General features: G+C 39.2%; 1 protein-coding gene and 2 long non-coding RNA genes across 3 annotated transcripts; 1 reads left to right on the top strand and 2 right to left on the bottom strand.

The window, feature by feature from the left end:
• The first annotated feature begins 107,892 nt into the window (after positions 1 to 107,892).
• LOC119911022 (leucine-rich repeat and fibronectin type-III domain-containing protein 2) lies at positions 107,893 to 252,218 on the top strand. The gene is made up of 6 exons (XM_038729920.1): positions 107,893 to 108,592; positions 159,613 to 159,734; positions 182,239 to 182,367; positions 205,701 to 205,788; positions 243,283 to 244,679; positions 248,448 to 252,218. Exons 5-6 carry the CDS (start codon positions 243,304 to 243,306, stop codon positions 249,433 to 249,435), a joined length of 2,364 nt encoding a protein of 787 aa, XP_038585848.1. The 5' UTR covers positions 107,893 to 108,592; positions 159,613 to 159,734; positions 182,239 to 182,367; positions 205,701 to 205,788; positions 243,283 to 243,303; the 3' UTR covers positions 249,436 to 252,218.
• On the bottom strand, positions 186,224 to 187,081 carry LOC119911023. Its single transcript, XR_005445737.1, has 2 exons — positions 186,470 to 187,081; positions 186,224 to 186,385 (listed from the first exon to the last, which is right to left on the bottom strand). It is a non-coding gene; the product is annotated as an uncharacterized LOC119911023 (long non-coding RNA).
• LOC119911024 lies at positions 227,765 to 228,141 on the bottom strand. The gene is made up of 2 exons (XR_005445738.1): positions 228,072 to 228,141; positions 227,765 to 227,966 (listed from the first exon to the last, which is right to left on the bottom strand). It is a non-coding gene; the product is annotated as an uncharacterized LOC119911024 (long non-coding RNA).
• Positions 252,219 to 288,358: the final 36,140 nt, after the last annotated feature.

Raw genomic sequence — 288,358 nt, 5'->3', positions numbered from 1 at the left:
GTTTTATGAAGATGTCAACAGCCATCCAAGTAATCATTTACTACTGAGTGTCTGCACACCTCCTCCTCCTCCTCGCTGGAAGACAAGGGATTCAGAAATGGAGTCATTAGAAGATAAAGAGCTTGCCTTTCCAGGGGTGACAGGATAGCCTTTGAGGGGACAGTCCCATCCGTCATTGTTCACGTCCAAAATATTGTAACCTCAAACAGGTGTCATGGACAGAAACAGTAGCAGCCTGCTTTACAACGTATCTGTCAGTGTTCTCACGAACTGTCTGCATAACATGCTTTCATTTGACATTCATTTCTAACATTGTAAATTCCCTGTGATGCATGTTGCTCGTTTTACTCCTTTTAGCTTTTCATCCTCTGTTCAGCCGCTTGATGTCTAGTCCTGTTCTGATTCAACACATCGTGCGCTTCATTGTTAAAAAATATATATTTTGGCAGCAACTGCACAAAAGAGCTGTAGCCTTGAGACTTGATTGCTGTAAATCTCGACTCCCTAAAGACTTGACTTGAGACTTGAAAGCAAAACTATTTAAGTTTCAAGTTTTGAAATCCCAGGACAATAAAAAAACAACCTACTGAGACAAACAGGGCAGGTATAGCCACACATCTTGAATAATTGATTTAGTTGGTTTTCATGAAAGACTGGTTTGTCCGCTCTCAGATGCTCAGGGATGACGGTAAACCGAAATGTGAAAGAGAAATATTCTAATTACATGCCACCATTCAGGAACTTGAAAGACAAGTTAAACTGAAATTTTCTTATTAAGACTTACTCTAACAGACTTGAGACTTGATTTGGATTGATCGTGGATACATTGAGATTTGACTTGGATTCTTCTTGAGTGACTTGATACTAGATTGGCTTCACAACTCCTCCTACATGCAACCCTGATAAAAATGCACACCTGCCTACAAGACCTCCACTACTCTGTAACAAAAATGATTACTCTTTGTACCCCCCTCCTACCTCATATATAATTTTCATGTTTACTCAGTTGTCAATTATAATATATTTTCCGTACATGTACATAGTACTGTGTTTGTATTGTTATTGAAATATTCCAAAAATGAATGCTTTATCAAAAAATAAATACTGCAATCAATTAAAATAAATATATTTCTATCTTCAACTTATTTAATTTTGTTGTTTTGTTCTCAAAAGTTATGAAATAACAAGGCTTGCTGGGAATTAGGAATTCTGTTTGTCCAATGTTCTTTTCCCTGTCCTGCACCATAATGTGCTTGGATATCCTCACGTCATCTAACCTTGTTAGAAAAAGTCCCGTAGAGTGAACTTCTGATGGGTGAGTTTCAGGTTGCTTTCTGTTTAGAGTAGGATCAGCCATATAAGTTGCAATTGTTGCCTCTCGCATGTTGGAAAATGCGTGTTTACTTGAACCGGTCTGTGTAATGTATCTGTCTGCTTTGCCGCTGTGTTGACAAATGATAAAAAGACCTCTTAGCGATAGTGTGGTCATACCTGTAGACCTATGAGCTGCTGTGCTTGTCTTGATGGCTATAGTTCTATGTTTACCGTCATAGTGTCTCTCTGTGTTTTGATTTGTTAGTGTAAGCTGGAAAACATATTTTGGGGGAATTCTGTGGCTGTAGCTTTGATTAATCTGGCGTTTAGGCAGCCGCTGTCTATGGTTTTGATCAAAGGCTGGTTTGTGCGGGCCCAAGGAAAATATTTGCAACGGGGCCCAGCATAACTTTCTTAATGCTGCTGCTTGGGTTTATCTTGAACGACTTGAGACTTGACTTTGGACTTATCTCTAATGACTTGAGACTTGACTTGGACTGACCTCAAAAAACTTCCGCCATTAAATATCAGTGTAGCATGGTTCAGATATACACTTCAAAGCGGATAGATACTGTCAGACTAGCTGACAGAAGCTGCTATGAATTTACACTCAGACATTAGGAATAAGTAAATCCTAGCAACTGCATGAGAACCAGACACTCTCTTCAATATACTCTACCATAATGTCTAATTGTGTGGTTAAGTTAATAAGTATTCTACTAAAGTATTATTAGTCAATTTAAAGTGCTCAAACTGTCATTGTTTGACTTGATATCTCAATTACTAGACTGAATTACTGCCACCATTCCCTCTGAACTATAACTAACTGCAAAACCTCATTCCTATGCTGGAGAAGATATGCACTCTGCCATTATAATTAATTCAATCATGAGTGCTTGCCGATTTCTTTTAACTTCTGAACATATTGCACCTAAAAAAGATTTCCTTTGCTCTTAATTTTATTTTTTTTAATCCTTTCTGCTACTTTGCAGAAAAAAGAGTTACAATCTTTGTAACGAAAAGACAATTTCGGTGTTTTGAAAATTATTTTTTGACAGATTAAAAAAAAGGTTTTTTGCACAAAAATAGAAATATTGCAAAGATGAATGTTTCAGCTTTAAACTAGTTTAAAAATGTGCTTTACACCTTTATTTTGAAATCTTTAAACCTCAGAAAATACCGTACATCATATTTTGCTAATATTTAAAATCTTAACTCTAATAAATCTTTATTGGATGTCACAGTTGACTTGTTGTACTTACATACAGAAAACTGAACAACTTCTTTAAGATAAACTCATTATTATATAACTACATTCTCAATTACTCTGGTATTAAAGGCATTACTGTACTATGGAAACATATGCAGTTTAAACAAACATTTTTATTCATATTATGTATTTCAATGTGGCTGAAATTCAGTGACTATCTGAACAGGTCACATTCCTTCAGTGACCTGCATGTGAACTATACTGTACCAATGAAATAATATTTAGGATTATCATGAGGAAGTATACAGATAGAATAGAAGCCTGAACCATTACCACAATCCTCCATTAAAATCTGGGTGTCAGCTCTGGTGGATCATGTTTTTCTCATAAAATATGTTCTACACATCTATACAAGTTATTAACTGCTTTTACGTTTTTGAAGTCAGTCTTAAGGCTCTTAACCTTGCATTCATATTGCTTGTAGATTCTCCTGTGGCTACCTCTTAATACAATTTCAAACACATACTGAATATGAGTTTTGCTCACACTGAAGTAAAATTCTTCACATATTTTAAGTGGTGCAACTGTCTTGGATCTTCTCTCAACTGGCTGGAGTCACAACATGAATCCCATATAACTGCTTAGACTGTGTCAGATTTAAATGTGGCCAACATCTGAAATGAGATCGTCACATTCAGTGTGATTTTATTTGTTCAACATGTCATTGCTGGTCGGAGTCACATTTTAAAGGTTCAGTGACATCAATCAGTGATCAAGGCTCCTCTCCACACGGTCTTGTTATCTTAAGTGTTTTCCACCGGGGCAGTAGAATGTGAAGTTTAGCAGGCTCATTGGACCTTCCAGCTGTAAGTTACAGTTTTATTGCCAATTAATCAGCTGATTATCTCAGGAACGTAACCATTACATTTATGTCGACAGCAAAGCCAAAACACACACTGAAGAATAATGTTAATTAAATTACAATCTAACTATATATTTCATAACACTGACAGAGGAAACACGTCACTTCTCTCTGGGATTATAGCATTAGCTACCGGCATCTAAACTGCTGGAATTATACAAGCAGAAGAACAACAACCAAATCTGTAGAGCTGTTTGTCTGTTTTCAGCTATTGTAGACCCAAGGCGATGCAACATCCATGGAAGGGGGGACCCACGGTTATGCTGATATAAATGTGTCCTTCTAAGGTAATAGACACATAATGGTTCATTATGTAAGGTGATTATACACCACTGAAAGCATAGTTATAGATCTTATATTGCATTTCTGTCAATAAATCCTCAGAAATATTACACACAGAACCTTTAAGGGTTGTAAAACATCTTGCCAAAGGACTGCAGTTGAAAATTAGCCAGCTGGCTAACACTGGCACATTTACAAAAATGTTGATTAATGTGCTTTGTCCTTAAATAAATAACCTAAATGAAATGAAATGAACATGTGAAAGACAGAAATGTGATTTGGACTCCCTTCCCCTACCATGTGAACATAGCCATAGAGAGGCTGGCATTTTGTTATACTGCATGTGATTAGGCATTTAAGGGGCCATGATATAAATTGCAACTTTCAATGACCTCTATTGATGACCAGTGAGTTGTATGTCTGTGACATAACTTACAGTGGCCCATTATTGACACACTCAATAAATTAACAATGGAGAGGCTTATTATAACAGAGGGCCAGAAGGAGTATGGGCTGAAACACAAGCTTCTGAGGGCAGATAATTTACCACCTGACTCAATAATTGGTGAATCCACACAGATGTGTTATGATTTTATTTCATTCTTGAGAAAAAGGGACATACCTAATATAAGCTGAGTAGAAGTGTCTAAATGTCTAATGCAGTTCCTTGTCCTTAGAGGTATCTTGATGATGACCCAAGAAGAATCACACAATTAACACATTCCCTCAAGCTTCAAGCCAATTAGTGTGGTGCTGCCCCTGCACAGAACCTGTTGAAAGTTAATGTCATCATCAAAGATCCGGGACAGGACACGTCCTTTAGGAAAAAATTGCTATGCAATGGGCAGATATGTGAGTGTGAGTCAGTGTGAGGAGATCACATATATTAAGAGAAAAATACAAAGCTCACTTATCTCACTCGTGTTTGTAAATGAGTGGCAAGAGTCGATGGCCTATGGTTCCAAATTTGTAATTCAAATCTTGTATTTCAAGCTCACCTAACTTAAAATATGCTGCTGTTAAAGGTTCAGTGTGTAGGTTTTAGTGGCACTTAGTGGTGAGGGTTGCGAATAGCAACCAGTGACTCTAGGTGCTCCTCAGACACTACGCACTGGAGTCTGAAATGGGCCACATTGAGACAATAATGTGAACTGTCATACAAAACAATCGGATCTGGGAAAAAGGCCTGCAATCTGAACCTAGCCATAGTGATGCTGATAGGTTACAGAAGTAAAGGCTGGACTACAATCGAGCTGTTTTCAGACAATTCAGTAGCAGTGATTTCTTTGGGAGATGGGAACTCCCTTTGGTGCGGACTTTGGGCTTTTTCACATTGCAAAGCTATTACATGCACAAATAGATATATAACAGAATAAAGAAAAAAGCCAAAAAGTATAATATGACCTCTTTAAGTAAAATGTCTCATGAACATAACCTTAAGGCACTGCTTCTTCTTTTAAAGAGATAGTTTGGGATTTTCAAAGTGGGGCTGTATGAAGAATTTTAAATCTGTCCCGAGAAATGCTGAACTCTTTCACAGGAGCCTCAACTATCCCATGACGGTAGCAAGATCCAGGAGGTCACTAAGGAGATCAATTATTCACACCGTATTCAATGTATTTATTAATGGCTATCATTCATTTCGTTTTAATGCATTTTATGATTGTATTGATAAATTTTTATTCTTAGTAGTCATAAGTTATGTGTGTATTTTGTAGTTATTGTGTGTCTAGTATGTAGTTTAATAAACCTTTAATTTAACCTTTCAAGAACTTTATACATGGTTTACATAGTTTGCGTGTGTGGAATAGCAGCCTATACGTCATGGAACACCAAGTCAAGAACTCTGTAGCAACCTTCATTTATTTTTTAATTTTGATTTGAATTACTATATAATTAATTGGTAAGCAATTAATCTATATAATTAATTGGCAAGCAATTAGTGAGTGCGAATACGCTACTTCCTCTTACCAAATTAAGGTAATTTGCTACGATAATTGTAATGCCTTTAAGATATATCTCTCGCTACAAAGGTGCTAACCTATGGTCATTGTATTACCTCAAGTCCACACTTTGGAGAAGCAGAGAGTTCTACTGGTAGGGAGCAAGATGTATTTTAGCCACCTGAAAGAAAGAAAAAAGGAAAAGAAAGGGAAAAAATCAATATCAGTTTAAGTGTACTCTATGTGTTTAATATTTTCAGTGCTTTACCTTGCCATCAGACAGCCATTACCTTTGGAACTACATTTTCTCACCCGTATAACTTCAATATTCATACGCCTAAGCGCAATTTGGCAGCACACTGTATGGTGTAAACTTGAAATGAGATTAATTTTTTTGATGGATGCATTGCTGCCGAACCTATCCACAGTAGTACATTGTAGTAGTACTTGCTTAGCCTGTACAACTCCCTTTAGCTCTGAACTGGGGACGCTGCAGGTAATACACTGACTATGGATAGTGCCACTTCAAAAACCAAAAACTATTCCTTTAAACTTAGTAGAAATATTAAGTTTTTTATTTTTTTATTTTTACAATTGATGTTATGTTTTGCTTTATTGTCAAGTCAAATCACTCATAATAGCTCCTTGGCCACATTAGCCCCTGGTCATCACTGTATGAATGTGTGTGAATAGGGTGAATGTGTTGTAGGGCCCTATTTTGTACCTGGCGCAAAACGGTGCAAGGTGATGCAAAGCGCAGCGCAAGTGTCAGTGCTAGTTTCCAATCAACGAACCGAATAGCAAATGCATTCATGCCCATCTGTGCGCCCATGGGAGTGCTGGTCTTAAAATGAGGTGTGGTCAGGCAAATTGTTGCCACATTGCTATCTTGAGGCAGCAGAAAGTGACAAAACAGGTCTAAAGTCAATGATGCAGTATTTCAAAGCAGTTTTTTGTTATTTTAGGGGCACCTTACTGTGAAACTGCGCATTTACGCACGAGGCACATCTAATTTTTATTCACGTTCTGTGTTTTTCTACAAATCCAAAAGCTTTTACACACAGTCTAGGTCCTATTTGGAGTAAAGGAGCCATCCTTCTGATCTATTCTCCATCAGAGCGTCTAAATTATTTTAAAAGTTGGATTTTGTTTCCACTGGAGAGTTTCCTCTGTTCTGTCACGTCACGTATATAACTACAGGTTTTGTTTGTTTTTTTTACTGACTAAATGCCGCACAATATTTGCTGTGACTTGCGCACATGAAACGTTAAAAATGACTGACAGCAGCCTCTAAAATAATGGAAGTAAATGGTTAAAGCAAACACTCATATAGCAATAAAACACAAAATAAAGAAACCAGTGTAGAGAAAAGATATGACCCAAGATCAGTTTATCATACAGTAGTTTGTAATAACCCAGCGCAGTGAGGACCCAAACGTTACATAGAGGAGACAGCATCTGTCTGTCTGAAGTCTGCAGTGGAGCTCAGACACTTCACTGATAAACCACAGAGGTGCAGAGTAACATTAAGCTTCATGTTCAGAGACAGTTTCTATATCACGTCTACACTTCTGCCCATATCCCCCTCTCTGCTGTGAGTCTGCCATTCAATATGTCAATTGATGGTTTTGATAATGCAGCATTCATCCGCCATTAAAATAGCAATGCATCAAGGTACAAGCGCACCTGGCTTTTAAACGGAATGTGAGATGACACGCTGATTGTTGGATTGCATGTTACATCCAAAACACACCCATGACTAATTCACAGACTAGTACAACCCTTTTGAACCTCGCCCCTGGTGCACTGACCATTTTTTCCGCCGTTAAACTAGCAAAATTGGAATTGGACTCGCCCCAAAAGCAACTGTGATTCACGCCATGTGCTTAGATCATTAAAATAGGGCCTGTAGTGTAAAGCGCTTAGAGTGGTCAAAAAGACTACAAACGCGGCAGACAAATAGAGACCATTTGTCATATCTGCTCATTTGTTTGCTTGCCTGTCAACCTGCCAGAGGCTTCAAACTCTAATTCTCTCTGCCTCCAGAATCTATGGTCTCCACTCCAGCCAGCCAGCCAAGCCTGCCAGCCAGCTCATGTCCTCTAAAATCCGTCTGCCAAGCCTCGTCCCAGATATCTCCCTTTCACCTCAGCTAGAAGCCAACTAGACATCTTCTCACCACCCCTGCCTGTTTTTACAATTATAGACTTAATTTTCTGCGAATGTGTCCAGCCTCCAAAATCACTTATACTCGCTTCAGTTACGATTCAACTCCTCCGACTACTGAAGGCTCGGACCCAGCTTCTTTGTCTGACCAGGAACTGTGGGTTTCTGCACCGGAACAGTGCGATGAAAATCTGGGATTATGTTGCATTCGTAATCCAGAGTGACCTTGTGTTTGAACATTAGCCTCAGTCCTATTCCACTGATAAAGATAGGATCACTTATATCATGGGTCCAAGGAAAAGCACTGGAATGAGCATCAGCAGTGTAGAAGAAGCAGTCCCAGATTTTCGGGTCATACTCAGCCTTCACCACTGAGGTGCATAAGGTAAGGGTTCCCAGAGTCTTTAAAAAATGAATCACCTTAGCCAGTGTAGATCATCTCCTCCGTAAACGGAGAAGAGAGAGGTGCTTTTCCAGTGACCTTTCCCACTGTTGCTCCCCGAGCCTCGGTGAGGAGTGAGTCGTCACCAGAGGCTGAACATATGCATTTAAGCCGCTATAACCTCAAAAGCCCTGAAAAGTCAGTACTAGGGCTGTCCCCAACTAAAGATTTGCTAAGTCGAATCAGAATCGTCAAGTCCTGCCTAAAGTTGACTCGTGTGTTTTTTTGCACTTCGATTGCGAGCCGAAGACCATTTTCTCTCTCTCGCGCGCCTGCCATTCCTGGGTCTTGTGCAGAGTTTTCGCCATGTTGCCGACAACTAAATGCACATTGCGGTTCCTCGCGGGTCTATTTCAAGTAGCGGCTGTTTAAAAACGATAAAATATTCTTTGTGTGGTTCATCAACGGTGATAAATTATCCGGAAGTCCTGCGAGGTGCAGACAACTCAGCACAACACCAGTTGGGGCTCCATCTTTCCTGCCACTACACACATACATGCTACGCATACACATGCGCACTGACGACCCAGGGTTAGGGTTACAATTTTCGATAAATTCACGCACCTTAAAAACATTTCTTGAAAGTTTTATTCTTTTTACATGTTTATTTACAGCATTAAACGTTGAAATGTATATTGCAATAGGCTGTATATTAACTTATTGGGAGAATACTGGTAGTTCTATGTAAAATCAGATGTTGAGCACCCCCATATCACCAAAATGGCATGATCCTTGTTTCGCTGCGAAGCTTCGACTGTGAGATTGACAGTTGAATCAGGCTCCGCCCATCGAAGCATCGAATCTTCAACTATTTGGGGTCAGTACACTTTTACTTTAACTTTTTTAGCCTTAATTGACCCTGGAGCTGATGGTTTTTTGGATGCTGTTTTGGTGAAGCAGTTAGGTCTTCCCACTGAAAGACTGGATGAGCCATTGGATAGATTTGAGTCTAGATGCCTCCTAGCCAAAGTCACTACTAAAACCACTCCTATTGTCTGGTAACCATCAAGAGAAAGTAAGTTTCTTTGCTATGTACCACTTTCTTGGTCATACATGGCTAATTAAACATAAACCTTTGATTGACTGGGTCTCTGCCAAGATTGTGAGTTGGAGCTGCTTTCAATACACCCCTGGGCCTTTTCAAATATCTTTTGATGCTTCGGCAGTATTCCAAAATCTGGTAAACGACGTCCTTAGAGACAAACTGGATGGCTTTGTGTTTGTTTATTAAAAGATATCCTTATCTATTCCAGCAATCTCTCTGAACATATTCAGCAAGTACGCCAAGTCCTCCAATGGCTCCTGGAGAACCGGTTGTGTCAGGTTTGGCTAAGTGCAGACACAGAACAAAACAGGTACAGTTTATGGTGTTTAATAGCAAGTGGTGACTGTCAAATAGTGAGACAGGCCATCCAAAACAACAACAAGGCAAGGCAAATTAATCCAAAATGCAGCAGGCAATAATCCAGAATCTAAATAATCCAACAGAAAAGCAAGATAACACCAAGAACAGAGGAACACAGGAGAAGGCCGTGGACGATTGATGGGAGACGAAGAATACAATTGCAATGGGAATAAGAAGGCAGATATGGTGAAAGAAGCTCTGCTCAAAGAGATGGAGGAGTTAAAGATGCAGAATGACAGACTCCGCTATCAGAACAAAAAAAAAGTAGAACACCTAGGAACCCTTTTGCAGCAGCTGCAATCACCAATTCTAAAGCACAAGCCCATGCGGGGTAAGCTAAGCCTCTTTCACTGACAATATAAAAGAGATGATTAAGACACAGGTAAAACCAGTCAGGGTGGGGTAAAGAATTAGACAGGTGGGAAAAGCAGTGTAGGAAGCAAAGTGACCAGTGAAAGTAAAACAGGACAAACACAAGGACAAAACAACAAAGAGAAGAAAAAAAACACAGAGAAGGCAGTGAAGTAAACAGACACGAGAAGAAGGGTTTAACAAAATAAAACAGGAAATAACACTTAACCCAAAACCCTGACTGGTTGTAAAAGCTAGTTCCATGTTTCATCTGTATCCTTCCTTGGTTACATTATTGCCAAAGGAAAGGTAAAGATGAACTATCCAAGGTAAGTGCGGTCCTAGAATGCCCAGCCCAGAAAACAGGAAGCAACATCAAAAAATCCTTGATTTTCCAAATTTCTGGGAGATTTTGCAACTACAGCCATGTTGTGGACCTGCTAACAGCTCTTACCGCCATCTTGCTGGTTTTGGTGGCCATCCATGGAGGAGGACACTGGGCAGGTTTACACCCACCTCGTGTAGTTGGGTTGAACTGAACCCTGGAGCGTTTACAGTGTTAACCCCTTATGTGGTTTGTTTGAGTTGGTGTAAATGCCAGAATCGAACTCTGGTGGCAACCAAACAATAGCACCCTGGTCAGCCTTGAAAGGGTGGTCTCAGACTGCTGTCAAGTGAACTTTAGAGCACTGGTGTGAACACTATTTAAACCAATCACAGGAAGCTACCATTGTACTATTTATTGTATCCTTCATATGTATTCTTCATATTTATCAGAAGACGTTTTATTACCAAGTAGGTTTTCACTGTTTGCCAATTTGCCTTGGTGTTTGGTACATACAATAAAGACATTAAGAGGAAATAAAAACAAAGACAAAGTACTGCAACAGTCAAGAAGAGAAGGTGGAGAGTTTGACTGGGGTGGTACACCTGTCAAATGATATGGCGAGCTCAGGGAGGACAGAAAACCTCCTGTGGAACAGAAGGTCAAATGCTTGCTTGATCTTGATTTTATATATATAGTATACTATAAAAATATAATGACAACAAATACGCAAAATATAGAATATTAATAATTGGCTAATTATTATAATGTGTCATAGCTTTGATGAAAGGTCTGCACCTTCTGATATATTGATCTTAGGTATGTAGCATGTAGGAATATATGCATTAATTTTTTACACACACATGGATTCTGTAAACACAAGCTACTTTTTGCAGGGACCAACTTTTTTTTGCATGTTTGCAATGCAAGTGTGGCCCACTTATTTTACAGGTCCACTTTCTGTGATGACCATCTGATGCACAGTTTGTTGCTCGAAATGGCTGCATTTGTATATTATTTAATTCCCGCTTACAAGACATTCATATGTGTTATCCTCTAAAATTTGCTGTTAATGTGCTTCAGACCAAGACCAACATAAATCTGCTTACTGCATGACCAACAGCTGAATGACATTTCCAACACATGGCTTTTGTTTACAATTTCTGGACTATTTAGAAGAGAACTTGCATTAAGTTATGTCTCTGCTTGCCCTTTCTGTGCCCGGAATAAATGCTCCAGCCCCTTTCTATTGCGCACTCTGCCCATTCCTCGCTTCTTCTCTGGTTTGTCTGCCTCAGATAGTTAGACTGTAATTCTCACCATTGTTCTTGGAAAGACTTCTGCTCTGCCCTCAGTGCCACCATAGGTCTTTCCTCTGGCTTCCATCCTCAAACCAATGGCCAAGCTGAAAGGGCGAATCACAAATTTGAGACCACTCTCCACTGCCTCCTGTCTGCCTATCTCTCCAGCTTGGCCTCTCAACTTCCCTGGGTGGAAGTCCCTGCCCATAACACAAGTATGTCACCTTTCCAGCGCCTTCATGATTATCAGCTTCCACTCTTTCCATCCCAGGAAAAGGAAATCCATGTACCCTCAGTCCAAGCCCACATCTGTCTTGTCTGCCACAAGATCTTGCATCAAGCCCATTCTGCCCTTTGAGAGCCTCTGGTTGTTACCAGTGTACTGCACTGTCACAACCTCTCCTCTGTGACTCCTGCCTGTTATGGGAGTTGAGTGAGATTTAGTTATTTCAGTCATTTGGATGGATGTGGTGTGCTTGGTGCATACATACATTTCATGTATGGGGTTGATTGTTGGGGTTCAACAGTGTTTGTGTAAAAAAAAAAAAAAAATGAAGAAATATTAAAAATTAAAATAAAATAAAATGGTAAGCGTGTGTGTGTGTATGCATGTTAAAAAAATAAAAATATATTAAAATAAAATAAATAAATAAAACAGTAACGTGTGTGTGTGTGTGTATATTAATAGACAAAAAAAAAATGAATTCATTAAAAAATATATATAAATAAAACAATCAGTGTCAAATGTAAAAACAAAACAATTACTAAAATATCAAACGATCAAAATAATAATAATTTGAAAATCTGTACAATTATTTATCAGTCTGACATTCCACTGGTTGTCCTCACTTCATGGCATGAGGAGACATATTTTGCAGCAATTATTTCACATTTGGGCATTTCTCCCAGTAAATAGGGGAATTTCTGTGTGTCTGATATGAATTCGAATTCGGGGGAAATTTGGGAAATGTTTGCAAAGTGTTTTTGTCTTAGTGTTTTATATTTGGGGCATGAGGTTAGAAAGTGCAGCTCTGTCTCTACCCTGTCACACTGGGAGCAGAGTCTCTCTTCTTGTGGTAGCCAGCTCTGTCTGTGGCGACCCTTTTCTATGGCCAGGCTGTGTTCACTCAGTCTGTATGTTGTCAACATTTTTCTTCGTTTGGGACATTTTATTGTACTCAGGTAATTTGCCAGTGTGAGTTCTCTTTTTAGGGACAGATAACATTGTAATTTACTTTGTGCTTTGGTCGTTTCTTTCCAGTATTCAATATATTTTTCTTTCTGCTTGCTGATAATTTGGTTTGGTCTGCTTGAGTTGGTATTGCTGTCCTGAGGCTGTTGGGGACTTGTTACTGCAGAGAGCCTCAGGACCAGCTGGCTGAGGGGACTCTTCTCTGGTTTCAGCTCCTGGTATTTTAGGGCTTTGTGATGATATGTCTGGGGGTTAACTGATTTTAAGTGAATATAAAATTTAAGTGATCTTTTCTGTATTTTTAGTAGGAGGGGGTATTGGCCGAACTCAGTGGCCGAGTTATTTGGTGTTTTTCTCTGCACCTGCAGGATGCTCTTACAGAACTCAGTATGGAAAGATTCTATGATTGTTTTGTCCCATTTGTCAAATTCATTATTAAGTTTTGGCCACCAGATTTCGCTACCATAAAGAATTATTGGTTCTAGTACAAATTGGAAAATTTTAAGCCAGATTTCAATTGGAATATATATTTTAATGTTTCTTTTTATTGCATAGAAAGCTCTCCTTGCTTTGTCCCTCAGATCTTTCACGGCCATGTTGAAGTTCCCCCCTGTGTATGTAATCTTGAGGCCAAGGTAAGTGTAGTTTTTTGTGTGTTGTAATTTAGTAGTGTCTAAATAGAAATTGTTTGTAACCTGATGTCTATGAAGATTCTCAGTCATCCAGGTCATAGTTATCCAACAAAGGTTAAAATCAAGGGCAACTGGACTTGGTTGAAGATACTGGAAGACGTTTCGTCCCTCATCCAAAGGACTTCTTCAGTTCTGACTGACTGTTTGTAACCTGATTTCTGTATTGTTTCTGAAAGATCATTATCTTAGTCTTGGCTGTGTTTACTGTCAGTGCCCAGGTCTGACAGAATCTCTGCAGGAAGGTGCTGCTGCAAACCTTCTTTAATAGGTGAGAGCAACACTAAGTCATCTGCATACAGCAGACCTCTGATCTCTGTGTCGTTCAGGAGGAGGCCAGTTGCCGTGGAACTCTCTAATTGGTTTGCTAATTCATTGATATATATAGATTGAAGAGAATTGGACTGAGATTGCATCCCTGCCTCACTCCCCGGCCCTGGGAGAAGAACGCTGTTTGTTTGTTTCCAATCTTTATGGCACATTCACTTTTTGTATACATGTTCTTAATCAAATCATATGTTTTCCCTCCAATGGCACTTTGAAGTAGCCTATAGAAAAGGCCCTCGTGCCAGATGGAATCAAAGGCTTTTTGGAAGTCAACAAAACAGGCATATACCTTTCTTTTCTTAATGTTTAATTCTTGATCAATTAGAGTCTGGAGGGTAAATATATGGTCCGTTGTGCGGCAATTTAGCAATAAAACAATTTGGCATGTATGCAGAATTCTCTCTCTCTCTCTCTCTCTCTCTCTCTCTGTGGTGGTGGGCAGTCACCACCACAGCCTGTTTTTACAATAAAATACATATTTTTCTACTCAACTGTCTGCTCTTGGGTTCAGCCTTTGATCTTTGACAGATCACACACACACACACACACACACACACACACACTAAAATCCACTGTTAATTAGTTTTTATTTAATATATTTTGTATTTATTATTTTGGTAAACATGCACCTATGATTTCAATGCACAGTTAATTAGTTTGTATATTTTCTTTTGTTAAACTTATTATTTTTAAATCCACTGTAGTGAGTTACTTTGCATATATTATACATTTTAAACACTGTGCTCCAATTTTAACTGGTTTGGATATGTACAGAACAGGTGGTTTGCACCCAAGTAGAATAGGGGCCCAAATGCTTTCTACAAACACAAGTAAATGTTGCTAGTCCCCTGTTGTAAATGCCCACAACATTTGAGCAAATTTTGAGGGCCAGCTAGTGCAAAACTGTAAGGATAAAAAATCCAGCTTGGTCCAAAGATGTTCCGCACCAAATGTGATGACAATTGCTCAACAATTATAAGAGCAGCGAAAAAACTTGAATGCACTGGATTCACTTGATTTGAATTTTGACAAAATTCAAAATGTTGGAAAATCAATCGATCTAGACAGAAATAGGGGTGCTTTATGGAAGGAAACAACAATTTTGTTTCTGAGACTTGCAAAAGTCTCCTCTTCTGTGGCCTGTCTGACCTTTAGTTTTCCCCAAGGCTCCATCCCTGGCTCCCTATTGTTCTGTGTACAGATGCTGCCACTGGTACATATCATACTTAAACACAATAATAAGTACTACTGTAATGCAGATATCACGCATTTATGTCCCATTAAAAACCAGGGAAGAAGGCAATTCTCATCAGTTTCATCTGAAATAAAGTGCTGGATGTCCATAAACTTTCTCCAGCTAAATGAAAACAAATCTGAAATACTAATTTGTGTTCCTCCAATGTGTTGCTCAGTTTTACAAAAACATGACTACAAATGTCAAACCCGCGGCCAGGAACCTGTGTGTAATATTTCGAAGTGAACCTTCATTTGAAAAACAAGATACAAAAGTTGTTCAGTTATGTTTTTATCAGTTATATCATCTCAGTTAGCTATTGTAATTTATTGTCTTCAGGATTAAGCCAAAAAAGCCTACAGGCAGTACAAAATGCAGCTGGTTATTTATACTCCTTTGATACAAGCTGAATATATAAATAAAGTTATTATTATTATTATTATTTTTATTACAATGTCTAAGGAATTCAGCTCATAATTTGAAGGTTTAGGGCCTAAAGCTGTTCAGTTAAGCCTACATTAAATGTCCTATTATGTTACAGGTGACAAGTTCAACCTGTGCATGCATGTGACATGGAAAAAATATAGTGTTTAAAGCAATACACTGGGTATTCAGAAAGACTGAAACTGAAGCTCCTTTAACAGAGGAAAACACTCGACCTAAATCTCAAGGTAAAATAAATGTGTCATGAGTAAAAACAAGCTGTTAAAAATGATCATTGGAGTGCTTTAAATAGCACAAAATTTATGAATCAGCTGACACTGATCCTACAGGGACTGTACTGTACTTGAACACGTGGCAGTCTCCTGATTAATATTTTAGCAAGATGAAAAAGAACACAATTCATGCACATATGAAATACATATCAATATTTATTCGTACAAGGCTGAATGTTGCCAAACCTTCACAGCCTTGTGCTGTCCTTTTACCTACATTAGGCATAACTAATAATGGAGAATAGACTGAATTGGACAATTGTACTTTCACATGATTTACTGAAACACATAAAGCCCAAGTTGCATAGAGGCCACATTGCTCTTGGCTTTCAGACCTTGGATTTAGTGTTCAAGGAGAGAAGGGGTCTAGAGGGGCCTCAGCTCACATTGTAGGGGAGGAGGGATAGAAGAAATAGTGAGCTCTCATTTCCATAGATGATTTGTCTGCTAATGGATTTGGTGGGAGCTGATAGTGACAGCAGGTCATTTCTGATCATTCAGGGATCCCCGAGATAAAAAAAGAGGACTTGTTTTACACAAAAACCCACATATGTGCTCTAGAATGAAGAGGTCAAAGATCTATCAGGACAGGAGGAAAATAGATAAAGCATGTCATATAACACTGTGGTCAGGCCATTCTGCACATAAGTGTAAACCAGGGAATCCTCTGCCGTCTCTCCTCACTTTGTTTCCCATAGATTTATGCTCACTAATCAAAACAAATCAGGGTAGCATCCTTCATGTTGACAGCACATAGCACTCAGGAGAGTTGTGTCATTTGATCTGGATGGCTGGCTCTCCCTTGCCTCTGCCTGTTGCTTGTTGCAAGGGGCTCACAGATCTCATTCTATTAACACTATTTCGGCTGAGAGAGGGGATTTAGGCCTCAGAGCAGTACCCACTGTTGACATGGTGCATCGTATAAAGTGTTTGGGCTTGTAGTAGTTTCCCTTGGAGACATGATAGTCTGCTGGGAGGAAACAGTGTAAATGACTGTGACTGGCGATATGTCAACTATATATGCTATATGATGCATTTAAAGCTTGCAATATATGAGTATAAAAAAGGAGAGCACCCATGATGGAAATGCAGTAAATATGGTGAACAGAGAACTAAACCCAACTCTTTAATGGTTTCCTCACCCATTTGGTGGAGACATTTAGAGTTGGGATATCTGTAGCACATGGAATGTTTATGGTGAAGTTTTAGATTATAACTTTTTTAATGTAGTCTTGTTTCACATGACCTATGGAAAAAGATATATATACACAGGTGCTGGTTATATAATTAGAATATCATCAAAAAGTTGATTTATTTCAGTAATTCCATTCAAAAAATGAAACTTGTATAATGTATACATTCATTCCACACATTCATAGCAATCACATGGCAGCAACTCAATGCAAGATGACAGTAAATCAATGTAGATTGTTGAAAGTTCACTTCTCCTGAAATGGTGATCAGACAATGAAACACATAATACATCAAAAAGGGTGCAAGGTTTGTTTCTATATAATTTATTCATTTCACATACAGTATGTCTAGTCTAATTTGTAGTTTGAATTAAATAATTTGCAGAAATGACGGTGTTTAATTAGTTCAATCATCTGTGGATACTGTAAGTAAAAATGACAGACTCTTTCAGCCTTGAATGTTATCTTAAGGTGTGCATCCACGTTTCAGACTTCATAGAAAACACACATTGATTGCTAATGTTAGCTCTTTGTGGTCTGCTTTACAAATAACAGGAAACAGCTCTATGAACGTTCCACACAGCTGAGTGCTCGGAAAAATGATTTCCATGAATTAATGATTACTGGATGCTAAAAATGTCAAATGAGCTACATCAAAGCAAACATATCGATCTTAAATTCAGATGATGTGCATCAATTTTCTGCATCAGTGTGAAAGGTGGAGGCGAAAACACAGCCTGAACACATCAAAGTCAAACGACCTTTAAAGCTAATTAATTTGTCCTTTCTGAATGGATTAATGTTTAGGTGGTTTCCTACTCGGATTATTTTTAACTGCTACTGGCTTACTCCAGTAGCACACAAGTCTAAATCCTATTGTGTACCAAACATCGTAATTAACTGTTGAAATGACATACATGCTCAGAGTTTTACTGAAATAATAATGAATAGAATGAGGTAGATAATTCCATTAGATTAGATTAGATTAGATTTTTACCCTGTATTCCAAAATAACCACAAGTGTAATTTTTCTTTATTCACCTGTGAAATCATGCACTGCAAACAAAAAGATAAAATATCAGAATTATTATGTTGATCAACATGGCAAGTGGGGGTCATGAGGATCCAATTAAAGCTCATGTTTTTGCAGCTGAGCCTTGTTCAGACTCTCAGAAGTCCATATTAAATTCTTGTGATGATCCCAAAGTTTCTGAAGATTCAAAATGTGTCAGGATGAATCGCATGCAAATGGGTATAACATGATGAATAAGACATCTTTCCCACATTAATTGTGCAGCTGTCAAAACATGAAGTTTGAACATTCCATGTATGTGTGATCACACTTCCACACTGGAACAGGAAGAACACACTGTATATAACAATGTTGAATAGTATGGAAAATGACATATATAATATATATATATACATATAATGACTTACCATAAATTTGAAGAAACTATATACTACTACAGAGCTGGAAGGAAAACTCACATAGAACATTATTATGATGGAATATATCCATACTGGTCAGAATCATTGCCTTGCATGTTTGTTGCATTAATTTCTAGCAGTTTAACTGACTTGTGCATAATTAAACTTTGTTGGTGTCTTCTTGAATCTTGAAATGTCATCATCTAGTCGCAGGAAAATAGTATGTGAACTCTTTGGAATTACCTGGATTTCTGCGTAAATTGGTCATAAGATGTGATCTGATATTTATCTGAGTTAAAACAATAGACAAACACAGTCTGCTTAAACTAATACCACACAAACAATTATATGTTTTCATGTTTGTATTAAACATTCACAGTGCATGGTGTAAAAAGTATGTGAACCCTTGGATTTAATAACTGGTTGACCCTCCTTTGGCAGCGATAACCACAACCAAACGTTTCCTGAAGTTGCAGATTCAACCTGAACCACGGCCATTTTGAACATTCTTCTTTACAAAACTGTTTCAGTTCAGCAATATTCTTGGGATGTCTGTTGTGAATCGCTCTCTTGAGGTCATGCCACAGCATCTCAATCGGGTTGAGGTTAGGACTCTGACTGGGCCACTCCAGAAGGCATATTTTCTAATGCTGAAGTAATTCTGTTGTTGTTTTATATCTGTGTAAATTTGGGTCATTGTCATGTTGCATCACCCTCCTTCTGTTGAGCTTCAATTAGCGGACAGATGGCATTACATTCTCCTGTAATATTTCTTGGTAAATTTTGGAAATCTTTTGTCCATCAATGACAGCAACCCTTTTAGGCCCTGAGGCAGCGAAGCAGCCCTGTTAAAGAATATTCTTAGGGGTCTTAACTGATGTAACATGGAAAGGTAACATAGGTCAAGTCATTAGCTGACCCCATAAGTGTTCACTGACCTTCCAGCTCTAATTATTTCTCACATGTAACTGTCCTTTTTAAGGAGACAACAGTTAGATAGATAAGGTAGAGATAGTAGCTCAGGCGTCAGGCTTGCAGATATCTGTGTTCTCTGGGAATCTTACAAGGTTGAGTCTTACAAGAATGTTTACAAGAACTCAATGGCTCCACTTCCATCAATTAAGACCCTAAGAATGTTCTTTAACAAGCCCCAAACCATGATTCCCCCTCCACCATACTTCACAGTTGGGGTGAGATTTTGATTTTGGTGTGCTGTGCCTTTTTCCTCCACACATAGGGTTGTTTGTTCCTTCCAAACAACTCAACTTTGGTTTCATCTGTCCACAGAATATTTTGCCAATAGTGCTGTGGAACATCCAGACGCTCTTTAGTAAACTTCAGACGTGCAGCAATGTTTTACTTTGGACAGTAGTGGCTTCCTCCGTGGTGTCTTCCCATTAACTCCATTCTTGTTCAGTGTTTGATATATCATATACTTGTCGACAGGGATGTTGGCATGTTTCAGAGATTTCTTTAAGACTTGCTGACTCTGTAGGATCCTTCTTAACCACTCTGAGCATTCTGCGCTGTGCTCGAGCAGAAGCAGAGCAGTCATCTTTGCAGGACTTATGACTTAGATGAAGATCAGATCAGATTTTATGACCAGTGTATGCAGAAATCCAAGTAAATCCAAAGAGTTCACATACTTTTTCCTGTGACTGTATATGTTCTCACACCTTTCTTTCAAATGCTGCCAATTGCCCTCAATTGTCATTCGGAATTTTTAAATTTGCAAAATGCAAAATTAAGCTAAAGCTGAGCATCATGTCTTTGAGAACACAATGACTGTGGGATGACAGAGCACATTATTTTCATGCTGTTACATACTGTAGCACATGGTAGAGACACAAAATTACTATTTTAACAACCTACTTGCCACATTTCCTCAGATTAAAAGTAGTCTGTCTGAATTTCTTTAACTTTAATTATTTTCTGATATAACCTTCAGAATATCTGCAGAGGAAAACGACATGAAATAAGAAACAACACAGTAAAGGTATTTTGCTGCTCTTCCACCCAGTACATTTTTTAAAAAATGCTTCCCAACTCCACTGCATATACAATAATCTATGATTGTCCCTCACTCAGTTAAAAGGTATTAGCTGGTTTTGCTAGTTCTTTAACACAACAGACTATCAGACGCAAACTCTGGCAGAGCAGGTTTTGTCTTTGAATATGCCTAAGAATCTACGGGCCTGCTAGAGGCTCTGTGATGCTATGCAAGCGAAATGCTAACGTCAGTATGCTGCTGTGCTTACAATAAGAATGTTAATGCTGATTTTTATCTGGTATAATGTTTGCACGTTCACTTTAGTGTGTTAGTGTGCTAACATTAGCTAATTGGCTCTATAGACAAGCTGAAACTGATGGGAATGTTTTTGCAGATATGATCCTACATGAAATGTCAACAGAAAGTTGACAGTAGATTTGTTCATTGTTGTTTTAGAGCATATTCTACGTCCTTCAGTGAGAATTTTACAATTTAAAATGTTTCTAATTTGGCCAAGATACTCTTTAAAAATTAAGTTATTTACACATAAGGTGCAGAATGCACAATCTTAAATGACATTTTGAGGGCCACAGTAAAGCTGTATCTGAGTTAGTGGCTTTATTCTGCACTACTTCTTCTAAGGATCGCATGCCCAAATCACTACTGTCCATCAGCTTCTAATTCTGTTGAACAGAAATTTTTGCACAGACACAGTAGAATGTAATGACATCTCACAGATAATAACATAGGCTACTATCATTCAGAAATGTCTTACCTCTTAAGGCACTACATGAGAACAAGATGATGATGAATAGATTGGACAAAAACCTTATGGGCCCCAGCTCATATCTCCTCTTTGATTTGACTTTCATAGCTTTTGAACTGTGCTGAAAGGGGGCTGAGAGTTGAGCTTCTCTTTCTGCACACTTTATAATCACATTGCTGATGTGATGTGAGGCGAGCAGCCAAACCCTGCATAGAGCTCAAGTATTCCACTACAGGGAAGTTTAGTCTGGCTTCTGTCCTGACTGGCAAAGAGGCCAAGTGATGGAGAAATTAGAAAATAAGTACCTGGAGCGAGAGAGTCAGGCAGAGGATGTGATAGAGATTGAGAGAAACTATGAAGGTGGAGTGGGAAGAACTAATTTCCCACCTTGTCACTTCCCTCAAGCTGGGTGGTGGGAGCCGGTCCCAGCGTTGTTGTTGGTGTGACAGCAACTGTGCACTGACCACTCACAGCTTTAGGTTAGCACACAAGCTCAATCAGAAACTAAAATATTTCATGGATGTGGGCTATTATTCATTGTCACTGTATCAATAGAATAGTCTCCTGATCTTTTGTCGGTCTTTGTCGTTTCTAACATATCAGACCTGTGTGATGACCATAACTCTGTTTCAACAATTCACTGCCCCCAGGAGCATACTCTGCCCTTGCTCTTGCACAGCAGACCGGCTGGCATTGTCAATCCATCTATCCATCGTCAACCTCTTATCCTGCGTACAGGGTTGTGGGGGGCTGGAGCCAATCCCAGTTTACATCGGGCGAAAGGCGGGGTACACCCTGGACAGGTCGCCAGTCCATCGATTTTGTGTTGTAGTTTATTTTTATTATTAAGTTTAATATTTCTGGATGTGTTGGGTGTCCAGATTGCACCAAATTCAACACTGCACTCCCTTCGGTCCGCAGCAACACCTCCATCATGTGTGAGGTCGATTGGATGGATGAGATTCCTGTCTTTAATAGAGAGATGTTCAACATTTTGGGAAATACATTGCAACGCATTTGGTGTTTTTTTCACTTAATTTTTTGTCCTTTTTAAACAAATGAGATACAACATGATATAACAATTAATTAGCTAGTCCTGGTTTTTGAGTTTATTTACATTTGGACAGAGCCAGGTGAGCTGTTTCCCCGTTTCCAGTCTTTGCACTATAGTCTAACCTTCTCCTGGCTGTGGTATCAATCATCTCATTTAACTTTCAGCAAGAAAATCCATCCATCCATCCATCCATCCATCCATCCATCCATCCATCGTCAACCGCTTATCCTGCGTACAGGGTCTCGGGGCAGCAAGAAAATAAATAAGTATATTTCCCAAAACTATTGCTTTAAGCTATTATTTAAGCTTTATTGCTAGAAGCTGGTCCTGTGCAGATAAAAGAATTCGGAAGTAATTTCAAACTGTAATAGCTCAGGAGGCAACCTTGCCCAGTTTACATAGCAATGCCCAGCTCTAAAGGTGACACCCAGCAGCTGATTAATAACACTGTTTTCACAGATACAGTTTCCTGCCAAAGGAATGTCTGGTAGCTTCTAAAAATCACCAAATGTTTCCCTCAGTTGTGATTTCCCTTCAGCGGAGCAGAAGCACAGGGTTAGTGCTGCTGAGAAGAGGGCTTGGCCAAATGATGAAGGTTATACGGGAGCCGACATAATAGCAATGGCCGGTCTATTTAGTAATGCTGGGGGTTTTCAGTGTACAGCACTCCTGGGAAAGATGATTTTCCATTGTGTATGAAACACAGTGCCAAGCCTGGCAACAGACAATGCACTGCAGAGATGTGATATGTATAATAATGGAAGCAAATCAAGCCTGGACTCTTTTTTTAAATTCCTCAGCTGTGAAAACACTGTTATTAACAGGAATCCCTCTCTACTCCAAGGTCAACAGTTTTGTTACAAAGTTCCAATAAAGATGTAGACTAAAAAGTTTTGACATGGTTACATGGAAGCATATTTGGGGGAAAAAGGAGAAAGTTTTCTGTCAATTTATCTGTGTCGTCTGATGATACAAGTGAGCTTATGTAACTGCATCTCTTTGAAAAACAAGTTTTTTGCACCGCATATGAGATGAAGGCCCCTCTGATCATTCATTCGCTTTCACTGCATCACTTCACTTAATGAAATTATCTCTATAGGTTTTCCTCTTCTTCCTTGAACGCCTTCCATATTCAATTCGCATATCTATTTGGGCATGTAATGAAATCAAGTTATTACTGCTATCAAATAAGTTCAGCGATGTAATGAGAGCAAAAATTATCTCAATTTGCGTTGTGATTCACCAATTTGAATTAATCATTGTGACAAAAAAAAAATGGACAGGAGCGCTGCACTGTATTTACATACAGATGAGTCACATTGTAGCACTGTCTTCATAGGGGTTCACAGGTGAAATGTGTTTCATTGATGTGTCTATAATCTGATCTTGTGGGGTACTTAAGGTTGCCCAAACATAATTTATTTTATCTTCAAGACGAATGAAATGCCAGAAAGTAATTTTGAGCATAATGGGAAGCTGTGGCAATGAAGGCAGTGTAATATGCCACCTTGACACAAGACAACAGACTTACACATCTAGATATAACCTTCATGTCACATAAAGAAGTGCAGTCTGACATTTCAGGCTCTAAAGTCTATATAATTTTTGCCCATTAATTTGTAAAATGAATTGTATAGTTAATACAAGCCTAACTAAGCAAAAAATCTTCACTTGTGTGAACAGTTTACCCTTAGAAGAAATAGGAGCTAAAATGTTTCCATGGATACAGTAAGTTAGACTGTGGGCCCCATTTTATATTTAATTTGAAATTTGGAACATTTGCAAAATTACTAAAACTAATAAAAGTTCATGTTTTGGCTGTGTATCGTTGTACTGTTGTACTGACAACTACCACTGAATTAAACTGATTTGAAAAAATCTTAAAAACCGGAGGATTCTGAGGCAATTTCTGAAGCATCCCCATTCCTGTCCCGGTACATGCGTATAGTGAGTTACACTGTGTACTGCAAATTGAGCCTCATTTTTATTTCCCAAAATGCTAGAAAAACTCTTACATTGATGTTAGTACCATCCTCGCCCAAGTGTATTTGCTACACAGTTATCAAGACAGAAAAAAAGTCAACTATTTCCTGGATACACAAATCAGACATGGATATCAAAATCAAATTCAGTCCGTGACCCATTTTTTAAACTCCTATTTTTGACTTGAGCCTAATTTCGAAAGTATGAAAAACAAGCCGTTATTTGTTTATGGGTTAATTATTAATTTCTTTCATGTTGATCGGGGCCCTTTGGAGGGCAGGGCCTGTTTCGATTCAAACAATTCGATTGGGTAAGACATAGCTAAGGTCACCAATGCACTGAACTAATATCTTAATAGATGTAAGCTAAATTGGTTAAGTTTTCTAAGAGAACAGATTCGTATTTAAGAAGTTGATTTTTCTCTAAGGGACTGGTTTGGAAAAAAAGGCTGCATGGGAGGACCTCAACAACAATCATCTATACTTTTGACAATACTATGATTAATATGGAAACAATTACATGCCTCGAGTTTAATTCATGGAAAATAAATGGAATTTTAAATGCAAAAGCAATGTTGGTCACAATAATCACATATAGATATTTTCCTTTAAATTGTTCTGCCCAGTATTGCTCCCACTCAGTCACTTTCGTATTTTTTTTCAATCAGAACGTTCTGTTGAAAGTTGTGATCAATCACATCAGTCGATGGACCCCTCAGCTGGAATAATATTGTAATCAGTAGTACTGTTTGTGCCCCTCCATGTCAAAGTGTGGGCAGTACAGCAATACTCTTTTGAAAGTCCTGTAGTTTGCTTATACTTTTAGAGTAAATCATTTTTCAAGTTCTTTACATATCCAGTACTTTGTGTAATGTTAACATATGGCTTAACCACACAAGTGTTTCACTTACATCATGTGAGTATGTGCTCTTCATGTTTGATTGACATTTCCATCACTACTGTTAGTTTTGTAATGGCTGTTAGGGTGCAACTTACACATTTGTCATTTGTAATTCGCTGCATAGCTTTGCCCCACCTCAGCATGAGCAGAGGTTTAATCAGCCGTGTGAAGTGATAACACCTGTGCGGATGTGCCGGGCCCTTAAATTAAAACAAAATTGAGCAGGCCAATGGGGAAAATTCTTCATGACAACAATCACAAATACAAAGTAGTGTTGAAACAGTATTAAAGTTATAGCAAGACTAAAAGGAAGTAAATTAATTCATATTGTTTATTAATCTAGACATTTTGTCTGAGATTTCTAATGTAAAAGCTGGGTAGATGGCTCCTTACAAGCTTTCCACCATGGATAATAAGACCCTTCCAAATATGGTTGTGTCCCTTTGTAGCCAAGAGTTCAAAATCATTTACCATTTATTAGTAGTTTTTTCTTTCTCTCTTATTTCTCTAGACCTGGTGACAGTTATGTCTAAGTATTTGACTTCACATTTCACATTGCAACGTTCTGCAACGGGCTTCAAGGTTTGCTCCCGTTTGGTGGGCGTGTCTCAGGTGTTACTCAATCAGCTGCAACAAGTTTGTAAACACAACGGCGTTAAAAGGAAAATGCTACTCATCGTACATCGCTACTGGATACAGGTATGCTGGAAGCTGCAGTGGTGTTGAGAGTTGCGTGTCCTTTCTTTCTGATGCATCAAAATCTGACAGGATGCAATAAACTCACTATTGATGCACCCTATTTTTCCATGATTATGCCAATGTTACATTGTGAACAACAAGTCTGTGTTGAAATCATAGAAAACTGGTCGTTGGTGTCTTTGACACATCTAGTCTAGTTAATGTAAAGTTAATTTTGATTATTTGACGATTCATGTGTTAAGAAGAGGAGACAGCATAAGAGCAGGTAATTGTAGGATAAGCTGAATAAGCAGTGTCATCAAGTCTGTCATCAAGAAAATAATCAGTAGATCTCTGCAATCTTAATCTTATTAAGTAACTTTAGTAAGATTCACAATTACATACCCTCAGGTACATTTTGCCACAGTTTTGAGAAATAAATGTCCACTGGGGGTGCTGAAGAGACGGACAGTAATGGAACACAACGATCACATTAGAGATGGGCTGTAGTTGACTTCTTTATTTTAATTATTAAAAAGTCTGAAACCTCAATTTTTATATAAATATACTATTTTACAGTAGTGAACATGTGTATGTATTGTCACAGCCCAGCTCTTGGACTGTAACAAAAACAGGAGACACACAGGTAAACTAAATAACAAACTGATTCATTTATTGCAAAACCAATGGTGTAGGGAGTGGATCCAGATAGATAGATAAATAAATCAGTCAGCATGTTCCTGTGGTTTGTCTAACTACAAAGGTCAAGTTGTTATGGCCTTTTTGCAGTGAAAAAAGTCCATATTTTGCTTGGTTAAGGTACTGTGACAGCCCCCTCTGCAGGGGTTCATGTGCTTTCTGTCTCCAAGGCTGCAGACCTGATTGGCAGGGTAATCAGCAGCATGGGACACACCTGGGCCTGGTGTGCCCCATGCATATAAGCCAGAGCGCCAATTAGTCTTGGTTGGACCTCCTCGTCTCAATGCTGGATATGTTGTGTTTGGTTTCTTGTCTTTGTTTTTACAGCACAACATCCATGCAGCACATGTTCACCCATCCACTCCCTCCACCATTGGTTTTGCTTATTTTTCTTAACAATAAATCAGTTTGTTATTTAATTTATCTGTGTGTTTCCTGTTTTTGTTACAGTCCAAGAGCTGGGCTGTGACAGTACATACACATGTTCTTTTTAATAATGAAAATAAAGAAGTCAACTACAGCCCATCTCTAATGTGATCGTAGTGTTCCAGTACAGTGCCTCACTTTAGCAGTGGACATTTGTTTCTCAAAACTGTGGCAAAATGTACCTGAGGGTACGTAATTGTAGAGCTGCAAAAATGTAGTCAGAGGACCCATGAGACCAGGTTGGATATTTTTTTTGTCGCTCTCATGATAATGAGGGAAATCATAAGACTTCTCCTGTGTGCCTCCTCCTACCCAAAGTGTAATTCCCCCAGTAAAATGTGACCATTTCCTTCATTGGTCACGTGATATTCTTCATTTGACACAAGCGAGCGTTAGTAGATCACACGTCCATCCATCCATCGTCAACCGCTTATCCTGCATACAGGATCACGGGGAGAACACACCTTAAATGATAATATAACAACTATGACCATTCCATTTGTTTTTATTTGCTCTCTTGCATGTCACATGCAAAAATTTAATGTAAATGAATTTCCACTAGATGTTGTGAATTCTGAGTATATTCTATTTCCTCACTTGGAGAAAAAAGTGCAATCATTCTGGTGCACTCCAGCAGCACTACACCTATGCTTGTGAACCGCAGCTTTGAAACGCAGAGGAAAAAAACAAATAAAACATGGCAGGTGTTTTGGGGCTCAGTGAACTGCGTTCAGACAGAGTGAGCAAGTCAATCAGGGAGAGAATTTACATTTGTACATGTATGATGGAAAGATTGGCTGTGCGCATACAGTTTGGTGATGTGTGTGTGTGTGTGTGTGTGTGTGTGTGTGTGTGTGTGTGTGTGTGTGTGTGTACCTGTATATGCGTGCCAGCCTTCTGCTAGTGAGACAGATGTGATGCAACATTTGCGAAACCTTTTTCCAGACTTCTTCAAACAAGCCAGTGTGGGTTTTCTCCCTCTAATGCACCAGTCAAGGGTATTTGATTTGTAGCCCGCCCCCCTCCCCTTGATATGACTGACTCCAGCTCTGATGACACTCAATGAAACGTCTGCGCTGTTGCTGTGTTTTCACTTCCTGACAATGTCGAATGTCTCAATACTATTTCCCATGAGTGCTTGTCTTCACTTTATTGCACTGATTTTGTTGTTTCATGCTGTATTGCTGATTTAATATTAACCTATTATAACCTTATTTCCACTGTGTTTTGGAATGTAATAATAAAATATATTTGGAAATATACTTATTTGTTTTCTGAAATGAGAAGATCAACATCAATATCATGTCTTTGTGTTAAATACAGAGCTAGAGTAAGACACCACAAGCAGAAGGACATTGTATCTCATTTATCAGTTTAACCCATACATGAAGACAATAAATACACTCGCAATTAGTGATATATACAATTTGTCATTTTAGAAGTAGTTGCATATTAAAAAGAGAGCGCTGTGGACAGCTTGCAGGATTAGCCCCTTAGAGTCCGGTGCTACGCTCACTTCTGACAACTGTTAAAGGTTATCAGAGTGTCAGGCTATATGTTGCTGTGCACTCTATACATCTTTCTGTTGCTACCTGTAATGTCAATTGACAATCTCATTGGTAAGTATAGAAATAGTTGCCTAATTTAAGCAGCAATAATGTCTCAAACCTAATTTAGAGCCCACACACAATATGGTTTCTGGCTGTGCTACTGCTGCACAGAGACCAAAACCAAAATCTGCACTCACTGACTGTATCTGGTAACCTGTACTATAGTCAAAGACGCTGCACAGAGGTCTTAGGTTGATTGACAACACATAACACATTTTTACTTTTCAGCTCATGTATGGGATAAACTAACAACATTCATTTTTATAATTTGGTGAGCTTGAGAGGTGAATAAGTTGGACAGAGCCAGGATAGCTGTTTCCTGCCTGTATTCTGTATGCTAAGCTAAACAAGTCCTGACTCCAGCTCTGCATTTAAAGGTACCCTAAGACGTTTTGACCATCAGTAGCATTTTGATAAATGGCTCGCTGCTCTGTTATGCATGTGCAAAAACACGTAGGTGGTGTGATTCTTATCCTGCAATTGGTTTGATGCTATTCCACTAACTGACTGTTGGTGGTGGTAACTCACAAAAAAAATTTAACAATGCTCCAACAAAGGTGCATAATAGGACAAGCAAGTACACATGCATGTGAACAAAGTAGGATTTGAAATGTTTTAATAACTGGGCTTTTCATATGTTATGTGGAAGGAAATGCACTCAACACGATTGTTAGACCTCATGTGCACACAATGTGTTTTGGTGCGTAACACTTACTAATAATTTACTGCATTTCCAGTCCTATATTGTAGTTCTGTGACTCCTGTATGGCAGCTTTGCATGATTTAAAGTTCAAAAAAATAATTTTCTGTCTCATACTGGCTCTTCATGTAGGCCTTCATTTCAGACTCTGTCTGAAACAAGCTGTAGATGCTCCTGTCTCTTTAAGCCTCTCCCTTCTCAAAGCCCACTGTCTTCTGATTGGCCAAGACCTGAAGCATGTTACCAGGCTGTTGTTGCCAGTGAGTGTTACAGACAAACAATGTAGATCATAAAGTCATAAAATATGGAAAAGCAGGCTCCTTTAACACACCATTTGTTAACAAGTAAACTCCATAACATACTTTTAACACAGTGACATGACATTGGTATCAATCCTCTGTATTTCTGTGTATTTCATATCATGACCTCTGGCCCCGTTACCCTGTGTAATCACCTTTACTGATCTACCCCCCCTCACAAATGAATTAGTTCTATTTGCTATGTATTGTGAGCACACACATCTTTGACATTAAAATGCAATACACGTTATCCATAACAACAGCATAAAAGACTTTAGCAAACATTTTGTTGCACTGCAGAGAGAAAACTATTTTAAAGAGTCATGTTTTACAAATTTTTCCAGTCTTTAGGAAACATGGGTTCATCATGCTGCCATTTAATTTACCAGGATGAAAATATCTGGAGGAAATATTTAATAGAGTTTGGCTGATTAAGATAACTTACATCCCCTCTCTCATAATCGTGGATGCATATTACATGTATTGACTTGGGAAATAACATTAGGCTACTATATAACTGTAGCCCTCACATTTTCTCTTGTTCCTCCACATCTTCAAACTGTTAAATTGAGATTTGTTCGGCATTCCATTGTTCATTATCTCCCAAATGAGCATTTATATCACTAATTGTGAGTGTAGGAAAGTAGAGCATTTGGTCCTGTCATTTAATAAGCAAATATTTATGATGAACATTTTTATATTAATTAATTTACATTGTGAGCAGAATGCCTGATTAGATAACTCTCCATGCGGTTGAGTTTTTTTTTTTTTTAAATGTACAATTACTTAATTGAACCACTAACAATCTACTCCTGAATATAAGGGTATATAAAAGTTTCATTTTTATGAATTTTTTTTTCTTTTAGATGTCAAACTAAACCACAATCTGTATTAAAAGTACTTTGTGCTTCCTCATACCCCTGAGAGACTGTGACCCATGGCAACCTGACCCTGAGATTACCTTGTCCCCTATAGACAGAATAAAACAGAATAAAAGCCTGTGAGAAAGACCGCTTGCAGGATGAAGCTTGTTATTTTTGAACTCACACTGAGAACTAGAAGAGCTTTGAGGAGCTCAATCAACCTCAGAAACAGAGCTTTTAAAAATTTGAGAGACCTTTGTGAGCATCTTGAACTTTCCTCTGTCTGGAATGCTTTCCTTTTCCTCGCCACACAGGAGCAGCAGTGAAATGTCAATGATCATGTGAAGCATAGCTTGTATCTTTTGCTGTGTGCACACCATAGTTAGTTTTTTTTGTCATAGCCCAGACAATAACAAATGGCCACCAGCTGCTGCAGCTGATAGAGGATAAGAAGCCTCCTGTGCAGGAATTTGTTCACAAGTATCCTAAAAGCTGAATGTCTGTGCAGGAATATAGATATCTACTTTACTGCAATTGATGATTTAATGTTGTTTTTAAACTGAGGCACTTTAGTATTCCTGAATGTACTTTACAGTAGCTGAAAGCAAAATTCACAGCCATGAAAAAGATTGAAGTCTTTAAAATGTTGCCTCTCAAGCATGTAAAAACATGGGTGTGACTGAAATAATGAGCATACAGTGAGACTTCATGGGACTCGCAATAACAGAAGGAGAGGAAGCAGACACACAGAAAATGGCTTTTTTTGTCTTTCTTTTTTTTTAATCTTAGCAAAGTTTCTCTTATTGATGTGACTGCTTGAAAAGGCAAACACTGCACTGGATATTCAAGACACTGACTTGGTAATCAATATTTCTCATTCCTTTGACAAATGGGCTCAAGTGGCACATTAGTGTATGTGTGTATGTGTGTGTGTATATATATATATACACACACACATACACTAATGTGCCACTTGAGCCAATTGCTCAAACTAAGACGGTAGCCTATAATATATGAAATGGAACCCCAAAACAAAAAGTAAATTATGTATATGAATACATTACCAAACAATAGCCTTCTGTTAATTTTATTTAACATTAAGTATTCAAATGTAGTGTAAACAGTGTAACCTTTAGCTGTTTACTGGTAGCTTAAGTATTTTACAGAAACTGGCAAGCAAGACACAGTCAGCAACAAATCTTTATCTTTAAGTTCTGTTTCTTGTCTTCATCACAGACACAATGGTCTTGGACTTCATCTTTAATGTATCATCCTTGATATTTTGTTAACGTGTGATTTAATGTCTCTTTTCTCTTAATGTCAAACAAAATAAGTGTTTGCTGTTTTTCTTATATCTTGCCAGCTAAATTACTTTACCTAGCCTACTGTTACAAGATTTTATACTATATATAATGGCACATGTATAATTGGCATTATGCACTTGCTGCTGTAGTTAGCTGTGAGGTATGTTATTAGCTGAAAAGGCTGGTGCTGCTTATGGGTTTAGCTACCAGTGTTTTCAGCTACACTAGCCTACGTTTGAGTTCTTCTGCATCCATCACATTATCATATAAAGAAGTCTGGGAGCTGATGGAATACTGGCAAATCTTAAAGGTTAGCTCACATTTTCCCCACATAGAAAATATATAATGGCACTTTACACACTGCAGCTGTCGGAAACTGAGTTTATTTATTTCAGCCTAATTCCTTCAGTCATGTCCTGTGTGTGCAGTGTGTGTGTGTGCATTGTTATCATTCTGCTGCATTAGGGTTACATGTGTATTTTTTTCCTGCAAATATTTGCCCTTTGAAATAATAAAAAAGACAGGACTAAGCTTAACAAGTCACCTGTAAAATATGGCATTATCTCATATTACCCAACTGTCTGGTATTTGCTGCTAAAGGGTGCTAATTAAAACAGAATAACAGAAGACATAGTGTGTAACATGATGAGTCCTGTAGTGACTTGAAAAAGCCAAAGAGGACCAAACCATTTTTCTTGATCAAAGTCTGTATCCACAGCTGATTTGAAATTCTCAGAAGCTGATTTAACAAAATTCTCAGGTTAGTCTGACTATTTTTCTTCTCACCATAGACTAAAATGTAAAATTTGGGAAACTCAGATAAAGAGATTTTGGCTCAGAACACAGCTGAACTTGCACAGATAAATGTTCTATATTTTCTCTTACTGTCAACTAACGTCATAAAAAGACAGAAACCAACAATGTATACTACTAACCAGTATTGTGTGTGTGTGTATCCAAAGACAGATACTTCTTATTCGTCTGTGCCACAGAGTTCCATAGTTGTCAAAGAACTACTAAAAACAAATCAATGATCCATACCGTTGCAGCTGGGCATATGTAAGTATTCAGATCTGTAAAGAGAAAGTAACAATACCATCCATCCATCGTCAACCTCTTATCCTGCATACAGGGTTGCGGGGGGCTGGGGCCAATCCCAGCTGACATCGGGCAAAAGGCGGGGTACATCCTGCACAGGTCACCAGTCCATCGCAGAGTAACATTACCACAGTGTAGAAATACTATGTTACAAGTTAGTCTAGTAAAGTATTAGCATCAAATTAAAGTACCAAAAGGAAAGAACTCATTATGCTGAATGGCTCATTTCATGGATTACATACATTATATTGACGCAATAATGTGTAACCATTACTAATGTTGCAGCTGGTAAAGGTGGAGCTCTTTTTTTAACAACTTTACTGCCAGGTAACTTCTATAATAATCTATTAACTGCATCTTAATTTATTAATTAATTATTGACAAAGAGCTGTCAAATAAACACAAAATGGAAATACACTAGTAACGTAAAAAAATGTACTTCAAAATTTTACTTTACTTAGCTTTTTTCAACACTTGTTCCAACACTACACTGTGTGACCAAATCCCACATTGCTGCCATAAATACTCACTAGTGGAACAAATGTGTACAAATTTGCAACTAAAAATAATACCCAATAAATGCACTGGTTACTCCTGCTTGGGTAATGTTTGCTAAAAACTTGTAATCGTAAGATTTACGTAATTTTTATATATTTATATTTTTGGACTTATTATATAAAGCTCTTAAAAACTTCTACCTAAAAATCTCAAATCTGTTTTGATTTATTCTCACCAGCACCATGTCAAGCTATAATTTTACCCACTGTACTGTTCCTGCACAGCACCTAACAGTGGCAGGCAAAGCAACTAGATAGTGAACAGTGGATCATTTAGCAGCTACAACAGAGTGAAAAGGAGAGGGAATATTCAACACATTCTCTGTATGGCGTCGTTTTTCAACTTGTAGGGTTTGGGGTCAAGTTAGCAAGAATCAAAACGTCCGGTTAGACGTTCAAAATAAAACTAGTTAACGCTGTGAAGTGGTGCTAATTATGCAGAGTTTCAGGAGCGGGACCACACATCTAGCACGTCATCGCCAGCATTTCCATAAATACCCACACGTCCTAAGTCCTCCCCTTCGCCCTCGTATCCTGCATCCCTCCCTCCCACCCCTTTTCTCTGTCCTGCCTCCTGATCTTCTTCCTCCTCTCCATAGGTTTATAAGGGGTCCGTCGTGCCCGAGTGCTACGGCGGATTTCCCTATCGTAGCTTCCCCACAACGCTTTCCAACGTCTATTCAGCTACTGCAAGCTTCATACATCTTCTGTTCGTTACTCAATAAATCATTTAATCATACCTGTTGATTGTGGTCCTCGCTAGTGAAACGGCACATAATCTTGCTTTGGAAAAATGGACCCTATGTACAACCTTAAAGTGAATCAGTGCAAGACGTACACAAGATGACAAAGTACTTAGTCTATCAACAACTTGAAAGTCCAGTTTCTGACCAACCCATCCACTACAACCACCTCCTTACTTGGTCTTTTGTGGTTATATATAACAGTACTTCTAGAGTTGAACAAGTAAGCTAAAAGGGCTTTCCCTAGTGCGGTGAACTGTGATGCTTAAGGAGTGCCATGCATGTTGGTATGTGACAAAGTGCGTGACACCCTGGGAATGAGAAAGGATATATTAATTGGATGGATAATGGATGCTTCAAAACCCATCATCAACACTGACAAAGAAACACCTCCTAGCTCAGTGTTCTAACATCCACAAACGGCAACTGCTATCACAACTAGATGACGTACAACAAATACGCTATGGCAAGGGGGTGCCAGGACGACAGGTCAGTGGGGAGATGTTATCATCATCATCCCCACTCTCAGAGATTGGGACCCAAGCCCCAATAACAACAAGCCCTTACGGCACAGAATCCCTCAACATAAGGGCTAAGTGACAAAGTACCCTATGAAAGTCTGCTAGAACATGTGAATGCAGCACTACATACAACCCCTACTAAAGCCATAACTGAGACCAATGAGCTGATGTACGCCACAGCAACAGTGATCCTAGAGATGCTTGGCTATAAGATGAACACCACAAGCCACAAAGAGCCACAAGAGGGCTGTGACCCCCAAACTGGGAGAGTGGCTACATCAGATTCCAGGTAAAACATCAGAGGTCTCTGTCCAGAAGAGTGCAGTCCTAGGAAGAGCTAAGATACTGCGCAGAACCCTAAACTCCCAGGACACATGACACATACCACCCCGCAAGGGGTGAGAGGGGGATTTTTTTCTATATATATATATATATATATATATATCCTTAGATATTATATATTAAGGATTTGCTGCCGGACTATGTGGGTGGGGTTTAATCAGATATGATTGATAATGCTCTGGTAACATAGTAATAATAGCAGATTTGACTTTATATTTTGATTCAAATATTGCTCAAAACTGATAGGTGCACAAATGTATGTGACATTATCTTTTTTCAACCCATATCAAACCACCAAAACTCATTATACATACATCTCACAACACTTTGGCTGCAAATTTTGCATGATGTAAAACCCCATCACACATTGTAAGAATATGAATGAGAAAATACGTTGTTTTTATTTTTTTTTAAATGCACACCTTCACTGGGATTCAATGTGCATGGGGCTGGGGAGTAACGAGACAGATCACCATATTGTTTTGTTAATTTCAAGGGTTTTATTGACAATAGGAAAATTGTGAAATAATGACATTTTAGATGTCAAATATGTGATATAAATACAGATAATTTGGCTCAGAAAATCACTGCACTTTAATGCCTTGAAGTACAATTCACATACAATATATATAACCAGCCATATACAGTACTGTAGATAGCTGTAGCATTTCCATAGGAATTCTTTGCACGGATTATGGAAATGGTGATAAATCATGGCACCCATCTGTCTCCTGTTAGGGATCACCTTTTAGTTAGTGTCATCTCCAGTTTGCCATCCCGGTGCAGGTACTTCCCACACACCTTTGAATGGCACCTGCTAACAGATCCTGCTGTTATCTGCAAAGCGATAACACTGTGAGAGAAGTGACAATGCCCTCAAACTCACCTGTCAACTTCAGAAACATCAAAGGTCCTGACACCCATCTCCGGCTCTCTAGCCGTTACAGAACGCAATGCTGTGGGAAAGGAGGAGGCTGAGATTCAGTGAGGATTGAAATAAGATCACAGGTGTATTATGATTTACATGTAATAAAAGGAGATGAAAACCAATTATCATCTTCAGTATTTTATTATTGAGTGGATTTCACATCTAAATAACTTCTACATTATCACATTTAAGTAGTTAAACATTTTGAACTTTAATTTTTCATAGGAAAATGATAAAATGTACGGTGAGAGTGAGTAGATCCAGGTCTTAAAAGAAAACCCATTGTGTTATTTCTATTATTTGTTGGACAAAAAGGATCTGTGGAACAAAAGTACTTTGGAAGCTTGTCAAGTTCACCTGTGTTGCGCGAACCACTCCTGCTGTGACAGACAGAAAGCTGTAAATTGAGGGCAATATTTTACTTTGCACAGCCCCAGGAAATAGTGATGCTGTCTTTTATTGTGACCTGCAACGTGTAGACGACTGGGTTGGATGGTTGTGTGCACACAGACACAATGCATGGCAGGGAATGTGTTTAAATTATTCCAAACTGCATGTGCCTGTGTTTATATTGTGAGACAGAGAGATAATTATAGAGGTAATATCACGGTGATTAGCAGCTTTTTATAAAAACAGCTTGATCCTAGTCTATTAGAGTCAATCAACGCTCAAGTGAAATTAATGATGGTATTCAAAATATGTGTCTGGTCTATTCTGAAGTTTTAATATCAAAATAATAAACATGTTTTCAAAAACAATTTAATAATAATCAGCCTTGTAATCCAAGATGAGCTTCATGACTGTGGGTAATGTGAAAGGGGTTGTGATGCACTCACACCACAGAGAAGGAATGTCCATGGTGCCCCCGGACCTTTCCTCCAGTACCACCATCAAGTCCACTTGCACACATGAACACATGTAGAGGCACCATAACATGATTGCCATACCCAAAGGACTTCTTCAGTTCTGACTGACTGGCAGGGAAACTCAGTTATTTAACCTCAGTGGGGTCGTTAGCCCGGGTCATCGATACCGCTGGTTCGTTAGTGTTCCTTGGTGTTGTGACGACAGTCGTTACAATCGTTGAGACTACCTGTGGCCAAGACTGAACGACCATCGTTGGTATCTTCACCTGAGGCCAATGGGTTACGTTTGTTGAGTTTCCTGGGAAGTGATGAAAGGACAGCATTGTAAGTGGGGGATAAGTGGTGGCGTAGACCCCCTCCCGTGTTCAATGATGGCTTCTCAACCCTGGTGTAGATGGCTTCCTTGACACCTCTTTCAAACCATCCATCTTCTCTGTCTAAAATGTGCACCTGGTGGTCCTCAAACGAGTGTCCTCTGTCCTTCAGATGTAAGTAGACTGCAGAGTCTTGACCTGAGGAGTTGGCCCTTCTGTGTTGAGCCATGCGTTTGTGTAGTGGTTGTTTAGTCTCCCCAATATACAGGTCTGTGCATTCCTCACTGCATTGGACCGCATACACTAGATTGCTTTTCTTGTGTTTGGGTGTGCGGTCTTTGGGGTGGACCAGCATCTGTCTTAGTGTGTTCTTGGGTTTAAAAAACACAGGGATGTTATGTTTGTTAAAAATCCTCCTGAGTTTCTCTGATACTCCAGACACGTATGGAATCACAATGTTGTTGCGTTTGACCTTCTTTTCCTCCTCCCCTGTAGTTTTGTTCTTCTTGGATCTTGTGGCTGTTTTCACAAAGGTCCATTTAGGGTATCCACAGGCTGTAAGTGCCCCCTTCAGGTGGTTCTGTTCCTTCTCTCTGGCTTGGGCGCTTGTTGGTATGTTTTCCACTCTGTGGTGCAGTGTTCTCATGACCCCTAGCTTGTGCTCCAGTGGGTGGTGTGAATCGAAGAGTAGGTATTGGTCTGTGTGTGTGGGTTTTCTGTAAACACCAATCTGCAGGCTCCTGTCCTCTTCAATGTGAACAGCGCAGTCCAGGAAGGCCAAACTGTTGTTGTGAACATCTTCTCGTGTGAACTTGATGTTACTGTCTACAGAGTTGATGTGTTCTGTGAAGGCTTGCACTTCCTGGCTTTTGATTTTGACCCAGGTGTCGTCCACATATCTGTACCAGTGGCTCGGTGCTATTCCTCTGAAGGAGTTGAGGGCTTTACTCTCCACTTCTTCCATGTAGATGTTGGCCACAATCGGGGATACCGGTGAGCCCATGGCACAGCCATGCTTCTGTCTGTAGAATCCACCGTTGTACTGGAAGTAGGTGGTGTTTAGGCAGAGGTCGAGTAATTTGCAGATTTGGTCAGGGCTGAGGCTAGTTCTGTTGTCCAGGGTGTTGTCTTGTGTTAGCCGTTTCCTAACGGTTTCTACTGCCTCTATGGTGGGGATGCAGGTGAACAAAGAAGTCACGTCATAGGATACCATGGTTTCATCTGGATCCAGTTTTAGTCCTCGAACTTTGTTTACAAAGTCAATAGAGTTTTGAATGTGGTGAGGCGTGTTTCCCACCAACGAACCAGCGGTATCGATGACCCGGGCCAACGACCCCACTGAGGTTAAATAACTGAGTTTCCCTGCCAGTCAGTCAGAACTGAAGAAGTCCTTTGGATAAGGGACGAAACGTCTTCCAGTATCTTCAACCAAGTCCAGTTGCCCTTCATTTTAACCTTCGTTGGATAACTATGACCTGGATGACTGAGAATCTTCATAGACATGATTGCCATACATTTTTCTGAGCACATTACCACCCAGAGGATTAAACCTTTCCATTTGGAGAGTACCACTGATGTCTTTGCACATAAGATATTTTATAATCTAATTAGTTAATGCTTACTTACTACATTCATGCTCCTTCCTTTTAGTTACCTTTTAACTGTTCTGATAGCATCACCCTCAAGATAAAATTGACATTTTAGTCCTACTAAAAGCCCCAGGAATATTTACCAGCAGCTGTCTGCTCCACACAATAATTTTATATTAGTGGTGATTTTTATACAGCCTCAAGAAGTCATTAGCGAGGCTTTAATTCATATTCACCGACACAGTGGTATTACTAACCTAATCATGAGTTAATATCAGTCAATTAATTCTTTAAAATAAAATAAAAATATGTGCAGCATATTGTCCACAGATGAGTTTCTTATGTTTGATTTTAATGTAAAGTGTAGTGACATTGCATTCTTCCCAAAATATATTAAATAAGCTTAAGGAGTAGGGCAACTTTAAATAGTATGTATGGCCATTAGTTCATGATAGTGGCCAAACAAGGAATGCAGCATGGGAAGTCTATTCAGTCAAGAATATCCTTTTCACATTAATGTCAGATGCATTACTTTAGAAACCATTGAACAGCTTTGACAGCAGAGTGCCAGGCCTATCATGATAAGCAGGAGCTGTCTAGTCTGCTCTCATAACTGTCCTTTTGGTTTTTACATCACCTGTCTTACCAGCTCCTGCAGAAATGAAGGAGAATTGATACTGCAGTGTAAGTAATTACTCATCCACACCAACAATTACTCCATGGGATGGACATTGGTGAATATAAAATTGAGGTGAAAAACTTTTTATTTAAGCCTCTTGAATGCACCAGTAACCAACACTGTGCAATACTATTTACTGTACATTGTTTAATGGCTCTTGGGTTTTGTGAATAAAATTCACTCATTTGTTTTTCTGCCATTGGTTTCCACACATAACTAGGCTTTAAAACATGCCAGTGTATAATGGTATAGCACTTATACTACTATAGGCTGTGGATAGATAACATTTTTTGCAATGAGATATGATTAATTCATTGAAACTGACTCTGGACACCTCCCACAAAAAAGGATTTAACAGGCTTTGGGGTGATGGAAAGAACAAATACAATCATCCATCCATCCATCCATCGTCAACCGCTTATCCTGCGTACAGGGTCACAGGCAAATACAATCAATCGGTGATAATTTGTTAATGAGTCTACATGTGGCAGAAAGAATAATTCTGTGCAGTTACAAATGTGAAATCATAATTCCAAAAAGAAGATCCTCCTAGGGGCACTTGACCAATAATAACATGGTTTTGGTTGTGTTATTTCCTGTTTTAATTTGAAATCATCCTTCCTCATGTGCCTTGTGTTACTTTACTTCATGCCTTTGTCCACCTGTTTGTCTCCCCTGCCCTGATTAGTTTCACATGTTCCTCGTTATCCTCACATCTCTCATGTACTTAAGTCAGTGTGTTCCCCTTGTTTGTTTCAAGTTCGTCTTTGTCTTAATATCAAGTGTTCCAGCCCATTTCTTGTGTTTCCCTGTAAGCTTTTGACATTCTGCCTGTGTGTTGTGCCTGTGCCTGCTGTTAGCAGCCGTTGTATTTCGTTACTATTCTATACTGGAAAACTATGTGTGTTTCCAGTATGCTAAGAAGGCTGTGCAACCCCCGGCTGAGGATTGGTTGGTGTTGGTGAGGACCTGTCTACTCCCGCCTACATCCATGTTGATTAGAGCAGCCCTACGACCGTCCACCAATCTGCGAGCTGTGTTTGGAGCCTGCTGCTTTAAAAGCCTTTATACTGCCATGCAAATTGGGCTGTCTGTCATGTCGTGTTGCGTTTCCACATTAAATGACTCGGGCACTGAAGAAGTGGTCTTTCCACCTCACTTTAATTTATTTAACACACTCAAAACTGTTCCAAATATTGTTCTAAATGAACTTCATATAGCAATGAAATGAAAAATCCATTCATGCCATAAAATGTGCTCAAATAGTGGTTGAAAGACTGAATCTCAACATTTAAGCTACTGAAAACTCACATCGCAAAAGGTGGGGAGGTAGGCTACATGACCAGTCTCTGTAGTGGGCCTATAAGAAAGCTACTGACATAAACTAAATAGCCTACGTTCATATTAAAATGTAGTATTTCAATATCCCTACCAAACTGCTCATAATATTCATATTCATTCCAAACATGAGAAAATTTAAACCCATTTATTTTAACGGCTGTGACAGGCTGTGTGAAATGGACTGGGAGCAAATAAAAAATATTAAACACATTTCAAAGTAGTAAGTAGGCTTACTGTAAAAACATGTAGGCAACAATAGCCTAAGGCTTTTAATCAGTCGATGTAGGATGATGTCACTTTAGCCTACAAGAGTTTCTCTGTATCACCGCTGCAAACATAAAGCAGCCTATAAAACAGTCTGTGGGATCTCCTACAGATGGTGATGTCATTTTCCAAGAGAGCTGATTGGTCATAGAGTTGATCTCTTATCTGGAGCATAATAGTTAGCCATTCAGCATAAGTTACCATGGCGATCTACCCTGGTAAGAAGTGAACCACCTTCATGGTACTGAAAACCCAGGGTTAACCCCGAGGTTACCTGGATAAGCTCAAATCCTGCATCGTGGTACAGGCCCCAGGTTTAGGGGTGCTGCGCTCCCTGTGTTTTGTTTGTGAGACACCCTAAATAGAGAGGTTTTGTTTTCATTTTGGTTTTCTGAGTTAGTTAGTAATCCCGGTTTTGGAGGGATCTCCTTTTGTTATCTTGTGTTTACGTTTTCGCAGCACCCACTTGCCCAAATTTAGTTGTTTAAACCTTGTAAACTCTCTTGTGCAAATAAATAACTTTTCCACCATACCAACTACATCTGGTTTATGCGTACGTCCCCTTTCCCCTAATGAGCTGGGACATAACACTGTGTTACTGGACTTCGCTGGACTTTTTTGTTTTTGAATGATTGCCTGTGCCCTATTAGTTTTGCTTGATTTCTTTGTATCTGGACTGCTTGCCTGGTTTGTAAGTAGAAATACACAATAAACGCCTGTCTATATGTGTGTCTTTAGTTGTTTTTCGACCCTTGCCTGCTTCCAGTTGGTTTGAGCTGTAAGTTAGCTTCCTGTTTAATTAATAAAAACTTCTGCCTCAGCGTCTAAGTCCTCCCCCTGGTTTCCGTGTCCTGCTTGACAATTTGCGACCGAACGCACTGGCCAGCGGCACCCAGCAAACACAAATTCTGATTATTGTGTAACATGATTTGTGACCTGATTTGCATTAGACAAAAGGAATGCCCTTTGAAATGAGTCCAAACAGGCAGCACTGGCTATGGCACACAAAGAGGTGTCCTCAAAGAGTTGGCTGAGGAGTTTTTTTACCTTGGTGGGCAAAAAATTCCTCAACAAGGATGATATTACATGAGAATAGTTGGTCACAAAGCAATACAGAATGCCTTATATTCTGTTACAGTTTCAGATTTTTAATTGTCATATGCAAACTGAATTTTGTGTTTCACTTAATGTAAATAAAAACATTTCCACCATAAATTGGTGCAGAAAATTCACCAGAATGCAGGAAATTAAGTGTTTAATGCTCAAAATTTTCATATAATTCTGCATTGAATATTTCATGCATAAGTCTGCAGATGAGGCCAAGAGGTTATAAATATTGTTAGCTGGTGGTCCAAAGTGGTGGACAGACTGGCATTGTCAGCCCTAGAGCAATGCCACTGGAATGGCTACTCGCCTAGTTATTTGCTGAGATCTGAGGGTGTGGTGACATTTTAGAGCAGGTAAACAGACAAGTTTGACACTAACTCAAACAATCAAAACGATGTACTACTCTTTATGCAGATTTAGTCTTACCAAAAGCTAATATATGCTTTTTTTCACCTGCACCTACAAGAAATCTAACAAGTTCCCTAACATATATGTGGGCATATTAGAAATAGAGCAAACATTATTCATCATATTGAAGACAAATGAACACCTCAGCCAAAACCCATAATAGCTGACAAGTTACTGAACTCTAACCCAAACTCTATGAAACATAAAGGGAAAAAGAAATTGTGATAAATGATCAGATGGAATTTATTTACAGTTCACCAATTTGGCAAAATATGCGCTAATGATAATCTAGCTATGGGCAGCATAGTACTTTCTCACTTACTCTGCTTGCTGCATAAATTAGAATGCGTGGAAATTATTTTCTGGCTGATGGGTGTTCTACCACAAATGAAAAAGGGCAGAAACAAAGACCAATTGTTGTATGGGAAGTAAACTATAACTATCACTCACATAGATTCATCACAACCTTATGACAGACTAATTTGAGGACAAATGACTTGGTGTGAACACCTGTGAACTGCAATGTTTTGCTGTATTAGTCTGTCACTGCAGCAAATGGCTCACAGTACACTGGCTCTCTTTCTTCTTACAAATGGCTTTTTCCTTTTTGTTTTGGCTTTTAAAATGTCATGCTGGTGTGTGTTGATGGTCCTGAAATAGAACAGGAACAGAACAGTTGGAAACACCTAAGATCAGAGGCGGGAGTTATTCACACATGTCCAGGTCTCATGCAAGTCCCAAGTTACTGTGATGAAAGTCAAGCAAGTCAAGTCAAGTTATTTGAAATTCTTACGAATTCAGGTTAAGAGAGTTGGCAATTCAACTGTATGATCATTTTGTTTCTGTTCTAACTATACTGAACTATGCCCACAGGTTTTTCTATTATTTAGTCTACTATTAGCTTCACTGATTATTGAAATGGGGTAGAAAAATAGTAGAGTAGTAGAAACATGTGTCAGTAACGGTAACCTCTTACCAATCCTGTAAAATGCGCTCAAAACACCTATTCAAGACATATCCAAAGTCAAAGGCAGTTCTTTACCAGTTTGGAGTAAATGGTTTTGGGGCTTCTCTGAAAGATAACACTCTGAACTATCAGAATCACTGTAAGTGTTACTAGAATTGATTAATATAAGTTTAAACACACTAAAAGTAATATATTTTTCGTTTCCACTTGAAAAAGTTTGCTAACAATTGCATGCAGACAACTATAGCTGGGACTTACTAACTGGAAAACACGCATGTAAGTAACAAATTATTATCAAAATGAAAAAAGCCAGATTACCTGTCCAGCAGAAATTAAGCGATCACAGTGCAACTTTTCAGCCCCTTGGGGTACCTCAGTTTTCACCATCGTTGAAAAGCCCCATAGAGATTACCTCTGGTCTAACCGTTTTGCTTGTCAGGTCCAAGAGAGCTGACCGGGTGCGAGCATGTGGGCAGCTCCTGTTGCCATGGCAGCAAGAGAGAATGATGTCACCCAGCCAATCATTGCATTCGGTGCGAATGGAACAAGTGGCTTTGTTTACCTCAGCCCTGAGAGGACTATAGAAACAGATTGCTTTTGTCAAGTTAGCTAAGTCAAGTCTCAGGTAATGAATACCAAGTCAAAGTCAGGTTGAGTCTTTTGTTTCTTTTAGTCAAGCAAGTCTCAAATCTTTTGCAATTCAAGTCTGTCTCGAGTCAAGTCATGTGACTCGAGTCCCCCACCTCTGCCCAGGATACTTTGAAAATTACATTAAAAAATATCTGAACATTTGAAAACTTATGTTGATACTTATTTCTGACTTGAGTCTCTGTCAGTTGTTCCTTTATGGTCTTTATATACTATGCCGTTATATGCTCTTTAGCAAATTACCTGATGTTACTGTTAAACGTTAGTCTAGAAATTTTGGGAATATTTAGTTTCTTGCCGAGAGTGAGATGAGAAGCTTGATACAACTGTCATGAAAGTGAATATGAAGCTACCACCAGCAGCCGGTTAGCACAAAGTACAAAGACGGGAAACAGCTAGCCTGCTCTGTCCAAAGAAAAAAAATCCAGTTAGTCTACACTGCCAAAAATTAGATTTTAGAGGTGTATTACCTTTTGAAAGAGCCAGGCTATCTGTTTAAAGTCTTTGTGCTAAACTAAGCTAACTAATAATAATAATCTTTATTTGTAGAGAACAAAAACAAGTTACAAAGTGCTTTAACATGTGTAAAGACAATAATACCCAAGAGACAATAATACAAAAACAATACAAGATAAAAGCATGAAAACATTGAAAAGACTAAAATACATATTAAATTAGTAAAATACAATAAAATAAAAGGGATAAAATAAAGTCAAATAAGATCGGGAAAGGCTCTCCTATAAAAGTATGTTTTAAGAAGGGACTTAAAAGAGTTCACTGACTCAGCCGACCTGATTTCCTCGGGCAGGCTGTTCCAGAGCCTCGGGGCCCTGACAGCAAACGCTTTGTCCCCTTTAGTTTTTAGTCGAGACTCTGGAACAGATAGCAGACCTCTGCCCGAGGATCTCAAGGTACATGCTGGTGTGTATGGGACTAAAAGTTCAGAAATATAACAAGGTGAGAGGCCATGAAGAGCTTTAAAAGTGATCAATATAATTTTAAAGTAAAATTCTAAAACATACTGGGAGCCAGTGTAATGAAGCTAAAATAGGAGTAATGTGGTCATATTTCTTTGTTCTGGTTTAATGCCTGGCAGCTGAGTTCTGGACAGTCTGGAGTAGATAGATAGATAGATAGATGGATTGATTTTTGGGTTAAACAGGTGAAAAGGCTGTTGCAATAATCCAGGCGTGATGAGATGAAGGTGTGTAAAATGGTCTCAGTGTCCTTAAAAGTTAACATAGGTCGAATTTTTGCTATATTTCTAAGTTGATAAAAACATGATTGAACAAGCTTTGTGGTGTGCTGCTCGAAATTTAAATTACTATCAAACCAAACACCAAGGTTCTTTGCCACATGCTTAATGTAATTTACTAGGGAACCAGCAGATGGCAGTATTTGATTTGACATCCATTTTTAACTTCAGGCAGTTGTTAAGTGAACTCAGCATTCCAGGGTCTGTGGATCTGACGGGCAAGTATATTTGTGTGTCATCAGCATAAATATGAAAAGAAATGCCATGTTTATGGATAATATGTCTAAGGGGAAGCAGATACAAGGAAAACAAAATGGGTCCTAAGACCGACCCCTGAGGCACACCATATTTAACTGGACAGAACGAAGAGACATAGTTGTTTACAGACACGCAAAACTTCCTATTTGACAGGTAGGATGAAAACCATTCTAGGACAATACCAGAGATCCCCACCCAGTGCCTCAGTCTGTTTAACATGATGTTGTGATCAATGGTGTCAAAAGCAGCGCTAAGGTCCAGGTGTACCAGGACTGAGCACATGCCTTCATCAGCAGACATTAAAAGGTCATTGGTGATTTTAAGCAGGGCAGTCTCAGTGCTGTGGTACTTCCTGAAACCAGATTGAAACTTTTCAAATATTTTGTTATTTTCCGGTACAGTGAGCAGCTGTTTGGACACAATTCTTTCTAGAATCTTTGCAATAAAAGGCAGTTTTGAAATTGGTCTAAAATTATGTGGGAGGGAGGGATCTAAACCAGGTTTCTTTAAAAGTGGGTTAACGCAAGCTGTTTCAAAATAATCAGGGACACAAACAGTAGATACGGAGCTGTTGAAAATAGAGATCAAATGGGGCCCAACAGAATCACATTACTTTCAGTAAAACGTTGTAAAACTGATGTAACTAGGTATTAAATCAAGTGGGCTGGAGGACACTCTCATTTGTGATACTGTTTTTAAAAGCTCAGACAAGTCGATGGGATAAAACTACTTAAAACTCTCTTGTTGCTGTTGAGGAACCTCTGAGTAAGAGGCCGTGGGGGTAATAGAGGCCTTGATTGACACCACCTTATTTGTAAAATAAGTCACATTCATCATTACTTCCAGCTGAGGCACAAGGAGGGTTTGGGTTTACCAGCTGATCCACAGTCTTAAACAGAAACCTGGGATTGTGTTTATGTGTAGTAATGAGTTCAGAAAAATAGTGTGTTCTTGCATCCTTAACCATGTTATTGTAGTTAATTAATAAATCCTTCAGACTGAGGTAATGGACTTGGAGACAGGATTTTTTCCACATGCGCTCTGCTTTCCTGCATTCCCTTTTGAGGCTGCGAATGCTGTCATTTATCCAGGGTTGCTTACTAGCTTTAGACGTAGGCCTAACCTTTAGAGGAGCTGCTGCTGATAGAAGATGGTCGTATTTACTATACAGACAAGAGTATATACCTTGTCATTTAACCTTCATCAAGAAAGCAAATAAATATATTATTTACCAAAATGTCAAACTTTAGTAATGGTCCAATGCTCGTTTTAGATTGGGGTTATTACAGTTTAGACAATAGCCACTAGCTCATGAGTTTAATTAGTCCTGAGACTGCCCTCGTATTGAACCCTGAACAGTCTCTAGATACATGAGATTTCAATGGTATCTGGGACAGAAAATGTTCTGAATACTCCAACTTTTGCATCAGGTTTTTCAAAACCTGTTCAGAATGTGTTCATGTTCCCTCAAATCAACATAGGCCTCCCTGTCTAACACCTGTATGCATTTCCCAAGGGTATTTTGAGGGTTTATGCTTGGGAATAAAAGCATCCAGCATTTGAAAGGTTTAGGATGTCAGTCTCTCAGTGGCTAAGAATCTTCTCATTCAGCAAAGGTACAGCTTTAGAAAGAATGCATTTTTGCAACAGTTCAAAGTGAGTGCAAAATAAAGTTCCGACAAAGGGAAGTGACTTTTTTTCCTTTGTGGAATTGTGTAGCTGCAAATCATGTTGCATTCAGAAGAGATAAGACAATGTCTACCAAGGTCAAGGAACAGTGGTTTAATATATTTTGTAATCTTCATGGCATCCTTTTATAGTATCTGCTCAATTTAGGGTAAGGGGCAGTCTTTGACAGATCTGGCATGTAGTAACTTCATTGTCTTTCACTTTTTGTGTCCAAACCTTGGACATTTTTTAACAAAAGAAAAATAATCTCCCATTTGTAGGCTAAAAGTTGTGCAATATTTCAACTGTGGTAACAAAGTGACTGCGCTTTGTAATGGAAATGAGGCATAAAAACCCCCAGCAAGTCTTCAAAGTTTCTGTTTACAAGTCAGTGTCCTTGTCCTTTTCTGGAAATAGAGAATTTTAATCTATGGGAAGCTTAGATCAGCAATTACATTTGTGTTCTCTTACCTTTGAAAGCAGGACTGGCTTTACAGCAGTGAGGCAGAGTGAACGCTGAAATATAAAAGCTACGCTTTGCAGCGTCATCAAATCAGCTCAGTTTAGTGTCTCATCAGTGGGGTCCAGGGACAGCAGCATCATCAGTATTCATGAATACAAATGTGGTGGCCATGATGCAGATGTGTTCACCCTGATATTCCATGGCATGATTTTCCATGATTGTGCCCCTCGATTCAGTTAGTCTTTAATCTGGCAATGGGTCAGGAGGTAGAGAGGATAGTCCAGTAATCACGGAGTTAGTGGATCAATTGACTTTTCTGGTTCTCATGTTGAAGTGGTCTTGAGCAAGAACCTAGAATCTAGTTTGATTCTTTTGGATCTTTGACTTGAAATCAGCAGCAAGTGCAGCCCTGTGCTGCTCAAGTCAGTCATGTCTGTTGTTGTTTCCCTGCCCTAGTACTCACTGTTTGCACATGTATATCATTATTCAATGGGCACAGTCTGGAACGTGTTGGAAACAGCAAGTTTGACGACTACAGACACCCAGAACTGGTACCAGAACAGGCCTACCTTCTCACTGTAAAATAATCTCAGTTCAAAGGACCTCACAAGCCCCCAGCTGAGCGCCGCTACGTTGGAGTTCCCTCCGGTGAAGGAGAGGGTCACCTCCCTACGCCTTCGTGTAGTGGTTGGGGTGGGGGGGGACTCTGACTAATGTTTGTTCATATGCACCAAACAGCAGTTCAGAGTATTCAGCCTTCTTGGAGACCCTGAATGGAGATCTGTATGGGGCTCCTGTTGGGGACTCCATAGTTCTGCTGGGAGACATCAACGCGCATGTGGGTAATGATGGAGATATCTAGAAAGGTATGATCGGGAGGAAAGGACCCCCTGATCTGAACCCGAGTGGGTGTTTGCTGTTAGACTGTGCCAGTCATGGATTATCTATAATGAACACCATGTTCGAACATAAGGATGCCCATAAGTGTATGTGGTACCAGAGCACCCTAGGACGAAGGTCGATGATCGATTTTGCGGAGCTTTTCTGTGGAGGTTGGGGACATTGAACATTGCCCACTGATGTTCAAAGCTTCTATTGCTGAAGCCGCAGCGGTGGACACCGGTGGTCACGGAAGCCGTCCGACTGAAGAAGGAGGCCTTCCGGGATTTGTTGTCTCAGAGGACTCTGGAGGCGGTTGCAAAGTACCGACAGGCCCGAAGTTCTGCAGCCTCTGCTGTGGCAGATGCAAAGCAGCGGGTGTGGGAGAAGTTTGGAGAAGACATGGAGAAGGACTTTCGGTCGGCAAAGTGCTGCTGGGGAACTGTCCGCCACCTCAGGAGGGGGAAGTGGGGAACTGTCCAAGCTGTGTACAGTAAGGATGGGACCCTGTGCCAATTACAGGGGTATCACACTTCTCAGCCTCCCCGGTAAAGGCTACTCCAAGGTGCTGGAACAGAGGGTTCAGCTGATAGTCGAACCTTGGATCGAAGAGGAACAATACGTTTTTTGTCCTGGTCGTGGAACAACGGACCAGCTCTTTACTATCATAAAAATCATCGGTCCATGACCTCCAGCTTTCACTGGATCGGTTCGCAGCGTGAAGCGGTTGGGATGAGGATTAGCACCTCTAAATCTGTGGCCATGGTTCTCAGCAGGAAACCGGTGGAGTGCCAACTCCAGGTAGGGAATGAGTCCTTACCCCAAGTGAAGGAGTTCAAGTACCTCGGGGTCTTGTTCACGAGTGAGGGGAGATTGGAGCAGGAGATGGGCCAGAGAATCGGAGCAGCTGGGGCAGTATTGCACTTGCTTTACTGCACCGTTGTGACGTAAACAGAGCTGAGCCGTAAGGCAAAGCTCTCGATCTACTGGTCAATTTTCATGAAGGCTGGGTCATGACCGAAAGAACGAGATCGCGGGTACAAGCCACCGAAAAGGGTTTCCTCAGGTGGGTGGCTGGTGTCTTCCTTAGAGATAGAGTGAGAAGCTCGGCCATCCGCAAGGAGATCAGATGCCTCCCTAGGCACGTCCAGCTGGGAGGAGGCCTCGGGGAAGACCCAGGACTAGGTGGAGAGATTATATCTCCACACTGGCCTGGGAACGCCTCGGGATCCCCCATTCAGAGCTGGTTAATGTGGCTCGGGAAAGAGAAGTTTTGGGGTCCCCTGCTGGAGCTGCTGCCCCCGCGACCCGACCCCGGGTTAAGCGGATGAAGACGGATGGATGTGCCCCAAGCCCCAATTATAACAGTAAAACTTGTGTAGGTAACAAAAATAGTTTCACTGCTAGTTCATAATTAATTTGGACAAACACACCTGTTGCTGAGCTCCATAAAATACCAATAATGGCTGCTGAATATAAATATCCCATTTCATTCCCATCCATTCCTCACTCGGAATAAGTTCTCTGCCTGTTTTATGTGAAAAAAAATCCTCCTCCAATTTACCCTTTGCTAAGCCTCGCCCCAAACACGCGGCTGGCATTTACTCTAATGTAAAAGGACTTGTTTTCTATCTTGTTTTTTTTTTTTGCTGTATTTTTCCAAGATATGGTCAAACGCTGTTCCTGGGGCACTTAGGTAATAGTTACAGTAGCTACCCAGAGAGGTTAAAAGGAGAAGTACGATTTATTCCCTTTCCAAAATCTAAAACAAATCCAGAAACATTTCGGCTGTGGATTGTTCCTAATGTAATGTTAGTTAGCTAACGCAAGCTAACTTCCTACTGAATGTAACATTATAAAGCCCTGCTGTTTTGCTTGTTAATGATTGTAATAGTGAACAGAGACCAACCCAGCTGTACAGAAACAGTGTTGATCCTTAGTATCGTTGTCCTCTTTCTTAATCGTCAGGTGATAGTGGTTCACTTTTACTCTGTGATCAGTAGGCTTTAGCTTTTGTCTTTATTTTTTTCACTTCAGTTTGACAGTGGCTGAATACAACCTTCAAATGCACAATCTTTTTGAGATAGTTTTTTACAAAAAATTGACAATATTTCTCCAGGGAGTGCAGTAATAAATAGTGATTGTAGCACGATCGACTTTTTATGCAGGACAACAGCCACCTTAGACATGTAATGAATTTTTAATTTTTTGTTAATCGTGAACTTTCTCTAAACTTAACCAAGTGTGAAGTTGCCGTTGCCTAATCTTAACCATACTGTAACTTTGTCATAATCTTTACCTACATATAACCAAAGTGTAGTTGCCAGGCACAGATATCGTGGAAAGCAAGAATTGAAAAAAACAACAAATTTGGTATTGGATGTAAAAACAAAATTGAATTAATAATAATTGTTTTCCTGGACATTAATGAACATGAACACTTATATCATGCAAATGTGGCAGATTTACCCATACAGGCTAATTTTCATCTGCAGTCCCTGGCACGTTGATTGCATACAAAAAAAGTGTTATTATTATTATGATAAAGTATTATTACATTATTAATAAAATGTTACAGAATGTTGATATTGCTGTCTGTCAGTTACAATGGATTTGCATAAAATCTTGTGGGAAAAAAATCTTTTGGTGGAGATCCAACACCTGGAAATGGCTTTCTGAACTTAGGGCTAAGACTTCAGCATCTCTGTACTCATCACAGGTGTTTCACCACTTCTTGTAGAAAATAAATGAGAGGCAGTGTTTCTGCATACCATGCCGTATCCATAGAGAATGTTGGATATCCCCACATGAAACCTGAGGTTAATTAATCCCCACTCCAGGGCAGGCTTGTTCATCAAAAAATACAACTCACAAGGAAAAGCTAATGCTATAGGCTTTCTGTTGCTTTGGGTCAAAGTCTCACTCCAGGGTCAAGTCCAAATGTGAAAAGCCCTACAGACACTGTTACCTTTGCTACTCTCTCTTCTTTCTACTGAACGCTCACACCAGTTGAGCTCTACGATGAGTAAGTAAGTATAATTTCACCCCAGTTATTGGTCTGTCAAGAATGCTGATTTAGCATATTTTAGTGTTAAGTGCACGGAACCATTTAACACTGACAGACCACTGCAATTGAACTGACTTACTGTGTGGTATTAAAAGATAATGACTGTTGGGTTAGCATTAGCAACAGAAGAAACAGGATTGTGAGAAGGCATTAGTGTGTGTATCTTATGTGCTGCTAACCACTTAAATTAATTTAGCCAGATAAGAGACAAATACCTCAGTATCATTCCGCAATCACCATGGAATTCATTGTTTAGCTCTCTGCATTAAAATAAATGTGTTGTTATTTTATCACATTGATGCTTAATGGGAAAATCAAGCAATGTATAATTTGTTCAGTTAAATTTGAATTAAGCAGTATAGATGTTTTCTCTAGTCATTTTGCATCTCTGTGGTCATTTTGTCTACTGTTTTGTGTTTCATTGTTTCTTTGTAGTTTCTCTGTAATGCACATAGTATTTCAATACAGACTGAAATTCTCGTTTAATTTGGCAAGATAGTCTTAAAACTTATAGGAAGGCCCTCGGTAATGTCAGGGCAGCGTACTACTCGTCATTGATAGAGGAAAATAGGAACAACCCCAGGTTTCTTTTCAGCACTGTAGCCAGGCTGACAGAGAGTCACAGCTCTATTGAGCCAAGTATTCCCATGGGTCTCAGTAGTTACGACTTCATGAGCTTCTTTAATGATAAAATTCTAACTATTAGAAACAAAATTCACCAAGACCTGCCCTTAACTGGCATCGACTTATCTCTTAACTCAGGAACCTTAGAAACAGCTGTAGAACCAGATAAATGTTTTGACTGTTTTGCTTCCCTCAATCTTTACCAACTCACTTCAATAATTTCCTCATCTAAACCATCAACCTGCCTCTTAGACCCCATCCCGACTAGGCTGCTTAAAGAAGTTTTACCCTTAGTCAGCACTTCTATACTAGATATGATCAATCTATCTCTATCAACAGGCTATGTACCACAGTACTTTAAAGTAGCTGTAATTAAACCTCTTCTGAAAAAACCCAAACTTGAAAGCAGTTGCTAAACAGCTGTGTGACATTCTACAGAGCAATAGTTTATTTGAGGATTTTCAGTCAGGATTTAGAGCTCATCATAGCACAGAGACAGCACTGGTGAAAATTACTAATGACCTCCTAATTGCATCAGACAAAGGACTTATCTCTGTACTGGTTTTATAAGATCTTTTTGCTGCATTTGATACCATTGACCATCAGATCCTATTGCAGAGACTGGAACATTTCATTGGCATTAAAGGAACCGCTCTAAGCTGGTTTAAGTCCTATTTATCAGATCGATTTCAGTTTGTACATGTTAACGATGAGTCCTACATGCATGCCAAAGTTCCTCAAGGATCTGTCCTCAGACCAATCCTCTTCACTTTATATATGATTCCTTTAGGCAATATTATCAGGAAATGTTCCATAAACTTTCATTGTTATGCAGATGATACTCAGTTATATCTATCGATCAAACCAGATGAAACTCATCAGTTAGCTAAACTTCAAATGTGCCTTCAGGATGTTAAAACCTGGATGACCTGTAATTTTCTAATGTTAAACTCAGATAAAACTGAAGTTATTGTTCTGGGGCCTAAGCACCTCCGTGACGCATTATCTAAAGATATAGTTTCCCTTGATGGCATCGCCCTGGACTCCAGCACCACTGTGAGGAATCTTGGAGTTGTCTTTGATCAGGACATGTCGTGTAACTCTCACATTAAGCAAATTTCAAGGACTGCCTTTTTTCACCCACGTAATATTGCAAAAATCAGGAACGAATGTAGAAAAACTGGTCCATGCATTTGTTACTTCTAGGCTGGATTACTGCAATTCTTTATTATCAGGCTGCTCGTAAAAGTCCATTAAGACTCTTCAGCTGATCCAGAATGCTGCAGCACATGTTCTGACAGGAACCAGGAAAAGAGATCACATTTCTCTTGTCTTAGCTTCTCTGCATTGATTTCCAGTAAAATCCAGAATAGAATTTAAAATCATTCTTCTTACCTACAAAGCTCTTAATGGTCAGGCTACATCTTATCTTAAAAAGCTCATAGCACCTGTCAAATAGGTTGAGATCCCAGCGCTCTATGATAACCAAGCAATGGCTCACTACAGCCATGGGACTATAAGGTACTTTCCAACTGAATAACACAAATGAGTATAATAACCAAAAGATTCTCAGGTACTTTCCAACTGATTGTGTAGAAGTACCATGTGAAGTGTATTGATATAACAACCATAATGTAATCGACTAAGAAATGAAAAGAATATGATTAACTACAAAAAAGAAATGAAGATGTTCATGATTTTATTAGTATTTGATTAAAATGTGTGTGTGAAAAGAATAACATGTTGAGACATGTTGAGTTGACTGTGTGTGGGGTACGCTCTTATGACTATGAGTCATTGGGAGAGAATGGTCAGCAAGGGGAAAGGAATGGCCAAGGAAGGACATCTCCGGCCTAACTGAATTGAAGAATGAACAGAAAGAGGGTGGTGGCTGATTTGACAAAGAAACTCAGCTACGGAGTAGGATGTATAAAGAGGAACCAGAGAGAGATCGGGATTATTCCTCGGCAGATCTCAAGAGGCATCGGACATCACCACACCGGACCAAGAGCCCAAGAGCCCAAGACAAGAGACGGGGATTTGAGCAGCAAACAACTAGAAAAAAACTTCGGAGATTTCTTCAGGGGACTTCAAGAGATCGCGCCTCAGAGGGTAACCACAATATCCAAACCAACTGAAGAATCATTGGACTCTGAAGATTATCTCTCACTCAAGTGCAACGAAGACTGAAGACTTTTGAAGACAATTTGAGGGCTTTGGACAAAGCCTCAAGTTTCCACCAGAGTCATCAGCCCAGCAGAAGAGGAAAAGAAGTCCTTGGCCAGGACAACTCCTTCCTCTCCCTCTTTCTCCGAAAAGAAGACATCAAAAATACCCTAGCTCAGCTATCACAATCAGGTTTTGAATTTTAGAGATTTTTATCAGTTTATTCAAGTTTTAATCAGTTTTAAGTTGTATGCTTGCCCTTGCTTAATTTTGCAATAAAATATATAATCACTGCATTTAAAGTACAAGTAGTAGACATTGAATTTATTTATTCACTAAGGTAGTAATTCATTAGGTACAGTGTGTTTAACATCTTTAAGGTTCTTATAGGTTGCTCTAGCCAACTTATCCTTCGGGCCTATTTTCCTGGCCACTAAACACAATCCTAGCAACTATACCAAGTGCACTGATCAATGAGAAGAGAGCTGTCGTTAACGGGCGTGGCTGGGGTGGTATTTGGCTCTAGGGCTATTCAGTCAGGTGCCATTTCAGAGTAAGCAGGGTAGGCGTTCGGAAGAAGACAGTTAGAAGCTAGGTGAATCTCTTCGACACCAGTTTAAACAGTCCTCAGTTATACCTAATAGGGTAATACCCATAGGCCTAGAGGATCGGACCCTTTACGATGGAGAGCTGGTCCAGTACCTCCTGAACAAGGGTAACTCAGGATATAACATACCTTACTACCCTACCAGAGCACTGCGCTCCCAGAATGCAGGGTTATTTGTGGTTCCTAGAGTCTCCAAAAGTAGACTTGTAGCCAGAGAGTTCAGCTATCAAGCTCCTCTCCTGTGGAACCAGGTTCCAGTTTGGGTTCAGGAGGCAGACACCATCTCCACATTTAAGAGTAGGCTTAAGACTTTCCTCTTTGATAAAGCTTATAGTTAGGGCTGGCTCAGGTGAGTCCTGAACCATCCCTTAGTTATGCTGCTATAGGCCTAGACTGCCGGGGGATTTCCCATGATGCACTGAGCTCCTCTCTCCTCTACTTTCTCTCCCTCTGTATGCAACCTCATCCCATTATTGCATGTTACTAACACAACTTCTCCCCTTTCCGGTAGTCTTGTGCTTTCTCGTCCCTCTCCTCTCTCCTCCTATCACTTCCTGCAGGTGTTTCTGGCTCTGGAGCTGTGGAGTCTGGATCTGTGGCTGCGGGTCACCTGCTGCCCCCGTGTTCCTGCTCGACACCCTCTGCTACAACTATTGTTACTAGTCCTATTGTTATTATTGTTAATATAATCATTAACATTATGATTGTTTTCATTAACACTACTATAAATATCTGTACCATTTTTCATTTAGTCTATAGCAACATCACCTTTACTGTCTGTACCTCTGTGTGTGTATATTGTGTAGGCTGCCTCCCTCCCCTCTCTCTCTCCTTCCATCCCTCTCTTTTTCTCTCTATTCCTCTCTTGCCCTCTCTCTCTCTGTCTCTCTCTCTCTCTCCTTCCTTCACCCCCAACCGGTTGAGGCAGATGGCCGCCCACCCTGAGCCATGGTTCTCCTCGAGGTTTCTGCCTCTTAAAAGGAAGTTTTTCCTTGCCTCTGTCACCTAGTGCTGCTCTTGGTGGGAATTGTTGGGCTTCTGTAAATAACATCATAGAGTATGGTCAAGACATGCTCTTTTATGAAAAGCACTGTGAGATAACTGTTGTAAATAAAATTGAATTGAATAGTCATACTCATAACATGCTTACTAAAAGTATATTAAAGATATATTCTCCTGAGCTTTAACATACTTCTCAAAAGTATACTTTGAATAAATTGGTAATAAATATATACTTTTATTAAATATGATTAAATAAAAGCATAATTTTCACAACATTTTAGTCTTAAAATACGTACTCATTAAAAATATATTTATTTAACTCTTAGTAAATACTATTTAGGTGTACTCTGTGGAAGTACATTGTTAAACAATTACACTTTTAGTGGATTACAAATATATTTATGCCAAACATGCTTCATTGTGTAGGGGGCTGCAAAATATTGTAATTATTTATGTAACTGCCACATGTTTCGGCCTGATTTCCTGAAGCATGATTTTTAAAACATATTTTTTAACATTAAAATATATTTTTCAAAAGCATATCATTTCTTATATTTTTTTAATCAGGTAAATAGCTAGTTGATCAGAGTTCTCTTTCATAAAGGTAACCTGGCCTAGAAGGAAGCGGCACATGTTGTTTACATAACGAACAAACAACAACATATAGTAATAAGCATACTTTCAATCTTAATGTAGTTATACTTGTTACTGTTTGTGAACAGTAAACACATGTGTACGGAGTGGTGAAATGTGCCCTCCCACCCAGCGCACTAGCACAGTGCAGGGCCGTTAAATAAGAGAGTTACGACACTCCCATTGACTTCTGTTGGAACTGTGGAATGCGGAAGTAACGCGCCTCATGGGGCAGCATCTAGTTCCAAACACTGAATAGTTCCAGCGCTGAGCCCCGTTCATTTCAGTGTTTCTGAAGTACTCTGCCTGGTAAGTTGATGAAATTACTGCATTTGTTGACATTTTAACTCATTAGCTGTTGTTTCATGAATCTAGTCAATAGTGGTATTTTATGTCGCCAGCTTCAGTCAAGGTTTATCGGAAGATATTAACTGTTAGATTATATAATTGCAGCTAGCTAACTTTAACGTGAGTAACGTTAACACTTGACCAGCTAACGTTACCATACCAAGATGTCAGTTTGCCAATATTTACCTCAAATGTAAAGTTATTAGTTAGTTAGCATACATCGTTTATCTTTGGTTATTCTCAGTATAGCAGCACTTAGTTGCCACTGTAGTAGTAACGTTACACGTGAATACAATGAATGGTAAGTTAGCTATCTCAGCTAGATAACTTGGCTAGCTTGTATCTAGCGAGGTTGTTCCTTGGTTAATTCAGTCATTACACACAGTGTTTGTTAGACGGTGCATCGGTGACGGGTGATAAGATCAGTGGCATATGTTGACCGAGGTAATATTTTGGACATCTGTTAGACAGAATACAATGATTTATTTTGCACACAACTCCTCATGTTAATGGCTCCCTGTGACTAATAAAGGTACTGTAGGGATTCAGAATTATGTTGAAAGTAGCACATTTACACTGCTGGTGACACATTGAACTTTAAACCAGCAGTCCCTTGTGTGTAAAGGAATTTATGAATAGGCGTTTGTTTCAGGTGTATGAACACCTGATATATCTATACCTAGATAAAGTAACAGACAAATTGACTGCTGTGAAATGACATGTAGACAGCACAGTTGTTAAGCAAGTCTGAATGTTTTATTTGTTGTACCTGTTTAATAACCTTTTATCATATCCAGCTCCTTGGCTGAATGTACAGTAGTGTTTATGTAATGTTTTTGATCATGTTGTAATGGAAGAACTGAGCATTAACTGGGAGGGGTCCCTTGTGGAATACCATTTCACCTGAACCTAAACGGTTAGCACTATCAGAACAGCTAGACATGATGTCATATTGTGTCCCAGCAACTTAAAACAAAATAAAAAAATACACAGTGGTAGTAAGTTAATTAGAGGTAATATTGCTTTGATATAGACAAAATATTTCGTTTTCCTTTCCACAGATGCTGTGTGATAAAGCAGTTTCCAAATCCCATAGAGTCTGCAGTCGCAGAAAATGCAACGAGTCCTACTCAAAGATACCGACCCTCCACTCCAAGGATAAGGATTGTGACATTTTTCAGTTTCAGTTTGGTTCCACCATTTGTACTGTATGCTTGTGACAAAGTACCTTCACTACAGTTGAGTAAGCGCTTGGACTGCCATACCAACGAGCCTGGTTCTTTGGCGTTGCTGTGAAAGTTGTATGTTTGGTACTCTGTAGACCTGTATTTGAATCTGGGCAGGGTGACGCATATGGCGTCAGAAGTCGGATTGCTTGCCGGGAGGTCATCTGAGCCATGCCCAGTGTCCAAACTGCATGAAGGACCCCCATGGGTAACATTAATGATTGGGTGTGTATAGTGTACTTTTCAGTAATACTGGTCATATGTCATCATTTTACTGATTTTATTTTATTTGATTATTTTGCTCAAGATGTGATACATGCTGCTGTACCTTTTAATGTACAGGAATTTATTTTTTGTAATGTACACAAAATTAAAGTTTTTTAGTTGTCTGTATGTGTGTGTGTGTTGTAAAATAATAATTAACTGATTTTTATTAAAAGGGGCATTTTGCAAGGTATTGTTAATGCATTAATAATTAATTATTCTTATACTGAATGGTTTCATGAAGTAGCTTCCCAAGATATTAATAGTGGCTCTTGGAGTATACTAGCAATAAATTACTAATTCACTGAAATCATAATAAAAATGTTCAGGGAACACATTTAAAATATATTTAAACTGTTCTTCAAGTATAGCACAAAAGGCTATTTTAAGTATATTTATATTACAGTAAAGGTACTTAAAGTGGGTCCATTTTAACACAACTAAGTATGTTAAAATATATTGCAATTATCTTAAAGTTGACTTTAAGTATTTCTAAAACGACACTTAACATACTTTAAGTTGTTCCAAAATAACACATTTAATATACACTTAATATAGTACAATGGGGTGGTGATGGTGCATAGATAAGATACTTGCCTTTGGTGTGGGAAACCTGGGTTCAATTCCCACTGTGAAACATTTACCATTGTGTCCCTGAGCAAGACACTTAACCCCTAATTGCTCCAGAGGTGTGCGACCTCGGACATGCATAGCAATTGTAAGTTGCTTTAGATAAAAGCGTCAGCTAAATGTAATGTTCTGTGAAATCATTTTGTAACAATTAAAATGTAATAAGTGCATCCAAAAAAAAGTGCTACTTAAGTATATTTCTTTTTCACCTGGGGTGATTCCATTGTTTTGACTGTTGAGTTCATCTTGGTCACCTAAGGTCCCATTACTATTAAAGGAAAGCAAATACTGTACTTTCTAGTCACTCTTGTGTGATTTTGTTTCAAACATGTCTAAGATTTGGGTCAAAATTTACTTAAATCAGCTGCACACAGCACAGTGAGATATAACTGTTTTTTAAGAAAGGGAAAGGTTGAATCAAAAAAGGACAAGCGAGCCTATTTTTACATACTAGCCCATAGTCATGCATTTTAAGTACTCAGTGGCAGATAGCAGCAATTTCTACAGGTCTGGGGCTTCATTTATAAATGGTGCGTACATACAAAACAGGGCTGTTAGGTTGTGATCTATAAAAAACAAACTTGCGGGGAGAATGTGCGGTCCTCCACGCAAACTCTGAGGCATATGCACATAAACTGGAGAAATGAGAAATAGCAACTGGCCGATGGATGAAATGTTTGAAATGGATTCTTTCGTGTAAAATATATCGAAATATTACCTCTGAGTAGTATAGGCTTAAAGCCTTTCTGAATAAACAGTCATTTCATTGATTTTCCGTGGGGAAAAAAACATAATTTAAGATAATTTGCAGTGCAGACAAAAGACAGAATTTGCCTCCTTTTCTTCATGCAGTCAGTACGTACTAATAAATTAATTAGTTTCACTGACCATTTATGTGCAACTATGGGCATTTAAAGGGTGAGACAAGGAGCTCGCTCACATATGGCACATTTCACGTTGATTGTGATTTATAAAGGGAAATCGGAATAGGACATGCGTGTGCACTATTTTGTAATCAGAATATACTTGTGCACACACACTTCCTGTGTTTTGTACAGTATGTACAGTTTTATAAATGAGGCCCCTGGTGTTGTGCACATTGACAGGGGGTTGAACCAGTTGGAGAAACAATCAACCAATCAGAGCTTTGTAGATGGGATTAAGAATGTCTTCCTCCATGTATTGCCACCTAGATACATCCATCAATATAGCGACAGAACGATAACTTGGCAACAAGCGTGCACAGCTGTACACACTGATGTAAGTTCAGATACAGAAATAGGAACTTTGAAACTCTATTTACTTGATTGTCCTGAAGAGCATGTTCACTCACAACTGTTAACGCAACTTCCGTGCCCACTGAAAATCAGACTGATTGAAATCTGACGGCTAAAATCACTTTGTTCTAACTAACTTCATTGCAGTTATTTTTATTTCCATTTTTACTTTTGCTTCTACCGAACAGTATCAGTTGTAGCGTAACCCGTGGAAGTCAAGACAGATGCAGTCAGATTTGTGATCTGGCAAATGGAGACACATAGCTTTGTGACTAGGTGTAGACAAAAGTAAATCAAACTATATGTGTTATATATATGTATTTTAACTGGTGACACACACCAAAGTTAACTTTAAAAGAAAGGGGTTAAAACCCTCCATTTGGAGTACACATATTATACTCAAGGGTAGTAAAAACATAACATAGTAAACCAGAAATGTACTATTCACTACTCCTATCCTGGAATCTGATCATGACTTTATGTCTACTGATTATTTGGTATTAGACAATAACATACTGCTGCTACAGTGCTACTACTACTACTACTATTACTACTACTCATAATAATCATAATAATGAAGTTACAAAGTGCCCACTAACTCCACAGCTGAATTTGATTTCCACTGATGTTAGTAGAACTGGCGAGCAGTTTGACTGCAGCAGCATCTGATAAATGATTCAAATTATCCCACGCATCAGAATATGTTCTCTTCTGGTTTTTTATGGACACAGTAATTATAACAAATGAAGTCCGGACAGAGTCAGATTCTTTGCTATTCTTCAACAAATGGAGAACAATTAATTTCTAGTGAAGGGTTCAATTCGAAGACAAACGACTCGACTTTACTTTCATGTACACATAATGCTAATCTTTGCCAAAGAATTAATGTGATGCAAAGAGCTACTGACTGCAGGGTATTTATCTCTGCAGCACAATGTTGAACATAATTTGATTTTGCTCTGTACTTCATGCTATTGTTTCTAATAAAATGTGATCTTATCTGACAGTAAACAAACAGGGACATGCTAACAAAGTATCCATATCACAGTAATCTAAGCCATTTACTCTTTGTCAATGAAGATCATGAAAATCTGGTTATGTGCAAATAATCTCAGTTATCTGTCATGTTACTGGGGACGTTAACTCGAGTGTAATTAATATTGATCTAAAAATCCACACACTTTATAGAATGTTAACACTCAATTTCATGAGATCAAAGCAGAGTTGACTAACAGCTCCAAGAGTTTAGAATAATATGATGGTCTACAGTATGTCCCTGTTTTAAATTTGAACACATATGGATTCTGAAAAACCAGGAGTACAGAAGTTATGTGGTTTTTCACTTACTAATCAATTAGTTTACATACGATGCAGTATTTAAATGTCACATGAAGACAACAAAAATGCTTCTGGTACTGTGGAAAATGGCCACATAGAGACCGCAGAGTAACTTCTAGTTATGCTAAATGTGTAGGTATAAAAACTATCTTGCTTGGACAGTCTTTAGCATGTTAATATGGTCATTATAGCATTCAGATAATGCACACTTAATAACTCAATAAATTAGGCTTAGTCTAAAAGCATATAGAGGACAAACTTGATGAAAAAGTAACAGTTTGCCATACTAGTGGTGAGTGTTTAATTACAGCAAAGGTTTCCCACCATTTTCCTTTCTCCAACAATCTTGTTTTCTGTAAAATGAGCATTAGAAGTTCTCAATCGCTGGTATGGTCGGAGACTTTAAAGGGAACTGTTCACAGATCTTGGGGAGTAATACCATCCATCCATCATACAGAAAGAAACCCGCGACCTTTGTGCTGTGAGTGCCACAGCGCTATCCACTGAACCACCGTGCTGCCGAGGAGTACTGCCAATTACCAATAATTATTAATGTTGTATAAAGCTTTTTTTGGCTTCAGGGTATGCTGCTCGCGGCAGTGTATGTGGCTTGTAGCGAGTTTGCCACAGACTTGCTTCCTGTGGATCTTTTGACAGATTAGAATCATCTAGGAACGCCAAGGCTATACAACTGTCTCTTCCCTGTCCACTGACTATCTACATGCCATAACAGGCATAGCTGATATAGTTGATTGGCTCAACTTAATTGAGAAACGAGGGTCAACAGGCTTAAACTTGCATTGCAGTATTGTAGATGTCAATACTAAAGTCAACATTTTTCCAGCGCATGTTTTACAAAGAGTGAATCAGTGCAACATAAAGCAGTGGCTTTATGTTGCACTGATTCTATTAATGTCATTCAGTGTAACTGCTCAGCTGAGGGTGACTAGATATAAACACTTAAAGGCAAGACAGCTTTTGAAATCACAAGTCTACCTTGATCTCCACACAGCACTTACACTCAAAAGGATTAACAAAGATGGCACATTGCAACCCGGATGTTATATTTACATTGTATGTACTCACACCAGCCTAGTGTGTGTGTGTGTAGACTCATGATACAACTTCAGTGCTTCTGATGCTGGTGGAGAGCAAAGAAATATTCAACACTGTATCAAAGGGATCCTGTTTTTATATCCTGTCGAGATGTTTTCTCTGTGGCATGTTTTTCATAATATGATTGCCTTTACTGCTAACTATGACATAATAGCATATGCACTACATATTGCCTCAAGCAGTATCACTTGAATTATTAAAATGTATATTGAGACAGGGTTCATTATTAGAGAGTTATTTTCTCGTTCATATTCCCATCCACTTGTAACACTTTGTCTCTAATAAGGAGACACTTGTGATTCAAAGGGCTTCCTATGTGCTGGAGGACATCATGATGTCCGTGTTTTTCATCCAGATGTCAGAAACTGAACATCCAGGACTTCACCAGGTCATTCAGTATCAGTCTGTGCTGCTGCTGCTTTCTCTTCTGTCAAATTATCTTCCTCTCACTACTCCCTGTCGTAGACAGACATGTTAGGGCTTCTTTCAAAAACAAGTTGCTACTCTGAAGAATTTGACACTGCTTAGCTTTTACTCTTTTCATCATGCCTGTGATCTGCAGTGTAGCTCAACGGATCTTGGAATTATTGGAAAAACATATACTGCTCTAATTACTGAGATCCGTAATGTCTCCAGACAGTTCTCTCAAAGGGATGCTATTTCGCAGAGGGGCTGCATCATGTCCCAGCACCACAATGTTAAAACGTAAGAAATACATTAAGGAATAACCTCTTATGTGCACGTAAATACTTTTATGATGAATCGTAAGGAAATTCTTAAAGGTTTTTTTAAAGGTGTGTTCAGAGAGAAAACAACACTTATTTAAGCTAATTTGACCGCTGGATCATTAGTGCAGTCCATGTTGATTCCCCTCGAACAGCAGATGTTAGCTGCGAGCTAGCATCGACCGTGTGTGTCTGGGAGTGCACCTTTGTGTGTGTTTCTCTGGCAGCTCAGCCTCTCACTGAACTCAGAACTCAACATTACAGAGCCATTTAGTTATGACAATTTACTACTTCTTTTTATCTCAAAGTGCTCTGACGAGTTTTGGATTTTGAACTCAACTGTATGAGTTTTTGAACTTTAAAAATGCATTAATTCATTGTACTTAGTATTGGAGACTTCTGTCAGGTGTGTATGTGTTGATTGAACTTGCGTAAGTAAGTTATCAGTTGAAAAACAAGGCGAGTGTGTGGGGATTGGAGCAAGAGAAAAAAATTGCCAAGTACCTACATCTTTTGAGTTTGAGAGAAACATACACTAATTATTAGCGCTGAGCGAATACAGATACTTTGTAAAAGTATCATCAGAGGAAAATGTTTCAATTTCTGTTTTCTAATAAACTATGAATAACAATTCTCTTGTAATCAGAAACAATGCTTTTAAGATCAATTCTGACTCTGACTGACCCATACCAAATTCAGACTAGTGGTGTACTTGCTCATCCCAACTAATTATGCACTGCAGATAAATTATATATTCAAATTCCACCCAAACTATAGACACTATTGTGGTAAACGAAAAGACCAGCAGAAGTGGAAAGATTTCCAGACAATTTTCAGAAAGGAGGGGATGTGCGCTGTGCTTCTATAAAATTTGGACCGCGGTCAACTTTATGAACTTGAATTTGTGAGTTGAAACAAAGACAATTGTCAAGCTGAGTTAACTTGCATTTTGAAGGCAGCAAGTGAACTTTTATGTCCAAGTTAATCTAACTTGACTTAAAAATGTGAGTTGAATAGGTTTGTCTGACAAGAGAAAGCATGTTTCCTTGCATGGACATTGTAATCGATAGTTGTATTAACTCACATTAACAGTTAATGATCATTAATTAAACAACTTGAATAACATAACATCATGAGTTGAAACAAAGCTTTTCTTAAAGTTTAGTGTACTCACATTTTTAAGGCAGCAATTGAACTTAAGTTTTTAAGTTGAACGGCTTCATGAAAATGAACATCATTTTTACATTGTATGTTTTAGGTCGAGTCATAACATTTTTAACTCGTGTGGATGCTTCTTTATCTGCACCAACCCAGACGAATTATTAAACGTCCTCCCAACAAGAAGGGTTGTGGGTTCAAACCCCCATAATATTTACCGCATAATAATTCTGGCCCAATGATATTACATACTGTAGATGTTCTTAACTATCAACAGAAAGTGATGTTGGAGTGAAATGTGTCCTTACCTCAGTTCTTCCTCTGTGAGCATTCTTTTCTGATTCTGATTTAATTGAACGTAAGTCATAATGAAGAAGAAGTGTTTAGGGGATATAAAGGCAGGATAGAGTGAGGTGGAGGTGGATGTTGGGGAATGGGGAGTCAGGTTTTCATTCAAGCCACACATGGGTGGCCAGTTGAAAGCAATTAATTTGCTGGTAGGAGAGAAAACCAACAATAGTCTGGATTTCGAAAGATTCAGAAATCCTGCTTTAAGGAACCTAAGTGTGTGTCACCGTTCCATTCAGCTGCTTCATTTTCAAGGTCCTGCTATTATACATGCTGTGCAATGAAAAGAGACCTAGCAAATAAATCATGATCTACATGAAGCATGTGACTTAAAGGTCAACTAACGATTCAGAGGATACCAAAAAATCACGGCGGACAAAAACATTAGACATGTATCAAGATTTCTGTGTTGTTTTCCACCAGTAGAGATTTGACTAGTGCTCTTTTAGTTACATTCTCACTGGCAACATCTTTTCATGAAATGGTTTACACCTGACTGAAGCATTACCACCACCAGCTGTTTATCTTCAGGCACTTAATATTTGCATTGCAGTAGTGGATGGAACCGTGGATTCATTCACATTATCTTTTGTCGATTTGCTTATTTAAAGTTGAGAGAGAAAAAATTATCACACTTGTTACTGTATGCAAACAGCAAGTTTGCTTGACTTCAAGTCATTCAGTGATGGAAGGTGGATACAAATCCTTTACTTAAGTAAAAGTACAAATACCACAATGTAAAAAGTCTCCAATTCAAGTAAAAATCCTTCATTCAAAGTATCATCAGCAAAATAGTACTCATGCGGAGTGGTCCTTATATCTGATATTACTGTATACTACATTAGTGTGCATACTTGTGTGTTCAGACAGAAAGCGAGTGAATTTGGCCACTGGACAATTTGTATTTAGCCGAGGAAGTGTGCCTGTGTGTGTGTTCAGCTCAACCTCTGAGGTTGAAACTCAACGATTGCCTTGGCTTAACTCATGTACGGTAAGAAGGGAACCCCCCCCCCCACTACAGGCTTGCCACAGCACTACCTCTCCTCCTTCCTCCTTCCTCCTTCTAGACGCGTCTCAAGTCATTAAAACCACCTCCTACCTGGCACCTATTTCTAGGAAAAAACGCCTAAAATAACATATCCAAAATATATCAGTAATATCTCCTCAACCATTAGGCCTAGATGTATAATTCTGGTCTCCTTAGAAAGGTCAGAAGCTAAGGAATATAAATCCATTGTAGATTAACATATTTATTTTACCATTACAGACTACATGGATATGAAATACAGAAAAAAATATAATATTTTCGTCCTCGCCTGGTAAAAAAAGCTTTATTTTGATGCAATAAACCATCAAAACCATCCTAAGGTAGACTATAATGCACCTGAATATCTTCTAATACACCTACAATACAACTGTAACTATAAATTTGATGAAAAGAAACTGATATACAGTTAAAAGTTATTACACAATCTTTCAAAAATATACCAGGCGAATGTCCATGTTTTGGCCATATTTACTGTTTATATGTTCACTTTTATTGGTAGTTATCTTCAAAACATTATTTCTCTCCATACAACCACGTTCCAAATAACATAAAGCTTCCAAAAAAAGTCAATATAAATGACCAAAAGCACTCCCATGCTTTACAGGCTCACAGCTTGAGAACAGAACATCCTACAGGGCTGTTTTGTTCGTCTCGATGAGACGATTTCAGGCATATCCTGCATGTCTGTGTAGCTCCTACGGTTCGCCAGTTAAAGGCTTAAACTTAAAGTTCGCCACCGCCAAAATACACTCTTCTTCGGCTCTCATACCTCGTGACACAAACGAAACTAAAGACCGCAGCCGACCTCACCAAGATGGCGGCCCGCCAGACGATCTCTGACACAAAGCGCCGCAGTTTTTGGACGGGAAACAGCTAGAACAGCGAAAATCGATTACGTCCTCTGTACCGGGTCAATCCGTTCCCATTGCGTTAAGTTGGTTACTAGAGCCAAGATCTCCACCTGTTCACTGGACACCAAGCCTACTATCTTGGTCAAGGCATGCCTCCCTACCCTCTGTCCTCTGTCCCATCATGGTGGACATCATAAACACTTCTTTGGTATCTGGCTTGGTGCCCTCCTGCTTCAAAACAGCTGCCGTTACCCATATTCTTAAAAAACCCAGTTTAGACCCGGATGACCTCGACATCTACCGTCCAATCTCCAACCTTCCCTTCCTGAGCTAAATCCTGGAAAGAGCAGTCGCTGCCCAACTTCATCAGCACATGTCCCACTATGATCTCTATGAACCCCTTCAATCTGGCTTCAGAGTGCACCACAGCACTGAGCCCGCCCTCATCTAAATCACTAATGACCCCCTCATCGCTGCTGATTCTGGACACATCAGCATCCTCATTCTTCTAGATCTCTCAGCAGCCTTCGACACAGTTTCCCATACCATCCTTCTCAACCGTCTATCTGAATGTGTTGGCCTCACCGGTTCAGCACTCTCCTGGTTCCAGTCATACCGCTCTGACAGGGAACAGTTCGTCACCTTTAGAGACTCCAGCCCCCCCCCCCCGGCCCCAGTCAAACAAGGTGTGCCTCAAGGCTCTGTGCATAGATCCCTCCTTTTCACCATTTACATGCTCCTCCTTGGCCAGATAATACGCCTTCCATGATCTCAGCTTCCACTGTTATGCTGATGACACACAGCTGTATCTTACCACCAAACCATCAACTCAGCTTCCCCCTCTGTCACTTGTTAACTGTCTGAATGAAATAAAAACCTGGATGTCATCTAACCTACTGAAACTAAACAGCTAATGGAAGTGGCTCCCAAGCCGCTGCTCCTGAAGGTAGAGGATCTACTCCTCAAAGTGTATGGTTTCTCCAAGAAGTCCGCAACCTTGGTGTCATTTTGGACTCCACCCTTTCCTTCAAGTCCCATGTCAAACTCATTACCAAAGCTGCCTTCTACCACCTCAAAAACATCTCAAGACTTAGACCTTCACTCTCAGACTCTGTGGCAGAGTCACTCATCCATGCCTTCATCACCTCCCGCTTGCAATGGTGTCCTGTGTGGAGTACACAGCAGGGTCGTGGACAGGCTACAATATGTCCAAAACTCGGCTGCCGGGGTTCTCACTCACACTAGGACGTGGCAGCACGTCACACCAATCCTCACTCAGCTTCATTAGCTCCCGGTCAAATTCCGCATCACCTACAAAATCCTACTCTACACCTATAAATCTCTCCATGCCACTGCACCCCAGTACCTACTGGACGTTCTCCACCCCTACACCCCCCCGCGAAACCTGCGGTCCACCGATAAGGGCTTGCTCTCTGTCCTCCACACCAGACTGCAGACTTTTGGGGACAGATCCTTCAGCGTTGCTGCCCCCACCCTCTGGAACTCCGTCCGCACAGAGATCCGAAATGCTCCCTCTCTGGACATCTTCAAAAACCTTCTAAAAACCCACCTCTTTACAAAGACATTCAACCCTGAATGACTTTTATTGTTCTGTCTCTGCAGTTACGTGTAAAGCGTCCTTGGGTCCTGTGAAAGGCGCTATAAAAATATAAGTTATTATTATTATTATTACTTCTTAATCAAAGTTAAGTTCTCTTAAAGGTTCAGTGTGTAAGATTTAGTGGCATCTAGTGGTGAGGATTGTCAATTGTAGCAAGTGTTGCATTTGACCTTTTTCTTCTCATCCCCTGTAGTGTTGGTCTTCTTCCTGGATTTTGCCTAAACACCACCTATTTCCAATACGACGAAGGATTCTTCAGACAAAAGCATGGCTGTGCCATGGGCTCACCAGTGTCACCTATTGTGACTAACATCTACATGGAAGAAGTGGAGGGTAAAGCCCTTAACTCCTTCAGAGGAACAGCACCAATTTGTTGATGACACTTGGGTCAAAATTAAAACCCAAGAAGTACAAGCCTTCACAGAACACATCAACTCCGTGGACAATTTACACACCTGGACTGTGCTGTACACATTGAAGAGGACAGAAGCCTGCAAATTGGGGTGTACAGGAAACCCACACACGGATCAATCAATACTTACTTTTTGATTCCCCCCACCACCACCCCACCATGGGGCAGCTGTGGCTCAGGAGTTGGCCGTTAATCAGAAGATCAGCAGTTCAATCCTTGGCTCCCCCAGGGTGTATGTCGAAGTGTCCTCGGGCAAGTTACAGAACCCCTGAATTGCCTCTGGTGGCTGTTCTGCCAGTGTATGAATGTGTGTGAATGTGAAGGCGCTATATTAATAGGGAGCATTTACATTCACCCACTGGAACACAAGCTAGGGGTCATCAGAATCTTGCACCACAGAGCGGACAACATACAAACAACAGAGAGAAAGAACAGAACCACTTACACAGGGTTCTTGCACAATTTTAAAAGTCAAATTTAATGCTTTTTAAGACGTTTTAAGACCTCAACAAATATAAATTTAAGACCTCAAATCTAAAAAAATAAAAAAGAGATGCGCGTTTGATCTCTTAATGAACGACGCAATGCCACATTTGGCAGTTTTATTTTCACCACATGTAAAAGACTTTGCATATTCCGAATCAGGGAACATAGTGGCTGTTTACACCTGGCATTAAAATGTACCACATGAAAGTACAGGTGTAAATGCACCTGAGACGCATTGAGGACAGATTGTGATCCAATCAGCAAAACGACCTCTGGAGGTGGTCAGGGACACCATGACTACATGGATGTAAATGTCTTGATAACCACAAAAACAGCAACTACTTGGGTGGAAATATGTATCGGCCGCAGTCTTCTGCAAATAAAATCCAAAAGTTTAACAGTGCAGACAGGAGCCTAGACAGTGTGTCCATTCAGTGTTGTGCATAAATGTGCTCAAACAGTGCCAATTATTGTTCATGCTCAGGTTTTTGGTGAACTGATCGTGTCCGTTTCTGAACGTTAACTAGGGCTGGGCAATAAAACAGTAATGGTAATTATCATGATACAATCTTCCTCGATAACAAATGTCCAATAAATATTTGATTTAATTTATTTGAATCACAAACGAATTAGCACTTTCTTTTCTATTAGGATATTTATTGTGTTGAGGAAAAGGGACTGAAAAAAGATTTTACTTTATTTTTCTCATGCATATAGTGTTTGTTGTTTTGAATGTTTTACCTCAGCTTTGTGAAGTGATTCACTGTTTGATACCAGGCTGCTGTTTGTCATCAAGTGTTTGTCATGTTCTGACCTTAAAGAAAAGTTTAAAAGCACAATTAACCATCTGGTTTCTTCAGGAGCAAAAAATCAACCTTTAAACTTATAATAATCAAAATAACGATTAAATAAAGATTTTACTATTTTTGTCTATATCGCCCTGCCCTGCTGTGTTAAATGCAATATAAACTACTAAAAGAAAAGAAAAGAGGAACTTATACATTATAAAGAAAGGTAGCAAGAACGATCAAATCTTCCTCCAACCACTTTAACTTGAGTCTCCCAATCTTGCAGCCACGACTGACGATAATATGACAGGCAGTCAGACATCAACATCTGCAGCTAATGTAAACGTAACGTGAGTTATATTAATGGCGGTGTCTCACATTGTCAATTACTTAAAGAAAATCATTCAAATACATGCTAATTAGGCGTTTTAGGCGACTATGCATGACAATTTTACCACTGGCCTTAAACGCACCATCAGCGAATTTAATACCTATAGCAGATTTAAGGTAAATGTAAGACAATCTAAGACCTTATTTTCCATGATTTTATTTTAAGACCTTTTAAGACTTTTTAAGGAGCCGCGTGAAACCTGTTACAGCCTGTGGTTATCCTAAATGGACCTTTGTGAAAACAGCCACAAAATCCAGGAAGAAGACCAACGTCAAGAACCAAGAAGGTCAAACGCAACAACATTGTGATTCCATATGTGTCTGGAGTATCAGAGAAACTCAGGAGGATTTTCAATAAACACCACATCCCTGTGTTTTTTAAACTCAAGAATATACTAAGACAGATACTGGTACACCCGAAAGACCGCACACCCAAACACAAGAAAAGCAATCTAGTGCATGCGGTCCAATGCAGTGAGGAATGCGCAGAACTGTACATTGGGGAAACTAAACAAATGCTACACAAACGCATGGCTCAACGCAGAAGGGCCAACTCCTCAGGTCAAGACTCTGCAGTTTATTTACATCTGAAGGTTAATGGACACTCGTTTGAGGATCACTAGGTGCACATTTTAGACAGAGAAGATGGATGGTTTGAAAGAGGTGTCAGGGAAGCCATTTACACCTGGATCGAGAAGCCGTCATTGAACAGAGGAGGGGGTCCACGCCACCACTTGTCCCCCACTTACAATGCTGACCTTTCATCACTTCCCAGGAAACTAAACAAGCATTTCCTCTTGGCCTCAGGTGAAGATGCCAACAATGGTCGTTCAGACTTGGCCATGGGTGGCTCAGACGACCATGATGACTGTCGTTACCACAGCCAGGAGCACTAACAAACCAGCGGTATCGCCGATCCTAGCTAACGATCCCAGAGGTTAAATAGCTGAGTTTCCCTACCAGTCAGTCAGAACTGAAGAAGTGTCTTGGATGAGGGACGAAACGTCTTCTAGTATCTTCTTCAACAAAGTCCAGTTACCCTTGACCTCAACCTTCATTGGATAACTAGAACCTGGATGACTGAGAACCTTCACAGACATCTATCCAGTCTACCACTGCCCCCTACCCTTTCAAAAAGCATAGGAGAGCTACAGTGGCTGACACAGCACAAAAGGTGTCTCTTCTGAGACAGCAGAGAGTGGCCAGTCAAGGAATGAGGTTTCTTTAGGTATATTTATTAAGAAATTATATTTACTTAATTATTCAGTAAAACCATATGTTATTGTGACTTGACCACTGACAGATAACATGGAAAATGTAAGCCAAGAGTGTGTAACATTGTCACTCTTTCTGCACCATAGTCCATTATAAACCACACATTAGATAAAGTTGATACAAACATTTACAAGGGAAATGCATTATCTGGCCCGCGGTCAGATAATGGTGCTTTGATAGTGGCAAAAAATAAAAATAAATAAATACTTCATGCCAGCAATAGTTAGACTGCAGGCCAATGTGACCCAAATCTTTTTATGACAGTGTGAACAGGCCAAGTTACATAGAATCTGATCTTTTCATAGAGACGGAGTGAGTTGTGGGGCAGATGCGTTGTACAGCACCAGAAACCATAAAAAAAAGAACAGAAAGTTGTGAACACTTATCATAATTCAGGAGAAATGTGACCCGTGAGAGGACACTGAAAAACGTGAGTCTCCCGTGAGCTAATTGGAGCTAACCTCTGTTGCTCCTTGTTTACTTCTGTAGCCTACAACAGCGTGCTGCGTGTGATGTCATATTATTCTTCTGCGCATGCAGGTCAAAGCATCAGCGGGTTGATGGATGCACATCAAACACCGAAACAAAAACAGTGCAGCACATGCTGTTGTCCCAAAGTGGAATCAAACTCAACTCTTGAGTTCTCCTGTGCCTTACCAACTAAGCTAACCGAACAACATGTAAATGAGAGTCAACATTATGGCTGAATTTATGGTTGAAAATATTGCTCTGATGCAAAACTTATTTGCCTACCCCTGTTGTATATTATTACTACTTATTTTTCTAATGTACGTATTCAACATAGTGATGAGTGTCTACACTGTCTGAAGTCTACCAGAAGTAGAACAAGAAGAAAGTTGTGACGAAACGCGCTCTGTAGAGCTGTTTGTCCGTTTTCAGCTACTGTAGAAACGTGACAATGCAACGTGGCGACGTCCATGGAAGGGGGGACACGCGGTTATGGAGACATTATTGGCTCATTCTACGGTTATAAAAACATAATGGTTTATTGTGTAAGGTCTTTACACACCACTGAAAACATAGTTATGGATCTTATATTGCATTTCTGTTGGTAGATCCTCAGAAATTTTACACACTGAACCTTTAAACACATAGTTGTTACTTGAGCCTCATCAAAACCACGTTTTCACAAATTCACCTCAATGAGCAATGAGTTCTTTTTCTCCAATAGCAATGGTAACCTACATCACCAACAGAAAGCTTACATGTGTTGCCTTTTACAAAATATCATGCTTACATCAACATGAATGAAATCAAATGATTATATGCTGACTTTGAATAAATTATAACAAATTAACTTATTCAATAAAATCACTTATTTATTTCAATTCACATATTACACATTATTACATATTTATCAAAGCAAAACTTGACTTGAAGAGTGAAGTTACCCTGTCCCTACCAAAACCTACAGTTAGTTATCCTAAATCTATGTGCTTTTAAATACCAAACTATTATAAATTATATAAATTTCACACACCTAACCTTTGAGTGTTACATTCCCTACTCTCACTGTGAAGCAAGACTCAGCATTTAGAAAGCATGAAGTAATCTATGTCTATTGAAAAAAACACTGTGCTTGATTATAAATCCAGACTCATTATTTCATACTCTTCATCTATGATGAGTCATATAGTTTGCATTTTATTGCCGTTGCCTTGTCCCTACTTGTAGACGATTCATTTTTGTAACCTGGTAACTGCCAAAAACACAAGAACCATAGGAACACAAACTATATGCATCATTATGGGATGAAGCAAAACGGACTGTGTCTGAGCCGCTAGTGGTTCCCCTTGAATATCATTGTGTGTTTCCTTGGCAACCGCATACTGTGCCAAGGACCTGGAATGTTTTTTCTCCAGTATTGTTTACTGTTTTCCTCATTCTCACATCCTGGCTCATCAGAGATCTTAGACAGCCCTGGAGTTATCTCATCTCCACGCTTGACACTTGGCAGAGGAGCCAAGCACTCTTGGAAGAAATTGGACCCTTTTCTGACTGGGGTGCTGGTTGGTGATTTGAGTGCACTCTCTATCTCTAGTGCCTTAGTCATTTCACTTCTGGGCCTGTATGTAAGCACCAAATCACCTCCCCATGCCATTTGGTGGAGTTCATCTGACATGGGGTACTAATGTAATGACTCAGCTTTAAGAGTGGGTAGTGATGGGGTTGAAAGCTTCACATATTAGCTTTAAGGGCCCTATTTATGCCAGTATATCTGGATAACAGTATTTCACATCCCCTTTCTGATGAAGAGTGGTGCATATGTGTATCATGGAGTGAATTTCATATTTCTGGTGTAATCCAAAAAGGGAGATGAAGTTTCTATGAGGTCTCAAATGGGCTCAAAGGGAGAGATATTACTGTAGTAAATTTAATAATGCTACAGTTTTACTAGTGTTTGTAATTGGAGTAGTATCCCTGCATGATTCTGAAATAATCATCAGGCATAGATGAATGAAAGCTGATTTCATTTGAATCTTGGAAAAGCAACAAATCATTTACATTTGTCAGGTCAGAACATTAGTGGCCACATGCTGCTGGCTGACTGAAAAATGTATCTGTCAATTCATAAATGCATGAGGGAGGGACCAGAATAGTGAAGGGAATCTTATGCATCAAAACAAAGTTGATGGCAAACATTCATTCAAACAGAGATGCAAAATATTTCTCACGACTTCTGGACCTTTTTACCCTTTGATGCTTCTGTTTACTGGCAAACATCCCTGAAGCTCTAAATTTAGAGCACAGTCACAGGGGAGCACCCCAATCTCAGTGCAGTCAAAATGTATTACAAAATGTACAAATGTGTTTAGTTATCTTGACACCACTGTGAACATCGCCTTTATGGGCCAGCTGTACTGTGAAAGCTCCAGGAGTGCTTTATGTACAGTAAATCTACACTCCATCAACTGAAGTGGAAAATTACCAGCGCACCTGATGTTTCAATAATATTCAAAGCATTGAAGGCCAACCAGGTGGTGTCTATAAATGTACCTGTTTTGAGCTGCAATCACTTGGCATTATTCCTACTGAATGCCCCATATTTTCGAAATTTTTGGAAATTCCATTGGTGTTAGTTGTAATTCCATAATCAGCTGCCATACCTCGTCTGTATGGATGACAGGTATGGCAGACTACAAAGTCAGTAAGACAGTTATTTTTAGCACATCAGTAGCTCACATAAAAATCTGCAGAGCAGCCTAGAGTGTATGTCAGCAGAGGGTGGATTGTTACTTTTATAGCTGGTTCACACTGTCATAGGCACTGGGACCTAAAAAACACACACTTTTTGTTTTTTCATTGTCAGGCTACATAGAGCCTAACAGCCACTATTACCACTAAAATTAATGTTTACATTGAGGATTACTCACAAAATCAGTAGCCACAAGTCCAGTTTTTGCCTGCATCCGTCCTCGGTTAGCTGGATATAGGAGATGTGTCGGAGGAAGACTCTCTGCCTGCACCACAAGCAAGCAAAATGTGTGCACGTTGTACATGTCATAGTAGGAATACTTTACACACTTCTCAAAAGCCTGCTGACATGACTTGCAATCTTGTCTTCTGTTGCTCACAGTAATCGTCTTTGGTAATATTGCTATCATATCAGTAACCATTTATTGAGAATGAGCCATTCATTTTATTTTTCTATTTACATATTATCATTTTATTCTAAGTTATTTATTTATTTTAAGGGATGTATTCAGGTAATTGTAGATTTCGGATGGATTTAACAGCGGTCAGCCAGATTAGCGTTAAAAAAAAACAAAAATACAATTCCTTTTTTTCCCACGATATACAGTATACACGCATAGTTACTGTGTTAGGGATAGAGAAATATCATGGCTTAGAAAATACTAACATCAAGTGTTGGATAGTGACAGTGTGCAAAAACTGTCCTGCATGAAAGTTGGATGCACCACAGGTCATCCACCACCCTGACCTCCACATATTTACATTCTGCTGGGCGTTGGCTCTGAAAGACAATTATACATGTCTTTCTTACCTCACACTTGGACTACTGTGGACTACTGCAATGGGGTCCTGTCTGGTGCACCCCACAAAGTCCGGGACTGGCTCCAATATAGAACTCAGCTGCCAAGATTCTCATCTCAATATCACCTCAATCCTTGCTCACATTCACTGGCTCCAGGTCAGCACCACATCACTTACAGTCCTCCTCCTTACCTATAAATTCCTTCATGTTATTGCCTTCCTGTACCTACTGGACCTTCTCCATCCCTACTATACACCCGTGCCACTTCATTGTGCCACTCAACCCGTTGGCTGAGGAGTTGGTTGTATATAGTTAGTTAGTTGTATGTAAACCCATACAAATGGGAGTACAGTCAGTTAACTGTGTATACTGATGGTTCTTTCATCAATTGGAATTTGATGAGTCATTTTTGGATAAAACCTGTCTCCACTGCATTGTACAGTTGCTCTTATTGCCATTAAATCATTTTGCCTGTTTTGTTATTTGGTACAAGATTGAGTGTAATGTTCAGTGAAAAAGTTTTGCTGCGATTTCTTTGTGATTTTGTATTATACATTGTACCTTATCTTCAATGTGAATAGTGTCTGTTAACCAGAGCGCTTTCAACAGCTCTGGTGTCAACCGTAGGCTACAAGCCAATCACACTACAGTAAGGAAAGACTCATAGCTAGCATTCAATCACAAGGAGGAATGCAAGTGACGAGTACCAGCCAATCAGAAAACAGGAGGGTGGGAAAAAAAATTACGTGTCGCAACCCCCACCTTCAGGAAAAAATGATAAAAACTCACCTATTTACCCAGGCCTATAGCCCTTATTTACCTTTATTTTGTGTGTGTATGGCTTTTTTAATGTGTTATGGATAAAGAGTCCTTGGGTCTCTTGAAAGGTGCTGTAAAAATATAAGTTTATAATATTAGTATTAATATTCATATTATTATTATTGAAAGTTTGCATTGGACCAAAGTTGTGTGCTGCAGATTTTTCCAATATGAACAGAATTCCTGGGCTGTGAAACACACATCGAAGTCCAAGTTTTGTGAAGATCATTTCAGTAAAAATATAAATGTGGAATCCTCTGTGTTCGTCAAATCACTGGTGCCTTGGTAAGGTGCTTAAGTTGTCGTCTTGCCACCTGCTGCACATGCCAGACTATTGTGTCTTTAATCCTTTGCAGTAAACTTGGAAAATTCCATTTGCAAATTGGAAAGAAATGTTGAAGACTTCATGTGTTAAAGCAATAAATATTTCACATATTCACAGACAGGTGGTAAAGTGTTCCATTAACAAATGTTCTCTAAAATCTGATATTAGGTGATGTGACGGTGGCATAAAACCTATAACCACTGAAAAAGCATTATGTCAGGAGTACATACAGTTTTTATATGGATAATTCTATAAGCAATGTATATATGTATCTGGTTGTTGCTGTGGGCTGTCTCGCTAATCTGTGTGATATCCTCATACACACAGCACTTGACACCCTTAGCAAAAGTTACTTTTCATTTAACAGTGTGACACATTAATCAGCCACACTGTTTGAATATTCATTTCCCCTCAATGTTTTAAAATAGGATCTGATGATTGCCTGTTGATAAGCTCTCACTCATTACAGGTTCTCAGGGTGTACCAACACTCAAGGTAATTTCTCACTCACTAAAACTAAACTGAGTGGGAGAACACTTGACAGTGCTTCAGTCTGACTTTCGTTGACTTTTGAACTCTTTTATTTTCAGTGACTTTTCAATGACTGTCCCAGCAGATGTTCGCCCTCACTGTCTTTTTAACTGTGACATGCTGAATGCTGACACACTTTTATGCACAATAATTAACTATTCCCCTCCACAATGACCACAAATAGCAGAGCGCCTTGGCAGAAAGCTGAATGACACACATTAGATTAAAACAGACTGAGCGCCTGCATCCGTCCTCCTGCAATAACTTTAGTTTACAGAGCGGGACTTTCACTGGTGTGTTTACTCACAACATGAAGGTTTCTCCGAGATGGAACGCCGCTCTCACTCGTAGTTGTTCTCTTGTTTCACATCTTTGTTGCTCCTTTCAGTCTCTCTATCTTTTTCTGTTTCCAATGTTCAAGAATATCCCCCCTATATGTGGCTTCCAAGTTTAGCTCTGCCAGACTCATTTGAAAGTCAAATGTTAGCCTTCACTTCCTACCACACTTCAAGCACGGCACTGTGGCTGAAAACACTTAATCAAGCCTCTGCCACAGTGCAGCAATCAGAGATAACAGGGCAGGAATATGGGTCATCCCATGCTCTGCACTGAGCTTACCATGTGCCACCAGATGCACACTAATGAGGGGGACCCCACATTCACTGTTGTTGACTTTGTTGTCCCTGTTAGGTCTCTTGACTGGTGTTATCAGACATCATGAAAAGTGTAAAATAATTACTAGAGTAGCATGGGGGGTGAAAAGATGTAATATTTAATGTTCGTTTACTGCATGTTATGACATTAAAATGGACAACAATTTATCTGTTTATTTATTTTTATATATACACATTATGTCCATGCAGACAAGGAATTATATGTTAATGGTACCTATATTAAATCAGAACGATATCGATAAACATGTTTTTTCATTGTCTAGTTGTTGTAGTCATGATCTGGATAAAGACTGGCACTAAGCAGTCATTTTTTCATTTCTTCAAAGCTGCCATATCATCAGTGTATGAGTTTGATATGGCGAACGTTTTTTTTTGACACCAAACAGACACAAAATAACATTTCAGTCAGGACAACTTTCCTCAAAGGAACTGATATTTGTGCCACAGTAAGTTATGTTTGGCGGCATGGTACGGTTCTGGGACCACACCTCCCTACACATCCATGAGCTTACATGAAAAGCCAGAGGCAGAGAGCAGCAGTAAAGACAACCCAGGGTACAGAACAGGGCAGGCATCAGATACAGCCTGAAAAGGAGGAACTGGGGTGGCGGTGGGTTACAAGGTGCTTGCAGAGGAAGCAGAAAGGGCAGGCAAGCAATAGCAGCTTAGGCACCTTGTATGGAATTTACCAATGAATGCTTAGAGAGGAATCACTTGAGCTGTCAGCTGATGTGGCTGGCTTTTTGATGGCTGCTATCAGCTGATGTGCTGGGATTGGGAGCTGAGCTGACTTCATTGCCTGCCTGACCTAACGCTATGTTTGATCAATATTCATTTGGAGTTCTTGCCCACCCAACAAATCTAATATTCTAATCGTGACTCTGTTTTGGTATCCACCAATTCCTGAGAAAAATATCTTATACTTCAGCTTGCTAAATGCCCCACTGTCTTCACCAGTTAGCTATCTTACACTTACTGTATGTGGTTGAAATTAGCCGCATGCTCCTGCAGCTGGGAATAAGATTGATGAAAGTGGTAAACTAAACCATAAAGTTGTAGGCGATAATGAATGAAATGACGCTAAAATGCTTCATAGAGCTGGGGGGAACTGAAGAGTTTGGTTATGACTGTCTGTGGATTTTTCACTATGAGCAACACCTTTCCATTAAAATGTAGTAATTTAAGGTATTGTTAGTATAAAAATATTGGTTAGTGCAGCTTTAAAGGTGTAAAAGTGTGTGTAAGATTTAGTGTCATCTAGCAGTGAGGTTGCAATTTGCAACTAACTGTCTAGTCTACCCAGAAGTCCACCCCTCCACCTCCCTTCAAATAGCATAGGATAGCTACGGTGGCTGACAAAGGACAAAGAGTGGGGTCTTCTGAGACAGCAGAGAGTAGCCAGTCAAGAAATTAGGTTTATTTAGATAGATATATTAAGAAATTATACAGTATTTACTTAATTATTCAGTAAAACCGTATGCTATTGTGACGTGGCCACTGACAGATAACATGGAAAATTTAAGCCAAGAGTGTGAGACATTGTCACTGTTTCTGCACCACAGTCCATTATAAACCACATAATAAAGTTTATACAAAGGCATTTATTAACATGGGAAACATGATAATTCTCTCTGCGATTATGGACCTTTTCCAAAACTGCCCGCCAGCAATAATATCTGGCCTGCAGTGCTTTGATAGCGGCAAAAAAAACAACCAACTTCCTCTTTAGTGGTTTTGCCTGCAAAATAAAAGCTCGAGAACATGTTTTTTTTAGTAATGCTTTATTTCAATTTAATTGAGAGCTTTTACTTTGGAAAATTCTGAACAACATTAAAAGAGTCTGTTGCCTGCTTGACACACCTCTGGAAGAGCCGTCAGAAAACGTGATTCCCCTATATGTCCTCTGCCTGGAGATACTGGGGAAATGAGAAAGCCTCTGTAGGTTGATGGATGCAGGTCAAACACTGGAACACACACACTGCATCACATGCTTTATTGTGAGCATGTGAAACAGTCGATTCATAATCAATTTAGAGGGAGGGGAAAAATATTGTCCCAAGATAAGATTGAACACACAACCTTCTTGTCCTGCACTTTACCAACTGAGCTAACTGAACACCTTAACATTTAAGTCAAATATTATGGCTTATATTCTGACCCACCATCTAATAGATAAAAAAAAAATTTGAAAAACTTATTTGCCAACCCCTGCTGTATATTCTTCTTCTTTGAACAGACGTATTCAACGTAGTGATGAGTCCATGGAAAGGGGGACCTGCGGTTATGTAGATAGAAATTGCTCATTCTAAAGTAATAAAAACATAATGGGTAATTATGTAAGGTCTTTATACATCACTGAAAACATTGTTATGGATCATATATGCATTTATGGTAATAGATGCTTAAAACTGTTATAAAATGAAATTTAAAATACCGTATCAACATTCAGACAAACTGCATGTTTTCTTCTTTATGTTATCCAGACCACGTCCACATATTAATATAGCATTACCATAGAGTAACATCTGTGAAAGTGAGTTATTAGTGTTAATAAAGTGATCTGTCTTCTTGGGTTTTTCTGTCATGGTGTAATGTTTAGGTTAATTCTCTGCCTGTTCTGTGTTATTTAGTTTTGATCTGTTATGTGTCTATTCTTTTGTTTGCTTGGTGTGTCCTGTGCTTTAGTGTCGTTTCTGTTGGTTTAATGTCTTGTTGAGTTCTGGTCTCTGCTGGTATTAGTTTTGCCTTGTCTGCTAAGTGTTAGTTTGGGTGTCTGCTCTGTTTTGTTAGTTTTGTGCGTTGTCTGTTCTGTGTTGTGAGATCCACTGCAGTTTGATTCTTGTCTTGTGTTCTGCAACCTGTCTGCCTGGTGTTAGTTATTTACCTCTCCTTGTTTGGTTGTTTTATGTCAGTTTGTTCTGTGATTCTAGTTTCAGTCTGTTTCCATGTTTTATTTGGTTTTGATCTGTCTGCTTGTTTTCGTGATTGTTTGGGTGTATTCTTTGTTCTGTTCTGTTCATTTGTCTTATCTTGCTTTGGTCTGTTGTGCCCTGTACAGTATATCTGTTTATATGTATTCATGTTTCTCTTGGGATCTCTCTGTGGTTTTGTTAGTAGTTCTGTTAGTTTGGGCCTGTATGGTATCTGTCTGTGTTTCTGTCAGTTCACCACCCTGCCTGCCTGTTACTATCTGCTGTCATTATTAGTATCACATGTTTGTGCGCCCGCCTTCCTCGTTAGCCTGTGCTTAAATGTGTGTCCCTTCTGTTCAGCTGTTGCTGGTTTGTTGTATTTTCATCTACTGTCATGTGTCTTGCTTGCTTGCCTGCCTGCCTGCCTGCCTGTTTAACTGCCAAGTTTATGGATTGATCTTTCGTTCTGTCAACCCATGGATTATTCACTGTTACGGACTGTGTTTTTGCTGCTCTGCAGACAACCTTGGTTATGGATTTCCTTTGTTGAATTTTGGACTCTGCTGAAAGTTTGGTTCCTCCTTTAGTTTAATAAATTCTAAGAGACTTTATCTGTCACGCCTACTTGTCCTCATTTTGGGTCCTAAAACCTGTTCCCGCCTGCACACACGACAAACTTTGACATAAAGGAAACACAAGTTTGAATTTTCAGGGCCAAGCAAAAATAATACAGTAAGTTTGCTGTGTTAAATTCAACTTAAATAAATTTCACTCTTTTGATGAGAGAAAACACCCTTGAATGTTGAAGGCAGCAGTTTGGTTTCCACTCTTTAGAAGTGACAGTCTCATGTTCAGCATTAATTTCAGATGCAAACAAAAATGTGACACATCTTCAGCCTGGAATGAAACTGAGTGGCATTCAGAGTCTTGACCAGGGCTTTGCTTCATTCTAGTGAACTCGTTGGATCTCGTTGCTTTGACTTTACAGGTTCAGGACCACCAATACAGGCTTCTTAACATCTTTGCATCTCGGACAAACAGTGGTTAATTGCTCTGAGTCTCTTGGAAGTATGACTTCCTTACTTATGATAGTGGACATATTAATACTCGTCACTGGAAATAAGTCTCAGACGATTACCCCTAGTGATGTAATTAATGATTTAATAGAGAAAAAAGAGGAGAAAAAGAAGTGCTGTGGTTTTGCCTTTGTCTTGGAGTCTAAAGTTTCTTTCACAGAAAGACTGCGGGTGTTTGACAGGGTCCATGAGAATCTGATGAAAACACTCTCTTGGTTGCATTGCAGGAAATGTAGCATTCATTGTTTTTGTCCCTCAGCTTTACAACACTGCAGTATTTTCTGTTTGTTTGCTGGTGATAATTGAAAGTTATTTTTCCGGATGTGTTTACAAACTTTACCAGAAACAAAATGAGTGACATTGTAGTTGTTGCCCAGAATCTGCCTGTATATTTAATCTATTAACAGCTAAATCTAATCTTGTGCTTTAACTTTCGGTAGTGAGTGAACCTTTTATTTAGATTAAGGATTTCGCCTTTACAAACACCTACACTATATAAAAATGAGAGGAATGATAGGATATATGCTACTGCATATCAAATCACTATGACTATACGAAGAATTGTTAATGCACAGCATTGTGTAACATTATCAACAGTGAGACAGCTCTATTTACAGAATGTGATTTTCAATAAATTACTGTGAAGCTATTTTAATTTAAATAGCGCCTTTCATATACAGAGGCTATTCAAAGTGCTTCACATAATGCATAAAAACATCAAATAGGAGAAAGTGCATAACACACTGAAATACAAATGAAGAGGAGAGAAAGTAATTTAAAAAAAAGATAAAGCCAGAGAAACAAATATAAGGTACGTGTGAGCTGGATGCTCAAGTTTTGGTCACAGACAGTGGAGAATAGAAAAGTTTTTAAGCCGAATTTGAAGATAGTTAACTTTGGAGCAAGTCTTCTATCTTCTGAAAGTATTGAATATACTTTCACAGTTGCAGGAAGGGGTGTGCGGAAATGCCAAGAACAATGGACTCAAACACAAAGAGCTACCAGCCAATGCATCTGAATAGGTTCCTGTGATTTTCCTTTCTAGCGCTGTTCAAGGAGGAATGGTTCTCTGTTCCAGCATAGCATCCCTCCACGCTTCTTTCCATGCTTGTTAAACACCACAGGATATCCATTAGGGTGTGCAGGCCCGTAGAGATGCTTTGGATCTGAATTCAAGGTCTACGCGAGCAACAATATCTGCTTCAGGAGGAGCAGTGGGTGCTGTCCCCTGCTTCCTCTTTGAGGCATGTCCCAGGGGGCTGCTCTGCTCTGAGGGAAGCAGACAAGTATAATGGACGAAAAGCATTTTACACCGTCACCTCCATTGTTCACGTAAAAGCTTTGGTGTGTGTTATCTTTGACAGTGGTTGGGTTCTTAATTTTCTTACCACTTGACATTTTCCCCGGTCTTATGATATCTGTTCATTTTTGTCACATAACATATGACCCATTCCTCTACAGGCTTTGTAAAATGTAAGACCCTAATTTCAATGCAAACACATAAGCTAACTAGATTTGATCGCATTTTGTCTTTGTTGGTGAATTACAAGAACCCAGGTGTGACATGCCTGTCTTCAGAGCAAAAGGGAGAGCAATTTCTATACGTATCTCTACATACAGTATGGTCATTGTAATAAAGTACTTTTATCTGAAGTCCGTCTGGTTTTAATTTTCTTTAATTTTTTATCCAAATCCTGGCTGTAAAGCATAATAAAGATCTTCACAAAAAGATCGAATTCAAAGGACAACTGACACTTAATAACAAGTTAATTAAAAATAAAATACTTTTAGAGCACATGTCTTCCTTACAGACAGTCAACCATGTTAAGTGTGACAGAAGCACAGTATAACACAAATAGCCTTGAAAGGTGGATTGTGAGGGTGAGCTAGAAAAGAGGGAAAGGGAAACAGGATTACCAACGGCCAAGGCTTTACTTGAGTTTCCAGGTAAGGATCTGTAGGGATTATACATTTATTTGGAGATGTTTACACTATGTTCAAACACAAGATGGTGGATTTATGACTCCCACTAGCAGCTCATTCGAACATGGTAGGTGCAAACAATATGTGGAAAATTAGATCTGTTCCTTGGGGAAGGTAGACCTTTAGTGTTGTCTTGCTTCCCAATTAACTTTTAGGGTTGTGGTTTCTATTGTTGATCTCCACTGTCAAGACCATGATCGTAGTGTTATGAATTTCCAGACTACTGCATGAGTGCCCACAACTACCACAACGATTTAGAGAGTGAGTTCCTACATTTACATTTACTCATTTGGCATGACGCTTTTATCCAAAGTGACTTACATTTGAGGAACAATTTGCAAGCATCAATAATGCAATAAAAAAATCATCTATAAAGTAGGAGATCTACAAGCGACAATAGATACTAGTAAGAGCTATTAGCGTGAATTGCATCACTGGGGTAAGCAAAAAAGTAAGATTTAACGAATAGTGCAATTTCTTATATTAATTGCACTATTTGTTAACTCTTACTTCCTACATAGTTTACTAGCTACTTAGATGGGTCCAATAAAAAATAGGGACAGAAAAAGGGCCACAAAAAGGGCGACAAGCATTGATGGGACTAACCTGTTCTCAAATTGGCACATTTCTTTGATCCTTAATTTAATTGACTGTTTCTAGTACTGCTGATTTATTGACACTGATGAAAGATAGATGTATCACTTACCACTATTTGGTTAAGGCAAAATAATGCAAACCAAAACAGAAATGGGCTAAAATGAGCACACTGTCAATGTGAATGAATGAAGAAAAACACAATGCTAGATTAATTCTGTTTTTTGTTTTTTTAACAAACTTTAAGAAAGCTCTCGGGTAGCTATCAGAGATGGAAAGCATGAATCACTTTGCTTATTCAAATTGTATTGTTCAATTCAAAGATCATTAGTCACTGCCATTGCAGTTCGTTCCCTATACGTATGTCCTAAGCCAAGCGGTCGCTTCACCGTTGCACTTCAGTAAGTACGTAAGTAACTGAACACTTCACCGTTGCACAGTAAGTGAACACTTCACCGTTCAAATGCACTTCAGTAAGTGAAGGGAACACCGTTCACACGGCCAACATGTTCAGTGCTGATTCTGACTGCCTACAGTTCAGTAGTACATTCTGTCTGGTCAAGCTGTCATTGTCAGGTCAATACAAAACTAGCCGAAGCAATCACTGCAATCAGGTTAACTGCTCAGCAGCCTATCATTTAGAACAGAGTGATCAGTACGCCAAGTAAAAAAAATTTGAAAATCAATATGTGGCGGTCAATTATCCCACTGATTTATTTGTGGGCCGCCACAAATAAATCAATGTATGGAAAGCACTGCTTTCACTACCACTGTTTTTCTGCACATGTATTTATAAGAGCAGTATTCAGTATTTTTACAAACGTTACATTAACACCACTCTCTACCGAATTCTTTGATAAATTAAGAAGTAGAATTGTTCACGTTTGAAAGCATTTTGCTGGTCGCTCAGAGTTTACACTAGACGACAATGTCCTTTGCATCTTAGGTTGTGACACAATAATGGCAGTAGCTACTTACAGCTGTGGAAAGAACGCCTCTCTCCCTCGTTCTCCTTTCTTCCTTTAGTTTTTGGCTAGCAGACATGAACAACAAAGTCCAGTGCTGCTGACCTGCCGCACAGTCGCACATTCACATCAAGGACGGTGCGTTCAGTAACGCAGTAAAGCAGCGTTACTTGGATTAGTAACTGTAATAAAATTACTGTTTTGGAAAAGTAATCCGTTACACTACTAGTTACTGGGAAAATTAATAATATTACAGTAATGCGTTACTGAGTAACGCAACACTGGTCTTGTAGCTGAGCTGACAACAGTGCTCTCAGTCAGGGGGGGTCAACTCGTAAAAGCTACAAATTCAGTCAGTGACTATGATGATTCAGTAATGTTAGTTCCGTTTAAAGATTTGTTGTTAACAATTCCTTCTTAAATGTACTAAAGAACTTTTGTAACTATCCATCTGAATCCACCTCTTTACGTTGACTTGAGGAGTCAGGAAGAGGACATGTTTCACTCTTACAAAGCCAAATCCTGTAGCTTCCTGTAGCATCAAGCCACATGGTGTCTGCATCAAAATTGTGGTTTATTTTAATCAGGGACACTACTTTAGTAGTGTCTGGGCCTGGATCAGTCCAGGTCGCAGAGCTCTCTAGATAACTTTGAGGTGTTTTTAGGCACGGTTCTTTTATTGGTCTGTTTGACCTTTCAGTTGACCTCATCATGTTGTTTGTACCATTATTTTTTTGTGATTGCTGCTGCGTACAACAGAGCAGCTGTCCAAGGGCCAAACCTGGCTCCACCAACACAACTTGATTGAGATAAACACAGGAAATTCCCCCAGGGATACAGCCAGTGGGTAATTAACCTGTTGAAGCTAAGTTGACTGGTTTGAGTGGCACCTGTTTTAGCTGGGGCTTTGCATCACCACCATAATGAGGACAAAATGAGGCGCAGCATGATTTACATTTACATATACATTTTTTTCATTTAGCTGACGCTGACTTACAACTGCAATATATGTCAGAGGTTGCACACCCCTGGAGCAACTAGGGGTTAAGTGTCTTGCTCAGGGACACATTGGTCTTTCACAGTGGATTCGAACCTGGGACTCTCACACCAAAGGAATGTGTGTCCACTGTTCCATCACCCCCTTGATACTAGATAGATCCCTAATTCTTTGGCAAGCAATGTATTTTTTGAATTAGGGGAACTTTACAGTGTATTAGTCTACACTTATGGTACACTTGGATATTTTTTTCCCACTTTGTTGTTTGCTCTTTGATTTTTGTTCATTTCTGAGTCGGACCTAACTGTGACCTTGCACAGCTTTGGCTTTGTTGCACTGTGCTACTATACAAAACATCATACAGAGAGAAAGAGAGAGATCCCCTTTGCATGTTTTGCCTAAGTCATAAATATTGTTAAATCATTTTGAAAGGTTATTTAGTGATTTTCACATCAGCATTGGGTGAAAATGGGAAAGGTTGACATTTTTGAGATGGTCTAATGAGTACTCACAGAAACTCTCCCAAACAGGCAAGCAAATTATGCTGTGTACATCATTACACAGTAATGCAGAAAATATTTGTGAGAAAAGAGGTTAGTTTTGCCTCTTGTCTCTAAAAGGTTGAGATTTGCATATAAATTGACTATTTTATTTATCCCACTGCAGCCCTTGTAGCCTTTATTTAATTTGTGGTCATGTTAATGAGTTCTGCAGCACGGCACAATGTTTGAGTACTTACTGTGTACTGTATATTTGAATGTAGATTGTCAGTTTGGGAAATGGCCTCATTTTTTGATTAGACTAGTGTGTTCAAACTGTAGCAGGTTTTGTCAAATTGTTTTTTGTGAAGTGTGACAGGATGGTTCAGGACTCACCTGAGCTAGCGCTAACTACAAGCTTTATCAAAGAGGAGAGTCTTAAGCCTATTCGGAAATGTAGAGATGGTGTCTGCCTCACTCAAACCAGTTTCGTGGTTCCACAGGAGAGGAGTTTTATAGCCGAAGGCTCTGGCTCCCATTCTACTTTTGGAGATTCTAGGAACCACAAGTAACCCTGCATCCTGGGAGAGCCATGTTCTCGTGGTGTAATAACACACTGTAGGTTCTTTAAGATATGATGGTGCCTGACCATTAAGGGCTTTTTAGGTGTGCAGAAGGATTTTAAATATATTTATATTTTCTGGATTCTATAGGGAGCCAGTGCAGAGAAGCTAATGTGGGAATAATATGATTTCTTTTCCCAGTTCTTGTCACAACACGTGCTGCAGCACTCTGGATCAGCTGAAGAGTCTTAAAGGATTTAATCGGGAAGCCTGAAAATAAGAAATTGCAATAATCCAGCCTAGAAGAAACAAATGCATGGAATAATTGAAAAAAGGTGGCAGTTTGTTTAATGTGGGAGTTAAAGGACATATCCTGATCAAAGATAACTGAGATTCCTCATGGTGGTGTTGGAGGCCAGGGTGATGCCAACCAACTAGGAACCTGCAACACTGTACAACCCACACAACACAGCATCACAACACATACGAGCTCCGACAGAGGCCATCACAAAATCTTTGAATCGAAGTGACAAAAAATGTTTTCTCTACTCCGCCTTCACGTGCAGCTATAAATACTTTTTCCTAGCTAGACCTAGACCCTGAGGTAGGACCAAAACACACTGGAAGGATTACATATCCCATCTGGTCTGGGAATGCCTTAGGATGTTGAGAAGGACGTCTGCCTTGCTACCTTGCTTACCTGCTGGCACTGCAACTCTGACCCAGATATGTGGAAGACGATGGATGGATGGATGGATGGATGGATGGACTGTACAATTTCTACAGTAAACATATAGCTAGCTCAACTCAAAAAACCTGCAGGAGAAGAATAACCACAAAAGCTGTTCCCCTGGTAAATACCAGCCACACTGGGAGGTGTTATGTGTTTTTAGGTCAATGTGTTACCTTTGCATCAATTATTGAAGGAGAAAATAAACTAATGTGTTCAGAATTAAAACATTTAATTAAGTATCAAACAGGCACCACAGGCTGATGAGTGAACACAACAGATACCACTATCCAACAGAGACACGGGGAATTTTTTTGTCAATCCTCATGAAATACTGGATAAGGTGACTAATGGAATAGAACTCAATGTAGCCCTGTAAACCTTTGATCCCAGTCTGAGAAACATACAATCAAAGAACAAATGAGGCTGTGCACTGCCACACTGGACACTTCTTTCAAATCCACTGACCTCATTTCAACACATTACAAAAAAAACCCACCCAAAACTGTTTGTGCATGCCGGGCACATCCACTTGTTTTCCATGGTCACACTAAGAGCAGCAGCATAACAGAATGAGTTGTTTCTGCTCTTGGAAGGCCTCTCAAAACAATTATGCAGCATACAATGTTGGTATAATGAGCAATCCATAATTTACTCTCAGTATAAACATGTAACCTTGAATGAAAGTGAACGCCCCTGAGACACAAAATGGAACAAACTGAGCTGGTGCACTTACAGCGGCTGGCGAGAAATTCCTTTTGGGCTTGTGCAATTATTTTCTTGGGTTTCTGTCATGGTCTTCCTCTACGCTCACAGCTCAACAGCCCAACAGCCCGTCTGTGATAAACTATTATTACAATGTCTTCATTCATGCTGTTAACATTATTCATGAAGCACTCAAGAGCAGTCTGCTGGTCAACCATAAGGTTTGGATCCCAAAGAAAAGTCATCAATTTCAAGTACACATCATGGAGAAAAAGGCGATTCATCAGTGTTTCATTGAAAAACATGTCTATATAGCATTATTTATTCAAATCACTCCAACTTCAATATTTATACTTACAAATGTGATAGCAAGAAAAGATGTAGAAAAGTTGTATTGTTTACATAGTGTCATTAATTGAAACATAATGAGTGCATTGACTCACAGCATCAGTTCTCACGTCATGTTTTCTTTCTATGGTGCATCTCTGCTGAGACTCTTGATACTGCAGGGGCTTCATTTATAAAAATGTTCTTAGATTTTTACTTGGACTTAGGATCTTAAGATCATTTCTGACGGTGTGCTTACATTCGATTCATAAAAGACACAAAAAACAGCTTCTGAGAAGCACACTTGTAACGTGCGCACCTGTGATCTAAAAATCTTAAAAGAACTTTAAGACAGCACCTGTTTTACAATCAATCAAAATCAGGAACAGTCTCTGTCAAGCTTGCTTCGCATGAGCAATGCAGTACTGTAATAAATGGTTCTTCAAATTGCGAAGAGAAGCATGATGTGTATTTCATCTTACCACGGCATTTACGGTCTTCAGCATTGCCCGTTTCTTTGCGCTTCTTCAAAAGAACTTGGACAGCACATCTGGAAACCGGTCTGCCTTGAAATGTCTGTGTGGGAGAGACCTTGCTGATGCAGTATAACTACCTTGTGTCTTGTTGCTGTGCTCAGTCGTGCCACGGTGCTTGACTTTTGACAGTAGACTGTCTTCAGCGACCTCACTTTGCAAGCTGAGTTTGGCCTCACCCAGTTGTATTCCTCCTACACAACTGTTTCTGTTTCAGTTATTGATTGTGTTTTAACCTACATATGGAATTGGTGATCATAAACACCTGTTTAATATAATTGTTTAAGCATACACCTGACGATATGCCTTGAGGCTTATCATTAGCTATGCAGGTATTTGGATATAAACCAAAATATTGACTTTTAAATTTAGGCTCGGTGGTGGCACTCAGTCTGGACTAAAGTAGTGGCTCTAGAGAGTGACATAGTCATCTCTAGAGCCACGCCAGGTTAGCTAAAAACATTGCAACTTTGAATTTTGTTAGTCTTTTTATTTACACTCATTTATGTACACTCATATTTGTTTCACAGTGACTGAGATCACACAGTATGGCTTTGTAAATATCTAGTTGTTAAGCAGCTGGCCCCAGAATTAGCCTTTTTAGCTTTAGGTCATTTCTCACTGTTCACTGAGAAAGTGGGGCTATTAAGCAATTTGGCTGTTGATTCATTGTACAAGTATTTGATTTAGGACTTGATGGTGCTCCGATGATAATTAGCCACGAGAAGAAGAGCATTTTCAAAGCTTCAAAGATCCCAGAGTAAAACAGTAATCAAAGTGAGTTATCTTTGCAAACAGAGCTATTAAAAATACATTTTAGAAAAACGTATCCAATGGACATACTACAAAGCATTAACATTGGTGTTTATTAATTAAAATATAATTATATTAATATAATTTTACTCAGAGAAGGATCTTGAAAATCCTTGAAACTTTGTGGAGACAAACAAAATGTTGCTGTGGCCTTGTTTAATTTCTTTTATCCAAAATTAGCACCCAAATTCTTCTTTGCCTCTCTACTGTAGCATCAGCACTTCACATCCTGAGGAAAACATTGCGATTAACCCTAAGTTTAGGATCTTAGGAGATTTGGTTTTTGGTATCATTGTACCAAAAATCATAAGAATTTTAATCATTTATTTTGATGTCTATGTGGTGTGGTAACATGTTTTATATGCTGTTATGCTCATTGCACAACTCTACGCACTCTAAATTCATCATACTGCACTCTAAGAACATACATTTGTCACGTTTTCACTAGTAATACAGCTTAAAACCTACAGTAAAACCTCCCAAAGACTGCAAACCTCATTACTGTGTAACAGAATTACTTGAATGACTTGAAACAAGGGATTCATCCACACAGTCAGGGCTTTATACCCTGTTTAAAACAATCATAGCCATTCATTGTTTGTAACAGTCACACAGTTATATTATTTATTAATTTTTGTTGCAGGAATCCTTCATGTCAGCATAGTTAGCACGGTGGACAGCTCCCTCATCCCTGAGATTTTGTCTAATGGAGACACTACAGGAAATGGGCGGACCAAAAACATTAGGATTCATCCTAGGGGATCATGAATTTATTTATCAGTTTAATGGACAATACTGATGAACATGGTTACATAGGGAAAAGCAATGCAGCATATGTAATGTATAGGTCTTCTAGCTGAAGCTAATTTGTTGTCCCCGTCCCTTGTGAGGCTTTTAGTTTAAGTTAAAACAACTAAACAAACCGGTAGCACTTGATAACTACACACTATAAAGCATTAGTTAAGCATTAGTAAATAAGGAATTCATCATTTATAAAGCATTGTTCTTACGTTAATACACATTAGTAAGTCATTTATAAACATAGTTATACATGTTGTATTCTTTATTAATAAGCTCATCTATAATGTGCTTAATAATTGTATTTTCATACTTTATACATGATCAGTTCAAGTATTATTTTAATGACAAACCATTTATATATGAGTTGTTAATGGTTCATAAGATCATTTGGAAAGTTTAAAAAAAAAAAATGACATAGGTTAACTGCCTGTTTTTTGATACTTTCCCTAGAAAGAATATAAACAATCTCAGCATAACTCGTAAATCTACTTCCTGGTAGTCTCACTAGCATCCTTTGGGCTTTGCCACTGGTAGATTTACGAGTTGTGCTGAGATTGTTTATATTCTTTCTCGGGAAAGTATCAACAAACAGGCAGTTATGTAATCATTTTCTTAAACTTTCCAAATGATCTTATGAACCATTAATAACTCATACATAAATGGTGAACCGATCATATATGAAGTAAGAAAATACAATTATTAAGCATATTATAGATGAGCTTATAGGTATCAAGATCCTTTTACCTAGAGTGGCAATAATGAGATGTACCCCATTGTGACTTAAATGTACAAATGTAAAAATGAAGAGTCTCACAATTGACTGACCAAACTGATTAATCTCTTTGTCTGTCACTACCTTACAGAAAAGTTAATTTCCCAAACTGTCATTTGTATCATAATAATATTTCTCTGTAGGAAGACAGGATAGGGAAATCGATACGTCTCGGTGGTGCGGATTGGATTGAGACATCTAAGTGAAATGTGACAGAGGCAGATGGAGCTAAAAAGCAGCGTCTTTGAAGCGTTCAGCCTTGCAGCATTGAAATAAGCAAAAAGATGTATCATGTCAAAGCCGTACGTGTCAAAGAAGTTGTCATAAGACTTCCAGGGTCACAGATTGTTTGATTTAATGGTTCTGCAGAATATGTGGTTTGTATTGGTTTCATGGTCACGGTCACAGATTGTGGAGACAGATGAGATTCATTCAAATCAGTTATACAGAAGTATTCTGGTAATATCTTTTTTTATACATGAAAAGAAAGAGCATCACACTTTAGTGGAAGCAGGACTCTGAAGACGGAACAGGAAGATCGGGGTTTGTCTTACTACAACACTACCGTGTCGCTTTCATTCCTCATGTTGAGTGAGACATGGCACACACTATTAAACTTCATTTCTGACAATGTTTTTGAAGTTCATGTTGTGGTATAGCTATTATAACATTGATTCCTGCAAAACTACAGGTGTTGCTGTTGTAGTTTTATGGAGGCTGTTGCTTGTTGGAATATTTTGGAACATTTTATAATTTGCTTCTCAATGACTTTTAAAAAGTCGGCAACTTTTTGACCAATTATTTTGTGTGATAGATATAAAGAAGAATTGTCAAAACCAGAGCAGCAGAGGCAGAGATAGCCAGATCTTTTGGTCCTTATTATGGGTTAAGCTCCAAAAACACATTTCCCATACTACAACTCACTAATATCTGTTTATTAGAGCCTCTGTGACTGGTAAATACACATTTTTTTAAACATTTGGTTAATAAGATTAAGAGTCTATAGCCATGCTAGTTGCTCTAAGCATAGGCACAGTGGTGCTTTGAAGCTACATGCTAACATTAGCATGCTAACATCCTCACAAGGGCTAAAATGCTACTGTTAGGCACATAATGGTAATTAGCACTAAAAACAAAGTACAACTGAGGCTGAATGTCATTAGTTTTGCAGGTATTCAAATCACAATTCTGACCTAATGATGGCGCTAGTGAAAAAGTGAAAGTGTAAATTTAGATGGCAACCCATCTATTAGTTGTTGAGACATTCCACTCAACATCACAAAATTTGCTGCTGGTTGGTATGACCAAAGTCATGAGGATTCATCCCCTGAAGACAATGAATGTATGTTTAATAGGAAGTTTAATAAGATGTTTAAGGAAGGAGAAGGAAGGAAAGTTTCAAAGAACTAAAGAGATCACAAGCAGTCGGAGATGATTTCCGTCTAGCGGGAAGCTGACTGGCAGTTCCACTAGCAGGCCCCATGTAACAAGATGGTGTGTGTCTGTGTGTGTGGAGCGCACAGCAGATACAGCACAACAGATTTGTCTATACCACTATTTTGGTGGCATAGACAAATCTGGTAATGATGGTAAACAAATTCAACATCCTCGGTGGGTCTGCAATATGTGATGTACACATTTTTACACAGATAGCTATTTTTATCTGGTAAAATTGGTGACCAGATTAGTATTAAGCCAGTCACAGTGTCAAACTTTTCCTGGTTTTGGTTTCCAGGCTGGAATGATGCTTCACAAAATGTCTTAAACATTCTTTTTGCATGGCACATTGTAAGTATGGATTTTGGATGCTTTCTCTTTTGAAGCAGTGTTATTTGGTGGAAAAGCAGAGACCTGTCGGTAGGAACAAAGCCACAGTGTGTGTGTGTGTGTGTGTGTGAGGTTCACACAACAGCAGCTTTGTTGCATTATGTTATTGATATGTTATTCTCTCTGTTCCAGGGATTATAAGATTCAGCTGCGTAGCTATCGGGCTTGAGCCCTCATTAATTCACTTCCCAGATCCACGCTGCGGCCCTGTTGGGAATGCTTTGACAAGATACAAATCTCAGCGGCAAAGACAAAGGCAGTGAGAAATCGATTCCACGAATGACTGACATGATTGTGGGAATTATTATAGTAATAAAGAATGACACCTCCCTATTAAATCAATTCAGTTGATGCACTTTAAACACCCAGGTGACCCTGCAATGATCTGTACAGTTAACAGAAATGTAATGTGGACATTGTAGATGGCTTCTTTTTCTACTCTTTTTCAATCATCATTCTTCATATTTTTCCATCACAGTACATCTTTGACTACAAGTAATTAAAACATGACAACTGGGATGTTTGTCTGTGTGAAAACCAATATGGCTGCAAACATTATTGAAACTGCTTTCAATAATATTTACTTATCACTGTATGCAGACTTTCCACCCACGCCAATTTGGAACAAATGCCTGTGTTTGTTTCTGTCTCAGCTAACAAGAGTAATGCACCAAGTCAAAGTCTGAGCTTGACCTTGACACAATGTCACATGGGTTCACACGTCAAACTTTGTTTGGCAGTACTTGGGAATCTGTATTATTCTCTCTGTTCTTTCCATCACACTGGCTGGGTGCACTTTAGCCACATTCTTCAGTCATCGGTCTGATGTTTGTCTGGTGGACACTGTCTTTTTACGCTTGGGGTCCTTCAGAGCAGGTCTGACCAGCAGGAGAGTAGGACGCGGATGCTGAAAGGTAAACAAATGCACACTCAGGAGTGTATAGAGACTGTGTCAGAGGCACAACAGTATTGAACACTATTTTTTATAATATCAAGCGGGGAACTTTTAACATTTTAAAGTCAATTTAGTAGACCACATCTTACTCTGTAACAGACAGAAAGAAGTCGTAAAATGTTTTCACAGGTTTCATAGAATGAAAATAACCCCTGATGTTGGGAGACAGCTGCTGTGTCAGTACTAAATTGTAATTCTAAGCAGGATTTGAGGATTTGTATGTTCATGCTGACAAGTGACAAAATTAGAAAGGTATAGAAAAGACTTATAAAAGTCAGTTTGCTATCCTAAAAAAAGTGTTTTTTAATTTACACTTTTGCTGTAAAATGTAATGCAAAAAGGACATAGTGGGGTAACTCGCAGCTGTAAAAAATATATAAAATCCGAATTGTAGGTGAGACAATTCCAGCAATATCTTTTTGATCTTTACAAAAACATCAAACAACATTGTCTCTTAAATTAGCATTGTTATACCAATGCTGTCTCATGCCTGATAATGCATTGCCTGTCTGTATAAAACAGTAAAGTATGTTGGTATCTTCTATACTAATTGTAAAAACAGTGTGCTATTATACATTATACTAATATTAGGATATAGTAAATACTGTAGTCAGTTAGCATGTAGCATGGACTTGAAACACACTGTACAAATGTATATAAACAAAAAGTCTGTGTTAAAACCTGTGGATGTGGAGTTTGATAGATGTGGGTATTTACCAGGCCATTAGGGTACCATACAAATGTTATCAAGTTGCATTATGGGAGGTTGAGGATCCAGTGTTGGACATGCTAGAGACTAAAAGTGAGGTTGTCTTTGCCTCTGCTGCCTTCTTGTCCCCTAAGTCCCCTAATTTTGGTAAAGTGTAGTATGAAACTGACCCCTTTAATGTGTTTCTATATGATACCCGGAATACAGTATAGCAATTGAATGTTATAAAGCTTTAACATATGGTTGTATCTTTAGATGCTTTTTAGCCATAAACCTTGGTTTTGGAATTCTTTGTAATGACTTGATTAAGTCCAAACAGCTACAGTACTAGACCTTATACAGCCACGTTAAAGCCTACAGAGGTTGAATGTTTCATTGAAAACAGTTCCTTCTCCTCTGTTTGGTTAGTGTGTTAACACATTAATGGAAAAAGTAGCACAAGGTAAAATCGGTGCTCAGTTTAAAAGCCACATCCTCCGTCCCCAAAGACCTTCCTCATCATCACACCATCATAAACCAATTTCAGGGCCCAGACAAAGTCATTCCCAAAAGCAGCTGAAGGTTGGAGGAAAGAAAATTGATAATCATGTCAGGTTAACAAGGATTTGTTGATCATTTTATTTAGGTATTATAAATTACTTATTGGATTGGATTGATTCTGGAGTAGTGTAACATCAGAAATAATGTGGAAATTAAACAACAATAAACAGAATCCTTTTTTTTCACACTTTTTCACAATTTAACCCTTCCCTTTGAACCAACATGATTACAAATGTTTTAGTCTGCATTAGTATTTTATTTGTGGGAGTAAAAAGCAAAACCTCCTGCATGAATGTAACAAAAGTGGGACTGTTTGGGATTTAAGCCTCACTCTACACCTCGTCTGACGAATTCTCTCTAATCTTTTGTACAAAGGACTGTCATATTGTGAAACATGCATTTTGCTGGATTCGGTTGGAGTTACAAATTGTATTTTATGAACAGAATGACTGTGTGCTGTAAATAAAAACCACAGCACTGCTAAATAATGGTCTCACAACATAGTAAGAGGCTGGTAGTGCAGCCTGCTGAGCCATCATCATGTCCCCACCTGCATGACTAGGCTAATGTGATCATAATTGACTTAGAGTTTTCCTCTCCAGCCACTACACATAAAGCATGCTTATTGTATGCTTTTTTTTTTTTTTTAAAGAAAAATGTATCCACAGTGTGAATGGGTAATTAAATTGCCGGTAATTATTTATTGATCTGCAGCTTAAATGTCGTCAAAGGTTGGGCGTTTTAATCGCCAGGGATTGTCCGTCACTTGCGCTGTTTATGAGGGGGAAAAGGCTGGGGAGGGGGGAGGAAAGGCAGAAAATGAGGCCACAAAGAGAGTGAGAGGGAGACAAAGAGGCTAGATAAAAAGGGAGAAGGAGACAGCACGAGAGTAATTGCTCCAATCACGGTCATTTTCAAGTATTTCTTTCCTCTAATCATTTTTTGCTCCATTCAGGACAACAACCCCACTTTTGCCATAGTCTTTTTTTTGTCAGAGCTTCTATATGTGCTCCAGTTTTCTCAAACAATCCTGACACATGCAGTACAGGTGAACTATACTCTAAATAACCTTAGGGGAAATTTGTTTGCCTGTTTGTTAGCCCTGTGTGAAAACGGCCAACCTGTCACTGGTGTTTTCCATCCATGGTGTATTCCCTGCCTTTTGCTCAGTGTGTGCTGAGGATAGACTCTGGACCTCTCAATGACCCTGAACAGGAATAAGCAGGTGGAGAAAATGGATGAATGGAGAGGTACAGCAGTGCTACAACTGCACGTCTCCAATTAGTAAGTGTTATGTTTTCTCACCCGTTGTCACATTCAACATGTCTAAACGCCCTCACAGGGGCAATTGCAGCCCTTGTTAGTTTTGACATCCGCTGTATGTGTTTTGCTGAAATTCCCTCGTTTAACATAAGAATTGTACAACAGGATACATGCTTAGTTGTGAATGTAGAATGTGTCATTATTGGCAGGAGATAAATCTCGCCATCTTGGTAAAGCTTATTCTGTGACTTAAAATGATGGTGGGCCTTCCTTGGTAATTATCTCAACTCTACAGCCATATTTAATTCACAGTGATTTATTATATAGTGGCTACAGATTTTATGGCAGTGATCATATCCTTACATTCTTAGTCTTCTGCTTTATTTCTTTAGGGATGAGCTAATGAATGCTAATAAATAATGGACACCATAGACTGTGGAATAACTGTACTGTATATGAATATGTAATAAAAGCAGACTTTCCTCACAAGAAAAAATGTCACTTTCTAAATTGCCTAATATTACCTACATTTATGCTGTGGGTTTACCTAACTAAAGGAGGTCCAATGTGAATTGTGACTCCTGTCTGTCAGGTTAACAGTAGTATGACACTGTTATTAACGCTGCAAGATCCACGGAAATCCGGGAAAAATAAGGGGAGGTTGAGGTGGATGCATCTGACACAGGAGGCCACAGCTCATTTATGGTTTACTTGATTTGATAGAAAACAAAGGGAGAAATTGTTTCAAAGGTAACATAGTGAACCCCTTTTGTTCATTACTAAATATCAAAGTCTCAGAAGGCATCTCCAAAAACATTGCCACATATTACAAAGAGATGAATTCATAAAAAAAACCCTGTTCTATTCTATCTAAGAGGAAATAATGTAAGGGGCTGGTTTGTGAATATGTCTCCCCAAAACAAAAACAAAACTCTTTATAAATTGATGATTCCTGATAAATGCACAACACATGTATGTAACAACACAACTAGATAAAGTTGGTTCAGCCGCCCACATACAGGAAAAAAATATATCAGAAGAGTAGACATAAGATGTAAAAATGTATAAAGAGATGTATCCAGTTACAGCACATTTTATGGAAATGAATCATCTTCTATAAAATATTGTCTGGGAATTTATGGGATATGGGAAGGTATGTTTGTCAAAGAAAAGGGGGATTTGGAGAAGTTTCTCCTTAAGAATGAGGCATTCTGGATTTCTAAACTGGATACTTTAAGCCCAAGAGGGTTAAATGAGGAATTAGACTATTTCTGTTGAGTCTTCAGGATTTCAGTTCAGAAACACTTGGAAGTGTAGACCTTCAATGAATGTATTAAGTTCAAATGTAGATGAATTCTGACTTTAGCGAGGTTTATTCATATGTGTTATGGTTTAAATACATTGTCTATTGAAATAGGTAATCTGAATAATTAGGTTGAAAGAATCCAGAAATGATTTACTTGTATTGAGAAATTGACATTCAAAAGGTGTGTTTGTTAGGAACTTGTGTAAAAAGTAACTGTAACTGTAATGTTATACTCTGAATTTGCGGTTATAGATATCTGTTTTAAAGGTTTTTATATGAATTAAGGATACAGATATAAATAGTATGTTTAAAGAAAAAGATGACTGTACATTTTTCTATCGATGAAAGATCTCTGTGTTGTACATAGAAAAATCCGAAACAGCCTCTGGCACCACCCTGATAATGGCATGATAGTGGAAACCATTTGGTAAATAAAGCAGAGTGCTGTACTGAAGAAGGGTTGTTTGATGTGTTTTACTTTTGATGGACTTGCATTGAAGCTCACACTGTTCAGCACCTCTTTGTGTGTGCGCTTTCAAAGTAAGAAATTGTTGCATTTATAGTTTACTACCAACCATCAACATTTTTTTTTTCTTTTACCCATGACCTCAATTTTCCCCTAAGCTTAACGCTGCACTAATACATGTTTTTATATTACAAAATAATCAAATGCCCATGTGTAATTTGAAGGGGGTTGCTCATAGTGACAAAACCAAAGAGAGAGAGACCAACCGACCGCTGGTTTGGTTTTACAGGCTGGTTCAGTCAAAACTTTACTGTTTTGACAGCAGAAAACAAAGCAACTAGGGGATGAACATCAACGTCAGCCAGCCAGGTATTTTTTTGTCAAGGGGTGATAGAGACCAAAACAGAACTAAAAGCAGAGTAAATATTGAACTCAGGTAGACAGAAAAAATTTTATTTTTAAATGTTTGCAAATTCCTGTGCCTGCTTGTTGTGTTAATAGGCTTGCTGCTGTTTTCCCACTTTATATGGTGATAATAAGTCTATGTTGTGTTTGCTTGTTCCTCAGAACATTAATAAATGGTGCTTTAATCAGGTACCCCCCCCCCCCGCAAACATACATGTTTTTTTCTAATTTTAAACAAGTCATTTTTGTGCCAAAACCTAATTTTCCCCACCTTAAACCATGCAGTGTATGTCTTAAACGCAACTGCTGTGTGTTTCCTGTTTTCATTCTGACAGTCAGCATTGTTCCATCCAGACCTCTATTTTGTCAAATGAATCTTTTTTGTAAGGGCCACATATACTGGTTTTGAAAAGCACTGACAAACAATGTTGCTCTTTCTAAACAGGGGCACCAAATCAGAGAATGCTCCCATGTGTCACTTTGGAAGGCAATGACAAACGCAATACATTGTCGTTGTAGTTTTGAGGACTTGTTGAGTGGCAGCCAGGTGACATGATGTGCACCATAATTGAATGGTGTTAATAAAACAATGTATGAACAGTTGATGGATGTTTGTTTATGGTCATGTGTTTGTATGGATGATAAGAGACACAATAATTCCACCTGCCACTATAACTGCTGAGGGTCTTAAATGTAAATTATGACACAGTCTCTCATATTTCTGGATCTGGGGAGCACATATGTGTTGATGAAATGGTTTGCTGGTTTTCCACAGTACACCTGCATTTCCTTAATGAGGTTAATGTCTCCTGCACCACAGCTGTTCATTGGCTGTTATATTTCCTACATTCCCCAATACCATATTTCATTTACAAGGATTTACAGTATTTGCCACTTACAGTACAGCTCCTCCACAATGCCTTGTCAGCATTCAGACCTGAGGAGGTAATTGCAAACGGCAAGAAGCAAATTGCCCAAAAGATGCTGAAAACATTCTATTGTACTTCCCTGCAAATCAGGAATGCTATAGAAAATCTGCTTATGTGGACAAATGTCGAAGTGATAATCTGACAGCAGCTTGAAAAGTAGATTTCATAGAGGCAGCATAAAAAAGAACATTACAGAAACTTTCCTTTCAAATAACATCACCAAGCTTTGCCTAAGGGGTAAAGTTAACTGTGTTGCTCTGTCTCAACATTCTTACACGCAATGATCCACTATAAGACATAATGATAAAATAATATTACTTAATTTTCAGCATGAATACCAAAATCCTTGAAAATCCTTGATTTTCATCCTAAAACTGGAATATGCAATGTTTGCTTTGAAAACAAAAACTGGTATGTTAGTGCCTGAAATGACAGCATACATTTTTAATTGCACACACTTTCATTTCAGAACAGTGGTTAACTTAAGTTCAAACTGGTATTACGGTTATTTCTTTACACTGCTCTCATTGCACATTGTTGTCTTAAACCACAGAGGTAATTACACAGAACAGTTTTTTCTGAAGCGTCCAGGAATTATGAAGTGGTTATGAAGATCCTGCAACTTCAAAGTTTTGCCATGCTTTGGCATCTGTGGTCAAGTTAGGTTTAGGTAGATATTCATGTAAATAGTTTGGGTCAACTATTTACATGACTTAATTGACGTAGCTTATGTAACCTGCATAACTTAACAAAAAACAATCAATGTTGACGTTTTGTTTCACACTAGAAACAAACACTGGTCTCCTAAGTAAAAGTCTGGTTTCCCCACACACCTCCTTTCTTGGACGTTGCTGTTATTTATATCCTACACCTGCTTTTAGAATTTATAGATGATGCTACAGGGCTTCACCCAGTGTGTTGAACTAAGGGGCTTCCCAGTGCGTTACACACTGACGCCGAGCAAACTTGACCATGCGTCCATAAGTGACGACTTGGGAGTGAGAATGTGTTGATTCCTCCCATCCATGGATTTTGTTGGTTTTGCTTATTTTGTTGGTCTTTTTGTAGCCTCCATTGCTTCCACACTTTCAGAGAACAGATGGGAGGGCAACTGAAATCTGAATCTGAAAGTTCAGAACAACAGCTGGGACAGATATGTGCCAGCCAACAGATGGACTCCACATTTGTAAATCACCGTTTCCTAGCTGCCATTCAGCACACACTGAGAAACACACAATATTTAATTTCTATTTGATCGATCTGTTGTACAAACTAATAACTCTGCCACGATGCTGATCTGATTCCTCAACTGACTTGGCTCATAGTGGATGATGACTTGCTCTGAGATTTTTTTCGCTTCCCGCCTTTTCATGAAGCTCAGTAACGAGGTGACTCCAGGTAAAGGTTACTATCTTGTACTGATTTCCCTTATTACATCTGCAGCAATCACAAAGGAGAACATTTAGAGAGAAAGACAGTGAGAGATCCAGATACTATCAGTGGATGCACCTCGCAGGCTTTTAGAATAACTAAACTCCAAACAGGAAACCCCCAGAAATACTTCACGGACCTTTATTGTTTCTTCATACTCTCATTTGCATGCCACAGTGGGTCTCTGTCTCTCGCCCAAATGAAAGCAAATGAACACATTTTCCCTGGGAAACCCTGTGGTCAGTGATCGGTAAATAAATCAACTGTCATGAGAAGACAGATGTCTCTGTCTCCCCCGGTGTGGCACATGGACTGACTGACTGATTTAGGCACTGGCTGTCATCTGGTCAGTTAGTTCATAAGTTTGTGTCAATGACACTGACTTCATTGCTTAAGTAATTGCTCGTATGGATGAAAGAGCATGTGTGAGTGATTTATCATTGTCATAAGATAACAAAACTGATGAGGTGAGTTCCTTAGAGAGAAAATTAAGGGGATGCTTTCATTGGCCTGACAAAAATCGCAGGTTACCTGTTGACACTGATGGGTGACCCCTAGCAATTAGGATTTTATATTTATACTTGTTTTATATGATATGTCTTGACAACGGCTGGATAGATTCCCCTGAGCTTCAAAAACATTGCTTAAGTAAAATTTTAAACGCTGGACTTTTAGTGTTTTTATAGTTAATTTTACTTAAGTAAAAGATCTTAATATGTTTTCCACCGCTGCTAATAAATTAATTAGGAGAGGATGTACAATGTGATCAGTCATCCACTGAGCTGACTCGCAGTTCAAACAATCACCTCACTCATTAAAAATGTGAGCACATGTTGTGCAGTGCAGGGCCACTGCTTGGGTTCTCTGAAGTTTAAATGTGTAAGATATGGCCAGAATTGTAGTTTAAAACATTTCTTTTTAAAAATGGTATAAAATAATCAGCAGAATGTGAAGAATTTGTCAGCTGTGTCTGAACAGAGTGACAGAGACGAGGAGCAGACACACACAGGCAGGAGAGAAGCCCCTCCCCACAGATCCTCACACAAGGCGATGGGCCGTTTAACTTAATTGTTGCAGAAGAAGCGACGCCCTGCTAATCCAGGAAGACATAAAAAGCTCCATTTATGAGGTTACTATAAAAATAAAGTCTAACGTTACACGTGATTAGAAAAGAGCAGAAGGGCAGAATCGCTTTCAGAGTAGCCCGGCTGGGGGGGGGGGGGGGGGGAATGCTACACACGTGTACATCCATGTTTAGTTGCAAAGTGTAATGGCAAGCTAGTAAGCAATGGTGAAAGAAACAATCATGGCTCAAAACTTCAACTATTAGGAAGAGTTGTGAGGGTCATGAGGAGAATGTTTTAAGGAGCTCTGTTGAAATCGAAATAGACGACAGTAAACTCAAGGGCTAGTGGTTACTGTCAGTGAAGTCTCCACAGCATCTGCTACCAGCACACGGCACAAAAGAGTAAGAACATATGACTTGAGTTACATCACAATTTGCTTTGCTTTGGCGAAAAAAGCTGGAGTTGTTCGAAATCAAAGTCAGGCCATGTGATATTCCAGCTTTCCCCGCTAGGGACAGTTTTCTGCCTGACAAGGACCTGATCCTGGAGGATAGGGGAAGGGATGTTGCGCACCTCAGACAACAGTTCATTTCCAGCATTTCCAGGTGACAGTCAGAGCGAATAACTGGGTGAGAAACACGTTCAGCAAAGAAACCAATGAAATGCTCAAGAATTTCACTGTTGCTGAGCAGAAGAGTTTTAATGATACAATAAAACTGACCAATTTAGCCTAGACAGTTAAAAGTAAATCTATTTATTAGGGAAGAACCTATGTGGACTGTCTGTAGCTGAATAGGGTATGGGCTAGGCTATTGTATTTTAATGTTGGTCACAATGTTGGTACTTGGAGAGGTTAATACTTTCTGAGGTGGTAAACGATGTAGAAGGGTCTAGAATCTAGAAGTTTGTTTGATGCTCTACATAATTAGAAGTATGAACGTCACAAAGATAACTATTACATCAACTTCCCATCATTCATTGCCATGTGATCGAACGTCATTGGCAGCTAATTTTACATCCGCGATGAAGGGTCATCTGACTGACTGTAGGGGTAACAAGACTATCTATGGTGACCATACAATTATTCATGGCTTTAATTCAGTGAGGTTTTTTTTCAGTAACATTGTCGTTAAGTGGTTTATTCAGTTACATCTTCCCCACAGAGGCCAGACACTGATACCCTGACAGCAAAGCGACTGAAGACATGACACTGAAACTGAAAACTGCCCGCTTCACCTTTGATGGATTGCAAGAGAGTAACAGAGGCTCAGAGTAATGCATTTCACCATAACATTGTCAGGTTGCTGTACAAACACAGGACAAAAACTGGAAAAAATGTCTCCATTTTCTACAGACAAGCAGTGGGAATTGAGATGCAAATGATCAGGTGTATGGCGCTTTACTGTGGCAACTGACACAAACCTCCCATTTTTCCCCATGAGAGTAGTAGATAGCAGCTGGTTTTTTGAGTATTCAGCATTTTTAACCTCTGGGTTCACATTCTATTTTCCTCTTCCACAAGCAATTCTATTTGATCTTCATCATCTGTATTATTATTAGTAAGTTCTGATCTATAACACAAATGGCCATAAGAACAAATAAATTGTAAACCAACGGGAGATGAAGGACAGTGACTAAAAGATCATTGTATACAGTGAAAGGAAGTCTATAAAAGTAACTTTTAAAAAGTGAACTAAAAGGTTTCAATGCAGGTACTTTGCTATTCTTATAGAGTACAAAATCCCAAAAGTTCAAGGATGGGAAAGGTCAGTGTCTTTAAATTCCCTCACCGCATGTACCTGTACTGAACATACACAGGGAAAAAATTAACAGCGAGACACTGAAGATAGTTACTTAAATCTTTCTAAATGGCATTTCTGAAATCAAAGTTGTTTCTTCTTACTAAAAGACTAAATCTTTAAAAACTGCACAAGTATATGTGGTTTAATTATTTTTTTTTTGGACAACTTGCTAGTAGGATCAATTCTTTTTTGGTTTTGGTCTTTCCATAGCATTTGATGACAGTAAGCAAAAAGTGTACCATCGTAATCCTCTACCTTTTGAAGTGGTAATTTAGCATGGTTGTTTATTCTCCAGTAAGCTACCTTGACAATAACGTGACTTCAAGCATACACAAAGGACATGTTTTAAGGTCAGCGAGTGCTGTAAAGAGTGTATCAAACAGCCCCAGTCTCTCAGAGCTATTTCAATGGATTTCTCCTCCTGGCCTCCATTTGTATCCTACTCATCCTACTGAAAACCATAATCACTGGTGTGTCAGCTGCCCACTTACTGAAACTGCATTTCTCTATCTTATTACCCCTTCTTTTTCATTTTCCTGGCTCTATTCTCATGGCTTTTCCGAGTGTGCTGTTGTCATAGAGTAGAGACGTACTGTGTTTTGTTCACTGTTTGGTTTTGTCACAACTTGTTTCTATGTCCTTTACCATCACAACACATTTCTGTTTATTTTGATCCACTATCTGTGCAAATAGTATTTTAGGAGTTTGGTCATGAAATGTGGTTTAACTAAATGAAACAGCCCTCGGCTCCAGTTCCAGTCACACATGGACACTTCCAGCACTTTTACTGTAATTTAACTGAAGCTAAAAGCCTTGCGTGGAATCGCCAACGTAATGACTTCTCTTTTGCTCAGAGGCTATACACAAGAATCACAACCACAGCTGTCACAATGAAATAAAAGACTTGTGTGGTTTATTAGCCTTTTCACCCATCTCATGAAGAATTGTGAAATGAGCAGAAAGTTTGAAATACAGCCTGTTGCTCTGTCACCTATGATTTAAGGTTTAGGATGCAGTGCAGTGCATAATGTTGAGGTTCTCTGACACACCTGTGGTGGACGATTGCAGTTTGTAAAAGACAGCTAAGCTAGTCAGATGAACTGGACAACTAAAACAACTTGCCAGCAGCAGTATTTGTACTACCTGTGCACTCTTAGCTGAGGTCTGTATGCAGAGCTGTAGCTTTTACACAGTGCGTAACACTTCTATTTTGCTTTCTTTGTAAAATCTCTAATATTTTCTTCAGGAGTATTTGAACAATTGAAATAATCCAACGTTTTAGGCCCGTTGTGTTGTTGTTGAATGTTTCTTTAAGTGGATTTGAAAAGAGGATCTCAACACAGATCAATGGCACAGTGGGCAAGAGAGCCACAGCAGCCGAGTCTCCTACCGTCTGCATCGATAACAAACAGAGGGAAGCAAAGAAAAGGAAGGACAGGGGGGAGGGAGAGACTTCCACTCCACCTACAGAGTTCAACAACTACAAGACAGCTGCCAAGGATCCATTCGGCTCAGGAACACTAGAGGACAAAAATGCTGCCTGATGTCCAACTACTGAAGACAGATCAATGTATTAACTTTGACTGGAGTCAACAGAAATCAGAATCACCAACAAATAAGAAGAAAACCTCTTAATAAGTCCCTTTTCCTCATCTCACTGAGTGAAAAATGCCTGGGTCACCTCTGATAGTCATGGTAATAAGTAATAATGTAAACTTGCATTCAAAAGCAACAGTCTTGTCTCTTAGAAAATATGTTTCTATTTTACCAATTTGTTTTGCTGATAACACTTTGATGGGAAAAATAATTGCTAACATAATTGGATTTTGTTCCCTGGCAAGGTTTTATTGAGGATTAAGTAACAAAAGCACTTCAGTTAAGGTAGAATCATATTATATTAAATTATACAGAATAGTGTTGGGCAGTTCAATCTATAATAGTGCATCATATCTTGGAAACCAATCAGATGTGTTGCATGTAGACATCTAAAAATTAACTAGTAACTATAGCTCTTAAATAAAATTGTATTTAGTCTACATAAGTAAGTACAGCACAAATGTACTTATTTACATACACAACATTGATTAACTTGATGACCGACATAGTCCCCAGTTCTGTTATTGTCTACTTGTAAAATATGAATTAATGATCAGTTAGTTCCAAATTCGTTGTTGTTGTTCCTTAATCGGTTTACTACTCAGGAGTTGTATCCCTCACTGTGTCAGTGAACCAACACGGAAGTGAGTTCCCGTGATATTTGAAGGTCAAACAGGACGCGCCCGGCAGTTTTGGTATTAAACAACAAAGCTTCTATAGATCGATTTTTACGGAACAGGACCAGTAATATGAGATTTAAGTTGCCCACTGTCATTATAGGCTACTTTGTTGCTGTGAACGCTCAACACCTCTAAGCACACACTAATCTGTGGTCTGCCCTTAATCTCCTGCAGACAACACGGTACGGTGTGTGCGGACCGTGCCAAAGGGGCTCTTTACGCATATTCATCGCCACAGTCTCGCTGCAGTGTCTGTTTGTGTAAAGGTACTGTAGTTCTAGCGGGCCTGCCGGCCTCTGCCCCTCTCTGCCTCTCCGCCCGGTGGGCTCTGTGATACTTCATGGTGTTTGTGCCATCTAGGGTTATCCGCCGCTCCATTGCAGTCTTTCTGGCGCAGAGACTTCGCACCGAGGGTCGCACCTCTCCATCTCGCTCAAACAATATATCTCCTTAATTATTGTAAACAAACAAACAAAAAACTTTCTTTTGGATGTGCTATGTTCACCTTTTCTTTAACTTTTCATCTTGGATGCGCTTTTAGGAGCCAAAGAGAAGCAAACAATTACAAGGACATGTTGTGATTTTACTGTCAAGTAGCCTAACCATACAACCCGCGGGGAGGAATAGAAGAACGCCTGTGCCATGTAGCAACCCTCTGGAAATAGCCTACATAGAGGAGCCCACACAGCAGCGAGCTGGTTATTTTTACTTGAAGGGGAAACTACAAATATGCTGTGAAGCTCTTCGTCGCAGCTTGGCTCCCGGCAAAAGCGCAGGTTTCCAGAGCATCTGCTGGTGGGAAACCCAGTCAAGGAGAGGAGTGCGAGAGAAGAAGCGACATGCGGCTGACTGTGCTGCTGGTTTTGCAGTTCGTCTCCTGGAATTAGTGGATGAATGGGAAGGGAGCGGCTGTAGCCTCGAACCAGAGAAACAGAATATACTGTGTAGAGCGTGCGGTGGCACACAATGGATACTTTCCCTCTCTGAAGGTAAGAAATCACCTCACATTATCTGATACGTGGAAGAGTTCTGACTGCCACGCACTCCTCCCAGGTTAGATGAGCAGTTAGTAGTTGATTAGCCTACACTGCATTTTAAATCTAAATGTGATAGATTTTTTTGGTTACAGTTCACGTCTAACCGTCCTGCCTGCAAAATTGTCACCGCTTGCAATATATTGTTTCTGAGGTCATCACTAATGTTTCACAAGCTCTGGAATTGTATTGCCTAAAATGAGAGCCAGTGTTTTAACGAAGTGAGGCTCGCAATCTCGGGCAATTACAGTTATACCCAGAAAGTAACCCGATCGGTGGGAATCTATTCAGTGCCGTGGGGCTACATGCGATTGACGTTTTCATTTACAGCTGTTTCATTTTGTAATGTTACATACGTGCGAAAGGTTGCAGCCTTGCATGGATACAAAAAAAAACAACAACCGAGAGGTTGGATAGTTGTGCCCGACGCATACCAATCCCGGGTGTGTATAAAAGTGTGCGTATTGTGGGTCTGCCAATGGGTGTGTTGTTTTGTGTGTGTGTGTGTGTGTGTGTGTTTGAGAGAGAGAGAGAGAGAGAGAGAGAGAGAGAGAGAGAGAGAGAGAGAGAGAGAGAGAGATTAGCCTACTCTTTTCCAAAATGTTCCCTTGTGATTACAGTAGGTTACAACGTTTATTAAACTCCCTTTAAGTTGCAGGAATGGGTTGCTGTGTGCGCGCGTGTTTTTTATGTGCTAATTAGGCTATTTTATTAAACTAGCAGTCACTTCACGTCTTGAGAAAAATGTGGGTTGTGCGTGCGTGTGCGCATACGCGCGTGTGTGTCTGGTTAAGGGATAGATGGCCGCCGTGGGGCACCATGGGCAGCAGTGTAACGTCACCACCCACTGTAATCACCACCCTCTTGTGGATTACAAGTGGTAGCATGGCGTTTGCTGATCTCAATAAGAAATCCGAGTGTGGAGGTAGAAAGTGCCGCTCGGCCAGATAAGGCTGTTCAGCACCATGGACAGCGCAGAGAAGTATGGGACTGCAGTAGGAGGGAACGTTTTAACTCCCACAGTGGGGCATTTATCGACATTTGAATGGCTGGTATTCTCCTAAAAATCACACTATAAAGGATTTGTCTAAAGAATGCAGAGTGTGGAGGTTTTCCTGAGCAAAGCCCGTTAGTTTACTGGAGGGATTCAACTGTGTTTTATTCATGAAAACAGAATTTTTCTGACACAAAATGACTCACTGACTGAAGTGCATTCTATATCCAAGCCTTGCTATTTATTGCCATAGCCACTGTAATTGATTGCGGTCAATCACACTGTCCAAGTCTACCATGAAAGTCTGTGGGTAGACCAAAAACAGCTTCTAAAAGAAGAAGAAAGAGCCTTAATCTTCATTTTTTTTTTCAGTTCAGTGCACAATTTCAACACAACAAGTATCTGAAAACTAGACTATTTCTTCACATATCACCTCCATGCAATAACTGATACTGTCATCTCATATCATCGTTTCATGGTGAACTTGTTAACAGTTGCTTATTTAGAAAAAAGTTACAGAGCAACATTACCATTCATTTGGAGTTGTGTTTGTGTCCGCCTGATGAATGTAAGTCCAATATTCCCTCTTTTTAGCTCTGTTTTTGGTCTCTACAAGCTCCTGGGGTGTTATCTGTATCTGGGGCTCCTCTTTCGCTGCTAAATGCTCCACTGTGCCAGCTAGTCTCTAATTTTTAAGCATGCTCAGGTGAGCTGCAGATGATAATTCTTTGAAAGTGTCTCATGGTTTTCACATTGTAATTTGATAGATTATTATTGTAAAATGTCATGGCAGCTAAACATACAACAATTAAATAAAGTTGTTGGTTTTCATAATTTTTCATAGTTTAACATTCAAAACCTCAGCTAATCTGCTTCATCGGGGCTGTATGGGTGTGGTTTGAACAGATGAAACCAACCAAACAACCCCTAACTGTCATCAGAGTCTGCATCACAGTCTTCAAATGTTGCAAAATCCTGATTGGTGCACAGGAGTACATGACGTCACATTTTCTAACCGACTCCTTCCTTCATCCAGTAAGAAGAGCTGAGACAAACACACAAATGCAGAAATCTTCCATATGAAATAACCAAAACAACTCCAACTTGAAATAAAACGTTTTGTCCATGTATGATCCAATCACTCATAGTAAGATCCTCATAAACAAAATGTGTTTTCAGGGACTTTAAAATTAATAATATGCTGATTTGTTTTTTTCAAACTTACATATACTGCTTATTATGAAACGTACTATACACTGCTGACACTGGAGGGGTATAGACAATAACATAAAATGAGGATAGTCAAACTACAGACTTCCTAAATAACTGCTGGGAACATTGGTGTCTGTACTGCAGAACAAACAGCCTATATTTTACTGTGTATGTTGTAAAGTAGGCCTCCTTATGGGGTAAAACTTTGTACTTATAAGGGACTTGAGAAGCCTAGAGTGGTACTGGTTTATGTGAAATGACACTTACACAGGGTGTTCACTTTTGTACAGTAAGTAGAAAAGCTTTTTATGATGAGGGTTTTCTGCAGTAAAACCAGCAGTGTTCATCTAAAGGGAAAGGCAGTTGTCGAAGATGATTGATTTTATGTCCTGTCACAGCACACCTGTCATGAACAGTAAAGAACACAAACCCTATACAGTCATAGAAAAACATTATTGAGGGTCATTGCACTCAATCAAAATTCTATAAGGTCTATAATGTCCTAGCCCCACAGGCAGTTATTCTCTACTGAACGATGGTATTGGGTTGCATTACGGGATCCAGTTATATAGGAGCTTGAGCTATACTAAAAGTCAGGATCTAGGCATCTGTTCCCTAAATTCGTTTTGTAATGTCTCCCTTTTTGTCCCCCAAATATTTGGATGTACAATACTTAGTTGCTGTTCCCCTTTAAAATCAGTTCCCCATATACTAAAATATCTCCTTTAATGTAATACATACATACTGATTTTTCAAATGAAATTTTCTTTCTGTGCTTATCATCACCTGATAAGAACAACCATCGCAAAATGATCTTTTTTGCTCTATGCCTAACTCACAAAGATTTTAAATGTTATTACCTCTTGGCTACATAGCAGCCCAATTAGATTCACCTATTCCCTTTTTAGCTTCTGGCTTGCTGAATGCAGTTTATTGCCCTTTTAATCTAAATAATCCCGCTATTCTAGCCAAACAACAACAAGAGCAGGAACTGTTCAATTCATTTTTATTCCGTTTGTATTCATTATTATTCAGATCCTTAGTTTCTCATTGTGAACAGTCACAACAACCGTCAACAGAGCATCTGATATGTTGATATCACTAGCAGTTATTGTCTGTCAGTGCTTGGTGCCGAATGCTGGGGGGTTAATTCCTTCTGTTGAGAGTGCTCTGGGAAATTGATAGGGGTGCTTTGACAGATGAGATAACCTGTAATCGCAGGCCAATGCAATTTATGGGTGCGGCAGATGGATGCTGAGGATGCACTCAGAAGTAGGCCAGTTTTACCTTGGGGAAAAGCTCGACATGCACAGAAGACTCCCAGAGAATGTTAGAAAGTTGCTTTTTTTTGAGAGGGAAATTATGAGAGAGAGGTGGGAGGAACGGGTAACGGGAGGACTACTCTGTTTCACACCTAGTGAAAAAACAGAGAGGGGATCAATTCCTGCTCAGTTCTGGTTCAGATGGAATAGCCTGGACAGAAGGCAATTGAAGTAAAAAAATGAATTGGGAAATAACTTGATAATTTAGCCTTAAACCCTCTCGCAACCAGCTGTCTCAGCACAACAATCTCTCCAAGTCTGCTGTGAGGAGAAAACTAGAGCTTGGTTCCTTTCCAGAAAACTCTCCCTTATGGCTTCATTCGCTCACCTATGCCAGCAGAACAAGCAGGGTGCACAGAAAACTCAACAAATAAATAAAAAAATCCAGAAGAGAAGCTTGGAGGAGCCTATATGCAGACGGTCAGATGCGTTTGATCTCATGTATATTCTTACATACACAATAAAGCACTCATTGGGAACCGAGCGTAGCGGCGGGACATGGTCATGTGCTTATTCACCTCAAATTGCCATGCATTAGAGGGAGACATATCCCTAATGGATTTAATCAACGCTCCTTTTGTCACTGAGTTGGTCCTTTGTTTACATCCATGCCTGGTGACTACAGCTCAGCTGCTGTCACAAAGCATATTTGCAGAGCGACGCTGACACATCATGCAGCGTTTAGAGAAATCAACTGTTTGGACGGAGCTGATACATTTGCAGCAATGGACAAAATGCGGTTTTGTTGGTCATTGAGAGTTGTGGATCTAGAGAGCTGCTTTTTCCTTTGTAACCTTACCCTTAAGAAATCCTCAGCTCTGGGGGCCTTGGATAGCTCACTTGCACGAGCACGTGCACCATGTACCAGGGCTGTAAGTCCCTACCACAGCGGCCCGGGTTCAAATTTGACCCGCAGCTCGGTTGCTCTCTGCCTTCCCATCTCTCTCTCCCGCATCTTCAGCTGTACTATCCTCACTAAGACAAAAATCCCTAAAAAGAAATCCTCATCCTCCCACCCATGTCACAGATTCCTTTAAAAGTTCTTGAGATAGTTGATGCATCACATCATTCAAAAATTTCTCTGTGAAACTTTGACGTGGTGCTACTGTCTTGCGGGTGACGCATTGAGTGCCTTAATACTACAGAAGTAGCTGGAGTTTTGACCCTTTAAGCAAGGTTGAAATTACACCCTGGCTTTCGGGGAACGCTATTTATGGGGTGGGAGGGTACGGTACACATGTTTAAGTACAAAAACATAGGCTACTATCAATAAATTTCAGTTCAAATAGAAAATATGAAGCACGGGACAATAAATAAAAAGAAAAAGTATTCACCCTTAAAGTGTGTTTTTAATACTTCTCCTTCAAGAAACAAATAAAATCCTAACTTATAGTGGACAGTCAATGGTTTGCTGTACAAATTACTTTGCAAAGTGCTTTAATATTAGCCTATTATTTATTTTAGGAACCTAAATATACAGGAAGATATACTAGACAATTTCCCTTCTCTGTGCATGGTGGACCCACTCACACACAGTAGGTGGTAAAAAGTGATAAACAGGGTACTACAGATTGATAATAAACCATGTTATTGCATAAGCTCTCATAGTTTAGAAATGACTGATGATAGTTTAGAAATGACTCTCTAAGTAAACGCCAAAAACGATTGATGAAACAGCAAATAAGAATACACTTTCTTAGGTCCCTTGCCTTGGGGTAGCAGCTATCTTACAAAGGCTGGTGTTAGTTCACCTGCCTGTGCTGCACTGCCACGCTGCCCCGGCTGTGCTGTGACGTGGCTTTTCCCAGTAGCCTCAGCAGGAAGCACTTGACTCTTTGAGTATATCAAAGTGAGCCGCAGACTTTGAGGGCAGGGCCGCTGTGGAGCAATGGAGAGAACCTCGGGGAGTTTGCATAGGCGACGGCTCTCTTCCTTTGTGAAACACTAGTCGGAACATTAAGATGTCACTGCTGACTGACCAATATCACCATGGGGACGCAGTGATACAGCTGCAGCTATGGATGTGAGACTTCAGAGCACTTCAAGTCAGTGGGAAGACGTTTTCTGGTGCAATAATTACGGAGCCAGTATGGGCGACAGTGTGTCTGAGGCATGACTCAAACTCTAAGCACTTTAAATACATTAAAAAAAATTATACCATGAGTCAGATTACAAAGGCTAACCCCCCCCCCCCATCATGTTTCACATTCTTTCTTTTGTTTTATTTAGAGATTCAATAGGCCTGTGAGCGTGGAGAGCTGACATTCTAATTTTACTGTCACCACTTTCTCCTCTCCCACATGAATTCTCTGATATTGTTGTTGTTGTTGCACTTTTGAGTACACTGTCATTTAATGGCGGGTTCATTCATCACAGTCAGCAGCTCCAGCCCACTCAAGCTACTGTATTCCAACAAACCTTTACATTTTAAATGCCTCCGAGTTTAGGCTTTCGCTGCTCACAGAGCGTTCAGTGTAGCTGAAAAGAGAGAGCACAGGGCAGTTGTGTGATGTTCAGTATATCATACAGGACAAAAATATGCTTTATGGGGGGTCATGACAAGTACATGTGAGGAATATAACAAATGTTCAGAGTCCAAGGCTTTAATTTACAAAGGTGATACCATTTGTGTGATGAATAATTTGATCAAAAATTGGATATAAGATTCCTGAAACTAATAAAAAGGTGAGTTTCAAATGCCTGTCCCTCAGTGCATTATACTCAAATCACACACCCTAGTTGGCTGTGACATGGCTTTCCATCAACAAACTTGTGTTGTAATGTACCCCAACCTGTTACAGTAATTTACTGCTCAGAGGCTCCATGGTTCACAGCCTCTGAGGAGAGAAGTGACATGTCATCATGTCAGGGTCTGGCAACATGCTAACTGGCAGCGATTAGCCCTGATACAGGACACAATTTCTGATAGTAACAGCTGCTTGCCTTCTCGTTACTTGTTTTCTTTGATTCCATACTACCTGGTATTTAAACACCTTCACAGCTTGTCAAAACAATCCCAACTCAAGGTCCACTAAGTAGCAGATCAGCTCACTCAGAAGATTAGTAGGAAAAATTTTAAACGAGGCTGAAAAGTAATGTTTCAAACCCAGAGTCACTCGCGAGTATCATTGGGTATTGTAATAGGTGTGCTCTGTTGCAACTGTAAACATGCCGAACAGTGATGTGACGGCGTCCTGACACATCCTGAAGTATGCTGCAGTGAAGTGAGAAGTTAAACCACTGGATTTTCAGATGGTGTTGAGTTTTACTTGTGAGTGGAAGTTTGACAAAATTCTATTGCAAATTTTATTAGCTGCCACTGTGTTATTTTAGTCTTGTGTTGCATCAATGGTGTCATTTCTGGGTCAAAGGGTGTCCAGACCCAGGTGAAACCTGGGCTAAATTTGGTTGACCTGTAAAAGGGTTTTGGACCTTTACGTCGTTTGACCATTGTTTGTCTAATGCTGTTAAAACAACAGCATTAGACAAACAATGGTCAAACGTCGTGTGAAACAGGTTCTAAGCTAGACATTTAAAATGAAATCCCCTCTCAACTTAATTTAACTCAGTTTAGAGATACAGTACATAAATGATCACACCTTGAAATATAGATTTGTTTTAATCTGCAGATGCTTTTATGCTTACTATGCAGCATGGCCTCCTGTTTGAATCAACACAACTGGAAATAATGTATATATCCAGTGCTGCACAGACACAGAACCATCTGGATGACACTGAACTGTCTTTATGTTCCGTTGGGTTGCGAGAAACTGGCGTGACCATTAATATACTCGGGCAGATATTGCACATGTGGGTAACACATATTGTAGTTCTGTTACTTGACACACTGCAGTCATTTATGCACACATACACACATTTGGACACTTACTTATCCATGTTTACAGTATTTTAATGTCATGCATTAATGTGACTTCTATATTTATGTACAGTTGGCGGGTACTCTTAATTTTCCAAACATAATCTAATGCTCCCACATAACCACCCGCACCTTTTCCCACTGCTGAAGTTATCACTGAGAGCATGACAGCAGCTCTGATAGGCTGCCTCTTCTTACTCGCTGATGTGCGGTGGGCCCCAAGGTTAGCAACAAAAACTGTTTAGCCGCAGAGATCTAAAATGGAGAGCTCCTCGTGCCGCTGTGGAGTGATAACATTCAAGCTCGGCTGGGGATGTCGCCACTGTGAAGAAGCTGTAATTTAGAGCGGGGCTGGAAAAGCTTATCTTCCTAAGCCCCTTAGCAAAATAAAGAAATAGTGGCGAAAAAAAAACCCACAAGACAGAAGCAATGAGTCACTGTCGATGGCAAACAGGAGTAAAACACACTGTCTGGATGAAGGTTCTGTGATCAAAAAACTGAGCAGTCCGGCTTATTATTCATGGAATTTTTATGTTAAGACAGCGAGAGTCTTTTGGGTCCAAAAGGTCAATAGCCACTACATCCAGGTGACTGTCTTTGTTCTGCTGCAGGGGTTGTCGCAGCGGGAAATGAAAAAGGTAGAAATGAAATGATGTCTTGCTATGACAAAGCTGTTGAGCTCACTGGATGCTGAAAACCCTGACTGTGCTGGAAAAGCAACATTATTCTTTCCATGTTAGCCTTCTGCCTTGGTTTGATTCTCACCGTTTCAAATCCACCTTAAACCCCGTTTGACATGCGCTACGCCATGTGCTCCTCGGGTTAGGCTGTGGATTTCAGTGGTTCTTTCTGACCGGAATTCTCCTGCCGATATTGACATATTTCGGTGCAGAATCGCTAGCACCATCAACAAGTAAAATTCTCAAGGGTACAGTTTTAAGTGCTCATTATAACTGGCTCTCAAGATTTCAATTTCCGAGTTGTCCATGCTTCGTTATAAATTGCAGTCATTAGGCAGAAAATGTCCCGATTCTGCTTCAGACTTGAAGTTTCCTCTCAGCAGCGTCTTTGATAAATTGATAGCAGGTCTTTTAATCTCACGCTGCTTCTTTGGGGTCCTCCCTGATGATTGCTCTGTTGATGGGCTCTTTGCAAAGCGCTGTCCTTATCTCACAGCACTGAGTTTACATCTCCTTGTCAGCATGCGCCTACTGTATGCACACAGTGTTCCCTCTGCATTACATTTAAACAGCAACCTTTCCTTTTGCTTGCTTATTGGTCATTCAATTGAGAGAAATTTCACAGGGATCAGACTGAGATGTTTTCCACTGTGGAACTCTCTGTGGTAGTTAAAGCACATGGACACACACACCAACGCAGTTAGATGTTTTGAATGTGGTTGAAAGTTAAGTTTAAAGATACACGGTTTACATTGTTAAGGGAACCAACATACAACTTGCATCTGTATGATTTGCATCATTTGCATCAGTAGACTACAACATGTTACTCTACTTTTCACATGTCTGTAACTCTTTATCTAAATGCTAAAATCCTCACATTCTTCTAGAATGGTTGAAGGACTATAACACTGCCACGTACATCTCTTCACACAGTGCTATCACAACAAGATAAATCCTGTTGATGTCGGTTACCACAGACGTTCAATCTGACAAAAGACTCTGGCCAATTATTACATCTACTTTATCACAAATGCTAACGATCCACAAAACTTTAGACGTCAACTTTTAGCAGTTTCACACTGGTTTTGTTCACAATGACAAATAGAGCTTCAATAAGCTGGGCTCTGTTTTGCGACCAAACTACGACCCGTGTAAGCAGTGCTCCAACAGTTTGGTATTTTCCCCACGTTGTATTTCACTGACCATGTCTGTCAGGTAATTTTGAGCCCAGCAACACTCAAGTGAGACTGTGGCTGTGACCCAAATCCATGTATTGATTGCAAGAAGGTTTAATGTGTAATGTGTTCACACTAGACAAAATAAAGTATACTGAAAGCAGATTTATTTATGAAGATTCCCATTAGCTGTAGCCGAAGCAACAGCTATACTTTTTTGATTATGAAGTGTGCTGTTAGTGGACAATATTCATCAATTAAAATATAAAATATATTAACAGAAAATAAAAATACATATTAAATCTTAGAAAAATAATGTTGCTGTCTGTTTTTGAAGTTTAATTGGCGGGAACATTCCAAAGCTGCTATTTGATGGACACCTCACTTTATCAATTCCTGTTAATAAAAAGCAAGTGTATTGATATTTTTGTATTAGCAACTGCTAAAACCCTGTGCTATGATAATTAGTATGTATACATACTGTGTATAAGATTAGAGTGTAGTACAGATTTGGGGCACAGCTAGTGTCTTAGTCTCAGAAGTTGTACAGACGTCTCTGTACCAGTCCTGTTTTGGACTTAAAGTCTCTCTGCTTAGAATTTGTTCATCTATCTATGATGTGTGATACAGTACAATTAAGACTGAATTAATGTTGGACTGATGCTGTCATATTAATGGCTTCAGCAAACTATTATTGCTTTTATTATTTAATTATAGGTAATTATTCAGTAATTAACTGAAAAACACCATCTGGCACCTTTGGCTGCAGACAATATAATTTCCTGGAGAAGCTCCCTTCCTTTGTTGCGCTATCGTTGTCTTGCATCAATGTGATAGGCTCAGCTGTTTCTGGGTAGGAATTAGTCCATATAGTTCCTTTAGTGTGAATACAGTCATTATGTCGGTGCCCTTCCCTTTAACTGTAACACTGCGTGGCCCGTGTTCCACATGATTACATGAAGTGGTGTAATTGTGCTGTAATTAGCTATAATAAGCTGCTGGCAAGCATATCCTGGGATGCAGGGAAAACTGCCAAAAATAGAAAATATAGGTGAGAGCTAAAAAGGGTAGTGATGTGTGCCTCAGATGATCATTTTGTGAACCTGCAAATTCCAACACAAAACAGCAGGTATCACTGACACTGTAACTACAAAATCAACCCCCAGCAAAAACCATTCAGTGCCTGAGTGGAATGCGCGACAGTGAATGCCCACTGTACCCCTGCTAATCCCATTTGATGAACACTATGCGGTGATGGCTGTGAATTGTTACTGTGAATTGAGATGTTGAGTTGTGCTCCCAAGAGACAATCGCTGCCAGAAAAAAAAAATCAAAAAATCTTAGTTTCATGTTTTGCTGGTGAAGCAAACACAGTAAAAAAAGAAAGACAAAAAATGCCACACAGCCTCAGGCATTGAGCCCATATAATCCCACAGCACGCTATCCTTTAGATGTCAACAGTGGCAACAAAGCCTCAATTTGTTGCTCGTATGAAGTGGGTGCTGAATGGAGGCACGATGAGACAGACAGGGCCTCTCACACACTGATGACGAGAAAGATAATATAAACAAATTGTTTTGACAAAGAGTCACCTTATGAATATTTAACAATGGAAGCTATGGACTCTTCTTTACAGTTTTTCTCACCCACTTTGGTGCATTTTTCAAATCACCCTAACATTTGCAAAACAGTAAGTGCATCGAAACAGATCAAACAAACAGCCCAACATAGTGGATTACCTGCAAACACGGCTGGATTGGTAATCTTTATTTATATAACTGTTTTTTAAAGAGGTGGTATTATGCTTTTTGGCTTTTCCACTCTCCTTTATTGAGTTATATATATTTTTTGTGCATGTAACAGGTTTACAAAGTGAAAAAGCCCAAAGTCCAGCCCAAAGGGAGTTCCCATCTCCCGCAGAAAGCTCTGCTCTGAACCGCCTGAACAGCTGGGTTGTAGTCCAGCCCTTCACTTCCTTTACTTGTGACGTCACAATGAAAACACGTCACAAAGCTTGCCAAGCAGCTAGCGGGGTCAGGCACGCCCTCAAACCAAGCTAGTCTGAGCGGACGCCCTTTGGCTCGACTCACCTTTGATTGGGTTTCCATTGTAGAAATGTTGCACCTGTACCTGCTTCCAGGTACTTTTTTTCGTATCACCTCCGTCGAGGTTCAAAGCGAGCTGAGGGATACTAAAATGTAAAGTGAAAACACAACAGACTGCTGATTGGTCAGAGAGAATATTCACTATTCACTGCATCATCATTGCGTGCGCCAGACAGAGGACAGCAACAGAAAGTTTTACAGTTTTCGTATGGAATTTCATCACTAAATCCACTTCTGAGAAGTTTTGAGGTGAAATCAGCTGTGTAGATTTCGAATATTGACAGTGTTACGAGAAGTGATGGCGAAAAAAAATGCTTGAATATTTTCAGAATTGAGGAGCTCCGCAAGTGGCGGCGGGGGAAGCCTGTGCCAACACGTGGGAGTAGCGTGTGAGGCCGGCCAGCCGCCCGCTCACAGAGCCCTCTGCTCCCGCCGTCACACAGACCGCTGCAGCAACAACGGCAGAGGAAAACACAGCTGGAAGGTTTTCATACCGCTTATCCTCATTCTGAGGAATGTGGAAACGTTTTAACTTAAAAAAGAGAAAGCTGTGTGGATCGCTGGTGTGTGTGGAGCATTGAACATTACCGTTGCGGCAGCTGTGTGTGGCGTCGCTATGACGACAAGCTACGTGCAGTATGATAAAAATATGGTGTTTTTTGAAAACTAAACCATGTAAACCTGTTCTGGTCCAAACCCTAATTAAGATTTGAACCTGAAAATGAGCACAATACCACCTCTTTAAAAAATGGGCCAACGAGCATTGGGTAATTTTCTGTACTGACACTGATCACATCACATCTCTTACTAGCCCCCACCCCCTCAAAATAAATCTTCAGACAGAGGCCGCCAAATACGCGAAAACAACAGCTATGTTTGCTACCGGGGCTGCAGTAGCTTCAGCATCAGCTGCAGTACCCTGTGTAGAGCAGGCACAGGCACCTGAAGGAGTAAAGGAGAGCTGTGGCCGCTGACAGGCAGAGAAGGAGGCTGTATTAGCAAGTGACTAAGTGAGAGAGAGAGCAGGAGGAGAGTGGAGGTGAAGCCGTAAGCATGAGTAGCTCAACCTGTAGGGAGGGAGCAGGGAGGTGGGGTGATTTACACTGGGGACGCTGGGGACAGCGTTGTCACGTCATTTTTCCGTGGATTTAGACCAGAATGTTTTGACAGTAGCCCCAAATGTAACTCAGCAACAACATAAAAAATATTTTCCAGCCTGTCTCGCAGCTCTTCTAAGTGCTACTCGCAATACTACTACTTTTAGAGAGAGAGAGCGCATTGCTCACAGCTTCAGGGCTTGTCAACTACTACTAATTTGTCCCGAGCAAAATTGTAATCAAAACATTTAAATATAAATTTTGGCGATCAGCGTCTAGTCAATGTACTTGCTACACAAACGGTTAACAGTCGCCACAAAGTAGTGAGAGAATAACAGGACACACCTGACCGCGACACAGACACCTGTCGCTCTCTCTGCTGTCTCTGTCCCCCTCCTCAGAGACACTTTGCTCTGTTTGACTGTCTGTCTTCTCCAGGATGCTTAATTCCCTCTGAAGCGGCTGTGAGATGAACTTTATCAGAGGTGCGGAAGTGAACACTTGTGTGGATGTGTGGTGATATTTCTGTCTGATCACAAGTGTTTTCAGTTTCGGTTTTCTACCTCTGATGAACAGCATTGAGCTCGTCTCATCCAGTACAGTCCCAGACGGGCTCTGTGTCTGTCAGACGGTCTAAAGTGGGTAGCAGCCTACTACCATATCAGCAGAGCAATAACGCAGGGTAATGCACAGCGGAGGGGCAGGTAGATTTTGTTAAAATATAATGACTTCATTCTCATTAGATCTCATAATATTACATCTCAAATTGTTATTCTGCAAATGTCAGAGAACGCAGATATGTGGGAGAGACAGTCAGGGCGGAAGGGGGCGGAAGGGGGCTGCAGTGGCTCAGTCTGTAAGGATTAGGCTGCAAACTGGAGGTTCGCCGGTTTGAATCCAGCTTGGACCAGAGTAGCGGAGCGTAGACTGGTAGGTGCCGAAGGAGGCCTTGAGCAAGCCCCTGAACCCCCTTACTTGCTCGGGGGAAGGGGGTTCAGGGAGAAGATACTAACATAACAGAGTGAAAACATTGAGTTGTCTCAGTCGTTGAGATGCGGTGGTTCACTTGTACTGTGTACGGTAGGCTTTATCCAACAAAATTGACAATATTTCTCCACGTGCTGTTCGAAACGGCTCAAACGATCTCTTCCTGTCTCCTGAGATGCCTTCAAGCTGCCCCAGTAATGGCCAGTTTTGAAGGCAGTATCAGTGCTGACTTTATAATGACTATTACCCATAAAGCAGCGCGGGTGCAGCCGCTGGAGCTTTCGAAAACTGGTCAAGATGGCAGACAAACGAATTTGTACACAAATATACATTTTTAAATGTTTTTAGTAGTTTTCTCGCTTCGATTTTTGAAATCTAGCAAGAAACACTGAACTGTAATATTACTATAACCAACCAAGTTTGTTCAGTATGATTTCTGAGGCGTTTGTTAGCCGTTTGGCTTTACAATAGCTAGTAAGCTGATGCTAAGGCTATCGGCTCTTCTGACAGCCAGAAGAGACGCAAGACAGCGTGCTGACGTCACACGTTACCGTAAGTGCTGCCCTAGAAGGCTGTTCGAAACTAATGTAGACAGAGCTGCCTTCATTTGAAGGTGATGCCTTCTGAGGCAGCTGTCTATTACGGTATCGAGGCAGCGAGGCAACTGCCTTCCGTTTCGAACATACCCTCCGCGCGGAGCAACACCACAGAGCGACACCGCTGGGCCAGGCGACTACTGGAGTGTCGCTTCCAGTGTGGAAAGACCTTTTTTAATATATATATTGGCATATATATTATATATTGACTGCTCACTGTGTATTGTTACTGTTCACTGTGTTGGATGAGGGCTGTGCTGCTACTGTAGTATGTTGTGATTTGTTGTTGTCTATTCTTATTTTGTCTATGCACCATACTAAACAAGCTGTATACTTGAATGCGAAGAAAAACGATAAAATTTGACTTTATGTAACTTTGATTTTGACAACATGTTCAGCCATTTTGCATGTAGTGACTTATACAATAAACTATTGCCTAGATGTTTTGGGGTGTAAGACTATTTAACAGAGAATGGGTAAAATACATTGTGATCAGCATGACATAAGCACTTGATAATGTAGGAAACAGCAGACAATTGTACATATTCCTTTGCTTCAATGTGTCAAAGCATTTGCAGTTTGTTCAAAACAACGAGAAATTGCTTTATGATGCGCACAAGTGATGATGTGGGGGTTGTAGTTTTGAGAATTTCAATTCTGATCTGAGAAATGCACTAAAGCGACTGAGAAAAACTGTAAATGCAACAGTTTAGAAGTGGTCAGACTTCTATGTAACAACTGACATGTTGTGGCCACAGACAGTCAATATCTGCGATCTGAGATCCTTTCTGTGATGTACGGCAACATCTCTGGTGCTACATGCTCAGCAGTGAGGTGTTTGGTAGCACTTCTTAAGGGCCGCTTCTCAGTTGGAGCGGACTGATCATTTCATTGCTGCTGGGATCCAGTTTAATGAAAATGTCAGTGCTTGAAGTGGGGCAGGACGCACTGGTACGCAGTACTGACACCTCGACATTTTACTCTTTGGTGTGCCGGGACTTTTTCTTGTGTACAGGCACTTCTCACAGGCTGCCGGTACTCTCCTCTGCCCTCTCCATATCAGGTTCTCTGGGCACTATGCGTAGCGCTCACCTGTTCACGTTCACGCCTGCCTGCTAATGTCTGTCGGTGGAGAGAGACGAGGGAGAAGAGAAGCTCGGGTGCCTTTCAAGCAGCTACAAAAAGTAGCTTGTCAATGTCAGTTTTGATGAACCGACCAATCACAGGCTGGATGGGGCGGGACATTTAAAATGATTGACAGATAGGTGTCATTTTCACTGGGGATGCGGGGGACAGATCAGAATCAGAATGTCTCCATCACTTTTTGAAAGGTTTTGTTAAAAATGTTCTGAACACCAGCAACAAGAAATGTTAAATAACAAATGAACGAATGCACAATAAAAAAAAAATTGCAATGCAGTTGAAGTATAGAAGAAACAAATCTGCATTGTCCAAAAAAGTATCTTAAGCTAAAACAACAAGCTGCTGATTACTTAATATTATATTTTGAATTGTCTCCTGCCACATTAATTTTGTTTCCCTTCATATAAATAAAGACATTTCCACCATAAATTGGTGCAGAAATTAAATGTTTAATTCTCAAAGTCTTCTGGGGGACGAACCAGACCCATATATTTCAGCAGTGAATACTTGTTCAAAATACTGTTAAAATATGTTCTCATCTTATTCTCATGACCCAAATGTCGTCACAACCCTAATCTGAGCCCTTATGTCCCCGCCACTACAACACAAAGTGACGTCCCAATCAGGAAACCTTTAAAACGTTGAACTTATTGTTCTGTATGAATGGTTATGATTATGACAAGTTAGTACTTGGCATTAACAAATTTTTCTTGCACAATAATTTAATGACTGAATCGGCTGTTTTGTCCAAATGGAATTTATATTGTAGCCTACTAGTGGTAAACTATATTAGTAGTCTATAACCTACCGCACTGCTCAGCACTTCCTGTGAGAACTGCAGTTACTGGGCCTGGGTTCTCCCGCTACATACTGCCTTACGACGGTTGTTGGAGCCACCCATCACCCCACCAACATCGTCACCCCTTCTAAAAGCAAACCTACTCCCTAGTTCAAAGTGTTGAGTCATCATTTTGTCGACTTCATCCGTAAATGTAACCACTCTTTGAAAACTCAAAATGAAACGGAGTTGAACTGACAGCTACTCGTAATCTAAACAAAAACCTCACAAACTCAAAATAGGCCTGCAAGCTAACAATAGCTTGCCAGTGCGAGGGTTGACTCAGCCACCTCCATCAGTCATGTGACTGTTATCTTCTGTCTCCATGTTAGTAAATTTAAAATGCAAATGAAGACCGTCTCAACAGCCCGGTAGGGTCCCCTGCTAGTTTTCTTTTGTTTTCCTCACCTATACCTGTCTCCCTCTTTATTTTGAACAAGGTACTGAGCTGCTAAAGGGCGTAAAAAACATTGCAAAACGTCGTTTTTAAGAATTTCCAAGGAATTTCTTGTTGTTTTTGTAATGGAGTTCCCACTTTTAATACATGTGTGTATTGTATGTATGTTTGTGTACTTCAATTATTTATGTGCCCGTTGAGAAACCAGTAGAGAGCTGCTTGGAAAAATCTGCTGTGTTGAAATAACAACTTGGTTGCTGCACTGCCTTGCTCCTGAGCCTGAACGTTTGGGCTGGGAATTGAGGTAATACAGTGGGACACTATGAGATTTTTGTGAATCATATAAGCTAGTTTTTGTGTGAGGATGATTGTACGCTAGGTACCATGATTCAGCTGTTACACACACCTGAGCAATAACATCATCTATCATACTGCTCATTTGGAATAACTGTCTCCTCATACTTCCCATGATTCATTTGACATGATTTTTTTAAACAGCCTAGAGCACTGTATAGTACTGAGCTCTTCTCCATGAAATGACCCTATGAACATACCAGTAATAATCAGTGAACAATACCCTGCCGAACCCGAGCCGAGCTCTGCTTTGTCCGCATGATTCAGCCTCACTAAAAGGCAAATTATCCCAGACTGTTGCTCCATTCTTCTGCTTGAGTAAATTGGTTCTTCTCTCAGTAGCAACAATAGCTGTCTTACTGACAGAGACTCAGCATCCAGGAAAAACAACGGGTGAAAAAAATGTGTCACTCAATGTTCCTCCTTCATCCATCATGCAGCTCATTTTAGGAGAACTAGGCTGTTTTTTCATGTGGCGCAGCCCTCTGGTATCAACTACTCCTTGCAAACAAAGCACCCGCCAGTTTTGGTCAAGCCCAGCCTGTGTAGTTAGTCTTTCATCCACCAGTGAGGCTGAAGAGCCCCCCCATGCATCAGTCACCATGGTGTGCAGAGCTGTCTCAGACTGATAGGGAGAGGGAAAGCAACAATGGCATGCTAGGTGATCAAATAAAGTTCCTCTCCAGTTATCCCGGCAGCACTTCTTTTACGTCATTGAATAGAAAAATAGGAGTTTTACTGGGAAAGGTGAAAGCAAGTGTGTTAGTGTGTAGTCCGAGGTGTGCTCTGTTGTGTTTGGTGATGTCACGGTGTACTGACACACCCTGGAGTACACTTCTACATCACTGAAGCAAGATGAGAAGTAAAACCACTAGATGTCAACAAACACAGGACTTTCAGCTCTTAAGTTTGTCTTTGAGAGGTTTTTTATGATACAGACTGGGGGTGTGGAGATTGAAAGACATAGGCATTTACTAGAAAGGAAGGGTGTGAATAAAAGATGCTAATTGGTTGCAGTATGGGAAGTGTAGGATCCAGCACTTTTGGAGATTGACCAATACTATGGATCCAAAAATCTGGAAAATTAGTATTTAAATCTGTCTTAGTGCAGGACTAAATCACTGCGGTGCCCCTTTAAAGACCCTGAAAACCTTTTTTAGAAAAGCTACTGTCCATAAAATCACATCAAACCACACCCACACAAAGTCTTAATACAACAATATCTGAGGATGTTTTTTTCTCTTCTTCTTTCTTTTTTTCTCTACAGCTTAGTGACAGCTAGTTTTCAGTCATTAGGAATGTTTTTCTTCTGTGGCAGTAAAACATGACAGACAGACAGACAGACAGACAGACAGACAGACAGATAGATAGATAGATAGATAGATAGATAGATAGATAGATAGATGCATTTTCAGTATCAGTTTCACTGCTGAAGAAAATTATGATGGCCTGCACTGTTATCTTTCTCTGGGGTTTTAAAGTCATTAGAAGAGCCTTTCTCAAAGAGCAGTGTTTTTCTGAAGCCACAATAGACCCATAAGGGCAAATGTTGCTCAAAGCGTTGAACGGACTCAGACAGCACCATGGATGACAGTGACACGGTTGGAGATTGCTAGCAATAAAGCTGTGGATGTACTTTCATGGCCGTGGCACTGGCAGCCTAAGCCTGATACCGCCGCTTCATCCTCTGTGTCTCTCGCCCCTGACAAGATTGCAAAGAGAGCTGTTACTGACTAATAAACATTACATAGTGCCAGCTCTGCCTGACCAGGCAAACACACAGCATCTTTGTGCCCAGGCCTGAATTGATAGCTGTGGTAGTCTGGCTTCTGACAAGGCTGATGTTCAGCTATCTCAGTGGCCCCCTTCTTTCACTGCCTCTCCCCCAGCGACTGCTCTGACACCCTTTAATGTGCTTAATACCCCTGGCATTTATGAATGCTTAGAATGGCCTTTTAGATTGGTTTAAAAGTGTTACGTTATGTTTATTAAGTGGCAGAAAATGTTCATAGGGGGTGAAAAAATATGTAAAGGTTATTTGATTTTTAACAGCTCTTGAAGGGGCAGGAAACAGTTTATACATTAAAAAAATACTACCCTTGCGCTGGATGTGAGACTGTATTATCATAGCCTGATTGCTTTACATAAATGTTAACGGCATAGAATCAGGCGACAGATGTTACATCAACAGGCAAGTACATTTTCTCTCAATTAGTCTGAAGTGCTTGTGTAAACATTGTCTCCGTGTGATTATTTAAAGATAGGAGAAACAGGCCTGGTGTGTTCTTTATAATGGCTGCGGTAATGGCTGTACGCTTTGTAAAAAAAAAACAGAAAAGAAAAAATAGAAAGTCGTTTTTCTCCCATTCAAGTGAACGAGTCCAGCGGTGGTAGTGCAACAAAGAGAATCCACAGATATTGTGCCGCATCAAATGATGACTCAGATTATGATTATAAGTCAAATGAGTTTTCACAGAGGCAGAATGAGCTCAATTACCAGCATTAATGGAACTTAGTGGTGACGGTGGAAATGGAAAGGGGATGGATTAAACTTGGCCTTTGGCAGGTGCGCAGCAAATTATCTCATTCAAGGGTAGTGCCCAAATCATGGATCACTTTGTCCTGTTTGGGTAAATGAGGAGAAGCAAAAAAAAAAAGAGTTGCGTATTCAAGAGTTGTTTGTGTATGAGATAAATGCAGTTAGGTAGGTGGGTGCACATCACTGTGTGTATCTTCTGCATTTGTTGTGTAGCTGTATTCATATTTGGATTTTTGCATGATTTAGATTTCCCTTTTAAGTATGAGTAGGTGAGAAATACAAAAAATCAAAGGCATATATGTTGTGCACACATTAGAGCTGCTTGGAAACAAAAATGATTTCAGTGTGTGGGTTTAATTTCAATAAATAGAGCCACATAACCAGTCTTTCTGAGTGCAGCGAACTATCTGGCTACCATGAAAGTAGGGCCCAACGAATTATTATTTGTATTAAAATTGCAGTGTTAAAGAGGTCACATTCTGCTTTTTGCTTTTTTTGTGTGTGGATGTAATAGGTTTGCAAAGTTAAAAAGCCCAAGTCAAAGGGAGTTCCCATCTTCCAGAGAAAACACAGCTCCTGAACTGCCTGAAAACAGCTCGTTTGTAGTCCAGCTTTTACTTCCGAAATCTATCTGTGCCACTAACACGCTCAACAATGCTCAACTAGCAGCTAGTCAGGCAAGCCCTTAAAAAACACTGGTGGAGAAACGCACTGAGCTGAAGCACACACAGCCACAAGGCGTCCATCTGTTGCTTCCTCTTACCTCCACCTTCACTTCCGAACATTAGCCAGTCAATGGCAATGAAGTTAATGTTGAGGCAGTGCACAGTTAAAATGATACGTATGAAAGATAAATTTCTTACAAATGAAAACCTTAGGCAGAGGAAATTCTTCTCATTCAGGGGAATCCATTTAACATTACACATTTCCTGACAGCTATTTCAGAACCTTTGAAATAGCCGTCAGGAAAAGTGTGATTGGATTCCCCTGAATCACTTTTGTTGAAGAGGATAATAAAAAACAAAAGACTAAAAAAAAAAGTTGTTGAGAGCAGGAGTCAGACTTGCAATCCTGTGCTCTATCAACTGAGCTAACCATTAACACTGCAACGTAATCTGAAATTATCCTAAAGAAACTCACTGGCCAACCCTTGTATTCAGCTTTGGATTTGTTATCTTGAGATCACAAGAAAATGATCCTGTTATCACGGGAAAACAACAGTCATTATCTCACTTTCACTGCTCTTATTGCATTGTTTTCAGCTTCAGTAGGAAGCTGCTTTCAATGAAAAACCCCTAAAAACCCACTGTACACTACCTGCTCAGTACCAAACGGCAGGCTGCTATGGGATCAATATCAAGCTCCATAAAGCTGTGGGGAACTGCAGATTTAGGTGATAATTATCTGTTCACTATACCATTTTCTCATTGTCACATTGTTTTGACATTGTCATTTGATAAGTTGTCATATTAAATATTGATTATAGCCACTTCAAGCTTCATAGGGCACAGTTTCAAAGTTCCTCACCAATGGCTGTACCCAAAATAACTTGACTATGACTTCTATAAGTTGGTCAAACAACAACTCTCTTTTACTACTGAGATGTGTCAAAATGTCTTATATAAAAAAGCCCTATATAGTAGGCTAGTCAACTAGGGTTAGTATGGCATTGGTTTGATGATAACCTACCAAGACTTTAAGGATTACACTGCTGGAAGTTTGACTTCTCCTCTGCATTAGAAGATCTCAGCAAACACAGAATGATTCAGGAAGCTCATAGGTGGACAGTAGCCATGAAACATGCCAGAATTTATTTTGTCAGAGCTGTTGTTAAGCTTCTCCAACTGGGCCTGGGGTTTATAGGGGCACGCCTTGATCTCAGCTTATACCTTACTCAACACTTCCCTGCCATTCATAAACAACACTTTTTTGCTAGTATAGTGTTGACCATTAAGAAGAGTTTAAACCACAATTAACCATCAGGTTTCTTTAACTTTCACTCTGGAGGAAAAATCTGCCTTTAAACTCGGAAGACATAACGATTTGATACTTAACGTGATAATTATTGATATCCAGAGATATGAAACTTTTCGTTGTGATAACATTTTTGGCCATATCTTCCAGCCCTAATCACAGGATAATAGGCCACCATAAGCTAGTTGTCACACCACCAAGTAAGGCTGTAGCAGCAAAACCCCTGAGTGTATTAAATTGAATAACAGTGCTTTTTATAGCTAATGAGCCCAACTTTTATTTCGTCAGAGGAGGAATTTGCTATCTGTTCCTTTAAAAGTTACATAGTCTTGACTTTAAATGATACAAAATGTATTTAGTTCACCTGTGCTGTGCAAAAATGAAAAGCCTTGTTGAAGGAGAATGAAGACTGTAATTGAAAACAGACAATAATCATTCATCTAGCTTTGCAACGGTGATTTCACCCAGGGTTAATATTTTGATGCAAAAACTAATTAAAATGATTTACTCTATTACTAAGACTATGCTTGACAATATTTGCAAATTTCTTTTTCCTATTTTGTATGTTTCATGAGCATGTATTACAGAATCTATGACTGGCTGCATCGACTCAGCTATAACTCTCCTGATTCTAGTCTGCCACTCTAACAACTTTGTCACATACTTTTTTACGTGTCAACAATTTAAATACAAAGTATCCAAAGATTTGCCATTGTTACTATATGACGGTTCTCAAAATTTTTTGGGGCCAGCGTCCCCCTATCCTTCATCCAGGTCCTTTATCACCCCCATCAAATAAGATGTAGGCCTATTGCCCTGAATCTTACTATTATTATTATGAAAACACTGTGTCCTGTACTCACTACACTCCAGGAGGACAGCAGTTGTACAGCTTGGAGAGCTGCCAGGTCACTACAGGAGCCCCGATCACGCAACCCTTCACTGTGTGTCAGATACAGATCCCATCCACGGCTATTTGTAACTGTGCTCCACGCAAGAGCATAAAAAAGTATGACTCTGTTTCTTAGTAATATTGCACTACAAACAGACACCATTTGCATTTCTCATCTTATGAGCACTGTTGAAAACACACATTTACAATTAACACTTTTTAGGGGGGAAGGGTTACGCTTTTCTTTTTCTTTAGTAGTAGTCTAACATTTATGAGAGGGCTCTCTTTCAACAATTATTTATGGTGGGTTGGTTGAGACATATAGATATTCCTGATTTGTAATATCATTACCATCTTAATTTAATTGTAGACTGGCAAAAGCCCAATTGAATTTGAAACACATTCTCACTCCCAACTCTTCAAATATGGCAGCTTGGTCAGCGGCCTTGCACTTCAAACTGTGATGCTCTATGCACCCCTAAAGCGTCAGTTTTGCATGTGCAGGGCTCCGTGGTTAACTCTCTTCATGCTACACCACCTGACTTCAGTGGCACATTATGCTAAAGGGATACCTACGGCGTCATAGTTTTAAATATACGGTCACTGACCAAGCTGCCGCATTTAACAGTTTGGGAGTGAGGATGAGTTGGAATATGTTATATATATGAATATTTTCAAAATGCAGTGGTAATGACAGATGAGGGCATGGATTCAGTATATTCAGCCTTCAAAAACAGGTTAACTGCCTGCAAAAGTACCAGCACTTTTGATTAGCAGCTAAAGTAAACACAACCCTGCTAACTGGACTCATTAAATGTCAGTCAGCTTAGCCCCACTACTTCGGAGACTGCTGCAGCGTGTGAGCACTGTGCAGAGCAGCATGCCCACTCAGAAGGGAAAACATTGATTTTTTTTTCCCTTGGATAACAAGGCTTGACCGACTTGGGTGCTTGCCTGAGTTCGATTGCTTCCTCTCTCTGCTGGTTGTCTATACAGATCTGAGACGTACGCATCAAAATTCTAAATGTCTTCAAGCAGCTTTGAATGTCATTAGAGAGAGGTGACCGCACAGCCTTTGACTGACTGATGCCATTTAACACAAGTCTTCATACAGGTTGATTAATAACAAAGTGTCTGATGTTCAGTCAGGGAGACTGGACAGGACTGGAGTGAAAACTGGGAGACAAATTTCTGCTGGAATCAGCAGGCGCTTAGATTGATTAAATGCAGCATTTCTACAACCAGACTGGATGTTGGAAGTTTTTGACAGTTCCACATTTAGAAAGGCAGTGGCAGCTGGGAATACTTCATTACAACATCTCAAGAGAGGAATTTCAAATCTGTGTGACATGCAGTCATGTAGCTGGAGGGTCCAGTATTTCACTCATTGGATTTTCTATGCTGAAACAAAAATCATACAATGAAAAATGGGGCCAGTTTCATTACATTTTATTCACAAAACAGAATTTTGCGTTATTTTTCTTAGAGCTTATTCAAGTTTACACATGAAGGTTAGTGTACTGTCTAATAAAGGGAGCTTTTCAAAGTCAGAAAAACCCTGTCGTGTCATCTAGGTTATTTCAATTTTGGCTTGAGAGGCCAAATTTATTACAGACAGCCTGTGTTATGCACTGGGGTGTGGAGTTTGGAAGATGATTGCCATTATTAGGCAGGAATGTTCTAAATAAAGACACTATTGGTTTGCATTATGGGAGGTGTAGGCTCCAGGGTTATGGGGGTGTGACTCAGCATCTGCTGCTTTGATTTTGATCATTCTTTTCTCTCACTAGCCTCCAAACTGTACTAAATTACTGGAGCACCTTTTTTAAGTGCACCAAAAACAATGGTGGAACCACACTGTTTTGGCTGTACCAAGTTAACATCATGTCATTACACAGGGCTCATAACCTGCTCTGATTCTTTGAAAGTTATTTTATTCTTTTATGAGCGCTGGCAAGAGTTTTTTTACATTGGCTATCTGTGAGGAGATCTTTCTAAAGTTGTGAATTGACAGGATTGACTGGAAGCTTTTGTCAAAAAGTGCTTGATATCCCAACAAAAGGGTCAGCTTACAAACATGCAACTTTTATGATTGAAGCCCGAGTCTGAATAGGAAAGATACAGTTCAGAGTTCACTTCAAGTTAAGAGACAACCTTTTTATTTAACCCAGGTTGTGATTATATTATAAAATAGGGTAGAATCCACATAGTGATGGATTTATGTGATTGTAACAGGGCTTCCGGTTCCCTCTGGGTTACCTGGCTTCAATGAGGTTATCAAGGATCACAAATGTGGTTATCAACTGTTAAAGCAGAGTTTTCCAATAAGTTATCAGCACATTCACTTGAAAGAGGCAGTTTTTAATGAAGTCACATATTTCAATATAAAGATTGGAATATTTAATATGAGATTAGACTGAACTGTTACTGTTCAGCATAATAAAAACACATAATATGATTTCACTACTAAAAGAAAAAGAACAGTACTAATGATGCCCAAACACTAAAAGTAAGGCTAGTATAAAGTGTGCTAAACTGGAGTGGCTATGTCTAGGGTCCATCAGCCACGTTTCTACGGTCCTATTTTTGGTCCTATGACAATATAATAAATAAAATATAATGTCATAGGACCAAAAAATACAAGAGCTTCCATAGACACATTTTCCATTCCTATCGGCACAAGTTCTGTGTGTTTTTAATTGATTACAGCTCAGCCCAAACTTGAAAACTGCTTTTCTCTCTGAAGAACGCAAAGGACAACTCAATCTTTTCACTTCTTGATTCTTTATTTTCTTTGAGATGGTTTGATAGACCAGTGATGGAATAATATGGTATAGTTTCTTGAATGTGACTTGATAGATCAGTGTGGGGCAGTAGGTATAGGTTGATAACCTTTCAAATGCACAAACCAAAACATGAATTAGTTACAGATAAGTCATGAATCAGTCACACATAAATCACAATACCACTTTCTCACAGAAGTAATAAATAAATGCTATTGAACCTTCAAACCAAACTAAACACGATCCTTAAGTCTAACCTAGGATTTTAACATATGATATAATTTAATTTCATGAAATCATGTGCTTTTTTGTGTTTTAGTTTTAGAATAGAAAATCACATGAACTTGGAGTCAGAGATTGTAATCTGAGTTAATGTTTGGTGACCTTAATGGCCCTTAAACCTTAAAACTCTTATGAGCGCTTCTGTTTTTTAATCTACACTTTCTGTATGAACTGACACAATACTTGCATAGTTGCATCTTATTGACTATGATGTTCAGTGGTGCAAACAACCATGGAAAAACCATGGTTACTTTACTCATTTGGCAGACACTTTTATCCAAAGCGACTTACATTTGAGGAACAACATACAAGCAACCGTAAAGTAAGACCACCAAGTAACAATAGATACTAGTAAGAACAGCAATAAATACTAGTAAGAGCTAATAACGCATGTGCCATCAATGGGATCAATACCAAGGGGAAGCAATGGGAGTTAACAAACAGTGCAATCAAGGCAAGATAATTATAAGGAGATAGAAGAAGAGCACAAGAAGTGTATATTGGAGGTTGGGGGTTAGAGTTGTTATAAGAGGAAGTGTTCTTGGAAGAAATGAGTTTTCAAGAGCTTCTTGACGTTAGGGGGGTAGGCCCTGCTCTAATGGCATGTGGTAGCTTGTTCCACCATTGTTGTGTCACAAATGGACTGCATGATGGTTGAAGAGCCAGTTTTTAGTTTGATGTTATGGTGGATAGATTATTCGGCAGGGATGACCAAGAGTTCAGCCTTGAAAGGTTTAGTTGAAGGAAGCCTTTATCCATGCGAATATGTTCAAGGGACAATCCGTGATCCGCACCGAGACGGTGGGGGTCATCTGGTGGGAAGGACAGGTAGAGTTGCATAGATATAGACACAGAAATTTCAAACACACACACATATATATATATTTCTGTCGTGAGGAAGGAAAAAGGGAGGCAAGGTCAAGGTGATAGTCAAGCTGAAGTCCAATACACACAAATGCATTATACTTATAAACCAGACTGCTGACTGTCTCTCAGCACTCAGTCCTTCCCCAGTAGAGAGACCAAGCATGTCAACAGTATAACATGCAGTGGATTGCTTGACAACAACAGCAGTGTGTCATCTGTCTTTTTCCCAGCATGCCCGGCACTCAAATCCACTGCCAGTTTCTGCTGCCTGCATGTAGGCTGTTATAAATAATAGAAAGTCCTGTGGATTGGGAATATGTGCACCAAAAACAATGGTGGAACCACACTGTTTTGGCTGTACCAAGTTAACATCATGTCGTTACACAGGGCTCATAACCTGCTCTGATTCTTTGAAAGTTATTTTATTCTTTTATGAGCGCTGGCAAGAGTTTTTTTACATTGGCTATCTGTGAGGAGATCTTTCTAAAGTTGTGAATTGACAGGATTGACTGGAAGCTTTTGTCAAAAAGTGCTTGATATCCCAACAAAAGGGTCAGCTTACAAACATGCAACTTTTATGATTGAAGCCCGAGTCTGAATAGGAAAGATACAGTTCAGAGTTCACTTCAAGTTAAGAGACAACCTTTTTATTTAACCCAGGTTGTGATTATATTATAAAATAGGGTAGAATCCACATAGTGATGGATTTATGTGATTGTAACAGGGCTTCTCATATGTCAGTCTTATTAGGTGACCTAAAAATACCATACTGATACCATACTGTTGGAGCTCAATGTTTCAGCAATTGTAGGCATATTAAGAACCCTCTTTCACAGCAGGCTTGTAAAAATGTTAGCACTGTTTACATCACAGAAGGTCTTGCTTGTTTGTCCAATGAGGCATTGTTAAAAAAATAATACTGACTTCAGGAACATAGTTCATGCATCATAAATTAGCCACCTCTGCTTTGCCCCGTCATTACGTACTCATTATAAAGCTAACTGCCCAGTGTTTTCTGTAAGTGGGACTGTCTCGGCTCTTAGTGCTTGTACTTTGCACAAATGCAGGCCTTTTCCCCTACATACTGTATGAGATAGCAATTAAAATGTAGAAAATAGTGCCTACTATGTGATCATATACAAATGTAAGCAAAAGTAATATATGAGGATCTTTTTCCCAGATGTAAGACAGAAAGCACAGATGAATGGTGACATCCTGCTTTTTTTGTACAATGTGAAAGTTCATTCTTGATCTTGGAAATAGTTGTTTGCAAAAACAAAATTTATTATTATAAGTTATTTTCTTCCTGAGCTTTCAAACACATCTCACAGCCTTTTGAAATGACTGAATATGGACAAAACTCCTTATGGCCTATATATCTGAGAGCATGGAAATTAGTAGTCTCAACCTTCATAAACCCTTTATTTATGTGTACTTTTGTGCATTGACACACATACAGTGTGTGACCCTTGCTAACAAAGTACGACAGTGACAATCTATCAGAGATGGATCGATTAAACTATGTATGATTTATTTATTTATTTTGCAGTTTATGTAAAAAGAAAAACATTACAAATCATTACAATCATTACAAATTATTCTCAATGTCATCAATTAATGCATTTATAATGTTGGCATTTGGTACTTACAGGGCCTTACTAAACATAGAATCAAATATAAATACAATACAAAACTATTTACTAATCACTAAGACAATTAATATATTAATTTGATACTGAGATAAAACCACCATTACCCTCACTTACCCACCTATTTACCCCACATTGTAACTATATAACAAAAACATGATGCAAAAAGGTTACTGTTAATTTAAACATTTTGATAATTATTTTTTATTACCCCAAGAGTACATATATGACTGTTAGTGTAGCTAGATGACAGGCCTTTGCACACCAAGTCCAGGATTTTTTTCTGTGTTTCGGGGTCGGTGTAAACGTCATTTACACAGCATGGGTTCATATTTATATTAAATGTACGACAATATTGAAAAATATGGACAGTGTGCAAAGGCCTTTCCAGCTGGAAAGCAAGCACCCAAGAAGTTCCAAGTGGCCAAACTGTGGAATTACAGCTTTCGAGCCCTCATGTGATGCACACTGGCCCCAAAATTACCATTGACTTACACTGAGAAAGAAGTGGCTGTAAAACAGTGGATAAATGTTTTTTAGCATCTGCGGAATGACTCATTTTGATGCAGTCAGAATTTGTACCATTTGGTCTGATAACATTTGTAAAGTCTAGAAGAGTCACATGAAGAAATCATTTATCCCCGTTCAAGTTAGCAGAGGGCTAAACCAGAGCTGCTGTGCACTAGTGTGCATGAAGCCACGCCTCCAACGCTGTATGCAGTTCCCTTTATACATCCATGCTGGAAAGCTGATTCAACTGTAACTAGTTTTCTTGTGCTGCATGACATCAACCATCTCAGAAATCCCGGCTGAACTGAGACTGACAGGTGACAGCATACATTGTACTGCTGCAGTCTTTTTACCTTTTTACCTTAAGTCTGCCTTAAACCAACGCGTTGCCTGGTTTTATTGAAAAATATGTGACATTAAACAACATAAGCTGACAACTTTGTCAATCTGGTAAACAAAGAGCGGTCTGTTGTTGTGGCGTTGTCCCAGGAGAAACCACAAAGTGAAAGCATGCCACTTATAAATATGAGAGGAAAATGGTCTTTGCTGGAATGGATGGTCTCTTATGAGTGTTTCTGTTACCTCTTGATGTCACAGTCTATGATAATGGAGTGTCATTGCCTAAAGACAGTCTATTCACCAGAACTAGATAAGAACAGAATAGAAGCATGAAGACAATCATCCAAAAACATTACAGCATTTAAATTCTGCATAAATATAATCTTAACTTGATAAAAGACACCAATTGTTCTGCATGTACTATATTTTCTCCCAGAAACCTATTGAGCGTTGTGTTTGTAGATAGGGATTTGCTAAAGCAATGTGCCAGACGATGTACAGAACAGTACATCTACAAATGATGATATTTCATTCTGTTCTTTTACATCACTGTGAATAAATCAACCAGAACAACAGTCCCTAATAATCTATTTTAAATCTGCACAATGAAAGGCTCTCATTTTCCTTGTGGGTTTGGTGGTTTTGTTCCACTATTGAGTTCTGGGTCTCGCAATGGATTAATTTTGTGTAACTGCCCTGTAGTCATACAGTTTGACTGCACAGACATTGTGGTTAGCCTACTCCATGCTAAAATTTAGCTTAAATTCCTTTCACCATGCATTGGTATAAATCACTGCCACAAAGTATGTCTGTCCCCATTCTTACCCACATGTTAAATTCACACTGCAGGCTTTTGTCTCTGCATGAATCAGGCTTCGGTCTCAGAGTTTGACTTGCTGTGTCTTCTCCTGCTCTGTCAGACTGTTTGCAGCAAAATCACGGTCAAGAGAGCTTAGACATTTGATCAGCAACCAGAAAGGTACCACGTGTTAGCCTTTCACTAGACATGGACCTCAGGTGTTTGCTCTGTGCTCATCTTGACATACAAATGAAAGTTATTTCATTTCCTTTTAATACATGTTCCTTTCTTTTCAGCGCTGTGGTCATTTGTGCTCTGTGACAAAGCCTCAATCATTTCTTTTCATACAGATTTTGGAAAATATTCCAGCAAAGAAAAGGCGTTTTTAGCAGAAGGACTTTGTATGAGTTCATTTTTCTGGGCCTATTATTTGCTCTGTACATCCCACATCTTTCTGTGTAAGATTTCAATGAATTTAATTTTAACTGATCATATATGCAACAGATCAGCGTAAATGGTTTATAGCTGGTAGATCAAGTTTTCACAACAATATCAGTTTCATATTAGTTCTTTTGGTTGACAATTTATATGGAATCACCAATTATAATAACTGCTTACGAACAGGAAAAGATCAGAACGAGCAATCTTTTCATCCATAGACATTTTTTTCCTAGTGCCATACATGATGCCATATCCTTAATCCACCAACCTAAAGATGCCTTATTTCTACTTATCCAATTAAGAGCGATCATCCTCTTTACTTTACTTTTAAAATACACATATCGATAACTGCACACTCTCACTGTTTATTGTTCAGATCCAAAGGGTAAAGAGTCATAATTAATATTATAAGTTCTAAGAGAAGGTGAAACCAGCTGTCTGATTGTATGATGTACTGTATGTCTTTCAAGAAATTCCATGCCAGCCTACTTTTCCATCCCCATCCCATTGCCCATTTAGGCAATGAAACAGTCAAACAGCGTCTCTTTGGCTATATTACATTTACATCTGGGATATCATTAGCCAATTGTATAGTATTAACTTCAGGTGAGCATTTATAGTAGACCTTGTCCTTACATCTTTTCTTTCAGTCTTTTTCTTTTTTAAGTGTTCATTAAGATTCTTTCTTCATACATGTAGAGTTCTGCTTGAGGACACCTGATATCCTTTGACCCATACCGCATTTACCAAAGTTAGTGGCGTGACTCTATGGATGGCAATTTTGATTAATTGGGTCGGTCCACCACTTTTGGCCAGGCTGAGAAATCTCAACAGCTATTGAATAGAATGCCATGAAATGTTGTACAGACATTTCGTCATCCCCAGAGGATGAATACTCATTTTTCACGATATTTATGTTCCCCTGAGGATCAACTGTAATAGCCTTCACATCATCTGGCTTTTCATCTAGCACCAACCTCAGGTCAAAATTGATTTTGTCAAATACTTACACCTGCACATTTAATGACATTCCTACAGCTGTGCCGAGGTTAAACTAACCCATTGATTCCATGGGGCATGGCTGTGCACAAAAAAAGAAACTCTTTAACTACGTGATCTGAGCAAGTCAGCAATGTCAGGCTGTGGTGTATGAAGTCGTGCAGAGGATGGATAAAAAAAAACACGTTGCAGACTCAACATTATAGAGTTATCCACCGAATTGAGGCAATACACTTAGTTTAGAGTGTTAGTATGCTAACATTTGCAAACAACAAAACTGTAAACTAAGATGGTAACCATTGTAAACATTATATCTGCTTAACATTAGCACGTTTGTTCAGCGTTTTCATTGTAAGCATGCTGACATAAGCATTTAGCTCAACTCACCAGTGTGAGCTGCTAGCATGGAGGTAGCTTTTCTTCAAAAGACAGAACAATAGCATTCAAAATCTATATTCACACTATTTTTCCTTTTCATTGCTAGGAATTTATAACCACTGTCCAGTTCCTGGGTACCCTTACTATTTATAGTGAACATTTATCATTATTATAATAACAGCTTGTGGTTTAACAACCAACACTTATAAAAATCTGAAATTGGTGTTTCATATATTTCATATGTTTACTGGGGAAGATTTGGTACATTCTTTAATTTCAGTTCAGTTCAACAGTTTAACATTCAGAGATAAAGGTACAGAAGCATCTATATCCAAATCTGTTCAAGGCACTATGGGCCTTTAATAGAGGTTAATTAAAAGGAATTGGAGCGGAGACAAAGGGATTGAATTTGAGCCCAGTCAGAGTCTTAACTGCTGCAAAACTTCACAATCAGAGGTAGCTGCAATTTTAAACAAAGTTTGGTTTGGTTATTGTTTGCCTACAGGCAATAAGATAGAAGGGCTTCAGCTTGCATCACTCATGTACAAGGGACAGTAAAAATAGTCTCTATAACTGTTCTTGAAAAGGCTCCGTGTAGCCACATCCACGGGTGAATAAGAGCAGCTTTTTATTTTTCATTGTTCCAGAGTGAATGTGAGACCTCAAGGGCAGATACGCATTTTATTCAACTATCGTAGACAATCTGGCTCGTTTAGAATCGTTTATATGCTTTCTTATAGTCAGCAGATGTCTAATTGAGGTTAAAGGAATTATGGTTGAATAAACTAAGCCTTGAGGGAAAACACACATCTCTGGACTGGGATTTGTCTGCTAGGCGTAGCCTGTTGGATCTCTGCAAGAGCTCACTGGTGTATGTTTAATTCAAGAGTGATCACACATGCTTGCTGAATGCAAGTGAGGAGTAAAAGAAAAGCTTTCGGCTTTCTTCTGCCAGTTTATTCCAGTGTGGAGGTCAAGTCAAGGATTCACAGTCCCACAATAGGCTGGGCAGGATTAGAGATGTGTTTATTTTTGCAACAAAGGAATGAACTCGTAAGCTAACAGTGTTACTGAGTGATTGTGAATAAGACTTGCTAATAATTTAATTGCACTCTGTTCAGTGTTCATTGTTTACATTCAGTGTTTCACGCCAAAATGATCTCTCTGTAACCTTACAAACATTTCTTACATCATAAATAGTGCTTGCGCTTCCTTAACGCATGCTTCCTATGGAACACGGGAGCATTATGGGGACCCTGCCATCAGGACAATGCTTTACAGTACCACCAGTAGTCAAAAACTCCACTTTTAAAGTCAAACTGAAATTTGACATCTGCTGTCTTTTTGTGTAAGAAAATATAGTATAACTGTAGCAATTTTATTTGGATACTTTTCCATTTTTCAGAAGAGGATAAAACTGTTTTTGGGCATATTCGTGGAAACAGAGTGTTCAAGCCTCTGGGTGGATGGTTCCCATGGCAGCATTTGACTGACATTCGAGAGCTAGACTATGAAGGTAGACACAAGGCACAGAGGAATAACTGGAAAGCAATGGCTTATCAAGAAAGCAATGGCACAATGTTGTCCCCTCAACTGGTTAAATGCTGCTGTTGTCTGTGTGGCCACTGAAACTGTATTTTAAGTGCCCACCCACACAATTATTCCACCAATAAAATTACCAGCACCAGCCTTGTGAGTCCGGAAAAAACATCCATGTTCACTGCAGAAAAAGAAACAAAAATAAAGTGAATAATTTTTAGGAATTCTAATTGATTTTTTGGGGGCATTTTTAGCCTTTATTTGGAGAGGACAGAGGAGAAGTAGGAAATGAGGGAGAGAGAGACAACAACATTCTGCAAAGGGCACTGGGCTGGAATCAAACCCTGGGGCCGCAGCTATAAGGACTAAGCCTTGCACGTGGGGCAGGTACTTCACCAACTGGGCCACGTGCACTTTTGACAAAATAAGTACACATTAGTAAACACCAAACGCATATATACTGATTTCTTAGAAAAGTTAATTCTAATTTCAGTTTGACTTTAAGCCAACATGCCAATGCGATGCGAGTTGTTTTTTAGGTTGTATTTGTCTTTTAGCACACACCTAAAAGAGAAACTGAGACTCTCCTGCTTTAATTGTGGCAGCAGGGGCCACACACAAACACATAATATGCTTCTATCTGATTTTACATTAGCTACTGTAATTGACTATATTGTATGTGTAATGTATAATGTATATTTTTCATAATAGTTCATGGCCAAAGAAATTAACAACTGCGTAGCCAGAAAGCTGTTTTTGACCGTTTTGGTGTGCCCCATCTGGCCACCACTGTAAGAGATTTCTGAAGGTGCCACAGTCTGCCCTTTATGGACCCTCTGTGATAGACAGCTGTGTGTTGTGGAGACTCAGCTAATGAGATACAATCTGACATTTCATATGGATGAATTTAGAAAAGAGAGACCAAAACAACGAAATTAATTCTTTAGAGTTTGAGAACCGAAACTAAACTTTGGAGCTTTACAAATAGGTTTTCAAAAGTAATTGTTTGTGAATTAAAGGGTCACTTCACAGATTTCACACTTGAAGACATCATAGTGTATGTATGTTGTATGTATGTTACAAAACACATGGCACGGAGGTTGAACGGCGTGGGTGTTTACCACAGTTATATTATGCCAAGCCAGCAGATCTCTGTCTTTGCTGTTTTGATTTAGACTATTCTTTCTTTGGTCTTTCTCTTACAAGTTTCCAAATATTCAGGGAAGTCCAATACAAAATCAATGGAGCACTCCCCTAGGACTCATAAGTAGCATCAGGTCTGTTCATCCAACCACCAGCTCGACATACACTCTCAGTTGAATCAGGAAATGAGAGGTTCAAAGTTTTAGCAGCTGACAGATGATGTTGCTGGACACTAAAGGCCTCTCATACAGCAGCTTCATTTTCACTGTAAAGGTCACTGTGCAATGTCCAGAACAACCTTCTCTACTCAAAGAATACTGTTAGACTGTGCACAGTACAGTTTTCTTCATGTTTAAAACAAGTGAGGGGGAATATGATAGTAGTTTGATATTATTCAGAATGACATTATTTACATTTATTTATTTGTTGTTTTTTTTGGGTCATCATGAGGTTATAACACAGAAAGATATTACTATATATGCAAGGTAATATAAGCATTAAAAAGTCATTTAAAACATTAGTAAAAACAAGTCAATAAAAAGATGTTTTCATTGGGGTGGTACAAAGACATTTAGTTAATTGGATACTGTGAATTGCCTGACTTTGAGTGTGAATTTAAGTCTATGGTATGCTCTGCCTCTTGCTCAGCGTGAGACTCTTGAACCTGCACAGGATAACCGGGCTCAGATGGAAGGGTGTTTTCAAGAGTGATTTAAAAGAAGCAAGTGTAGAAGCAGGCTTGATCTCCTCAGGCATCTGGCTTGACTGATACATTGAAATCTAATCAATCTTCCTTGTCAGGCTGAATTTACAAACTGCACCCTGCCAGAGGATGTCAGGCTATAATTAGGCTCATAAAGGATTAAAAGGTCAGAGATGATGAGCTTGATGATAGTCCAGCAAAAGCCAACGCTGGTTAATTCAATTGTAAAAGGTAAACAAACCACCATAGAGAAGCTAAACACTGAAGGGCTAAATAAAACACATATATTGTTGGGCATGTACTGCATATATAAGTACTCTTGGGACTCGAAAACCAAACTGAAATTTGTGAAAATTGCTTTAGTACACAATCCAGTTTCTCAAACACTCAATTAACAGCAAGAGAATCTGAGCTGGGTTTCTTTAAAATCAGCAGAATCACAGCAAATTAATTCAGGACTGTGTCACTCTATATACAGGTTTATACATCTGTGGTCTAAACAACCACAGTACTATATGGTATATCATATTTTACCAATATTCTCCTCAAACCCACATGGATAATTTTTACTCACAGCTGCTTACAGTAGGTAGCAGCTCTAGCTGTTCCCACAGGGGATATGCCACAGCCATTATACACCATGATTTCTTATAATGCATTTGAAACTTAAGCACATTAGATTTCATACACTTTAAGATTTATAAGGGCACACAAAAGTAAAGGCCAACTTCCCTCAAATTTAATCCCAGAACTACACAAATGTCAAGGCTACAGCTATGAGTCGGCAGGGCTGGAAAATATCCAGAAGCAGAATGAAAAATATCTCGGCATTTCTAATGAGTTTGGATGATAAATTTGGGGAGACAAATTGTAAATAGAGGCCAACTGTGGTTTTCATCCACATTTTTCATCACATATTGCACCAGTTAACACATTTTATGCTGCATTGTGTTGTTTGCAAGGGATCGTTTTTATATGTACTTTGGAAATAAGGATGGTGCTCATCGCTGAATTAATAAATGTTTGGGCCACTTGGGGTAGCTCGACAAGCTGTAAATACAACATTGACACATTGTCACATTACATTCATTTGGAGTTCTTTTTCAGTCTTCTCTCTTCTCAGGCTTTTTAGCTGCTAAATGATCCAGCATGTTCACCGGCAAGTCGCTAACTTCTTTTTGGGCTGGGTCAGTTTATGAGTTTATGTTTTTCTTTGAACAGCTGCCTGCTGTGGCTGGACATGAGGTCGATAAGAGTGCAGAGAGTGAACCAAAACAGTACAGCTGTGTTAAAACCAAAACAATTAGCTAAAAGATTAGAGAAAGTTAAGGGACTGCGGAGTTGGGGCATATTGCTTTGTGGGTTTGTCACAACAAGCAACATCTTTCACATTATACATAGCGATTTGACCCATTGTTAATATAAACTATCAGTTTAATTTAGGCTTATAGATATCAAAGCTCTGTCCAGGGTGTACCCCACCTTTCGCCCAATGTAAGATGGGATTGGCTCCAGCCCCCCATGACTCTGTACGCAGGATAAGCGGTTGACGATGGAAGCATGGATATCAAAGCTGTACATCTCCAGAACATGCTATTCATAATCCTGTACTTTGTTTAGATACCAAGAGTATTTTAATCTGTGAAGAAACATTTGAAAACTAATTATAAAGACAAAATGGGTATACTGGTTATTTCTAGAAAAAAGGATTTTATATTAGGCCGTCAACTGATGTTCTTGGTTGCCAGTAACTGGTATATAATACTGTTATATCAATCCTGACTATAACTGTCTATTAGGGATGGTTCTCCTGTGCTTCAAATTGATATTTAAACCTTTTTCGAGCGCTTTCCAAAGGGAAAAAAAGTCAGTCATTGATCAGTCATTTACTTTAAGTGAATCCAAGAACGATATAGATTAAATTAAATTCCTGTAGCCCCGGGATGTCTGGTGAAGCTGAACAGTGTGACTGTGGGGAATGTAGCCACTGATGCTGTTCATGTGGTGCACATATGGTGGTGTACATATGGTTTACCAAATAATCTAACACCTTACCCGGTGAGAAGTAAGACAAAGCATTGTGTCGAGTGGGTTTTTATAGCAACTGTAAGCAAGGAATATATTGGTGCTTATGAGTATTTCTGAGTGTGTTTAGGGCTTTAGGAAATGATGGATATTGATGAGTCTTGACTGCGCTGTTCATAATTTGACTGTTTGGGGAGATTTTTTGCTGTGTGTCTTTTCTTAGAGGCAGCAGCATTTGTATTCTGCTTGAGAGTTATTTCTCGAGACAAAATAAATAAAGCTGCTAAGAAATAAGACAGAACATTAAGAGGCCCACCAAGCAGATGTGCATCAATTTCCTGGAGTATAAGGCTCCATACTGTTAAATATTTCCCAGAGCAAAGCAGCTATTGAAGTGTCCAGCCTGTCAAGCACATACATAAGCAATGGCTCCTGTGCTGACAAAAGGTCAGAAGATACAAGGAATCAGTCTGCAGGAGTCTGATTTAAAGGGCACTCACTGGGGTGGGTCTCACTTGGTTTTGGCTGCCTTTCAAAGAAAACTGTCAAAGGAAAAAACTGACAATACAGCCAAGATTTGTTCCTCAAATCAGATCTTTAAGACAGACTGTTCGTTATTTACAAGTGATCAGATGTCAAGTCGTTGTGCAGAACTCCTCTGTCGTACCAGACAATGGAGACGATGGAGGAGTTCTGCAACGCGACTTGACAGTGCTCAGCATGGATTCTGCTCAGCCACTCTGATGCACTTCTGTTTTTCTGGATTTGACATTGTCATTGTCTGTAGTGTTGCGAGTGACGCAAGAGACAATCCGATTTGAGAGGCCATAGAATCCAGACCGAAATGCATCTGTGAAAATCACTTTTCAAACCACATTGAGATATGGCTTGGATCCGATTTGACAATATTGTGTTTTTTTGTTGTCCAGACTTTTTTAAAGTGAATCTGGATACGATCTGGATATGCCAAAGACATGACATGATATGAGAAACAGAGCAGGAAATGTAAAACAAAAAGCATCACTAATGACCAGTTGGAGTTGTGACTGTCAGACTCTGGTGTGTGCTATTTTATCTCCTTTTGTGTGCATGAGAAGGTGGATGTTTAAAGAGCGTTAAGTAATTGTACAGTGATTAGTAAGAGACAAAAGGAGGTGGGATTGTGTTGCCTGCTGTTGTCCTTCAATTAAGCGTCATGTGTTAAGTCTGACAGGCTGACAGACTTGATGCTGCTGCTTCCAAAAACATGTTCTCCTACTATTCTCTGCTCTGCTGCTCTCATGCTGTCTCCTCTCCAGCTCTGCTCTCCTCTGCTGTCCAACAACAACAATAAACACATTATGTGATATGAACTATGAGCTCTTACTAGTATGTATTGTCAGTTCTGTATTTGATGCTCTGTTGATGCTTGTATGTTGTTCCTCAAATGTAAGTTGCTTTGGATAAAAGCCAAATGAGTAAATGTAAATGTATATGAATCATCAAATATTCAAGATTAACGTTACATTTAACTAGAAATAAATCTAAACAGGATTAGAATGGAATATTTTAAATATACTGTAATGCTGTTTCTAGAGCAGCAACAGCAGTGTTTACAAAGCAAAGTCACTCAATCAAGCTTAATATCTTCAGCTCACGACTTCAGAAGTTTTAGTGTTACAGGGCTCCTACTTGTGGGTTTGGTGGGTGAGGCTTAGCAGAGTGACACGGAGAAAGAAGTTTTGCATTTTAGGCTCCACCACACTGCAAAAAGTGAGCTCTCAAAAACAAGGCAAAGCATTAAAATGGGGGAAATATTACTTATAATAAGCAAAATTATCTGCCAGCACAACAAGAATATTTCACTTGCTACTTAAGGACAAAAAAACCTGAATCAAGTGAAATTCTCTAACATAAAAGCCGCCTGGTAAGAAGAAATATCTTGTCAGACAAAAAACAAGTATATATTTGCCTTCAGTTAAGATAATTAATCTTACATAGATTTAAGTTTTTGCAGTGCAGGGATGTACTGGCACTGAAATTCAGCCCAGGACTTTAAGACGGAGAGGCCTTTTTTTATAGTTTTGTTCTTGTATACAGTCAGTTTCATTATGATAAAGACCTTCAAGAAACTTTTGTGACTCCCGCCTCTTAAGTTTGTATAAGCAAGGCACCACTGCACTGAAGAAGAGAGTCAAAATGCTAAAACTAGTTAAATATAATCAAAAATTACAATGCAGTCCCATAAAATAGAGCAGTGTGTATGTGTGTGCTTAAAAACCAAATCCCTCAGCTTCAGCTCTGAGTAGGCCTCTCCCTGGCTCAGCTCCCCTGTGCTGGACCCTGACTCTGCTTGTACTGACTGTGCAGCTACATACGAATATTAAGAACATCCGTAATAAATATAACTAACAATAATCCATTTTCTTATTCTATCTATGGATCATGATATATAGAAATATATAATACATGCCTATATGCCTATACATAAATGCGTATATAAATAAACTCAGGTTATAATAAATGCATTATTTATCAGTGCCTCATCTGCCTCTGCCACACCTCCTTACCACCAAGGAACAGGTCGGTTAATTTGGTGCATTTAGCTGCCTCTTGTGTCGACATTTCTTTCTTCTACAGTAAATTCTTATTTTTTCGGCACCACACATTTCTTTTTCTTCTTTCTTTCTTTTCGACTTTCTTTTCTCTGTTGTGCTTCTCACACAACCCTGGCCTGAGTTCAGCCCCGACAAAACGTTTTGAGATTGAACTTGTCGCAGATGGAAAGAAAACTCCTCTGATCGGCGCCGTTGAGCCAATCAGATTTCAGCAACAAAATATGAGGATCGTTCCAAGTTGGGAGGGGCCGCCAATATTTTTACTTAAAAAGGATTTATTGCACTTACAGTACAGTAGCTGATTTCAACACGGGTTTGTTCTTCACAATGTATTGTTAGCATAGTCACTATTAAAATTAGGAGCATCAATTGTGGGTTTTTGTGTCCATTTCGGATTTTAATGTATATCAGCAATCAACATCACTGCAGCTTGATGACATCTCTGACACAGAAAGGCTACTGTGGGGTTAGGGTTATTAAATTTATTTCATGAAAATGCTTTAGAAACTGTGAAAAACAGCTATAAGTAAGGAACTCCTGACTGTTACTCCCAGATCCGTGTCTTCACCACAATTCTCAGCACATTACACATGTATAAACTTAGGTTCACCATATTTTGGTTTTCAAAAAAGAGAACAGTTGGGGCAGGAGGCAGACGGACACCCGCAGTGGGTGGAAGGTTCTACATTTGTCAACTGCATAGACTCAATCCACCTGGAAGAGTAACTATTAGTACAATATCGTGACAATAAATATAAAGGAAATTCATGAGAAGTGACTGCACACACTTGGATAAAACCAATCTTGTTCCTACTCTGTCTCCACCAGTGGAGAGGGCAGGAAAGAGAACAGGCAGCTTGTGAGACGTCCTAGTGTGCCAAAAAGTAAAATGTAATTGTGCCGGTAGCAAACTGATCAAAGCAATGCAAAAACTCAGATGAATGGCGACTGTAGAAAGCAACAGCCAAACACCGGACATTTTGGGCCATGTAGAAATCCTGGCCGGAGGCATTTTATGGTACCTGTACGGTCACCCTAATTACCTGAAATGGAAATTGTTGTTGTTTTGGATTTATAGTCAGTAGACAGAAGAGGCCACTATCTTTGGAGACATGCCACCTCACATGCAGGTTAGGGTGGCACTGACATATACTTGAGCTGCTTAGTGTTTAGGGAAGTGAATTAACTGCCACTGGTAAGGCCAACAAGCATTGTATGCATACTAAGAAGGCATGGAGCGTGGGACTTAGTTTAGGTTATACCTCGAGAGGTTGGAGGAATTAACAAATATAGCTTACAATGCAGGGAAAACAAGTGGCATAGGCCACAAACTAATGTAAGAAAATCCATGGAATGCATTACTCTCCAATGGAAGTTCATTCATTTCAAATGAGAGAATCCATTACGGTTGCGTGTGTCATTGTAAATGCATTGATTCAGGGTGACAGTGTTGCATGTGCACTGTAATGAGAGTGCCACTGGGCTTATACTAAAGGAAGTGTATGTGGAAAAATATTTTGTCTGTAAATCAGCTATAAAAGTTTATTCATTAGCAAGGACCACATCATCAACAAATGCGTCTAAATGATTTATTGATAAAACAAAACGGTTGTGTGCGAGACTTGGACTCGAGCTTAGGTGGGAAATCTGCCGTTGCACCCAGGCAAGATGGCCCTCTTCTCAACCCTACGGAGAGGAAGAAGGAGATGAGGAAACAAAAGAGAGAGAGGGGTGCAACATACGAGAGGGAAGGCGAGAAGATGGGTTAAGTGGGTATTTATGGGAAAGCTGGGAGTTAGCAGCACAAATCCATTATAGATTAAATGTGATCCAGACGTAACGTTGTAGGTACATTATGCGGCTTTTCCCTCGGAGATACCAGTTTGTCTCGGGCCTTATGGAAGCATTTTTCCGTTTTTGATAAGCAAATTGTAGAAAACACCAAAATCTACAGATGCCTACAGAACTACAGAATTACAGATGCCTAAAGGGAAAGGCCAAGCAGTTTGAAACTGTACCTTAAGGAGGGCAGATAGTTATTACTATCCTTTAGCTTCTGCAGCATGTTGTGTGACATGCCTTTGAAAAACGCATACTTGTATCTTAGGTGTTCAATAGGGTGTCACTTTAATAGGAATGGGCTAACTTGATGTTGTTCAGATCCTCAGGAGGTAAATACCTCCTCACTTCAAGTGTGTGTGCATGTGTGTGTGTGTATTTGGTGTGTGAGAGTATGTGCGAGCGTGACAGCGGACATACATAAAAATTAATGAGCTTCTTTACTCAAGGAACCTTATCACAACCGTGAAAATAATTGAGTGGAGCAAAAAATTGATGTGTGAAACAACAAAGACAAGCATGCTGTGTTGCTCACGTTGCATCAGCTGCCTAATTGTCTGTTTTAGCCTCTAGTGTGCGGCGGGAAGGACACGGTGTCACATATAATGGCAAAAACAAAGCTTTGACCCTTACCGCCCCAGCTGGAGTGGCTCGGTAACATTCTCCATCCACTGAAAGAAATATCAGATTGCAACTGACCTTAGCCCCGTTGCTCAAAATCCCAGTACCGCCATAAGAGGCTTTACTACAGACTAGAGGCGGGTGAATAGGGATAATTTAATGAAACATTAGACAAGAGCACTCCACAGTCCTTTAACAAATTGCTTTTCTGACTGCCAAGCTTGGCTCAATTTGAGTTGCCTGAAGGAAGAGCTGAGCGAAAACACGAGAAAAGAAAAGGGAAGAAAGAGGAGTTATTAACCTGCAGCGATCAAAGGTTAGATATAATAGTGCAACAAAAAACAATTGAAATATAGAAGACGAGGCTGTCTTTTGATGGCTAAGCCTTCCCAAAAAGTCTACTTGTGGATTTATGAGAACTTTCCACAGGACTGATTAAGTGTGATGGGAGGCTCTTGACTTCCGACCAGAGAGAGCAGAAGGCACACTTCCTCTTATCCACAGCCACCTATGGGCATAAACAGGTGGCTGCTGGGTACTGGCACCTTTTACTGGCAGGGCTAGGTGAGTAAAAGCTGGTCTTATTAAGATGCTGGCAGGGCCCAGGGAAGCATTTTCGTGGCATCACAAAGTAGATTCACCCCTCATTACCTCTTTGTGCCATAGAGTGTTCTTATGCTTGGGATTTGAAGCTGGCCACAGAGTAAAGCCTTGAATTAGCTTAATGAGAAGAGCCAGGCACATGACTTAAACCTCACGTGGAGAGAAAGTCACAAGCAGGCACTTACAGCGATTATGATTATTGCGTGTGTGTGTGTACTGCGGATGGGTTTTGGTTTGGGTGTGTTACATGCATGGGTCATTGTCTGCCTCTGTTGTGTGCTAATGTGACCTTATTTGGGACTCTAGCATGTGGATTCTTGGTGTCTCAGTAATGGGGCCAGAGAAAGGCACACAACCATGAAAAGTACTGCTTAATCATACATACTCTCGTTGTGGCTTCACTCAGCTCCACAGATGCATAAGCTTAAACATGTACCGCTGAGAAAACTGAAAACATTGAAAAGTCTGTCTGACATATATTTATGCTAAGGCAAATAACACAGGGAAATGATGGTACACTTTCTTTTAATGACTACAACAGCCCAGTAATAGCAGATCTTAAGGCTGGGAGAGAGTTTTATTCCATACAGAAAATACCCAGGTTCATCAAGCTAACAAATCAAAGAGTAAAGTTCAGAACAAGTAGGTAGCCATTTAGCTTGTGATCAAATATATCTGGAAACGCTTTAGTTTAGCATGGCAATCTTTGATTTTTAGCTCTTAAATTCACTTTTGTTGCTATAACCTTGTTGACCCTAAACTTAAATAGATTAGGTAAGAGCTTTCAAAGTGTTTGGATTTGATTGAAATAACTGATAATACAATGCTATTATACCCCAAACCTAGTGATGGTGGTGCATTATATTTTCGCAAGAGGTAGCTAACCTACTGCACTTGCGGCAGTAACACAACTCAAACTTCTTTTGTGAAAAATTGGAAATAATAAAGTATTACTAGCGACAATAGATGTTGAATTTTTTCATCCAAATAAAGTGGTGGCTAATCTGGCTGCACAAGCTTGTTTACAACCTGTAAGACTGTTTGACCTTGTGTTTCTTACTTTTGTGAGTATGGTATTATCGTAATCTGTGACCAGAGCTACAGAAATAGTGTCCAAGTTGTCATAAAAAAATCCCTGTAATTTTGCTTTTGAAAAGGAGCAAATACATTATGCAATCTTGTATAGACGCAATATTTTTTCCCCCCTCTCTACAAATGATAATCATAAAGTGATGTCATGTAAACTATTTAAATGGTATGTGCAAACAGGATTCCACTCAATAAAATGAAATGAAGGGGAAATAAATTGATGGCAGTCTGGCAGTTTTTTTAATAAAGATAACAGTATCAAGCTGACATGACTTGTCTTATGTTGTTCAATTTTATTTGCACTCACATTTTCCTCTGTCGAATGAATATGGAATTTACCTGAACACACTGAAAGAGCTTCATAATGACCCATATGTTTATTTGTAGTGTTGTTTACATGTTTACATGTTCCTTGATTGTGTAGAGTACAAAATGCTAATTGGATTGACAGAAAAGGATTGTTGTTTAATTACTGCTATGGATGTCAGTTTAAACTAAATAAGGGATAGAGCAAATGTGTTTGTATTTGTGTGTATCTGCAGAAGTGTCTGTTCTTGGGTGTGCTGTCCAGCAAGGGCATTTAAATGAATTATTTGACCTTAGCTCTTGATCAAACACAAAACTCAAAAAGTCTTCTGTCCTTCCATCCAGGTTACAGTTCCCTGTGGCTTGATAGTTCATTGTCGGTTGTGAGCAACTGCCAGAGCACACCAACACTGCTGACAGAAATGTAATTTTAATGTAGTTCAAAAGAAGAAAAACAAGCAAGTTGGACTGTGTTCAACCATCACAAGATGTTCATACTACGAGATTGAGTTAAAGCGGGAGCGATAGCAGAGACAAGGTCACTAACTGTGAGAAGAGTTTAAGTCGTAGCCCCAGAGGGCATGTGTGGAGTCAGTGGATGTAGTAGTTCTCAAGTACTCCTTAACACGACCCCTGGCTTAATACACAACTTGGTTTACTGTAGCTCTGCGAGCAAAGACTTGGCTATTGACTCATAAATCAAGAGTTGTAAATCGAGTTCACGATGGCCTTTAGCTCTGCTCTTTTGACATGACTTGCCAAAACCTCTCAGCTTAGACTTGTGGAAAAATATCTCCATTAAGCCATTCCATTTTTTATTTTCTAGTCATCTTTCATCATTGAGTGATACTGTAATCTTAAAATAAATATGACATACCCCACTTTCACAGACTCATTTTAAGTGTGGGAGCAGCTATTTTTACTGTATTTTGGAGGAAAGGACCAAAGCTAATGCTCATAAATCAAGAGTTGTAGCTATTCATTGTTGAAAGCTTGCCAAGATCAATATACAGATAATTGCTGACTCACATGTTAATCAATGGTGCATTGAAATATGTAACATTCCTTGTTAACCTTTCATCCTGTGCTAGCAGACAAAGCTGTACGTAGCTTCGAGGCATGATGAAAAAAAATAGCATTGGTTGAATGGAGTCAAGCACACTTGATTTGAAAGAGAGATGAGACATTGTTGGTTGTTTAGTTGATAATAAAAAGATTTTGTCAAGCTAATGTTTAGAGTTCGGTTAAAAAGTTAAACTTATAAAAAAGTTTTTACATTTAAAAAAAATGCTCTTAATTGTTAAGTTTTAAAGTCAAGATAATGTTTAGAAATTTAAAGTGGAATAATCAATCTAATGCTCAGAAGTTTTAGATAAAACACATCAAGCTAATGTGCAGAAGTTTTAGGTTGAAAAGTTAATTCAATGGTATAATTTGAGGCTAAGGGTCTGTATTACTATTGTGATATGTTTTGAATGTTGTTGTAATTTCTCGCCATTGAATGATACTGTATTCATCAAGTACATGTGAAATACCCCACTTTCACACATACACAGACTCATTTTAAAACATGGGAGCAGCCATTTTTACTGTATTTTGTAGGGAAGAACCAAAGCTAACGATCATAAATCAAGAATTGTAGCTATCCATTGTTGAAAGCTTGCCAAGATCAATCAGTATACAGAAAATTGCTGACTCACATGTTAATCAATGATGCATTGAAATATGTAAAATTCCTCTTTTTTGCAGGTGAAAGAGTGAAGCGTATGTACTATTTCTATTTTATTTTGTAGGGATAGATGCAAAGCATAAATCAAGAGCTCACCATGGTTTTTAACTTTGCTCTTGCAACATGACTTACCAAAACATCTCAGCTTAGACTTAGTGGAAAAATATTTCCATTAACCCATTAGTAAATGCCTCAAGCCCTGTGATCTGTCTGTACACTCACACACACGTTGCACAGATCTGTATGCATGATCTAAATGGGTCCACAGGCTTTTTGACAGGTAATGCTGACAAGCAGAACATGGGAATCACATTAAACCCTGCATGCATCATCAATGTGCATGACTCGAAGTGACATGACTGGCAGTGTAGACAAGTATTAAAACCTAAATGGCAGCAGTCTGGAAAACATACCTTTGATCAAGAAACGTCCAGGAATACAATAAATCCATGTATGTATTTCAACTAGAAACCCAGGAGATTGAAGGAGCATGTTTAGACAGCCATGGACTCAGATCTAATGCTTTGAGGGCCAGCAGGATTACGCTCATCTATTTATTTCTTAAAGTAACAGTCAAGTGTTTAAGAGGGTGACCTATTCACACATTTTGAATCTTATATCCAGTCACTGTGTTGACTTGTGCCAACATCGTCTGTTGCTGTGTCTCACTGTAGCAGCGTAGTTTGCCTCAGTCTATTCACAGATGTATTTTGACGTCAGTGGATGGTGGCTGAGACAAGTTTCTTTAAACCTCAGGGCTGTTGCATCACTGCATCACAGTTTCACTGTGGTCTGTTACATTTTGTTGCTAACACCACTGAGGAGAATGAGACAATATGGTGTGTGAAAATGCCTGTAAAGAATCCAGTACCACGGGGGAACAAGTATTTCTTTCACCTTATTTCTTTATTACCATCAGTGTAATAATATATAATTTAGTGAGTTGTAATTGCAAAAAATGGACAGATGCAATGTCTGCTTTGCCAGTACAGTAATTGTACCCTTGTGCTTCCCAGCTGCACAAAATTAGCCATTGCCACATAATTGTAACAGTACATACAATGTCTCTTGTGTTAACACATTTGTCGGGGAATAAGAAGCACAGGCAGATGTGATTAGGAGCTTAACAGCCAGGTAAACATGTTCACGCATAGTAACAATAATACGAGCATATATCAACAAATAACAACAAATACATGTAGCTTTTACTTAAGTAGGATGTAAAATGCAGATCATTTACGTGTACAATTTCTACAGTTCATTGCGTCAGAACTATAAAGACACACAAAAACAGAGTTCTTGAAGAGAAATCAGTTCTCTTGAAGAGACACAGTATAATGACCCCCCACAAGGAGGCTGCAATGGCAGACTTTTCCCCCCAACTTCGAGTGTAGCGATTCAAAAGAAGTAACATAGGGGATGAAACATTGTACGATCAGTAACAGCATTATCTCAGATGTGACAAAATGAGGCCTTGTAAATGGAGGTAGTGTTTGAGAACTAATAACATTAAAATTTTTGTTCTGAAGTGAAATCTTATGAATTTGATGGCAAAGTTTTCCACATAGTTTTCTGGTATCTCATAGGGTAGTGGAGAAAAGAATTATGGCATCACCTTAGGGAGTAACTGGTAAGTAGCAAGTCCCTGAGAGTTGGTACAATACTGCAGATTTCTCAGCCAGCCTTTTTTCGCTAATGGAGTTGCAGAACTATCCTCCTGCAAAGAGGGAAGAGCGGCTCAAATGAGGCAGTGGAATGACAGGCAATAGACTGGAAAATATGAGAAAGAGAGAGGGGGGGTGGACTCAAGCTGATGTGTTTATTTGCCACTGCGGGTGCCCAGCAGAAATCTTGGTGGGCGAATGCATTTTAAGTCCCCAATGCATAAAAAAGTAGACACAGCCCGTCTCCTACCATAAAAATATTAAGGGATCAAACAAGCCCTCAGATGTTGTGACTTTCGGGTTTCAGAAGTTGATACAGAGGTACAGGGGAAGGAGTTGAAATACTCTTTAGTCACAATGTGGTTAACAGGTTTTGTCCGACTTTTGAGGCAATCATGGCAATTTTGACAGTCAATCTGTAAAAACTAGATACTGGATCCAGCACTTTGTAGTTCAGATCACGTTTGCAATCATTGCGACAGACAATTTTTATTTACAAAGTTATTGTGAAGTAAATGGACTGGGTTTAGGGAGATGATTGTGAAGTGTTATCATGTGCAATTGACTGAGGCAATAACTAAAGGCAGAAAAGGAAAAGCAAAAAGCTAAGTTCTTCAACAGGTGTCAAGGAACAAGCTTTGGTTTGATCTCTCAGGGGCCTATACTACAATATACAAAATACTACAAACCAAATCGCAGCCCACCTGGCTATTCCAAAGCTGAGGCATAACACAAAACTATCCACTATTGCTAGTGATGACAGCTTGACGTCCTAGTCTTGTGAATCATCCAGCACAATCAAGTCTTTACTCAGCAGTGAAACATTCACACAAGGTTCATGTGGTAGTAAAATGCAACAATATTATCAATACTTTTTTTTTTTTTTTTTTTGCTGTTTTATTCAAAGAAAGAGCGGTGCTTAATGATATTCTTTTCTGATGCCACTGAAACTCTTAATAGAAGTAAAAGACACTGTGTGCAACATAAAATCTACCACTACCAGACAGAACCAATGTATAACATATTTAAAAACGATCCACTCTTGAAAGCTTGCCAAGGTGAATCATTATGCTGCAGATAATTGCTGACTCATACGTTACTCGATGATGCATTGCAATATGTAACATTCCTTGTTAATCTTTTCCTCAAAGCATAATGACACATGCTTTACATTAAGTTGTTTTATTTTTTACATTAGCATTGGCCAGATGGAGTTAAGCACACTCCGTTTGAAATAGAAATGAGATGTTGTAGGTTGTTAGATTGGTAATAACAAGTTTTAGTTTGAAAAATCTAGCTAATGTTAAAGTGCTAGGTTGAAAAGTAAAGCTAAGTTTGAGGTTGAAAAGTTAACCTAACAATAAGGAATTTTTATTATATTATAACAGTAAGTTTTAGATCAAAAAATGGCAAATGCTAAGTTACAGTATAGCTTGAAAAGTACTTAGGTTACAGTAACAGTTCTTAATTATTAGGTTTAAAATGCTAAGGTTCAGAAGTTGAAGGTATAAATAAATCAAGTGTTTGTTCAGAATTTTTAGGTTAAAGTTAAATTAATGGTAAGTTTAATCTTATAGTAATTTTTCACCATTGAGTGATATTTGATATTTTGCAAATGTTTTTCATTCAGAATTAATTCTACCTAAAAAAATAATAAACAAATGACACAAGTTACCTGCTACCTGATATTAGACAGCCAAGTCAAGTTTCCCACTTGGGATAATAATAAATAAACTGAACTGAACTGAACTAGACATGAAGATCTGTGGAGTCACATTTGGTTGACAAGTCCCTAGGTTTTCCTTGCAGAAATGAATCTTCAGTGTGGCCTCTAGTTTTACGACAGCAGTGTTAAACGTTATTCGCAGCTCAGACAGTTGTTGATACAGAGTTAATGGACAATTTAAGGTAGGGCTGATTTAAAAAAAATAAGCTGTGTGCTGTGTAGCCATAGACATTTCTAATATGAATCAAATTGATGGTATGTTTTAATGTTATAGTCCTTTTTCAGCATTGACTGAAATATCATCAAATACATGTGAAATCCACCACGTTCACACATACATAGACTGAGTCTAAAGTACAGGGGCAGCTTATGTACTATTTCTACTGTATTTTGTAGGGATGGACCAAAGCTGACGTTCTAAATTTCAATCCAGAGCTTTACAGTTTTTGAGAGAGGGCTAGCTGGTGTTGCTCTGCCCCACTGGATGCCTGTTCTGCTGGACGATGATACATTATAGCGACTATAGAAGGGTGCTTGAAGAAATGACTTCAAAGGAGCAACTGAGATAGAAGCTGCCCAATCAGATCTCACTTTAGCAGGATAATAGCATTCAGGTCCCCAGAGGCATAAACGAGGATGTGTCATAAATTATGAATTTCTATGAGAACAGATATGGATGGCGGTGTCATGCAATAATTGGCCCAGCACTTTGCTCCAAGTGAAGCTGGCTGGTGGCTGAGTGATGCACACCGCAGGCACCTACCCCAAAAACACGTTGAAGTGATTTGCAAAGTCAGCATGACAGAAAGAGACGCCTCCAATTATCATGGTGACCCAAGGCTCTATGATGTGGCAACCACATCCCATGACCTGCAGTGCAGCATGATGGGAAGTAACAGTGAGTTCAAAGATAAAGGAGCTGTCTGAGATGACTGAAGGTATTCTACTGTAAAAATACACCTGTTTTCTTAAAGTCACCTACAATCTGGTGGTGCAACACTAAAAATGGGTTCATCTTTTTAGCATCACAGATTTCAAGACAATTTCAGATTTGTTCATTTTTCTGGCTAATAAAAAGATGTTAGTGTTTTTAGAAATCAGTGCTTGAAGAAAAAGAAAAAAATAAATCAGAGCTTGATGTGAAAACATAAATAGGTGCCAGTATTCTGTGTGTATCAGCAGGTCCCCCATCTCTGACATTATAAAGTAATGTTGTACAACAACTCTTAAAAGCTTCTTTTTTAAAAATAGTTAGCTAGAAAATTACATAAACTAATAAACGATTTAGCCTCGGCTACTAAAACGAACACCAAAACTAAACAGGAACTGTTAAGAATTGTAGCAATTTATGCAAAAAAGTGATGAAAAGGTGGTGACTTACATGTTTCTCACCTTGACCTTCTTCAAGCATGGATTCATTTTCTGTTCTGATCTCAAGTCTCGGCAAATAATTAGGTAGGCACCAATAAGAGGCAAAGTTTTTATGATGTCATCATGTAGACTTCTCACAAAGTATTTTGCAGTATTTTAAACTATAAAATACAAAACTCGCTGATGTAATTTGATACTAAATATTTTAATCAACCCTATCAAATATATATTACAAACCCCTATTTTGTATTTCAAATACATGTATCATAAATACTGCCCATCCATGCAGATAGTGTTGATCTATATGATAAGGCAGCATGTTTCTCCAGAAGCAATGTCCCAGTTATAATAGTTCCAATTCAAAACTGTTACTCTTGAAAGAATTTGAAAAGCCCTCACAGACAAATACTAGATACTGATTGGCTGGTATTGTCACACAAAGAGCTAATTTTTAGTAATTGCTGCACCCTCCCAAATTTAGTAACCCAATTAAGAAGATCTCTCCCGAGACCCACTGAATTAAAACTCCTCTTGCATGGCATTATGGCTTCAGGATTTGTCTTTTACAGAAAAACCAAAAGCAAATTTGCTGTGTCAATTTTCATTTTTATGCATCTAAACAATATCAAAATAATGCTACCCTAGAGAATGAATCTTACTTCAGACCTCAGGTTTGTGCAGACCCACTGTTCTCTCTTCTCTAAAATAAAAGGATTAGATGAGACAAATGTCTAAGATCGGTGGCATTTCTCATTCTCTGCTCCCTGCCTCTCCTCACTGTTTTTCTGCAGGTGAAAGAGTGAACCGATGAGGCGGAGGACTTCTTCCTCAGCACACACAGAGACACCTTGCAACGTTCATCCGTGGGAGGAGGGGAAACACTTGGGATTGTTGCCAGCAGGAGGAATTCAAGGTCAGTACACAGTACGCTCTCTCTCTCTCTCTCACTCACACACACACACACCCACACAGAGTCAGGTTTGAAGAACAAATAAATAGTTGAAGGGAGCGTCTTCTTTTCTAATGGCTGGTGTTTGTATTAAGAGGAGTCAAGTGAGTTGATGAGATTTTTATGCATGAGCTATATCATGAACAAATGAGACAATTCTCAAATGTCTCTGTCCCTTTTCTCCCTCTGTCCTTCCTTCTTTTTCTTTCAGTCTTTTAGTTTAATCCACTCTGCCTTCCCTCATATGTTGTTTTCTTCCTCGTGTTGCTTTCTTCATTTCTTCTGTCCTGTATTACATTTTTTTTTCATGTCATATGTCTAAAGAAAATTACTAATCAACACTTCCAAACAAATGGGCTGTGCAAGAATTTGGATTTTAATTGCTTCCCCATAGATTGCTGCCTCACTGAGAAACTGGGTTAATTGCATAAGTAGAGAGAACCTCTTGTGACCTTCACTGAATGCTGCCAACTACAGTTACTGACCGTGTTGCATTTACAGGTTATTAAGCCATAGCTATGAAGAAAAAAGTGATAGCCTGGATGTCTGCCTGTTTTGGATGAATGTTGACATTGTTTTCAAAAAGCTTTTTCAAAGTGTCAGTGCTGCATAGCTTTCCTGACAGGATCAAGTCTGCAGCATACATGTGTCAGCATCAGGGCATGAGGCATATGGAGTTGTTCAGGCTTGTTATTTCACTACAGGTTGATTAGACTTGCTTTAACGTGAAGGGCAAACAGAGCATTGAAAGTAAACCCAAAATGCGTGTATAAATATATCTTTGCTTGCTTTAGTTTGAACTGTTTCTTCCTTCTTGTCTAATTTCCAAGGAGATTTGACCAGCCATTCTTTTTCAAATATATCCAGGCAATGAAAGAAAGGAGGGATTCAGCACAGACAGCTCTGGCAGGAATCAATCAGACCTGCATGAACTAAGCCCCTCACATATCTCCAGCCTTCTGTCTGTCTTCCCTCATGTCTTGTGTTTCTTCCTTAACCATTCCATCCTTTTATTCCTTTCTTCTTTTCTTTGTTCCTTCCACTCCTTCTGTCTGTCTTTGGTCCCTTCCTTTCCCCCTCCTGTTTTTTTTTCTTCTTACTTTTCTCCCCTCCTTCCTTTCTTTTGTTCCTTCTGCCCTACCTTCTGCCTGTCTTTGGTTCCTCTCTTTCTCCCTCCTGTCTTTTTTTCTTCCCACTTTTCTCTCTTCCTTCCACATGTCTTTGATCCCTTCCTTTCTTTCTTTTATTCCTTCTTTCCTTCCTTCTGCCTGTCTTTAGATCATTCATTTCTCCCCCTTGTCTATTGTTCTTCCTTTCTTCCTCCTGTCTTTTGTTCCTTCCCTCTTTCCTTCCTTTTCACCTTCTTTTGTTCCTTCCACCCTTCCTGTACTTTCTTCCACTCTCCTTTCCCTCCTTATTCCCTCTTTCTTTCTTCCCTTCCTTATTTTGACCTCCCTTCTGTGAACACCTAACACAGAACCAATGATAGCTGGAGATGAGTTTTGCCGTGTGACATATTCCCGGAAATGACGTCACTAGCTGAGGATAATAATACCTGTTTTATAGGTTGAGAATCCCAGGGCACTGTGAAGGATAAGCTGGGTCAGCTGAAAACACAGACAGACTGGAAATTGTATTTTAATGCCAGGGAGGATTGGTTCATTTAAATACTGTATATGAGAAATGAGTTGATATTGGACTCACAGAGGATTTGATTTGTTCTCATCATGCTTGCTGTTCTCCCTGAATAATCCAAATAGTTTGCAATTGTTTTTCATTCAGAACTAATTCTACCTAAATAACCAGGGTGGAAAAAGAAATAATAAACAAATGACACAAGTTCCTTGTTACCTGATATTAGACATCAACATCTGTGGACTTAAGTGAGTCACATTTGGTTGTCAAGTCCCTTGGTTTTCCCTGCAGAAATGACTATTTAGTGTTGCCAGTTTAACGACAGCCGTGTTAAACATTATTGGAAGCTCAGACAGTTGTTGACACAGAGGTCCAGTATTGGAAAAGCCCATGCTAATAGACAATTTAAGGTAGGGCTAATTAAAAATAATGAGCTGTGTAGCCATAGACATTTCTAATATGAATCTTTAGAGCTAGATCAGTAATGGTTTAGTTTGCCATTGAGATACATCAGCCTCTATATTGAACAAATCACATGTACCTCCTGGACAGTGGTATAGAGAACATCAATTCCATTAAGTCCTGCATTAAAATTAAGAAGGCATTTGAAATTCATTACATATTTGTATTATTATCTGGACGCATGAGTTGTGTTCTATAATAAAGCAGGACTGCTTAAGAAAGTGGATCTTTTGTAACCTGCATAGCATCCAGGATGTTAATGAGATGTTTGTACAGGAACAGAAAATAGAGGCTACACACAACAGAAGCTATAAATATGCTTAATAGCCTCCTGGGTCAGTATGTGTATTAGATGCAAGCATTATCCTTTTGGGAAACACTGTATTAACAAGTATTGTAGCATTAAAAAAGTGTTTAACAGGCTTTGTTTGATCCCTGCAAGGTCTAAGAAAGGACTTGGCTGGATTTTCTGACTGCTGTGACCATACACGAAGGCGTATTCTCACTGTAACTCAATATGCTTCTGTCACTAAGTCTAACTCTCTGTGGGCCGATTGTATTACATTGTAATGAGCTGGGGCTATTTGGTTAGAGTGTTGTTTAGACTTTTTATCTTTCAGTTTTTCTGTTTCCACTTTTGAAGTCATGACTTTGTTGAACACGCATATTTTCAAAAAATGCATTTTCACAGTTACTTTCGAATGAAAGGCCACAGTTTTAGTTTAGTTCATTCCTAGTCTAATAAAATAGACAGTCTTTCACCGGAGTGTGTTTTTTCATGGAACATGAAAGATTTGATTGCTGATGAGAGATTGCTTGAGTGGTTAAATTATGAATGAGGGATGCCTGTTTGATGCTGGTGTACAGTTCTGATGGCAAAGCCTGTATAACGTTTTTAACGTATACTAACATATTGTTGAATAATGTGTTGCATCTTTGCTTGGTAACTACGGTTACGGTTAGGGAATGATCATGGTCATGGCAAATAAAAAAGCCTACAACCTAGTTAGGACGTTAAAATTGCCACTCTTTACTCCCTGATGTGGTAACCTTGGTGCTGTGGGGAGTGACAAAGTCAAAGCACTTCCATTTACATAATAATACATTCCATTTGAGATGGCTGACTGAACTATGAGGCCATTTACAGCTCAAATCCAGATTGTATCTGAATATGATTTTAACCTGATGACATTTCTCCAGTGTCCACATTGAGATATGATCCCCCTGTCCAACTTGAACAACCACATGTCACATCCTACTCTTATTTGCGTGGGTCCAAAAAATCCTCTGTAGCTATACACTGTATAAGCTTTGTTTCACCTTACCATTGGCTGTATGGACTGTAGCTAGATTTGTGGTGCGTTCAAGAACAATAAATTACATCAGTTTCATGACTGTGAAGGTTGTCAGTTATCCAAGGAAGGTTAAAATGAAGGGCAACTGGACTTGGTTGAAGATACTCGAAGACATTTCGTCCCTCATCCAAGAGACTTCTTCAGTTCGGAGTTCAGAATTAAACACATTTCTGCAGCAGCTTATTATGACCCATATTTACTTTTTTTGTTGGCCGCGACCTCTGGTGGTGGAACAAGTCAGGTGACATAGTATAAAGAGCAACAGAGTCAATGTAAGGAGCTGGTGGGGTGGGGTGGCTTGGGGTGGTGGATGGTGGATGTGCTAAGTAAACTCAGGACTTTCACTCAGGAGATTGAGCTTTCAGTCTCGTATGAAAGAAAGCTGAAGTTGACATATTTAAATTTTTAAGTTAAATTACATTATGTTACCTGACTTACACAATGTACTTATTTTAAACCAAACCACGATCTTTTCTTATCTCTAACGAAGTGGTTTTGTTGCCTAAACATAACCAAACCTAAGCAAACTCCTTTTACTGCGGTATATGTTACATGTTGATAGATGGGAATCGACCTGTTTTGTCGAAATTCAATTAAATTTTTTTTATATAGCACCAATTTATCTTATTGTGCTTTTTATATAGAGCAGGTTTTTCTTTCACTTTCTTTCACTCTGTGAAATCTAAGCAGAGACGGCATTCCCAACTTTTACTTCCCGAATGGTGTTCCCGTGCATTTCCACCTCTGTATACATACCTATCCGCCACCCAACTTTCACACCTTACGTTTATGCTTTACTACATAAAGGGCACATTCCTTCCTGCACTGGCTCTGAATGTTGGCACTGGTTTCTCTATGGGGGAAGGTGTTACCATCACTTCCCCACTCCCTGCTGTGCTGAACTTGGTGTTTTCCTGTGGGGAGTGATGAGATAAAAGCCTAAATGCCAAACATCAACATTGTACATACTCTCCATTCACAAAAAATTAAGTTCCAAATAAGTTGGCTGACTGATTTATGGCTAAGGAATGTAACATTAGGCAACTAGTAAACTTGGCTAATTTTAGGGAACAATTCTAGTTATGGTTTTATTTATATCATTTCAAGAGACATTGAGCTGGTATCGCTTAATGTCACTTCTCTCGATGTATCAATTTAATAACTCAGTATGTGGACCATAAGCTGGTGGGACATATATAGTGTGGAATCCTGCTTGAATGCACTGCTGAACACATAATATAACTGTGCATTGTCAAGAGGCAAAAGGCCTGCTTTCTGTGACAGGAAGAAAATAAAACTGTTGGGCACATGACCCACTGCAAAAAAAGTGATGTGCCATCAGTTTTTTGAATAACGCAGAGATGCATTGTTTCCTCTGCAGATATCATTTGGGAGTGGGTGTACTTGGAAGCAGTTGCTAAGAGATCTGTGAAAACAATATGCGGAAATATATGATATGCTTTAAATGTTACCCAAACAAATTGAGTTCAAAGAACTAAACCAAACTTGACAGTCAAACAAAATCTGCTACATCCCACAGTTGTGCAGATTATATAAAAATTGGCTGATGAAACTGTAGCAGAGAATCTTCTGTGCAGCAAAATGTTGTTTTTTTTTCCTCCTCTGACTGAGCTTTGATCAGAAAATGTCTGGATGGTGAGATATCTGAATAGCTCAGTCTCCTACAGCAGATGGTTATGAACTTGTCCCAAAACTGTCACCGTGGTTGATGAACTGTAGCACAAGCCCCAGGGATAAAGGTTTGAGTGCAGGATCACATCAGCCCCTTCCTCAAGAATCTTTCAATGGCCCAGGTGCTCCTGTATATTAGCTGGTCACCCCTGGAGCTGCCTGATTTGTGCTTCCTGTTCACCTGCCTCACATAAGCATATGAAACTGTAAGTCAGTCCTGTAGTCAGAGGTGTTGTTTCTCATTTTTGCATCATTACAGTTGAGACAATGAAGTGCCAGGGGTGGTTAGACAGTACCAGGGGTTTCAACATGTGCTGCTACCTAGAAATGCTTTTATTCGTGTTACATTAGGCTGTAACCAAGTGCTATAAGGAATTTATTTTTGTTAGATAGCTACAGATACACAGGAGGAATGGTGATAGAAAGAATGAGATGCAGTGGATGTCTCAGGTGAACTGAAGCCCATGATGTCATTGACTCTGTACACATGAGCTAGTTAACCAACAGGATAGTTGGGAGCAAGAACTTGTAATGAATGAACCAGTGGCTTCAAAAGCTTATAATGTCATTGTTATAGTTGGCTTACGATGTTGTGAAATGGTGATATTCATGCTTTTTCTGAACCATTAGTATTTCTAAAGAAAACAAATTTTGCTATCTAAGCTAGTCAATTCAATATATATTCTGCTCATAAAAATACTTTGACCACTTTTATACATACATTTATCCCGTGTTTCCACTTGAATAGTCCAGCAAGCAATGAGTATGCGGTACAATGAGCTGCATCCACTACATCTGTAACGTCTCCAGTATTGACACAGCCAATGACCTACAACGATGAATGGTTCTCATATATGAATGAACACCCTGCAGCCGATCAATTTGCTACTCCCCACAAGAAATGCCAGACAAACAAACAGCAAGCTAACACTACAGTAGTAAGCTGGCTGTCAGGAAACACTTCTGCTAATAATTACCCCGAAGTTCAACAAGTAGAAATAGTGTTTCTAGGGATTAACCAATCACGCAGGACTTTTCTCCATGGTCAGAATACATATCCTCTCCATTATCTTCATAATATACCAAGAGGACTTACCAGAGCCTTGCCTTAGTGTATGGTCACACCAGAAAGTGGGACAGCAAAGTTGATCTGTGCATCCTTGCCAAAAAGGCAGTTGGTTGTAATAAAAATAGACGGGGAGCTTCAAAAGTAGCACTTGGTTTGAACTTTCACGTATTTGTAGGTTATATGTTGCTATTATTTTGACACTGGCATTTGTATGATGCTGTCCTTAGTTTGATTAATGAGCAATACATACATTGACAATCAGCCCCCCAAAAAAAGGCTGCACAGAAAATGTATATTGTGTGCGTATATTCCTGTAACAGGTCAGGTTTACAAGGCTGCTGATCAAGTAGGAATCTTGATTCTATTGGGAGTTCCCTCTGTACAATATCAGCACACCCAGAATATTGGTATTCACTGTCATGCCCCAACCCCCCCCCCCAAAAAAAAAATGTCAAAGGAGAAGAGCAGCAAAGTAATTAGATGAACAAGAGAAATCCAAACAATTCGACAGGCATGATTACACATTAAACTTATGAACAACAATTATCCTCTAACATTCATTTTGTCATCTCATCAACTTTTGCCAGACAAGGATGCAGGCTGCCAAAATGTTTAGTGCTGATGCATTTCAAACTTTAGAGAACTGCCAAGTCATTTCACTGTGTTGTACTGAAAATATTATGTCCCTGGCTCCATAATTAGTTTTATTGTTGTGGTTAATGCTCTCATATGCAAGCTTTAGACATTGTGCTGTTGCAGAGAAGTGGTTTTAAATTTAATTTCAATGCAGGGATGGCCTTTGTAGTTATTTCAATTATGACTAATATCAGTATTTCCTCTAGTTGCTCTGAAAAAAACTTTAATAACCACAAGGGAAGACATGTCTAATAGTATGAGACTAAACCTAGTCAGTTATATTAGAAATTGTTAACTGCAAGCACAGAAAGGTAACGATATCTCTGACAATCAAGATGGATAACACTGGCTCATAAATGCGTTTCATCCCACAGCAATCACTCCCGAGCCATCATGCTATCAAAGACAACAGCAGGTGAAATTATATCTCAAAAATCTTAGTGTTAACCCCTTTTCAAGAGTGTCAGCCATTTGATGGAAAAGATGGCAGCTGCCGGAAAAAAATGCCTCCCCGCCTTGATTAAAAAGTATTGACTCGGAATAGAAGGGCTGCCAGGCTGTTTTCTATAAATAAGGAGAAAAACAACCCAGCTGTGTTCCAAAAACTCTCAGCTTTCTTTCTATTGTTTTATGACCCGTAGTTTTAGTCTAACCCTGTTAAGCCTCTTGAAAGCGCAAAGCCTTGTGTGGTTAACTTGGAAGTCCCTAAACAGAGTCATCTAATTTTCACTACATTTTAGATTGCTAAACGAACGTGAGGAATTTATTTTCTCATCTCATCTTTGGTACAAGTACACAATAACATGAGTAATCACGATACTGTAGATGGGTCTATACCAGGGTTTCCTAAACCTTTTCAGCTGGAGACCTAAAAGATACATTTGGTGTCTCCCTGTTACCCAAAGCTACAAAAATGAATTGCCATAAAATTCATGTTTATAAACTAATAAGGAACCATGAATTTAAAATGTATATGTAATGTATGCTTTCAAGTACATTATAGCAATTATATTATTATTATTATTACAGCAGTGTAATGTTAAGTTTCTCACACCTCATAGCAGTATTTTAGTATGAAGCCTTGCTTTGATCTGTTAAAGTTAATGCATTATACACAAACTCAACACTTCCTGTTTCTGTTTCAAATTTAAAGCCCTCTAGCATTTCAGTGGACAATGCAAATTTGTAGTGATGGCCCACATTTCCCATTATGCCTACTGCTTAACTAGCTGTTTGTTAAGTTATCTGTTTTATGTTCCAAAGTGCAAATGTAATTAGTGTTTGTAATGTGTCTGTTCAGAACATGGTGGGTAATGTTGGTTGTGTTTGTTATGGTTTATAATTTTAATGTGACTTGTGGAGTACATATTGAAAAATGAGCCATTAACATTCACAATGTTTTACAGATTTGAAAGCAGGTCAGATACATTGAGACAATCTTTGTTCAGCTAGTGGTGGGGCCTAATGGACACCGATGTTAATTGGTTGTTTTTTTCTGTTCATTTGATTGTCCAACTTGTTAGTCCAAAGCAGGTACTCTCCTCTGCCCTCTCTCAGGTTCTCTGGGCGCTACGTGATGCTCACCTGTTCCCGTTCGCCCTTGTCTGCTAATCTCTGTTGGCGGGGACAGAGCAAGGAGAAGCTCAGGTGCCTTTCATGCAGCCGTGTGCAGAAATTTTCTTGTCATTATATTCCATTATGTTTTTATATTTGAATTGTAACCTGCCAACTGAATTTTATTTCCCTTCATATAAATAAAGACATTTCCACCATAAATTGGTGCAGAAAAATGTTTCTAGAATCATTTAAGAGTTTAATGCCCAGAATCTTCTGGGGGAGGGACCCCTACACCCACACACATAGTGTTAAAATATCATCTCGTCTTGTTCTCGTGACCCAACTGTATCAACACATCCCTAATCTGAGCTCTTATGTCACTTCCACTTTTCTACACAAAGTGACGCCCTTGCTGACAGCAATCAGCAAACTTTTGAAATGTTGAACTCGTTCTGCATGAATGGTTATGATTATGACAAGTTAGTACTTAACAAATCACAGGCTACCATGTAGAGCATTTGGCTGTTTTGTCCAACTGGAATTACTATTTTACAAGTAAATACTAGTGGTAAGCTATATTAGTAGTCTTATACTATTATCTGAAATTATGATGAATACACTAACATTAGCCCTAATCAAACCTTAACCACAGGGTGTAATATCAGAAAGTGGTTTTATGTGAAGAGTACTGGCACCTATTTTTTTTCTACTTCAAGCACTGATTCCACACATTTGTTAGACCTCAAGGATACACATAATGCCTTTTGGTGTGTAATTATACAGGAAAACTCTTTTTTAACTGTCAATCTAGAAAATGTATGTCAAGATATTGAACATCTGCATTAAAAAAATGGTTTTCAGATGTTGTGCTTCATGAAAATATAGATACAGTCCCATACCAGTCAAACCCTTTGTAAAATGTATAATAGTATCTGAATTGTATAAATTATCTGAATTAAGCTCTTTCTAAATGCAGCAAGGAGAAGTGCAAGTGTGGGTGTACACTGACATTGCATGCTGTCTTGAGAACATTTTCAGCAAAATAGCTTCATGGGAGTTTGCAAACACTAACTACCGTAATGAGAAGAACATAACTTATTTTGTTTTCACTTAATTTCCCTCTCAGACTCCCAGTTGGGTTAATTGCACTTTATGTAAAGATTATGTTATCATCAAATGACTCAGACTGATGGAGTACCGTATTATCTGAAATCACGGCCTGGGTTTAATGATGCACACTAATTATCAATAGGAAAAGATTATTTCATGAACACTTCTCAACACAACAGGTGACCTTTTAGATGACAATCTCTTAATTACATCAGAAAACATATCACAGTTGGAGATTTTGATGTTGTGAAATGTGACAAAAGGATTCATTTTAGACATAAAGACAAAACACTGACATTTTACACTATATCTTTTCAGGAAGAAATTGCTTGAAATGTCTGTATTTTATAGGACAGCTGTTGGTGAAATACTGACACTTACAATACTGCAGCACTGTATCATTCATAGTAAATAGAGAAAAAAACAAATGACTACGGTAAATAGAGCCATCATTAAGAGGCAACAGGGCTGGACAAATGATGATTAATGACATAAATAACAAGGCACTTAGCCATTCTTCAAACTTAATTAAAAACAATAGTGATTTGAACAGAATGACTCATAAATGTGGAGAAAATCAACCGGAAATACATTTTCCCTATTTCAGTAATCTAGTAAAGTGAAGAAAGGACAAAAAGAAACAGCACTGGTCTCTTTTTGGAATGTGACTGAGCAGCTGCTGACAAAGCTTTTCATGTTTTATTGATCAAAGGAGCTATTGATAGATGGATGTGCTTTTCTCCTCCTAATTAAATTATGACATATATTGTTCTGCCAGACAACAGTCCCACATCGTGCAAATGTGGAGCAGGTTTTTCACTTGCCTCCATGCTGATGCGTGGAGTGAGCAACATATAGCCCCACGTCTCTTCATTCACATCTCTCTGGGGTGTTTGTGGTATTTTTATTTTTTAGCTTCTGCATGGTGTTATTGCCCTGTAGCAGCTGGTTTCCAGCAGTATGCAAACAGAATGCAGCATGTTATTAACAAACATCAGTGTTTGATCAAAGAGAACGAAACCAATTCAGTCATATTTCACTAACTGCACGCAGGATTGTGAATGTTTAATTGAATATTTTGTGTTTTCTAGAAGCTAATCTGATGTGACTGAGAGCAGCATGACAGCATATAATTTGCAGGCCAGTTTGTTATTTGGGGATTGATTGGGGATTTATTCCAATGAACACTACTTTAACATAATGCAGACTGCAATTGAACTTATAAATGAACTAAAAACATTTAACCAACTAGTAAATGAGTGACAGCAGTTTCAACATTGTGGCACATTTATTATTAGACTCTTGCTTCATTTGTGTTCATTACCCTTTGTTTTATACATTTATCTGTTGATTGCATATTTCATTAATTCCTTATTAAGTTGTCAGTTACCATTGGCTCCCTTTTTGTTTTAACATGTTTTGTTCTTTTTGCAAGTATTGCTAAAGCACTTATTACCTATGACAGAAAAACTCTCATCAGCATTAGAAAAGGAAGCGTGAGGATTGGATTGAGTGCAGCAGACCCTGGGAGGATCACTGCCCAAGGCCAACCAGCTAGATTCCCTATTGACCAAGCAACACCGCCCCAGGAAGAGAGCCGGGATAAGAGCTAAGCTAACTTAGCTTGGACCTGAGGCTACTGTCCACCTACTCCTGGCTAATGTGCAGGAAAATGGAATAAACGAAATGGGACTCAGGCTAAGCTACAAATGGAAAATCAAATACTGTTGTGCCCATATCTCTGTGTTGCTCAAACATTGTCATTTTTATTTTTTTTATTTTTATTTTTTTTATAGACACCAACCATATTATCAACACTATCTTGTTGCTGCTGTTTACATTCCCCCATTCCCGCCTAACTGGGACTCTGCTTTTAAGTGTAGTTTTACGGTATGTTGATAAATTTGAGCAGCAATACTAAATGCTATTAATATATAAATTAGTTGTACATTAAGTTTTGCATATAAGTAATTTTTATGAGACAGCTTGATCAGTTAATCATTGGGTTTACCTAAAGGTCCCTGATATGGTTGTGGAAGGCATAGCTGTGGCAAAACTTTGTTTATTATAATCTTTTGCTAAGAACTGGTAACTGACGTAACAGATTTCAATGGAATTCTTTCAAAGAGATAAGAAAGTCAGTTAATACTTAAATCACAATACATGACACCGTAACTTACATTAATACTTAGAATAAGCCTTTCTCCATCCTCTATAAGTTGCCAGGTATATGGGAAACATTTAAACACAGGTTCGCAGCTAGGAATACTGTATGAGTGTAGGACCTAGAAATTGTCCTTTGCTTAGAGCTCTGTGTGACACACAAAGATTCAAACAGACAGAGGTACATCCAGTATCGCTAATAGCCTGAATCCTCAATGTTCTCCTCACTGTAGGCAGTCTGATTGGCTCAGGAGTCTGCAAATGTGTTTCAGTGGAGAGTGCAAAGGGAGAAAGGACAGGATATACATTTTGTTGTAAGACAGTCAGAAAATAAAGTGTCGGTCAATAAGCAATACATTACTGTAAGTCTTTAAGCTTCAACATATATTTAACACCTACACTAATACAAGGTTGTGACATGCAACAGTTGTTTATTTATATAAAGTAGGTACACTGGCCATCTCCATTCACCCCATGTGTGGTTACAAATCACTTAACAACGAAAGGTAGGCAAACCTAAAGGGCAATTAAGGAAGCAAAGCAAGGCCTTGATGATTTGAATCTTGTAAGCAACTGATTATGGAACTCTAAAATGTGATTACAATAAAAAAGCATTTAAAGTATTGAAACGTTTCACTTTGGCTTGAGACAGAGGTGAAATAATATAATCTTATTGTAAATAGGACTTTGTTTAGACCTCACCAAGAAGGATGGAATATTCAGTAGTCCAATATTCAAAAAGATTTTTTCAAGTTGTTCTCATTCATTTATTCAGATCTCAAAATACAAATAAAGTAAAATAAATCAAGATTGGTGAAATTCAGAAGCAAAACTTTAAGGTAAAAAAAAATCTAACAAAACCTTTTTTTTCTCCCACAGAGGATGATGCTAAACACCAGTGTTGGGTAGTAGCTGTTACTAGTTTAATTACATTTCTCAGTAGCTTGGTGGTAGCGTCGCTATTTTCTGAATCAAATAGCTTTTCAGTAACGAAGCTCTTTTATTGACCGAGTAGCGCGGTAGCTTCCACACACACGCTACATTTTCTCAAGCATTTCTGAAGGATCAGTGAGTGACGCCACCGCCACACACGGACCTGTATGTGCAGCCGGCAGAAGCGCTTCCGTGTGACGGTGACATCACGTACCGATCCTTGGGCTGATGTCTGTGACTTTGCTGCAGGGGAATAAAGATACATGCGATTGAGTTTACTTTATATTGTGATAATTATTGTAACACCTCTTGTAAGAAGGATCAGGGTCCAGCCTGGACACCTCTTTCTCTAGTGAGGAGGAAACTTTTATATGTAGTGACAGAAACTTTTTTACATGAGATGAGATGAGAGATCTCTCTCTCTCTCTCTCTCTTTCTCGCCCATTGCCATGAATGTTTAGGTTGTTTAGGTTGCAATGTTGCCAGAGTACAAATTCACATATAAACAGTAAAAAAATACATAATTAATTAATAATGTGATAATTAAGTTACTTACTTACTTACTAGTAGCTTAGCACCCTACATTTTCCAAATAGCTTGCCCAACACTGCTAAACACAATAGCGAAAGAATCATGGCAAGGAAGGCCCACTTAATTTACATAACAAAATCAAAGTACGGATCCCTTTTGTTGCAAGTTTGAGGTCTCGGTGTGATGACCAGTATAACAAATTACGCCCAACAGAAATTTCAATGTTCACTCTTACATCAATGCAGCAAGGTGAAAACTTTAGTCCCTGGAAGCAGAAACAAGATATAAATAGGCATTAAGTTACTCTTAAAACATTATCAGTCACAGCTAAAACAAAACAAACACACCAAAAAACAAAAAGATTTTAAAAAGTTGAGATGTTGAGAGCTAGAGGATAGGGGAATATTTTTTATCTGTGTTCTACTGTGTTAAATGAAGCATTTTCAGTGTTTTCTGATGTCTGCATCAAAATGTGACAACCCCCCTCATCATCTGTGATTAACCCTGACAGGAAGCCGTGTCTGGTGGTTGGCTGTCACACTGAAGCACTTAGCAACAGAGATCACTCCACAGGCATTGGCAGCTTTACTTACAAGTTAGCACAATCAACTCAACTTACGCTAAATCCATTTATTTGACCGGACTGAGTTATACTGTTTTTTATAAAAACAAATGATCAATAAATGGCCATTCCTTGATTTATTTTTTGATATAAAATCAGTAGATCTAACCATATCTCACCCTGATGGTCAGGACACCCACAGGAGGTCATCAGATAAGTCTGAGATGATTTCTGGTTACATAATAAAAAAATTAGATAAATAGATAAACCTAACTTTGTGTAGCAAAATGTATTTAGAAAAGCTTTTTATTATTTAGCCTTTGACGTTAAGCTCTTGATGACAAATTAATTGGTATGCTGTGTGAAGGCCGTTCAAATGATTTGAACATACTCTGTTTTTAGCCAGTTGTCAAGTGGTGCTTTTAAGGTTTCAGCATCAGACACATGATTCATTAAACATAACACCCCAGAGATGGTTTCAAGATCGGAAGTGTAAACTGTAAAATGCAACAGTTAAAATATCACAACAATGTGGTTGTTTATGAATATTCACATTAGAATTTATTTGTGCATTTGGGACCCAGTGGTTATTTGCCAGAAGAAAACAGAACAAAGGAGAATGTGTGCCATGAGTACAGATTATAAAAAAGAAGGGTTACCACGTATTCATACTGTATGGGCTGACCTTTTAAAATGCCATCCTTTGCCGTCAAAGACTGACCCTCTGCCACAGGAGAACAGTGTCACTGCTGCAACACCACCTACGTACGTGAATTGTCCTTCTGCTGAGGCGACCAAGAACTTCTTGATTAATGTTTTATAATGTTTTATGTATAAACGCTAAACACATTTTTGCTCAAGTGAGGAGAAATGGTATAAAACTATTTGTGTAAACGGGGAAGATAATGCACAGCAGTATCGCATGGATGGAGGATGCAAGATTAAAATGATGTCATAATAGGCTTGTTTTTGGATGTAATCCAGCTAGCCTACCATTTACCCCCTGCATACATAAGCAAGTACATTACAACCTGACAGGAGACAAACATGAGCCTCAGGCCGAGGCTCTTTATGTAAGCCTCATCCTAATATTCTCCTGAAACAGATTTTACAACAACAGTTTTGAAATTTAAAATGTGTTATTACCTTTGGATACATAATGCATCCCCCCTTGTGTATTTGTCATAGGCTAAAATATTCCATCTTGAATGCGGCACTGGAGGGCTCAACTTACACAGTCAATTACTGTATGCAGCTTTATCATATATCTTGCATGCAAATGACACCATAAATATACAAACTGATCTCTCAGATGCATCACCCAGCACTAAACAGTCATACACTATAGGTCTGTCACTGTCTAGAAGCCCTTTAAATGTCTTAATATCATACTATGAGAGTAGCAAACTCAGAGTTCTGTCACACAATGGGTGTTGGAAATAAACGTATTAAATACTTTTATGGATAGAATTCAAGACAGGATTATGTTTTGCTGTGTCTGTGCCTAGTCGTACTCTTAATATGTCTATTAAAATATGATGAAGTCCACTGCTATTAATTACATTCATAATAGGTGATAAAACCATAGCTCAACCACACCAAATCATATGAGTTTCACTGGAGTTCAAAGCTTCACATGGCAGTTACTGAGTCTGCCAAGAGACCTAGCTAGTGAGAAGGAGTTTAGCTATTTTGTCCTTCTCCATTATGATTTAGCTACCATCACATTTATTCATGTGGAATAACAAACTGCATTACCAAGATGTTAGTTAATCAAAAGTTATAGATACAGCCCACCGGAGTCACCAATCAAACCGGAGAGATCAGATCACAGTTTAATGTTATCCGATAATCCGTTTTGGGAGTACAAGCGTTCATTCCAAGATGGTTTGCTAGCCTTGTAATCACACCAGATAAATCTAGTCTAAATAAGCTACTTTTGGTGCGAGTGTATGGTGGTTTGTTAACACGTGAACAAGTCTAATTCATTAGCTGAATTGGATTTTATTTGGATGTAACCAACAGTGAGGGTCTGTTGACACTAGTTCTTTTTGCCAAATGAGAGATATTAGAGCTGTCAAACATGACTAATGTCTCAGACTTGGAATTACAACTCAAAGGCTGAACGCTTTTTCTGCTCTGCTGCTTATGATCACAGTCTAAAGAATGTGACGTAAAAGCAGCATTAGCTGTCTAGTTAGCGGTCACCCTATGGCAGGGAGCAGTACATATGATTTTAGCAAGTGCTGTGGGCTAACTGCAGTTTTCGCTTTTAGCACCATTTAGTAGTAGAAATGATATTTGATGTAGAAGTTTATGGCATTATATTTCTTTAGGCAGCAAAAAATCAGATATGTAGTTACTGGACTTTTACACTAGTGCAGAATGGGAGGCTACACATACGTGTCTTCAGGTCCCATCTCAGCAGATCCTTGTAATCAATACTTTTTTTTCTTTAAATATCTGTAAGCATCCGAACACCCCACACATGTTGCTTTACAGCACCACCCTCCATAACTTACACACTCCTGCACTCAGTGTTCTCCAGGGAGGCCATGCAGTGAGACTGGTTAAAATTGTTAAGCACCATTATAATGATTAAATGGATGGTGGTTTGAGCCGGAGTAACACTAATTCCTTTCATGCAGATTTTGCTCAAAGACAGGTGAATTATGTAGCAGTGTAGGCTCACTGAAGCAATCCACAAGCTCTGTCAACGATGCTGCAGAGCTAAAGATAGAGCCAACAGCAGAACAGGTTCACCTCCCTTGCACAAAGCCTACAGTGTTGTAAAAACACATTGGGTTCAATACAGAGGAGTTTCAGATGTGTTTGTGTGTGTGTATTTTATATATATATATATACAATGTGTTAGCTTGTGCACTGGTGTGTGAGCGTATGATTAAAGTCAAGAGAGGAACAAAAGGAAACTTAGCTCTGTCACAGTCTTTGTTTAGTAACTTTGCTAAGGTTTGCTCAAAAATATCTATTCTTGCTTGGAAAATTAGTCTATTAATATCCAAGTAGTACATCCCATGTTTGCACAACTGGGTTGAGCTAGATGTTCGGTTCAAACCACAGTGTTGCAGGGTGTGCACTCAAAGTGGTTTGCTAAGCTATGAGAATGACTATTGCGCAAAATGTTGTTCATGCAGAAGGCCTGTACTGCACACCCCTGTTGTACTGTTTGTGATGTCCTCTCTTACATCAGTCCCAATAGTGTAAGGTGACTTTAGGGAGCGTTGATTCTTTGAAGACATCATTCATTAGCATTCAAAGGGATAGCCCTGGTCCAACCGCCCAGTGCTCAGATCAAAACATTGCCAACAGCAGGGCAGAGGGACGTGCGTTGCATTCTCTCTGACCGCAAGTCTTTGAGACACCTCATTTGCAGCTCAGCTGTCATGTGCAAATCCCCCCAGATAGATAATGTCATGGTATACTCAGCAATCTGTCATGTTATGATGACAGGTCTGTTTGCAGAGAGAGATTGGATGAGATTTGGAAGGACGGTACACCAGCTCTTTGATGATCCAGATCCAGGTGGTAATAGATGTAAGAAAGAGTATGTATGTTGGCTGTGCGGAGACTTGTGAAAGACAAGACAAAGTCAGTGGAAACTCTCAGGACTTATGGATTTCCTCACTTCTTCACTTCTTTCTTGTTTGCTTGTGCAATTGTAACCCTGACTAACAAGGGCCGTATGACTCACTGTGTGAACTATCTCTCTGTTGAGTTAAAGCTAAAGAGGCACACCAAAGATTTTACTTGTCAAAGTCAATCTAGTAGTCATGGTTAGTAGCCTACTACTCAGCCTGGGAAAAAAGTTGCATAATGCCTTCTGTGGTTCTGGAGGAGCTTTGTCAAGCCTGAGAAAATGACTCAAGTTTCATCACCTGGGTATTCTGGCTTGTAAACATCTTTGTAACAGAAATTCTTCATTACAACTCTATTTGGCCTCTATTTTAACCCTTTTTAGTTACACTGGATTTGTGTGGACATTCATGATGCCCTGACTTTTCCTCCAGTGCTACTATGTGGTTAACATTTGTGGTTTACTATGTACTAGATGAATTGGCACAATCTTTTTAGACAGACACCCATTGTCCCCAGAAGATGTATTCTACTGACTCAAAGTATACGCATGTAGTGAACCCGCTAGTGATGCATTGATTGGCTCTGACGTGATCCAAATATGCGTGTATATGCATAAATCATCTACCCGCAACAATAAATATGCAACATCTCATTTTGTTTGTTGCAGTACTCCTCCTAGCAGGATTGGCCCATTGTCTTCTTACAAAACGTGGCTGCTGGGCGTGAAAACGACAACTGTCAGAAACTAGGAATGACACTTTTGCTGCGCTTTGCGCTGGGTGTAAGACAGGGCCCTTAGTCTTCCTTTTTTTTAAGTTAGCTTTATGGAAGAGTGATACTAAATAACTGTAGTACATTCAGAGTACTTTCAGTGGCACATATTTAATTAATATATATAGATATAAATTGGTCAATGTTGCCACAGTGGACAAACTACGTAATGGTGACACTGTCTCTAAATGAAATTGGATGGAATTAAGCCTTCTTTATGTGTGTTTCTGCCTAAGTTGGGCACAATAATAAGTTGTCCACAACCAAATTCTGGCCAGAAATATTGTAAAATGCAAAGAGGATCTCAAAACACAAAAGTGTTTATGTTTGGAACTGGTTCCACTAGTCAACCACCATCCATTGGCATGTTGAACTAATATACAGGAAGATTAAATAAAATCTAATTTCAGAGGAACACAGCAGTCTGAACTCCCCTTGCAGAAGTTCAGTTTTAGCTTTGGTTTGAGATCAGATGTGTTTTCTGTGGCTCTGTTTAGATGATTAACAAGACTTAAACTTTATCATCTGAAACAACAGTGTGTGTGTTTGTGTGTGTGTGTGTGTGTGTGTGTGTGTGTTTGCTATGTAGCTGATGTTTCTTATCTCATTCAGCAACCTAAGGAATGTACTTAGGCATGTGTGTGTGCACACATCTGTGTTTGGTTTACAGTATGTATTTTATTGGCATGTAGAAGTGTTATTTACAGTGTCTCAACGACTCATGCTGCAGTATTTTTGTGAATGAATTCATAATACATTTCAGGCCTTGACAGAAGGGATGTTGGCTGTCCAGTCTTGCCCATAATTAGCTGACAGTAAACACTAGACGCGCAAAGCTTAAACACTCTGCATTTAAAGGCTTTCTTGGCCTTCTCCGATCCGCCTTTATTGACCCCTTAAAGTGTACATAAATGACACGATGCATTCCTGATTGATTACTTCAGCACAACTTATTTTGAATGAAGTGTTCAGAGACCACACAGCTTAATTAATTTCTTTTTAGGCACTCGGTAGCTCACATCTTATTTGAGGTATTTGACATTTATGATCACGTACACTGCTTGTTCTAAATCAAGAAACTGACACAGCAGAGGGAGCATTTTGCTTGGGAAATAAAAACAGATTGCCATAGTTAATAGCCTGAATTTATGTATCATAACGTTAAGATGGACAGTCCTTGATTTACATATCCATCACCTTCAAGGCCTCTTATCCCCTATGTGTAACTTCAGGCTATTAAAAACAACCTAGGCACCACTGCAAGCTGAAAGTGAAAAAGGAAAACCCTTTTTTTCCAGTGTGCCATGTTTCACTTTGTTACATCAACCATAATCTAGAGTGACAGCTGTTGATGACCTACGCGACACGCAACAGCAGTGTCTCAATTATACGGCGTGGAATTGTAACTGTCTGAATTCTGGTTGAACTTTTACAGGTTCATGCCTGTTCCTGTTCGCAGGCGAACAATGTTAAGCCCACCACAAGGCAGTGTGGGCACATGGCCTGCTGTAGGTGGTTATAGGGAGAGATGGAGAATGCTGCTTGCAGGCTCTAGAATCTCATTAAGCATATTGTGTTGCTAGAATCAAAGCAGAGGTGTACTTGGCAACAGCTAACCACTACAACCAAAGGAAGTGAGGAAATCTCTGTGGCTTAGTAACACCCCACACTCCAGAAAGCTCTTGTCAATGGGATTTTAGGAGGATATTCTGCAGCTTGGCATTGTGACAGAGGTGGAAATCACATGACATAACAACTGAAATAGTTTATCAAAGACAACCTGTTCAGTTTATTCTAACTGATAGATTACAACCCAAACAAAAGCAATCAAGCAATCCTATGTGGGAAAATTTGTACTCATAAAGGGTTGGTTATTTTCTGTCTTACCCCTGGGTTATCTTAGCTTCGTTCCAGACTTTTAAATCACTGCCTGAGTTGTTTTTTTTTCAGTGATGAAAAATCACTGGCTTTGAACTCACTGACAGCTGTTTCTTCAGGTGGAGCCAACTGAGAGCTTTGTAGGTGGGATTAATATCCTGGACATTTTGTTTTAATGTTTGTACAGTGGGGGGAAGTGGAGATGTGTCAACTTTACATAAGTGTGTGGCTAAAAACAAAGCTAAATCCAACTTGTCCCAGGTGAAAAGACAGCATACTCACCTGTTCATTTTTCCACCAGGAATGTTGTAATTTAAAAATGAGGTCCAATCCCCGGGTGACATCTGCTGGGGATGTTGAAGTGTAAACTGCAGCACAAAAGAGCTGGAAATAGCTGCTAATAACCCTAAACTCTACTAGCAGCCAGGACCAGTCTCTACAGAGAAATACAATACAGTGGATGTTCAAGTCATGAAAACCCTTTTTTTTGTAACTCTACAAATAAATTAAAGTTATTTAATGAAATGCTCCTCGCTTGCGCCCCTGTACGCAGGATAAGCGGTTGATGATGGATGGATGAATTTCCTCTGCTTGGAAATGATGGGGAAATGAAAAGTCCATAGGTTAATGAATGTGGACCAATCGATGGGATGCGTACAATCAATTGTACAATTTTCATCTTATAAAAACTTTGTTGATGAGGAATATGAAAAGGATTTTTTTTTAAAGTTGGCCTTCCATGAGGATTGAACTCACAATCCACTGAGCTAATCAGCGACACTAAAGCAACTGTGACATTACCATTACCTGTGTTAAACTACTGTTTTGTTACCTCAAGATCACGAGAAAATGATCTTGTTATTACGAGAAAACAACAGTCGTTATCTCGAGATTACAAGATAATCATCCCATCTACCGCCTTTCGTAGATTATCACAATGAATGTTAAATCATTATTTATTTAAAGTTTAAAGTCTGATTTTTGCTCCTGAATGAAAGTTCAAGAAACCAGATGGTTGATTGTGGTTTTTAAACTATTCTTTATGGTCAGAACATGACAAACACTTTACACACAGTAGATCGCTTAACAAATCTGAAGTGGAACATTCAAAACAATTGTGATAAAAAAAAAATTATGAGGCATGAGTAAAATTAAGTCTTTTTCTCAACAAAATAAATAATTCGTGATTCAAATTCAAACAAAAGAAATCAAACGTTGAACATTTCTTGAAAAATTTGTTGTATTGTTATTGTAAAATGACATTTGCAATAATTATCATTTGTCTTTTATTACCCAGCCCAACTGTGTGCCATGTGGACTTTTAAATTTCATTACTTCACTTTTAAACATTGTTTCATACATGGATATCTCAAAACCCTGACAAATACAGTTTTTTTTTTCAGTCTTTGAGTGAACAGACCCTTTAAATTAGCGTCACATCACTGTAGGTATGGGCAGGTTTTTAATAGAGAAAGTGCAAAGGACAGTTATTTTCAGAGATCAAGCTCTGTGCTTTTTTTTCGTTATGTCAAACCGCTGTGACACAGTGCTTATTATCCAGTATCACACTGACTCTATTTAATTTGGTGTCTCTTGTCCATTGCCATGAGACTGCCGCGTCTTCTCTTTTAGCCAGTTGGATTTTGTGTCATTTAGTGTTCTACCCCGACCGTTTATTTGGCAAAGACAGACGCCTGGCAGATGCAGACTTTAAGAAAAGCCTTGTGTTAGCAGAAAGATGTATTGTTCTGTAAAGAGAGCGCTAATTGCATTGAGACTGAAAATTGGTTTTGTTTGTTCACCTCGGCCTGTCCAGCCTGGAGACAGCACACTGTTTTTACCAAAATAAACATAATGAAACCTTGTGGTGCCCATTTCTTTCTCTGTGTGCTTTTATCTTCTCCCATTAGGATGAGAAGCTGCAGTGGGTTCTGGGAGGACATGGGCTCTGACATGGTCACAGAATTTTAATGAGGATACGTATTAATGTTGTGTTAGACACCAGCTATTCCCTCCTTTCATAAATCAAACTAACCTAAACATATTGCCACATTTGAAAACATCATGGACCTGTCTCTGTCTGATCCTGAAGTCCTTATCTTCATATTTTCCCTCAAACTGATTTACACAACCTTTAATCCTACAGACTCAAATCAAAGAGTAAGAGGGGTATAATTACTCAACCCAAAGCCAAAATACTGTTTTTCTGCTCCCTCCTGCACTCCAAAGTGCATTTTAAATGTTTGAAGATTTAATTCCACTGTGGTCAAGGCGAACCACGTGCTGCTGGTTGCAGATACATCTCCGGCAGGCTAAATCAAAAAGGGCAGGTTTTTTATACTATTTAATGCCTTGAAAATGTAAAGACCAACAGTTTAAAATCGTCATCATTCAAAATCAATCATAGAGCTGCCAATTTCCTACAATTGTTTTGTTCAACTCTGCAGCTTGTAGGTTATTGTGATAAGAACAACCATAACCCCTAATTTACTACGACTGTGCCTCTTCCCTCTTTAGGTGACCTGAGAGGTTAAACAGAGACAAATGTGATCAACCATCAAGAGGAGTTGTACCATTCGGACCCCTTCATCTTGACATGACTCGACATGTGTTTGGATAAATGACTTGACCATTGATCGTTTTCCTGTGAGTACCAAAACAAAATGCACACATGTGGAAGAGGAGCATTGGCGTACATTTAAACAGTTGGGGGGGGATGAAGAGAAAGATGGTTTACTCATGTTGCCAGCCACATGTAATGATCTATGATACTAATGCAGCATATACAGTGATTTTAAAAGTGAAAATCTCCTATGATAAAATGATACTGAGATACAGACGCCATCATTCAAACCACAATTTCTTGGCAGGCTTATTCCTGTTGCTTTTTGCTTGTCCAGTAAATCATCTGCATCTACAAAGTACATCTTTGGATAAGTACAACAAAGTACATCATTTAAAAGCACTTTACTGAAGGAGCACACTGTTTTAGCCACTTTACTCATTTGTGTTATGATGAAGGAATGGCAATCATCCATCAGTGCACTTACAGGGTTACAGTCACTTTCAGCAATAATCTGATTTTGTAAACATCAAATATACAAGAAACCAGGTTTTGGTGCTCAGGGAAGGGGATAAGAGAAAGAAACTTCCACAGATAGAGGCACAAAGCCAATGGCTCATTGCAGAGGGGGCTGTTATACAGTGTGCACTTTCTTCACACTTTTATTGTTTTTTTAAACAGCAAGAGAAAGAAATACAGAAGATAGGCTGCAAGCTGCTTTCACACCTGTGGTCCAGTTCATTTGGTCTGGACCGGGGGAAGCTATTACACATTATTGCATTTCAGCTCTGGTCCGCTCAGGGACGTTACTAAGATTGACAGACAGGGGGGCCTTAGCCCCCAGGGCATGTGTAACTTGCGCATGCAAAATCTTTGCACTAACATCTTTGCTACTGTATTAGAACTACACTTATATTAACAACCAGTGAAGCAGCCAAGATGTTAACAGGCAAAAAGTTACAGACATATTCCTTCTTCCATTATTCCTTTCTTGAACAAAAGAACAAAAAAATTAGGCCCCTGTATTATTAAAATTAGGCCCCCTCTCACCCCAACCTGAAAGAGAAACTAGTATAAATTAGTGTTAGTAAATATTATAACATTAAATACAAAGTATAGTGTTAGTATAATTTTAATATACTTACAGGTCACACTTTATTTGGGTAGTCTGCCTACAGATATTCAAACAGTTTATTAGATGGCATTCAACAATTTAACCGTTTCACAAATATAGCTGATATTACACCACTGTGTGATTAGGGCTAATTTTAGTGTATTGATTAGAATTTCAGAAAAATACAGACTACTAATATAGCTTACCACAAGTACGCTACAATATAAATTCCATTTGCACAAAAAATCCATTTAATTTTTGTGGGTTGTTGTCATTCATTAAATTATTATGCAAGAAAAATGCTCTACATGGTGGTTACTCTCTGATTTGTTAATGCTAGTACTAACTTGACATAATCAATAACCATTTATGCAGAACTACAAGTTCAACATTTCAAAAGTTTGTTGATTGGGGCTTCGCTTTGTGTTGTAAAGTGGTGGGGACGTAAGGGCTCAGATTAGGGCTGTGACGACATTTGGGTCACGAGAATAAGATGAGAAGATATGGATGTGGCTCCTCCCCCAGAAGACTTTGAGCATTAAACACTTAATTTCCTGCATTCTGTAGACTTTGCACCAATTTATGGTGGAAATGTCTTTATTTATATGAAGGGAAACAAAATTAAGGTGGCAGGAGACAATTCAAAATATAAAAATATAATGGAATATAATGCAGTAATCGGCAGCTTGTTGTTTTAGCTTAAGTTACTTTTTTGGACAATGCACATTTATTTCTTCTATATTTCAATTTCATTGCATGTTCTTATTGTGCATTGTTTAATTTGCTATGTAACATTTCTTGTTGCATTTTTTTTCAAAAGATTTTTAACAATGGCTTTAAAAAACTGCCATTCTGTTTCTGTCCCCAGCGTCCCAAGTATAAATGACACCTACATGTCAATATTTTTAAATCCTGCCCCATCCAGGCTGTGATTGGTCAGTTCACAAAAAGTGACATTGACGAGTTACTTTCTTCACACCACTGCTTGAAAGGCACTTGAGCTCAGCAGGCAGGTGAGAACGGGAAAAGGTGAGCGTCACGTAGCGCCCAGAGAACCTGATAAGGAGAGGGCAGAGTAGAGTACTGGCAGCCTGTGAGAAGTGCCAGTACGCAAGAAAAAGTCCCAGTACACCAAAGAGTAAAATGCCGGTGCAAAACGGCCCACTTCAAGCACTGACTAAAGTTACTGTAATTTTAGCTTTCAGACACATCAAAGCTGCATGGTGAGAATTCTCTTAGGCCAGACTGAGTTCTTCTGTAGGCTGTGACTTAAATGCTGTCCAGCTGCTCATGTAAATGTGTAAAAAAAAGTATAAAGTAATACCATATCTAATTCCTTTCTCTCTTAGATAAGAAGGCTACTTAATTACACTAATTGCTATTGCTGCACTGTAGATTGGTTCAATCAGAGTGTGATTTTGCTCTGACTTGCATACAAATATACATGCATACGCTCTTGATAAGGATCCTATTTAAAGTGGCTACTATTAATGGCGTTCACACACCAAAACCTCAAGGGGGGCGCCAGAGATCACAAAGGGTTATCTGTTTTGAGGTTGTCCAAAAAACTTTGGTTTGCACATTTAAAAAAAATTGTGATAACACACTAGATTATTTAGTCTGTACACATTTTTTCCTCACTGAAAATACTAGGCAGACTACTTAGTAGTAGGGCTGTAATGGTTTTGAAACAGAGACCAAAATCGCGACACAAAAGTCCACGATCTGGTGTCGCGGATCCGAGAGACAGAACCGCGACATGCCCGCTCATTGAACTGTTGAGCTCTCATTAAGACAGTGCCGCCGGCAGATGCAGTTGTGCTCGGTAGCGGTTTATAGCCTATTGTTGGCTATTTGTATTAACAGTAGGTTATTGTAGGTAATTTTCCACCTTAGATTAGGTTTTATTTGCTTGAATCCGCTCCTCTGCTCTTCTCCTCACACTGACACACACCTAGCCTGCATCTCTGGTCTCTCACGGAAAACACGCCGTCTGTCTCCGCCTCTTTCTGTCTCTCTCTCCCTGTTATGTGTATGCTGACTTTCTCCATCAGCAGTACGTTTCATAAAGTCGCCGTGTTTAATAATCTCACCCATGATTCAGTTTTCAAGAGCGCCGCATGTGGACCAAAACTGAAACTTAACGTTAGTGAGTGACATCTGCAGTGGTGCATTCACTGTCGGTCCGTAATGTAACATTTCCTGCGTGTCCGTTCACGTAATACCAGATGACCTCTCCCTCACCGTTTCTCTGTAAAATGCTAAAGTGGGTTGCCATATATACTTTGGAAGGTGCAACTATACCTGTCCGGCCCACCCAAGTAAAGTATATGTAGAAAACAATTAAGTTAGTGCAAGCTGTAGGCCTATAGGCTATTTTGTTAATATTACACCTTATAAACCCCTTTTCTTGGTATTAAACAATACCAAGAAACAAAAACACCAGGAGACTGTTGGTGAAGGCCAACCAAGAGCTGGCATTGATTTACACAGAGCCATGGAGGTGTCATTTGACTCTATTTGTTCGCTACTAGTAAGTAAATACATCATCTTTTTCTGTGTGCGTGTTTTGTCAGCTGTTGGGGGGGGGGCTCAGCTTTTCTTTGATAAAAGTAGGGGGACGCCCAGGGAAAAAGGTTGGGAACCACTGTTCTACATGTCTGTGTGTGTGTTGGTGTGTGTGTGAAGTAACTTTGCTCAGCAGCTGGCAGAGCAGCAATGAAAGGCAGCCTGCCCCAGGGTCCTAGTGCCCGACCACAAAAATCTAAATCTAATCCATGTTAGCGTACCCTAGGTTGAATCAACAATACAAATAGACCACAGTGTTGCATTGCTGCAATCACACACAAGCTAAACTTTATTCAAAATATTCAACTAAACAACAAAGATACATGTTCAGAGGAGGCAGGTTAGGTCCAAAGTGTGCCCCTTTGGGTGGTCCCGGCACAGCCCCCCTGTTTGCTCTGCTACAGCACAGATAGATTTGTCTTGGAGAAAAAATAATGAAGTGAAATACCATGACATATAAAGTGAAAGTACATCCTTCTAAATAACAATTGTGTGGTTCTCACCAACTTCGTCAACAACATCGATGTCTCAGTGCCCAAGGTCCTGTAGCTGCAAAACAAATACCTATTTCATAACCCCTCCACCACTGTGCTTGACAGTTGGTCAGAGTGTTTGTGGTGATACGCTGTGTTTGGTTTCCGCCAAACATGGCGCTGTGCATAATTACCAAACATATTTCTGAACTTTTGTGGTTTAATCGGATGCAATTTTGTAAACCTAAGTTCTTTTGCCATATTCTTTTTGGAGAGAAGGGGCTTTTCCATAGCCACCCTTGCATGAAAGCCATACTTGTTTGGTCTTTTTCTAATTGTGCTGTCATGAACATAAATATGTAATGTGCATCCAGAAGCCTGTAGGTCACGTGATGTAGGTCTTGGGTTTTTGTTTATATGTCTGATCATTAAATTGTCTGACCCTGAATAGAATTTGATTGGCAATTGTCTTCAAGGCCAATCAACGATCCACCTCACTGCAGAATAGTGAATTCCAAATTGTTTGAAGATGGCCTTATAACCCTTCCCAGATTGATGAGCAGCAATAATTGCTTCTCTGAGGTCATGGCTGATGTCCTTTTTTTCTTGGCATGATGTAGACACACACCTGAGTGATCCACACACCGCACTGCCAAAAGTTCTGCTTTTATAGAGGTAGTCGCACTCCTTGATAATTAACTAATCTTGTGCATTTGATTAGTAACACCTGGCAGTTAATTACTGTCTTAATGACTGTGGAAGTAGGAAGGGTGTACTTATTTTTCCCCATCAGGTTTGTGAACTTTTGGGAAACAATGGCTGTTTTTTTGTTTACTGTATATAAATTGGTGAGGACCACACAACTGTTATTTAGGCCCTGATGAATAAAAACATTGAATTAAAGGAGGCTGTGCTTTCTTTTTCTACATGACTGTAGAGATATATTCTTGATTTAAAAAGTAAATCATTCAACGTCAGACTTAAACAGAAATTCAGTTGTCACGGTTGGTGTAAGCAGTGTAGCAGGAACACAGTCAGGACCAAAAAGCAAACGATTGAGGGAGATCTGGTGCAGTCAATCTTATTTTATTAGGTTATTATTACTTATGCATTAATGTAAAAGCAGAATGTCTTAGTTTTTTGAGGTGGAGCTCATTTTGAACTGTTTTGTGTAGGACCTCAAGTAATGATAATTTTCATTCATAAAGTAATAAAAAGGAAAAGCAGCCAATCCTCACATTTGAGAACTAGGAAGCCTGAAATGTTCTCACATGAAAAATGACTTAAGTGATTTTCAAAATAATTGTCATTAATTTTCTAATTATCTCAAAATTGTAAATAGGGTACTATTGGATATAATTTTTAACAAAAAGTCATATTTTATATGCTCTTCATATTTTTCGTATGCAAAAATCTTGATTTGTAAAGTAACTAGGAACTAAAGCAGTCAGATAAATGTAATGAAGTAAGAAGTACAATATGTCCCTCTGAAATGTAGTGGACTAAAAGTATAAAGTACAAGTATCTCAGATGTTCAATACTTTTGTAAATGTACTTAGTTACATTACATTAACACTTGTGAATGCTTAGGTTAGCATGTAGCACTGGAGCCTGTGGTTAACTGAGGATGTATGGATGAACAGTGTCGTTATACTTTGCAGAGGGAAAAACTCACCTCAAACTTTTTATCCCCTGAAGACAAAACGCATCAAATCTTTTCTTGTGACATTCTTCACCAAATCTTCTTAAAGCTGTTCTGTCACATAGCTTCAGTCAGCATTTGTGCTGCCTGCACTACAGTGGATGATACTGTATATATCACTTCAACGGGACAAACTCCCAGCAAAACCCAGAGCGTTCTGATTTACAAAGTTGGATTAGGGTTAAAATATCTCCCCAAACTCTTCCTTTCTCATTCTATGATTCTCTCTTTCTCTGAGAAAATTGGCACCATTTAATGCTGTCACTGCAGAGCTCATTGTCCCCCATTATCCCAGGGACAAAGCTGCCGTGACATTGAGTTAATCCGTGCTTGTTTCAATTTTGCTTTCAGGGGAAGAAAACAGATAAGAAGTTCAGGTAAGTGATGGCAAGGAGGCGCCATACCCCAGGCAAAAGGGACTGATTGGGAGGGTGGAGAGAAAGATAAAACGCAATCTGCCAGGCGAATTGGGTTGATTCCCTCAAAAATGTCAGGGACGTGTTGGGCGTGCTTGTGAAGTTTTCTCTATGGGATTGATGGAACGCTCTTCTAAAGACTATAACTGCTTGCCAGAATGTCGGTCACTCTTACTGTAAAAAAAGACAACCGCAATATTTTATTAAATCTAGGGCAAAGAAACTAGTGGAGGCAAAGACTTTCTCCCTCTTTAATATCTTCCCAATCATCGTCACTATGAGACATATGGTAATGATAAAACACTGCAGTGAGACCTCAGTTAGACGTTTTTAGATGGAGAACTGTCAGTCTACAAACTAAATGTGCTCTTCCATTAAAAGTTAAACTATCATCTGTAATGCTCACTGTCTCAGATAAGGCTATATCCTGGAGTCTAATTATAGCAAGTCCAAGTTAAATGCTGCATTGTGTACCTAGAAAGACACGTGAAATCACTTGAGTCATTTCAGGTCGGACTTGGAGACATGGAGAGAGCTGCAAACTGCTAATAGCTGTTTCTACCATATCCTGTTTATAAAGATGGCTCTTAACTTCATCCCAGTGAACAAAAGTGAAGTGGATACTGGGTGTTGCCATCTTGCGCTGGTGATGTCATTTGGAGCCAGAGTCTGTGCAGTAGTGATTGAACTTGGGGCCATGGTATCGAGGTCATCCATCCATACACCTGGCCTACTCAATCGTAAGCAGGTCTCAGCCGTCAGTCATAACGTGAAACCCCCTTTTTATAGCATCAACAAAATTAATTAAACCAAACTTATTGTAAAAATGAACACTTAAACATACATCAGCGTGATAAGAATTTACTAAAATGACAGAAACCATCTTTGGGAAAAATTACTTTGATGTGTACTTTGATTGTTTTTGCTTAAATATGGAATGAAGCGTGTCCCGTATTTGTTCTAATGGAACACATCTTTCAGTTTACAATTACGGGATGTTTCAGTAATTGACGGGAGAGTTAGCAACCCTATTTGGGGGCAAAGTAATCTTTTGTGTTGAGTTTGTGTTGACATATGTCATTGACAAATAGGAAACCTTGGAGGAAACAGAAAGAAAATTGTTTTTCAGAGAGTAGCGTGACATGGGTCCATGGTACAAATACTTTGCTTAAATTAGACTATCTAGTTATAAAAACTATTTTCTTTGTACAAATGAAAATCACCTCAATTCATAATCAATAAAATGTATCCTTAGGGTTTTGGGCTACAGCCTTACACACACATTTTTTGTGAGGATTGGCCAAGTGCAGAGGCAGGTTAGGACCCAAACGCAAGACTCAAAGAAGCAGGAGCCTGTTCTTGTGATTTATTAATAAAACTTAAACAGGCTTACATGGGTTAAAGGCAAAAGTCCAAACAAAGGTAGTTTACAGTTAGATCCAATAGGCATAATCCAAAACGGGGAGAATGCAAAGACAGGCACTTGCCATATCATATAACAACGGCATTTAAGCAGAAAGTAAAGAGCAGGGCAGGACCAAGACTAGGTGGAGCACATGTGGTAATCCAACAGAACACCACACACATAAGCAGGGTAATAAACAAAACAGGAAACAGGACTGGCACTAAACACAGAACAGATGCAAAACAAATCACAAACCAGGACATGACCAAATACAGAAATCACAGAACCCAAACCAAAATCACAACACTATAACTGGCCACAGCAAGACTGAGACAGGAAACCAAAACCCCAACGGTTTGAGAATTTACCATTTTCCCATGATAGTTACTTGTGGCCACAGTGGCAGAAGTTTAATTTTAAAGACATTTGTGAATGTATTGTGCCGTTCACTGACAAGCTTGCTAAATGCAGCTAGCTTGGAGAGCTAGCCTGAACATGATTGTAACTGACTAGTGCTGGCATGTTCCCAGCTGGCTAGCATGTCAGCTGTTACATTGCTTATAGCTACAGTAATTCACCAACGAGCCCTTCAAGTAGTCACCACCTTGCCAAATTTCTAGCACTTCCTATTTCATGAGGACGCTCAGAGGACCTTGCTGTGTCACTTTCTGGTGTGACCGGGCCTTCATAAGATACATTAGAAGATATGCAGCACTTGAGGCCAGGATGTTGGCCAGCCTTAAATTTGAGTGCTCAAAGTGATCACCCTTGCCACTAGATGTAGGGGGATTTGCCACGTGTGAGCAATTCAGAAATTACACTCAAAGAAGTGAAAAAAAGACAAATACATCACCATTATTGGTCTTTAATACAGAAGTCTGTCTCCAAAAAATATCTGTGCCCATCTGTCCCATCTGCTATGATGGGAACAGTGAAGTTGTAAAATGCCTCTTGATAGCATATTATTTGCAAATTAAGCAATTAACTTGAAATAGATTTATAATGTGCTCTAAGGTCACATAGCGTTTGTGCTGAAAAATTAATCACGAACATTTGCTATGCTGAGAAGACATATCACATTTGTTGAACCTGGAAATTGCTCCTCCATCCCATCTCAGCGGGATATCAAAAAGATGATAGCAAGTTAATATCACTGTGCGATCTATTGATTGCACTTGTCAGTTTTTACAATCTTGCCTCATCTATCGGTCTGCACTCCTTCTGTCTCATTTAAGAGGTTCCTGGGAGCCAAGGTGAGCCCGTCCTCTACCTGACAAACTACTGCTCCCTTCTCCATTCAGTCCTCACTGCTTTCAGCTTTAACACCCCACTTACAGCAGCACACGAGAGCTGTATCAAAGTTCACTAATCCTCCTCATTAAGGCAGGCCCCAAGGCTCTCATTACTGTACATCTATTCCCACATGCCTTGTACCAGACTCATGGCTTTTATCTTTGGCAGCATGTGCAGATGTCATGAATTTGTCATGTGCAATATAATATGTGTGTCAGGATTTTGATGTCTCTGTCAACTGCAAGACCAGATAACACATGGGAAGGCAGCTCCATCTTTGTGGTGGAGAGGAAATTGCATGGATTGCACTCTTGCTGCTTGTTATAGACTTTCACATAGGCCTTTAGCACTCAGTGTATTCACCTACATTGAGGCTGAAACGTTTTCCTACCTGTCTAATATGCCTTTATAAGCTTTTCAGAATCAACACAAGTTGCAGGGATAGTTATAATATTGCGGGTGAATGTGGGGTTTGATACTCCAGGTTCAGCCTCAGGGCAGCACCCATCTCTGTATCTACTGCTGTCATTCTTTGTTTTTTTGTTACTGCAGTATTCTTATACGAAACTTACCCAGTGGTTCTGAGAGCAGAAAAACAATATGCTTTTTATAGTAGGAAAAAGGGAGTTTTCTTGACAGAGCATGATTCTGTCCTTCAGCTTGTATAAAGGTTGTGGCAGCATGACAAATGCTCAGGGGCTCTATATTAACCTCGCTTTGAAGTTATTCATATAGCCCGTGAGCTCTTTGGATTTCCTTATTAAAAGCCTTTCTGATTCACCTTAGAAACAACTGAGACCAATTGGAAGCTTCGTCGTCGGGGGGTTGGGGGGTGGGGGCAACCAGCATCTGAAAATCCAGACGAATCCTCTGACAAATGGTGCTAAAGCTCCAGTGACAGGCAGCGGGAAGATAGGTTTGAAAGATACAAATCATCCGCTGTGAGACTGAATCACCAAGTTCAGCAGCTTTGGCTCTCTTTCAGAAATATGCTCTGAGTGATGGGGTGTTCCATTTATAAGTGACTTGTAGTAAGCATTTTTTTTTTTTTTTAAATCCAAGAGGGTGGAGGGGAATGGATGCCTAATTCTTCAAAAGAGAGAGGAGTTAAATGTGTCTGACAAGGCATTAGAACCAGGGGTAGCTTAGGTGATGACAGCTGAATATTACTCAACAGATTTCTTTCTTCATACGCTGCATAAAATTTTGCATATCATTGTGGTGCAAACACCTTGTAACACCAATTTGTAGTTATTTGTATCTTTATATTTTTATGAACATATCCTTTATCCTTATGTTCTTTTATGGGACATCATTGGATACATAACAAAAAATGCATGGGTGCTAAGCTAAAAATAAGGCTGTTGTAACTGTACAATGACAAATGCAGTGTGGTTCCCAACATCTTCTTCTTGTTCTTGTGTAGAATGTATTTTTAATGTAAAATGTAAAATGTTTCATGTGAAAAGAGAATGTTTTTACTCCGGTGCCACATTTTAAATGGAGAAAGAAAATATGGCAGAGTTTAATGATTGATAGAATGAATAAATGATAACACCCTGTAGTTCATACAATTTCACTTTCACATCATAGCTTGGGATCATGATCATGGTGGGGGAAGACAGCTGGAGGGACACTACACCTCGTACACACAAGAGGATTTTCAAATGTTAAACGATTTTAAAAATGTTTGATACCACAGACATAATAACAGAATTTACCCATTTTTAGTATTTTAATCATAAGGAAGCACACACCAGATGGTTGAGTGGCAATTCCAGTGACTTGGGATCTAACAGAACCTCTTGTAGTAACTTCAGAAATAAACACGAGTGGCTGTGGGGTGTATACTATGTGTTTACTACTATAAAAAAAGGAAACTGCGGATGAACTCATGACTGAGAAGACAGAATCAGCATGGCTTATACATTTTAAACGAGTGTACAACATTAGTTAGTGACTTTTCCCAGTGAGAGAAGCAGAAGTCATTTTGGGTTTCTGCTCAACATTCTCTCGCTGTCCTTTTCACACTACAGGAAATAATCAGTCTCCCTGATTTCAAATGTTTGATATTTACAGTTGCTGAAGAAATATTGTATGCCAGGTTCAGGTGTGAAGAAGTTTCGGAGCCTGATGAAGGCTTAACAAAGCATGGTTTATTGAGCCCGGCCGAGGAGTGCCAGCATACAACATGTCAACAGTCTAATGCCAACACCAAATCTGAAGGATAACATCTTTTGGTCCCTTTTATGTTTCTCTCTCCCCCCTAGTGCCTGTAGGTTTCTCTATTAGGTCATCCTTCACCTAGAATAACTAATCTATCTGATGTTTAGACTCCAGTGCTTCGTCATATTGGAATCTCTCACTATCCGTGAGTTATACTCTAATCTGTTGAGTCAGTGAGTTCTTTTAAACATTCTTGTAGGAATCAACCTTGTAAGATTCCCAGAGCACTGATATCTGCTAGCCTGACGCCTGAGCTACTGTCTCTAACTAATCAGTCTATTGTTGTCTCCCTGACAAGGACAAGTACATGTGAGAAATACCTAAAGCTAGAATGTCAGAAAACACTTATGAGGTCAGCTAAATTACTCTTACCTTTCCTTGTTACGTCAGCAAAGCCCCTTAAGAAATATTCTCAACAACAATTATGAAAAGAAAAAGCTCCCTCGAATTTCCTCATGAAGACTAATGGGAAGAATGGTTTGGATTTGGTGTGGCAGGTCTATGCTGATCAGTGCTGCACAAAACTGAAAGCCAGTTTCTGTGTTGTGATGAGATTTTAATATCTCATGGAAAATGCATGTCACAATGATAAGAAATTAATTCAGTTATTACTAAAGACAACAAGTTAATTAATGGTTTATTGTTTGTTTTGTTTTTATTGTTTAAACATGCAATATGTTTTTCATTTAATTTTGACAGAGTAAATGAATACATAAGGAAACACATATAACAATGTGCATTCAGTCACAATCAGTGTTTTGACACGGAAGATATCACAACCCAAAATATTTATTTATTTATTTCCAGTTCCTAATAAATCACCACTCTTCACATCTCTGCTCCTTCGTCTTTAATGATACATACGGAAAGATATGTATTATAACTCAATATATAATAATATAATCATAATAATAATAACTTAATCCAATTCACCCGTGCCCTTCTATATTCATGCTTAGGTTCAAAGCAACCAAACAGATCCTTATATAGACCATTATGAAGGCAACAGATCACAGCTGTGTTCTCGCTGAATCACCACATTCTGAAAGTAATTTTAATGTTCATGCTGGTTATTTAAAAACATACTTCAATTTGTAATTTGTCCCTGCATGTATACTCAACAAAAAACAGCAGTTATAGGAATTGCGTAATGAACACAAAATACTGTATTAGTTCTATTAAAAACCCAGAGTGTACTTTTTTGAATGTTTTTGATTTTTTGGGTTAAAACCAAACAAATGAGATTGGAAAGTAATGTGCAGAAAGGAGAATGCTACCAAAATAATACAAAACAAGATTATTCACACAAAAAACTAAATTAAACAACTGAAATTGGTTTCTGAACATGTTCTGTAGGACTTTAAGGGTCATTTTAACCAAATGAGAAAAACACTTTCCTATATGAAAGATACAAATATTTAAATAAATCACATATCCACGGGACATACATTGGGACACACTATGATGTAATTATGGGGGCAACAAACAGCAAGCAAAATAAGCAAAATAAGGGTAGACAAGAATTTGCTATGTTACACAGTTTACTTTATAGGCAACTACATTTCCTGGTCTTCTTTAAGAAATAGGGCTTTCTCCTTCTTGTAACCTCTACATTTCACTGAAGCCGTGGTTGAGATACAATCTTTCGACCACTGTTTGAGCACTTTTTATGGCATCAATGGATTTTTCATTTCAGTGCTTTATGAAGTTGCTGTAGAACAGTGTATGAAACATTTTAAGTGTGTTAAACAAAAGAATCAGATTTTTGAAGCAACAAGAGGTTCTTGAGTTTGTGAGCTGGAATGCACCACTTATTGCCCGCAACACAGTGCCCGCAGCTTTTACAGGTTTTTTCCATTGCTAACAAGCGTTTACCTAAACTTAAGATACTGTATCGAAACCCTTAACACAGCAATACACCTACCTCACACAATTGGCCAAATAGTACATTTTCTGCTCAAAACCTCATTTTGTTCTTTAAACACCAACTCTACATTTCAAAATGCAAAATAACATACACACAAATTCTATCAAAACACAGCAAACCTGACTCAAAATCAAACCCTTCTGTCAAAACACTAGCACATTTTCTTTCCAAGAGGACCAGATCAATCATAGCACAACAACTTTCTAAATACACACATTTGATGGCATTACAACAACTGCGTTGCTTTTCATGTTTCAGCTCTACCTGCATGCGGTAGACAATGAAATCCATTGATTTTTGAAATTCAGTTTCCTTTGTCTGTAAACCACCCTACATTTTTGGCTTTGAGGGGTTGAATGTGTGCATTTTTGGCAACAAACTATGTAAAAGTGAGTCATCTTTACTTTATAGAATGTAGTATAGGAAAAAATGTAAGTGACACGATTACAGAAGCAAAGTTTTATTAGCAACATGGAATTGCAGCCAGGGATCAATATGTGTAAAAATACTTTCAAATACGTTCACGTTCCTTCTCGGCCGCTATACTCCTCCCACGAACACCATCTGGCTCTGCCATCCCTACACAAAGCAACCTCAGTCCCGGCTGTTCTCATCTGTAACATTACGATGGTGAAACAAACTACCACATGCCATCAGAGCAGGGGGGGCCCCTCTCTAACTTGAAGAAGCTCATGAAAACTCATCACATCTTATAACATCACTAACCCCTAACCTCTGCACTTCCTGTGATGTTCTTCTTCTAACTCCTTACAATTCTCTTTTATTGATTGCACTATTCGTTAACTCTTACTTCTTTCCATAGGTATTTACCCTATTGATGCTGGGCGTGCTACTGAAATAGCTCTTACTAGTATTAATTGTCACTTTTGGATCTCTTACTTTAACACTGAAACACTGACACACAGCCAAGCTGAAAGAATAAGGCTGAAATTGTCATTTCTAAGCAATACATCACTGAATTGGAATATACATGTAGGCTAATTATAGTAATATCTACTTGTGCCTTAATGATGGGGCACAATTTTAAGCCTGTTAAGTAACAATTTCCTGCATGTGGCAGCTGCATCTGTGCTGCTTTTAGCTTGGGTTATGTTTTTAACTTCATCGTATTTGTCTACAATTATAGTTTGCTCTTTATTTGTAAAATATACCACTCTGCTGCCAGTAGACTTGTCCATGTTTGCGATTGGTCATCTGCTGCAAACACCGGCCCTTTTATGTGAGTGCGATCATAGCCCTAATGCTGCTGTTAGGCTTACTGGAACCAGACAACTAAAACATATCCTGTTTCTGATGAACTTGCTTCGTAGTACAGGCCCCTGTAAGGACTTTGTTTGAGATATTACAGTTTCTCTCAGTCACTTCGGTGCATTTCTCGAATCATCCTTAACATTTGCAAAACAGTAAGTGCATTTCTCGAAACAGGTAGTACAAACGGCACAACACAGTGGATTACCTGCAAAAGCCCATAACTTGCTCAAAATCCTTAGTCTATCTCTCAAAAGCAAATCTTTATGTCATTGAACTTGTCAGTGCCATTAGAACGACAAGTCCTTGTGTCTTGTTTATGAACAAGCAAGTCAAAATGTTTAGCCATCTTGTCAATCTAACAGTGTACATTTTGGCTAAGATTTTGATGACAATGACTGAAAATGCACAAGGCTGCACTTTTTTTGTATGGCATATATCACTTTCACCAGTACAAAGGTATACATTGCAGGAGAGAGGACAGGAATCACAGCTATGCTTTTACTGTTCGTACTGTAATTTGTTGACATGTCATTGTAATACAGAAAAGAAAGAGACAGGACTGCTGCATGGGATATAGTACACCCTTTTGGCTGACGTTCCGGTCTGTTGTATCACAGATTCTCTTCCACTTCCCAACAGATATCTTCATCAATTCAGGACACATGTACAAAAAAATTCTTATAGACATGTATAGAATGTCTATCTATATTTACAGTCATATATATATATACATAAATGTATACGGAAGCCCTAATCAAATATTTTTTTACTCATCATTTTCTCGTGGTTTCGAGATAACCATAATGGTAATTATAGTGTGGTTTGTTGTATCATTGGTTCGCTCACTTGGTAGAGCATAGGACTTATATATTTAAGGTGGTGTACTCAATTCTCACTGAAGACTAAATTTTTCTTTTTTATATTTTTCATAATCCTCTTCAACAGAGTTCTTATGAAAAGACTGTTTCACATGCTCACCTTACTGTAAAGCACGTGCTGGACTTGGTCCACATCCATCAACCTATGGATTTTTCGGTTCCCCATCATTCCCAGGCAGAGGAAATTTCTTCTCATTCAAGGGAATCCATGAGACGTTACACATTTCCTGACGGCTTTTGGAACCTTTGAAATAGCCTTCGGGAAATGTGCGATTGGATTCCCCTCAGTCTCTTCGTAACAATTTTGCTGAAGAGGATAATAAATAACACAAAAGAAGAAAAAGAAAGTCAACAAGAAGAGGAATCAAACTAATCAAACTGAGCCCTGTGCTCTACCAACTGAACTAACCAGTGACACTGGTAATTGCTTTGAAATTATCCTAAAGAAACACACCTGCCAGCCCGTGTATTCAGCCATGGTTTGTTATCTTGTGATCACGAGAAAATTATTTATCCCGTTCTCAGGGGAAAACAACATTCGTTTTATATATACTGTATATATATACATATATATTACTGCTCACTGTGTATTGTTACTGTTACTGATACTGGTATTGAGTATTGGTCTGAGTGTTGCTATTGCGATGTTGTTGTGGTCTATTCTTACTTTGTTCATGGTTCTTAAGAAACAACATTTTGTTTAGCTACAGTATATACTTGTAGGCAAAGCATATGAACAAAGTATTTTAACTTTGATTTTTGATAACGTGTTCAACCATTTTGCATGCCTAGATGTTTTGGGGGGTAAGATTATTCAACAGAGACTGGTATAATTCATTGCGATCAGCAGGACATAAGCAATTGATAATGTAGGAAACAGAAGACAATTGGACATAATCATTTGCATCAGTGTGTCAAGTCATTTGCAATTTGTTCAAAACAATGAGAAAGTGCTTTTATGATGTGCACAAGTGACGAGATGATGTGGAGGTTGAACAATTAGTTTTGAGAATTTCAATTCTGATCTGAGAAATGCACCAAAGCGACTGAGAAAAACTGTAATGCAATCAGTTTTGTTCAGCGGGTTTTTGGAGACCCAATCCACAAACACACAATGATTTCAAAAATGCCACTGAAGGTGACTCGAGAGAAATACATTTCCATACACATACATGTTTCTAAATTGTTTCAGTGTTGCTTCTACCCACACACTCATGTTCCTCCGCCCCCACACACGCCCATATCGCATGTAGAGATGTTCGAGATCCCGGTGCCCTCTAAGGCCATGGTTCACATCAAAAATAGCCCAGTACCGAAAAGATGCAAGAGGTCTGTGGGCGTGTTGCTACAGGTACCAGTGAGAAGAAGACAAACCAGAAGGTCTAGTTCAAAGACTTGTGAGACATCAACACAATGCTCAGCTTGTTGGTCTAAATGTGATCTCAATGGTTTATCATAGTCATAGCATTTGGAGAAAGACTTCAAAAGTTAAAAATCCATAACATATTGAAGCATTTCCTATTGATTCCAGCACAACTCCACTTTGTTCACACTTAATTTCAAGTGCTTAGCTGCATCTTCTCTTTTCAGCTCTTATGCTAAGTGATACTTTATTGAAGAGGGCACTTGCCAATATACATTTAAAGCAGTGGACTGTGTTACACATTGTGAAGCTCTGGATCTTTGTTGGTTATACATTTGACCACAAGGGAATAAATCCTGGAGGCACTTAAGGGCAGGAGGACAGAGTACTTAGACTCAGTGATGACAATATGCAGCTTTACACTGGTGTAAGTCCTGCCAAATGAATGAATCATTTTGCAGCATTTGGCCACTTTTGCCTTTGGGCTTTTTTCTCAAACTCTCAGCCATACTGTTTGTTTCTGGTCTCCTGCTTTTTTCATTTTCAATTTTACACTACATTTCATTTTTACATTTTGACACTCATATTATATTTCACCAAGGTAACATTGCCTGAGGGTAGAAAGATGGGCTGGGGTTGCACAGTACTCATGACAACCACTAGCCACAATCACCGTGGGACATTATTCAAACTTTGCTCTGCTCACTGCTGGCCCACACATCCACCAACCTCCCTGTGAAAAAAAGACTCCAGATGGCCAGTCTGCCTGTGTCATCCAAACTGGAGTAAACATACTTGTACTCCTCCATGCTTAGATGTCAGGATGACATAGTTTGTACTTTTAAACAGGCCAAAGAACTTCTTAGCCCACTTCTAGATCTGTAATGGAGGAATGATGGAGGTTACAGACTGAACATTAAGTATAGTTGTGCTAGTTTTGTTACTTAGTTCTTCTGTTAGTTTTGTTTTCGTAAGAATTCTGAAAGATCCCAATAACTATTGGATGGATTGCCATGGGAGTCTACACCAGTCATCATTTTATTCACTTTGGTTTGTGATCAAATACCAGCCCGTTCTCATTTCCAGGACATCAAATGGCTACACTTTGTCACGTTCAACGCAAGTAGGCCAAGTAAATAACAGAAAAATTAGAGTAAGGAGGTGGTTGGGGTGGATGGAATGGTCAGTTACTGGTTTGTTTCCTGTGTGAAACAAACCAGTAACTGGTTACATGACTTGAAGTAACATTACTTAATTTATGTAATTTAAGAAAAGTATGTAATTGATATAAATAACGGTGTGTAGCATGTCCATGCTGAAATATTGATCATACGTTTAAACATTTGTATTAACGACCTAAGCAGCTTAGAAGCAGCTAAAGCAGGTGACCCCGCAGGGTTTAAGACGTTGTATACATCCAAAGAACTTTGAAAAACTACACCAGGCGTTTAATGGGGACCTGCGTTTATTTGTCAAAAAGTCCCACACCAGGCCAGTAACTAGTTTTATTTTGAAAGTTTAACCGGACATTGCATATTTATTCTTGCTAACTTGAAAGCCCTACAAAAACAACGTTAAAAGGTACCCTAGTGGTTCTGGTGTGGTGGGTGTGTGTTTCATGTTTACTGCAGTTGCTTTCTGTTAGACTCATGGACTACTCGCCTGTTTGTTTCATGATTTCCTTGTTTCTTTTTTTGGATCACCAGTTCACCACCATCTGTAACCCATCTTCAACCCGTTCTCACTTCCCGACTCGTCACATATGGACGCATGGTCAAGACCCATCGGTGTCAGTTTGTAACACACTGGATCCCTATAGTGTCATAGTTCAACGCAGTGGGGGAAGCCCTGTAGTGTCAGTTTTTAACGGTAAAGGTAGGTGAAAGATATTTAACAGAAAAGACTGAGTAAGGAGGTTGTTGGGGTGGATGGAGGGCCAAACTTGACCGCGGAGCCCTAAACATCAAACAAATGACGCTTAAGGGGTACCCGGGGAGTTAACAAGACTCGCCAAAGGGCCTTGACCAAGCATCAATATGTGATGAGTTCGGAGTGAGAACACGTTAATTATCACTATACTTAAATTAGTGACAGCAGCAAATAGTGCAAATTATGCCTTGAAGGATTCAACAGTGGACATCTACTTTGAACTCACAAAGACACGATCTAACACACATCTCCCAACCTACCTTGTAATTTTCCCCTTTGTGTTATCTAAAGAACTCCAAGCATAACAACAAGTGTGTTTGTTTTTCTAGCCTTGATGCTCTTTAAACCACACAAGCTGGATATAAGTGGCTGCAGAAACTGAGGGGAAACCACATGGACTGCGTAATGACAATGTGTGTGAATTCGATAAACCCTTTCCTCACGGGCACTAGAACCACCCTTGCAGAAAATGTGATTACACCTCTCCACAGGAGGTGCAATGTGGGACGTTGTTGGGGGGGTTACTTGGCTTGTCATGGAGAACCCAGTTTTGTCTGTTACCTCATACCCACTAACAGCTTTCACATGCACGTAGTGTCCAAGGAGGGAGAAGAGAATGTTGTCTATTTTTTTCTGTATGCTTTTAAAGCTGAGCATGAGCCAGTTGCTAATGACTCAATGATGCGTAATATGGGTGACACCATGTGTTGTAGTCTCCGTGGTGTAAACTGACTTGTGAGTTAAAGGCAATTGAAAGAAAGAGTGAATAAAACACCAACATACTGTGGTCACAAAGTGGAGGGCTTTTAGTTTGCGCCAGAATGAAATCCGCCTGCCAGCTGCCAGCGGCTGTTGTTTACAAGCCTCGTGACTGATACATATGTTACTGGAAAAAAACAGTAGAGTAGTAGTAGACTGGTATGATGCCTTGAAGTAAAATACTTCACCTTGATCTAAATCCTGGAATTTCTGACTTTTGGCTTTTTTAGGTGCTGACTGACGGCTGAAGTGGTTTTCATTTGATTTAAAAAAAATCCCAAACATATCTGAGAGGTTGTAGCTTTGCCACTCTACAAGAGAGAAGCAGAATAAAATAATTAGGCTATTCTTTAGCAGCAATTGCTCTTGTGACTTTAACATATATTAGAATTCTACGAACTAAAAGTGTCTGAATAGTAGATATAATTTGACCCTTTTTATTCATTTATTTAAGTGCTCAATATGCTGAAGTCATTTGAGGGCCTGTTTTTTCACAAATGACCCTAATGTAATAATTTGGCTGCAACAGTTCTTTTAATAGCAGTGTGTACATTACAGTACATTTTTGCACCTTAATTTATGTTATTTGTTTTAATTTAATGGCTTTGAAGTCACAACTTTAATATGTAACAAAAAAGCAATTCATCATTGCTGTTTAAAGGATAAGGTGTTACTCCTTTTTTCTCTCAATGTTAACTGTGATGGACCAATCTACACAGGGTAACAGCCAACTACGGTATTACAGTACAAGAGTCTACCATGTTTTGTTAAGTACAGGTTAGGTTCCTTTTCCTGTTAACCACCCCCCAAACAATTCATGATTTCCAATGACAGATTACACAGTTTATTTGATTTGTAATATACATTTATTTGCTTTTAGCCATACACTGCTTAGATTGAGTGCACATATTTTCACATTTTAGGGTTAAGGAAATATTTTCTCTTATATTTATCATGATTGTTGCTTGTGTTACCATATTGGAGAGAGGTCTGGCCCGGTGGAATAAAGTCATAACCAAGGGTGGAGTACTGGTATAACCTGCCAATCAAGCCGTACCATGTGCTGCCATGTTGGAGGGGGAATTTGGGTTTAGTTTGTTTTACTATGTAGTAGTTGTAGTTGATCCATTTTGTTTTCCTCTTGTGTGTAAATTGGTTTGGCCAAGCCACTATATATGTTCCACTGTGTCTCATTTAGTTAGGTCAGTTTGTTCAGTCCATATCCTGTTTTGTTGTATGCTGTTTTGAGTATAGTTATATTTTGTTGACCTCCTTTCTAGGCCTAGATGTTAAATTCTTGGTTATTGGTTATTGTATTTCTGGGTAAATAATAATTTATTGGTTATTGTATTTCTGGGTAAATAATAAACCCAATTTTTCAACAAAAACTCCAGTTCTCCTCATTGCTTGACTGTTTGGTCCCTGACATTAACAAATCTCATGAAAGAGCAAACCCCAAAAATGTGTCATTCTCTCAATACTACTATAAGTTGTTTGTGCCACTCAGCTCCAAACCTTTTCAAGACAAAAATTACAGATATATAGTTTCATCATCAACAAATTGCTAAAATTAGAGTATCTAATACATTTGTTGGGGACTATTTTCACTGTGGATTAACACACATTTGGTCTCTAGTTGATGTTAATAGCAAGATGGTGTATCTGGGATCTATTCAAAATATACAGTGCCCATGTTCATGGTAATGAAGGAACATATCCTCTAATGCCACAGAGAGGCTTCTTGATATGTTTAATAGTTTTTGGAAAACAACAGAGCTCTATGGCACAGAGGAATAATATATATAAGGCTTCAGCAAGACGACTCGTGAGTCAATTCATCGTTGGTTAGGGTTAGGGTTAGTTTCACAGCATTGTGTTCCCCATTCTTTTTCCACTTTTAATTATTATTTTTTTTTATTAGTAGTATGTCATTAGGTCTGCCTTATCCAAGTAAACTCATCTTTTAATTAGCAACATTAATATTATATTCTGATACAAAGACAGAATAATGAAGTCTCATAACATGATTTACTGTGTGCCCTGTATTTGTAGTCATGGATGGATATGTAACAACTCTGTGTTTCCTGGGGTGTAAAGCGAATTCTGCTGTGCATGGATTTCAACACAAACAGAACGTTTAATTAAAATCTTCATCAGTATCATGCACTCTGAATCGCATAGTCAAAAGAAATTGGAATCATTCATTGAATTCACTGCAGTATTGAGTTAGAAAACCAAGCAGCAGTTTGTTTACTATATATATATATACACACAAGGATTAACAGATTTCCAATGCATTTTGAATTTTATTAACAGCCTTGTTGTGTTTTTATAATGAAATGCTGTTCTCTTGGCATCTTTTAAAGTCTCAGTTCCCTCGGTTATTTTGTTAGCTTGAATATGCACCCCAGCAGGTAATTGCTCGATGTAGTGTCTTTTAAATGCCATTTGAATGAAGACAGCTAATGACAGTGGGTCAATAAGCTTTTATTTAGATTCTCTGACTGCTAAGCCTTAAAAGCTAGTAATGACTTTATAAATTGGCAAATCTCAGGTAATCAGCATCAACCCACTGTCCAACTTCTCAGATCATTTCAGCTTGAATAGTTCTAGTCAGGAAGGTTTTGAGTTGAGTTACAGTCTCTTAGGTGAGCTTGCAGGGCATCCTGTGTTGGTGTTGTGAACACTGCGATTGACTGGCTAAGCCCAGCCGGGGACCCGCCTAAAAACTGAGGCTTAGGTTGTTCTTTTGTAGGGTCCCCTTGTCGACAGAAAACTGTTGATGAGCAAGATATGCCCCAGAAATCAAAGCACCGTTGGGGGTGCAATTGCGAGTAGTTTCCACTTATCAGACTGACATCCTCTGCGAGATCACGAGGGAAGAGCGAGCAGGAAGACAAGGCAATGAATCTGAACCGAGAGAGCGAGGTGTGTCATGAGCCCCCGGAGAGAGGCACGGAGGGAACAGTAGTGCGAGAGTGTGAATTTGTATAAAAGAGAATCAGTCAACAGCAGCACCGACTACAAACGCTGGATCATGTCGTTCTTGCGTGGGACGGCAATTTCTTGAGAGAAGCAGCATATAAACACCTCAAAGGATGAAACTGAGTGGAATATAAAGATGTTTACTATCAAAGGAGGAAGACAAGAGGTGTAACCTGTCATCGATTCCCTTCATATTGAATACGAGGCCACATTTTGAGACTACCAAACACGCTCACCCTCATTTGTCACTTTGAGGGACCATATGTTTCTGTTCTTTTGAAAGCAAATGGTGGCATTTCACCTCACCGCATGTTAAAAAAAACAAGCATTTGTTCATGCATGACCTTGTATATTAAGCATCCTTTTCTCATGCATAAAGCCGAGCACAAACATATTCAGACATGCATACAGGCACACCCACACTCTTGCGCCCACACATATTTGCAATGCAAACAAACAAGGCAGCTCTCAGAGAATATGTTTAGAAAGGCAAACATTTTGTAGGGACGACTGGCTACAAAAATAAGAGAAAAGAGGCGATTAATGTGCGTTCAGTCATTGCCGAGATTATAATGTCACTTTGGAGCCGGGGCCCTGCACAAACACCCTGCTGTGCTCTATTTCAATAACTTTCCATAAACCAATCTAATCTCCCCTCCCTGCTACATGATGCTTTAAGGAGATTTTTATAGGCTTTTGTTTGAGAAGCAGATAATTCCTTATAAGTCATAATAGCGCTGCCTGAATGGTGAAAGGTTTCATAGCTTTGTGGCATGACTGGCTCACATCAAATGTATCAAAGTATATGGCTTTGTTTCAGGGTGTGTCACAATACAGAGGTTAACATACATGTTGTCATAGAGAGTACAAACATGTACAATCTATAGTGTGATTCTTCATGTAGGCTACTTTATTGCAGTGTTATTCAATACAATATTTGACAGTAGTGTGTATGTTGCATGGGACCTCACATCACCGTCTCTTTTAATTATCTACGCCTTACCTTCAATATGATAGTGAGAAATAACCTCTTTCAGTAATGACAATAAAGTCAAGGTGTTGAAAATGGCGATTTAACAGCCTCTTCTTTTATTTTCTTTCAACAGTCTTCTTTTTCATCGTGCCCTTTGAGGGTGAATGTGTGGCCTAGAGGTGTTTCCGTTGGACCATATGGCACAATACCACACAATATAGGTAAGACTTGCCTTTATCTTTCACCCAGGAGTAATGCTGAGTATCTGGGAAATGAAACAGTGTGTAGTGTTGGCATGAATGAGTAGTTGTGCAAGAAAACATATAAATCTGGCTAATGAAAAGAAATTGCAATGTGACTTAAATTAATTCCCTTCCCACATGATGAAGGCCCTGCCTGCAATTAAAAAATTTTCTTTCTCTTTTTATTTTTACCACTTTGTAGAACACAAACATAGCAAATAAGCTAATAGCACCTCCCACTCACATTATAAGCTTGCATATTAAGCTTTACGCAGCATATTTATTTTTACCATTGAACTCGCATTATACTGTATCTCCATGTTCTCTGAATAGTCTGCATCTACCTGCATCTGTAGCCCGTCTGTTTGCTGGTGACAAAGTAAATTAAGAGACTTCTTCCTTTAATTTGGTCAGTTGCTTACTGTTAACTGACTTTAAACCCACCTACCTATTAGACAATTGCAATGTGCCCAGATTTCATTATATTGCCAGAAGAACAATGACTGATCTCGGTGATCATTTCAATTGGAATATTCAGCTTTTATTACTTGTAGTTTTATTTGCTGCAAACATGTAAGCCTATAGGTTAAAACTGCAGCTGCCATCTACTGCACAGATTACAATGTTCTGTATCTACTAGTCATTTCGACAGCCAGATGTATGAAAATAGGACCCAGGTTTATAAAAAAATAACACAATTATCCTTTAAAGTGTTTACAGAAGCTCTCAGTGTAGCACGCAGTGACGGGGAGACATATACTGTTTGTGTGATATATATGCGTGAATATAGTTCAATATAGAAATGGGCAATGTTTGTGTATCTCAGCTAAACAGTGGCTGTTCTGGTGCTTGTTATCATATACTGCGATCTTCCTAAGTGGATGGAGTTGCTCAGTAGTTCAAATGTCCACTTTTTTCCTGTTGGCTTAAAGGTTGAAAAATGTATTAAGATTCTTGTTGGCAGGACAGACATGAAATTATTATGGCCTCAACCTTAAATAGTATGACATTTGGGGGAAAGAAAGTTAATCTGCCTAACCAGTTACAAAATCCACCTACCAGTATGGAGTAATAAAGAAATTAAAATATGTTCAATAAATAAATAAACATTCTATTAAATGCACCAAAATACATAAAAAATAAATGTAGGCATTCATTAAATTATACAATGTGATCCCTCTTGTTTCCAGTTTCTATGCTACGCTATGCGTCTCCTGGACCTAGCTTTATATTTACACACGTATGATAATTCTCTCTTCTCATCTCACTCTCAGCAAGAAAGCAAATAAGCATATTTCCCCAAAATGTCAAACTATTGCTTTAATACATAGAATTGAAATCAACCAACCAGAAGGATGATGCTAACATAGGTATGGGGGGAACTATTTGGAAGTTAAGGCATAAAAATGAGCTTGATGTCTCAATTTAGGGAGAGTTTTCCTAATTGGAAACAAGGATCTAAGGATAGGAAGTAGATCAATCAAATGTTTGACATATAAACAACAGTTGAGACTGAAAGGTTGGTCTTGACCTTGGAAACAGCAGTTGGAGCTTTTGATCGTCTTACACAGTATACGTGACAATGCTTTGAACGGGCTTCTGACAACACAGTATGCAGGGATGATGACTTAAAATTAAAATGAATAAATAAATAAATGTGTAGTGTCCAGCTGATGGGAGTGCAGTTTTTGCCATACACTTGCCATTTACTGTCAAGCAAGTGTCATTTTGGAGTCTCATTGGAAGCTGTCCCTACATGCTTGATGCATACTTTGGAACCTGTATCAGACAGGGAAAAAAAGTAATCAAAAGAGTCCTTTCATGCTTTTGAAGCTTTATGTATTTACTCTCAGGAGGTTTGTGAAGGTCATGGACCTGTGAAAAATAGAGAAGGTATTATAAGTACACAACCCGTTCTCATCTAAAGGCATCACATATGGTTGCTTCGTCGACACCCCTTGGCATTGCTTTCTAATGCCTTGGGTACCCTTTAGAGTTGCTTTTGTACGTGTAGGGCTCCACGGTCAAGTTAGCAAGAATCAATATGCAACGTCTGGTTGGACTTTCAAAATAAAACCAGTGGTTAACTCAGTGAAATGGCACATAGTAAACGTCTGAAACATGGTGGCCTAAACCTAACAAGTTGGTTAGGTTTAGGCACAAAAAGTACTGGTTAAGTTTAGAAAAAGATCATGGTTTGGGTTAAAATAACAACGTGTCTTAAATTACATGAGTTAAGTAACTTACATAAGTTATGGAACATCACTAAAAAGAATTATTGTTGACTTTTTGTTTCACACAGGAAACAAACACCGGTCTCCTGGGTGAAAGCCCGGATTCTGATACACCCACCTCCTTACTCTGACTTTTCTGTTATTTATTGTAGGCCTACTTTTAGCAGTGAACAAATGGCTTCCCCAAGTGTGTTGAGCTATGACGCTCATGGGTGCCATCTGAATTGGTAAATTAGTACCATACGCCAAACGGCATGACAAAGCGTAACTATTTGGCGCTCTGGGAATGAGAACGGGCTGGAGTACATGCAGAATAAATGTGCTGCTTGATCTGCTTTCTAATTGGAAACAACAAAGTTGTACCTTTTGTGCACTACTTTCACTAGTTTGGCCTCAGTCTTTGTAAACCCTGTATTGAAGCAATACAATGCTTAAACTCAGGCTGTGGGGGATTTATTTAATCCAGAGTACGGCTATCTTAGAGCGTACTGTATTTGAAGAGAGTGAAGTGGTGTTTAGCCGTTGCTGGCACTCAGCTACACAGAAAGTATTTAAGAGAGGTAATGAAGAATAGAGTCAAACGCATGTTACAAATGAATCCAAAAGTGTTTTCTTGGCATGAGTTGCCTCTTTTTAAATATACTGCGGGCTTGGATTGGATGGATTTAGTGCATCACTGTTATATGGTTACTATGTAAGGGCATATTAATTAAAAGTGTAGCAGTTCAAAATAGAATGTCTCTCCTTGATGATTCATAAAAGCAACGTTTGTGATGTGGAAATGGTGCGTCACATATTTTCATCAGCATCCGACTTTAGTGAAACGCTGAACCTGAGGCTGAGAAGATAAAACAGAGTTAGATGAAGATGTATTTTTAGAACACAATGAGTAAAAGCTTGATAAATCATTTCTGGCCCACAGTAAGTAGATCCGACATGCTCAGACTCAATAAAGAAGTTGCTTTCCTCTGAGGAATATCTCGGGAAATCCATCATGCATTGTTTCAATTAGTTCCCCCTTCATACCACGATTCTGCAAGTCTGATGTCTTCATGAAAACACTTTGCATAAACACTGTAGATGTTAAGTTTCAAATAACTGGGTGTGCTTAGTGTGACAGGACTCTGTGTTTGATAACATATACAATTTTAATTATATTTCATAGTATTTTGTTTTAGGTATTTAAGATTAACACTGCATAATAACAAGAAACCAAAGCATGTGAACAAATGTCCCATATATATTCAAATAGTGTGTGAATGTGTGTATTTTAGTAATCTTGTAGGCTATGACATGACAATTTGAGAAAACATGGGGACTGGATGATTCAGGAAGGCCTGACCCCAGCAAGAGCCTTAGTTCCTAGTCAAATGTCAATATCTGCATCAACACAGCGTTAAAGCTGCTATCATCGATATTTTTATATTCAATATGGATCAACTTACTGTGTGTCATGTGACAAGGCTCATTCGTATTGATGAACAGAAAATTATCACTTGACCTCAGTTCCTCTTGTGTCTATGGAGTATTTTGGCTTATTTAACTTTATTTGATTTGATTTTCTGGCCTTCAGCTTGACTGTTTTGGTTCCTTCTCACAGCCAAGGGTGTCACTTTGTGTTGAAAAGTGGTGGGGACATAAAGGCTCAGATTAGGGGTGACGATGTAGATACAAGTGTGTCACGAGACTTGACGATGGTCAAAAACAAGATGATAACAATACCGCAGGTTCGTTAGTGCTCCTGGCTGTGGTAACGACAGTCGTTATGGTCGTTAGAACCACCCGAGGCCAAGTCTGAACGACCATCGATGGCATCTTCACCTGAGGCCAAGAGGTTACGTCTGTTCAGTTTCCTGGGAAGTGATGAAAGGACAGCATTGTAAGTGGGGGATAAGTGGTGGCGTAGACCCCCTCCTGTGTTGTTACCACAGCCAGGAGCTCTAACGAACCAGCAGTATCGATGATCCTGGCAAATGATCACACAGAGGCTAAATAGCTGAGTTTCCCTACCAGTCATTTCAGAACTGAAGAAGTCTCTTGGATGAGGGACGAAACGTCTTCTATTATCTTCAACCAAGTCCAGTTGCCCTTGACTTTAACCTTCTTTGGATAACTATGAGAACTTAGAACCTTCACAGACATGGTGGAAATGTCTTTATTTATATAAAGACAAATTCAGTTGGCAGGTGACAGTTCATAAATATTAAAATATAACAGAATATAATGCAGCAATCAGCAGGTTTTTTTAAGCTTAAGTTAATGTTTTTTAGATAATACACAATTGTTTTTTCTATATTTAAATGGCATTGCATGTTTTCTTATTGTGCAAATAAACCTTTCTCAAAGCATTTTCATTTGTTATTTCTTGGTACAAGCTATTTTTCAGAACATATTTAACAAATGCTTTCAAAAAGTTATGGGGACAAAATCAGCCATTTAAAAATGTGGTGGGGACATGTAAATGACACAGCTCTCATCAGTGTCAGGCAGAACCATCTGTAAGTAAGTCAGTCATTAATAACTATCTGTAAACCACCTGCCCAACACAAAACTATAGACAAAGTTAGCGACTAGCTGGTGAACTCAGGTGGCTAAAAAGCTTGATATTTCACTCAGGAGTGGGAAGACCAAAAATAAAGAGAGTCTAGAAACTCGACTTTCCATTAAAGCTAATGTTACACTATATCTCCTACATGTGTGAATAGGCTTTTTGCTTACACATTAGCCATACTGGGGCTGTTACTCTGTGACTTAGCATTTTACTAGCTTAGCTGCAGTTCAAAATGGGTCCAAAAATACCTCATGAATGGGGAAATTAGCTATAGAAAAGGGAAACTGCTTTTTGTACCAGGCTGTAAACATGTTCATTTCCACTGTAAAGTTGGGCATTGTAACACGGGGGTTTATGGGGATTGACTCACTTTTGGAGCCAGCGTCAAGTGGATTTCAGCTCAGCATTCACCACAATCTCCCCCATGAAACTGATCAGCAAACTCAGCACTCTGGGTTTAAATACAACAGTCTGCAATTGGATATTGGACTTCCTCACAAACAGACCCCAGTCAGTTCAGAATTGGAGGAACCACCTCCTCCACTCTAGTGCTCTAGTGCTCAGCCCCCTCCGTTCACGCTGTACACCCATGACTACATCCCTTTACATGGAGAGAAATCTGTTGTGAAGTTTGCGGACGACACCACCATCATCGGCCAGATTTCAAACAACGATGAGACTTCATATGGGAAGGAAATTCAAAATCTTGTAGAGTGGTGCACATAGAACAATCTACTGCTCCATCCATCCATCCATCCATCGTCAACCACTTATCCTGCGTACAGGGTCGCGGGGGGCTGGAGCCAATCCCAGCTGACATCAGATGAAAAAGGCGGGGTACACCCTGGACAGGTCGCCAGTCCATCGCAGGCAACCTACTGCTTAACGTCAGCAAAACCAAGGAGCTGATCATTGATTTTAGGAAGAAGGAGATAAAGACACACACTCCTGTTTACATCAGTGGAGCAGGTGAACAGTTTCAGGTTCCTGGGAATCAGCATCACAGAGAACCTGACATGGTGGTCTCACATCTCCACGCTGGTGAAGAAAGTTCAGAAACCGATGTATTTCTTGAGGAAGCTTAAGAAGGCCAAATTCCCACACCAAGTTCTTGTCAGCTTTTACAGAGGAACAATATAAAGCATCCTGACTGGAAACATCACTAACTGGCATGGGATGTGCACGGCACAGGACCGGAGGGCTCTGCAGCGGGTGATCAAAACTGCTCAGAAGATCATTGGTACCCATCTCCCGAGCATCAGTGATATCGGTGAGGTGAGGTGCCTACGCAGAGCCCAAAGGATACTAAAGGACAGTACCCACCCAGCCACAGCCTGTTCACCCTGCTGCCTTCTGGGAAGAGATATAGAAGTTTCTGCTGCTGCACCACCAGACTGCAGTTTATTTCTGTTTACCATTTTTATAATTAATTCTTTATTAATGTATATTGTCTGCTATTTAGCAGAAGGGAGTTACGAAACTAAATTTCACTCTATACCTTGTTGTATTATGACAATAAACCTACCTACCCACCTACATTCGAGGAACTAAGTTTTCAGTCCTGGAGGTTGCAGCTTGCTTAAAATTAAAACAGTAAGATTGCCTTTAAAGGAACATAAATGTTAAAAGGTTTGAAATTTAGAAACTAACAAAATTTAGCGACACTGGTCTAAAATCATCCTAAACTGTAAACTACGGCCAAGCTAATGGCGGAATAACAGCCCAAAAACATTGGTGACATTGGTATGTCAAAGTTGCAAAAAAAATGTATTGATACAGGTTTAAAAAACATATGCATATGGAACTTGTTGTTCATGCAGAAATAGTTCCTACAGGTAACACCTCATACAATCACAAATGATTATTTATATTTAAAAAGACAGTAAATAAGCATATTTTTCAAAATGTTGAATGTATACTTTTGAAAAATCACACCTTTAACATTTGGGTCTGAATTTACAGTTAAAATATGTTCTGACACTTGACAAATGACATCACACTAAGTAATGAAGACCCACATTTTAGGTGGTCTTATTTGGGGCAATCTTAGTTTATAATGGCATTGCTGGAAAGTATCAGAGCACATGGGAAACAGACTAGAGTTTGAACAAACCTTCAGTAACATCCTTGGTGTGAACACGCCCGTAATGTTTGGGTTTTACACCCGAGCTGCCATATGCATGGGCAGGAAGAGCGAGGCAGGTGTGATGAAAGAAGGGGGAGGAGGGGAGGGCTGATCAGGAAATGGTGAAGGGAAATCTAATTTATTTTTCATACGCTTCTGAGATGGAATGTCATATATCATGCTAGGCAGCAATTCCGTGCCAGTCCCAGGTTCACAAAAGATGAAAGAATAGTGATCAAAGATACAGCTGCTGGAGTTGCTAAGGGATCCACTTCCAGTGAGAACAATATAAACTGCGTTGAAATAGTCATCCAGTATATTGTCACTGTTGGTTTTCAGCATCAACTCTCTCCCAACATTTTACACGGGAGCCAACAGGAATGAACTTCAGAATTTTTCACATATGCACACATAGAACGGATATTAAACAAACAGATTTGGGACTAAATAGATACAGTTTGTTCCCTGGATTGACAGCACATTTACAGGAAGACACAATATCTTGTCTATGGAACAACAAAATATCAAATAATTATTTGCTATAATATAATAATTATCAAATAAATAATTACACGAATAAAATACATAAATGAACCAAACAACAATTTGTGAAATAAACTATAAAGAATTTACTCATAATAATAAAATGTTATTTCATTATAGACATTTCATTTCAGAAAAATATTTACCTCAGGAGTTTGTAGAGACCAAAGACTGAGCTAACAGAGAGTGAATATTGGACTTATGACAGGGTACAGCAGTGTTGCGTTTCGGTTCCAACATGGCCGCCGGAGCTGATCCCAACCTTTTTTAGACAATGCTTGTGATTCCACCAGGAGAATTCGCGTTCAAAGTCTTTTTCTGCTGGAAGCCATTTCAACACAGAAACAGCATAACCTGGCCAAATTAAAAACAAAATACCCTGTGCTCACTAATGATCGTCCATATCAACAATAAACACAATTAAAACAGACAAAAAAGAAACAGTTTAAGTATATAGCTTACTTAACCATGGCTGAAGCACAAAAAGCATGGTTTAAAAACCAAATCAACAAAATCTGAGAAATGAAAAACAAACCAACAGCGTCGGGCAGGCAAAACGCTCCGCGTACAAGGTAGTTAACTTATCCATTTACAACACAAGGTTGTGCTACACACATCTACCTTAACCGATAATTAATAGATATATTGTCACTATCACATAAGTGAAATAAAATAAAACAATATATACAGTTATTTATAAACATGCAGGTATATACCCCGAACATTCTGGAATGCATTTTTTGAATTTGCGTCCAGATGAATGTAAACAGCAGCAACAAATTGATAATTTGGTTTCATCTTTCAACATTAAAAGGTCTGACATTTGGGAAACAGTGTCCATTTTGACTGTGTTTGATGGCAACAACAAGAAGTGTTCAGTTGGAGGGCTTTGGGGGCTGTTGCTGTCTCACTTAGCATCTGACTCGCAGCTTAGAAACGGTGCAGCTAAACCAAGGTTTAGACAAAGGTTTAAAAATGCAGCCGCTTGCTTCTTCCTACACAGCTTTGAACCACTACACTGAATGCATAATCAATTAAGATCTCTGGCCTGCACACACAACATAATATTAAAACACAAAGTAACTTGTAGTTTGAGTAGTTTATAGCCTTACTTATCAAAGTACTTTTATACTTTTTCAATACTCCAAAGATTTTCAGTATTCTCCCCACCACTGAAATTCACTTATAAATTGATTGATTAAAGCACAGAAAGTCTCACCAAAAACATTTTCTCCCTCATTTGTGTTCCATCGACCACACACATTGTCTCTATCACAAACCAAGCTACCTCTTAAATATAATTTGTTGTTGCAGCTGTTCTTTTTACATTAGTCATTAAAACTGTAGATGCTTTTGAGATTCACCAGAAGCTTTCAAAGCTATAAAGTTATTATGGAGTTGGCTGTGAATGTTAATAGACAGACACAGCATAGTTTTTATGCCTCCCTGGTGCTCTTCAATTGTTCTACCACATGAGTTTATTTCATTTTTTGCTACATTCAGCCCCTACAAAAGCACTCTGTAAAATGTTCTTTTCTTATAGCAATTACAGTGCTCCCTTCATGAGTGTATACTGTTAGCTCAAACACAATATGGACCGCTGCTTTGCAAAACAGAAAGACCAGAAAAGCATCCATCATGCATTTTCAATTCAGTTTGATTTCTTTCTTCATTCACCTTACTTGTCATTGATTGGCTGCACCAACCTTTTCCTTTTTTCTGCTTTAAGGTTTGAGAATTTCCATCGTCTTGTTACACACCAGAGGTCAACCAATTACAGCATCTATATCAGGCTTAGGAGCTCTTTCTACTTCACTGGCGCTGTGGAAAATGCTCTGATCTTTACCATGTTCCGCATTATGATTTCTAGAGGAAATACCGAGCTACATATAGAGTGGTATATTTAGTTTTTTTCTTAGATAATTTGCTAGTGGGTGTGTATCATTATCTTCAAACAAGAGAAGCTGATTTGCGTTGGGAACAAGTTAAATCTTACCCCACTGGCAGATATAGCTGCTGAAGATTTAAATAGTCAGTATTAGATTAATTGACTAACTGTTTTTTTGTTTTTTTTTCCTGCAGTACACAATACAATTGTAGATGTAATTATCGAGATACAACACTGAGCAAACCCACACAGCACTTGTCCTTTGCTTTATGAAGATGAATACAAACAAAATTGGTGAGGACTGTGGGTGGGTGTAAGGCTTGTATTTGCCTTTGCACTCATACATTCATTTGGCGTACTGCATAGCTACAAAATAAAAGTCTTTGTGCTCATTGCATTCTTCTTGCTTTTGCAGACTCAAATATATGGGGTCTGCTTTACAAATCAGGATTTCTTTTTGGATTTTCATTTGGAAAATAGATTGAGAGAGATTGGTGATTAAAAAAGTGCGTGCAAGTAAATGTAAACAACAATGTAATTGATACAAAATTACTTATGGTGGCATTTCAACTTATTGCATGGTCGATGATTTTAAAACGGGACTGAAGAAAGCATGGCATGCAGGAATGATGAATTTTTAAAGTGGCATTCCAACTACATATCAAAGTCAATTTACCAGTCTGATATTCAACACACACTGGCAGATGTGTGTTGAATATGTATATGCTTTACGCAACAGTAATGTAGCCTAGTTTGTAACGATACCTCATGAAGTGTAGTATGGATTTGTCCAACAGGTGGAACATACTTTGTGTAAGTCAAGGGTGCCAGCGCGATGGCTCTGCCAAGTTACTGATTTACAGTGGGTACGGAAAGTATTCAGACCCCTTTAAATTTTTCACTCTTTGTTTCATTGCAGCCATTTTCCAAAAATCAAAAAAGTTCATTTTATTTCTCAGTAATGTACACTCAGCACCCCATCTTGACAGAAAAAAACAGAAATGTAGAAATTTTTGCAAATTTATTAAAAAAGAAAAACTGAAATATCACATGGTCATAAGTATTCAGACCCTTTGCTCAGTATTTAGTAGAAGCACCCTTTTGATCTAATACAGCCATGAGTCGTTTTGGGAAAGATGCAACAAGTTTTTCACATCTGGATTTGGGTATCCTCTGCCATTCCTCCTTGCAGATCCTCTCCAGTTCTGTCAGGTTGGATGGTAAACGTTGGTGGACAGCCATTTTCAGGTCTCTCCAGAGATGCTCAATTGGGTTTAAGTCAGGGCTCTGGCTGGGCCATTCAAGAACAGCCACGGAGTTGTTGTGAAGCCACTCCTTCGTTATTTTAGCGCTGTGCTTAGGGTCATTGTCTTGTTGGAAGGTAAACCTTCGGCCCAGTCTGAGGTCCAGAGCACTCTGGAAAAGGTTTTCGTCCAGGATATCCCTGTACTTGGCCGCATTCATCTTTCCCTCGATTGCAACCAGTCGTCCTGTCCCTGCAGCTGAAAAACACCCCCACAGCATGATGCTGCCACCACCATGCTTCACTGTTGAGACTGTATTGGACAGGTGATGAGCAGTGCCTGGTGTTCTCCACACAAACCGCTTAGAATTAAGGCCAAAAAGTTCTATCTTGGTCTCATCAGACCAGAGGATCTTATTTATCACCATCTTGGAGTCCTTCAGGTGTTTTTTAGCAAACTCCATGCGGGCTTTCATGTGTCTTGCACTGAGGAGAGGCTTCCGTCGGGCCACTCTGCCATAAAGCCCCGACTGGTGGATTGCTGCAGTGATGGTTGACTTACTACAACTTTCTCCCATCTCCCGACTGCATCTCTGGAGCTCAGCCACAGTGACCTTTGGGTTCTTCTTTACCTCTCTCACCAAGGCTCTTCTCCCCCGATAGCTCAGTTTGGCCGGACGGCCAGCTCTAGGAAGGGTTCTGGTCGTCCCAAACGTCTTCCATTTGAGGATTATGGAGGCCACTGTGCTCTTAGGAACCTTAAGTGCAGCAGAAATTTTTTTGTAACCTTGGCCAGATCTGTGCCTTGCCACAATTCTGTCTCTGAGCTCTTCAGGCAGTTCCTTTGACCTCATGATTCTCATTTGCTCTGACATGCACTGTGAGCTGTAAGGTCTTATATAGACAGGTGTGTGGCTTTCCTAATCAAGTCCAATCAGTATAATCAAACACAGCTGGACTCAAATGAAGGTGTAGAACCATCTCAAGGATGATCAGAAGAAATAGACAGCACCTGAGTTAAATATGAGTGTCACGGCAAAGGGTCTGAATACTTATGATCTTTTTTAATACATTTGCAAAAATTTCTACATTTCTGTTTTTTTCTGTCAAGATGGGGTGCTGAGTGTACATTACTGAGAAATAAAATGAACTTTTTTGATTTTTGGAAAATGGCTGCAATGAAACAAAGAGTGACAAATTTAAAGGGGTCTGAATACTTTCCGTACCCACTGTATATTTGTGGATCATGGAGAGTTTGTGGATTTTGTGCATGTTTTGTATTTACAAATTGTGATATTTATGACTCATAGTCTGTGCATTTACAATGATACTGACATTGATTTAGACCCATAAGCTTAGTCAAGTCTTGAGCTTGGAGACAACAAATTTATAACAGAAAGTGTTAATTGCAAACTTGGGGCATGGAGTTTCAAAGATGTGGGCATTTATCCAGAAGGAAGTGCCTAATAAAAGTTTTTCCCATTATTTAGATTTTTAGGTTAAATATTATCAGTTATTATGAACATCAACTTCTTAGGTCTCGACGGCATTTGCATAATGGTGCCTACCAAGGAGTTAGGCAAACAAATCTAAAATACATCCCACTTTAGCATTCATCGCATTCATGTTCATTTGAACATGTGACTTTATAGTTCAAACTTACTGAACTGTAGACAGTGTATTAATGGTGTTGAAAAACTTTCTTCAGATAGAGATAAAGACCATACTGTGTAATGCCCATGCTCATTTAGCATTATAGGCCCATTTGTTAGTGTGGTTCGGCAGCCTGACTGCACAGGGCTGTAAAGAAAAACTAAAAAGGACTGTAAAGTCAGCAACTAAAATTACTGGCACGGAATTACCACAACTCTAGGACATTTACAACTCTCGCTGCAAAAAGGCATAACATCATTAAGGACAGCAGCCATCCTGCTCATGGACTGTTCTCACTTCTACCATCTAAATAACGTTACTGGAGCATCAGATCTCACACCACCCGGCAGTCAGGCTGCTAAATAGCTGTCGCTCCCACATGAAGTGACCACTTTTTGTAAATAGTATGTAGTATGTACTGGATATGGATATGTGCGCTATAAGTTATTACTATTATGCATGTATGTCAATAGACCATCCATATATGTAATTATTTATGTACATAAAGGATGAGAGAAGTTTTTACTGTGCACTGATGAATGTGTGTGGAAAAAATAGAAGTGGGACAAAACTATGGGTGACACCTGTCTGTATACTGAACATTATACTTTGGTACACTTTTACTAGCAACTTGATTTTGATATGTTTCTTAGTCTGTGCATATATGTATAAAGACAAACTGCTCAATATTATACTCACCAGTTAATAATTTGTGTGTTGTTTGATAATGGGCAGGTAGTTTACAGTGGGTTTATCAAAGCTTTTATGCTTAAATGGTGCAGGCCAGATAACTAAGACATGAGCTAAAAAGAGGCTAAAACTGTTCTCAGAGTCAAGGGGAATAGCAGAGTCGGGTGATAATTTTCTGTGGTATATGTCACCACAAGAGCCCCTTTCCACATTATACATGGTCATGTGAATCATTGTTAACATGAAAATGTTGATTAGTGCTGCTTTAAGTTGTGCCTTAAATCTGTAGTTGTGAAACCCAACACCAGGTCCTATGTTGAGCAACTTGTGTAATTATCATAATTACAAAGCAGTAATTAGGCAATATTAGTGAGTAGCAGTTTAGCTCTAGCTCTCTGGTGCAATCATGCCCACACATCTTAAAATCAGTGGAGATGCTGAAAACATGAGGCAGGTATTTTGTAAACACTCCCACACCATTGTTCTATATATTATGACATATTTATGTTGCAAGCTTACATTAACCAGGTACCAGGCAGTGTCATATATTCACGCACCATGTAAGTGTGAATCAAATATGGCCCGCATGTTTTTTACTTCAAGCCCAGCAGGGATCCCCTCAGCCCAGTGAAGGAGAAATCACAACCCGTCTTAGTTTAGTATGCACTCATCTCATCAAATCTTCTTAATGTGTCAGTGACAGGTTGTTTCTGTGAATGCAAATGAACATCATCATTGTAGCATTCAAATAGAACAACAACAAATACATTTCTTTATTTGCCTGGCTTAATTGCTTATTAACTTGGGATTACTTTGTGTTTTTGTTAAAGTATTCCACATGATAATTAATCAATTTCAGTCCACAAATGCAACTCCTCAGCAGAGCCCATCAGCAAAACAAGCTTATATGAAGCACTGCAAACTAGGCCACCTCTGATGCTCTGCCGTGTTGCACACAATGCACAACTCCTGAGAAAGGAGAGCATTGATCTGCGCTAAATCTGCGCGAGTTTTCTATCCCCACCCAATTCGGTGTGACAAACGCACTGAAGCTGAACTAATGCTGTTATAAAGCTGCACCAGCTGCCATGCGCTTTTGTATGATGTGTTTTCTTGCTCGCTGCCGATTTGGAAGGAAGAGGGGTCTTGCAAGTGAACGCAGAGCTGAGTCAAAAAGCAGAATCTTGCCAAGAAAGAGCGTTCCTGTCTCTTTTGTGACGCCATTTTTTTAAATCTCACCTGTCGGAGCAAATCTATTTTCCTTTTCCGTCTGTTTTCGGATTCACGTAGTGAACTATTCTTCTTTTTGTTCCTCACCCGTCTCCCCTCCATGAATAGCATCAAGAGTAATGTTTTTTGTGGACAAACGTGAAGATAGGAATCTTTTAGTAGCACATGACATTGCCTCTTATTGCATCATGCCATCAGTATTATTTTCATGCCTTGAAAACGTTTTGAGAGGAATTCATCAGTGCAAGGTCCTCTATTATCCCCCACAATGGGTTTTTACAAATTTGCAGCAGGAAACATGAGCACTTTAAAAGCCTGAGACTGAAGTGATAGACTGTAAAAGTAAGGTATAACTGTTAACTGTTCTGAAACGTAGCGGTGAAAAGCCTTGCGATATGAAGTATATGTGCTGCTGAAAACATCCTGTATAATTATCAGATACTATCATCCACCTAGGAAGGTAAGATTTACTGTACATTATGTTGCAGCTAGGAATGTGAACAAATTAGAATACATTATTCGGATATGAACATATGATGCGCTCTGAACAGACACTACAGTTTATGAATTATTACAGTAATTATCCCCATTCTAATCTAGAGGTGGGGGAAAAAAATCCACATACCGACATATCGCGATATTTTCCATGGCAATATTGCATCGATACACAGACATAAAGTATCGATTTCTTATTATGTAAATTGTACATGAGAATTTTACTTTTTGGTACTATAATAATAAAAATCAATTGCTTTTTCAGTCCAATAGAAAAAGACTTTGCAAGAAGTTATATAAGAAGAATATATCGCAATATTTTTAAAATCACAATAATATTGTGTGGGGTCTGCACAGTGTAAACAGGAACTGAAAATATCCAGAGCAACACAAGCCTTTTCATGATCCAGATTATTCAAAATGTATAAACAGACTACTGACTTAAACACACAGGTGTTTGAAAGATAGATATTGAGCATTCAGTAAGGTTCATCCTCAACTTCAACAGCTCAGTGCAGGATAAAGCTTGACTGATGTTCAGCAGCTGTGATTAGTGCACAATGGCCAAGAGAGAATTATTAGATGAACAACTGCACTGTAGTCAGCTATTCTCTTTTTTTATCAGACACTTTAGACCAACTTCTCACCAGTTTTTAAAGAAAAACCATGCAATATTGCCCAAGGTAATTCTGACTTGTTTTTACATTGTTATAACATTCTGTTCTAGTCTACATGTAATGTTAGACAGCTTTAAACTCATTTTAGACTTTTGTCAAGCTCACTATCAAATTTCACCATTAGATATTTTAACTTTTACTTACCTTGGAAAGTCCAATAGATAATAGACTTTGAGATCTTATCGAGACGGCAACATGAAATGTTTCAGACAAAACAAAATTTAGTCATTGTGTAAAACCTCGGTAAAGAAACTTCAGAAACTTCAGAAGCATGAAACGTGAATGGCTTTCAGATCAGGTAGGGATTCAAAGAAACAGTCTTGTGCAGACCATTATTATACATCTCAACATTAGAACCAGTGTCATTGCATTCTTAATGACTTTAACCATTCCAAAAAGAACACAATTTTAAATTACAAAATAAATAGAACAGAGAACACAACAAGCTTAACCTGTTCCTGTTATATTTTCTCATATGGTGGACTGGCTGTAAAGGTATAGGATTAAGCAGAGTGTGTCAGTAATGTCCGTCAGGTTTCTCAGTCATCCAGGTCATAGCTATCCAAGGAAGGTTAAATCAAAGGGCAAATGGACTTGGTTGAATATACTTGAGTATATCAATAGTGTCCTTCTGTGGATTCTACCTTGTCAAAGGAAGCAGTGAGCAGCCAACGGGGATTGATAAATGGATTTCAGGAGCCTGAGTTTGACAGTACTCCTCTCTCTCTCACGCTCCTCTTGATTGTTATGTTTCAATCAATGGACTCTTGTGACTGGGAGTCTCTGGTTCATGCAGCCACCCCAATGACCACAGAGTCTATCAAGATGATGTGAGGTATTTGAATAATGATCCCAAAATGCTGCTTATAACAATACGAATGCAATGGTATATGGAATTTATTAAATGATATATCATTGAGACTAGGTAGAATACAATGTAAATAAATGACTTACAAGATAAGATAAGATATATCTGAGTAAGAAATTAAACCCCAATATCAAGACAAGTCTGAGACAGTAGAGAAAATATCTCAATACCGGACTTGAGACACTTGAGTACTACAACAGTCACAACATTCAGTTAAATACTTAGCTAGCCATATAATTGATTTCTGACTGATTCTCATCATAAGCTCACAGGAAGACTAGAAAAACAAGTAAAGGAAAACAGCCTGTCCTTTTCTCTGCTTCCCGATATCACCAGTGGGTGATCGAAGCCCACAGAGATCAGAGGAAGGCAGGCCTCTTCTGCTGAGCTTTAGAGTACATCTTCAGTGGCCTCAACATGCACTAAAGAGGTTCACTAAGCACTATAAATTACCAGCTGCCTTTGTTGTACGAGCCTCTGTTGACGGGAGATCCTTTTCCTGTCTTTGGGCCAGTTGTATGACAAAGAGAGGCAGCAGCATCTGCTGTGTGACAGGGATGTTGACTGTACCAGAATATGCAGAAAAGTGCATCTCACATCAAAGGGGACAGCCAGTATCTCCATATCACTGCCTACTTCAATCATACATCACTTTGACTTATTTTATTATCAAAATTTCTCAAACTAATTAAAAGGGACCCTTATCAGGCTTTTGAAAGCAAACCTCGTATTGAGTAGGAAACAAAAGTTAATCCTATTATTGTAACCATGATATTGGCTGACTGACTCACATGCAGATTATTTTGATTTGATTTGAATCTGCTCTAGCAGCGCTTCTTCAGACAAATTTAAAACACACTGCATTCCGTCCAAAAGGGAAGCCTCACATCAGACATGTTCCTGTTTGACAAAAAGCTGGCTGACAGCCTGCTGATTGGGTCTGTGCCCTTCCTATTCCCTTCTCATTGTGTATCCTTCTTCCTGGACATATTTCTCCTCAGTGACTTTTTCCTGTCAGCCATTTTGTGAACATACATGTGTGCACACTGTATATGAGGGGTCCTATTCTAAATCAGCTTGTCTCTCATTCAGGAAGCTTAAGCAGCTATTTAACACCTGCAGTATGAATTATATAACAGTGCTCCATATGGACAGTCCTCTGCATAAACACACACACATCTTGCTGGTACGAGCTGGAGACTAATCACCCGCCATCATTTCTGACTCCGCCTCTGTTAGCTTTCTCTCAGTCTGTGGACAGACTGGGGTTAAATTTATATTTGCTAACATTTCTGGGTGTTTGTTTCATCCTTCTTTGAGTGACAGATGGGTGGGGTTTACATGGTTTACCTTAGAGCTTGGGTAAAGTTTGAATTACAGATAGCTATTTCCCTCTTGCAAACATTTTCCCTGACTAGACATTTCAGACTCACTCACTCTCTCTTGTATTTCCTTAACTGGAAATCTCACCAAATGATCATCATCACAATGTCCTCATTTTCGCTCTAAATTGTCTAAATTGTGAATGTGAGTGTGACTGGTTGTTTGTCTATGTGTGGCACTGCGATGGACTGGCGACCTGTCTAGGGTGTACACCGCCTTTCCCCCGATGTCTGCTGGGATTGGCTCCAGCCCCCTGCGACCCTGTATGTAGGATAAGCGGTTGACGATGGATGGATGCATGTCTTCATTTTCAGAATGCCGTTGTGCTTTGAGGGTGTGTGGGGGATTTTGGTCTCTGTTATGCCGTATTCTGTAGTATTCTCTCAAATATTCAATAAATTGTCAATTAATCCCATGTAAAGAGCAAAACCATCAATGAATTAATTCTATCACTACTAATTAATTATTTTGATTGAACTATCTTTTTATGAAATCTATGCCACTGCAGTATTTTTTAGTAGGTTTCATTGATGGTTAATCTAGTGCTAATAAAGTGAAGCCTGCTAGCTAGTTTAGGCAGTCAACTCGAGTCAGCCACTATACACACTTTTCTAACTGCTACATATATCCAGTGCACCCTTTTCATTAGGGTGGTGTACCTACCCATCAGCGCTCTACTCAGTCTTCTCCTGCCATGCCTGCAGGTCGACTCCCGTGACTCCCCATTCCCTGCAGTGCCGAGCTTGGTGTTTCCTTGTATGGAGCGGCGAAGTCAGAGTCTGGACACTAAAGATCAATGCGTTACATATTCTACATTGGCTGAATGATTGGTCAGTTGACAGAAAATTTATCCACAGTGACTAATCTCTTATGTAATTTATCAAGAAGAAATGTTAGCAGTAAACATTTACTGGTTTTGGCTTTGCGAATGAAAGGTTATGCAGTATTTTCTATTTCATATCATTTTGAAATATTATTGGCTTTTGTAGTGTTGAACGGCCAAAACAGACATCGCCTTGACCCCTCAGAGCTTTTGATGACCATTTCTTATTGTTTTCAATCAACCCTAGACAAACCCTTCAACCTGTTCCATTTTTTTGCCATTTGTCTTAACCCCTCAAACAACCACATTAAGCTCCCTCCTTTTATTTCCCTTTCCATGCTAGAATTGTGCTTTTATACAAGGATCAGTGCCTTTCATGACACCTTCTTGTATGTCCCTGTCTCTCTCTCTCAAACTCAAATGTTATACTCATACACTCCGCTAGCTCTCTGCTGTTTGTTTGGAGGACGGCTGGTGCTGGTAATCAGCTTTCACTGGCAGCCTGAAAAATAAGTTAAGGCAGTGAGCATCTGCCAGCCATCATCTGTGTATGAGTGTGTATGCGAGTGTGTCTGTCAAGTGTGTGTACATCTGAATGTCACCACGAATAGTTGTCTTTAAGCTGAGCACATTAGAAAGTGAAACAAAATTGAATTTTGGGGCTGTCAACCAGCGCACTTTCAACAGCCTGTCAAAATCTAATCACAGATGGCTTGATCAGACAGTGTATCTTTCTCTGGTAAAAGGTTTTCTGCCTTCCACATATGAAATTTAGAAAGCTTCCACCCACAGTGAAAGACTGCCTGTAGGCTTTTGCATACAATGTGTGCATGCTTGGCTTCACCGCTGGGCCTGTTGGATCTGTAACAAGGGTGATGGATGGAGCTTGTTACTCACAAGTGATTTGCATCATCTTTACTGTTTCCACAAAGCTGCTGTGGGAACCATCGCAAACCATTCTATTTCCCTCCCTTTCCACGGTAGCAGATCACACTGTCAGAACCCATCTAAAGTTGTTTCTCCTTTCTTTGGTCTTTAGCTTCTCAGGCATGGCGGGGGAAAAAGAGAGATTGGTCTTTGACGCTACCGATCCACTTTTTCCCTGCCTCCCTCTGCTCCAATCGACCCTCCTCCGCACGGTGATCCACTTTTCCTTCTGAATGTTCCCAGGCTATACATCTCTTTTTCCCTCTTCCTCTCCCTCTACTGTATCTCACTCTCTCCCTCGCTTTCCTTCCCCAATGCGATGGCTTTGTGTTGCGGTGCACCTTCAGGCTGTGTGTGGGATGGTGTTGTGGGCTGGCATCTGGCAGCCTCTGATAAGAGAGCGAGTGAGCTGGTGCTATTCCTTCTGAGATGTTTTTAAATTTTTTTTTTTTTGGGGGGGGGGGGCATCGTCCAGGGAGACCATTGGGCAAGGTTTTTTACTGTGTCAGACAGACCTTGTATAAAAAGTACTGTACAATAGACTTTGACCACGAAGTCAACACGTTTGTGTATGTCATTATTTGCTGTTTTATGATGGTTTCGTCATATGCTGCACCAAATCTTGAAGCTGCGTTAACTGATTTTCATGGCCACTTGGCAGCAGTGGAACAAGCTGAAAGAACAACTTATGACACATCACCTCAAAAATTTGTAATAAACATTTTTTTTGCCTCATCCAGCAGACATTCCCCACCATCAGGACTCTGAGAACTCTGCCTCTGACTGGCGAATACTCTTTATTCAGTTGGTTAGGTTGGTTTAAATTAGGGGTTAGGTTAGGGTTATATTTAGCCAATCAGAGCTCCACGTACTGCCTTTGCAATGTGTTCTCTTGTGCAAAGCTAGGCAACTAGTTAAACTCAAAAGTCAATAGCAAAAAGCAATTGTTTCCTCTTGTGGTTTTTAGTTTTGTTTGTGAAACTGAAACATTATAGAGATAAGAATATAAATCAGTTCCCATGCATTTATATCCATATTGAAAGTAAATATTCCTACCTAAGTATAAAGCAAGCACTCTACTGTATGAAAAACACAGCTCAACTACCACAACGGCTTCTAATCACAAAACGGAGTGCTAGTTACTGCTGTACTGCAAGCTAGGCGAGCATATGTTTTACCAAAACAATAAAAATGTTTCCAACTTTACATCCCTTTAAAATGCAACTGTTTGATATAAATTTACACATTACTTACAGACCAATGGTCTCGAAGGCTGAAGTGTATCAGAAAAACATTCAGCAGGAACATGAATCCAGCACTGCCTGTCTTGCCTCTGTGTTCAACTGAAGAGTGTGCTTGACTGAATAATTACCTCTGACTTGTAGATGGCAGCACACAGCATTAACCAGTGCAAAATATAATATATAAATATTGTTTTATTTTTTTTTTTTTACTTTTAACGTATTAAGCTCACTTTTTAAATGTATTTAACTTAGAACTTCTTTGAATTATTAACTTAACTTTAAACACAGCACACGTCACTATGCCCGTCTTACCTTTTAGCCAAAAATGGTTGTGTTTGAGAGTAGGGTTTGAGGGCCGGAAAACTATAACATGAGCTAAAGAGGCTTAAAGGCTTTGTGGAGTTAAGGCTGCGTAGTTGATTTGTCACTAAAGAGTGACACCTTTCCTTTGACATTGAACGTTGCTATTTGGTGCATTGTTAATATAAAATATATTGATTAGTGCAGTTTTAAGATTGGCCTATTTTTCATTTTCTGTCACAGAGGTAAAAACTACAAAGACTTAAGTTAGGATTTTGAGTGCGCTTGGAGAGTTTAGATCTTCCTGATACAGCTGTAGCTTCTGGCAACACATGTCTAGCTGGAACACGCTCCTGGCAATGCCTGGCCACATACTTCTTTCACTTTACTGATTGTGAATAGATAATCTGAGCCACGGGCTGCTGTTTATCACAGTTGAAATCTTTTTCTAGGAAGTTTTTCAATTAATTCCTTACCTCAGTGGATAAATACTGCAATATCTGTATATTAATTTAACTCAGTTCACTAGCTTAATATTGCATTTGACCTAGAGACATGGGGGTGGGGTATAGGGACTAACATTATTTGTCATTGCGCAATTAATTGCTAATGTGACTCCAGGGACAGAGTCAGACTTACCTTATTGGTAAGCATATCCATTTTAGGTCTCAAATGTGAGGCATCAAGGGCCACAGATTGATTGTGCTTTTGCTAGCAGTGTTATCGGAGAAGAGTGCCAGACTGGCTGGCTACATCGCTTCTATTCAGTGGCTCCATCGACCACTCAAATGTGTCCCAAAATCCCTATTCATAAAACTTTAGTATATTATAATCTCATCACTAGTGGAGTCTGCGGTGAGTGGTTTTTTTCTTGTTCAATACAAATCCCTCTACTTCCCTTGAATTTCACGTTTAATCCCATAGGTTTCACATGGGCTTTACACATTACACCACGAAAATGTTTCCCACATATTTCACATGTGATTTTAACATGTTTTACATGTTTAACATGTTTTACATGTTAAAATTCACACGCGCTACACGTTGCTGCCAAACAAGGAAGAAAAAAAGATGCACTGTACTATCTGCAATCATTTATTAGAATCAGCTCGATTAGCATGTTAGGTGATTTAAATATGATGTCCTATAGCAGTGAACCTTTGGCTTTCCATTTATTCTTAGTCAAATCACCATAAAATGTATTATCATCCCATGAATAAACTTCCAAGATCTTTATCCATCTCTCATCCTCGGGGCTCCTCTGTTTCAGAGTCTTGATTCTCCTGTTAGACACGAGATCAAACACATCATGGAGCACACAAAGACACATAGTGAGAAAATACACACATACACACACACATACACAATCTTGGCCCTGGGTATCTCACCCTTTGCTCCATCTCACGCTTGAAAGGTTCAGAGGCTCCGGCCCAGAAAGTTCAGCAGTCAGGAGCGATGCCAACCAAATATTAAATGAATAAGAGAAAGAAGTGAGATGCTTTGACTGGATAAAGGGAGCAAAAGCATGAGCCGTAGACTTGTCAATTACCCATTTATGTCTGATATAGAGCGGAACCTGTGACTTGCCTCGGGAGGTGTGAGGGGTGTTATGTGATGGATACAGGAGCGTATCCACGACTGCAGCTATATATGTGGCTAGCATTAAACTCTATTTGTGTGGGAGCTGTCTGAAACTGTACAGCAAACTGACTCATCCCCACATATTTATCTTGTTTTATACTGTATACAGGTTATATATCTGCACCTCTACAGCCACTCTTATTGAGCAGTCAAGGAACCCAGGAAGCTTTTTAGGCACTCAGAAACCTGCCTCGCATTCTGGAGAAACTGAAGGGAACCAGGATAAGTTTAGTTTAGTTGCTGGGCTACAAGTCCCGGCCCCCCCAAAGGTCCCTGCTCAGGAGGAACTCAGGATTGTGTTTGCTGTACTTCGAGTGTCACTGATTAGTTGAAAACAAGCTTTGAGCTTAGCTTTTACTACTTGACAGCAAATTGTGGCTACTTCAGCCTAGTTTAGCCGCTCTGACAGTTTGTTTTTCTCCAGTTCTGCATGTTAGTACTGTTTTGTTACTCAAAGTTCGTACTACTGTTCAAACATAGTTTAAAAATTGGTAAAAAGCTAGTTTACTGATTTTTACAACCACATTAACATGAAAATCAGTAAACTAAGCTGTTTTATTTGCTACCAAGTCATGTTAAATGAGTGACTAATTAGCTAATCTTCAAAGTTTTTAAGATGGAAATGCAAAGAGGAGTGCACGTTGTTCCAGATTTAGATCCTGCACTGAGAAGCTAAGGATATGAGGCTAAAAGGTCCAAAATGGGGGCTAAGATCTCATAAAGCTCTCTTTGTCAAAGTCAAAATGATTATTCTTCTCCTTTCCAATTATTTGCTTGCTTGTAATTAGAGCCCAACTGATATTGGATTTTTAAGTCCGATACTGATTTTAATATTTTAAAATCCCATAGCTGGCTATATTCTTTTTTCCCTTTATTTTAAGAAATGCACAATATAAACAAAGACAATCCCTAACAATTGTTAGGTTGAGACCTCACCAAGATACCATGACATAATGCAGTTTAAAAATAAACTTTATTGTTAGAAAAAGTATATTTTGCAAATTATAGAGTACTACTACTAATGAACATTAAATTAAATAGTAGATGTATTGTGGGGGCCAGCAAAACTAGCAAAACTATAGTAAATACCAATATAGTACCACTATTAAAAATAATAATAATACTATATCATCTCTCATGTCATTGCTATCATAATAATGATAAACAGGGCTCTCGTATATAGGCAAATAATTATATATATATATGCCACAATGATTACTTTCTACTTTTCTACTTTATCACCTGCATTCTGTTAATTCTCTCCAAAGCTACGAGAAAGCATTTCCTAACCACCATCTGGCTCTAAAAAATGCAGTCGAAGATACAGTGATACAGAGGAAACACTGCCCTTGAATTAACCTAATACTACATGGCTGTCTACATCGAGGACCTGCAACTTTCAGATTTCACACTAACGTTTCACTTTTGAAAGGTGAGCCAACTTAGATAACTTTGTAAGGTTGGAAGCCATGTCAGATACTTGTTCAGCTCACATTTATTCACAAGTCACATCTGGTTAAATCATTTCTGACACGCCGACTGTAACTACAGACAAGCAGCTCGCAGATGTATTTAGAATATATCAAACACTATAGTTCAATCGCTCATTAACGTTAGCGCTCCTCCACTGATTAAACATGTCATGAGACAGCTTTGTGGCTAATTTAGCAACGGGTGGCATTAGCTGCAGTAAGTGAGATTGTTTAGCAGTAATAAATTAGAGAGAAATGAGATGACCAGTCGCTAGAACTGATAAATCTACAATCATGTCTGTCAGCAGCGTAGCCTCCAACGCTACCGCAACATTAAACATTGCTGTGAGCCTGGAGAGGGCAGTGAAAAACAGGAGGATTAGCAACTCTGGTCTCCCAAGAGGAAAAGGCTCAAAAAAAGAAAGAGGCTATTTTTATTATTATTTAAGTCATGTAATTGACATGACAAAAGGATCAACTCACCTGGAACAACCAGTGTGACAGCTACCAGGAGCTACTCTTTGTAGGTCAGCTGATGTTTTCTTCTGTGGTGCTGCAGGCTCTACTTGCAATGGAGTAAAGTGAAAGCTGTGAAATGTCTGCAATTTCTGTTATGTGTTGGAGCTAGTTTGTGATACTCTTGCTTGTCATTTGGATTGAGCTTAAATTAAGAAAACATGTAGTTTCTATTGGTCATATTCATTCACTTTTACAGTAGTTTGGAGCAACTGACAGTTACCAAAAACATTTTTTCATCCTACTTCTGTTAGTGTGTTCTCTGCCTGCCATTAGTGGCAAGTGTTGACAGACAATTAGGTATTACAGGAAAACTACACACATGCTGTAATTTGATATCAATGGACAATTATAAACACCTGCTAACTGTATCATTCAGTGAAATGGTCTGGTTAATTAAAACATGTGAAATGGGAATTAAATCTGAAATGCCAATGACCAACAATGATTTCAGATCTAGTTCCAGTTAATTACATTACCGAGGTAGAGTAACGTCAAGCACATCGTCAACGTGCGACAAACTCCAGATGGTTTGAGCAACCTACATCAGTATGGCGATTGAAAAGAAAATAAAACCCTGTCAAAGCCTGATTCTCCATCTGCACAATCAACGTCTTAATCATGCTTCTGGCACGTCTTTACCGCATATCCCTCCACAATTCAGTGCAACCTGCTCTGCTCAGATGAGTCAGCTTACCTACACTGGCACATTTGCTGATGAATATGAATTAAGCTTATATCGGGCAGCCCAGTCTGCTGGTGCACATGGTAATATCTCTGCCATTAACCTTAGATTTAACCAACTCGCGTATCTTAATTTCTCTTTTAAATTAATTAACTTTTTTCATTATTAATTCTTTTATTTTCATCTCAAGGCTGCTTGCATCCCAAAATCACTTCTCTGACCTTAAGTCTTCCATTCTAAATATCTTTACAACTGCAGGAAATTGATAAGAAGCAGTGAATTCAGGGGCGTAGAAACCACCACAAACTAAACATTACGCCAGGCAAAACAACAAAGATAGACACAGTCTAATCCGATAAAGGTTAATTAGGTCGGCAATGGTTAAAAAAAAAAAGAACAATTTCATTTATTAACTGCAGGCCTCAAGCAGCATCATTTAATTTGATCCTGTTTTGGGCTGTGGAATCCTCCCTCCTGTGTTGGCATTCATTATTGTGCGAGGGGGGCTTTCATCAAATCCCAAGCAGTGTGTGTGGTTCAATTAATCAGCGTGTTTGTGACAATGTGTGTTTGCAATCGGAAGTTGGAGGCATGTATGTAATTAGCACAAGACAAAGGTAAACTGGAGGAATGAAGAGGCTACACGGTCTTAATATGTCTGACCTCCCCCACCATGACGGCCAGTTAAAGAAGCAGCTGTCTCATCTGATGAATGAAAACATCAGAAATAAAAAATGAAACAAAGTGCACATCATTAGTATACACATAATACCAAGCAAATGTTATGATATGGAAAAGATGTCGACATGGCAGCCAGTGCAGACGTGTAAATATAGCAGGAAGATCAAAGATGAGACGAGCAAACCAAACCTTTCCATTCCGAAATATGGAGACTCAAGTATCTCTGTGATGGTAGTTCAAAACAAGAACGAAAGGAAAGTGAAAATATCTGCTGCCAAGTTTGTCTCATTCAGACAATTTAGTAACTTTTTTCAGGGGAAGTGTGGCAACTCTACCCCGTGAGGTGATAGAGAGAGGTGCGTGGCGGTGTACTTAAAACAAGACAGGAAGTTAGTTATTTTTACCGCTGATCAAAACGGTCAGCAGTTGCAGCTGCAGCAGTGCCTGTGACAGACAGCTCATAGAGGCAATTGAAATACTTTAAAATCCTTAGCTCTCAGCAATTCCCGCTGCATTTCTTCTTGAATTATTATTAAATAAATATAGAATGTATCTCCATAAAACAAATAAAATACGAATTATATATACAAATGTTATAAACACACAAAAAAAGACATAGGCAAGCTCCAGTACTTGCTTATGAATCCTCACATTTTTAAGTTTTCTTCACTGTCAAAGTAATCCAGTGAAAGCTGTCTGTACATCCAGGGGAAATTGCAAACAGGAACTGCCAATAGCTAATTCAGGCATACTTTCAATGCAGCCAATTTGCCAAAATATAAACAAACGAGGGCTCAGGTTTAGCATTTCATCCCTCAAAACATAATGGGAACTGTAGGTCCATAAATTATAGCATGATTATCACATTATTAATGAATGATAATAGGGGTGTCAAAATCCATTAAAATGAACTATTCTCATGTTTTGTTTTCTACTAGGCTTAGAATGTCCCTTCAACGTCCCTATCAACACTAATACTCTCCTCCATTCACTGCCCCAGACCCCAACGGAGGAGAGTATTAGCATTGAGAGCTCGCAGTTGCTGTGAAGGATATATATGGTCAGACTCTAAGTAGAAGACCTAAGAAACAGGATAAAACCGGACAAGCAAAAGTTCAGTTTCACAAAAAAAAAGTACTTGTACCACAAAGAATATAACGGTGGCCTTGGTTTCTCTGAGTTCTCTTGTTAAAAAGGGCAGGCACAATTACAATTGTACCTTGCAGGGCCCCGCTCAACCATCTGACTCTGGCAACTGGAGCCTGACTAAGACTGCCGAAGACAAAGTGTATTTACCAGCAAACTCAAGGTTGATTACAGAGTTTTCAAATGTCTTGTGGAAATCAAACAGAGTATTGTGGGTTTTCTTTGACACTCAAACATTTTGGACAGTTTGGCTCTTTCAGTTATATTACGTCATACACAGAGCGAGGATGCATATGAATAAAGTCTGACTATACAGGCAGACAAAGACAAGGAAAACGCACTGCAGGGAGAGAGACTGCAGCATCCAACCCTCCTAGGATTAATGTCTGAGTGCCATTTTGAGTGCCATCCATTATATTAGACTACACAAACATTTAAAAATGACATGAATATGACAGGCAGGTGACTATAGAGTTTTAAACTGTAAAGCATCCAGTTAACTATCTTTCTATGCCATAAATTCCCATTTATAGTTTTCTGCTCATGGTATCCTAGTTGCTTGCTTTACTTTGACCCTTCCATTACCTGGCCTTATATCTGCTTACCTACCTGTTTGTTGCCAGCCTGCCTGGGTGCCGGTCTGATTACCTGCCTGTACCTGCATGTAGCCACATTTTTGCAATAAATAACTCAACTGTATTAGTCTGCCTGTTTTATCTGCCTTTTGGGTCCAGTCCCTATTGTCCCATTAAACCCATCCTGAAAACACACTCTAGTTTTTCCTTGTAGACAGCCACCCTTCACCTTAGTCTGTGCAAGCAGACTTGTACAGTTATCCTAAAGGCTCTAGCTGCATCTATTTCATAGAGCCTTTTCTGAAGAAGCTTGTCAGAAAAGCTAGCAGCTGGTTGATGTAATCCGCAGTAGCTGCCTGTCGCTGTTCTAGAAAGGTAGACCCATTCAGGTAGTCTTTTCTTATCCAGCAGACACAGACAATTCTGTACAATGTGTGTGTGGGTAAATGTGATTGAACAGGAAGATTACTTTGGTTATCATCCAGAGAAGTGTCAGGTTTCAGCCACGATGTGCTGCTTCCATTTTACACTCTGATAATCTCCGTCCTTTGGCGAGCTTTTCCGTGTTGGCAAGATTCAGCTTATAAATCCGGTGAGCAATTGTGCACTTACATTTATTTTCACATGTAATTTCCCAAAAATGCCAGATTGTAGATTCATAATTTGAGAGAATAATGACTTAGTCTGTTTAAGCTGCATGAGGCAACTTTATACAGGCTGGCTGCTCCAAATAGCAGTGAGAGAAAACAGTTGTCACCGTTTTGAGCGTCAGCACCCACAAATGATGCAACATGACATGAGTGGATTGTACACAGCTCACCCAGGTTTACCAAGCTGTCATCCTGTGACACGTTTTATCAAAGCGTAGCAGAAGAAAGAGAAAGGTAAAAGATGTAATGCTGGTGAGTCCAGCAGTCTCTGCTCAGTGTTCAGACAGCAGTAGTGTATCCACCCCGCACCTACCCAACCCCGACTCCCCGTGTGTGTGTGTGTGTGTGTGTGTGTGTGTGTGTGTTACGCCACTGAACACAGCTGACAACTGCAAACTGCAAATAGCACTGAGGCAAGGAGCCAGAGCTCTGTTAGGAGGGTCTCAGTTAGGAGGACCGGGGCTGTCCTCGCTGTGGCAGCCTCCCTTACGTGTGTGTTTGGACACTGAAAAGATGGGAGAAAGGTATTTATAAAAACAAAGCCTGAGACCTAAACAATTAATTTGCTCCCCTCCCTCAGGCCTTACAGTTCCTATAGTACACTTGGATTTTTGCCTAACAGATGGCAACACAGTTCTGCAGGCATGTTCGCGTGAAGGTTAGTCTTGTACAACAAAGTCCTACTTGCAAAACACACCTCGACATGCAGGCACGGCACGGTCTTTTCCTTTTTCCACTAAGTTTTCCTATCTACATGATAAACTAGGAAAAATGCATTCATTCTCTATCTTGCTGATAGATAGGTTAGGTGAGAGGATCGCTAGCATCGCTCTCTAGCCTTAAGACTGGAAGCAGAGAAAAACAGCTGACTGTAGCTTACAAAATATTAAACTATTCCCTTTATTCTTAATAATTAATTAATAATTAACCCTATGTTTTATTCTATGGTGCCTAGCATGGCACTCAATGTCACTTTACATCAGATAATAACATATCAAAAGCATATAATGAACAGCAAGCAGCAACAAAAAAAAAACACAGCATCATCAGAAAACAAAGTATGATAAAGGAGAAGACCCTAGCACCCATTGTGCTGAGGTTGATGGCTGGTAGTGCCAGTAGACTTGTTGTGGAGGACCAGAATCCCCGTAATCTTTCCGAGGTCCTGTATTAAAACATTTGAAAGTAAAAATTTAAGTTTCTATGTATCTCTAAGTTTATTTACATGTTGAAATGTAAGTCCTGTAACCCCAAAAAACAGTGAACAGGCAGTTCTGCGTTCTGCTAACTGGCATAGCTGGTTTTAATTATGCAAGAAGCGTATTTCCCAGAATATCAAACTAAAATCCAATTTACATAACTAGTCTTAATACATTATATATGGCTCATAATTATTATCAGCACGTAATTGTTGTAACATGTTTTAACATTTCTTGTATGTTGGCATATGGATTGTTTGGACTTGATGGCTCTCACACGTCCACTGTCTTGGAAGTGCTGTGCATGGCACCGAACCCCCCATCGTATTCTTCACACTGGTTCAGACTCACTGCAGGTCACTCACTTGTCTTAGAACAGTTGACAAATCTTGACAAATCAATGTCTATCAACAGTCAGTAAGATATGTCTGCTCTTTTCCTACTGACAGGAAATCAGTTCCAGAAATACATGTTCCCTTTCAGGAAATGGACAAATAAAAATTGATCAATGTAATCTAGAGTTTCTTCATGTTACTGTGTGTAATATATACTTATCTTAATTGTCTGATATCATTCCATATCATAAAGCATTGATCTCCATCTCCAAGGCACATTACTAATCCATTAGTAACTATGGCAATTACATACATGATTACATATGTACGTTACGGTTGGAGGGATTTTAATTACACATTTACATACATATTGACTGCAACCCTATTGTATACAGAAATATATTCATCACAGTTTATGAAGTTTTTCTTAGAAGTGGTTATTGTGTATTTTATTATCTTTCATTGAAAATAAAACAGCACAGATTCTTTCTTACTGAAAACAAATGAAATGATGTCCTCAAACTAAAACATAACATAATTGCCTAAATATGAACTAAGGTATTTTACTCAGGCCAAATAAGGAAACCAAATGTTTATCATGTTTCAACAGGACAAAATGTAATGAAAATTAAACAAACATTTTTTGTTTATTTGTTGCTTATGTCAGGTCAGGCATTTTAGGCTGGCTAATCAAGGCGCATGCATACCAGAGACTTCTGCCAGACATGCCAACATTTCCATTTTGTTGGAGAGTACATTAAAGCAATAGGCAGGTAGGTAGGTACATTTATTGTCACAATATAACAGGTTATATAATGAAATTGAGCTTTATGACTCCCTTCTGCTACATAGCAGACAATATACATTAATATAGAAGCAGTTATAAAACTGATAATGGAGCAATGGAGCAGTGCTGAGGATGAATTAGAGTTTAAGAGTCTGATAGCTTGGGGGGGAAAGCTGCTCTGCAGTCTGGTGGTGCAGCAGCAGAAACTTTTACATCTTTTCGCAGAAGGCAGCAGGGTGAACAGGCTGTGGCTGGGTGGGTGCTGTCCTTTAGTATCCTTTGGGCTCTGCGTAGGAACCTCACCTCACTGATCTGGCTGATGCTCGGGAGATGGGTACCAATGATCTTCTGAGCAGTTTTAATCACCCGCTGCAGAGCCCTCCAGTCCTGTGCCGTGCACATCCCATGCCAGTTAGTGATGTTTCCAGTCAGGATGATTTCTATTGCTCCTCTGTAAAAGCTGACAAGAACTTGGTGTGGGAATTTGGCCTTAAGCTTCCTCAAGAAATGCAGACGTTTTTGAGCTTTACTTTACTGTTACTGTTACCACCATAAGAAATTCAACCAATAGCCAAATCTTAATAGCTTTTATATTTGCTGTTCTATATACCTAATGAGGTATTTTCTCCTTCTAAATTCACAGAGGCAACATCTGCACATTTTTTTATGACTGACTTTGGTTTGTGAAAAACACATTATACTTTAACATGACTTTGTTCATTTGCATTTTTTAGGGGAGTACTGTCTGAAATTATCTCTACTATTCATCAGAATGTAGTTAATGCAAAAGTAAGTGAAATAATGTGTTAAAAAACAACTAGAACAATAGATGTAAAGACAGTAGCTGCAGCAGCTAAGCTAAGCTTGTATGCTAGTTAGTCAAATATGCTAATGTTTGCAGCTTACATTAGATCAGTTTGAGCCATTCTTACATTTTGGATTTTGAAAGGTTATTTAAAAAAATTATCTTCAGATGCCGGGTATCACTCTTAACTAGAGCTGTTTACACATTGCTTCAACATGTGGAGAAATTCAAAGCTTGGCAGGCCTGCTGGGCCTGTACTATTGCGGAGCTGTGATTGGACAAAAAAAAAAAAGCTATGGTATATAAACTATCATTCAGCACCACATTTTCTAAATAAATAAGTTGTACTTGTGGATTAAATGAAAAGTCGATTTAAGTTAAATCATTTCCCACAAAGGAGATGAAGGCAGGCAGAGTAATCGCTAAAGAAGCCAGAGGGTCACAACCATTCAAATAAATGAATTTCACAGTTCTATATCAATTACCACTAATGCACTGTGGAACTGTATAGAATGTGTGCTTGTTAATATTTCAGCAGCATCTCTGTCCCTTACATTGAATTGTAGATGGTGTTACAGGCTTGGTAAAGGCCATGCGTAAATGGATGTGGACCTTGAACATCATCCATGGTTCTCTTCTCTTTGTGACTGAACCTATTCTATCCCCAAAAGGTCACCTCAGCCTGTTTTTTTTCTGCCCAGTAACCACAATACTCTCCACAAATGACACACACTTTAATGGGAAACTGTTGCGCTTTTCAGCTGCATCCAGCCAGCACAACGTGCAATTCTGCAAATTTGTATATTTTCCCCAGTTTTTCAAAATGCTTACCCACCACAATTGTACCTTATCAGGGGAAAGGCAAGATCAAACGAAAATAAAAAAGCAGCTTCTTTGGGTTTGCAGGGCTTTTCACTTGCAGTTTCTAGATGCCGTCCATTTAAATGAGTCCATGAGAGAAACTGTCTGTCAACTTTGACAGCTCTCACCATGAGGCCTTGTGAGGATTAGCTCTAGAGTGCTTAGAGGGTTAGAACAGTACGCATCACATCGGCAATTATAAACACCTTTTTCACAGTTTCAGTTTTTCCGCAGTGATGATTGAATTCTAATAATAACGGGATGCTCAGAAACATGACAGCTGAGTAAAAAGGTGGTATGAGTGGAATGAAGGTAGCTTTCAGTTTTTCTGTTTGTTTTTTTTTATTTGTGTGCTTTTTTGTTCTAAATTGTAATTACCAAAAAGCATATATAATTTACATTCTTATTTTTCTGAAGTGACAACACCCCCAATATTAGTGTTCTGCAGATCAATTGAGTTTTTGGTACAGACTGCAACTTAACAATACCAACAATATCAGCACTGCAATTTGACTGGTGTATCGGCTGTGTGGGCGGACATAAAAATGGTTTGTTTTATGTTTATGTTGTAGCAGACCTAAATTTTAGTCACGCAATTTAATAAATTTATGAGAATTGATACCCAATTATGAATTTTAATATTCATAAAATAAAAATGTTCCTCGTTAAGGGCACCACCGGAGTTGTTATAATCCTAGAGTCTCCGGACCTCTAGGTAGTTTTGAATAATTATACAATTATTACTAGTGATCAGTTAGTTAATAATTGCTCAATTATCTTAAATCAGTCAGTCAGTCTCATATCTAAAGGGTCAGTTCTCTTGGCAGGAACTAGAAATAGGCAACACACACAGCTCTTGATTATATTACAGTGAATTTATTCTCTAACTAAGGTGATAAAAAGATGGTTGGATACAGGGAACATAAACATTTGCTGAACACTGAGCCTGGAGGTTCGGTTGTGGGAAGCATTTGACTCATACGGCATAGAAGAGCTAATGAAAGTAAACTAATGCTATAATTTAGGAGTTAAAATGGACATCTGATCACAGAACGTGTGTTAAGTCTTACTGCTTGTCGACAGCCTGCTTTTGGCCTGTTGCACGGGTCCCACGTTGGCTCGACGAAAAAGGCTTAAAATGGAACTTGGTCGTTCCTGAATTAGTCCAGTTTAACTTAACAGACTGATAACTTTAACAAACAAAAGAAATAAAGAAAATAAAACAAACTGAAGGCAGATTGATGTCGCGGCACTTCAGGTGTGTATCTTCATTCGAACAAAAGGCCGGTCTCGCTGGTCGACCCTGAGGGCGTTGCCTGGCGAGGCACACCAAACGCATGCCGAAGCGTCCAGTGAGCAGAGCAGAGTGGAAGAGAGCCAACAGCGAAGAGAAGAGCGCGAGGTCGCGTGTCGCTCTTTTGTTGCCTGGGGTGTGGTTCCCCAGGGGGCGTCTCAGGTTTCCCAAGGGACTGACTTTCTAAACTTAAAGTCTAAAAAGAAATCTATTTGCGCGTATTATAATCAAATATTTTCCACAATCAAACCTCAACGGTGAAACGGTTGTACTGTTCTAGGCATTTGGTAACAGGAAACAATTGTCACATTATTGGTCAGGATATTTATACATTTAACGGCATTTCCGACGAGGGCATGTAGAACTTATTTCGTCCACTTGGGGGAGCTCAGGTTACATGAGGAAAGCTTGGATTACATTAGATGAAGGAGTGTCTTGCTGAAAATAAAAACACTGCACAAGTAACTTTCTTTTCAGCACTAATATCATCAACAGATAGCAACAACATAACTACTCAAATAGAGGCAAACGTAATCAGGTAACTAAAGATTTAATTAAACTTAATTAAATGCTTTGAGTCTTTGGAGACTGCAGTCCTTTGTCATCCAAAGTTCGGCTGTCCTGGATTGTGTCACTCCTAGGTGAGACAAGGAGTATCCCTTTGATGTGGTAATAAAACAAAGAATAAGGTCAGTTGCCACGGAAACATGTGTGGGGGGCCAGTTTTGATAGGCTATTCAGGGAGAGGCCAATGGCTGGTTCGTGTCCCTTTGTCAGTTTAACAGTCAGCAGTCAGCTTCGGAATCAAAAAGGTGCCAGTTTTATGGTTGGGATAGCACTTAGAGAAAGCAACTTTGACCCCTCCCCTTCTTCTCTGGGGAGGAGAAAGGAATTTAGAGTAGCTCCAAATTTATTCAATGTAAAATGCACAAATCCACACCGTTGTTCACTAAAATGTTTTTTGTAACATTGTTTAGCATCCCATGTGTGATTTCAGCTCTCCTTACTCTGGATGCCGGTCCGTCTTGTGATTCGAATCACTGTAATGTAAAGACTGTTGAGATTTCAACTCATGCCTCTAAGTTTTGACAGGCTAGTCATGTGCCATCACAACAATTATCTAACTTTTCAATACACAGCACAATGAGTCATCCAAAACACTGAATGTTGTAAAAGGACAGACAGCTTAAATTCCTAAAGACTGCTAGCCAACGCTAAGTGGGGTTGAAAATAGAGGGAAAATTCCTGTTTCAAAGCTTGTAAGCAGTAAAATACAACCTTGCCCTTCCCTTTTTTTGTGAAGAGTGACCAGTAGTTTATGCTGGCTAACGTTTGCTAGAGTTAGCAAACTTTCTAGACAGATATTGCTGTGTAACTGAAATCGTTGAAGCAAGTTTGCTGACTACACCACTCCACTTTACTTAAGCTACTGTTACACTACGTTTAAGTATATATCATTATCTTGTAACTACTGCTTGTGGCCACAGGGGCCGCTGTTTTAGTGTTGCTTTAAAGTTGTTCCTTTTTAAACATTTTTTCGATATTTATTGCATTTCTACGGTATTAAAAGGCTAAATATGGTACTTTCAATAGTCTATAGCAGCGAGCAAGTGTGGTGCACGCACCCCTGAGGATTCGTGAGCTGCCTCTAGGGGGTGCGCGACAGGAAAAATTTAATGGTACTGTAGTAGTGTAAAACAACACCAATAATTTTTTTGTGGAATTTTTCACGAAATAAAAACTTTATTTGAAAACTTTCCTTTCTAAGTTTAATTTAAAACTAAAAATGTTATTATTAATAGTTAAGGTCACAGGTAATGGCTATTCACACACGTCTTTCCCTCTCCCTCTCTCAGACTGAGTCACCCACACGGAACTAACAAATCCTCAAATGAATCCTCATTTAGTCCATGTTATCTGTTTATGAGGCTCTACACAGGGTGTGATAGCGGATGGAATGTTTTGAAGCGTTTTTTTTTTGTCATGAAAATACCCCCCACCTCCCTCCACACAGTTCAGCACGCTGGTGAACTGTGGATTGATTGCAAAGTTTAACCATCAAAGTATGAGAAAACCTTTTACTGCCACTGTTACTCTTTAAAGTAATAAATAATGTTACATCAAGATCTTTCAAGAGTGTCAATGAGTGAAACCCCATAGCTGTGACTTCGGGCATGTTCATTAGTGTAACAGGGAAACCGCGCTGCTTGTCATCATAGAAACAGATCATCAGATTTTGATGTTTATTGCACTTTCAGTGATGTCGGCTGCCTTCTCTTCAACACACAGCTCCACTGCTCACAACAAAGTGTTGATAGGCTATTATTTGCGACGTGTAACCAATCATGTGCTGTGGGCAGGACATTGAACAAATAAATAAGTAAAAAAAAAAATAAATAATACTTATAATATATATATATATACACACACATGTGTATGTAATTGTAAGCAAACCTAGAGAGGGGGGGGTTTGGGGATGCAGCAGCCTGGTCAAGATGTAGGAGGGGGTGCGTTTCCTAAAAAGTTTGGGAACCGCTGGTCAATAGCATTTGGTCCCAGTATAAATATAACTCATTCCATGAACATGATGTTTGTGAAAATGTCAATTCCTCCACTGTTTCTGACTAATTTCTTCGGTTTTAATGATCATTGAAGATTCACCATAAATGACTTTCTTTTCTTTCTGCCTGCCATTTAATTCTAATTATCTCTGTGTAACACACTGTCCAGATGCAGTGGCACTTCAAGATATAATTACAAACTAGTATCGAAAAGTAGAGGGGTTATTTATGCATATTGCCTCTTCTAATTATGAATTATTGAAAGACTGAGTCTACACAAAAAGGGGTGTTACAGGGTAGTGGAAGATAAGGAGTCCTCATGCTTCGACCAGCGTCTCACACACTTATAACGAATGAATGATAGCACAAACATGTGGTTAACATAAAAACATTACATCTGTCCTTCCCCATGGTTCTCCTGAGAGCCATGCAGACTAGAAGGCTGGTTTCCATTAATAAATATTGCTGGTGTAAAAAAAAGACATGATTGAAATAGATTTTTAGGTTTTGAGTGTATTAGGAATTAATGATATAATTGTCTGGGGGAATTAAAAGCTAGTTGGATGAAGCCAAGTGTGGCCATCCATTTGGAGGAGTCAGCCAGGTGTGAGGGCTGTTAAGACGTTCACAGTTGCGTGCTGAATTTATCAGCCAACTCTGATGAGTCTAACACCTGTCACTTGTGAAATATATTTTCCAGACTGCATTATCATTTGCCAAACCTGTATACATGATGGGGAAATGGAACAAATATGACAAAATGATAAAGTCATCCACAAAGAGGAAGACACTGTCAGTTAACATGCAGACCGGACCTTCAATCCTACTCCTTTTCCACATTTACATTGGCAAGATGATGCAGCATTCCAATGAAAAGCTTACTCATTGCTCAATGCATATACATGCATGTGCCCTACACTTGAATTAGTTCCTGCTGCATGCATAACCGTATATCTGTAATGACAGCTTACTGTATAAGCATGTGCGTCATTAAAAATAGCTTCTTAGCACTGTTTAATCCCGGGCTTCATTTAGAGAATCTTCATCTGATTCCTCACACCTCCTTTGCATTGCAAAAGACATAGATATGAATATTACAATGGAGAATATTAATGATATCTTCCTCAAGGATGACAATCAGACCAGCTCATCAAGTGAGCAATTTTGCCTACATGGTAATATTTTATCTGACCTGTTAATGGGTGCTATTACACACACACACACACACACACACACACACATACACACACACAATAACAACTGTTTCTTATGTTTTGCATCTGAGTAAGTGAAAATGTATCTGGATGTGAGGATTATTTTATTGTAATGATTACATTTCACTAAACAAGTGAAAAATCAAATTGAACTGTTCTTTTCTTTTGTTTTCGCAGGTCCACTTTGTATAAATTAACATGGACAAAGTGGTCATCAGTCTCCTGCTTCTGGGAACCGCAGTTACGATGGTCCATGCATGTCCCAAATACTGTGTCTGCCAGAACCTCTCAGAGTCTCTGGGGACTCTGTGCCCCTCCAAAGGCCTGCTCTTCGTCCCCCTGGACATCGACCGGCGAACTGTGGAGCTACGGTTGGGAGGCAACTTCATCCTCAAGATCACCACTCAGGACTTTGCCAACATGACAGGTCTGGTAGATCTCACCTTGTCCCGCAACACCATCAGCGCCATCCAGCCTTTCTCTTTCATTGACCTGGAGACCCTGAGATCCCTGCACCTTGACAGTAACCGGTTGACTGAGCTGGGACCAGACGATCTCCGAGGGCTGGTCAACCTGCAGCACCTGATCCTCAACAACAATCAGCTGAGTCAGATCTCCAAAGCAACCTTTGACGACTTGTTACTGACACTCGAGGATCTGGATTTGTCATATAACAACTTGCGCAGTGTGCCTTGGGAAGCCATCCGCAAGATGGTCAACCTCCATCAGATGAGTCTGGATCATAACCTCATCTCCTTCATTGCAGAGGGGACTTTTACAGATCTGGATAAACTGGCCCGCTTGGACCTCACCTCCAACCGTCTCCAGAAGCTTCCACCGGACCCCATCTTTGCGCGCTCCCAAAGCAATGTAGTGATGAGCACTCCTTACGCACCTCCGCTTTCTCTAAGCTTTGGTGGAAATCCATTGCACTGCAACTGCGAAGTGCTGTGGCTTCGAAGGCTGGAGCGTGAGGATGATATGGAAACATGCGCTTCTCCTGCCAGTGTAAAGGGGCGATACTTTTGGTCTGTTCGCGAGGAGGAGTTTGTCTGTGAGCCGCCCCTAATCACGCAACATACACACAAGCTACTAGTGCTGGAGGGCCAAACTGCTAGCCTGCGCTGCAAAGCAGTCGGCGATCCGATGCCAACTGTGCACTGGGTTGCTCCTGATGACCGTTTGATCAGCAATTCCTCCCGAGCAACAGTATACGAAAATGGCACCTTGGACATTACAGTGACCACATCCAAGGATTACGGGACCTTTACTTGCATAGCTGCCAACGCTGCTGGGGAATCAACGGCCTCGATTGAGCTTTCAATCATTCAACTCCCCCATCTGAGTAATGGTACAAACCGTACCACACAGTCCAAGTCAGGGCTTTCGGACATAACTAGCTCCACCAAGATCAGTAAAGGGGAGCCTAAACCTCTGCCGGAGAAGGTGGTGTCTGTATCAGAAGTGACCGCCGTCTCTGCTCTGGTCAAGTGGACAGTTACCAAATCAACTCCAAAGGTCAAAATGTATCAGCTCCAGTACAACTGCTCTGAAGATGAAGTCCTCATTTACAGGTAAGAATGATGCAGGAAACTGGAATACACATTACATAAGCAGTAGCAGAGGCCTCTCTGGAGTCTTTTGCTAATTGTTTGATGGGTGGTTATTTGAAACAGTCAGTTTCTTTGAAGTGTTACTCAGAGATCAACATGAATTTTCCTTAATCCTTCTTGAGATTTATTTCATTTTTTCCTTGAATTTGCAATTGCCTTCACCAAAACAATGAACCTCAAGTGCACATCTTTCGGAAAAAGGAAATCCAAAGTGAAATCCTTGCCCTGAACCATTAATTAGAAATTCAAGAAGAAGAGGATTATAGACCCTCATTTTAACGTATCCTTCCTAAGCTGCTCAAGTACATAAAGTGTAAGCTTGGAGACTGTAGCTGTAGATCTAGGGCTCTGTGAAATCAATTTCCTGTCAAATGAGACAGTGAAAGTAGTGACATTCAACCAAGATAATTGAGCTGGAAGAGCATTGCTGTTTTAACATTAAATCAATTTGGGGAAGACGTTAAAAAATACCAGATATACTAGGCTGTGCTCTACAAACAAACATAAAGATAATTATTTTATGAATCCTGTATGAGTGTTCGGTATCCCCTTGGGCTCCAGTGGCTGAGTGCTCATATACACAACCACAGAATCAAAAAATTACTACCCCTTGGATAAAGATGATATTTACGGTATCAGAATTCTATGAAAATTGGTAAAGTAGCACATTTGTGTCAGCTTCATGTTTCCTCCAACACGGACAATGATGGTGAATCCCTTTAGCAACACCTCATCCAATAATTGATGCTGTGCCTTAGTTCTGCACAATTTACCTCTGCTGTACATTCCAGCAAACAGCTGTTTAATGAGAGGTAATTGACAGAATATGGGAAATCAAAAAGTCTGGTTATTAGCTCAGAATATGAGACTAGAACTGTACACAATACTGAAGATACTTTGTTCAAACACTGTGAATGCAACTCCCCATCCCTGTGAATTCAATAACATGGTGTTTATCTGATTTCCTCGCTTGCGTGCTGTGTGCCAGTTTGCCATGCCAGAGGAGAGAGAACAATATGTATTTTCAGTACCTTTTTTCCCCCGGTGATGGAAACAGTGGATGACTCATCTGCAGTTCTTGTAAATGCCTTTTATAATTTGTTCTCTAATGTCTTCAAAATTGCAAACATGACACTAATGTGTGCTTTATAAACTGCATTTTTTCTCCTCATTAATTGATTTGCAGCAGCTAAATTATTTGCCTGAAAATTATAATGGCATTCCAGATACTGTTAAATAAATAAAAAATTCAATAATCATTACTAACAATCACTACAGCATATTTTTACATTTAAACATGCCCATTATTTTGTTAATTTCTCATTTAGATAATAGCCTATATATTATGGTGATTTTCTCAGTTTGACCACACTTGCTGAAGATAAGTGCTAACTTTCAAATTGCCCTTGTTATGTGATTTGATGCTTTATAATTAGTACACTACAGTATGTAGAATGTCTGTGTCATCCACACATTAGTTATCCAATGAAGATTAAATCAAGTTCAACTGGACTTCAACTTTCCATGAGGCCATGAACTGAGGACGCCTCTTGGATGAGAGGCGTAACGTCTTCAAGTATCTTCAGCCAAGTCCAGTTGGTGCTTATTTAACCTTCCTTGGATAACTACAGTATGTGGTTTATATACAGCAGAAAAATGACCTTGAATAGATTTATATACTCTAATAAAATAATGGATGTGCAGTCCTTTTGCATGTCAGAAGACAAATTAGGAGCTAGAAGGAAAAAAGATAAAGCCCACAGACGCCAACTGCTGTGTTTGAATTAATATCGATATGTGTTCATTACTCGCACATGTACACCTACCGCGCTTCTCCCGTTGGCCGACACAGTTTCCCAGGGCACTGCCTGCACTCAAGCATTAGCACGATTAAAAATCAATCGGAGCCACGTGGGGGAAGAGAAAGATTGCATTGCTTTAGTTTTCTCAAACACGTGAGCCAACAGCTTCTTCCTAGTTATGGGAAAAGGCAATTATGGATGAATAATGGACTGCAGCCCCGCTGCTGGTGTCTGGACACTGTGGTGGAGGCGCTTCAGAGGGATCAAAGCTTTGGATGCATGTACTCTAGGATAAATGCAAGCCAACAGTGACTGAGGAATCTATTTATAGATGACTATACGAATATAGACCCTTCAAGGACCATTTTCTACCCATATGGAATGCAGTTTCTAATAGTCAATGATTGTTACACCATGTTTTATAGCTTAAGTGTATAGATAGTGGTGGTTCCCTACCTTGTCACTGAATTAACTGATACTGTCTGCCATATTCTAAATATGTGTTTTTAGTTTATTTAACACTATTAATAATATAAAAGTGGATATGGAAAAAATTACTTTATCATACAAGAAATAGTGATCTTAGCAATACTACCACTTGCCGTGGCATATACACTGAATCTATTTTTTTTATTAACTTTTGTTTTCTAGTTCAACTTCTCTGCTACCCCCTGGGGTACAAGTATCTCTGGTCGTGAATGACTGATATATAGTATTTAGTGGATTACTGTTGAGGGAAGATTTTCTAAAATATTAGCATGTCTAATCAAAGGATAACTAATGCAACCTCGTTGCCAGAAAAGGGTGCCATGGATGTGTCATGGATGAGTCATGGATGTATCTCCAGTGCTGGCACAACGCTAAAAGGGAGTGTGACTATGTGAGATGTAGAAAGAGCTGCAGGTCTGTGTGTCTGTTTGATGGAGGGGCGGGGCTGAGCTACACACACATGCAGAGCAGAAGCTAGCAGATAGAATGAAGCATGGCTTCAGCTGCTTTCACATAGAGTCCGGCAATGCAGCGCCGTCCTGCAGGGTTGTGGAGAGGGGTGGTCGTGTTTATTTTTGTTTTAGAGGTAATCACCGTCAGAAAATAATGTTTTATTTATCTGATTCACTGCTTTGTTGTTGCAAACAGCATTCCTTCTTATCATTGACTTTCTAGCTCACTCAATAAAATTTCACTCTCTCTCGCTAAGGGCAGGGGGGGCAACTTTGAATTGTGTGTTTACAAACAGCAACTCACAAATACTCATTTAGCCTTTAAGGTTAGGTATTTCTTTGCATTGGCAATTAAAACTATTGGTTAAAGCTGGATTCATAGTTGATGTAAGGGCTTAAAGCAAGTCCTGCCGTAGATACATATGGTATATTGTGGATTTAGATTTTTAGATGAGTGTTGAATTTCACCAGTTGATTTCACCACTGCAACAAGAAAACAAAACCATCCTGTGCTGATTTGTAGTTACTTGCTACATGCTATGGTGTTGCATCTGTCATCACGCTGCCGTATATATATGCATTGGTTATACCGTAGGTACGCGGTATAACCGGTATATAGATATTAATATCTGGAATTATAACAGAGCAAGTTGAAACAACTGAATGTATGATAAATGGAATGTACAAGAAATTACATTTAGCCAAAATAATATTTAAAAATTGGCCATTGAATACTTATCTCATTACTATTTCTTCATGCATATCAAATGGGATATACTGGGACCAATAATGTCATCTTTCTGAATTACTCTGTGCATATAAATAGCTACTTAGCATGCTTCATTTTGGCTATTTCTTTGATCTGCCCCAGCATAACAGACTAAGCCAGAGTTAACACTAAAGCTCTCTACCCTTGTCTTGAACTCCCATAGCAATAGGTCTGGATTTTTAATGCAGTGTCTCTCTGTCTCTCTACCTCTTTTCAGGATGATTCCCATGACCAACAGAGCCTTCATAGTCACAAATCTTGTCCCAGGGATGCAGTATGACCTCTGTGTCTTGGCCATTTGGGAAGACATTGCCACCACCCTCACTGCCACCAACATTGTCGGCTGTGTCCAGTTCATCACCAGGGAAGACTACCCGCAGTGCCAGTCTCTTCACAGTGGCTTCCTAGGCGGCACCATGATCCTGGTCATAGGTGGCATCATTGTGGCCACGCTATTGGTATTCATCATCATCCTCATGGTGCGGTATAAGGTGACTAGTGGCATCCAGACTAATAAATTACCCACTGTGAGCAACACATACTCACAGACCAATGGAGGGTTGAACAGGTTCAACGGTGCCCCGCCACAGGTCAAATCCACCGTGGTGGTCATGCGTGAGGAAATGGTAGAGTTCAAGTGTGGATCCCTCCAGAGTAGTCTCTCTTCATCCTCATCTTCTTCTAACTCATTAGACAGCCAAACAGGAAGGGGGGCTGGCGACCGCTACAGCATGCAGGGCAGTGAATGCAGCACCCTGCCCAGCAAGTTCAGGAGGCACGGACACAGCGCCAAAGCACGGCCAAACCTGGACCACCTTTTAGGGGCCTTCACCTCACTGGAACTGCGAGGGGTAGCGAGGGACCACCAAGGGGCTTCTGGCCCCTCCACCACCTCCAATGCTATGATATCAGTGGCTAAGGCACCCCCGTCCGATAAAGAACCCCTGCTCGGGAGGGCTGAGTCCACCACCATGCTTGGACGTCTCCTAGGGCTGCCACAGGAGGGCAAGCCCAAGAGGAGCCACTCGTTTGACATGGGTCATGTGGGGGCCACACAGTGTCGCAGTAGCTACCCTCGCAGGATCAGTAACATCTGGACTAAGCGCAGTCTGTCTGTTAATGGCATGCTGCTGCAGTATGATGACAGTGAGGATGAGAAGCCCACTTTTGAGAGCTCTGAGTGGGTGATGGAAAGCACAGTTTGAGTGCAGTCGGTCTAACTGTGAGGTCCATGGCCAAACAATAAATCTATATCAGGAACTAAAGGAACATGAGTGTAGGGGCAGGGACGTTCCAGAGGGAATCTGGCTTTGGGTATTGCATGAAGTTCATCCATGTGAATACTGTCTAAGTAATTATGTGAGAAAAGACACTCAAATCAATAGATTTATGGCCATGATCTCAAGTCTCTGACCATGTCTAACTGTATCTGAAATATTGTTCCCATTTAAAACAACATGGAATCTTGGATTGTGCAGATGGAATAATTCCTTATCCACAGGGCACGTGAGAGTATCTCTGAGAGAAAGGGGGGGTGGGAAGATAGATGAGAAATTCAAATTGGATTTACTACGTTATTATCAAAAGAACTGAATACCAAGAGGATTTGCCTCGACTGTGGTGAACTGGATGTGCATCACAATGTCTTGGACCGTCAGCATGAAATGGGACTACTGCAACAGTAGAAAGAAGGACAAGAGGAGTGAAGAGAAAATTAAAACAAAGTCATTTTTATGTTCATTTTCATTTGACGTCATCAGCAGACAGAGGCATAGTTCTTTGATGAGGTTATAATTGTCAGTGATCAAAAAAAACAACACAGAAGTTATATACAGCTGTTTTACGTCATCCAATGGTACTTTCAGTCAAATTACAATCAGTCACAAATTGAAAACATGACTTATTTTCAAATAAGAGGATGCTCCAATGCTCTAGATGTCGGTGACACTGAACCACAACAAGCCAGTCTTGTATTTCTACCTCAGGTAATGTATCATATGAGGTTATTTATATTTGAAAGCAAATGGAAATACAACAAAACCAAATGCACAAGATGGATAACAAACAGCTCGGAACAAAAAGTCCTTTCCTTGATTGGAAATGCTTCAAATAATTATTAAGTCTCCAACCAATCAATTTTAGTATGTTTCCAGCTCAGGTTGAATTCCTGATGTAACAAAAAATTCTTTGACACTCTCCGTTGGTTAACGCTGGTGATCCCTGGAGGAGTGTATGCCTTGAGGTATGGTTTCAGATGCTATCATCACATGTTACAGCACATATTACAGTTGCCAGACAGGAATAGTCTTTTAAATCCATCAAGTCCGCTTAATCATTTGCTTAAACCCACAGCAGGATATATTATCCGGCTATAATTCTCTTTAGGTAACACAAACAAGAGAGGACGACCATTACTCATTTAGCCGGTTTAAATGGCAGAATGAGTCCAAATTGAAGTCTCTTACCTTGATTAAGCTTATTATGCTTCTTAGGAGAGGATGTTAAGTGAAGAGAATGGCAAGGGCCAAACTGCTGAAAACTCCAGATTGCATGATACAGAACCTTTGTTGGTTCATGTAATATTGGAATTGTTTCATCAAAGGAACCATTTATCTTTCATTCACTTTCATACAGAGCTGTACATTGCAGTAAGATAACTGAATTAGGGGCTGTTCAGATTACTGCCTACGATCAACGGACACATCCCTACACATTTTAATGCCTTTCTCAATATCTTGTGGGTCTCTGCTGCATTTCAAGATGTGGGGTGGTCATCATTTTTTTATTATTGTTTTCTTCCTTGGGTGTAACGTTCTGTATATTGGCATTTTTTTTGTACAATAACTGGGTGAGAATGTAAAGGGGGGGATATCGTGCAGTAGTACTTTTATTTTTATGTGAAGCAAACAGTGAGAAGGTGCTTTACTGTGGTGTACCAACTTGGTCATTGTTTGTTGGCTCACTGAAATGGGTTATTACATGATACTACAAGAAGGACTGGCAGTTTTGGATCAGTCCAACCAAATAATAAAAATACATATTTTCTGACTTACTTATAGTGGCATCTAGCCATGTTGCTACTCTTGGCTTAACTTGCCCGGGTTTTAAGATGTTCTTCAGTGAGATGCCTACCTCTTCCTCAATACAGTTAGGTTAGAGTAACATTTATATCATAATAGCTATTAATATCTCTGGGCATATCCATTCTTTATGGGGATAAATATTTCTAATTTCTCTGTTTCATGAAGCTCTATTGGTGTCAAGAAATACAAACAGGTGAAATGTTCTTTCATTCCCACCAACATGGGTGTTTCCTACATACAGTGCACAGTTCTGCTGCAGTAAATACAAAATGTGTATGACAGTGTGAAATTTGTCTAAAGGGAAACCAACATGGAGAATACATTTTTGTAACCCAGTGAATACTGACTTGTGTTTAAATGGAACAGTGATGTAAAAGAAATTCCTTTGGAAATCAACAACTCTTACGACTAAGAACTTTGTCTATGTTTTTCCTGTAATTAGTGCCAAATTACATGTTCTTCTAGGAACCTCCTAGAAAATTACTGGGAAATAATGGACCCATGTGAAATGAAGCCTCACCACAGTTATTCCTGACAGCAAATTGTTTCACTGAGGCTTTTTAATATAAATTTTGAGCTATCTGGCCAAACAAAACAAAATCCCATTCACCTCTGCTGTATTTGGGTAGAGGCAGAAATCTCAACAAACCTGCATAAATAAAGCCCTTTTTCTGCATGAGATCCACGAGAAAATGTTTTTTGTCGTTTGGGTGAACTGACCCTTTAACCTGCTTTCTCTGCTTGTGACATCATGTAACATCCATTTCCACTCTGCTAACTACGAATACAATTTAAGTGTGTACTTGACTCGATGTAGTCATGATTCTCACCTGAGGTTCTAGGTCAAAAACAAGGAGAAAAAAACATTTATGTGTGAAAACATTTTGCTACAAAAGAATATAAAAAATATTGATTAACACACTGGCTCCTCTGTGTTTTCTCTTTTTGCAACATCTCACAGATTATTTCATGTGGCTTGGTTTACATTTTCGGCTCTCATCCTTCTAAACTTAAGGTTTTACCATAGTGTTCCTACCTACAAGTACAAAGGAGCTAATGGAGTGTCCTTTGTTTACCATGGATGAGCCAAGGGTTTTCCTCCTGAGGTCCAGCTGCTGTAATCAGGCCAGTCACTGCTGACTCACCTCAGCGCTGCCCTTATTACAAATCACTGGTACATGCAGCTCCTGGCCAAAGCCCATAATAAGGCCTTAATTCATATAATCTGTCAGGAAAGGTGCTTACGGCAGCACAGAGTAAATATAATCTCCACAAGGGCCAAGCATTGCATGATAAGAAAGCGATATACACCTGCTGGAGGCTCAGGGGGAACATGACCTCTGGATGTTGAATGGACGAAGGTTATTATTATCAGGCTTTGTGCTTTCATGATACAGAACGTATTCAAATTAAGGCAAATATACTCACCGAGGAGACAAATTTAAGGAAAAGTCAACACCAGTTTTATAATGAAGTAAGATAACTGCCCTCACCCTTGTAACTTTCATGGCAGTGATTGAATCATCCTCACCTTATGTGTGTGTGCAGATAAGAACATCTCATCTCGCTTGATTGGAAAATGTTTTTGAAATGACAGTAAAAAACGAAACGTGCAAAAAGGCACCTTTAACAAAGCTGACAATGTTCTTTTTTTTCTCACAATTTTTTCTCTGCGTGAAGGCTGCACTGAAGACAAACCAGGGTTATCAATTTAAACAAAAGGGGGATGTTTACTAAGCATGGTGCTAAATTGTGTTTCAATTTAGCATGTTATTTCCTTAAGATGTAAAGCAGCCCAGCTGCAGGTCATCTGATTCGCTTTAAGTGACACTAAAGAGACCTGATGCCGGCTGTTTTGTGTTGAGTGCATAAAAAGTGTTTCCTCCTGCTGAACTTGGAATACTGTTTATAGAGAAGCCAGGGATATAATGGAATATACTGTATGTGAGGAAATACTGTGTGATGTTTATCACCTTGACAAAAAAATCAGTGAATGAATGGGTCATGAGAAATCAGTGGACTTTGAAACCTGTTTGATTGAAAAACAGAAAAAAATAATATTATTAATACTTAATAAGTACTGACGGGTGCTTCAGTCATATCGAAAAAATAAGGTAAAGCCGTGTATGTCTTGTGTTGTGGTGCTGAGTAGATCGCTCCAGTGATTTGCATCCCACTCTGTCTGTCTCTCTCACTCTCCTTCCATGTGTGTCTGATAAAACAATACAGCAGATTTTTCTCCTGCTTTACACTCTGACTTTGCTTTTTAAAACAGGCGCAGAGGTTTTTGCATTTCCATTCCCTCCTCCCAGACTTTGCCGTTCTGAACAGAAACGTCTTAAAATACATATTACATTAGACCAAATTTTAGCAGTGCCACCTTTTTCCCCCATTTTACTAATGCAAAGCTCAGTGTGGTCTTTAAGACCCATGGTTGTAAAATTCCAACATCACTTTTAGCTCTCCAAAAAATACATCTGCAAATGTGTTTTTTTTCAAAGACCACATTAACATAGCCAATGGGTCCTATTGTTTAGCCTTGCAATGCCACTGGATACTTTTTTTAAATTGTGTGATGCCATGAACTCATACGACCTGCAAACTTTCCTGGAAGCACATCTTCTTGTTTCATTGGACTGGAGATATAAACATTAAAGTAAAGAGTAAAACCCATGAAACATTTTTTTGTGATTGTTAGAATGTCTCGTTTGTGTAAATACTAAGTTATTGTGGAATGCATGCATCAAATTAGATTTTCAGCTTGTTATGTCTTTGTTGTAATTTTACAACGTTGGGTGAGAATGGTAGTCAAAATAGCATGTGCACCTTCCACATTACATGGTCAATTTTAATTTTTGACCAGATTTGTATTGTTATGAATAAATTATTTCTGGTTGCAGAAATAACGTTATTTCAGTAACAGTATTTGAAAATGTTCCTGTATGTTAGCAGTAAAATATAGTTTATTGTTTATTATCTGGGCTTAGTTTGTTTGCCCAAATATCTGCTTGTTTTGCAAGGCACATGTGTTGTTTGTGGAGTAGTTTGGAGGATGGTTGTTCAAGGACCAGCACAAACGTTCTGAAATGTGGGGGGTTGCATGCATGGTGCATTGTTCAGGGACAGGTGTGAATGTTCGGGAATGTGGGGATGCAAGAGGTCGGGGGGGTTGCATATTCCTTTTATAATGTTAAGTAGAGTGCACATAGGCTAGCCAGACTGTATTGTGATGATGATGATGACGACATCGAGCCAACCAAACCAAGCCAACCAACTTAAGCAACTATGCCCCGGGACCAGTGTCACTTTGATGCTGAACAGGAGACTGTTCCAAGCGCAACTAGCATCCTTTCTCATCTTGGTCAGGATCCATTTCTGCTGTTTATCATATTTAATATTTCACTGTTTATACTGTTTTTAAAGTATTTTTGACATCGCAATTGATTCCATTCTAATCTAATTCAGACAAACACAGCTGTCAACAAACCATCAAGACTGCTCAGAAGAGACCATCCACAGGTAATGGGGGTCCACCAAATGGGGTCCCAGCCAAGAGGGCATGTGAATCACCGGTGGAGTAAAGGTTTTTCATTCTGTTCTGTATATAATATTTTATACAGTTTTTTAAAATAAATTATAGAGTATTGGGTGATTATTAGTCATGATATTTACTGTTTTAGTGCTATGTAAGCAGTCCACACTGCAAATAAACCCTTAGTTGTTCTATATATTTGTTCAGACAGTGTGAGCAAATGCTGAAATTCTGCTCCCAACTAGGCCCAATGTTGCAATATTACAATGTTTCCCTCAAACCTTACTAAAACATAAAAAAATTCTAAAATCCTTCATTATCAACATCAGAGGCCTTATACAACAACATCTGGCAAGTGAAATCTTTTTTTCTATATTTGGGTATATTACAGGGTTAACCAGTAAAGTGAAGGTAAGTGAATTTTTGACTGTGTGGCACCTTAAAAAGGGCTGCTAAGAGTCCACAGCCATGCTAGCCACTCTATGAGAGTGTATGTAGGCACAGCACTGCTTTGAGCTACATGCATCATAGCATAGAGAGTCAATTTTGCAGGTCTTGTCATAAACCAAAGTATTGTACACTGTGAAATTTTGACCTGATGATGGCGCTAGATGTCAGAAGTCAGTCCAAAGTCAGTAGGATTTATCCTCTGGACATTATGGATGTCTGTACCGAATTTCATGTCAATCCATCCAATAGCTGCTGATATATCTCACAAAAAAAAAAAACTGGCAACCTCATGGTGGCGCTACAGGACAAGTCAGGAGTTTACTAAAATTTAGTAAGATACATCTTCTGGCCACTATGTATATCTGTAGGCTACAGCAGTTCATGGCAATCCATCTTATAACTGTTGAGATATTTCAGCCTGCACCAAAGTGGTGGACTGACCGCTATCCTTAGAGCCACGCTGTGAGCATGGCTAAAAACTGTTGCCATTTTCAATTCATTCGAAGTTAAAGAGAAAAAATTCACTGAGACTTTTTATTTGGCATGAGAAACTGATTTGACAGGACTCTTGCAAATGTGCCAACACATTCAGATTCAGTGCTACAAACGTGAGTGGAATTACTGGTTTGATATCTGTTCTGCTTGGAGAAATCAAAATAAATACAGAATAAAAACAGATGCATGCTGTTAAAGAACAGTAGGTTTGTTGACCATCACTGTTAATTTGACTGTTCTGCCTTCTGGGGACGTTCATACTGATTATCTCACTCCTCTCTTATCTCTGACTTTCACTGTGAGTGATTTATTCCAAAAACTACAACAAAGTTTTGTTTTGCAGGGCAATAACCCCTTTTAGGTTTTTTGAAGTACTTTGTCTGCAGTTACTTTTATGCAGCATTTGCACACCAGCAGCCCCACAGTGCATCTATCCATCATCTTTTATGCCTGAACACAGCCTGCAGCAGTGTATTTTGTCTTTTTATAGAGGGAAAGCAGACTATATTGGAGGTCATGACAGAAAGTTTGCATGGAGGGACTTGCATATTCCTCATAAAGTGGGTGTCCATTACAGAGAGCTCTCTGAAAGCAAATCTCATCTATGGTCTGCTTCTGCAGTCTCATCACCACTCTCATGGAGAGTCTTTATTCCCAGAATCCTATATTAATAACCTCATTATTAATAATGCCTGAGGGAAAGGCTGACCGGGTGTGGGATTTGTTTATTTCCTAGATAAAGTTGTTTGGGTGGAAAAAAGTTCTACAGCAGGACTGGAGAGTGAAATTTGAGCCTGCCAGGGTTTGTTTTGTCAGCTGTCACTCTTTCTCTGCCCCTGTTACAAACAATTAAGTGATTTCTGCCGTATAGTGTAATAATGTGTCAGAATGCAATAAAATGCTCCTCTGGATGGCCAGAAAATGCAATCACATCACCACATTATTAAATTAACTGTCATTTATTCTGTTTCTTCATAACAGTGTCACACATTTTTAACTGATAATGTGATTCCGGTCCTGATGTATTCATGTCTGGCATTATGAACAAATAATACTGCAGTATTTTTAGTTACTGTAGTAACTAACTAAGAATCAGAAGACGTACAGATTTACTTTAGTAAAAGAAGCGAGGCCGTCCATCCACCCATCGTCAACTGCTTATCCTGCACACAGGGTCACGGGGGGGCTGGAGCCAATCCCAGCTGACATTGGGCGAAAGGCGGGGTACACCCTGGACAGGTCCCCAGTCCATCGCAGGGCCACAACCACTCAGGCCCACACTCACACCTAAGGACAATTTAGGGTCACTAATTAACCTAGTCGGCATGTCTTTGGATGGTGGGAGGAAGCCGGAGCACCCCGAGAGAACCCACGCAAACTCCACACAAAAAGGCCGGGGTAACCGGGGTTTGAAACCACAACCTTCTTGCTGTAAGGCGACAGTTCTAACCACCGCACCACAGTGCCGCCCAAGAAGAGATATAACAATATTAAAATACTGTTGCAAGTAAAGCATTCGAAAAATCACGTGATGGAAGTCAGTAATGTTATTTAAGTTAAAAGTAACTCAACCTTTATTTGGTTTCACATGGCTATCGAACACAGTTCTCCTGAGTGAAAGTCTGGGGTTGGACCCAAACAAAAACCACAGAGAATTATCAAACTCTGCAGATCCCCATCAGCTCAGCGCTGAGCGTCTCTCAGCCCACTGCTTTGGTTTTACACCCCAAAAGGTTTCTTTTTTGATTCAGTCTCACCTCTTTCATCAGCCCTGTTTCCAGCAGGAGCAGGCAGCTGTTTTCAGTAAACAAAGCTCTGATAAACCAACTGCACATCACCTGTGCAGGACCAAACAGCAGACAAACAGTGGAGCATTAACAGCTAAAGAGACAGATTTTTTCCCTTAGGAGTTAGTAAAGACCAAGGCGGAGCTAAAGTGAACAGTGAATAGTGAACAGTGAATATTGGACATGGACCACCACTGGACAACTCGCCTCTCACAAGATTTCAGAATGAGAACTAACTTTGTTCGAGACAGTTTCTTGTTAAAATCAAATGAATCATTCGTAGTGATCCTTTCCATGATGTTGTCAGACAGCTAGTATAACACCAGGTTTAAAAATACCAAAATTTCTCTTTAATGTAACTGTGGGGCCCTTTATCACCTACTGTGTTATTATTATTTAATCCATTTAAAGGGACTTTTTTTTTCAGACATTGGGTTCTCTTTTTGTCATATTTACCCTCACTCCTTTATTTCTGGTTTAATTATGTAAAATCTTTCCAGAGTTTCCAGAATCAGGGGAAGAGATTCCCTCCTGCGACCTCCGTCACACCTGAGCTGAACTTTGCTGCAGTTTTCAAAAACTCTATCATTCTGTGTCTCGTGTTGCATTAACACCTGAAAGAATAGATTTTTCTTTCACCACCTCCAACTTCTCTACAAGTATGCTAAAGCTCAAGGAATACTGCAATATTTTTGTGCCCACCTTTTATGTGATGTGTGATTTGGCACTGAAATCACCTCTGTCTGCTGTCGATAGCTCTTTCCAGCAGCTAGTAAATACCAGCTAGAACAGACTGAACTAGAAACTTGCAACACTCTTGTCTTCACAAAACTATAAATCTACCATTGAAAAAGTCTTATCAACAAACATGTTTCAATAAATTCAAATCTGTTTGTGTACAAGGTCTTAAGCGTTATCTTGCAGTTGTACACCTGCTAACTCATGTCACACCACATCACATCATTCACTTGGCTGCTGATCAAAACAATCTGACAGAAATATATTTATGTTTACTGAGTTTACCCAAAATAAAAGTCAAAATTTAATTCTTACCATGCAGAGTGGAAAAACCTCTGGAACGAAAACTGGAACATTTGACTCTTTAAGACAAAGACACCTTTTAGACACCATCTTGCTTTCTTCCCTTAGAAACTGATTGTTGGAAGTAATACAGGCCTCTGTCACAGTTTGATTTGATTTAGATTGTTTTAAAATGTTTGTTTTGAGGCAATGAGATTAGAAATAAAGAGTAGTCTTCTTTTAACTTAAAACTGCACTTTTATTTTTTTTTTTCAAAAACAACAAAGATATAATCAGTATGAGTTTAGCCAGGGACCATTGTAGCATGTCATCCCATTCCTATTCATCGCACATTCTCTCTTTCGTCATTCCTGTGTTCTCTCTACTGCAGTGGTTCCCAAACTTTTGTAGACCATGGCACTCCTTTGTAGTGATTTTTTTTGTGATGTTTGTTATATGAAAATGTAGTTAATGTAAATGCTGTGTGGTTTTTTTAAGGTGAAACAATAAACAATATTAGCAACGTACTATAAAAGAAAAAAATGTATACATTTTGCAACACCACTAGCCCGTCCTCAAGGCCCCTACTATGGGAACCATTGCTCTACCTTACGCTATCAAAAAAATAAATGCAAAACATTATAGGACAAAACAGCAAAGACAGAAATGTCTTATATTAAATAACTTACCCTGTTCAAACTTTGCAATAGATTGAATGAGAAAACATCTTTTCAGTTTTCACTGTTTTCCTGTATCTAAACTGGACTATATCATACTAGTAACAGATCACACTAACCTGCCGTAGTTTTCAGTCAAAATCTGTCAGCTAACACTTCTTGATAAAGCACCATAGAAAGCCTCTGCCATATCACAAGTTGGAGCATGAAAAATAAATATTAACCAAGGCTTTATTTGAAAGGGAAAAGTAATGTTATGTATTGATTGATGTCTGAGCTATACCTTAAACAGTGAGCACAGTATAATGTAGCTCAGTTTGACATCTGAAGTACGGCATAATGCATCTCCGCGGCTCACCTCAGCTCACCCCTTTGTAAAACAAAATGCCACTCAGTAAATAGAGCGCGAGGAAGTGCGTGTAACCTTGAACCACTTCACACCACATCTCTCTGTGGCTCCCGTTCCAAACACGACTGCATCCACCTCTGTGTCATCCAGCTGTTTGGGATGATGAATGGAGCCAAACCACTGCATCCAACTGTATCAGGTATACGAGGTAAACATGTTTGCAAATCTCATGCATAAAATTTGCCTCTGTTATTGAGAAGAGAGAGTTTCTTCCTCAACAACAAGCATTATGAATATTTTATGACACACTTTCAAGCCGTAAATGGTCCAGGAAATAAGCTTCATCCAGAAACTGTATTAACTGAAATGATATTTTCTCTGGCCTATCTGCCAGGTAAGCAGTCATCCTCTGGTTATATCTATTTTGTTTTCTTTTACCAATGTGGGAATTGGACAGAGACCAGCAATGATTCAGATTTATTCTGGTGTTTTCACATATTTTCCAAAGAGCAAAATAAGCTGGAAAATTAATTTGAACCAGTATGTTTGTTGTGTGCTCAGGTGACATGAGACACTTTTATACTGTGTACTCTCTTTTATATGTTCCCCGTAATTTTCCTGTCTCACATAACTCTGTTTCATGGAATCATTGATAAAGTGCCAAATGCAGTCATTGTACATAGGCCTGCAGTATTTGATCAAAATTGAGTTAACACCAGAATCTGACTTATTGACATTTGTATTTACCATAAAAACATTAGCCATAGAAATGTTTAATTCTGTGAAAACAGCATGTTAAACTACAAAAGAAAAGCTAACTGGTCAGAAGTTAGAACTTTTTTTCTCCCTAGTTCTGTCTGTAAAATATCACTTTTGTTGGATTAACAGCGTTATAATTCAGTTCTGTGTTATCAAATAACTACATGAGGAAGTAGCTGATCTAGTCATTAATACAAAATAGCTTAACTAGTTAGTCTTCAAAGTACTAACCTAGCTTGATAGGTAGCTAGGTCACATGATTTGGTGTGGTTATCACATATCGACAGAGGCGGTTAAATTAAGTTCATTTCTTTAAAAAAAAAACAGCTAGAACAGAAAAGGAAACCTTTGCATGTATAATGCAGTTTTGCAGTGCAAGATTGACCAAAATAAATGCTGTACCTGCATAAAAAAATCATAAAATGAAGGCATTGTAACCTTTTTATCACACAGATTTAAAACCTGTTTTTCTTCAAATTCAGTTATGTAGTTACTGCTCCAATGGAAAACATTACAATACTGGTCTTTCTCAAAACAGACACATTTAGATCAATTCTAACTAAAGTTAAAGTATTTACATAATGTATCCACATTTCCCGAAGATGTATCTTTCAGGCAAACAGCGTTGAGAGATAATGATAGAACCCCAAACAATAACTAATGGTCCATTTCTGTACGCAGCAACATGATCACTAATGAAAAATGCAAGATGCAATATCACAGTTTGTCCCAGTGTGGCAAAGAAATAAAGACATAAGGATATTAACACACTGACTGCAGCTCCATATGGCTGATGTTTAGTGCTGTTCTTCGCATCATTAACCTGTAGCAATTATCTACAGCAGGTATCTATACAGTACTTGTGGGTAATTAGTACTCTGATATTTTCTTCAAGACCATTTGGTTACGTGTGATGGCTGTTTTTTTTAAGTACACATAAGAAAACTCCCATTTTTTACTCTCAGCAGTTCAGAGGTAGCATTAGAGATGTCTCGGTGCATGAAGTAATAAGCATATCACTGGGGTGTACACGAAGAAGCCATCCAAAAATAGAGCCTTCAGCATACAAAACGGTGCAATTTTCCAGAACACTCATGGGGTGAATTTTCAGGAGCCAAAAATGTCTCCGGCAAGATCTACAAAGTTGTACACAAAAAAAGATGGATACATAACTTTTAAAAACCAAGTGTATAACAACTCTGTAACTGCCTGGCCAGTGTTTTTCCAGTATCAACCTATCAGCAGCAGTCAGATCTACCTGTCCCCTGAGACAGTAGCAGAGGTTAGGAATGTTTATCCCAGACCCAGTAAAGCTGCCTGTACTTCCTGTGTCCTGCAAGCATGCCCTGCAGCCATATCTGAAATCCCTATCCCTGTGGAATTTGCCAAGAAACACAGAGGACAAGAAACTGGACTGGAAAGTTGGAATTACATGGAAAGCTTACTGTATTTCACTTGCATTTTTACTGGCATCAAGAGCACATAATTACACTTTTAGAAGATGGGCCTCCTGACATGCTTATTTAATCATTTTATATTCCTGCTAATTAGAGTTCAGGGTCACTGGAGGCTGGAGTTTATTGAAGCAGGCAGCTGGACAGAAGGAAGTGAAATATTCTGGACGTGCAGTGGAAAATATAAGTACTCCCCTTATTCATGCATTAGATTCTGAATTCATATATATATATATATATATATATATATATATATATCCCAAGGGCTCTAAGCAAAATTTTGCTAAGGGCCATCCTACCTGATACATGTTAACCATTTGCCATTGCCACACAGTCACACCTTACCCAGAGCTCCCCCTACAATCATCCTTCCTTTAAAACAGTTCACTCTATCCATTGGTCAAGTAGACCTGTACAGAACAGATTAAACAAACAATATTTATTCAATAGGATTGTGACGTTCTGTTGATGATCCACCATCTCATCTACTGTCAAACTTTAGCATATCACCTGTAAATTATAGATAGCAATACTATTATTCATTTTATCAGATGCATCAGGCATTTTTATACATTTTCAAAAATAAAAACTATTTATATTCTGGCTTAGATGAATACTTGATGGTAATCTTTTACTAAGAGAGTGCAAATGTATTGGCCAGTATACCCAGCTAATTAACGTCAATGTATGGAATGTATGGAAATATTGTGGCTATGCTTAATAAAAAAACGCTTGGAATAGACAACAGGTGGAAATTATAAGCAATTAGCAAGACACCCCCAATAAAGGAGTGGTTCTGCAGGTGGTGACCACAGACTACTTCTCAGTTCCTATGCTTCTTGGCTGATGTTTTGGTCACTTTTGAATGCTGGCGGTATGTAGGGAGTTGTATGTAGAGGACTATATAGGGAGCTCACTCGTATTATTAAAACAACACTTTCGGACACTACTCCGATCGTTATTTCGTCGCCGTTAATTACATCATTGCCGCCGGACAATCAATTTTTTTCTATCAGCGCAATGCATGACGGTATATATGGCTTGGTTAGTGACCATCGGTTGTACACTACTTTTCAAAATGCATTCTGGGATACACTGAGTGGACTATATAGGGTATAATAACTCTCACTATACATTCGGACAGCACTACAAAATGGCGAGCTCACTATATATAGTCCACTATATATAGTCCACTATATAGTGAGCAGTGGGTGATTTCGGACACAGCCAGTGGCATCGCCTGACAGTTTGTCGGACTTAGCAACAGTAACTAAGGGGGGTGGGGCTTAGCAAAGGGTCAATTTTATGTCCGTCTAACTCTCCTGCATGAAAGTTGTCTAGTCCTCCACACTCTTACTTTCCTCTTTGCTATGAGAACACACTACTTCTTTAACTTGCACCGATTGTTGGCATTGGATTAATTGTGAGATGTGGAATTGTCCAAAACACATTCTCACTCCCGACTCGTCCCATATTGACGCTTGGTCAAGGCCCTTTAGCACCGCTTTTTTAACGCCCTGGGTCGTCAGCGTCATTTTTAGACGTTTACGGCTCCGCGGTCAAGTTAGCAACGCATAGCAACAACAAATATGCAACATTCTGTTAGACTTTCAACATAAATCGCTAGCGTTTCCAAACATCACCACTTTGATACGGCACATTATTAAAGTCGTGAAACAGTGCAGTTTGGTTAGGTTTAAGCACTTGGTTAAGGTTAGAAAAAGATCATGTTTTGGGGTTAAAATAAAATTCAGTTAACACTTAACTTACGTCACTTACGTCACTTACACAATTTATGCAATTTACGCAACTCACAAAACTTATTTAATATAATATAATTATTGTTGACTTTTTGATTCACACAGTCTGGCTTCTGGCCATCCTTCTACCATCCTTTTGTGTATCATATACGGTATCTACTTTTACCGTCAAAAACTGAAGCTATAGGGCTTCCCCCAATGCGTTGAACCATGACGCTATAGGGATCCCCAGTGTGTTACAAACTGGATTGACTTTTTGATAAATGACTAAATAAATAAATGACTTAGCTGGCAGGGCTAAGTAGCATCATGTAGGATATAGATTTGTCCCAGTTCTTGACCATGCGTCCATGTGTGACGAGTCGGGGAGTGGGAAAGGGATGACCCAAAATGACCGTAAAACTGAGTATCCAGCTAGGAAACTGACAGCATTAAACTGCAGACACAGTGAAGTTTACTCACATGATGAAGTCCAAGTCAAGTTAAGTGTGGTATATCGCATCCAGGTGCAGCAAACCAGGATGACGTAAACTTTACTCTGGGTGCCTTTGTTCTTCTCCTTCATTTTTACTAACCCCACTGTTGGGCCCGCTGTCTCTGTAGCCTTGTGAGTGTGCCTCGCTCTCCTCCTTCCCTCCTTGTGCCTCTTTGTGTGTGTGTGTGTGTGTTTAATTGCAGGAGTGAAGCCAGGTGCACGGGAGTCAGGTATCAGCTGCACATCATCTACTACAGTCAAGTCTGCCATATATACCTGGCCTTCTCTAAAACTCTTCACTAGATTGTAGACTAAACTGCATAGTCTCGCTCTTGGCCTCTTGTTATTGTTGCTCAATTGTTGTTGAAAACCTGCCTAACCCTGTTCTATGTGTGCAGATTCCTGCCTGGACCTGACTCCTGTCTCCGCTCCACTCCTGCTGCACACAGACTCTTGACTTCAGTGTGACTGGATCTCTTATTGGACCCTTACTGGAATCCACCTCCCAAGGACACCCGGCTCTGTTTGATTCCCCCACCTGACCCAGTCACTCGGAACCCCCCTCTTGGACAGCTCTCTCCGGACCCTGGATTCTGCCTGCCCCTCTTCACACATTTAACACTAGAACCGCCAGGGTTTATTGTATACCTATAACCGCCATAGCGGGTAAAATTTACCTGCTATAAAAATGCTGTGATTTTGTGATTATTTCTGCTACATGTTGCTCCAACACATTTTGGGAAACATTTAGCACCTTGGCTGTGCATTTCCTATAAACACAATCCCCATATTTCAGGCATTTACAGAATGTTTATTCTATTTTATTCATTGTCTTCACCGTGCAGGTAGATTGCTTGTGCTGTGCATCTGTGAAGTGCACATTCACACGCGGCGGCTCTTTTGATGTCATCCACTCGCCTAAATTTTACCTGCTGGCGTTTACAGGTATAAATGCCCATTTTTTAAATGGCTTTATCTTGACATTTTTTAACAATAGGGGGTGCTACATAACCCACTTTTAGGAAAAGTCAGAGACTGGGGGACTTGAATATTATATTGAAACAAAGATACATACAATCAAAAAACACCCGTGTGAAAATTAAACCCGTTGGCGGTTCTAGTTCAAGTTCAATAAATCTTGTCACACTTTACCGCTTGTCTCTGAGTCCTGAGTACTGCACTTACACACAACACACTACACAAACGTAACACACACACACACGACACATGACATCTGCATCTCCATTTTTGTAGTTTAGAATAGAGAGAGAGTGTCCTCCATCTTGATTCGGAAATCTCATGGTCTTGAGCAGCCACTGTAACCCAGTGTTGCGCAAAACACACACATGGTCAGGTCCCCCCTCATTTTTTTGTAACACACACACACACAACCTCACCTACAACTCACACACACACATGGACACTAGTGAACAAATTCACTGTTCACTCTCCCTCTCCATTCATAGCACAGTCTCAGTATTACCATTTATAGGTGGACAAACTGTTCAGCTAATAACCAAACCTGACATGTTAAATCCCCAACACTACTAATGCCAACACAAGTTTAACACAAGTAGTTATGTGCCAAAACCAAATCAAACCATAACCACAGCGGCAGTCAGGCAGGAATATTTTCTCAACAATGCTCAATATTAAAATAATATTAATATTTGCTGTGTCTCTGCACAAATATCAGTTCCAAATGTGTAACAAGTATGTAAGACAAAAAAACATCTATTTTCCAGTCTCTTTCAGAAACTCCACTTCAACTCTAGAATCCAGCTGATTTTTTTCTGTCTCAAGGTCTGATATTAAATTATTGATTTTAAAAGCTAATGGCTCATATTACAGTGTTCATCATACATCTGTCTTTGTTCTCCTTTCCTCTTGTACCAGTAGACACTGGTCCCTGGCAACTGAGCATTAATGCTGCATGCTGGGAAAACTGTGCAGGGCTGAAACCACAGGGGACCGTGGGACATTGAGTGCCTTTATTATTAAGTGTTATCCAACAGCAGTCCACAGCGTACGGTGTTGTGAATGTGGCGTCTTTATGTTCTACAAAGCGCAACAAAGCAACTTTTCCTTCCACCAGTTTTTAGTGATGCATAAAATAGTGAGCTAATTTCAGAAAACTTTTCTCCTAACTGAAAAGAGCAGATCAAATTCTGGACTTTCAAATCTTGTACACGCATTATGTTCTCAAATAAAAGTAAAGCATTTACTGACAGAACTGGGACAAATGTAGAGAAAAGTATTATTTTGGCACACTGCAGGCTACCCAAGAAACTAAATTATTGCTAAAGTGAGTGTGTGCTATTTACAGGCATTGCAAAAATGACAAAAGGCCTGGAAGGATCAGTTTAAATCTATATCCTAAATGATGCTACTTAGCCCTGCCAGCTAAGTCATTTATCAAAAAGTCAATCCAGACATTCATCTCGGGGGTGTCTAAGAAAACAATCAATTCTTCATTAAAGCATTTGGAGTGGTGAGCTATCACAGGCTTAGCCTGCCTCTGTGTGTTTACGAAATTAATCTGCAAGTAAACAGTACTGTGGAATATACAATATGAAAGGGAAAATTCATTTTATCTTTTGTAGTGCCTATAAGGTTTAATGAGATCATGCCTGACAGACACTATAAAATGTAATTGACTACTCACTAAAGCCTCCCCTGAACAGTGATAATCAGGCAGGCCTGTTAAGCTATGGAGCTGTAATAGAGCAATAAATACTCTGCATCTAAAGTGTCTGAGTGTGGAGGGTGGTGTCTTTTTCTCTATGCTCCAAACCCAAAAACACAAGAGCAAAGTGTAAGGAATGAATCACACAGTATGTTTATCTACTCAAACATAAGCTGCATTTGTTAGCATTGTTTATAAAATGACTAAAACAATTGAGTGGTAGCTTTTATCTGCCACTGTTATCATTGTAAACGGCGTATGTGTACAAATCTGACAGGGATAGCAAGAGTAATAAGGGGAGAGGTCAGTTTGTGTTTTTCATCTCAAAGGGATTTGAGAAAATGCTACTGTAAATGAACATTCAGTGATCAAGGTTTAATGTCTTCAGAATTTCATTGACTGAACTACTTGCTGTTGAACCAGTGGTAACATAATGCATCAAACAAAAGCGGGGGGGGAAACCTTCCCTCCCAAGTGTCAGGGCTTCTCTTTTTATTATCCCCACAGCACTGAACCTTAAGATCAAGCATCCTGAGTGTTTTTTCATCCTCTAAGGCCCCCTCACCCCACTGCTCTTTATGAAATAAGAATAAATAGAGCTGCACGCCAAAGCCCTTTACTAAGCCGAGGCTAGTAAGGCTGGGCTTAGAAATATTGCGAAGCTAGGAAATATTGCTTTTTCCATATAGTGAAACTCCCGGGTGTATTACTTAACTTGTTACGGAAAGGTCAGGTCTCGCAGGAGCAGAGATGCAAGGACAGCAAACAGTGAAGATTTTCAATGAATGTCAACAAGAAAGTGCTTACTATTGCAAACACAGAAATGATCCTGTGGTGTGAGATGAAACCAGATTGATTGCCTATTCCACATCTGACTGTATAATAACACCATAAATACTAAAAGCAACGTTGATTTAGGCTGTGGTGGCCGGAGCGGTTACAAACCCGGGGATCAAGACGCAGAGTGGGGGCACGTCTCTATAAGCATCTTGCTTTATGATGCCCCTGTGATTTCTGTGGTAGAAAAAAACCCCAATTAAATTGGTGGAATTATTATGATTTTTAGCGCGCTTATCTTGCTTGTGGGATGAAACCGGAGCGCCCGGGGGAAACCCTTGCAGACATGAGTAGAACCTGCAAACTCCACACAAAAAGGCCTGGGCTGACCGAGGTCTGAACCCTGGACCTTCTCGATGTGAGGCCACAGAGCTGTCCACTGGGCCTATTGAGAGAGGACAGAAACAGGGTTTGGGGGGGGGGGGGGGACTGTGCTTAACACAGCACGGAGTGACGATAATGACTTTGACCCTATGCTTTGACCCAGCTGTCCAAGGCTGTCACCTAGTTTCTGCTAATGTAAATGCATTTTCTACACACTGTTTGATTGACATGTAATCACTGGAAAGCGCAGTGCTGAAACGCTAAACCTGTTGCCTCTTTAAAACATTTTTCCATAATTTTATATCAAAATGAGTCCAATGACTGAGCCTGTTTAAAGTCAGATCTGAATAGCATAGCATTTGTGTTCAAATAAAAAATAGTTGCTATTTCTCAAAGCGCCACAACAGAGACATTCTTCTTCTATCTGAGCACTTTGGTTTGCCTTTCAGTGTGAGTCGTCTGACACGCTGAGACACATGAACTTGGTGAGTTGCAGCTGAGCGCTACAGATTAATCATGTGGAGGATCAGCGTGGAAAAGGGTTCATCCAGCCCCCATACCACCCTCTTTGTCTCTTTTCACATCAGTGCACCTTTTATATCTCACCTGACTCTCATTTCACACGTCATGAGCAGTAGAACTGTAGCAGTAGGACTCCCGCAGGATTAGAGCCACATTGGGGCTTGCACATCACCGACTATCCTATGATTTTGTTTTGAGTTATGATATCAGAGCCTGACCTCTCAGGCAGCCACTCTGACTGGAAGATTTAGTCACAATGAAGAGACGATGGGTTCCGCTGGCCCTCTGGATTTAGGAAAAAAAAACCCTGCTGTTTGGTAATGTTGAAAAACCATAAATTATATAAATAGAAGTGGACTTAGACATTGTGACATCAATCATTGGTGTGCATACTACAGTTCCTCAAGTTGTTTCTGGCATTCGCCATGTTGGTTCTTTGGAAGCAAAAATGACCATAGTTGGATAGCTTGTAGGGTTGAGCAATTAATCGGTTGAAACAAGTATCCGGTACAGATAATGTACTTTTTAGAATCATCAGAGTAAAATCTGTCAATATCTGTTTTCTGTTAACAAACTATAAATATAGGAACCTTTTAAAAAATAATGTACTCTGAAGCTCTATTCGGAGGCTGTTCTGTAAAAAGTTTCCTGATAAATCCATACCAATCTGGGTTATGCTCCGCCAGTTCCAAGAACAGATAAAGATACAGATAATTCATTTTGTTGAACAGATACAGATACAGATAGTGGTGTACTTGCTTATCCCTACCAGCTTGGTGCATCCGTAATTCATGTTAACTGGCTAGCGAAAAACAGGCTTAAAACAAAATGTACCTACCAGAAAAAATTAACAGCCTTCTCCTTAGAGTGGCTTTTACTACAACCGACCGCTGAACTAGACTGGAGATTTTTAGAAGAATAAAATATTAGAATTCAATTTTATGAACTGAAAACACACCATGAAGAGTTGAAAACCTTGACAGCACATGTACACAATGGTCACGATTCACCTCTGTCTTGATTGACAGGTTGCTTGTAGTAGGCCCGCTGCTTTATATTCTATTTTACTCTAAATGGTAGCATAATTTTCTAAATGAATATCATGCTATATTAAAGAAGACGTGAAACTATCATCAGGAAAGTGTTCACTGAGGTGATAAATAAAGTGAGAAGTAGGGTAATTTTCTCATAGACTCCAATGCAATCTGACTTTTGTGCAGTCACCCCCTGCTGGCCATTAAAAAGATTGCAGGTTTAAGCCACATCCACATTGGCTTCACTTTGCAGACCCGAAGGTTGCCGCTTGCATCTGACTGAGATAGTGACAGTGTTTCCAGCATTTCAAGAAAAATGTGAATCTCATTTGGGCCCATTTCCTGTCTCTCTTTTCTACTTCACACCCCCACTCCAGTGCATGTATGTAATCGGGCTACTTGACATTCACTCATTTCATCACCTTAAAGGATAACAATTTTACAGTGTCAAAACTAAATTACCTGCTGACCCGGCTCACAGACATGACCTGAATAAGAAGCCACGTATGTGACAATAAAGTCTGAAAGGTGACATGTTGTGAGGGATTATTCTCTCACTGACTCTTGCAATTCTTCCTGTTGTGTCAGCTGATTGACAGCAAGCAAGTAACACAGTGATATGCACTGATATAAAAGTCTGTGTTGCTGCAGTGGTAAACAATTTAACAGAAACTGTGACAAAAACAAGACGGCAATATATTTATTCTGTAGTTTTTACCAGTGTTCATTGAAAAATCCCAAGATGTTAAGATATTTTTGCTAGGTATACTGAAACCCAGTATTAAACGGGCCCCAGGGCTAAATTATTAAACAGTAGAAAAAACTTCACTGAGTATTTTGATGTCAGGAATATTATTCATTTTACATTTTTGATTTATTTGTGTGAGACATTGTAGGGTGAATATACTGACTTTGTTGTCTCTTGTAAGCTTTGCTGTTGCTGCTCTGGAAACAACATTTAGTTATAGTAAAACAGTCAATTCTAACCCTGTTAGATATTTTTAGTAAACAATTTTTTTGTAAAAATTAAGAACCAATATTGACAAGGACGATACTCATCCCTAATTTTCACGTTCAAAAGTTGATTTGGTTCCAACAGCAAGAAATTGCCGTATTTCACAGTACTTTTGTAGTGAGCACTGCTCAGAAAATTCTTCTATTCTTAGGAAATAAAGAGGAAAAATGGGGGTAGATTTCAGTGAGCTGTTGACTATGCACCATCAAAGTAAGCAAACAGGGTTAAAACATTAAATGGTCAAACTACAGTGTACTACAGAGTGTTGTAATGGTGTTTAAATCAATCATTTTACTTTCAAATAGCTTCTTCTACAGTGAGGAAACTGAGTAAAAGTGGTTTATCTGTATTTGTTGTTTTTGTTTTTGTAATTTATGACTATTATAGTATGTTGAATAGCATTGATTTGATCTTGGTATGTCATATTTAACTGTAAACTTTTTTGATATAGTTGCAAACTGCTTTGGTAACATTGTTTAAATGAAACAACCATGCCAATAAAGCACACTGAACTCAACTGAAAAACCTAAAAACCATGTTAAAGTAAATATATTGTAAAGTTTGGGGAAAAGGTGAAACCTTGCAGATCATCAGAATCTGCACTTGTTTTTATTTTGTCTTCTGGCTTGAGTTTCAGAGAAAATACCAAGATGTTTAGATGCTGTTAAGGCCTGACCCCTGCTATGCTGAGCTCTCACTGCTGTCATATTTCTACACTGCACTTTTATAAGGTCACCTGCCAATCAAACGATGTGGGCCTACTGGAGACTATCCTCACCAGAAAATCAATAGCATCGGTCTTTGGTTTAAATGCCGAAAACAACCTTTGTTTACATTTTTCAGCAATCAAAACAGCACATTCCCTGCCAGTCAGTCAGGACTGAGGAAGCGAATGAGAGGCGAAACGTCTTCAAGTATCTTCAAACATGTCCACTTGTCCTTGATTTTAACCCTCCTTGGATAGCAATGACCTGGATGACTGGGAATCTTCATGGACCTCTTATGCAATCGTAACTTACGCAAGTAAAAGAAATATCACATGTACCAACAGCATCAGTCTAATTGACTTGGTTCTATCCAGTCAACTTTTCATGTTCCTTTTTAAAACTGTACTTTTACTCTTTACTCAAGTATTTTTTTTGGCCAGTAATCTAATTTTTAGTATGCTACATTTGCCATTTAATAACTGTGTTACAACTAGGCTGTTATCTACTGTGCATTTTGGTACATTACCTAGCAAAATGAGTTGTTATCCAAGCTGTGCTTGCAAAGAGCTATTCTTTTGCAGACAATCAGGCAAATACCTTAAATGTAAGGTTTGGTTGTTCTATTAATGTAACTCAAATCTAGTAACTACACACTATTCCAGTGGTGGCTGTAGGAAACTAACCTTCATCACCTTTTCACAAGCCAGTAGAAATGCTTTCACTTTCCATTACTGGTGTATTAAAAGCATATTTAGATTTAAATATGGGTGGATAAAACTGTCCTGTTGGGCTTTATGTGTGACTCACAGCTTCCTTTATGTGTGAGCTTACCCTACTTCATTCACAATGGGCTGCTCTTGTGTTATTGCCACAGTAATTCTGCATGTTGTAAAGATTATGTTCATAGATGCTTTAGGAAAAATCAAATTGTAATAGAAGACTGAGCTATTGGATAAGGCAAATCAAATGCTGGGCCCATTATATCAAAGCAAGCGGTTTAGTTGGCTACATGTCTATCTCAAGTTAACAACAGATACAGTCAACAATAGCTAGCTAGCAAGTATGATATTTTAAAGTGATCTTATTAATACCTTCATGTTGATTAAAAAAGAAAGTCAAAATAATTGTATTAAACACAAATATCTAAACTAGTGATAATCAACAAGCCAAGCAAAGTGCATTCCCTTGAAATCACCATGCTGCACACAGAGACTGTATATAAGCAGTGGACATAGTCACAGTGATGTCACCTGTTGGTTTGTGGACTGACGTTTTGAATCCTCGAGTTTTGGCCGCCAAGTTAAGTTTTTGCAACCAGCGGCACCGGACATGACCATATTTGGACGAGACTAATTGCCGTGCTCGGAGCTAACTATCTTGCTTAGCCAGGTGCATCTGTAATTCACGTTAACTGTCATTTTAACAGTGCTGATAATTTGTCTAGCGGACAACAGTCTTAAAACTAAATGTCCTCACCGGAGAAAGTGAACAGCCAACTCCTAATAAGCTTTTTCAACGGCGCTGGTTAAATTTAAACAGTGCTGTGGGTACGAGTCATGTTGCACACTTGGACAAAAAAGGGACTTCCAGGCGTGCATAAGTTTACAATAACTCCTTTACTTTCGTATTCTGTAAATACAGAAACACAAGCACATCAGCAGAACGTTGTCTCTATGTACAGTCTACTGACTGACGTTATCAACATTCATATTCCCTCTTTAACTCGCATCACATAAAATGTCCACATTCACGAACACACACTGAGAATGCTGTGCACACACACACCAAATATTTAGCAGGCTACAGGTAGCTAAATTACTGTTGTCCTCATTAGCATACTTGGTATGTAGGCTATTCGTTAACACAACATGCCGTCTCATTTAACTAGCAAAACTACAATATACATCTCATGTCCGCATTACCGACAATCTGTTATCATCTTACACATTCATTATGCGTCTGAGTAACCACATTTTACCTCTTTTCATTACTTTTGCTCACCTGTAAATACAGAAACACAAGCACATCAGCAGAACATTGTCTCTACGTACAGCAGGCTGTTTACGTCTACTGACTGACGTGTGTGCCCTCCTGTCTAACCCCACACGCTGCCCAAAGTGCCTGCGTGAGCCTTACACATTATACCCATAAACTGACCTACTAAAATATTACAGTTGTTATTGTACAATAGCATATACATCAGATTACTAAAGCAAAATCAAAACAATTAAAATACTACATTAGAATGGGGGGTGCCCACTGTTATGTGTCCATCAACATGCCCAACAGAGTCCATTAACAAGGCCAACATTACTGAGAGTCCCACAGTCACTCTAGCCTGATTGACAGGTCGCCATGGTAACGACTTGTCAATCATAGATAATCCCGCCCAGAAGCATACTCTGCTTCATGGTCTATTTTCCTCTAAATGGGACCATCATTTACTAAATGAACCTCATGTTGTATTGAGGAAGACATGAAACTAGTGATTGAGACGATAAACTCATTAGAAAAGCGTTTACTGACGTAATAAATCAGCTGAAAAGTAGGGTCATTATTTCTAATGGAACCGGACTTCTTTTTGCAACTAGAAGAGTCGCCCCCTGCTGGCCGTTCAATAGAATGCAGGTTTAAGGGACTTCCGCATTGGATTCACGTCTCAGACCGGAAGCTTCCCAAAACATGTTTTCTACATATTTCACGTGTGATTTTTAGATGTTTTCACATGTTAAATTTCACATGCGCCACACGTGGTTTTTCTCTAACCACCCACGAGGAGAGAAAGCTCAACACTCCTACTTAATTGGTTTTTGTCTGCAACATGTGTGTTCATGCTTGTGCATGCATGCATATGGTGCAGATCACAGCAGACGTACATTCTTCTGGGCACATACCCAACATGCGTGCGCGCACACACACACACATCTCTCTTTCCTTTAGATTTCATCTGTGTGTTTTGCTTTTGATTACCTTTTAAATAAATGCTTGTGGATATACGTGCTGGTTTCTTTAATGTTACATCGCCAGCTTCTTCTATGTAGAACTCCAAATCCTTCAACCTACTTGCGATTGAGGTCCATTTTGGTTATAGTTATTAATTTAAATATCCAAATTGATATTGTAGCATATTTTATGAGACTAAGTTATTGGCAGTTATTATCAGTTTCCTCTTCTTTAAAAGCCCTTAAATGTCCAGTGTGTAAGATTTCTAATGATCTATTGACAGAAATGCAATATAAGATCCATAAATGTGTTTTCAGTGGTGTATAAAGACAATACATAGTTATGTTTTACAATTATGTTTTTACCTTAGAATGAGCCATTTCTATCTACATAACCACGGGTCCCCTCTCACGTGGACGTCGCCATGTTCTACAGTAGCCCAAAACAGACAAACAGCGCTACAGAGCGCAATTCATCACTACGTTGTTCTTCTTCTTCTTGTAAAAATCAGTCAGTGTAGACGCTCCTCACTACATTGAATACGTACGTTCGAAGAAGAAGAAGTAATAATATACAGCAGGGGTCGGCAAATAAGTTTTGCATCGGAGCATTTCTTTTTCCATTAGATGGTGGGTAAGAATGTAAGATTATTTAAATTGCCTGTTATGGTGTTCGGTTAGCTCAGTTGCAAGACTCTCACTAAGAAGGTTGCGTGATTGTTCTCACGTGGGGAGAATTTCTTTTTTTCCTCTTCAACAAATTGATTATGAAGCGACTGTTTCACATGCTCACAATAAAGCATGTGATGCAGTGTGCGTGTTCCAGTGAATCATCCATCAACCTACGGACACTTTTGCATTTCCCCAGTATCTCAAGTTTATAATGGACTGTGGTGCAGAAACAGTGACAATGTTTCCAAGTGAGCCATTCTACCACAATAACATATGGTTTCACTGAATAATTAAGTAAATATAATTTCTTAATAAATATACCTAAAGAAACCTCATTTCTTGACTGGCTACTTTTTGCTCTCTCAGAAGACTATGCTCTATTGATTTGTTTAGGAATTTTCCCACCTCTGCCCTCAGATAATCTTTCACTATGTCAATGTCCACCAAGGGTTATCTCAGAACTGCAGTATATTTGGGCAAAGAGGAAAAGCCCTCAGTGCAGCAGAACTGGAAGGGTCTATAAGTAACCATCACAGCAGGCTGACAAAATATATGACAACAATCCACATAAACGTTTAACTCCTCATAAATCTAAACTGTTAACTGTTAACTGTGATACCATTCTACAGAGATGCAAGGGCTGTGGGTACATTGCTGCCACAATATTTTTAGAATGCAGTGTTTTGCACTTTCTGTACATTGCTCTGCTTCTCCCACGATCATAACTGAAAACAGCAGCGTGCTTCCCCCTCAAGCACCTGCGTCTCACTGATGTCTGTGAATTCCAAAAGCATGAAAACATCCTCCCTCCCTCTCAGTTTTCTCCTTTCTCACTCACTCTCTCTCTTCATATCCCTGACTGTGGCTCACTCTCCCGCTCCTCGCTACATCAACCCACCCCCCACACCTCATAGTCCAAGACAGATAATCAATATCCGTGGCTCGGCGTCCCAAGTCTTATTGACTTTGTTTTTCAGGAAGACTCCATAAAGAGTCATTGGGGAGATTCTGTCATGGCCCGTTCTATCCCCTGGCATTAAAACCTCCTTCGTTGCTGCCAAAGACACAAAGTTGCGGACAAGCTCTTGCTGCCCGCGTCACCACTGGAATACCAAATAACGGTGAATGGAGACAGCAGTGCCACTTTCCACCTGCAAGAGAGACAAGGTTCAGCACCGTGTGATAAGAATACAAACAACGCCCCGGGTCATTCAGAGATTGGGGAAACACTCCTGTGGCTTTTGGATTTGGTGCTGCAGGGTAGTTTGGTGGTTTCACATGATAAACTGCAGGGTGTATTGTATATTAAAGAGGAAATAAGGAGTTCCTTGCCCCATAGCAGAAAACGACCATAAAATCTCTGCAGAGGTTGATGGGGTTGCTGTTCAATACCAATGACACAGCAAATTACTGATGCTGAGGTTTCTGTCTTTCACCTGGAGTGTCAAGGTTAGCCACATTTGTGTTGCAGAAGTTTTTGCTTGTTTAAATTGTTGTGGCAGGAGACAAATTTAAACAAAGGTCATAGATGACTAAAACATTTGATAGGTTTGATCAAACACCACAAATACATATGCAAATTCTCATGACTGACACAAGCAAATTAAGGCCGGTCCCTAATAAACCAGCTTGGTATCACAATATGCTCCATGTAACATGCCGATTTCTTAAGTCATTTCACATGGTATTCCAACGCATTTTCTTCTTTTCACACCATTTGGTCTCTACTGACTTATATTCTGCAGAAACGGCATGCCATTCTGTGCCAGCTGTCACAGGGAAAAGACCTGGAGTAGGACATAAATAATCAAAAAAATCTAAGTAAGTAGGTGGATGAAGAGCATTAGCTATGTTAGCTTCCCAAAGTGTGAGCAGCTAACTATGTTAGTGTTAAAGGTGTTGACAGTCCCCAAAGTCCCTTACCCTAATCATCACAGGGGTGTGTGCCTTAACCTAAGAGCATGTATGCATGTCAACTGGTTAACCCTAGGGTCTATGGCGACAAAACAGCATTGAATCACTCGCGAAAAGCTTCAAATGCATTGACATGGCAATATCCTTAAAAGTGGCATGCTATTTATATGGCATCCCAAGATATCACATTGAATAAATAATTAGTAAGTTAAAAAAACATTTTAGAGAGGTTGAATTACCTGTAGTAGAATGACTCACATGGTAAATTCAGGATAATTCCATTAGAATACTAACAAAAGGATGAAGTACTCCCTTTGAGCTGCTGGAGAGCTTTTTAATGTGAAATATCTGTGGAGATATGCAGCAAGTTTTGATGCTACCTATCAAAAAATGACAGCCAAGTAGAATAGACTGCAATGAATTAATAAGTGAGGACAGTATTCTTTCTTTTTTCTATTTCTGTAAAATGGGATGGGAACCATGGATGTATGGAACTTGATACTGGTGGTCATTCACTTGGATATAAATTGCTCCCTGAGCACCTTAGACAAAGAAGTTTTCTTTTGCTTCCACATTGTGCCACTGCATATGTGGATTATCTTAGGATAGTTGTACAAATAATTAGCCTTAATGGGTTAAATTTAAAATTTAGTTGAAGTACTGCAAGTGGCAACTTGGACAAAGTGCTGTGGCTCTGGGCTTTTCTGTGTTTCTCTTGTGTTTCCCCTCCCTCTCGTGAGTCTGTGTATGTGTGTGTTTGTGTGTGTGTATGTGGGTGGGTGTGATCTCGTTCCTGAAGCTCTCTGATTATTACTATTCACCAGTGGTAGAGTACCTCAGCCATATAGTACAAACAGTGTATACAGTACATACACCCATCAGCCATAACATTATGACCACTGACAGATGAAGTGAATTGCACCTATTATCCACATACTTTACACAACTGATAACAGAATCTGAAGGAAATAGTACTTCTCTTTGGCAACATCTTAACAGTCTTACTAAACTAAAGCCCAGCCAACGAAAATTAATAACGGAGCTGGAAGTAAATGGAGTGATTAGCACTGACAGTACAGAAATCGCAAATTAATTTAATAATTATTCAATTCATTCAACCAGTGAAGGAGCTTGCTCAAATTTTGAAGCAGTAAAACTATCACAGGCAAATATAACAGACTCTTTGCAGTCCTTTCATATTAAGGAAGTTGACCAAGAGAAAGTTGCTAAAATCATTAATAAATTAAATAATTCAAAGGCAAAGGATTGGTTTGGGTTGGATATTGCTGTTATTAAAACACACAGCTCCACTCTGATTAAACCAATAACACATCTGATAAACCTTTCCATTCCAGTTGGTAAATTTCCACAAACCTGGAAAACAGCGGTCATAACACCAATTTTGAAGGCTGGTGCACCAGACCAAGTAAGCAATTATAGACCAATCTCTATCCTACCAGTTCTCTCAAAGATTCTGGAAAAAATTGTTGCAGAACAACTGGTTGACCACCTTGAAAATAATTTACTTATTTATCCTAAACAATTTGGATTTAGACCAGGGTATTCAACTCAAATGGCCAACTGCTACCTCACTGAAAACATCAAGTCCTCATTAGATAAGCGTAATGTATTTGGAGCAGTGTTTATAGATCTTAAACAGGCCTTTGATACTGTGAACCATGAACTGATTTTGAACAAACTATGTACTTTCAACTTTTCTGAGCAAGCAACTGGCTGGTTTGCATCCTATCTCCTATCCTATAGTAAGCAACCCTGGATAAATGACAGCATTCGCTTTCTGTTTAAGACTGTCGATCAGCTGATAAACCCAACCCCTCCTTGTGCTTCAGCTGGAAGTAATGATGACTGTGAATTGTTTTTATCTTATTTTACCAATAAGGTGGTGTCAATCAGAGCCTCTTACTCAGAGGTCCCTCACCAGCAACAAGAGAGTTTTAACCACTTTTATCCCATCGACTTGTCTGAGCTTTTAAAAACAGTATCACAAATGAGAGTGTCCTCCAGCCCACTTGATGTAATACCTACAAAGTTTTTACTGAAAGTAATGGATTCTGTTGGGCACCATTTGATCTCTGTTTTTAACAGCTCCACTTGCATACAAATATACATGCATACGCCCTGATTATTTTAAAATGGCTTGCGTGAACCCACTATTAAAGAAACCTGGTATAGATCCCTACCTACATCAAAATTTTTGACCAATTTCAAAACTGCCTTTTATTGCAAAGATTCTAAAAAGAATTGTGTCCAAACAGCTGCTCACTGTACTGGAAAATAACAAATTATTTGAAAAGTTTCAGTCTGGTTTTAGGAAGTACCACAGCACTGAGACTGCCCTGCTTAAAGTCACCACTGACCTTTTAATGTCTGCTGATGAAGGTATGTGCTCAGTCCTGGTACTCCTGGACCTTAGCGCTGCTTTTGACACCATTGATCACAACATCATGTTAGACAGACTGAGGCACTGGGTGGGGATCTCTGGTACTGCCCTAGAATGGTTATCATCCTACCTGTCAAATAGGAAGTTTTGCATGTTTGTAAACAACTATGTCTCTTCGTTCTGTCCAGTTAAATATGGTGTGCCTCAGGGGTCGGTTTTAGGACCCATTTTGTTTTCCTTGTATCTGCTTCCCTGCTTCCCTTCTTAAAACACACTTTTATAGGAGAGCCTTTCCTGATCTTATTTGACTTTATTTTATCCCTTTTAGTTTATTCTATTTTACTTATTTTATATTTATCTTGGACATATTATCCATAAAAATGGTATTTCTTTTCATATTTATGCTGATGACACACAAATGTACTTGCCCATCCGATCCTCAGACCCTGGAATGCTGAAACTGCCTTTGTGAAGTTAAAAAATGGATGTCAAATAATTTCCTCCAGCTGAACTCAGACAAAACAGAAATCCTGGTCATCGGGTCCCAGCAAATACTGCCATCTGCTGGTTCCCTAGTAAATCACATTAAGCCTGTTGCAAAGAACCTTGGTGTCTGGTTTGATAGTAATTTAAATTGCGAGCATCACACCACAAAGCTTGTTCAATCATGTTTTTATCAACTTAGAAATATAGCAAAAATTCGATCTATGTTAACTTTTAAGGACACCGAGACCATTTTACACGCCTTCATTTCATCACGCCTGGATTATTGCAACAGCCTTTTCACCTGTTTAACCCAAAAATCTACTGATCGACTCCAGACTGTCCAGAACTCAGCTGCCAGGCTTTTAACCAGAACAAAGAAATATGACCACATTACCCCTATTTTAGCTTCACTACACTGGCTCACAGTATTTTTTTTAGAATTTACTTTAAAATTTTAGTGATCACTTTTAAAGCTCTTCATGGCCTCTGGCCTTGTTATATTTCTGACCTTTTAGTCCCATATGCACCAGCACGTACCTTGAGATCCTCGGGCAGAGGTCTGCTATCTGTTCCAGAGTCTCGACTGAAAACTAAAGGGGACAGAGCATTTGCTGTCAGGGCCCCGAGGCTCTGGAACAGCCTGCCCGAGGAAATCAGGTCGGCTGAGTCAGTGAACTCTTTTAAGTCCCTTCTTAAAACACACTTTTATAGGAGAGCCTTTCCTGATCTTATTTGACTTTATTTTATCCCTTTTAGTTTATTCTATTTTACTTATTTTATATTTATCTTAAACGTGTATTTTAGTCTTTTCAGTGTTTTCTTGCTTTTATCTTGTATTGTTTCTGTATTATTGTCTTTTGGGTATTATTGTCTTTACACTTGTTAAAGCACTTTAACTTGTTTTTGAAAAGTGCTCTACAAATAAAGATTATTATTATTATTATTATTATTATTATTATTATTATTATTATTATTATCTCGAATCAAGAGAGCAGTGTGTAAAAATCAATGCAGAATATTCAACCCCCCAAAAATCTACAATGGGAATTCCACAAGGCTCGATTTTAGGGCCTCTGCTCTTCAGCCTATACATAAACGACTTACCATCATGTTGTAAAAAAGCTGGATGTCAGATGTATGCTGATGACACAATTATCTATCTAACAGCCAAAACCACTTGTGTAGCAGCAGAGATATTTACAAGCGAAATGGAGGGAGTATCTCTATGGCTTAAAAACAATCACTTAACTCTGAATCTAAAAAAGACTGTGTCAATGTGTTTTTCCATGAGAAGGAAAGCAAAATAAAAGCTTATAATTACAATAAATCAAGAGGAAATAGAGGAAGTCAATGATTTTAAATTCCTAGGTGTCATTTTGGACCCTGAACTTAAATTTGATAGAAATGTTAAAAAACTCTAAAGACTAATTTGAACTGTTTTAGAATGATTAGACAATACATACCCCTCAAGGTAGCTCAACTATTTATGCATGCCATGATATTGTCCTATCTTTCTTATTGTGTTACTGTATGGAGACAGGCTTCACAGTCAACTGTTAAACCCATTATATCACTATATAAACAAGCACTGAAAATAATGGATCAAAAACAAATGAAATGACATCATTGTATAATACTAAAAAAGTATAAATTGCTTAGTTATGATAGTTTTATTAAGTTTTATTTTATCAAATTGATTTTTAAATGTGTGAATAATCTTGCTCCAGCTGTACTTTGTCCATATGTGACAAAAGCAAATACTAATAGAATCGCCACTAGGGGATCAGCAAATGGCAACTGCAAGGTGGCACAGCGCAAAACCACTTTCGGTCAGTCATCCTTCTCTGTAAAAGGGATACATTTTTGGAAATTTTGGAAATTCAGAAATAAAAACACAAACCAATCTGAAAACATTTAATGAAAAGGTGCAACACTGGCTGAAACAAAACCAAATCACTGATCATGCCTTGTGCAGACGCACTTATAAATGGACATGTCCATACGGATATAGAGATACAGACACACACACAGATATATGCATATAATGTGACTATTTATTTTGGTTTTTGGTTCCTTTCCTGACTGGTGTGTTTTTGTTGTTTGTTTGTTTGTTTGTTTGTTGTTGTTTGTTTTTGTTCTAACCAGGGACAGGGGTTGCAAATTAGCTTCAGCTAGAAACTCCATATGCAACACATCTGTTCAAGTTACTGTAACCTGTTACAATGTGTCTCTTTTGCATTGTCCCTGACAAATAAACAAATAAATAAATAAATGGAAGGTGTCAGCAGTGGGATATATTAGGCAGCAAGAGAACATTTTGTTCTCAAAGTTGATGTCTTAGAAGCAGGAAAAATGGGCATGACTAAGAATTTGAGTGACTTTGACAAGGGCCAAATTGTGATGGCTAGACGACTGGGTCAGAGCATGAAAGAGCTGCAAAACTGCAGCTCTTGTGGGGTGTTCCGGTCTGCAGCAGATCAAAAGTGGTTGGGAAAAGTGGTGAACCAGCGTCAGAGTCCCTGATGGATGTGGGGAGAGCAGGCTGACCCATGTGGTCTGATCCAACAGATGAGCTACTGTAGGTCAAACTGCTGAAAAAGGTACTGCTGGTAGAAAGGTGTCAGAACGCACAGTGCTTGCAGTGTGTTGGGTATGGGACTGCGTAACTGCAGACCATTCAGGGTGCCCACTGCTGAAAGTGCCTAAAATGGGCATATGAGCACCGGAACTGGACCATGGGGCAATTGAAGAAGGTGGTCTGGTCTGTTGAATCACATTTTCTTTTACATCACATGGATGGCCGGGTATGGGAGCGTCGGTTACCTGGGGAAAACATTGCACCAGGATGCACTATGGGAAGAAGGCAAGCCGGCTGAGACAGTGTGATGCTTTGGGGAATGTACTGCTATGGAACCTTGGGTTGGACCATTCATGGGGATGTTACTTTGACACGTACCACCTACCTTAGCATTGTTGACCATGTTCACCCTTAAGGCCTGGTCCTCTCTGAAGTTGAGATAAATGAATGTAAGAATGTATGCGAGGGATGTCATGTAGGCAGGTAGACTCTCTTTTTAAAGCAATTCATCAGCAAAGTCTATGCAGTGATGATGCAGACAGATGTGGTCACAGAGTACGCAGGCAAGATAATTCCCAGCAGCCTCCACATACCCTATAGTGAACATGTGGGATAATCCCATTAAGGGGAGGCCACAGCTCATAGCTGTCATAATGACTAGGAATAGACCAGGTGACAAAGCTCTGAGGATAAGAGAGGATCATCTTAATCTGCTATAGCACAAGAGGCAATGGATATATTGAAGGTTTTGAAGGATACTCACCTAATACACAGAACATGCTTCGTTAGCAACGAGTGCATGTGTGTGCTCACAGGAGTGTTACATTGGTGGTGTTAGCTTTGTATGATCTGTGATCTTGTGTACTAATGAAGGTTCATGCTGTCAGTCAAACAGCTGGTGGAACTCTTCATGGTGATGTGCACCTCAGGAGATCGGCTTTGACTACATCAATTAATCATCAATCAAACTTCATTTTCCTGTGCAGTCTTATCTTAATTTCAGCCTGAGAGCTCGAACATGCTATTTATGCAGACAGAATGGATTTCTCTTGTGAGAACTCGGTATCTACAGTATCTGCTCGACGCAATCTTAAGCCTGGCATAGAGTATTATTAGATCAGTGTCTGAAAACGACTCTGCCATAGCAAATTAAAGCCTTACAGTCTAAATATAAGGAGCAGGTAAAGTTAAATGCATTTTTATATTCACATTTTTTGTCATACTGTTGGACTTTGAATGTCCTTGTTTCCACTTGCCTGACTCTATAAAATCAATATCCTTTTTCCACATAACAGTGTGTGAGGACTGGTGAGAATTTACTTATTGCATTTGAAAAAAGATTACTTTCTATTGCTTGAAACATATACGGCTCACCAGTCCAGTTATGAGCTTCCATAAGCCCTGATGGCATTAGTTTTTACCAAGCAGGAGCAGGAGCCAAAAATATACAGCAAATTGTAATATTTTATACCTACTGTAGAGGATGATCAGATCTGTACTACTGTACAATATATGAGAAAATCATTACTTATTTGGGCTTACAGGTCCCAGAGATGCATGGTGGGACAGTAATCCATAAAGCAATATCTTTTTATTAATGCCTCTAACAGAATCCCATTAATGCAAAATCCTGTCTAGCTAATCGGAAGATAAGAGCAACTCGATATCAGAGGTTTAGTTGAACTTTACCATGTCTCTCTGTTTTCACTACTGGGCCAGCTGTCAGCCTGAAATGGATCTATTTTCATCAATACCTTGCTCTTGCAGGAATAAATCAATAGTTAATCATTTACTTTCCAGGCATGCAGACTTGGAAGGGACAAAACACAATTCCATTCCCGTTCCAGAATGTTTTGATTAACCAGGGCGAGAGGAACTCAGTCCGGTGATCTCAAAACTAAACAAAAGATTTTGCTTTTAAGAAAGTTATTTGCACAAGGCGAGAATACAAGCATCACACAAGAGGACGAGGTGTTGGCACTTGATTCTGCCACTCTGACACGTGTGTTCATATTTTGTTCCATTTTAACATATTTTTAGTATTTTATAAATATTAGTTTATTTTACATAAGGACATTTTTTAAACACCAATAATGTATTTGTTAACAATTACAACTTCTCATATAAAGCCTTCTATAAAGCATCCATATCTGGCATGTAAAGAGATAATGAATGTTTGATCGCAACTATCACTTGTGAATAGACAATGTTCCAAGTTAAAAAACTCAAGGTCAATTACTGGAATTCTCCTGGAGCTTTCAGCTGCTTTTCATAGAGGTTAAAGGAGTTGTGAAAGTGGAACATGATTACAATAAACACATCACTGATAACTACAATAAATGAAAAATAAAACTATACATTTGATAAATAATACTTTTATATAATTTATATTAATTTAAGATATCACATACTTAGTATGATAACAACTGTGTTGTACTATGTTGTCAAGTTATAGCGGTTAACAAACACATGAATACACTTATAAAAATGTCCTTATCTGCTTCCAAACTACATGATATTACATTGTATGTTATGTGAAATTAGTTGAAGGTGCTCACCTCTAAAGCTAAACTCTCACTGGCTGCCAGGATCACACGCACACTTTTGGTGAGTGTTGGAGCATTTCGTTCCACACAAGTGGGGCCAGAGTGGAGTGACCATATCAGACCTGCTTTAATAAATCTTCTCTGACTGCTCTCGAGTCACTGGCCAAGGCCAAAGTCTCCAGTCTTTTACAGAAGGAGGATAATCTGAGCGACCACCAAGTCTGACTCACCAGTGGCTGGAACACTACAACTGAGTTAAAACACCCACTGTGACCTTCCCTTCAGACACATGTCCAAATGAGGGATTATTCAACAGTATAGAGGACAATCAAGTTGGACAAGGCCATAACTTTCTTCGTGCATTTGTCAAGAAACACAATGACAGAGTTGTTAGTGTGTTCCTTTTATATACAAGGTTTGTCTCTGTTAAAACATAAATCTTGTCTCGTAATTATTTTTTTTTTGTTTTTAACTTTACAATAATAACTTTGTGTACCTGCCACAATTGTGTTCCTTATTGTTTTGTTGTTGCAAATATATTTTGTTGCAATGAATTATTTTCTACATATTATGTTCTTATTTATAATTTCTGTGGACTCATTTACCCGTGGGTGGCTCCCCAGGCATGAGGTGTATAAATTCCTTTAGGTTCCCCAGAAATATGCTGTATTACTCTGATAGGATGCAAACGTGGCAATTAATAATATAAAAGGATAAGAATTTATAAGTTGCTCTCAGCAGGACAAGATGTGCTCACTTGATTTTGTCCACATTGCTCAAATCACCAACAACACTCCAGGAAAGTCTTTTGAGAGACTGTGCTTCTTGCTTAAGACTGCATTCTCACACCATTCCTAACAGAGGTCAACTGAGTCCTGCAGAGTCAGGAGACAGCGGTATATCACCAACAACCTTCTCATCGTCTCGGACCTGCTCCCCAATAGGGCCAGCGACCCTGCCTCAGGCTCCATTATTTTTCTGCTCTGATATAATGGATCAAGAACCTACTGTAGAGGGAACAGTTGGTCAAAGATGAGCATAACCCAAGGCCCTCCTACTCACGGCTACTCTTTTTTTCCCTTTTTTTGTAATTATGCCTTAAGGAGGACAACCCAAAGTTGCTTTCTAGCTTGCAGTTTTTGGCTGGAGCTTCAGTTGGAGCTCCTCTGAAAGAGAAGGATGTCGTGGCACAGATTGTAGGGTCAGCATGACTCAGACAACTTTAACTGAGCTGTGTTCTTAAATCCCAGAGAAGGAGCAAAGACGGAGGAATAGACTGAATCTCGATTCTGAACATGAACCAGAAATATAACACTGTGTAGATTTACATATTTAGCATGAAAAAAAACTCCCAGCCACATGCTGTAAAGGAATACAAGAAAGCACGCAGTAGCTTAAAGGCAGAGATAACGTTTTATTTAAAAATGATAAGAGGGAATATTTATTTTCTTTCAAATATGTCACAATAGCTGGGGTACTCCAGTAGCTCACCTGGTTGAGCACATAGCATAAAGGCTGAGCCGGGGCCCGACCCTGGGCCCTTTACTGCACGTCATTACCTCTCTCTTTACCACCTCTCTCTCTCTCTCTCTCTCTCTGCAGCTGTCACTATCCAATAAAGGCAAAATGCCCCAATAAATAATATTGATGCAAAAAAAAGTCACAATAGCTATAAAGGGCCACCGGATGATTAAGTGATTATCAGGGAAATAGGTTTAGGGCTACAAAACTTTTTTGTGTTAGTGGTTTTGCTGCTGACATCTTAGTATGACATTTATCTGCGTTATGAATGGGTTAGAAATTTGAGTTATTAAGAACCACCTTAACACACGCACGCACACACACACACACACACACACACACACACACACACACACACACACACACACAGAGTAGTTTGAAATATCACCAATTGTGTTTCTGAAAATTAAGAGGGACCAAACAGAGAGAGCAGAGTCATTGTGATTGTCCCAGGCGAAAGAAAGAAATGCAATAAGTGACCTTGAACACATGGGGACAGTCTGAATTGGAAAAATGCAATTTGTCCAGGGTAAACTCTTCTTGCTGCATGACAATTCACACAATGCAAGGGTGTGCCTGGTATCTGAGAGACAAGCCAAGCAGTTTGAGACCTCCTCATATGCTTTCATAATTAGTTTGCTGTGGAATATTGCAGTGTTATAAGGTGTCATTCCTTAATTTTTCAATCTCTTTCTGTTCCATCATAATACACTTTCACATTGTTGCCAAGGGAAATGTAATTAGCTCCTTTCATCTGCTAGCCACAGTCACTATCAGCAGGTCATTAACAGTCCAGTCTTATCCTTTGCTTCCGGCCGGCTTATTCTGAGTTGTTTACCTAATCTCATACAATGCAGCACAAGAGAATAGAAAGGGCTTTACATTTACAATTACATTTCTATCTTGTGCTTTTGTAATAGCTCTGTTGTTTTGTGGAAATTGGGATGATATTCCTTTCAAAAAGCACTAGGATTATACGTGTTTTAATTGAAAGCACCCTTGAAATGAAATCTATAACTGTACAATAACATTACAAAATCCACACAATTTAAAATGCAACATACATATGTGTATGATAATAAAATATGTTCTAACATTTAACACTTTATATTTTCTAATGAAAACAAATTGGTGGTGGATGTACGTGCTCTCTTTTTTGGTCTCCATCAACTCCTGAGGGGAACATCTGTCTCTTCATCTGCTCGTATCTGCACGGTAAATATGTAGCTGCAGCCAGTTAGCATGAGGCATAAAGACTATAGACATGGAGAGACAGCTAGCCTGGCTCTGGTGGAAGGTAACAAAGTTTGCCTACCAGCACCTATAAGGCTCACTAATTAACATAATACAAGTACAAAAACCAAAGAGTGCAAACAGTTTTACTAAGGAATACAACAGGATACTCAAATTAGTATTAGAAGTAACTATAATGATACAATTATCATCACTATTAAGTGATGAAAAACTCAGATATGTTGTGTATTAAAATGCTGTCTACAATATATCAAACATAAACTTTATTAAATGTTTAAATGATTGACAGCAGAGGAGCTAGACAGGTAATTTAAGTGTTTTTTAAAGAATAGCAGGTACAGTACCTTGAGGTTAAGAAAGTGATAACGCTTGGAAAGTCTGTGTCTGATAAATTATAAGTAATTATTTCTCAGCACTTTGGGAGAAAAAAAAACATACCATAGCACTGTGGACTTATTTTGACTGCATGCCTGTCAAAACAAGTAGTTTCCACATAAAGAGACTATACCTGCATGCTGTATCAAATTGTAAGCTACGGGAAAGAACAACTCATCTCCCCCGGACTGTTTGAGTGAAATTTAAACTGCAAATCTTGATACTTTTCCAGTTAGTCTGTGTGTGTGTGTGTGTGTGTGTGTGTTTGTGTGTTTGTGTGTGTGTGTGTGTGTGTGTGTGTGTGTGTGTGCGTGTGCGTGTGTGTGTATTTCACCAGGAGCTTTCATTCCTCAGGATATTGGTGAACCAATTAATCTAGCCTATAATAGACTGTATGCTGGTGGATTATTTTGCTGATTGGAAGGTTCAGACACCAGCGGTTAATTCGCTTTAAAGAGTTCAACTGACATCCA

Source organism: Micropterus salmoides, unplaced genomic scaffold, assembly GCF_014851395.1.
Source record: "Micropterus salmoides isolate LMB-PRFRI ecotype aquatic unplaced genomic scaffold, ASM1485139v1 Ms_hic_scaffold_19, whole genome shotgun sequence".
NCBI lineage: Eukaryota > Metazoa > Chordata > Actinopteri > Centrarchiformes > Centrarchidae > Micropterus > Micropterus salmoides.
Note: the sequence above shows the minus strand (reverse complement) of the source record. Positions and strands in the feature narration are given on the sequence as shown.

Coding starts and splice junctions, on each gene's coding strand:
- LOC119911022 (XM_038729920.1), top strand. CDS start 243,304: ATGGACAAAGTGGTCATCAGTCTCCTGCTTCTGGGAACCGCAGTTACG. Junction 244,680..248,447: donor GATGAAGTCCTCATTTACAG/GTAAGAATGATG, acceptor ACCTCTTTTCAG/GATGATTCCCATGACCAACA.